General features: G+C 39.3%; 4 protein-coding genes across 6 annotated transcripts; 2 read left to right on the top strand and 2 right to left on the bottom strand.

Moving 5' to 3' along the window:
- Positions 1–32,719: 32,719 nt before the first annotated feature.
- On the bottom strand, positions 32,720–90,981 carry LOC103279481 (T-cell immunoglobulin and mucin domain-containing protein 4). The gene is made up of 13 exons (XM_062969370.1): positions 90,638–90,981; positions 86,538–86,605; positions 85,796–86,143; positions 80,619–80,728; positions 77,343–77,472; positions 69,263–69,302; positions 61,515–61,669; positions 54,578–54,922; positions 51,972–52,487; positions 46,066–46,094; positions 45,525–45,600; positions 40,889–40,928; positions 32,720–33,692 (listed from the first exon to the last, which is right to left on the bottom strand). The coding sequence occupies exons 1-13, from the start codon at positions 90,661–90,663 to the stop codon at positions 33,617–33,619; spliced, it is 1,959 nt and encodes a 652-aa protein (XP_062825440.1). The 5' UTR covers positions 90,664–90,981; the 3' UTR covers positions 32,720–33,616.
- Positions 90,982–101,479: 10,498 nt separating this feature from the next.
- med7 (mediator complex subunit 7) lies at positions 101,480–106,410 on the bottom strand. The gene is made up of 2 exons (XM_003223459.4): positions 106,259–106,410; positions 101,480–103,334 (listed from the first exon to the last, which is right to left on the bottom strand). The coding sequence occupies exon 2, from the start codon at positions 103,315–103,317 to the stop codon at positions 102,625–102,627; it is 693 nt and encodes a 230-aa protein (XP_003223507.1). The 5' UTR covers positions 103,318–103,334; positions 106,259–106,410; the 3' UTR covers positions 101,480–102,624.
- A 3,187-nt stretch (positions 106,411–109,597) lies between these two features.
- Positions 109,598–155,914, top strand: itk (IL2 inducible T cell kinase). The gene is made up of 17 exons (XM_003223475.4): positions 109,598–110,908; positions 125,647–125,751; positions 129,136–129,217; positions 130,631–130,759; positions 131,639–131,679; positions 133,106–133,257; positions 135,911–135,976; positions 136,596–136,650; positions 137,871–137,950; positions 139,428–139,564; positions 141,067–141,141; positions 142,313–142,484; positions 143,645–143,861; positions 144,914–144,978; positions 148,052–148,170; positions 150,580–150,737; positions 152,565–155,914. Exons 1-17 carry the CDS (start codon positions 110,771–110,773, stop codon positions 152,634–152,636), a joined length of 1,863 nt encoding a protein of 620 aa, XP_003223523.1. The 5' UTR covers positions 109,598–110,770; the 3' UTR covers positions 152,637–155,914.
- A 5,347-nt stretch (positions 155,915–161,261) lies between these two features.
- cyfip2 (cytoplasmic FMR1 interacting protein 2) lies at positions 161,262–240,137 on the top strand. Of its 3 annotated transcripts, none has more exons than XM_016995081.2 (31): positions 161,262–161,580; positions 177,817–177,957; positions 179,345–179,434; positions 179,536–179,613; positions 182,480–182,581; positions 184,129–184,310; positions 185,160–185,256; positions 186,330–186,458; positions 187,074–187,178; positions 189,882–189,970; positions 194,383–194,500; positions 195,314–195,433; positions 196,933–197,058; positions 197,653–197,819; positions 199,531–199,678; positions 199,770–199,923; positions 200,302–200,458; positions 201,366–201,462; positions 201,572–201,648; positions 203,061–203,169; positions 203,825–203,944; positions 205,408–205,607; positions 206,261–206,348; positions 208,401–208,544; positions 209,753–209,843; positions 213,068–213,198; positions 218,957–219,029; positions 219,398–219,492; positions 231,977–232,215; positions 233,452–233,599; positions 234,056–240,137. In XM_016995081.2, the coding sequence occupies exons 2-31, from the start codon at positions 177,841–177,843 to the stop codon at positions 234,221–234,223; spliced, it is 3,759 nt and encodes a 1,252-aa protein (XP_016850570.1). In that variant the 5' UTR covers positions 161,262–161,580; positions 177,817–177,840; the 3' UTR covers positions 234,224–240,137. The 3 variants fall into 3 exon arrangements, with proteins under 3 accessions (XP_016850570.1, XP_008113002.1, XP_003223508.1); XM_003223460.4 differs by having other exon boundaries at positions 161,263–161,580; positions 189,879–189,970; XM_008114795.3 differs by lacking the exons at positions 218,957–219,029; positions 219,398–219,492 and having other exon boundaries at positions 189,879–189,970.
- Positions 240,138–254,042: the final 13,905 nt, after the last annotated feature.

Here is a 254,042-nt window from a genome sequence, read left to right as displayed (position 1 = left end):
TTCTCTCGCGGCTGTCTTTCCGCACCCCTTTGTGCGATTTTGCACAGAAGCCTCCTTTGGGGCGGCCACTCTTTCTTCCTGTCTGGGAAGCGTGCCGGCCAACGGTGGCCGGCCTATTTTAAAGTGTGGGCCTTTTCGGCTGTGCCTTTTTCTTTCTTTTCTTTTCTTTTGTTTTTGCTGCCTGTCAGCCTTCGTGGTCGTGTTTCCCACGATGCACCGCATCCCTCTTCTCTCGCGGCTGTCGTTCTTTACCCCTTTGTGCGATTTTGCACAGAAGCCTCCTTTGGGGCGGCCACTCTTTTTTCCTCTCTGGGATGCGTGCCGGCCCACTGTGGCCGGCCTAGTATTTTAACGTGTGGGCCTTTTCGGCTGTGGCTGTTTCTTTCTTTTCTTTTGTTTTTGCTGCCTGTCAGAATACGTGGTCGTGTTTCCCACAATGCACCGCATCCCTCTTCTCTCGTGGCTGTCTTTCCGCACCCCTTTGTGAGATTTTGCACAGAAGCCTCCTTTGGGGCGGCCACTCTTTCTTCCTGTCTGGGAAGCGTGCCGGCCAATGGTGGCCGGCCTATTTTAAAGTGTGGGCCTTTTCGGCTGTGGCTTTTTCTTTCTTTTCTTTTCTTTTGTTTTTGCTGCCTGTCAGCCTTCGTGGTCGTGTTTCCCACGATGCACCGCATCCCTCTTCTCTCGCGGCTGTCGTTCTTTACCCCTTTGTGCGATTTTGCACAGAAGCCTCCTTTGGGGCGGCCACTCTTTTTTCCTGTCTGGGAAGCGTGCCGGCCCACTGTGGCCGGCCTATTTTAACGTGTGGGACTTGCCGCCTGTGGCTTTTTCTTTCTTTTCTTTTCTTTTGATTTTGCTGCCTGTCGGCCTACGTGGTCGTGTTTCCCATGATGCACCGCATCTCTCTTCTCTCACGGCTGTCGTTCTTTACCCCTTTGTGCGATTTTGCACAGAAGCCTCCTTTGGGGCGGCCACTCTTTCTTCCTCTCTGGGAAGCGTGCCGGCCAACTGTGGCCGGCCTATTTTAAAGTGTGGGCCTTGCCGCCTGTGGCTTTTTCTTTCTTTTCTTTTCTTTTGATTTTGCTGCCTGTCGGCCTACGGGGTCGTGTTTCCCACGTTGCACCGCATCTCTCTTCTCTCGCGGCTGTCGTTCCGCACCCCTTTGGGCAATTTTGCACAGATCCTTCCTTTGGGACGGGGTCCTCTGGTTTTTTCTCTCTCTCTCTCTGTACGGGATGCATGCCGGCCAACTGTCGCCGGTGCAGGATGGGGTCTTTGATGCTGAGATAGACATAGGGGTTCGGATCCCCACGGGGATTTTTTCTTTCTTCTTTTTTCTCCATCTTGGACATTGCGGTTCGGATCACCACGTTGATTTCTTCTTACTTTTTGCTCCAATTTTTCCCACTACCCCTGCCAGTGCTTTTAATGGATCCCAACCCTCATGTGTATCTCAGCAGCTGAGCCCCCGCCCTACTGCTTTAGGGAAAGGGGCAGGGATGTGGGATCCATGCCCCCATGTCTATTTCCGCAGTTTAAGCCCACACCCTGCTGCTTTGGGGAAAGGGGCAGGGGTGGGAGACGGGCCACGGTGGACGGCTCCCCAGGGGAGTGGGATCCAAGCCCCCATTTTGCCATCAGGCAATAAATCAAACCAACGTCGCAGAAATCTTACATTTCTTGGGAGGGGGAGGGGCTTGACCACTGGGGTATAATGGCCTCCAATATGGATGCCTGGGGAAAGTCATTGCGCATAGTGGCAGGCAGCAAAATGTGTCTCTTGGCCAATGGCCCCCAATGCCCTAAAATTTTGACAGATTTAGGGCACTGAAACAATGTTACACAAGTAGAAGAAGGACTTTCACAGTGATGGAACCCCTATTGAATGAACAGGAAATAACAATTCAAAAGCAGGAACAGATTTTTTGCAATTGGTAAAGTTTTTCTATATGAACTATAAAATTGTGCAATAAATCTTAGGAAAGGGCAAACGCTCTGCAATTTAGCGAACAAGCAGGGTGGATTGTGTTCTCCCACTGTACCAAATTTGATCAGTATAGCTGAAAAAATGAGAGCAGGAGAGCCCCCGAACTCCCCCCCCTCTGGGGCTGTTTTTGGGCGACTGCGCATGCGCGTCCGCCATTAACGAATTAATTTTGAAGATAACGAATTTTCGTTAATTTCGAATTTTTTTGAGGGCGAAATTCGGAAATGCCTTCAGAAACGAAATGCTGCCCCCCTCTAGTTTTGAAACGAGTTTAGAATCAAATTTTTCGTGGATCGCTCAAGCCTATTAGCTATCCCTCCCAGTTTTGTGTCGTCTGCAAACTCTGGCATAAACCAGTACAGGTGGTCCCGGGGGTAATCGGCACACTGGGTGTCATGCCAAAAGATCTCAGCCGGCATTTGGAAACAGTAAACATTGACAAAATTACGATCTGTCAACTGCAAAAGGCCACCTAACTGGGATCTGCACGCATCATCTGAAAATACATCACACAGTCCTAAACACTTGGGAAGTGTTCAACTTGTGATTTTGTAATACAAAATCCAGCATATCCCGTTTGTTGTGTCATACTATGTCTTTGTGTCAATAATAATAACAATGGTAGAAAAAATGGTGCAGCCAAATGCCAATTAAAGGAAGAAATGTATATTTAGCTATCCTTTTTAAAAAACAATATGATTCTTCTAAGCAAAACAAGTGCTACTATTCTCTACCATTTTTTACCATGTGAAAGTTACAACATTCAGAGTTGTACTTCCTCTACACCAGTGGTTCTCAACCTGGGGTCCCCAGATGTTTTTGGCCTTCAACTCCCAGAAATCCTAACACCTGCTAAACTGGCTGGGATTTCTGGAAGTTGTAGGCCAAAACATCTGGGGATCCCAGGTTCAGAACCACTGCTCTACATATTTTCGTGAGGTCCAGCACCCTTTAGAAAGAAGGCTAAAGACCTTGCAGAAATGACAGGATTCCACAGTATTGAGTCAAAGTGGTGTCAAACTGCATTAATTCAACATTATGTGCCCATGCAAACATTTAAGAATACTCTAGAATACTCTATCGTTTAATTTTACTTATACTTATCTAAGTAGCAAAGGTACTTAGATACTCCAGAATACTCTATCGTTTAATTTTACTTATACTTATCTAAGTAGCAAAGGTAGAAGGAAACCCTGTTAGTGAATTGTAGAGATGTGCTATCAGGACATCTGCAGGAACCCCTGGTGGTGCAGTGGATTAAACCCTTGTGCTGGCAGGACTGCTAACTTTCAGGCTGGGTTGCTGACTTGAAGGTTGCTGATTCGAATCCAACCCAGGGAGAGCATGGATGAGCTCCCTCTGTCAGCTCCAGCTCCATGTGGGGACATGAGAGAAGTCTCCTACAGGATGGTAAAACATCAAACATCCGGGTGTCCCCTGGACAGCATCCTTGCAGATAGACAATTCTCTCATACCAGAAGCAACTTGCAGTTTCTCAAGTCGCTCCTGACATGAAAAAGGGACATCTGCAAGAATGTCTGATGCACATTGATGTCGGAGTGCACTGATCCTATTGTTGGGCTTGGAAAAATAGCCCAATAGTGCATATCCTCAGCATGTTTTTTCTGATTCCTATAAGATTTGTTCAGATGGATTTGGTACCTTTTGGAAACAAGCTCTACAGTTGCCATACAATACTCCAGCCACAATACCATTCTCAACAGAACAAAGCACTTACAGTATTCAACATCTTACAAGACGGAATATTCCCCTTTCTTTGGGAGAAATTCCTATCCCACATTCATAATATATTGTACAGACAGCATAAAACACATAGATTTTTCTGCCTCAGCCCTGGTGAGGCTTCATCACATTCTTTATGGTTACATATTACTCAAACACACAGTCCTTTATTTCTACAGCCAGTCAAAGCTTCCGTGGTCTTTTGCTTGCGACATTCACAATTGAAGCTTGAAGATTTTCACTTCACCCTCCTACGTTTCCCACGTGTTTTATATGTGCCTTGCTTTTGTTCTAATTATTGAGAATGAGCTGGAAGGGTGAGAAAGCCACTTGCATATATCACATTTTCCTCACAATCTTTTTCATGCCCATCTGGTTTAGTTAGATTTGGTCAAGCTTTTCAGCTGCCCTTTGAACCACAGCAAATAACTCAGAGCCACAAAGTTTAGAATCAAAGGAACTGTGGTGCCACCTTCAGGTTTCAAAGTGCATACTATAAATACCTATTTAAGCTTTCTTTGCTAGACTGTGCTTGAATGCACATGAACAAGCTTGTGTGCATTGAGGCAGAGGCTTCAAGCCAAGACAGGGAAAGAATCCTGACCTGTTAAAATAAGTGATCAAAAACATTCTTTGCCCATACAATAACAAGGTAGGAATGTAACAACTGCTGTTCACCTGGTCAGCCAACTGATATTACTACTACTAATAATAATACTAGTATTACTTACCTTACATTTGTTATGCAATGCTTTTGACACGAAATAAATAAATAAAACTTACCTGTCTCTCCCAAGGCTCAAGGAAGGGGAAAAATAGATTAAAATACAATATATATAATTAAAAACAAATAAAACCATTTAAAATATGTAGATTAAAACACAGACCATTAAACATTAAAATCACCCATAAACTTAAAAATGTCAATTTAAAATACTTTAAAATCAACTGGAACAAGATCATCTTGTAGGTTTCATCTGAATATTGTAAGATGGAGTGAGCAACTCTGGAATGGTAGGGTAGCAGACCCCAAAAGAAATGGTCTCAAATGCCCCTGGGAAGGGGGACAGGACATCCCCCTACACACACACACACACACACACACTCACACACACACACACACACGTTTTAGCCCTCCTCTTGGGTCATTTTAGGTCCAAGAGAAGCTTTTTTGATATTTGAAGCAACAGAAAGTGACTGGAAGTCATTTGTTATTCACTTTCTGCTTTTCAAAGAAAGACTTCTACTGGACAAAAGAAGCCCCCAAAATGTGCTGGAAGTGTCCCACAGCCCTTAAAACAAACTGGGAGCATTTTCAGTCAATGCATTTGGCCCTTTGGGGACCCTAGTGGTTGCCTGTGCCCTGCAGACTACACTTTCACCATTCCTGCTTTTGAGCTATAAGTCAACCTTCTCTATTCCATAGGAAAAATTACCAACATTTAGAGCGGTCCACAAAATCCGGGGAACATGTGCCCTATAGTGATTAAATTTTGAATGCCACATCCTCGCTGAATGCAAGGGGTTTCGGAAAACACAATTTTTGTTGAGTTAGATCTGACACTTGTTTTTGACTATCTTTTGACATCTGAATCCAAAAATAACCCATTTTATTCTATCACATCAACTTTTTAAAGTACAGGATACCTTCCCTTTGTCCCAAAAAGAATACAAAATGTACATACAAAGGAAAATAAAGAAAACATTACTTGAATATACTGTTTATTGAAAGTTATTTTATTCACACAAAGGTATATTGTTACTGTTATCTCCCCCCCCCCCCTCCGAGACTTCTGTTAATTTTCCCTAGGTTGGGCTTCCTTTGGTTAGAGGTTCAGTCTTTTCATTGTACATTGTAGACATCCTGTGATAATGTGGCATGTCTCATTACAAAGCCACATCCACTGTTTTAATGTGGTGATATGTATTCCACACTGGGCATATGTATTCAGCAGCAGAGTAGCAAAACACAAGGGCATATCTGGTTGTGATCCCCAGGTTGTACCAGTCAGCTTTCGTATGATATTATTTCTAGCACCCACTTTTTGTGCTTCTTATAAGTCAGAGCATGGTCCAGAGTAACCCCCAGGTTTATTGGTGTGCTGCATGCTCCAGTGGGATTCCTTTCCAGGTAATCCTCAGAGCTCGAGATGCTTGTCTGTTCTTAAGGTGAAAAGCACACATCTGCATTTTAGATGGATTAGGAATCAGCTGGTTTCCCCTATAATAGGTAGTAAGAGCACCTAAAGCTTCGGAGAGCTTCTGTTCAACCATTTCAAAGTTCCCTGTTTGAGCGGTGATGGCACGATCATCAGCATAGATAAAACTCTCTGTCCTTTCTGGCAATGGCTAGTCATTTATGTAAATGCTGAACATTAATGAAGTAAGCACGCTCCCCTGAGGCAGGTCGTTCTTCTGTTTTCACCATCTACTTCTCTGACCCTGGAACTCAACAAAAAAAGCTCCTGGGAATGGTGAAACTGCCACAGATATAACAAAACAAATCAGGGTTGCTTAGGCACTTATGACAAGAAATAGCAGAGGCCGACACAAACAGAAGGAAAGGGGGAAAGTACTTATGTTAATAAAAATAAATTCTGCTAACTCCTTGTATACAGGCAAAAACCTGGACTACACTTTGGAATATGATTTACTATATAGAGCGGCACACAACCTCTCACCACACTGTCTCATGTGTAACTGAATAGCCTAGACAAGTAGGAACCTTTTGCTGGTCTCCACAGTCAACCCCCAACGCTCCGTACTCGAGGGGGGTTTGTTCTCAGCCAATAGGAGGAGAGCACTAGTGCTTCCCTCAATCCAGCCTAGAATGGTTGCATTAAGATAAGCTGTAGAGAAAAAATGTGATGTGATAGGAGAAAACTAACTGCAGTTTTGAAATCAGCATGTCTATTTAAGCCTAAAACAGCTGAAAATTCGAACTCAACAGGAATTATGTTAAAAATGGTTCCCCAGTGTTATAGATCTGGTCTGAGACTTTGTAGCATTTCCTACTAACTTAAGGACTCCAACATACTTAGGCACAATATTTTTCTCACAAAGATTTCCCCATTCACTTAAGCAGAGGATGCAGCCTTCAAAGTGTACAAAGGCAACACCCATTTATGAAGCAACCAAGATTTCCCACTGTATCCATTCCTAAGTGAAACATTCAGAAAGGGTTTCTTATACAGGAAATCTAAAATTAAAGTTATTCACAACAACTGTCTCAGGAAAAGTAAATTTTAGCTGTAGAGAGTCTTAAAGGAAACGTTAAGCAGTCTGTGTATATTCCATTCCCCTCTGACCCTTGCTTTCATATTAGGAATAATCAATAAAATTGAGCAGCTATATGTATAGTAGAAATGTACTCATGTCCCTTTCTAATTTCTGGACTTGTTGTCCTCTTTCAGCTATGTATATTATGCCTCTAAAGTTTATATCACTTTTTATCAGGAAGGTAAGGTGCATCTAATAAAACTGCTCCCTTTTACTGCAAAGATAGGTGACATGTGGATCCCACATTCTCCTTTCACCCCAGTTAATAAGCCACTTGATGAAGGATAATCAGAATTCAGCCACCCATTTTTTGTTCACCCACATCTTCCTTGGGTTCAGAATTGTCTTTCAAAAGTTTTTTCTCTCTGTTTCTGTTTCTTTCTGATTTTTTTTTCATGTCAGGAGCAACCGGAGTTGCTTCTGGAGTGAGAGAATTGGCCGTCTGCAAGGACGTTGCCCAGGGGATGCCCGGATGTTTTTGATGTTTTTACCATCTTTGTGGGAGGCTTCTCTCATGTCCCTGCATGGAGCTGGAGCTGATAGAGGGAGCTCATCCACACTCTCCCCGGGTGGGATTCGAACCTGGCAGCCTTCAGTCAGCAACCCAACCTTCAGGTCACGAGGCTTTTATCCCCTAGGCCACCAGAGGCTCCGTTTCTTTCTGATGCTAAGAAGACATCCCTAGAGGAAAACGGGAGATGCTATACCATTTGGAAATTATTTGTTCCTTTAAAAAAACAAAAAGAGCAACCCCAATTCAAAATCAAATTGGAAGATGATACTGTTTCCATTCCTATTTGAGCAGGATGATCCTAGGATCTTTAAGATCATAATATGCTTTCTTGATTTTGTGTGTGTTTTAACACTGTTAACCTGAGTAATTTTAATTACAGAGGTTACCTGAATAAGGAAGGCAGCAAAGTGCTAGAACAGTGATAGCATGCAGCATCTATTTCAAAAGAAATAAGAAACACCAACCCAAACTGACTATGCCAACAGAAATCAAATTTATATCCCTCATCTCAGTCAGGTTTAATTATTGTCATGCTATTTAAAATAAAAACCCCACTGGGGCGGGATCAACGGCTCTCTATCGGGTGCCTATTGCTAGTTTAGCCATTGTTCACTTCTTGCTGAGTGCAAATTACAGGAAGAACAATAATGTTATCCCACATGCTGGACGCCTGACTCATGGTACACTGCTTAGAGTTCCACACTTCAGCAGTTTGCAATTGATTAAAGCATTGGAATACCGGCTGCTTTCCAAACTAATTAAAAAATGGGTTCCTGGGCCCAAGAGTGTTTGCATATTATGCAGGAGCAAAGGTGGTCTCCATAATAAACAAATGCATGAATAAATGAGGGATGTGAAAATGCATCTCATCCATTAGGGAGAACAGTGTTTTGAGGAATATCATAAGACACCCACAAAGCTCCTGTCTATTTGATGTTTTGGGGTTTTTTTTCCTTCTCAGCATGACAGAATTATGAACAAGGATAAACACAGTGGTGTACAGTGCTACCGACAATCATGCAGCACCTTTATATGACCTGTTGTGAGATATTTATACATTTTATATTTTTGTTTATCCACCTCTACCTCAGGCTCAGAGTTCTCTGCTGAAAGCTGTTTTCCCCTTCTTTCTACTTCTTCCTGCTGCAGAGGAAAAAAACATCCTTAGAGGGAAAAGGATGATATTATACCATTTGAGTTTATAAAAAATTGCTCCCCTAACTCATTACAAAGATTGAGAGTAAAGTGTTACTGGCTGGCATTCTATTTGTGACATATGCAGGTAAAACTGAAAGCTATTAAACTTTTTTGGTTATTTCACAGGGAGAAATTCACTACTCTTGTGAAATAGCCAAAACAATGGCTTTACCTTTCTCCAGAGCTCCTAGACACCAAACACTCAATGATCTATCCAGCCATTGAGTACCTGATGTAAATCAGTGAGTATGAGAGACTTGGAACATAACATGTTTACTCTGCATCTAGTTATAGGAACCAGATCCCCCAGTTCCTTCACCCTTCACTTACCAGTACATGACTGGGTGGGGGGGGGGCAGGGGGGAGGTGTGTTGTAAGATGGAGACACACCATAGTTCTCCTAGAATGGTACTTTAAAATCCATTTTGACAATGCAAGATCTCCACCACAATTACTTGTTAAAAGGCTGGGAAATGACTTGTACTTGTTATATTACCTGTTGAACCACTCCTTATTGTAGATCCCTGTCAAAGCATTTCTAAAATACTTTTTTAAAGAGTATAGTATGACTCCTGTATCTGCAGGGGATATATTTCAAGATATTGTGTGGATATGCAAAATCAAAGATATTAGGAAACCCTATTATAATGAAGGATTTTGGGCACAAGAACACTATGCACACAGGAGGACCTAGAAATGTTGGAATGTGCTCATTTCAGTGGTACCTATTCTGGATTGAGTATCTATCTATCTATCTATCTATCTATCTATCTATCTATCTATCTATCATCTAGCTATCTCAAGAAAGTGATATGCCCAGTAATGCTAATATCCAGTACTTAAGTTTTGGTTGGGGTTTGAGGATTGGATTATGACTCTGGAGAGCAGCCATGGAACCCCACAGGGTAATCATAGGAAAGTCATACTACCTTCAGCTTCAGATGAAGTCAAAAGCAATAGATTTGCTTTAGGGCAGTGGATCCCAGCCTTTTTTTTTTTTTACCAGGAACTACTCTCCAACATTAGTACCAAAAGGGTTATCAGTTTTTCGTTAACTTTAGATTCGGTTTGGTTGTTTGGAGTGCTGATTCAGTAAATTGCATTGGACAGACCACATCAGCTGTAGTTTCTGATACAGAACATATGCCATCCAGTAGCTGCCATCTGCTTGCCACAGAAAACCATATTTAATAATCTAGAGCTGATTTTCCCCACATGTCTCACAGATCTTATTTTAGGTCTCGCGGCCCACCAGTGGGCTGTGGCCCACAGGTTGGGAACCACTGCCTTAGGGTCACCATAAGTTGAAAATGACATGTAATTAAACAGCAACAACAGGATCATCAGCAGCTTTATCTTGAAAGCTTTATTTTGACAACTTTGGTCCAGCTCTAATTCCACATGACAAAAGAGCTACCCACATATGTCAGCATAAAAGAACATAGAAAGTTGTCATATTCTGAATCAAACTACTAGGATATTCTGCTCAGTATTTGTGATACTAACTGGTAGGAGTATTTTAGGTTTCAGGTATTAGTGTCCCCCCCATCCCCCGCAATCAAACATGAAATGTAGTTCTTTGGATTTTTACCAAGACTGAAAAAAGAAGCGTTCAGTGGGGGTGACATGGAGTCATCTGGAAGGAAGTTTCCCCTTTTTTAAAAAAGAAAACTGTTATTCATCAAACATGTAATATTGTGATGAGCATGTCCTTATAATATTATATGTTGTCACTTGTGTGACAAGACAGTGGCATCACAAATGATAAACTGACATACTGCTTTTTGATCTGATTGGAATTATAGGAAAATGGGGAAATGGTGTCACCCACTGGCCAGATGATACACTAATGTTCAAATGTTTCCTTGACATGTGTGACACTTCAGAGAGGCTCAGGTGATCTGCTCCTTTGCTACAAAAAAATCATGCAGATTAGAACATGTTTAAGGACATTGAAATAAAAATACACATCCTCCAAATTTACTAGAAGCAAATCAGCACATTTGTTTTGTGTTTGATATACAGAGAGGCCAGGAAATGAACTTGATTAGACATATCTTTTAATATAATGTAAAGAAAAGGACGAGGAATGGTAACCATGGCTGGAATCTTGTTAATGTCTTACATATATGTACAAAGTGTATTTTTGTCCAATACAGTATGACCACATTCAGTTCAAAGTTGTGGAGAAAGAGTTATACGTTATGGCTTCAAGCTTACATGTCCTCAGTATCGTGTAACTATGTCCTGCTCCTCCCATCACATTACTGGACAGAGTGTCCAGAAGCTCCAAAGATGCCTCCCACTCCCCATTTAGCCCTCACTCAATTCTCTTTTGCTTTCCTCTGCTTCCCTTCTCCAGTTTTTCAGTTTTAAGGAACTGTCCAAGGAACTGAGCACTTTTCTCTGAATAAATCCAGCACCTTTAGACTGAAATTCAGAGCAGATTTATTTCTCTACTAGCAGTGCAATTTTCAATCATCACTCATTTGACCAAACCCATCGTGGTGGTGGTGGTGGTGGTGCTGCTGCTGGTGGTGTTGTGTGACTTCAAGTCATTTCAACTTTATGGTGACTCTAAGGTGAACTTATTATGGGGTTTTCTTGGCATGATTTCTTTGCGAGGAGCTTATCCTTGTGGTTCTGAGACTAAGAATGTGTGACTTGTCAAAAATCATCCAGCATGTTTCCATGGCCAAGCATGGATTCGAATCTTGCTCTCATACTCTAGTGCTCAACCACTACACCACACTGGCTTCCACCTTTGGTAAGTTGTATGTCTCAAGGTACTTTGAGTAAAGATACTCAGGGCATTTTAAATAAAGATCTATCTTTACTCACACTATTTGTTTTACAACCATGAAAGCCAGAAACCTGTTATTTAAAATAGAAATGTTAATAACTACAGATCTCCTGACCCGTAAAATGATTCCCTGTGTAGCAAATTTCTGAATACCCTGACTACAGATGAAAAAACATGGAAATAATCCCAATCCTATTGTGCTCAGCTGTTGCAGGCAAAATGCAGCACAATTACTTTATGGTCTTTGAAATGCTACATTTCCTTTAAGGCTGGTTTGAGGCCATTACTTTCTCACCTGGGTCTCATATCCCTTGTCACCATCTCCTATGATAAATTTGGAGAGAACAGGAATGATTGGTAGAGAATAATTACATCCTTTCTTTGTGGGATTCTTGGTAACAGTCACCTTTTTCTTACAGCCTTCCATAATGAATATCTACCCCCAAATAGGTATTCATTGGGAACAAGTTTTAAGCGTACAAATCTCATGAACCATTTCCAAAAGGCCAACACAATACCTCTGTGTCAAGAAAGTAAATGATTAGCTCTAGCAGATTGTTTAGAAACCTCTCTCTCCAATGAAAAACAAGGAGCTTTTTGTTATTATCTAAATATTCATAAGAAAAGTGGGTTCCAATAGTTTGCATACCATTATTCTATTGAAATCTAATAAATAATTTACTTAGTTCAGGAAAATTGAAGTCACAGGTTTGGCTCCTGTGAATAAGTACTAACCAAAGCAAACCTAATTTGCTCCATAAAGTCTCCATTTTTAATGGTGGCATTTCAGCTTCTCCAGCTGACTTAAAGAAAAGGTCTCAGATATACATTTTCCACCCAGCAGAGGTCCCATTTGTCATCATAAACATCTTAAACCTTGAACAATTCTCTTGGGCTATTCTGAGCTATTCAAGGCAAGCAATCTATGGCCATTATGAATGATTGCCAGTTAATGACTCAAAACTAAATTTGGATTTAAGGCTCCATGGATTCTGGGAGCACTTGTTCAATAGACACAGAATCTATTTTGTCATTATGATCCATTTGGCTAAATCAGGGGACAGCAGACTTCAAGCTTGTAGAACCCTAAAATCCTAAATCTGTGAATGGATCCATTCACAGACTGGTGGATGGAGAGAGGAAAGAAATTTACTGCATCCCATGCAATTTGCTAAGAATCACCTCCATAGAAAAGTACACAGTGATAGTTGGGTTTTGTATAAATCACTGTTTCTAATACTATAATTTAGTAGGAAAACTTCTTGTTGTTAAACTGAAGATTCTTGCTTGTCAGCCAGAGCTCTGCCAGTAGATCCCAAAATATTGATCCACTCTGTTTCCACACATGACCAATGATATCTTCTTGCCTAGTATGCAATTGTCTATTACTCTCTGTTGGTGTATTATATAGTGCTGCATACAAAGGAAATGAACTTTGTCCTATCAATTGAATGTGTTGCATGTGTCCAATTCTGGAGGTTTTTTTCCCAAAGGGAAATCTGGAACATTCAACTGAGGTTACTTGTTACACATCCAGAGTGCTCCACTGGAAACTCACGTATAAGCAGAAAGGCAAGGTAATTGATCCTTATGAAAGTAGAATATAGACCTTTTGGATTATAAGTACCTCTTCCTGAGATGCATATGAAAGTCACTTTCTCATGTGCTGCTATAGATGTCATCATGTACAAACTTTCCCAATGGCATTTCACTGGCTAGAGGAAGAAGCAGAATGCTGGAGAAGACAGGGTCTTGGTCCTAAGCTATGAGATTCCCAGAGGCATCTGACTGGCCTTGGACATGATATTGTCCACTTGGGTCAGGGAGGGAGATGTTGTTGGACTACAGCTGTGACATCATTGAGATGAGTGATAGAGGTTGTAATTCACCAGTATCTGAATGACCCAAGTTTTCTCACCCCTAAACTAGACAAAACCATGTTCTGTTCTATCAATACATGGTATTTCATGAGTTTAAAAATGGAAGACAAAACCATTCATAGGACAAAAACCAAGAGAAATCATAAGTAGCATTTATAGAAAGAAAATAAGAATTATGGTGCCTTCCTACCCTGCAAATCCCTGTTCTATAATATCCCTTAAAAGCTCTGCCTGATTATTATTCACAGGAGTATCTCTTCCTCAGATGTCCAAGTGCCACAACTCAAGAATGTTTTATTTAGTCTTTGCTCTTGAGACACATCTTGCAACTAATTTATCATTTCATTAATGTGCCATGCATTTGAGATGGTGTATATAAAATTAATCCCATTAGGCTACAGGAGAGAGAATTTGAGTGTTCTCTTTCTTCGCAGCCTTTGGATCACGTATCCAACAGAACTTCCCTTTATAAATTAAAATAATATGCTGTTCTAAAACCTTAATTAACTGTATTTGTTCAGCATCTCAATTTCATTGTAAAATTTAATGTTTAATGCTCACCTGCCTTTCCCTGAATGAGGTGGATGAAATACCTCCTGATTAATTTTTTCCATTAATTCCTGGTTAATTTGAATCATGAAGACAAGTGAGAGAGGAAATGTACTTGATGACCCCACCCGAGAAGATGAATTGCTTTCTAGATCATCTCCATAGCTATTCTCCCTTTTGCTTACTAGCAGATTTCCTGCAACCAAAAACGGGTTAGAATTTAAACACAATTTACTCTCTGTGGATCATGCACAGTCACAGTTATACACCCAAATATATCATGGTAAACTAGCAACTCCATATGGATTTTGCAATTGGTAAAACTAATAGCAAAACATTCAGAATTTCTTCCGACTTGAAGATTTATTTATATCTTGTGGTTCTTTGTTTCAATGGTGGAAGCAACACTAAAACCATAGGCAGTCACAGATTGTAAATTTGTTGTCACCAGTCATACACTATTTAATCACATTTATATCCCATCATGTAGAGAAATAGAAGAGAGAAGCAATAGACAACAGTAGATGGCCATGTCTATTGCAGTGGTCCCTAGTTTTTTTATAGGTGCTCAGGCAGATAAACAGGATTTAGCTTCCTGTCAGAATGCCAATAAAATTGATCAAAGTTGAGGAAGTCTTCCAAAATCATTTATGTCTAGCATGTACAGGCAAGTAGAAACACAAAGCTAGACTATTTAGTATTTCCAGTTCTTAGAGTCTGGCCCTCAATCTCCACTCCAGTAACTGTGAGCCAAAAGTTCCTCCTTTTTCATCCATCTAGCCCAATATTCCTGGAATGTAAAACGTCTCACTTCCTCTGCCTGTGTGGAACTGCTTTAAATTAAGAATGAAAATGGTGCTTGGGATTCTTATGTTCTCTTGTCAATCACCCCCAAGAGGAATGATACTGGGATGCAGAATGATGTTTCCAGTACCCACCTGCCAGTGACCTGCAGTGTTGCACAGCATTGTAAAAGCTGTCCTGCTTCTGATTGTCACACCTCAACTGACTTAGCAGGAGATGGAAACATCCTCCTTTTCCATTCCGATCACCAACAGTACAGACCTCAATCACCAGGTGCAACTGGTGATTGTTCAGGTACATTGCTGAAGGGATTTGCCACAATGACAACAGTGCTGATATTCTAAATATGAGGAATGGCTGGATACAGAGCAGTTGCAGTTATGTAACACTAGGATGCCAGCCAACATTAACAACAACAATAATAATTCTAAATGGGTAATTTACAAATACTATATTACTGAATCTAATTCACTCTTCTATAGGTATTGGAAAGAAATGTGAGACATTGTAAAAAGCATGATAACACATATGTCATTAATAGGTGGAAATATTAAAAACAGGAGGAACTAAGGGAAGTGACAGCAGAGTTCTCCATAGCAGTAAACGATTTTAGAACACAGTGACCTCATTTTAATTCTGATTAGAGATAATATAACCAAAGAGAATATACTTGATGAGCTGGAAAATAGAGGAAAATTAAATAACTTGAGGATCCATGCTGTTCTTGAAGAGTGTAGTAGATTATTTTAAAGGATTTTCAACTGTAATTAAAAACAGAAAGAGCAAGAAGGTATCCATGGTAAACAGACATTTTAAAGGTAACAAAGGCCTTTTGTGCTTTGAAATATTCAAACATTTCCTACAATTTGAAATCCTACAACTCTTGAAATGATATTCATGCTTGTTGTCATTCTCGACTGATTTCAGCACAGCCAAAAACAGAATAATTATTTCAAAGCATGACATTCTTAATAGAAAATTACAATTTGCTATTGGTCATAAATAATTCTATATTTCATTATCTTATATAGCTGGGATACTGTAACTCATCAAGACAAAGGAGGGTAGGGTCTAGCATATAACATTTCAACAAGAGAGAAAATATGATAGTGCAGCCTTCTGCTCCCCATCCCTATCTCACTCATCCATTGTCTCTCAGAATAATTTGACTTGAGCATACATCTAGCAGTATTGCATGTACAGGAGTAAGTTCCATTCCACATGACAAAACCATTGTCATGTGGAAAGAAATATGTCACAACTTTATTTGATTATAGCTGTAAATATGGTTGGTCAGCCGTTCGACCGATCGGGGTATAGGGTGGCTACCTGTGCTTGACGGGGTCACACTCCACCTGAAGGCCCAAGTCCGCAGCTTGGGGGTCCTCCTGGACTCATCGCTGTCACTTGATGCTCAGGTGTCGGCAGTGGCCAGGAAGGCCTTTGCACAGCTAAAGCTAGTGCGCCAACTGCAACCATACCTCAAGAAGTCTGACTTGACCATGGTGGTCCACACTCTAGTTACCTCAAGGATGGATTACTGTAACATACTCCACGTGGGGCTGCCCTTGAAGACAGTCTGGAAACTGCAGTTGGTACAACAGTCAGCAGCTAGGTTACTAACCAGAGCTGCTTACAGGGAGCAGTCAATCCCCCTGTTCAAGCAGCTCCACTGGCTGCCGATAATATTCCGGGCCTAATTCAAGGTGCAGATTATTACCTATAAAGCTCTAAACAGTTTGGGACCTGCCTATCTTCGTGACCACGTTGTCCCCTATGAACCCACCCGATCTCTGAGATCTTCCGGGGAGGCCCTCCTCTCACTCCCACCCTCCTCACAACTGTGTTTGGTGAGGTCGAGAGAGAGGGCCTTCTCGGCCGTGGCCCCCCGACTCTGGAACTCCCTCCCCAGGGAGATTAGGTTGGCTCCCTCTCTATATTCCTTCAGGAAACAACTGAAGACTTGGATGTTTCGGCAGGCCTTCAGTGAGACAGTCATTAACTAATCAGCCCCAGAGGGTTTTTTAATAATCTATCCTGTATTTATTATGGCCTTACCATTTATGTGTTTTAAATGCAATTTTTTATCCTTGTATTATTGTTTTAATTGATTGGTTTTAACTGTTATAATACTCTTGTTTCATATTGCATTACTGTCTTATCTTTTTTATATTGTGATTTGTATTATGTTGCTTTTATTTTGTCCTTATGTTGTTTGGGCCTCTGCCCCATGTAAGCCACCCCAAGTCCCCGTGGGGAGATGGTGGTAGGGTATAAATAAAGTTTTATTATTATTATTATTATTATTATTATTATTATTATTTATTGGCACCCACATGGTTCTGGATCCAGGCATCAATCAATCCAACCTGACACCAAATTCCACGGAATGGCCCAAGCAGTGCCTGCTGTGTGGTACCCCAGCATGGTTATGCAGCCACTAGGCAGCATGAGCAAGGCCTCTGCCCTTGGCTGAGCTTGATCAGCTCCTTGCCATGTTCTCCCAAGTCCCCAAAGAGATATCCCCATATGGTCCCAAAGCGATATAGCCACTCTTCACCCAATTCTGGATCCACGACCGATGCCAACAAAGTTGTGACAAATTGCAATACACACAACTGAAACACTGAGAGGAAGAGTGGGATGAAGCTCAGAGAGAACTGATGCTCCCACCAGCTGATGAGTGAAACCCACATAGCTAGGTCATTCTTGGCGAGATGGCAAACTGCTGCCAGCTAATGAGAACCAAGAAGATTCAGACTCATTGGCTAGTGGCTAAACTAGTGGTTCTCAACCTGTGGGTCCCCAGATGTTTTGACCTTCAACTCCCAGAAATCCTAACAGTTGATAAACTGGCTGGGATTTCTGGGAGTTGTAAGCCAAAACACTGGGGTCCCACAGGTTGAGAACCTCTGGGCTAAACAGAGACCACAACTCTATTCCCAGAACCCACAGAGACTACGAGGAAGAAGACAACACATGGGAACCCACCATAGCTGCTCTCTTATCACCACAGTAAGTTAGGCATTGTGCGTATAGTTGCCAGAGTGAAAACTGGATATGACTTCTTTATCTTTAATGACTATGGAGAAATAATACTTAAGCAGATGTCATTTGTTAACTGGCTGCATGAAAACTAATCCCTTAAGGAATAGGAGCCATCTTTAGGTTTCATTCTGGAAACCCCTGGATGGAGTCTTTTCTTGAGATCTTCTTTCTTTTACTCATTACAGTTGATAGGAGTTAAAAAAAAAACAGAAGAAATGTATGATATACCTAGGCAGCAACAATTTAGTTGATAGTTTGAGTACTGGGATCATGTGAGGCTGTGACATGTAATCTGTATCAACCTGTGATGGTCAGGTACCAAGTCTGCATCAAGACATTAATGCAAGCAATCAAATGTAGAGAGTCTTAACACATTTTGGTCAAAATTTCTCTTTTATCAGGAGGTAAAACCTTCTAAAGGCCATCCTAGAAGTGGGTCCAAATGGATAACATCTTCTTACAACTTTGTACTTCCTGATGAGAAGTGATTTTGGTGCCAAATGTGATCATATATACAGTTTAGCTTTGATTGCATGCACTAAAGCACTGAGGTATAAAGAGCACCATCTTAGAAGCAACACGATTTTCAGCAAGGTCCAATGAATATCTTCAGTGTTGCAGAAAGTAATCAATGTTAAGCTTTTCTTTTATACTGCTCATGAAATACAAAAGTAACTTGTCCATTGTTTGTCAACGTACATGGATGTGATCTGGAAGGCACAAAAAGTATTTGACTAAAAGGGAGTAATTTAAGTTTGTGAAATAGATCAGTTCACAAATTCATTAAGCATAAGTAACATGTTTTAGAGAAATAAAATGGTATGTATAAATGGCCTAAATCTAATTGATAGGCCTAATTGAGTTGATCCATTCAGATGGTGAAGGTTAACTTGTCCAGTTTGCATTGACTGAATGGGTCTACTATATTTAGGAATAACAGAAGGATTTGGGTCAATGTATGAACTGCTCCTGCCTTTCCTTTCAAACAAATCTGGCTAGTGATCCTTAAGACCAGAAAAAGAAACCTGCATTCAAAAAAATAAGGATGGGATTCATGAAACATTCACATTGTTAATGGAGTGCAGTTCTTAGCAATCCTCACTAATAGCTATTCTGTCTAGGACTGCTGGAAATTGAAGTCCATCAAAATCTGGAGGACTATATGATTTCAACCCCACTCTAGTGATATTGTTTTCCATTAGTGGGAAGGCAGAAGATAGCGACACTTACCAGTGACATTTATTGATGGCATGAAATACATGAGAAAACCTTCTTTGGATTTAGACAGAATGTGACTGCTTAATGAATGACTGGTATGTAAGAGCTGTTAAGGGAAAATAAAGATGTCATTAAATAAGTAGAGGAGAAGGAAGCCAACTGTGCTAATGGATGGTCACAAAATACCCAAGGGAAGCAAGAGGCAACTGACTAATATATTGTGAAAGAATAAATGCACAAGTGACTCAAAGCTACAGTATAAAATGGAGATTAATCAATAGGGTGTAATGGGGAAGAATTATATATGAATTGGTGAAGCTAGTAGTAGGGCTTTTTGGACTCTAGCTGTTTCCTCCAAAGACTATTGCAGCTCCCCAAGAAATATAAATCTTTAATCAGCTTTTCAATGTATTCTTCCATTCTTGGCACAAACTCTGACTCCCACCATTTTTTAGCTCATAGATTTTCTTTTGCTCTTTGTTAAAAGAAAACATAGATATCAGAAACCACCAGATGCCTCTGAGATCAATACAATATTAGTGACAGTATTTTTTAAGCATGTTTCTGCATGTCTGGTCCCTCAGACTCAAAAGATTCATGCTCTTAGCACATAGGAAGATACTTCAAGGTACTATAAAACATGTTGCATGCTCAACAGACTATACAGCTTCATTTCTGTTTCTTATTATTTTTATGGTACTGTTATTCCAAATAGTTCAGAATGGCATAGACGGTCCTTTAGGTCAAGACCATTCCTGGCCCTAAGTTTTCAAGGCCATAACCTCATGCTTATATTGCTAGTAATCATGGTACATTAAGCATCAACCAAAATTTTATATTGTATGCCATGCCAATAGAAAAGTCCACAGTCTAGCAAATGAAGAAAGTATGTATACACACACTTCTCACGCCACTGTTCTCACCTGGAGATTCCTCCTCTATACCTGAAGGCTGGAGAGAATCTTAGGGGCAGGACTTGAGAACTGAGAACATAAAACATAATTTTAGTGGTCCTTGTCTTTATTCTTTGGTTTGAAATATTTGCTCGATGGTCACCCAGTGTTAACTTAACAGTAAATTCTACACATACTTTTTCCCCTTTTCTTTTTGCAGTGAATTGCTGGCATAGGGTTTATATAGAAATTAAAAACCACACTCATTCTGCACTCATCGTATGAGGATCCATTTATTGTTTTTGTATTCAACTTTGTGTGTATATTGTATAAAAAGTAGAATTAAAAAGAGCATCTCTAAACAGATGTCATCCAACCCCAGTCTCCACTGTTGGTTCTTCATGAATATAAGTACCTTCTCATTCTGTCTCCTCAAAAAACAGAAACAGGCAAAACCTAGCAATGAGGATCACTTCTGTAAACATATAGTACCTGAATTTTATGAAGTAATATCTCGTCATTTTACAAGTTTAGATTCTGAGGAGAGCTATGTCTATTAATCTTTCAAAAGAACCCTGATCTGCATATTTTATTGCAAAGTGTTCACTAAGGAGAAATCTGTGTTTTTCAAAACAACATGGTTATAATAACTTACAATCAAAGGGAGGATAATAAACATGTTATACCTCTGTATTTACAAAGAGTTTTGGCAGCAATCAGACATTTAGGTTTGGTTTAACTATAGATATATCCTTGCTCTCTGTGTTTATGGCTTTCTCAATCACTTTACTCATCTGTTATAAGAGACTTTTATTTGCTGATAAGAGCTAGTAAACAGTTGAAAAGTCAGGCAGATAAAAGTTATATAAAATTCAGCAGATTTTATATAACTTTTATCTGCCTGGCCAGATTAAAGAGGGCCCTCTTAGAAGAAAGAATAATGCGAAGAGGAGTGTGGATGAAGTTCCAGGGGGCCTAGGAAAGTTAAGCTATGCGGTTTCATCCTCACCAAGATTTGTCCTTTCCTGATACCTTCTCTTCTGCCACTCTTTCTTGGTTCATTTTTCTTTGTTTTTCACTACATGCTCCCCGAACTTTCTGGATTCCGAGTCTGATCCTCTATTCTTTCTTGACCTACCTCTTCCAATTCTCTGATTCCTTTTCATTCCTGGCAAGGCTATTCTTCTTCTGCTCCCTCCCCCCCCCCCCCCCGCCCCATTTCTGGACTTCTTTTATAACTTCCGTGGGTTGTGAGTTTGTGCTTGCTTGCTTGCTTACTTTCTTGCCTTTTATAGTAGTAAAGGTAAAGATTTCCTCTTGACATTAAGTCTAGTTGTGTCTGATTTGGAGGTTGGTGCTCATCTCTATTTCTAAGCCGAAGAGCCAGCACTGTCTGTAGACGCCTCCAAGGTTATGTGCCTGACTTTACTGCATAGAGAGCCCTTACCTTCCCACCATAAGGGGGAACATTTGCATGTTTTCGAACTACTAGGTTGGCAGGAGCAGGGGCTAATAGGGGGAGCTCATCCCACTCCCTGGATTAAAACCACCAACCTTTCGGTCAGCAAGTTCAGCAGCTCAACGGTTTAACCCAATGCACCACCAGGGGCTCCACTGGAGCTGGAACTTTATTCAATGGGGTATTATACATGGAAGTTGTATATCATATACAGGCCTGCTAGGGTGTCACAGTTGACATTTGTCAAATTGTCACTCTTTCTTTCTTGGCCTGCTTGACTAGTCTGATTTAATCTTTGATTCCACCTCACCCCTACTTGTTCTCTCTTTTCTGCTAAAGCTTCTCCTCTCCTGCTGCCCCTTCTGCTGCAGCTCTTTCTTAGCTGCCAATTGAGAATTGGAGGAGATGAACAGATCACGAAAGAAGAGGAGCACAAACCCAGAAAGTTCAGGCAGCAAATTGTGCAAAACAGCCAGCTGAGAAAGAGTTGTGGAGGAGGAGGAGGCAGAAGAGGAGCAGCCTTGGTGAGAATAAATCAAAATAAAGGAGAAAATAGTAATAGTTTTCACAATTAAGGTGCACAACTTTAAGGCTTAAAATTAAAGGAATGCTCTATGTTCTACTCTGTTATCTCATCTTCAGTGTTGACTCACTCAGGTGCTTTTAGTTAATGTAGGTGTGCATGCATCTGTGGAGTTAGACCCCTGTAATGCCCCTTTACTTTTCTGATACTTTGAGGTTTGGTTTGAATATTCAGAGCCAAATTGATAAAAATGGCATCTATAAGATCATTAGGGAGTGTAGGACACATTGCTGTTAAACATTAACACTTGAACATTTTCCACCTAGACATTCAGAATAACTTTTCCAGTGGACCGCACTATGGATATGATTACACATTTACACGGTTTCACTAGAGTCATGGTATCACTGAGGGTGAATACATCTATGTTGAGCACACTTGATATTGCACCTATCTTCATTCATCCAATTGTGCCAAATCTCCAATTTGTGGTCAGTATAATACTTCTTTATATTAGATCACATATTAAATCTGTCATGTACATCCATTATTTTGTCATGTTATTCATTTTGTTATTAGTCTTCCAGAAAAACCAACAGCTCTTAATAGCTTTTGTTTGGTGCGCTGCCAACCCCCACTGCCCTTGCCCCCATCGTTGTTTTATAAAGGGTTTGATGTTTTAGGAGCATCTCTCTTTTTAAATAGGATATAGATAATAATTCACAATAGGAGTTTCTCAAAAGGAATGAGAGATACAGAATACAAATGAACATTATAAATTCTGAGTTACATCTTCTTGCTTAAGACAGTAGGATGCAATACATCAAGAAGATACATTCTCATTTTCCTTTAAGAACTCCCTCTCCTCCCTCTTCCTCCCCCATTTTTGAAACTGCATAGTATTAGAACATTTTATAATGACAATTTTCCACATAATTCATTCACTCAGAATATAGTTTTGGAATTGAATAGAAAAGTGGATCATAAGCAGCTGAAATGATCTGAGGGATTCTATTTCCTCAGAGTCTACACTCTTTTGAAGTCTTTCGTTCTGTTAGACAACATGTCCATAATCATCACTCAGAATAAAATGGGCCTAACAAGTTCAAAGAGAGACTAAGCTTTTGAAACAACACAAGAGAATCCATCTTGGAGAACATGTGCAATGACCATGTACCTTTATGTTCTGTCCTGGGGATATTATGCAATTGGATTTGTGTTCATAGGAAGAACTCTGAGAACTTGAATTGACAAGAGGAAAACAAAATATGAAGCGTTCTGCCCAGATTTGAAAACAAAGAAGAAAATAGAGCAGAAAGGCAGAAAGAGCAGTGGCCCAGTGGAAATGTTGCAGAGACTTGGATAAATTCACAGCAATGAATGATTGATGAGATACTCCAGCATTCCTGCTCTGCTGTGAAGCAGTTTGCTGAAATGAAATGGCAAAAGAGAAATATTAGGTGGGTGAGAATTCAGATGGCTCAGCCACACAGTACAGAACATCAGAGACTTCATTTAAAAATGGGCACATTGGTATATGCCATGCTCACTGAACAATAGGAAGATGCACATCATTTGGACCTACCAAAAGATCTTGAGGAGTAAAGTTACACATGTAACTTGATGATAATTCTGGATAATATCACTCTTCCTATACTTTCAATGGAGAAAAGACTAACACAAAGGAAAAAGGCTGACCTATAAAAACTTACATTTTTTGAAGATTCGGATATTCAAGACTTTCCTTCTCCCTCATGAAGGGATGGTTTAAGATCATCTTCTGAACCCATGGAAGGAAGTATTTCTGCACATAGTGACAAGAAAATACTTTTTCATTGTCCCAAAACATGGACACCAACTTGGATGGAGAAAAACAGGTTACTGAAGTCAATGGGCACATTTGTTCAGTTTTTATGCTTCAAATATCTTTTAATATTCTTGCTATAGACTTATTAATTAAGCCAAATAAACATATTAAGTCATCCTTAGTATTCACTCTTTTATTCTCTGCAGTTTCCTTCTTTAGCACACCAAATATCTATGGCTTGTTCTCACACTCTCCCTTTAAATCAATTATTTTTATATTAGGAGGGGCTAAAGGAGGCGTAGAAATGGGTGCCTCCTTTAGCCACTCCTCCATTCTTCTTTTTCTCCATGCTTCTTTTATCCCATCCTGATGTCACATTGTCTCACAAAGATGCTCCATCATACCTTGTCACATCATATGAAGCACCACATTGCCAGCCACTCAGCAGACATTAGGTGAAATGTGAGTTACTCTCCCAAGCTGTTAACACAACATGGATTCCATAGAGCACAACCAGGGCTGACCCCAGGTAATTTTCAAGTGTACGCAAGCAGTATTTTTGGTGCCCCCCAAACCAATCACTGAAAAATAAAAGGTAGAAGGTAGAGGTGAATATATGGCACATATGGTCCCTGCATATGTGTTTGTATGTGTGTGTATGTGTATGTATCTTATATATACATACACATACACACAATATGGAGAATATGTGGCAAGGTAGATAGATAGGTAGGGAGCCATGGCAGAAGAACCTTCCCTGGAGCAAGGCCTAATCATTATCATCATCATCATCATCATCATCATCATCATCCCAACAAAGGATTCCCTCAGGCAGGAAGCAGCCAAGTTTTGAAGCTAAAAGGCTATTCAATGCTAATCAAGGTGGGCAATTGAAACATTTATACCTGCCTACAACAGACAAGAGTTCTTTCTTTCTCCCACCCTAGACTTTCTGCAGATATATAAACCCCACTTGATTAGTTTCCAACCTCTAAAGATGCCTGCCATAGATGCAGGTAAAACGTCAGGAGAGAATGCTTCTGGAACATAGCCATACAGCCCAGAAAGCTCACAGCAACCCACTTGTCTTTACTGTATTACACAAAGGTAGTGTGCTCCTCAATTTTGGCATAGTCGTTTAGGCAAAAAGGTGTGGCTGAGATTGATGAAATTTGGTAGTTTTAACCTTTTTACTCAGATGGAAGCTTGAATACGGCTAAGTAACTAGGCTTTGGCATTTTGGAGAATATGCTGAGCATGAGAATGATGAGCAGACCTTCTTCTCAACCTCTGACAACTCTAATGGCAAGGCTGGGGTGGCTTACTTGAAGTGGGGACAAACTTAGTAGATGAGGGCGAACCATCAGTATTTTAAAAACTCTAAAATCAGGACAGTAAATAAAGAACACCACTCAGAAAACAGAGGAATTCCAGACAGGAAACAATCAGGGCCAGCTAACACCTCCCAACAAAGGATTACTCCAGGCAGAAAGCAGCCAGGCTTTGAAGCTGCAAGGCTATTTAATGCTAATCAAGGTGCCTCAGACAAGAGTTCTTTTTCCCACCATGAACATTCCAGAGATATATAAACCCCACTTGCCTTGTTTCAAACAGACCTCGCAACCACTGAGAGTGCCTGCCATAGATGCAGGCGAAACGTCAGGAGAACATGGCCAGACAGCCCATGAGAACCGCAATCTTGATCGGGCCACGCATGGGCTGCGGAGGGGGCGGGGCCTAAGGGCACAGAGGACACGCCCCTCCCTGGAGACCACGCCCCCTGCTCCCCCTGCTTCTGAAGGAGGCTGAAGGCTGCCTTGAAAGTTCAGGGAAGGGGAAAGAAAAATGGCAGGAGGGAGAAGGGAAAAAAGAGATGAAAGCAGGCAAAGGGGGGAAGAAAGAGAAGAGAGAAAACGAATGATTGGGTTGCTGTGAGTTTTCAGGGCTGTATGGCCATGTTCCAGAAGCATTCCCTCCTGCTACCAAATTTGATCTCTTATTACTGACTAGGTGCTGCAGCATCCCTTTCAACACTGACATCCCAGATTAATAAGGCTCTGTCTTTGAAAACTACCGCTTGTTGGTTTTTGTTTACTAGTTTGTAATGTCAGGAGGGTTAGGGTAGATTTCACATTGAATTAATTCATAATCTTTCAATTCAATAAATAATTCATCTGAACAACATACATCACATTGCAGTGATGCCTGTGATACAAACTACATCAAGATTGAGGGGCGGGCTCTCTTTGTGAAAAGAAATCTTAATTCAATGCATTAAGAATAACCCAAGCCCACATAAATGATTCATTACAGGATTAAACATTAGGTATTTCTCTATAGACATATTCCGTGGCCCATTCAGTATGTATAGAGTTTTTGTCATGTATATTTAGTCCAAAAAAAGTAACTAAAGGACATTTTGAGTTATGGGGGGGGGGGGGGGAGATCACTGTTTATTTCAAAAATAGCTTTTCGCTTGAAAAAGATGCTCTCCAAATATGAGAAGGAAAATGAGATATCTCCTTATAGATGATAACTATTGTAGTAAAGCACAAATGTAAGAGATTTTGTAAGAATAGGTTCATTTCAGAATCGTTAAAGGAGATGGTAAAAAAGGTGGGTGCAAAAGATGAAAGAACCAGTTATCTATTCAGGAAATTTCCCAAACTTTCTGAAGATTTCTAAATTCCATCCTCCATAAGCACAGAACACTGGATAGTGACAAGCACCTTGCAGAGTTATAATGTATACGTAACCCTGCCAACACATCATCCAGGACTGGGTTGTGCACACTGCTTTTCACCATGTGATCCAGAGCTGGTGTTATGCTTTTTACTGTTTCAAATGATTTTATGTCCCTTAATTCTTTTTTTTATGTTTAAATCTGATCTGAAAGAGCATTGTGTGGGAGGGGGGATTATTTCTTTTGTATGATTATAACTATTTCAAGGCCAGCTAACCCGATTGCTAGGTGGAGGACATATTTAGGGAGTTTGTGCTTTTGATGAGTTTTTCATACACTAGCTGCAGATCCTATCAGATCATTAACTTTACACATACACATACTCACTCCAACACTGCTACATTTACTCCATATGCTTCCAATTGCTACTTGGTCCTGACAACTCATTTGGTGGAAGAAAATGAGGAAAGCCAAAGGAGAAGGAATGTAGAGAGCTTTTGAATCCCATCCTGAAGATAAGAAAATACCACTCATTGATGCTTTGGCAAATCAATGCCTTCTAATTGTAAAGACTCTTGCTACTCATGTGGGGACCCTAGGAGCTCAACATGAGAAATCATTATTGCTTTGTGTGTAGATCAACTCAATTGGATTATGTAGCTTTTCTCCTATTTGAAAGCCAGAATTAATCAAGAAGACAAGCTACCCTCATCTTCTGTTTCCACCTCCTGTGGTCCTTCCTATCAAATGCCAATTTTCAAAGCTTCTGAACCCTTTTAATCATGGAGAAACCGCAGAATCAAAATATTAGGTAGTTAGTTACTGAAATGTACCCACTGCGGGATGGAAAATTGCCAAGCTAGGAAGCGGAAAACAAAATTGTGTATAGCTTGAATGTGTTGACAAATTTAAGAGTCCACTTAAGAAATCCCAATTCTTCTATATTTAAAGTGATGTATAATAACATTTAAGTCCCTTGTAGTTGTTTTCTGGGAGATTTCAATTCGGCAATATGGAAGCAGTTTCAAAAGGTTCTTGGGAACATTGTTACTCTGATATTTAATTTGAGAAATTAATAGCATACTTTACAAATTATTAAACCATTACAATTTTAAAAATCAGTAAATACGTGTGTACTTAATTTTTTAAAAAGACCCAATCTAGAACATTTAAAATTCATTAAAAGACAAATATTAAAAAAAACCCTCCAATGTCTATAATTATTGCAGGATCAGGTGTTTGCAGAGTTGGTATACCCATTTAGAGTACAGTGTGTTTGGATCCTCTGACAGATCAAAATGTTCTAAACTGTTCTTCTTGATAAAATGGGACTCTGGGGAATCCACTTAAATGTAATGACTGATAAGAGTGTTACATCTTATGATGTGTATGGGTTCTTCTACAGTGAGAACATCACTTTCCAGGTGGAAGGCAGTCCCAGTCAGGGTTGGCTTGACATCCCATCCTTCAATTAACAAAGCATCTGAATAATAACCTCCTTTTTAGACAGGCTCTTTATTCCTTAGCACCCCCCGCCCAAAAAAAAACGCACACACACACACACACACCTTTCTTATCTTCTGTTAACATGGAAGATATTTTAGCAGTATTAGCATTGTGAGAATAGCGAAGGAGGTCTGGAGAAATGCAGATTTTTGGAATCAGGTTGCAGCATTGTGTGGGCAGTAAACAATTCAGTAAAATGTGAACCGGGGAACCATGGGATTCTGCTCTTGCCAATCCTACCATACCTGCATCTACCTACATGCAAAGGTCAAGTTAAACAGCAGCTGCCCCCAGGACACCTAACCTATGCATGAATAGCAAAATAAAAGGAAATTGGTAAAGCAGATAAGTGTACCCCATCAACTCCCCCTCCAGCAAACTGAAAATCATCTAACCATCAAACTCGAAATCATAAGAAATATGGAGGCTGGTGAACAAAATGTCACTCTGGATGAAATTTGAAAGAAGCTTTCAGGTGATCTCTAGAAGTTTCAAAATGCTTTCCTTGACTTACACAATGCTCACCTGCCCTGGTTGATCCATTTCACATGTGTATCTTATCAAATTTAAATTAAAGGTTTGCCAAAACATGTTGAACTGCTCTTCTTGTTTACCCAACTCATCCCATATTTTTTTTGCTTCTTATACCACATTTTCTGTTAAAGTACTAATGTCCAGGGACACATCTAGTTCCTTAACTGAAGCATACAAGCACTTGCCTATCCAAATCGAGAACTGTTATAATTTTTATTTTCTACATTTGAAATCCCCTTTCTTTGAGAGGGGAGGGGAACATTTACTATTGTAAAACACTACCACATCAAAGAGAGGAAAACAAATGTAGGATATTGAGGTATTTCTTAATGGCACCCACTCATCTTCACTGCTGACTTGTAGGTTGGGTTGCTGACCTGAAGGTTGCCGGTTTGAATCCGGGGAAAGTGCGGATGAACTCCATCTGTCAGCTCCAGCTCCCCATGTGGGGAGACTCAATCATCTTGCATTCTTCTGTTATTCCTTTTGTATCTTGATGTTTACAATATTTTTTAAAGTATAATATTTGCTGACGACGCTTTGGTCAAAACATTTTGTAGTTTTGATGCTGAAAAAAGCTGCTGACTACCCCTCAAATGTTCCAAATGCATTTATGTTTCACAGGATGTTTTAAAAAAAAGTTTTAAAGAGCCTTACGACTTTGAAATGAATGTAAAGGTAATGGAATAAGAAGGAAATAGCTAGTAGGCAGCATCTGCCACAATGAGGTTTATTAAGAAAGTCACCATGGTCTTCTATTAATCTTGAAATAATCATTTAATTCCCTCTTCTTAAAGGATTTGCCTTCCTATTTCAGACACTGGTTGGCTTTGCTATAGTTTTCTTTTGTGTTTCCTCATTATCCAATCCATGTTCCAAAACAGTCATATCTCAAATTTTAATTGCTTTCCTCCACCTTCTCTATATTAATCAGGCTACTTAGGTCATTATCTTCTCTCTTCAGACCTTTTTGAGCCAATTTATTGGCCATTTTAGTACAGACAATTTCCCCCAAGCGTCAGGTATAGGTCTATACAAAATTACTTCATAGACCCAAGCTAAATCTTCAATTTAATTACCACATTGCTTCATCAACCAAAGCTGTTGTCCCTTTGGATTCTTCACGTGTAATATCATTAAGTCCTGACATTGAATCTGAACAAATTAAAAGCCACTTGGGCCAAGGATCGGCTGCTCCATGTGGTGTGGTAATTGCAATAAATTGAGTAGTTTGAGTTATCAACAGTACATTCAACTGGACAGATTTTCTTTTCCCATTATAAATATAGTTCCATCAAGAGTGATAGTGGAGGTCATTATAATACATAGAAATGGGATGGTAAATTGTTTTTTGCTCTCAGATGGATGGGATGCACAAAATCTCAAATTCCATATGTGAAAAGCTTATATAGACCTCAACTAGCTCCTTCAGTTGGAATATGGCAAAATCTCTGTGTGCAAGAAGATATATGGCAGGAGGGATGGAATGGAAGGAAGGGAGGGACAGACAGTTATTTAAACAGTTGAAAAAAATAATCCCACAACATCTGGAAACATTATTTGCAATACAAAAGTGATTATTTCTATGTGAGAACCAAATCAAATCATTTTTGGATGATAGCACTGTATACCGCAGCCATAACATTTGTAAAAATAAGCCACTTAATTGAGTCTAATAACAGGTAGCCACTCCCAGCCTTCCAGGGATATTTGTGAACTTTTGTTCCAGCTTATCCAGTTGACTGTGAAACCACTACTGGATGTGCAGCTTACAAGATACCTTGTAAATTTAAATCAGAAAACAAGAAGTTATGGGTGTCTATCATTCTGCAGCCCCACACATGCCCATGCCAATTTGTGAATATGCAAATAGCCATAAAAATGAAGTGGCTCCATTATACGTCTAACCCTATGGAACTCTAGGAGAACAAGGTTATTTTGTAAACATGCTGTCTACAGGACTATGACTTTATGTCTGTAATTATATTTGGAGTGCATTCTAAAGTATGTGGTATCATAAGCAGGCAGAAGAGCAACACAAACATAAGCAAGCGAAGAAATATCCATATGCTTGATTAACAGCTAATAGTCAGTCACCATCTGGGTCAATGAGTACTGATGGTAGAAGATAGCAGATGTTTCTTCAGTAACCATTAATTGGCAACTTCCAAATGTTTGGTTGAACGAGGAAGAAAAATATTTGAAGAGCTGCACTGAGATAAATAAAATAGGCAAAAGTCTGAGTTTACAGCTGGCTAGAAGAAATAGACTTGGGATGAGTTCCAAGCCGATTTGACTTAGGTTTGTATCTTTCTCCTTCGATTTTATGAGTTTCATCTTGCAAATTTCATGACTTCAGCATAGCTAGCATTCTGCTCTTCTCTACCACCAACACACTAGCTTTTAAAACATCTTGCTTGATGTAGAGATGCAGAAATCTCAAAAGCTTATATGTAATTTTCTGTTACGTTCAACTTATTCATCAGAAGAAGCCAATAGGGCTGGATTAGCAACCCGGGAGGCTTTATTTCGCCCCAGTGTCTGTAGTTTCCAGGTCTCTGTAGCAGAGCATTATCCAATTAGGCTGACGCCTCTTCATCTACTCCATTTCAAAACTCTGATAACAAAGATCATAGCTCCAACATCAAGCCAACTTTACTCTTATGTGTCTTCTTTCCCCATAAATACTTTCTCTACTATAGAAGTGGGAATAGTGCAGACCTACAGATGTTAGTGGCCTTCATCCACAAAATCCATAGCCAATGGTGAGGAATACTGGGAGATGCCATTCAGCACATGGTTCCCACTCATTCAATACTTTGCTTGATGAAACAAGTAGAGTTAGCCAACCATTCTGCCTGACTTTGGATTTTGCATCATTCTTCTCCAACACCATATACACAAAATATATTAAACCCAAAAAATACATAAGAAGGACTGTGATGTTCAATGAGCAGTGTGGGGAAAGAGTGTTATACAGCAAATATTACATTCCCAAAGTGCCTGTTTTTGCTGACACACTTTTAGGGGAGAAAAGTCAGAGATACTTAGAAATCTTGTAAGACAATGGCTCCTTTGTCTGCACTTGTAATGTTTATAAAAACTTAGTTATTGGATTCCAAATTGCATCATGGCCAATTTGCCCATCTTTGTTCAAAACTGAGTTTTAATTTCACGTGTGAAAAAATGTCTTTTTGTCTTAATGGCCTGTCTTTGGAAATAGTCTCTCTTTTAGGAAATTTGCTGACTTTCCAGCATCCCAGGATTGCATTTCAGAGTTTTCTTTAGAGGGCTGCACTTCCCTCTTAGTTGTCTCTCAGAAAGATCTCTTTAACCTTTCATTAAATGTGCTGACAGCTGGTATCAGTTCCTCATGAATTAGTTCAGTGCATTTCCATTTAAATATGTCCCAACAGGATTCATTAGAGTTCTGTGCAGGTTCCTGTCCCCTGATTTCCTTTGTAAATTCAAACATGAGCCAGAGTAAATAATTGGAAGTGTGATGCAGAGAACAAGGCAAAAAGCAGAATTGCTCAGGCGCCTGAGTTGCTTTTGATTTTCAAGGTCTCCACAAGGCAGAATGATTCCAATTGAGTTTGCTATTAAATTTGTTTCAGTAATGTGTACATGACACCCTGCAAGGTTTGGAGTGATTGGTCAGAAAAAATGAGCATGTCTTGTAAATGGGGCTTTACCCCATGAACTCCCTTTACAATACATTCTTCTTCTGTTTGCTTCTAAAACCCTATTGCTGTTATTTCCCCATTTTCAGTATATCTAAGTGAAAAAACAAAAAAATGTTGCAACTGTAACATGGTCATTTTCCTTTTTTCATGACTAAGACTCTTAATATTAAATCATTTCACCCTTGAATACGAAAACAAATAATTTCTGCAGTTTTTCCCCACTGCAGAAGTAATATTTGTGAAGTTTTTGTCCAGTATTCAAACCTTCTCAAATGTTTCAGGAAATTATTCTGTGCAGATATACATGTCAATTTTTTGCAATAAAAATCTTTAGGGATTGTGTGTGTTCATGCCAAACAAAAACCCCAAAGATTTTCCAGGAAACTACACAGGGTTAGTGGGTTATACAAAATTTTGTAAAAAAAAAAAAAAAAAAACTCGCTAGTTTGCACCAAAACAATCTCATGCATGTATTGGAAATTGTTTTTCCAACTACAAAGAAGCCAGGGTTTTGTGTGTGTTGTGAATGCATCACTAAGTAGTCCCCTGTTGAAATTGGAAGTGACGACATCCAGCAGAAATGGGGAAAGATCTTCAACATGCAAATTTTGTTCAAGAGCCTGATTAATTCCTGGAATACATACTCCACAAACCACACATTTGGATCATTACATTGTTCTACAAACCATTACACATATAGAATTAGATTGTTTAGGAGCAATGGAACAACCATTTTATATTAGGTATTAACCACTAGCATGATTCTTACTTGGACCAAAGAATCAAGGATGGAAGCAAGAAAGTGATGGAGTATATACATGAAGAATAACTACTATCTTAACCAATATGATTAGGGGCAATGAAAATAGCAACACCCCCGACCCTCAAAGTCTAATTGGAAATATACCAATGTGAATCTCTAGCTGGTCTAATTTGTATCTTTGGTAGTATGGTTATTATTTCCATTACAGATACTACTAACATCACAGTTAAGTAATGGTGTTTAGAAGCAAAACTAGGCTAAAATATTCTGCTGCCTGGGGCAAAACAGGAAGGTCTCCCCTCCCTTCCACTCAATATTTATAGTTGCAAAAGCTAGCTACATGATGCAAAATTCCCATAAACAACAATCCAGCAGTAATCAAAATAAAATGAGAACAAAACTCACACTTGCTACAGTTTGTGTCATTCAAAATCTGGTGCCATTAGTGGCTGTATCCCTCTGCCTAATGGTAGGGCTAGCCTCATTTACAACTTATTTTGATGTTGGTAATACTGTACCTTCAGCAAAAGATGCAGTAATTGCACATTCTTTGCCTAGAATGCTTAAAGACAGAGGTGAAAGCAGAGAAGAGGATTCAAACGGTGACAAATCTAAATGGTTAGTCATTAAGTAGGAAGCAATAAACCCCAGGCATCATTTACAGACTATATTATTAAGGATTCTTTCTTTTGAAATGCTTCTTTTCCAAGATGTTGTATTTGTGTAGCTAGAACTGATTGCTACAGGGGGAAAAGTCCATTCTCTCCTTCTGTTCCAGTAAGTGTTTGCTCAGGTTCTTCTTCCTGTTTGTTCAAGCTGAAAGGACAAATGCACAATTTTTCAATGATTGAAGTAAACAAGGGAACAGCTATTTTGTTCAGTTTTGTTTTGTAGCATAAGATATTGTAGTGCCTTCCTATAAAAGAAAAGTTAATGTTAATGATGACTGCAAGAAATGCAACCTGAACTAGGTGCAATCAATGGACCCTTTCACATTACACAATCATGTAAAATGTTTCCATTTTAACTGCCCTAGATGCATCCTATCAAACCTGGTACAATCTGGGGAGGCAATAAAGGAGATCGCTGGCTGAAATGAAAATTCCAACAAAATTGTCAGAGAACTACAAATCACAAGACTCCATAGGATGTTGTCATAGCAATCAAGGTGGGGTCCTAGTGCTGAAATTGGGTAGCATGACAAAGTCCAAGTATTAAAACTCTAGATGTCCTCACTAAAATGTATACCTAAAGGACTAAAAATTATTTCCAACACATTCTGAGCAGAAAAAAACCCATTGTCATTAGATGTAGGTAAGTTGGTCCTCCATATTTGCAGGTTCCACTTTTGCAGATATGATTATTCATGGATTTGATTAATATATTCTCTCTAGGAATCTCTAGGTCCTCCAATGTAACACTGTCATCAACGTCTGCCATAGAGTTGCACTGGAGCACCTAGAAATTCCTCGATAAAACATTTTTCTAAGCATTTGTCGATCCTCCAGCATAATTCTATAGCCAACCTTTAACAGAAATGAACCGTACAATTTACTGGAGGACCTAGAGATCCCTGGAGAAGTATTCTCTCATGTAAAAAGAAATTTTGTGGGGGTCCTGCACTCCTAACCACATCCTAAACCCATCAAATTTGGATAGCTGACTGTACAGTAACTAAAAGGTCAATACTAAGGGTCGAATAGTGAGGTCCAGACAAAAAGATGGGGTAACAGCCCTCCCTCCAGGGAAAGGGAATTTATTATATTTTTCTATGCTTGTTTTTGTTGTTGTTGTTTGTATGTAAATGTTTTTTATCAGGATTGAGACCCAAAGTGATTCACAACTTTAAAAACTATTCAATTAAAATTATACCAAAGATCTAACGATCTATGGAATCACGGCAGCGGACAAAACAACAAAACTAAACACCTCACAACCTTGAAAATTGACAGCACAACCCCTCATCCACGCCTCTAGGTTGATACAACAAAAAGAAAAGAAAAATAAGGTCCTAATTAGAGGGAGAGGAATAATTGTTTTTATCCAATTGCCAGTTAGAAGGCTAAGCTCTGCCCACTTGGTCTCCTAGCAACCTAAGCCCAGGGGATAGGCAGAGTTAGGCCTCACTTAGGCCTCTTCCACACTGCCTATAAAATACAGATTATCAGATTTGAACTGGATTATATGGCAGTGTAGACTCAAGGCCCTTCCACACATCTATATAACCCATTTATAATCTTATATTATCTGCTTTGAACTGCATTATCTTGACTCCACACTGCCATATAATCCACTTCAGTGTACATTTTATCAAGCTGTGTAGAAGGGGCCTCATATAATCCAGTTCTAAGCAGATAATATAACATTATCAATATACAGTAGAGTCTCACTTATCCAACATAAACAGGCCGGCAGAACATTGGATAAGTGAATATGTTGGATAATAAGAAGGGATTCAGGAAAAGCCGATTAAACATCAAATTAGGTAATCTCTAAAACCAGGACAGTAAATAAAGAGCAACACTCTGGAAGCAGGGGAATCGGAAATTCCACAAAGGAAACAATCAGGGCCAGCTAACACCTCCCAAAAAAGGATTCTTCCAGAAAGGAAGCTGAGAAGGGAGTGAAGCAGTGTGTATTACCAAAGTCATTATTATTATTATTATTATTATTATTATTATTATTATTATTATTATTATTGTGTTGCTGTGAATCGTGAAAATGAATACAATCTGGCTCCAAGTATTCAAAACCACTAAAATTAGAATATATAAAAATTACTGTGGTATAATAAAACAGAACAATACAATCTCTAAAATCAGAACACTAAATAAAGAACAACACTCTAAAAACAGGGTAATTCCACTCAGGAAACAATCAGGGCCAGCTAACACCTTCCAACAAAGTATTCCCATCACCAAAGTCTGACAAATCCTCTGTTTTCTGAGGGCCACAGACAATAGAAGCACATAAAATATCACAAAGAACATCACTCTGAAAACAAGGGAATTCCAGACAGTCTAGAGGATAGATGTTGGGGGGAGTAACAAAAGAAGTGTATAACAGTTACTCTCCGAAAGCACACCGGAAAAGCCAAGTTTTTAAATCTTACATGCTAATCATTACATGCTAATCATTTTCCCTAATTGCAGCATTCATACTTGCCTCCAACAGACAAAAAAAAAAATCAGAAATATTGTATATTCACAACCTTTAGGAAATAATATCCCCTGATGGCGCAGCATGTTAAAGCACTGAGCTGCTGAACTTCTGGACCGAATTGGAGGAGCGGAGAGAGCCCTCACTGTTAGCCCCAGCTTCTGCCAACCCTAAACGTCAATAACATGCAAATGAGAGTAGATGGATAGGTACTGCTCTGGCGGGAAGGTAACGGCGCTCCATGCAGTCATGCCACATGACCTTGGAGGAATCTACGGACAACGCTTGTCCGATTTTGTGGGATTCTTTTAGGCTTGTTCTTCCTGTGACCGTGGTGGATGTCCTTGGGGCTGTGAGGGCAACCACGTCGGTTCTGGACCCTTGCCCGTCTTGGCTAATTAAATCGGCCAGGGAGGGGCTGGTTGATTGGTTTGTGTTGATCATTAACGCATCGTTGGAGCAGGGGGTTTTTCAGTCAGTCAGTCAGTCAGTAGCCTTTATTTCGGTCAACAAACCATTGGCTAGAATCAAGTCACAGTACAATGTTGGAATACAGCGTTTGAGTAATTTATGACATTGCATTTGGCTTATGGTTAATAACAAGTATGTGCAATCTCTATTGGTTATTTGACTATCTTTATAATCTAAAACAAAAACTGATTGCAGATTAATAAACCGTCCCCTAGATACTCTTCGTTATATTCTCCACACTTACAGATTTTTCATAAAGCACTTACGGCTTTTTGCCGCTGAAAAGAGAAATTTAGCCACCTGCTCAGTAATCCTTTTGTCAAGATCAGACAATAAATAACTGCGGTACCAATTTAGGGTTCTTCCTGGCCATTTAGAGAGTAGAGGGGATATTAACCTTAATCTGTCATCTTTGTAAATTGTACAAATAAAAAGTACATGTATTACAGTTTCGACATTACCCTCCCCGCAAGGGCATGCTCTGTGTTCGTATTTAGTGCCTTTGTATCTACCCTCTAATATGGCTGATTTGAGTGCATTGAATCTGGCCCAGCTAAAAGCAAGGCGAAATTTTGGTATATTTAAGTTTTCTAGATATTTAGCACCTCCCATAGAATTAAATGTTAGGCCTAGAGTCAATGGGGAGCATGTGGAGCGTGCCCGAGTCATTGAGGTCTGTTTGTCTATGTCACTAATTCGCTCTGCTAAGATCTTCATAGTCTTTTTATACTTAAAACCCCTCAGTATGTTCTCTGGAAGCCCCAATTGCCTAAACTTCTCATTTAATGCTTTGATTAGGTGGGATTTGAAAAGGTCTTTTTGAATCAAATATGTATATCCGGCTTCAGGTCCTTTGAATAACCTCTCAATCCAATATCCTAGGACCCTTCTCCAAGCTGTTGATTCCAATGAGGCTGTTCCTGATTCAAGTCTTAAAACAGCAGATGGAACACAATTGGGGACAGCGAACAGTTTTCTAAGGAACCCTGATTGAACTTGTTCAGCTTTAGATGAGAAGCCTGTGATCCAAACAGGAATTGCATAAAGTAGCTGGGCTGTTACCTTTGCTTGGAACACCTTTATTGCAGCAGGGATATATTGACCACCTTTTGTGTAGAAAAAGCGTATTGTAGCTTTACTACTGGATAGAGCATTTTGTATTGCCATTTTTTGATGACAGCCCCAGGAGCCTGAGGCCTGAAAGGTCACCCCCAGGTATTTAAAGGAAGAAACTTGTTGTATTAAGTTTTCTCCTATACACCAGTTATGTCTGGCTCGCTTTTTTGAGAAAATCATGATTTTGGTTTTACTGTAGTTTATCTTTAGCTGATTTTTCTCACAATATTTGTGGAATGCCCTCAGCACTCGCTTGAGTCCTACCATGGTGTAGGATATGAGGGCAGCATCATCTGCATACAGCAATAGGGGTATATTGGTGGATGAAATTTTAGGGGGATGTCCATTTGGTAGTGAAACATGGGCGGCCAAGTCATTCAGGTATAAATTAAACAAAATAGGGGCCAGGATACAGCCCTGGTGCACCCCCTGTTGACAGCTATTGGTTTTGAAAGGTTGCCTTGTACACCACATCTTACTTGTGTTGTAGTGTCTGAGTATAAGCTCTTGATCAGCCAGAGCAACCTTTTGTCGATTGTGGTCTCCTGCAGTTTTTGCCACAGCAAATTTCTTGGGACTGAGTCAAATGCAGCTTTTAGATCGATGAAAGCAGTATATAGTCCCTTGTAGGGACGTTTTTGGCATTTTTCAGCTAGGTGGTTTAGCACAATACAGTGGTCTATGGTAGACCTCCCTTTTCTAAAGCCTGCCTGTTCCTCACCTATTATTTTTTCGGAGTCTAACCAGTCTAAGAGCCTGTTATATAAGTGGCGAGAATAAAGTTTTCCCACCACCGAGAGCAGGCTGATGGGACGGTAATTTGCTGGGTCATTTTTGTCCCCTTTTTTATAGATTGGGATTATAATAGATTTTGACCACGAGGCAGGAATTAGGGGGTTTTTCCATCTTACCTGAAACAAGCTGTGGTTCGCCCACTCCTTAAAAAGGTTTCCCTTGACTCCACGGTGCTGAACAATTTCAGACCAATCTCCAACCTCCCTTTCTTGGGTAAGGTGCTGGAGCGGGTGGTTGCCTCCCAGCTCCAGGGCTTTCTAGATGACATCAACTACCTAGATCAGTCACAGTCTGGTTTCAGGCCTGGTCACGGCACCGAGACAGCCTTGGTCGCCTTGGTGGATGACCTCCGTAGAGAGCTGGACAGGGGGAGTGTGACCCTGTTGGTTCTCTTGGACATCTCAGCGGCTTTCGATACCATCGATCATGGTATCCTTCTGGGACGACTCTCTGGGATGGGTCTCGGGGGCACGGTTTTGTCGTGGCTCCGATCCTTCCTGGAGGGTCGATCCCAGATGGTGAAGCTGGGAAACGCCTGCTCGGACCCCTGGCCTTTGAGCTGTGGGGTCCCGCAAGGCTCTATTCTGTCTCCCATGCTCTTTAACATCTACATGAAACCGCTGGGAGAGGTCATCCGGAGTTTTGGAGTTGGGTGTCACCTCTATGCAGATGACGCACAACTCTACTACTCCTTTCCCCCTAATTCCAAGGAGGCCTCTCGGGTGTTGGACGAGTGCCTGGCTGCTGTGTCTATCTGGATGAGGAGGAACAAGCTGAAGATCAATCCCGACAAGACAGAGGTCCTCCTGGTCGATCGTAAACCTGACCGGGGTATAGGGTGGCAACCTGTGCTGGACGGGGTTACACTCCCCCTGAAGCCACAGGTCCGCAGTTTGGGAGTCCTCTTGGATTCATCGCTTACGCTCGAGGCTCAGGTGTCAGCGGTGTCTGGGAGGGCCTTCGCACAATTGAGACTCGTGCGCCAACTGCGACCGTACCTCGCGAAGGCTGATCTGGCCGGGGTGGTCCATGCCTTGGTCACCTCCAGACTGGACTACTGTAATGCGCTCTACGTGGGGCTGCCCTTGAAAATGGCTCGGAAGTTCCAACTGGTCCAACGAGCGGCAGCCAGGATGTTAACTGGGGCCCCTTACAGAGAGAGGTCAACTCTCCTGTTCAAGGAGCTCCATTGGCTGCCATTTATTTTCCGAGCCCAATTTAAGGTGCAGGTGCTTACCTACAAAGCCCTGAACGGTTTGGGACCATCCTACCTCCGTGACCGCATCTCTGTCTACGAACCCACGCGCTCACTTCGGTCATCTGGAGAGGCCCTGCTCGTGATCCCGCCTGCGTCGCAAGCGCGGTTGGTGGGGACACGAGACAGGGCCTTCTCTGTGGTGGCCCCCCGACTCTGGAACACCCTCCCCAAGGATCTCAGACAGGCCCCTACATTGGCAGTCTTCAGAAAGAACTTGAAGACCTGGCTGTTCCAATGTGCTTTAATAGGAAATCTCCAATTCCAAGTCCCATAAGCACTTTATTAGAACTAAGATTGTATATCGCACTCTGCACTTGCCCTATAAGCCTTATATATTACCTGTCACATCAGCACTTTTAATCTTGTACCCATTACTCTGGCCCGGCCCAGTTTTATTGTGTTTTAGCGTATTGTTTACTGCTTGTTGTTTATACTGTTTTAATTGTTTTTAATTTGCCTTTTGTTTTGTATTGTTATATTGTGTGTTGAGGCCTTGGCCTTTGTAAGCCGCATCGAGTCCTTCGGGAGATGCTAGCGGGGTACAAATAAAGTTTAATAATAATAATAATAATAATAATAATAATAATAACGCCAGCTCTTCGGCTTACAAATGGGGATGACCACCAACCCCCAAAGTCAGACATGACTGAACTGAATGTCAGGGGAAAACCTTTACCCTTTATCTTAACTACCACCAATTCCTCAATACTTTATTTCCCATACCACCATACTTCGCCACAACAACGCATGGCCGGACATAGCTAGTAAAATTATATATTTATCTTTAGAATCTCGATGCTGGGAGGGAGGCTACATTCCCAGAAGTGCCCTCTCTCTCGAATGGGCTTGGCTGGAGCCTTCAACAAAATATTATATAGTTCTCAGCTATAATTGGGGACATATCTGAGGAATAAGTGGCCTAAAAATCTCTGTTTTCTGTCAACATCCCCATCAAAGGACATCCCAAGCACTATGAGCTTCAACAACTGTAGGGACCACCCCCTGGAGTTATTTTTCCTCTTCCTCTGCTCACCCACCATAGGATGGTGTTCACAGGCACCATATGAATGCAGCCTACATTTTTAACAAGTCATTTCCTCATGTTTACAGCTCCGAAAGGATAGTGCAATTAAGAAAAACAAATGGATGCAAAAGTGTGTGAAAATCAGAAATACAAGCACAGAAAAAATTGCCCTTTTCTCTGCAAACTAACCTTTCCATTCCGTCCGACACATATTTTCCCATCTTTTTACCTAGAGAAGGGGAAAAAAAACACTTGGTTAATTTAAATATGGACATCCAGATCACAGACATTAAATTTAGTGGAAGTAAAAAGGTTAAGATGAAAGGGACTAAACATTTCCAAAAAGAAGTATGTTCTAAATCCTCGCAAAACCAAATAGTAAAAATAATAACATCCTGCTATTAAAAAGTCAAATCACATACATATGAACCAAACAGAGCAAAAACAAATATTTAGTACAAAAGACTTTAGTTTACCCATTCCTTTTGTATGTTCTCTATAAATGTATCCAAAGGAAACATGAAAATAACCATTCTCCCCTCTGCATACACATACTCCAAAGCGGTTTTTGCATATTTTCTGTTGCTAATTAAAAACAAAAGTTAAAATTGGCAATATTCTTTTTCCCCTACCAATGAAAGCAGCAGCGTTAGAGGGGAGGAACATATAGCTTTTAAAAAAGAAGTTAAAAGTGCAGAAAGATCTGTGAGATTGTGAGAATGCTGCTACTGCTCCATTCATCATTATGTTTCAAAAGTAAACAATTCCATTCTGCTCTGCTATTAGACAGACTAAATTTAAATTAATAATGGTGAGGTCTGTGTACTCTCAGCTCCCATCTACACTGCCATATAATGCAGTTTTATGGTAGTTTAACTGCATTGAACTGCATTATATGTGTCTACACTGTCATATAATGCAATTCAATGCAATCAAACTACAGTATGAAATTGCATTATATAGCAGTGTACATGGCTTCTCAGTCTACCCAGATAGGATGTGTGTTCCTCCCCTCTCTTCCAATGGAAGGAAACATATTGTGTCAATGCTTAGACTGGCAACATTTCTGGCAAGGACTTCCTTTAAAAAGAAAAGCTAAAATGACGTGCTGAAGTTATCCATAAAGGAGCAATTGGGAAATGATGCTCTGTGCTTCAACAGCTTTATCAGTGTCCCTTTGACACTATATGGTTATAGCACTATGATTCCATTTTAACCGCCCTGACTGCATGCTATAGAATCCTAGGTTTTGCATTCTGGGTTAAGAATTCTAAATGCCTCTCCCTGAACTGCGGATTCCAGGATTCTACAGGAATCAGAAAGTTACCATGGCAGTTGACATGGAATCATAAAGTTGCCGTTGTGTAATTAGAAAGGGCACCCATCCAGTAATAAATGGTTTCATTCACATTGACGTAGCTTTTTTTTACTTTCCTTGTTCCAGGATATATCTTGCAGATTCTCAGTTATTCTAACACAGTTGCTGGCTAATTTCCATCAGAGGCAAAGTACAATGTTATCTAGGAGGGACACCTATGTCTTCCTTTCACACAGAAAGGCGGGTCTGAAATATCATATGGCACCTTGCATACCCACCCATTGACTGTAGATTGTAAACTCGGGACTAATTCCTATTGCCAGTATTGAAAAGACATAGGTTTACCTATGTGTCAGCTATCCATTCTGCAGTTGAAAGCAATGGGTCTACTCTGTTTAGAACAATGGTTCTCAACCTGGGGTCCCCAGATGTTTTTGGCCTACAACCCACCCAGTTAATCAGCTGTTAGGATTTCTCGGATTGATGGCCAAAAACATCTGGGGACCACAGGCTGAGAACCACTGGTTTAGAACTAACCTAGCTGATTCTAATTTCAGTGTCATTTTTACATACATACTCACATACATGGACACAAAGAAATATACACATATATTGAACACATATTCTGTTGGCCTGTTTGTGCTAATTAAATCATATTAAGAAAGAAAAAAGATGGGAGAAGGAAGGATCTCTGGTGGAAAAGAATTTGCCACATCTACCCAGGCCACTTACTGTAGAACCAGATTAAATTGACCACCTGTATCCCACTCTGGTGGCCGAACAGAGTTTAGTCTATTTAGCAGGATTGAACCGGTCTGTCTTTGCTGGATGACCACCCTGACCTGTGTTATGTTGTGTTGTCACCACTATAGTGGCGACCACAGAGCTCCAAAGAGCTCTAGTCATCCCTGGGGACCTTTGCCAATGCAAGTAAAGGCACCTGTGTGACTTGGACAGAGGGCACCGGAAAGGAGGGGGTGATCTGCTTCCCTTCTCCAAGTGACATAGGAACCTTTTTTGCATCAGCAAAGACACCCAGAGATGGCCAGGATACACTATCTCAGGGGCTCCACAGCTACCACGACAGTGGTAATAACATGACACAGGTAGACGCTAACCAAGTTTCCCCACATGGTGGCACTCGCCCATGTGAATGGCAGAGCTGGTTCCAAATTAGGACCAGTCCAGTTATTCATACTACCTAAAGTGCAGAGAAGCTCTAATGTGTCCCCCATTAAGCAGCTGTGCCCTGCGTTGGGGGCTAGATGGCTCTGGGCATCACGTAATCATAAAATATATGGATCTCAAATGTGAGTATTATGCAAAAGAATAAAATATTAATAATACTGGCCAGATATACTGACAACACAATATACAATGGAATAAAAGATTTAAAAAATATACACCCTTATGAACTCTGGTAAGATATATGCATTTTCAAATACCTGACTACAATAATGTCAATACTTTGATCATAAAATATAGGATGTGTTGACAGAATTATTAAAGGCATAGTGAATGCTTTAACAAAAAAAAACCAGAAGTTATAAGAATATAAAAACCATTGTCTTCAGCTGTAAATTTCATATTAAATGAACAGTACTCAATTTCTAATTTATAACTATTCTTCATCTAGTCTTCCAAAAGAAGCCATAAATCACAAGAAGCCTCTCTGTACAACTGTATTTGTAGAATGACTCTTTAACTCAAAAAGTCATTGTTTGGTAATAGGGATTATTTAAACATGAATGTTTATGCAGAAACCAACTTGCCAAAGAGCCTTCCTACACCTGATCTTCAGGACCTTCTTGTAATTCAGCTTCTGGGTAATATAGAATGTACATGTACAGCAGCTAGCAATTCTGATTAAGGAGCAAAGACATCTAAATAAAACTCTGGAGATACTATGTTAACTCTGATAACCAAGGTTTGCTTTCTGGATTTTTTTTCAAATATTTTTGAGAATCCATAGATACAGAAATCCTGGATACAGAGGTTAAAATGTATACATTTTAGAGATTTTAGTATACGTGGATGAGACATTAGGAACCATTGGGTATTTGAAAACTGCTTGAGCCTATCACTATTGCTATCTCTAAAACAACTTTAGTTCTTTAAGTGCTGAACAAGCAGCATTTCCAACATTAGACTCTTCCTTTCATACTCCAGAATCCGTTGTTAACCTACTCATCAGTTGTCTTACAGTTTGTCTAAATTTTTCATCTTCTCCCCAGAACTAGAAGGTCTGCTCAATCTTACAAAATAAATAAAAACCAACGTAAAAAAGGGAAGAAAAATAAGGGGAGAAAGTCTATGAAATCTCATACTCATTGCTCTAAGTAGTCTAACAGGAGGTGTGTGTTCAAGGCCTAGGTGTTATGGCAGAGGTAGGCAACATGTAGATCTTAAAATACTGTGGACTCAGTAACAAAAAAGTAAAAGATGCTAGGCTTATCTGTGTCAAAGAAAGGGAAGAATCCCAACATTTCCCAACAGAGGAAGCAAACCCTATCACATGCAAATCCCATTGCTGGTCTGCCTCTTTCCTAAGATTAAACCATTCCTTGATAGGCTTAACCAGTCAACAGCTGCCAATCCATTTCTGTGCCAGCATGCCAGCACTAAAGCAGTGCTCGAGGCGGGATTTTCTTCCTCTCCCATTACACCCCTTACTTTTCCAGAATTTTTTTTAAATTACCCAGAAATCCTTTTAAAAATTAACCACTACTGCAACTGCAAAATTGCCTTTTAAATAACAATTAAAAATATAAGGTTAAAGGTAAAGTCCAGTCATGTCCGACTCTGGAGGTTGATGCTCATCTCCGAAGAGCAGGCGTTGTCCATAGACACTTCCTAGGTCATGTGGCCGGCATGACTGCACGGTGCTCCATTACTTTCCTGCCAAAGCAGTACCTATTGATCTACTCAAATTTGCATGTTTTCGAACTGCTAAGTTAGAAGAAGCTAGGACTAACAGCAGGAGCTCACTCCGCTCCCCAGATTTGAACCTCTGAACTTTTGGTCAGTAAGTTCAGCAGCTCAGCGGTTTAACCTGCTGTGCCACCAATTAAATATATACAGAAAAGCATAACTGCAGAAGGACAGTGTTACGATGGCATGCAAAAGTACACTTGTGGGACCACAGATCAGTAAATCAGCACTATTGTGTAAATAAAAATGTGATGATGACTGTTCGTGCATCCATCATCACTTATGTGGCAACTGTGGTGTAGCAACTTTGTGCAATAAAGTCCTAAATATAAAACTTGTATTTTCATTTGAAACAGGGCCATAGAATCTGCAGCTCTCCTGATTCAGTTGGAATGCAACTTCTGCCAGTATTGATTAGCATAGCTAATGGTGAGGGACAACAGAACTTGCAGTCCCATGATACCCGGAAGATCACAAATTGCTCCCTGCAGTTTGTGGGAGGGGAAAAATCCAACAGTCATCTTCAATAAAATAATTTGTTTAAAGCAGAGCATACATCACATATTTCATACTTACATTTCATTCGCCGTACCACTAGTATCAAGGGGAGAATGCAGATCACCAGAGCAGAAGGAATCAGTACTGGATAATACTAAGAAGGCAAAGACAAACAGAAACTTTTGAAGATGTTATGTCTCAGATTAACCAACATGGACAGCATTCCATACAGCATTTCACAGCTGAAAATTGGGATGCATGTGATCAAATACTGAAGTGTGGTCAAGATGGGAAAAGTTATTAATAAGAAAGAAAAAGCAGCAAGTTTAGGGTTTCATTAAAGGACTTCATTTTAATAGTTTTTTATGCTTTTATTTCTACTGCCAGGGAGGGGGATGGGTGGGTGATTATTCAACTTCTGGGATTTTTAGCCAAATACATGGCTTTGGACACTGTTCATCTTGACTTGAGGAGGAAGGGGGCCATTTTCCTCAGACACCAAAATAACATGGACTGACACAGCAGATAGTACATATTTCATTTTTTAGAAAAACAAACAACTGACAGATAGCTGGTTATTTGGATAGATGCTTCAATTAACCAATCTGTTCTCCAGTACCTCTTTGGAAAACTCCAATATGATTTGCCCTAAAGAAAAGAAACAAAAATATATCACATATCATAACAGCACATTATACATTATGAATACTTTTCCTGACTGATAGCTTCAGGAAACATCTTTTACCCTCTTATCCTCTTCTCATATTTATCCAGAACCTGATTGCTGGAAGTCAAGGGAGCTTGGATAAAAATTATGTTTAAGATGGTATTTTTCATAGAATCTCCACATGTTTGCGTCATATCTGACATGAAAATTACCAACAATAAAATGATGGAAAAATAGATAGAAGTAGGGTTTAAAAAAAACTTGTTCTTTATAAAATTATTTCATGAACAAATGCATCATTTCAGCAAAGAAACAGAAGTTATTCTCACTGAATATGAATGTCTACAATATAAAACTATACCTCCTCAAAATGACAAAAGATAGGATTAATTAACTGGCAGCTGAGCCATTTAATCAAATCTGTTCAAATGCCTGGGACATGCTTTCAGCTGGTTAAAGCCCAAAGGATGATACAGTAAGACCCCATATCCATGGGGATAGGTTCCTGGTCAGACCGCAGTAACTTGAACCTGCAGATACAACTGAACGCCATTAAGGACCTCATCAGACAGGCAGGGGTAAAGTGGGAGGCAGTGGGCGAAAGCGCGAGACAGCAGAGGGAACCATCAGGATCTGTTCCCTCCCGTTGGGGTCTGTCCCATGTTGTTTCCCCCTTCAGAACTGTCTTCCCCTACTTCCTCTTTACTTTCTTCAATGAGGAGTCAGGTAAACACTCAACTTCTCGGGAGACACTCTATGCTCTGCTTCTCTCTGCTGCCAGAATGGAGCCCCACAGAGTCCCACCAGAAGTCCCCTGCATCCCTGCATGTGATGGGCTTTGTGGGACTCCGTCTGGAAGCAGAGAGTAGCGGGGAGAAGACATTTCTCTCTCCGCTTCTGATGAGGTCCTAAATAATATAATTTCCAATCCCAGCATACCACAGAATTTCATCAGAAGATCTAGAGATTCCTAGAGAGCTATCCTCTCCACAAATTTGCTAAGTCCTACAATGCATGGCAACTTCCAGTGCAGGCATGTCATAGACTCATATGATATGGGGAGAATTAGCTAATTCCTTGCGAGGCAATGGGTAAGTGAAAATGATGGGTATGGGTTCTATGAGACAGGTCTTTCTGAGAAGACGGGGATGGCCCTCTCTCCATCTCTCTTGGAAATGGGGCTTGAATGGGTTTATATTATACAGCCCTCCACAAATTAAATTTGGACCAATGTAATGGGAAGGGAGAGTTCCCCCACCAATGGTGTATATAAAGGAAGTTGTGGGATAATGATTTAGAAACAAAGATTTTAGAGCTATGTTACTGCATTCTGCTGAAATCTTTTCAGAAAGCCCCTTGGAGTGCAAAAGTAGAGACATTTTAAAAATCTAATAAATTGGAGAGTGTTCTACACATTCTGGAGAGTGTTGCTTCAGCTCAACCTTAAGAGATAAACATTTCAAAGACTGCTTTAGTCCATAAATTCTCAGAGTGCATCAACAGGATTACAATTTATCACTTGGCACAAGGAATTTGCTGTGTGCAGAGACACACTCTGAGATCATGTCTTTATAGAGGCTTGCAGTATCTATCTATATATATACACACAGTGTTTGCATGTTTTCTGAGGGTGGGGGCACTATCACCAAAAAGATCAGCAGGAATGGAATTTTGAAAGCTAGAGAGAGAGAAAAAGGACCCCATGCAAAAGAGAGGTATAAACACAGCATTGCTCAATATTGTTCTAACTAGGTATCCAAAACAAGATTTGACTGGTCGTATGAGAAACAGAAACTCATCAGCGGAAGGAAATGATATAGTAATTAATTTCATTCATTCACATGTCACCCATTTCAGGTGAGGAATGTGATTTCAGCATTTGTGTTGCAGAATGACCTTGAGTGACTTCTGGAAAATGGGTCATGCTAAGCACTAAGCTGTTCTGAACTTGAATTTGGTAATACTGAACAATTGTTGTGGTGTAAACTTCATGTTATATTTCAAATTAGAAGGGGCAGAAATGGGGCTCTACTGATACTGTTGAAATGCATGTGCCACTAGAACTAGCCATAGCCAATATGAGGAGAATGGTACCTAACTATAGTCTGCCACTCTCCAAGGACTCTCCATATTTTAACTCTATTGTCATTTTGAGAGCTGGCATAGTGTAGTACTTCGACCATTGGGCTATGACTCTGGAGACTGGACAAGCCAGTCTCTCAGTCTAAGAGGAAGGCAAAGTCAAACACCCTCTGAAGAAATCCTGCCACAAAAGGCAATGATATTTTTGTCTTAGTTGGAAATCACTTGAAGGCACAAAACAACAACAAAAACAACCTGCCTTTATAGAAAATTATGATTATGTAACAGATCTTCTAGACTCTTTATTCATGGCACAAGTCTTTTGAAAAAAATCAGTAATGTCACAAATATAGTTATAATGGAAGCAGGCTACATTATTAGTGCTGTATACATTGTATTTTTAGCTAACAATGGTGGTGTGTAATAAAAAAAACCTAGCATTATTTTGAGAACATGCGTTAAGCATGTGCATTATACAGATACACATTGTTGGGAATTGCAGTTGATCATGTCTAAAGTCTGCACTAGTCTGAAAAAATAGTTTTGCTAGTATAAACGTTTATGCTGGATTAGGCTCTTTCCATAACAAACTAACCACCTTCTACAGTCTCATAGCACACTGCCCAAATCTAGTTAATATCTTTGTTGCATTGAAGGCTGAGGTTTGTGGCAGAAATTCACAATTCTTGGAAGAATTATCCGGAGAGCACAAAACTCAGCAATGATGTTAACCATAGTTTGTGCACAGTAAAATGATATGCATTGCCATCTAAAGAGTAAGAACATTATGTCCCATCTGTTAGTGGCACCAGATAATGCAGAAGATATTAACAGTAATAGACCCCATCTACAACTGCCATTATAATGCAGATTGAACTGCATTATATGGTCAGTATAGAGTAGACTCATATAATCAAGATCAATGCAGTTAAACTGGATAATATAATGCAGTTCAATCTGTGTTTTGATGGTACTGTAGATAGGGTCTAAGAGCAAAGTTAATGATACTAAATTCACATCTTGTAAACACATTAGACCGTTAACATAAATAACTGCTGATCATGTGGGTCACTGAAGGTCGAACTAGACCATGGCCAATATTCTTCATCATCAGATATAAGTAGCATGACCAGAGCCCCATATTTATAGCTGTGTTTCCTGAATCAAACCCCCAGAATCCACTTGCAGGTTCTGTTAGAATTTCTTTTCACAACACTTCACTGGTGGAAAGGAGTGGAAATGTTATAATTCAGCATCCTACCCTCCACTGCTTCAGGGCACCTTTGTGCCTGGCTTCAAAAATGGGTGGGTAGGTGGGGACATTTGCAATTGTTATAATGGTGCCATGACTGAAAATGTGAATTGCAATCTTTATACTGTCATAAATCTGAATTATGAACTCATAAAAATTGAACAGGGTGTCAACCAATATATTGAACATGAAATATTTTACTCTCTCAGAAGTACTTAGGAAGATCTTCCTGGGACCTCATTGTGCACAGTCTGGGCTCCACTTCCATACACTTTGGAAACGGAGTCCCACAGAGACCATCATATGATGAAAAGGCCCTTCCAGTGCAGCTCTGTGTTTCCAAAGCACATGAAAATAGATCCCAGAATACCTTTTCAGGAGTAGGATGCTGCAAAATACAGTGAAAGATTGGGAAAGGATGTGTAAAGGACCTGGGATGGCTGGCCATCCCAGAAGATGGACCTCGATGGAAGCGAACGAAGTAAGATGGTTCCCTCCACTTTTCCTCTCTTTAACTCTGCTCGTGGAATGATGTCCCTGGTAGTAAGGGCTGTTTGACACTGTCTTGGAATGTGGTGGACTCTCCTTTATTAAAGGTTTTTAAGTAGAGATATGTTGGGAGTACTTTGATAGTGTATTCCTGCATAGCAAGGGGTTGGACTCTATGTCCCTTGTGATCTCATCCAACTCTATGATTCTGTGATTCTACTCCCAAGCAGTACAAAATATATATCTTAATCATACCACTTTTTCACCCATGTATTTACAGTATGCAAAATGTTTTGTTTATTATAGATTGGTCATTTGAAGATAAAGTTTAATTTAAAAGTCTGATTGATGAGGAATATATCTCTTAGGCAATCCCATTAAGGAAGCTAAAATAGGTTAGAGGAGTTCACATTCCCCTTAATATTCAATTTAACCTTTAAATAGCTCACCTCAGTCAACTGTTACAACAAGGATTACAACAATTACAAGAACAAGATAAAGTACCACTGACTTCCATAATGGAAAATAATTTCTTCTGTTTAGTGTTTGTACATATTAGACAGTAGCCTTTGCTGTAAGGAAACAATAATCATTCCTAGTCCTCCATTCTAAAGAATAGTTAAAGAATATGAGGTACTTGAGGGGAATTGGTGATCTAGAAGTAGAAGAAATTTTTTAAAATAAGAGATCAATTATTGGGGGAATAATGGTAATTGTAGTACAATGATAATTGTAGTACAATGTGCACATGCTACACAAAAGTGGAAAAATAGCAAATAGGCCCTTTATTTTTAACTACTGAGAATATCTCTCTAGTAATCTCTAGGCCCTCAGGCATGACTCTCTGGAGGACCTACAAATGCCTAGATAACTTTTCTCTAGGAATCTCTAAATCCACCAGCACAACTCTATAAGAATTAAGCAATATGAAAAATGCAGGAGTGGAACTGAACTACTGACATGTAGCACATTTATTATAGGTCAAAATCAGTTTTAATCCCATCTGCAACAGAACCATAGAAATAAATGGGATGTGTTAAATGTTACCCTTTCTTGTCCCTTTTCCCTTTGAACTGGAATATATGGCAGCGTGGTCTCAGATATGCCAGTTCAAACCAGATATTGTGGGATTTTCTGCCTTGATATTTTGGGTTATATGGGTGTATAGAAGGGCACTCAATAGTATTTCTTCAGCGATACATATTTTAGGTTCCTAATAGACAGCAGATTTAACAGTTTTAATATATAAAAGATGACAAAAGATGTCTGTCTGTCATAGGATGTGTTTTTACTCACCTACAGCTCTTATATTTGGTATGCTTCATTTGCAAATCTAATTGCTGATCCACATTATCCTTGACAAACTTCAGTTGAGAAGAATAGGTAAATTTTAGTCAATATGTGTCTACTTTAAGATCGAATTTGAACTTCAGCAATCACATTTACACATTAAGCCCATATTTATCTTCCGATGAGCAACCATATATTTAAAAAACACCAAAAATTATATGAAATAATGAGCTATAGAAAATGTCTGTCATCTTTTGGTGCAAACCTTCACCAAAAAATGCAACAAGCATATTCTTCAGTTTGTTCCTTTGGCAATTAACATAAAGAGCCTAGATAAATATATTCTGAGCTATTTGAGAAGTGCAGGACTCTTTTTAATCTTCCTCATTTCAACTTCCCAATCAAAGAGCTAGTTTTAGGGAACAGAGATTTCACCAGCACAGGATGATAAGGCAACCCACCTTTCAGTTAAACTATAACATAGTTAAGTGATAGCTATGAAAACATCAAAGAGATCTACTACTATGTGCAGGGGTTTTTTGGTGAGACAAATGCAAAACTTCATGAGAGCAGCAACACAAAGGACAAAAACTGATGTGAAGTTTTAAATCAAAAACCTGTCAAGCATTCTCCCACATGGCAGCGCTAAGCAAAGGAAAATACTTAAATGAAATACTTAAATTAACCATTTAAGCTACAATAAGTACAAATAAGTGATTGTTTGTAATTATGCTTCGCTTTTTACCTGTAGAAGGAGAATCAGTCTCTGTGGTAACAAAGTCATTCTGAAAACTGGTTGGTGATGATTTAGTGTCTAATAATGGAGTAGCAGTTACAAGAAAGGCATTGGCTGTTGACACAGATGTAGAAAGTGTTAGACCACCAGTAGTAGAAGGGACTTTCGTAGAAGCAGGCTTAGTTGTTAAGAGAAAAGATGGAGTTGTCGTAACTGCAATACTTCTTGATACAGAAAACATGGGCAATGTTGTTCCATCAGTAGTAGGAGCAGTTGTTGTCAAAGCAAGTTCAGTTGTTAAGAGAAAGGAAGGAGCTGTAGTTGTAACTGCAACGTTTCTTGACACAGAAGATGCGGACAGTGTTAGATCATCAGTAGCAGGAGCGGTTGCTGTGGAAGTGGGATTAGTTGTTAAGAGAAAGGTAGATGGTACTGGTGGGGTGGTTGTCATGGAGGTAGTGGTAGGTGTAGTGGTAGTCATCGGAGATGTGGTGGTTATAGTTGTGGTGAAGATAGTGGTTGTTGCTGTAACAAAACAACATTATATATTAACATGCCTATGCATTTGGAACAAAATCAGTCAAGAACAAGAAATTAGGGTAACATCATTACATTATCCTAATATTTGCTCAATCCTTCTGAACACACATACAGGGTGTTTGAAAAACAACTCCCTATTCACCATTTAAATTAAATTGTGAATAGGGAGTTCTTTTTCAAACACCCTGTATTGCTAAGTACCCAGATATACTAAAAGGAGAGACAGCATGGTATAGTGGCTTGAGTGTTGGATTAGCAGTGCATCTACACTGTAGACTTGGGGCTTCATCTCCATGCCATTTCACTAGCAAGTGTGGAGATATGGCTGTCCCATATGATGACGCTTTCCCCATCATGCAGGGGAAGTGTCATCCAAATAAGAAAGAAGCATGCTGGCTTCATTGGAGCTAGCACAACATGGGACGCCTTCCATGTTGCCGAGAAAGTGTCTGCTGATGCTTTTACCCTGGTTGGGAGTGGAGCCACAGGTGGCATCATCTGATGGCTGCTGTGGGGCTCCATCCCCAAAGAAAGCTTTAAGCATCCTAGGACACTTATTCTGAGCAATGTGGTGAGGTCCCTATTGCAGTTCGACATGACTTTAATTGCTATGTCTCAATACTATGGAGGTTTATTTCTGATCAGGTATGCTTAGGATTATGCTGGAAGTGACTTTTTCTATATTCTGCATTTCTGCTTATTTTGGTGTTTTCTTCAATGTATATGTTTTCTTTGTTCCAAGGAGCTCATGACAACATGCACTGAATTTTTCCATATTTTTATCTTCACCTAAATGTAGGCTAATTTGAAAGATTTGGTGCTGGATCAAGGTGAGTTTCATGAAGATTTGAACTCTGTTTTCCCAAATTCATTCCCAGTAATCTAACCACTTAGAACCACTGTGGGATCATGTCTTGAATGTTGGACTTGAACCCAGGAGGCCAGGGTTAAAATTTCCATTTGGCCATGGAAACCCATTGGATGACTTGGACAAGCCTCACACTCTCAGCTTAAGAAGGTGAAATCTCTGCTGAACAAATCTTGCCAAGAAGCCCCCATAATAGATTCACATTAGAATCACCAGAAGTTGGAAACCTCCTGAAGGCACACAATTACAGAAACAATCTGTCTAGTACACCGTACAAGCTCTCTACTTCATTGGTCTCAAAGTGATCCACCAAAAATATGGCAAATCAGTAACAACAACAAACATATAAATTGATCAACAATGTGCCACCAATCTTTAGAAATATGGTTTTTTGTTTTATTTGAAAATTGTTATTGTTTTTAAAAACACATTTTAAACTATTTTATAAGTCAGATCTCAATGAGCATTATATTTTTTCCTCTATCTCTTTTTTTCTTTCAAATGTTGAGTCTAATTCTATGTTATTAAAAAATAATCTTATTTGTTTGTATCTGGGGAGCTTTTCACTACTGTAAAAATTAGAGATTTGCTCAGTTCAACCTTCTAGATTCTCTTTATTATTTTGAAATCTTACAGAGAAACCAGCACTTCCAATTTGAGGAACGACGAGATTCAGCTACCTATTAGTGTCAATTAGTGCAGTTGTACAGTGTGTGCGTGAGAGAGAAAGACCTCAGGGTATGCAGTCATTTCTGTCAAGAATGAACAAAGAAAGAAAACTCAATGGTAGAACTTGATTGGACCCTTTTTCTAGATGTCCAAGAAATGTGGTTGGCTTTAAATTTCTGTCTCCACACATTTTAGGAAATAATTTTATATTAACAGAGACGTTTTTTAAGAAGCAGTTGCACTTAAATCATAAAGTGTTTTAGGATACAACTGAAATGGATAGCACTTAACTCTCTTGATATAGTTGAACTATAATCTCTGTCAGACGTAGCTAACACATTCAATGGTGAAGGATGCAGTCTAAAAACATTTGGAAAGCTGCACTCCCCATCTTGGGTATATATACTATTTACCTAATCAACTTCATCCAACCAGATTGGATCCATAGTCTACTGGCAGTGCAAACTGTGGCCCTTCGCCTATATTTAAGGTCTTCACAGGACAGGGAGAATAGACAGAAGACAACAATACCACTCACCTCTCTCAACTTGAAGATTCAGGGTCTTTTTTATATCATTGAACCAGCCCCTGATTTCAACACGACAACAGTAGAGTCCTTTATCTCCTTCATTTAGGTTTTCAATAGTCAGTGATACATCTCCTCTAGTCACATAGCCTTTCAGATTGTACCGGCTTGATGTTTTAGATGTCACTCTCCTTCCATTTGTGTGAAGAATTTCATCACTGCATTTAGATTTAGGGCAACTGCCTCGGCCCCAACACATGTCAGTAAGATCACTTTCCCAACGGACATGGTAGGTGCATGGCAAATTGATAGCTTGGCCCACCATTCCTCTTACTGTGTTTTGGGATGAAGTGCCCACTGAGAAGAAAGGAATAGAGAAAAACTGTAGTTTTATGGCTTTTTTTACTTCAAAACATGTAATTTACATTTTCTGAAATGAAAAAAATGCATTTCATTGAAAATCTACATTGTAAGATGTTTCTCACATAAAGTGTTTAAAATGGCTGTGACAAGATGGTATGATCACAAATGTTTCCATTGTTCAGAAGACAATTATGAAAGAAGTTGATAATTCTGTTTCTTCCATGAAAAAGAACATTGGATGCTTTTACTGGAATTAAATATTATATTACATAACATTTCTGTTTAAGCTTCTATCACTACTGCACAACTGTGAACTGATAAAATCCTAAGTGGGGACTGGGGAACTGTGAAGTATGGGGTGTGAATGAAACTCACATACTGAACATGTCTAAAAAGAACAATAAGTTGAACGCCTGGCTCGACAGCAGTACGTGTGAAAAAGATCTTGGAGTCCTCGTGGACAACAAGTTAAATATGAGCCTACAATGTGATGCGACTGCTTAAAAAGCCAACGGGATTCTGGCTTGCATAAATAGGGGTATAGCATCTAGATCAAGGGAAGTCATGCTCCCCCTCTATTCTGCCTTGGTCAGACCACTCCTGGAATACTGTGTCCAATTCTGGGCACCTCAATTGAAGGGAGATGTTGACAAGCTGGAAAGCGTCCAGAGGAGGGTGACTAAAATGGTCAAGGGTCTGGAGAACAAGCCCTATGAGGAGTGGCTTAAAGAACTGGGCATATTTAGCCTGCAGAAGAGAAGGCTGAGAGGAGACATGATAGCCATGTATAAGTATGTGAGGGGAAGTCATAGGGAGGAGGGAGCAAGCTTGTTTTCTGCTGCCCTGCAGACTAGGACACGCAACAGTGGCTTCAAACTACAGGAAAGGAGATTCCACCTGAACATCAGGAAGAACTTCCTCACTGTGAGAGCTGTTCGGCAGTGGAACTCTCTCCCCTGGACAGTGGTGGAGGCTCCTTCCTTGGAGGCTTTTAAGCAGAGGCTGGATGGCCATCTGTCAGGGGTGCTTTGAATGAGATTTTCCTGCTTCTTGCCAGGGGGTTGGACTGGATGTCCCATGAGGTCTCTTCCAACTCTGCTATTCTATGATTCTATGGCTGCACACTATTAGTAATTACCACAGAGTTTATTTATGACTTTAATTTGTTTAGATAATTACATGAATTCATTGGATAATTTGCTGTAAAATGTTATAAAAACAGTTGCATGAAAGTATAAAATCACACTTCCATTAAAATAGATCTGAAATACTTCATTACCAAACCATATTTTGATAATGATAAGAAATCAATGAAGACAAAGCAAGCCATGGAATCAGCACAACATATCATTGGCCTACTGTCCCTATCTCTTCCATTCAAAACAAATTAAAAGCTAAATTCAAATAAACCCAGCATTTGATCTGCTACTTTGTGATTTTCCCACCAGTTATAATGGATTTAAGAGTTAGGATTCAGCAACGGCTTCCACGGCTCCATTGGGAGGCACAGCTTTATGGCAGTGGCCCCCAAACTGTGTTTCATGGTTCCTCAAAAGCATCTTAGGGTTCCTTGAAAAATCAAATTCAAAACAGCTTTTTAATACTACACAAGGCAAATTATTTGATTGTTTCTTCATGTGAAGAAAGGGCAAAGGCAGGTTATCTCCAAACACTAATCCATCTGTAGCCAGAAAGGTTATTTAAATTCTGCTCCCTTTTGTGGCCACCTATTGATGCAAATCAGGCTTTTCAGCTTAGGCTTCCAACGCTCCTCCCCGCCCCTCCAAATTAGGAGGAAGCTGGATTTATGCATTCAGCTGTCGAACTTAAAGCCAAGTTTCAAAACTATTTTAAGTACAAAACTAAAGCAATTTCATTCATCAGATTAGGTGTAAAATCCAATATTTTCTTGTACCAAAATAAATGTTTGTGGTTATATATATTTTTTAAATTCTCTTTATTTCCAAACCTACTATATTATACAAAAACACTCAAACAATAGGACTAGATAAAAGATGGAAAATCTTATGTGGGTTCACAATATTTAGTTTTAAAAAATCAGAAATAGAGTTAGGGTTTTATGGGAAACAAAGTGTTTGCTGAAGAGTTCTATGAACAAAAAAGTTTGGGATCCATTGGTGTAAGACACAGTTTGCCAGATCTCTCTCCCTCTTTAGTAGGGTGATCAACAGAAAGAAAACAGCAAGTAAAATGGCAATGAAACATTCATCCCCTTCCATACTCATTTCTACCGGTGAGAATGTAGTGAACGGGACTCAACTTTCTCACAGGCACAATAAATGGTTTGGATGCAGCCTAGTCTTGACTAGCCATTGTAGTGAGTCCTTCTGTACTACAAATCTGAAAACTATAATGTCACTCTTGGAGACCATCCACCCTGATCAGACCTGGACCTTAATGAAAGATCCAGGTCTGATTAAGTATTGGGCCTGTGGGAATTGACTTCACATTCCATGATACTGGGGGTCAATCTCCACAGCCATCTCACACTTTTGGGCTTCTGGAGCCCAAAGGTGCAAGAGGACACCTAGCCCCCTATTTCACCCCTAAAACTTATCAAAAGGGGCTGGCAGCCATGGAACCTGCCTGTAGCTGTCCTGTTTTGCTCCAAAAACAGCCTTACAACACAAGCAAAGGTAACCAAAAAACCTTTACTTCAGCAAAATAATAATGCAAACAGCAGTAACAGAAACAGAAGGTAAAGTTCAAAAGCAATGCAAGGTATTATAGCAGATGTGAAACAAAAGTCTTTAGCATAAGTCTTCACAGCAGACAGGAGCAAGAGTCTTTGGCAACAAAGGGCTTACAATGTACAGCAGGCATGTGCAAATGTTTTGTGGTGTGGACCACATGGCAGGCTGGGCTGTGGCAGGTGGGCTGGGAGGGCTAGGGTACTTGGTGTAGGGGGGAAGCCAGGATTGAGGTTGGTGCATGGGGGGGGGGGGAATTTTGAATGCCCAGGCCCTCCTCTAACTCTGAGGGCACACATACCCAGTGTCCCCCATCTGGATGGTGGTGTGCACATTCTCTCTCCCTCTCTTTCCGGCATGTGGTAGCACGCACATGCACACAATATCTCTCTCCCTGATTCTGCCTCTCCTCTGCCTCCTCATAAACTGGTGAGAGAGAGAAAGAGAAAAGGAAAGAAGAAGGGGAGCAACGCTGGCCCCCACAGCCCTGTGGCCAGCCAACAATGAAGCTGCAATGACACTGCCCTCCAAAATAGTATGAGCCCTCTCCTACGGGTGGAGATGCAGCGGGTAGAGAAGCAGCCTCCACCACTGCCCTCCTCGCTCGCATCTTGCTTCCCTCATTTCTCCAGGTTGAGTGAAGTTGAGACTCAGCCTCGGTGGTGGGGAACCATCAGCTGCTGCAGCAGGGAGACAGGCAAGAAGAGGAGGGCGGCGGCAGCTTTTCCGCCCAAAGGAGAGGGGTCTGGAGTAGTCCAGAGAGTGATGATACTGCAGCTCCATTGCTGTCTGGCCACAGGGCTGCGGGAACAGAGGGCCAGCAACACTCCCCTTCTTCTTTTTCTTCTCTTTCTTCCTTTCTTCTCCTGCTGGCTCCCAAGCAGGTGGAGGAAGTGGAGTCAGGCAGTGAAGAAGGAAGGCAGGAGAAAAGGAAGGGGGATGCCATGCTGCAGGCACTTCCTCTGCCAGAGAGCTCTCAGCTGCCTGTTGTATGTCTGTGCCACAGCTCTCCTCTCAGGCTGGGGATGCAGCAGGTTGCCATGTCAAAAGGCCAAGAGGGGGGCCAAGGCAAACGGGGGCCAGACAAAAGAGCCCAAAGGGCCTGTGTCTGCCCATGTTTGGTATACAGGAACAAGATCTGTGGCAAGAAGTCTTTTCCAAAGCCAACGTTGGAACTGTAGCATGGAGACCGGAACACAAACACACCAAGTAGGTCAGTTGCTGGCAGCACTGACTACTAGTTTAATGCTAATTTATAGCCCTGAGCACCCAGTACAAATGTTCCTAGGGCGAAGTCTGATTGCTCAGCTGTGATTCTAGCTGCCCTTCTCCTTTTTTCTTTTGCGTTCGAAGTTCTAAAAATGTAGAGATTTGCAGTATGTCTTCCTCACCTTCCCCTTCCTCAACACTTGACCTCAAATCCCCAAGTGCTACCTCTTCAGCATCCTGTTTTATCTCCTCCTCAGAAGCAAAAGAGTAGTCCCCAACAGTAAAATCTTCCTGTCTGGAGGAAATGGCAGGAAGTCACCATCTTGAGTCGCCATTTCCTCCATCCAGGAGGATGCTACAAACAGGTTCTGTGGCTGCAACAACAACAACAACAACTTTATTTTTATATCCCGCCTCCATCTCCCTAAAGGGACTCACATGACCCTTTGGGGTAAGTTTTAGAGAAAAATCAGGGGCTTCGGGATGGCTTTATGGCATCCCGATTTGACTTGCAATGGCATGTAGCCGCCCCCCTCTTGGGAAAGCCTGGAGTTTGGGTTGAGGTGCGGACTAGAACTTGCATGGATGTGGCTTATTTTAACCCATTTCCGCACAGGGTTTTAGCTCTGTCTCAAAGCGCTCTGAGGCATCCTTTCTTCTAGCGGGGAAACCAGAACGCCTTGTGTAATGCTCACTCTTTCACACTTTTATTAAAGTCCCTCTAATAAAAAGAAAGTCAAACGGAACAGTTTTCTTTCTTAAATCCACTGCTTTCAACATGATCAAAATTATCAAGGATTTGCAACATTCTGTCACTTCCATTCTCTGACTACCTTCCCTCACCTTGAGTTCAACTATTTATAATCTTTCTTGTTCTCTGTATGAAGTAACTTGGAGGGCATGAGGGGCAGTGTGCAATGCCTGTGGTGGCTCAAATTATACTGGGTGCCTCTGTTCCTAAGGATCTTATTGAACCTGCAAAATGAACCTCTGAGATTCTGGTCCCTGCTCAACTTAGAGGGCTACAGGCATCAAATGTTCTGGTCTTGATTCTGCTGCATCTTGATTTTTCTTTGAAGTCCCGTGAATGTCATTTCCTCTTGGCAGGATTCTCAGGTAATATACAAATACTCCCCCAAATGGGGCCACATAATTTTCATGCAACATTCCCCAGGCAACATTAGGAATAGCATTGTTTTGCTGTGGGATATGTTATTGGGATGATATTCCCATCTTTTTATTGCTTTTGCCCTTGGCCCTTGAGATGTACAAATTTCACTAATGCTCTCATTACTATACAGGCAGAATAATTACTTGGGTGGCTACAAGTGTCAAAGTAGCAGGTAATGGAATGGAAAGCAAGGTCATTGGTCCTTCATTTCAGAGCTCAATATCACCAACAAGCATTTGCTTTGTGGGATGTAGCTTAAGAAATTAGTAACCAGCACATTATTGTGGTAAAATACATTATGCCACTGCTAAGAATTCTATTTGCTCTGTTATGAATATAGCTCAAAGTCATTCATTGAAGGTTTGTTTCTGTGACTATTGTAATAAAAGTGAATGGCCGGGGGGGGGGGGGGGGGGGTGAGCATGATTAGCTCTACTTTTAAAAATACTTTAAAAGTTTATGATCTTGACCACACTGTGATTTTGTGTGGTCACATGTGCCCTTGATTTCAACTGTGAAGGCTATGAGCTTGTGTGGCAATAAAATCATTTTTCCTGTTTTTACTACTAGTTAATCAGCATTGTGGTAAATTAGATTTTCTCAGAGCACACTCTAGAATTAATGCGGTTTGATACCACTTTTACTGACATGGCTCAATTTTATGGAATCATTAGAGTTGCAATATTACAAGGTTTTCATCCTCCTCTGCCAAAGACTGCTGGTGTGTCGCTAAACCACAATACTTAGGATTCTGTCACATTGGGCCATGGTGTTAAAAGTGGTGTCAAACTACATTAATTCTACAGTGTAATTAAATAAACTTAAAGTGTCGATGCATCCTCAGGTACCTAATGTATTTGTTGAAACACTTGTGTAATGCAAGTGTTTCCACAAATACATTCAGCTTAATCATGTGCTTCAGTAAGAATGTAGTAAAATCACAAAGCATCCATGAGCCCCTGGTAGCACAGTGGGTTAAACTCTTGTGCCGGCAGGATTATTGACTGACAGGTCGTCAGTTCGAATTCGGGGAGAGTGGGTGAGCTCCCTCTGTCAGCTCCAGTTCCCCATCTGGTGTCATGAGAGAGGCCTCCCACAAGGATGGTAAAACATCAAAACATCCGGACATCCCCTGGGCAACATGCATGCAGATGGTCAATTCTTTCACACCAGAAGTGACTTGCAAGTTGCTCCTGACACAAAAAAAACTAAGCACCTGTGGATGTAAAACTTTCTACCAGCAGATCATAGCGGATAGTAAAATTTTAAAATACATAATATAACAAATCTCCACAACACAATTGGAAACATTTTTGAAATTCCCTGAAAAGAATAGCCCAGAATTTCAAGAATTTACTTTTTTTAGTATTCATTTTAAAATCATCTTATTAAAAGGATGTATTGTTGGTTACATAGCATGTTTTGTTGCATGTTAAATAATAAAACCTATTCTGACGTTTGAGTTTTTCTTCAAAAATGAAAAATAGTTACTCACCTATACAAGTATGAAGCATGATCCAATGAAACAGTAGCATGTACATCTTGCAATGCTTACAATTCACAAACTCCAGGAGTATTCTCTCACTGGATATTCCTTGAGTCTTATTCGGTTTGGAAATGCTGAGTGAGCCTTGCCTTTTCTTCAGTTCTCTATTTTGGGTTAAAGTACCTTAACCCCTGTGACAATGTGCTTCTAAGGGTCAAGCAGATGTGATGCAAGAGATCAAGAGCTTAACCTCTTGAGATACAGAGAGACAAAACGAAAGGAAATGCAATTTTTATTGTACTGATGACTTTCTGACTTCCATTTTAAGGCACATTTAACCTGATGTTGTTAGTTCTGGTAATGACAAAGGATATGTTGACAATTAGAGTAGTTTACTTAAAATATGTAAGAATCCTTTGGATGTTACCAGACTGAAAATCCATTAGGCCCGCCTAGCCAGCATAGCCAGCCATGAAGGACGATGAAAGGTGCATCTCAATAACACCCAGAAGGCCACAAATTGATAGCGCCTTTTATACAGGGAAGACAACAACTTATGTGGGTAGTAAAAGCCTGCTCTGGATTTCTGTTGAGAACACTAGAGTAGTAACAGCTTGGCAGGACTGCCTTGTCCAGATTGCTTACTTCAGTTTGGGGAGAAATGGCAGTCATTTAGTTTACAGAAACTCAAATTGCAAGTTATTAATATTGTTTTTATGTTTTTATGTTTTTATTCATGTTTTCCCCATTTTTGTGTGCCTAAACATTGCAAAAGTTGATAACTAGTGTATAGTGGGATGATTCTGGGTGAGTAACATTTGTCTGTTTATTTACTTATTTAATATTCTGACCTTTCTTCCTGCCTAGATGCAAAGGAGCTTACAACATGGTTACAGAAAAACCACAGCTACCAAACAAAAAATTAAAAGAATAGTCACAAAAATAATCAAATAAGCTATCAAATTAAAACATGGAGCAAATTAACGTTTATTTGTTTTGTTTTGTTTTTTAAAAAAAAGCTAGAAATAGGAGGAGTACAACACCTCCAAAACAGCCATGTCATGGACAAAGCGTATCTAAATAATACTACCTTTGTCTGTCAGTGGAAGGAATAACAATGGGAACAGAAGCCACACCTGCCATGTATGTGAGGGACATCCACAGCTTGCAAGTACCTGCCAAAAAAGCCTTCTCTCATGTCCTCATCTTGTGACCTCATCCCACCAGAGGGGCAGGGGAAGCAGGGGGAATCATCTTCTAAATGTGGCATTCAGTGGCCCTCCGTTTCCAAATGAAATTGAGAATTCATCAATAGTTCCCATCCATCCTTAAATTGTTATTATTATCATTGTTATCATTGTTATATCATCTGCCCATTTTATAATAGCCCCATTCTCGAGGTGTTGCCAATGCTATATTACACTTTGTCCATTTCAACTGTGAAATTACCTTCCCCATTTCGGCCCATTTCGGCACATGTTGCACTTTGCCTGGGTTCTATGAATTAGTCTCCAGTGTTAATATTGTATGTTTTATGTTGATTTTAACAATTGTTTTTACTGTAATTGATGTTTTTATTGGATAACTGTTTTATTGCTGTGTTTTGATATTTGATTGTTTTATCGGGCAAGGCCCCATGTAAGCCGCCCCGAGTCCCTTCGGGGAGATGGGGCGGGGTATAAAAATAAAGTTATTATTATTATTATTATTATTATTATTATTATTATTATTATTATTATCATCTTTATTTAGACCCCACCTGTCTCCCTGTGGGGATTCAAGGCAGCTAACACTCCACATTAAACAAGTTTAAAAGGCGCAATACAAAAGTTAAAAAACAATTAAATAACAGTGTGGTGAAAACAGAATTTAAATGCAGTAAATACACTAAAATGGCCTTTTCAACTCATCAGAGCAGTGCCATTTCACTTTCTGGTGTGAATTTGTTCCTCATATAAAGTCATAATCCTTATATTGTCTTTGAAGTTGGAGGGATAAGATGAACCCTGTGTCTTATAGAGTTTAATTTTTATTTGATTTTATATTGCTTAATGCATTGCCAGCAAATATTACTTCTGCCAGAGCTAAGCCTGAAATATCTTTCTTCAACTGAATAGAATCTGCCTTATGCTCTCCTTGCATTCCAAAGAATGCTTCTACAGCTCTGTAAGCTAACACAAAAGCCCATCATCCTCTCCAGCTCTGTGTCCATTGTTTTTGCCTCAAGATAGTTTCTTCTTCCTCAGCAGTCTGAGCCAAAGTGTATATCATCACATCATCTGCTATGGGTTTACTGAGGCAAAAAAAATTGAAAGAAGTTATGGAAATGGAAGAAATGAAATGCAAAGGCTTTTAAAATTGAAAACTTTATTTTCTTCATAGAGGAATGCGGGTTGGGTGAGAAGTATTTATTTTGTTTTCCATTTCACTGGGCAAGGCAGGAAAAGGAAGGAGGGGTGAGTGGGAAATGTACTGAATAAGGTTGATCACTCCCCATTTCTTCCTTGTAGCTGCTGCTATTTCTGCTTCTGCACAGTTAGAAACGATTTTCAGTCTATTAACAGTATTTTTTTTTAATTCACACTTATAAAGTGTCACAATGAAACATTATATGGCATCACACTGGTGAAGTTTCATATAGGTGTACATCAGCAAATACTGTCCTTGTGTGTTGCTTGAAACCTGGGGCCCTTTTTACATTACATTACAATTTAAATTTTACTGTCATCCTATAGAATCCTGGGATTTTCACCTTCAGGAGCAGTGTTTATCATTCTCAACTAGTGACTTCCTAACCTGCAATCGTGAGAAATCCATAGATTATAGTCCTGGTAGTTGAAGTGGAATCATAGTATTATAATTATGCAGTGGGAAAAGGTTCAAGACCAAAGTTTCTGTAATGCTAGAAACTTGAGCTGAAAGTTTGCACAATTATCTTGAGATTCATTCACTCTCCTTACCAAGGGAAGAGAGACATATATTAAAATATGAATACCTGGTGAAGCTCAAAAACACATAGCAGAATTTCCTAAAAATTTGTCAGAACAGAATATTTTGGGGATAGAGGTGTACATTGTGACAGTGAAACCAAACATATGTCATACAGAATTGTCACATGTGTCAGCTCCCACCCACTCCTTCTTGACTAGCTTCTCAAGCAATACAGTTCTCTCCCTTTCTCTTGGAACAAGTGGAATGGTACAGAAATGCCAGAAGTACCAATCTGACATATTCCTAATTTTTCCTCCCAATTTAATGAACTGCTATGTGGGTGAGAGGAAAGAGTGGTGATGTAACTGCTGTAATTCTTCATACACTCTTTTGCATTCTTGCTGTCCAAATGATCTGTTTACAGTATCTTTGGCCCAAATAAAGCTGTTAGTAACAAACATCCAAGTCAAACCCGCATTCTAGACTTTAGGAGAGCTGAATTTCAAAAAATGAAGGAAATACTGAGTGACATTTCATGGACACCAATACTAATAGACAAGGGAGTTAAGGATGGATGGGAGTTTTTCAAAAGTGAAATACTCAAGGCGCAAATGCTAACAATGCCAACAAAAAAAAATAAGACAAGTGCAAAGAAGCCAGAATGGACATCCAAAGAACTTCTAACTCGGCTAAGACTCAAAAGACATGCACAAGAAGTGGGAAAAGGGAGAAATCACCAAAGAAGAATTCTAACGAATAACCAACTCCTGAAGGGAAAAGGTTCACAAAGCTAAAGTGCAAAACGAGCTCAGGCTTGCCAGAGACATTAAAAACAATAAAAAGGGCTTCTTTGCTTACGTCGGTAGGAAAAGGAAGAACAAGGAGGCGATAGGGCCTCTGCAAGGAGAAGATGGCATGATGGTGACAGGAGATAAGGAAAAGGCAGAACTACTTAATGCCTTCTTTGCCTCAGTCTTCTCACAAAAAGAAAGCTATCCTCAACCTCAGCAACATGGAGTGGATGAAGGATTAAGGGAAATCCAACCCAAATAGAAAAAGAACTCATCCAGGAATACCTGGCTGCTCTAAATGAATTTAAGTCTCCAGGGCCGGATCAACTACACCCAAGAATACTGAAGGAACTAGCGGAAGTTATTTCGGAACCACTAGCAATCATTTTTCAGAGTCCTTGGAGAACGGGAGAAGTCCCAGCAGATTGGAGGAGGGTGAATGTGGTCCCTATCTTCAAGAAGGAAAAAAGGGCAACCCAAATAATTACCGTCTGGTCAGCCTCACATTGATACCAGGCAAGATTCTGGAAAAGATCTTTAAGGAAGTGGTCTGCAAACACTTGGAAACAAATGCGGTCATCGCTAATAGTCAATACGGATCAAAAACAAGTCATTCCAGACTAATTTGGTCTCTTTTTTCGATAGAGTTACAAGCTGGATCAATACAGGGAACACTGTGGATGTAACATATCTGGATTTCAGTAAGGTCTTCGACAAGGTCCTCCATGACCTTCTGGCAAACAAGCTAGTCAAATGTGGGTTAGGCAAAACTACGGTTAGGTGTATCTGTAATTATTTAAGGAAACGAACCCAAAAAGGTGCTTACCAATGCATCTTCTTCATCCTGGAAAGAAGTCACGAGTGGAGTGCCGCAGGGTTCTGTTCTGGGCCTGGTTCTGTTTAACATCTTTATTAATGACTTAGATGAAGGGCTAGAAGGCATGATCATCATGTTTGCAGACAACACCAATTTGAGAAGACAGGAGCAGAATTCAAAATGATCTTAACAGATTAGAGAGACGGTTGAAAACTAACAACATGAAGTTCAACAAGGACAAATTCAAGATACTACACTTAGGCAGAAAAAAATGAAATGCAAAGATACAGAATGTGGGATGATGCCTGGCTCGACAGCAGTATGTGTGAAAAAGACCTTGGAGTCCTCGTGGACAACAAGTTAAACATGACCCTACAATGTGATCCGGCAGCAAAAAAAAAAAAGCCAATGGGATTTTGACCTGCATAAAGAGGAGTATAGTGTCTAGATTCAGGGAAGTCATGCTACCCCTCTATTCAGCCTTGGTCAGACCACCCCTGGAATACTGTATCCAGTTCTGGGCACCGCAATTGAAGCGAGATGTTGACAAGCTGGAAAATGTCCAGAGGAGGGTGATTAAAATTATCAAGGGTCTGGAGAACAAGCCCTATGAGGAGTGGCGTAAAGAGCTGTGCATATTTAGCCTGCAGAAGAGAAGGCTGAGAGGAGACGTGATACCCATGTATAAATATGTAAGTGGAAGTCATAAGGAGGCGGGAACAAGCTTGTTTTCTGCAGCAATGGAGACTAGGACGCGGAACAATGGCTTCAAACTACAGGAAAGGAGATTCCACCTGAACATCAGGAAGAACTTCCTCACTGTGAGGGCTGTTCAGCTGTGGAACTCTCTGCCCCGGAGTGTGGTGGAGGCTCCTTCTTTGGAGGCTTTTAAGCAGACGCTGGATGGCCATCTGTCAGGGGTGCTTTGAATGAGATTTTCCTGCTTCTTGACAGGGAGTTGGATGGCCCTGAGGTCTCTTCCAACTCTATGATTCTATGATTATAATTCTATGAATGGCAAACCCCAGCTGAAGCTACTGGTTTGGTTTTGGGGTGCAGTTTCATTTGTATGGTAGTGTAGAAAGTTCCCTTGAATTGGAACAATTCAAAATAGTAAAATAAAAAAACACTTCCACTGCAATAAAATGAAATGAAATGTCTGTAGAATGTAAACTTCAAGGCAATAAATATGCTTTGAGTGCCCTCTAGTGAGCTATGTGCAAAATTACATTAGTTTACTGTTCACCCCAGATCTCAAAGGGGAACTTTTGACAAATGTGCAGAGCAGAAAAACTCAATATCCTACCTGTCAGAACAATACACAAAAGGCATATAGTTAAATATACTGCTGATTCCCCAAATCTGTCTTTTTCTCGAAGGCTTTGAGGTGTTATTGCAGTATAGATGAACAATGGAAAGTCAGAAACTCTTATCAATCAACTACAAAGCATCCAAAAATCTACTGGTAAGTCTCAATCTACCTTTGCCAAACTCTGACTTAGAGTCTTTCTTTAAACTGTTTACTTGTATGCTCCCCATGCTTCATCCCTCTCTCTTTTTAAGAGTCCCATGAATTATATTTTGACATAACAACATTTGAAAGACGGCTTACAGAGCATATTACCCAAACTACAGATCAATTATACAGCTATTACCATCAGGATAGATTTCAGATAGCCAATAAAACTTATTTATTTAAAACTTTCCCAATCAAAGGTGGGTGAAAAAATCAAACTTTTATTTCATTTAGAACATTATTATAAACTATATTCAGAACAAAATGATCCTGTTGCACATTTGAGACTAACTGAAAGAAGTTGGTAGCATGTGCTTTCACAGACTAAGGCAAATATATATGCAGATATAAAACAAAACTTCATTGCTCGTATAAAGTACATAGGTTCTATCATGGTCACTGTAAAATTATATAATGCAGCTTGAACTGTATTGAACTGCATTGTATGATTCTACACTGACCATATAATTCTACACTGCATTCTATGGCAGTATAGAACCAGCCCAAAAGAATGTTACCCAATGGGCTTCCATGGCCATTCGAGTCTTGGTCTCCACAATTGTAGTTCAACACAATTGAATAGTAAATAGTGCAGGCTTGTGTAGTCAGTGCCTAGTAACACATTTTGTCCCAATTTTCAGAGAGCATTTGTGCTAAGAATATCTCATACAAAATTCTAGTTGTGTAACTGTGCCTTAAATGGAGGCCTATTGGTATGTTGTTCCTTATTTACACTATATCAAAGTTTGTGGGCTACATTGACACCCCTTTATTTCCAATCAAAATTCTTGAGAGAGAAAAGGATGCAAAACGAAGGATTATGTGGTTACACTCATACGAACCAGAATACTGGCTTACTAGGCCCCAGTAAGACCCATAAAGTGTTTTGTCTCATCTGATAATCCTGTTGTTTTTTTTCTCCTTGCAAGAGAACTTTATGAAGCAAGAAAGGAGTTGATGCTATATCTCTACCCTTCTATTAAAGGAGTCTTTAGTCAGGATAAAAAAATGGGATAGAGTTTGTGTTTACATATTTCTAGTCTGCTTTTCTGCATTCCTTACTAGAGAACAGTTTACACCAAAATATAACTATAGTCATCCTATCTCTTAACGTGGACTAGCATGTCATGCTTGCCTGTCCAACCAACACTGTTCATAGGGTTGTTGTCTATTGATTTCTCTTTGATAATTGCTCTTCCCCTGTGCAGCAACTCCTTTCTTTTAGTCGTTCATATGAGATAAAGTCAACAGTATACGTAAATCATTCTTCAGTTGAAATCATAAACATTTTCCTGTGCATGGACACCAGCTTCCAGAACCTGCTGCATGCCTCCGGAGTTTGAAAAGGCCACCTGACTGTAAAAAGAAAGTAGGAACAAATATATGGATTTGTAATGAGGTATTTTCATTAAAAGTAACACACTGACTTTCTAGGAATGTTTATGTTTGCATGATATGTAAGTATTGCTCATGATTTAGCATGTCACTAGTAAACTCAGTTTAATTTCCCACTCTTTTTGCATGTTAAAATCCATAGGTCATCCTTTGTCATATGCAGTAATATTTACAGAGATAGCCTTGTTAGTATGTTTTAGCATAAAGGAATCAATGGCACTTTTGAAACTAATGGAAGAAAAATGATTGTTTTCTTGCTGATTCTTAAAACCCAAGCTAAAGCAAATAAATAGTGGATCATAATTACCTTACAGGATTAGTCATCTTCTGCTTTTTGAGTAAATACCCTGCATGATAGTAAAAAATAATAGCAATTTTAGTATAACAGAAAATATAAGGAAACCAATTGAATTAAATTGAGAAAAAGTGTAGAGGAAGTTGAAGAAACTACTTTATTTTTCTTTACTTCTTCAGGACATCCTACATTTAATTAGCCCCATTTTTTGCTTATTTTTAGGCAGTACCTACTAGTGTTGCTAGTAAAAGATTTTTGGACACTTTAGACCACAGCATTCACTTTTCCAAAATACAATTTGAGGAAATGATGAACTTAGATCCTTACATAAGGAAAAATATAGGCCCCATCTACAATGTACATTTAATGTGGCTCCAAGTTGACTTGAAACTGCGGTAGCTACAAAACACACACTGCAGTATGGATTAAAGGATATACAGCACATTAATGAAAGTTATAGGAAAGTCCAAAATAAGCCCTTTTATGTGCTTTCAGCAAATCCCAGTGTGTTCCAGATCGCAAGGAGAAATTGGGTCCACACATTGCTGAGTGCATTGTAGATACCCACCCTTGCTTTGTAGAATCCGAAAGGAGGAAACCAGGGGAAAAGAGCTGACAAATGCCCCAAGGGCATGGCTGGGCAGCAGGGAGCTAACTGACCCCCCCCCCCCGAGGGGTAATTCATTACCTCCACACCTGTCTTTTCCCCTTTTTTACTGCCTTTGCCTCTGGAGTGCTGGTGTGCATCTTTTCCAGAATTGGGGGGGGGGGGGGGCAGAGTGATTTGAAGTCAAGTTCTGTGGTTAATGTAATTGCCCATTTCTCCTCTAGCCATTTCCAGACCTGTTGATCTAATTCCCTACACAGTGAAACAATTTCCTTCCAAACTGATTCCAAGCTGCATGATAGTGTCAGTGTAGATGGCCACATAGATGCAGAGCCGGCCCTAGGTAATTTTCAAGTGTAGGCAAACAGAATTTTGGTCCCCCCCCCCCCCCCGAAACCAATCACTGAAAAATAAAAGCATTGGATAAGCGAAAATGTTGAATAATAAGGAGGGATTAAGGAAAAGCCTATTAAACATCAAATTACATTAAGATTTTACAAATTAAGCACCAAAACATCATGCTTTACAACAAATCAACAGAAAAAGAAGTTTAATACATGGTAATGTTATGTAGGAATTACTATATTTGTGAATTTAGCACCAAACATTGAACAGGGATATAGGGCAGTGTGGACTTAGATAACCCAGATAGCCCCCAAGAAAAACTCTAAAATCAGGACAATAAATAAAGAACAACACTCTGAAAACAGGAAAAATCTAGACAGTAAACAATCAGGGACAGCTAACACCTCCCAAAAAAGATTCTCCCAGGCAAGAAGAAGCCAGGCCTTGAAGCCACAGGGCCATTAAATGCTAATCAAGGTGATTAATTACAACATTCACACTTGCTTCAAAGAAGAGTTCTTTCTCCACCCTGGACCTTCTACAGATATATAAACCCCACTTACCTAGCTTCCAAGTTCCCACAGACCTCACAATCTCTGAAGGCCCCAAAGGTGGGCCCGCACAGCACGAAGGCGGGAGGCACAAGATGGGCACCGGGAGGCCCAGCGCGGCCGGCAGATGGCCCGAAGGAGAAGGAGGTTGGGGGTGGCGCTATCCTCCTGGGACGAAGGTGCCCCCAGGACGATGGCGCCACAGGCAAGTGCCTAGTTCGCCTTATGGTTGGACCGCCTCTGCATAGATGCATAGCCCAAACTTTCAGGAATAATATAGGAAAGCTAAAGCTCAGATGAGCTGAGACTGGCTATGCAAGCACATTGCAATAAAAAGGATTTTTTGAGATACATGAAGAAAATGAACAAGGAAATGGTGGGGATACTCTGGCTGCATTTTCCTTTCAAATCTATGATTCCATGATTTTATGTTGCTGGTGGTGGTGGTGGCGGTGATTATCCTTCAAGTCATTTCTGATAGTAGGAACCATATGATAAACCTTACCCAAGGTTTTCTTAGCATGATTTGTTTAAAGGTAGTTTGCTATTGCATTCTTCTGAGGCTATGAAATGGCAATTTGCTTAAGTTTACCCAGTGGCTTTCAATAGCAACAGGGATTTGAACCAGGATATCCCAAAATCCTAGTCCAATATTCAAATCACTATACCATGCCCCATGCAGTCATGCCGGCCACATGACCTTGGAGGTGTCTACGGACAACGCCGGCTCTTTGGCTTAGAAATTGAGATGAGCACCAACCCCCAGAGTCAGACATGACTGGACATAACGTCAGGGGAAACCTTTACCTTACCTATACCATGCTGGCTTCCTGTATTGTATTATATGTTCTGTTCTGTTATGTATGTTATATTATGTTACAGGTCATCCCCCAGTTACAAACAAGATAGGTTGAGTAGGTTTGTTCTTAAGGTGAATTGTATGTAAGTTGGAACAGGTAGCATAGAGAAGGTTTAATACCCCTGTGCTGTTTGTGTTGCTGTCTGTGCCCCTGCTGTGAAGACTTTAACTGTCTCTGTGACAATTGGGTTTTGGAAAAAAAATGGTTTGCTTGTGGAAACAAGGATTGGTGATAAAGCCTGGGCTGTGGTGCAGGCTGGAGAGCAAGCCAGCTGCAACCAGCTGCAATGAATCACTCTGACCAGGAGGTCATGAGTTCGAGGCCCGCTCGGAGCCTATGTTTGTCTTATCTTTGTTCTATGTTAAAAGGCATTGAATGTTTGCCTATATGTGTAATGTGATCCGCCCTGAGTCCCCTTCGGGGTGAGAAGGGCGGAATATAAATGCTGTAAATAATAAAGCTTCAGTGGAGAAACTTTTTTCCCATTATTTTCCCATTACATGAGTGAATTTCACTTCCGAAGAGTAGATTTCTTCTCACTCCCTGTTTGTAACTAGGAATCATATTTAAGTCCGATGTTTGTTACTCGGGAACTGCCTGTATATATTTTACATAGAAGACAGAATATATATTTATTTTAAGCCACTAGAATATATGTTAAATATCAAATATATTATATTATATTATATTTTATATTACATTTTGTTTTTATACTATCTTTAAAGTATCTTTTTCTGAGTTTTTTTATAAAATCAAACCTTAAAGATCAAGTTTTTTTGTTTTAAAAGAGTAGGAATGAACATTCCTTGGACAAACTAGACAACTACATCTGCTCCAAATGCAAACAGATGACTCTGATGGAGCAGAGGATCCAACAGCTCGAGCACCGTATTAAGACCCTTAAGGACATTCAGGCACTCGAGCTCTTCTTGGACACTGCACAACACGCTGCTGTAGATCAGCAGCCTGCATCACACCAACACCACCAAGACCATGATCAGGAACCTTATGGGGAGATCAACTCAAAGGTAGACAACCCTCAGACTTGGAAGGAGGTCACCCATAGAAGGAGACGCAGGACCAGGCAGCCTCCACAGAACTCCTCTGCTCAGCTGCATTTACACAACAGATTTGAAATTCTTACATCATTAACATACAATCAGGAAACACATCTTGTGGAGGACCACAGTTTCTTAGATACCACTCAGTGGACCATCCTGGATCAATGCGCAGGGGATAGCCCTGACAGGGACAGTGCATCACCACAGTCACACTTATGTAATCATGCAAATGCTCCATCCCCAATCATAGACCAGGAGCAACAGGAACATCCATGGGAGAGTAATGGGCTCTCGGATGTATCTCAATGGATTGTCATTGATGAATGCACTGGGGATGTTGAGGAGGAGGACAACACTTTACACCTACATGATTCACTTCAACAGGAACACTCTTCAGGGGACATACACACTGTCTTGCACAAAAGGGACCCTGTCAATCCTCAAAGGAAACAGGTCTTGGTAGTAGGTGACTCCCTCCTTAGAGGAACGGAAGCCATCATTTCCAGACCGGATGGGATGGCTCGAGAAACATGCTGCCTCCCGGGGGCAAAAATACACCATATCACTCAGAGGCTCAGCAGGCTCCTAAAGCCCCATCACCCTCCCCACCTTATGTTGATTCATGTAGGTACCAATGACACCGCTAGGCATACTTTTCAAAAGATCACAAATGATTTTCGAGCTCTGGGAACAAAGCTAAAACTGTATAATGTACATGTGATCTTTTCATCCCTCCTCCCCGTTGTAGGACATGGCTCTACAAGGGCCGGAAAAATAGTACAGGTCAATAACTGGCTCAGAAAATGGTGTCAAGAGGAGCATTTTGGCTTCCTTGACCATGGTCTACTCTTCCAAGAGGATGGACTACTGGCAAGCGATGGGGTGCATCTCACACAAGTAGGAAAACATCTTTTTGCACACAGACTCACAAACCTCATCAGGCGCACTTTAAACTAAATCCACTGGGGGAGGGGAACAACAGCCTGGCGAACACTATATTACCCACGACCACAGGGAACCGCCGTAAGGCTAAACGGAGGGCTGCACAAACACAGCAAGGACCAAGTACAGAGAGCACAATAATCCCAAATAAACAGTTCGAGGGGAGGTCACAGGGGCTTACATGTCTTTACACTAATGCTCAGAGCATGGGAAATAAGCAAGACGAACTCCAACTCCTAGCACAGCACCACACATACGATGTCATAGGCATCACTGAAACCTGGTGGGATGACTCCCATCACTGGAATTTAACCATTGAGGGCTATAACCTCTTTCACAGAAATAGAACAAAGGGGAGAGGAGGGGGAGTAGCTTTATATGTCAAAAACAGTTACGTTGCAGAAGAAATGCAAGACTGTAATCCGGGAAACCAGCTTGAAAGCATCTGGATAAGAATCAAGGGAACCGGGACTCAAAAAGATCTTGTTGTGGGTGTCTACTACAGACCTCCGAGTCAGGATGAAGGACTTGATGAAGCCTTCTGTCAACAGCTGACCAAACAGGCACAAAGAAGAGATATAGTAGTCATGGGCGATTTCAATTATCCCGATATCTGCTGGAAAACAAACTCAGCCAAGAGTACAAAGTCCAACAAATTCCTCACTTGCCTTGCAGATAATTTTATGGTCCAGAAGGTAGAAGAGGCAACAAGGGGATCAGCAACTCTTGATCTAATCTTAACAAATGTGGAAGACCTGATCAATACAGTTGAAGTGGTTGGATCCTTAGGGGCAAGTGACTATGTGCTCCTGCAGTTTGCAATACAAAGGAATGCTGAAACTAAGACAAGTCAAACACGCATTCTGGACTTTAAGAGAGCTGACTTCCAAAAAATGAAGGAATTACTGAGCGGCATTCCATGGACGCCGATATTAAAAAACAAGGGAGTTAAGGATGGATGGGAGTTTTTCAAAAGTGAAATACTCAAGGCGCAAATGCAAACAGTGCCAACAAAGAAGAAAAATAAGACAAGTGCAAAGAAGCCAGAATGGATGTCCAAAGAACTTCTAACTGAGCTAAAGCTCAAAAGTGACATGCACAAGAAGTGGAAAAGGGGAGAAATCACCAAAGAAGAATTCAAACGTATAGCCAACTCCTGTAGGGAAAAGGTTCGCAAGGCTAAAGCGCAAAATGAGCTCAGGCTTGCCAGGGACATAAAAAACAACAAAAAAGGTTTTTTTGCTTATGTTGGTAGAAAAAGGAAGAAAAAGGAGGCGATAGGGCCACTGCAAGGAGTAGATGGGGTGATGGTGACAGGGGATAGGGAAAAGGCAGAACTGCTTAATGCCTTCTTTGCCTCGGTCTTCTCACAAAAAGAAAGCCATCTTCAACCTCAGCAACATGGAATGGACGAAAGATTGGGGGAAATCCAACCCCAAATAGGGAAACAAGTTGTCCAGGAACACCTGGCCACTCTAAACGAATTCAAGTCCCCAGGGCCAGATCAGCTACATCCAAGAGTATTGAAGGAACTAGCGGAAGTTATTTCAGAACCACTGGCAATCATCTTCGAGAGTTCTTGGAGAACAGGAGAAGTCCCAGCAGATTGGAGGAGGGCGAATGTGGTCCCTATCTTCAAGAAGGGAAAAAAGAACGACCCAAACAATTACCGTCCGGTCAGCCTCACATCAATACCAGGCAAGATTCTGGAAAAGATCATTAAGGAAGTGGTCTGCAAACACTTAGAAACAAATGCGGTCATTGCTAATAGTCAACACGGATTTACCAAAAACAAGTCATGCCAGACTAATCTGATCTCTTTTTTCGATAGAGTTACGAGTTGGGTCGATACAGGGAATGCCGTGGATATAGCATATCTAGATTTCAGTAAGGCCTTCGACAAAGTCCCCCACGACCTTCTGGCAAACAAACTAGTAAAATGTGGGCTAGACAAAACTACGGTTAGGTGGATCTGTAATTGGCTAAGCGAACGAACCCAAAGGGTGCTCACCAATGCGTCGTCTTCATCATGGAAAGAAGTGACAAGTGGAGTGCCGCAGGGCTCCGTCCTGGGCCCGGTTCTGTTCAACATCTTTATTAACGACTTAGACGAAGGGTTAGAAGGCACGATCATCAAGTTTGCAGATGACACCAAACTCGGAGGGATAGCTAACACTCCAGAAGACAGGAGCAGAATTCAAAACGATCTTGACAGACTAGAGAGATGGGCCGAAACTAACAAAATGAAGTTCAACAGGGACAAATGCAAGATACTTCACTTCGGCAGAAAAAATGGAAATCAAAGATACAGAATGGGGGACGCCTGGCTTGACAGCAGTGTGTGCGAAAAAGATCTTGGAGTCCTCGTGGACAACAAGTTAAACATGAGCCTACAATGTGATGCGGCAGCTAAAAAAGCCAATGGGATTTTGGCCTGCATCAATAGGGGAATAACGTCTAGATCCAGGGAAGTCATGCTCCCCCTCTATTCTGCCTTGGTCAGACCACACCTGGAATACTGTGTCCAGTTTTGGGCACCGCAGATGAAGGGAGATGCTGACAAGCTGGAAAGCGTCCAGAGGAGGGCAACTAAAATGATTAAGGGTCTGGAGAACAAGCCCTATGAGGAGAGGCTTAAAGAGCTGGGCATGTTTAGCCTGCAGAAGAGAAGGCTGAGAGGAGACATGATAGCCATGTACAAATATGTGAGGGGAAGTCATAGGGAGGAGGGAGCAAGCTTGTTTTCTGCTGCCCTGCAGACTAGGACACGGAACAATGGCTTCAAACTACAGGAAAGGAGATTCCACCTGAACATCAGGAAGAACTTCCTCACTGTGAGGGCTGTTCGGCAGTGGAACTCTCTCCCCCGGGCCGTGGTGGAGGCTCCTTCTTTGGAGGCTTTTAAGCAGAGGCTGGATGGCCATCTGTCGGGGGTGCTTTGAATGCGATTTCCTGCTTCTTAGCGGGGGGTTGGACTAGATGGCCCTTGAGGTCTCTTCCAACTCTACTATTCTATGATTCTATGATTCTATATGATGATGATGATGATGATGATGATGATGATGATTAAAAGCAATAGGGAAACTAAAACAAACAATGTAACAAATTTACAGCTCCAATATAATCTGTATTCAGTTTCCTTTATCATCTAGGTTCAGTGGGTGAGCCATGTTGTTTTCACACCTGCTACATCCACCCATATCTTATAGGTTCTCTTGTTTTTTACCCATGTTGATGCATGTTAACAAACCATAATAAATAGAGATGGCAGCATTGGCTTCCATGCCAAATGGCATAGTGAGCCCACTGTTGTTTCAATCTCAGCTTTAAAGGAGTTATTCAAAATACTGAAGCTTAGTTCTAGAATAGATTTAAAACCTTGGACAACTGCTTCAAAAATTGGACAGAAACCTGGAGAAAATTCATCATGGAAGTTACTAGCCAACCTGGGCATTGCTTCAAGGCATTTTGGGTATTGTCATATAGAGGTTACACTTTGATTTATGGATGGAATTCCACCTAAAATGAGTATAATCACACATAACCCAACATCAAGCTTTGGCAACTATTGCCCCTTCTACACAGCTGTATAAAATACAGATTATCTGCTTTGAACTGGATTATATGGCAGTGTAGAAGGGCCCTATGTCTGCCATGAGAGGTTCTTTTGTACTTTTTTCATGGTTGAAGAATGCAGAGAGAAAGGTTTTGAAAATCCATACTTACACTTCAGTAGCAACGAAGTTACAACAATTAGTAACATTGAACAAACTCCAATGCCAACATATAAGCCTGTCCAAGAAGGTTCTTTCTTCCTTTGCTCTTTCATCAGTGTGAAGAAATACAAAGAAACATTCTGAAAAAGCATTGAGTAGAAATATTGGAGAAGCAATTATATAAACACTAATGTAAACATTTGCCTCCTCTTTTTAGAGCTTGTGTTTGGGAAAAACCATTCAACTGAAGTTAATTCAAAATGGAATTAATAGCTTTTTAAATGAACCCTCAAATCAGTAAAATGTAAAAATATTAATTAACAACATTATATAAAATGAGTTTTCAGATACCTTCAATCCCAGAGTTAGTTTTATTATGACCTAAGGAAAAGTAACCCTGGAATCCTCTCTGCCAGCCCTACCCAAACACATAGTTATGTTGCAATGTCCACGTTGAGGGACATGGGATGTAAAACATAATTTCAAGAATTGTTCTCAGTTAATCCTCTACCATTCCATTTTTTCAATTACTTTTAAAATGCCTCAGCTTCTCTCACATCCTCCCACTTTCTGCCTTCATCGGAACACTCAGCTGAAAAGCCAAAGTAGTAAAAAAGCAAACTGCTGCCACCTCTCGTAGCTTGAGCATTCTTCCTCATTAATACCATTGGCTATCTTGACCATTCTCCAATACAGTTTGGCTAACCAAGTTGCAATTTTCTTCTGTGAAAGATTGAAGGGTATGGAATATAGCTAGCTATGCATGGAGCTACACCATTGCTAGTATTGAAATAACATTCAGTTGTCAGTGCTATCAGGTTTCAAACCTGGACTTGGGTTATTGTAGAAGAGCAGTGGTACTATTCATCCTTAGCCTCAGGCAGCAAAAGGTTTTGTGTCAACATGGGGAAGACTAACCGTACTGATCAAGGAACACAAATATTCCCATTCTCCCTTCCTCCAGTTTCGTTTCCACCTTTTTCATCCTATTGGGGAACTGAACTAATCCATGTAAGGCCCCAATCCAGTAACATTAATTAGAGCCCCCGGTGGCGTAGTGGATTAAATCCTTGTGACTTGAACATTGGGTTGCTGATCTGAAAGCTGCTAGGTTCAAATCCCACCGGCGGAGAGCACAATGAGCTCCCTCTATCAGCTCCAGCCCCATGCGGGGACATGAGAGAAACCTCCCACAAGGATGATAAAAAACATCCGGGCGTCCCCTGGGCAACGTCCTTGCAGATGTCCAATTCTCTCACACCAGAAGCGACTTGCAGTTTCTCAAGTCGCTCCTGACACAAAAAAAGTAACATTAATTTGATTTCTTCATTTCCAGTTAAGCTCAGTGGAAAGCCAAAAGATGCTTCATCACATTGAGGCTTTAAGGCAGGCAGTATTCTGAAGCAAGCAGAATTCTTAGAAATGTAGTTTAGGGCAGGCCCTTTTGAATTCTCTGTCACAGGGGTCTTCGACTTCCCAAACTACATTTTCCAGAATTGTGTTTGCTTCAGAATATCAGGGCTGTCCACATTAAAGCCTTAGTGTGATGAGGCAGTATGTAACATCATTTGTTTTAGGGAGTTTAGATAGCTCCCTAGATTACCATCACTTATACTTTTCCACAAAATTTGATCAAGCTTGAATATTAATCATGGTTTTCAGGAAGGTTATAATCTACTCATACATTATGCTCCACACATGATAAGTGTTCAGGTTACAGTGGGACACCCACCATCAAAATGTTGCCATATGGATAAAGTGGATTAGCAGAAAGAAGGACATCAGAATGGAAAATAAAGCTGAAGCTGTATGAGCAAATTTTTCCTGAGTATCAGCAGAATACATTGCCATTTAAGATAGGGCAGAAGAATATGGAGCCTTTAACAATGCGTGGCTATAATACTATGATTCCACTTTAACTGCATGGCTGAATCCTGCTCGATCCTGGATTCTGAGACCCCATCTACACTGCCATATAATCAAGTTTCTGATCCAAGATTATATGCTTTGAACTGCATTGTAGATTCATATAATCCAGTTCAAAGCAGATAATCTGCGATCAGATACTGGATTATATGGCAGTGTAAATCTAGCCTGAGGATCTAAAGGCACTTTCTAAAAGAGTTTTACATTGCAAATTCCAGGATCCCACAGGATGTTGCCATGGTAGTTAAAGTGGAATCAAAGTGTCATAACTATTGAGTTTATTCTAAGTATATGTTGCATTTAACAAAATGTATTGGAAACCATGGAGCTGGATTCTGGGAAAATATAAGAGCATAATTTACTGCTAAACCAGAAAGTAAATTCCTTGGGAGGAGGATAGGATGAAGGAGGTACCCTCACCATTTTGCGAGAGGCGTGGGATGATGACAGCCCAAAGCTTATGCTCATAGTACTACAGTGTAGTTTAGCATTATGTCTGAATAACTTCATATACGCTTTGGGGCTTATGCTAGGAAAGCAGGGGGTTTGTCACAGAATTCTCAGTCCTGATATATAGAGAGCTGGAAAGAGAGCAAATGAGAAAGATCAATGGGGGAGTTTATAGAATGCTATATAGTGAAATCTTAGGAGTCAGAAAGTGTGTTGAATATATTTTTTTTGTGATTGGAGGACAAAATTAATTCATCTTTTTTACAGAATCTTCCTGATATATCTCATGACTAGCAGAAGCAGAATAAATGAACCAATCAGTTTAATCTTTCTCATATTTCATTTTTTCTTGTTTGAATAGGGTGACAACCTAATTTGAACTTCATTATCTGGATGAGCTGGGCTTATCCACTGAAGGTAATAGTCCTGAATATTTTTAACCCATATATTCAATCGGATGAGTTTGAGTCATAGTAACAGCAAAAACAATGATGACTATAACAATGATTATAATGCTCTAGAAAGCCACCAGTGTCCATAAGGGTGTATCTGCAATGTAGAATGAATGCAGTCTGACACCATTTTAAACATCACAGCTGAATGCTATAGGATCATAAGAGTTGTAGTTTCACAAGATCTTCAGCCATCTCTGCTAAAGAGTGCTATGACTCACCAAACTACAAATCCTAGGATTCTCTTGTATAGAGCCATGGTGGTTGATGTGGTGTCAAACTGCATTAACTGTACAATGTAGATATCCCAGAAGACTTTATCTTGCCTAGTGCGTATTGCAGTCTGAAATTCAATGTGGGGAAAGTCAACAGAAGAAAAAGACACAGATATGGTAAATTGAAAAGAATACATCTGGCATTTTTACATAGATCTGCAAAGAGGCAATGGAGATACTTACATGAGGTGGAAGTTCTGTACTGTGTGATGGAAGTTCTGTACCAGATACCCATCTTGGTTCCAAAGCAAAGTGAAATTTAGTGGAGTCTACTGTACTTGGCCCACTAACTGCTAAAGCAACATATTTAAAATGTTATTACTATAATATGTGAGAACACAAGACAAATCAATGACAAAGCTTTCTGTCATTTTGGGCGCTTCCAGGCAGTGGCAAAATCCGCACCAAAGTGGGTTTAAGAAACCCACTTTGCCGCAGCTTCCCATCCCCGGCTTTCCCGGGGAAGTGGTTGCGTGCCATCCCGATAACAATAGGGGTGGCATGCGGCCACCCCAAAGCCCCCCAAAATGATCCTCAAAACTTTAAAAAAAACTTACCTGGCCACCATTAAGGTCCTCCTTGCTTTCTCCTGGTACAAGGAAATGACGAGCTGGGAGATGGGGGGGGGGAGGAAAATTTCTCCTGCCTCCCCCCCCCCCCCCAGTCTCCTGCCACATTATTTCCTAATGCCAAGAGGTCACAAGGAGGTCACATTGTAAAGTTGCGGCATTCCTGTTTATTGACTGAACTAGAGCTGCAATCCAACAACATCTGAAGGGCTACCCTTTGCTTACATCTGAATTAAAATGAATGCAAATAAGTTACTAATTATATGGATATTCAAAGTTCTCCATTGAACTCAACGCAACCCACATAGTTCTCCTGTTCCCACTTGCATTCTAACAATCGTTCAGCCTGAGGCAGATCAGGCTGCAAAACAGTGAGTGAGCTACAGTGAGCTGATGTGTTTCATGGCTCAGAGGTGACTAGAACCTGGCGCATCAAAGTCACTCTGAGCCACTTTGAGTTCCTCAATGAGGGAGAGAGGGCAGGATATAAAGCATAGTAAATAAATAAAGAAGGTCCAATATTACCCCCTAATCATCCATTACCTTTGTCCCATTGCTATAATGTTTTTGAATGTGGAAATAGGCAATTATACACAACTAAGAAGATGCAACAGGGTATTTTTAATCATTTGGTATTATTTTTCTTTTAGGTTTACTATCATCTGCCAATCTTCACAGTACTAAACCCATATATTTGTTTCTACTTAATGTTTACCATGTATCTGGGGATCAGAATCTTGTTAGTTCATTGTTCTGTTACCTTAAGGCAGTATATTTTTCTTCAGAATTGGATAGCAAAGTGAGAAAAGGCAGAGAAAGATTTCTCCATTACCACCAGGACATAAAACTGTTGGCTACTGAGCAGTTAATTTCTACAATTCTAGGAGTTTTGAAAAAAAAGCTAACCAACATTTGGGAATATGGCTTTGGAAAATAATCTGTCCTGCTCAAAGGATTTCCTTCCCAGGCCACTTTTAGCTTCAAAGATCAACTCAGGAGCCAAATATGGTGGAAAATAGGCTGCTCAACAACTAGCAGCTTTCTTTCCAGGTAAAAGCAGCTCTTCAGGAACCAAATGTTTTATTCCAAAGTATATGATAATCATAGAATCATAGAATTGGATGAGACCTCATGGGCCATCTAGTCCACCCTCTTCCAAGAAGCAGGAAATTGCATTCAAAGCACCCCAGACAGATGGCCATCCAGCCTCTGCTTAAAAGCCTCCAAAGAAGGAGCTTCCACCACGGCCCGGGGGAGAGAGTTCCACTGTCGAACAGCCCTCACAGTCAGGAAGTTCTTCCTGATGTTCAGGTGGAATCTCCTTTCCTGTAGTTTGAAGCTATTGTTTCGTGTCCTAGTCTCCAGGGCAGCAGAAAACAAGCTTGCTCCCTCCTCCCTATGACTTCCCCTCACATATTTATACATGGCTATCATGTCTCCTCTCAGCCTTCTCTTCTGCAGGCTAAACATGCCCAGCTTTTTAAGCTGCTCCTCATAGGGCTTGTTCTCCAGACGCTTGATCATTTTAGTTGCCGTCCTCTGGACACTTTCCAGCTTGTCAACATCTCCCTTCAACTGCGGTGCCCAGAATTGGACACAGTATTCCAGGTGTGGTCTGACCAAGGCAGAATAATAATAATAATAATAATAATAATAATAATAATAATAATAATAATAATAATAATAATAATAGACTGGCAGTAATCAGTATATGTGGTCCCAGAAGTAATTGGCACACTGGGTGCTGTGCCAAAAGATCTCAGCCAGCATTTGGAAACAATAAACATTGACAAAATTACAATCTGTTAACTGCAAAAGGCCACCTTACTGGGATCTGCAGGCATCATCCGAAAATACATCACACAGTCCTAAACACTTGGGAAGTGTTCGACTTCTGATTTTGTGATACGAAATCCAGCATATCTATCTTGTTTGCTGTGTCAGACTATGTTGTTGTGTCAATAATAATAATAATAACAACAACAACAACAACTTTATTTTTGTACCCCACCTCCATCTCCCCGAAGGGACTCGGGGCGGCTTACATGGGGACAAGCCCATTCTAAGACTAGAATACACATGGGTGCACTCACTGCATTCTAGCCACTGATTCCATAGGTCTTTTTGTCTTCTTGCTCATTGCCATCAATGTTGATTTTATGGTGAGACCATAAATGAGAGACATCCAAGTCACACCATCATAAACAGCCCTGTTTAGGTCCTGCAGACCCAGGGTCGTGGATTCCTTCATTGAAGTCTATCCAGTTATAATGTAGTTCTCTTTTCTTCCTACTATCTTCCACCTTACCAAGTATGATTATCTTTTCTAGTAAGCCACAGCTTCTCATGACATGTCCAAAGTATGACAGTTTTGGTTTACTCATCTTGGCTTCTAGGGAGAATTCAGACTTGAGTTGCTCTAGGACCTATTTATTTGTCTTTTTAGCACTAAACTAAATAGGGCCCCCTTACTTCTGAGCAAAACAACATAGTGTTTGGAACAAAAAACACATTAAATCTAGCCAAATAATTGTCTGACATCGATTGAAATGCTGTGGCTGTATTTCTGCCCTTCTTCGTGCTTGACAGATTTTATCCATAACAACAAGCTGAGAAATAGCACTTCATTCATGATCATGAGTCCAGAAACCTTTGCAGATTTGTTGTTTTTTAGTGGAATCTGATAATCAATGTTTATAGGTGAATATAAGAACACCAAGATAGAATTTGTGACTTGAAAGTTTCATATGTTTCAGTGCAATACTTCCTCTTTAGTCATGCATCTGAGGACAATTTGTGCCACTAGTTTTAAAATAGAAACTTTAAAAAGATTTCATTTCCCTGTGAAAAGAGAAGTATATCTCATGATCTATAGCAACCTTTTAGATGTCAAGCAAATGAACAATCTGAAAGTGCAACAAATAATGATAAAATCCAAACTTCAGTTATTAATAAAGGGTACTATCTTGCTATTTTGAAATCTACAAGGAGATGGGAAAGCAGTTTAGAAAATAAAACAGTTATGAGAGAAAACATAAAAATACCAAAAGCATGATAAAAACTATACCACTGTTTTGAGGAGATAAACTCAGGATACCATTGATACACTAGAATGCTGAGAAAGTAGATAATATCCAATGCAAGATAAAGCACTTTCCTACAAATTCTTCCAGAACTCCATTTAAACAACCATTAGATAAGATTGAAAGGATTAAACAGGATAAGTATAAGAAGAACAATGGTTTTACCATTGAATGACTGAATATATTTACAGAGGAATTAAAATTGTAAAATAAAGCAGTGGAAAGTTTTGTCTGATCACAAAATGTTTTCTGAACAGAAGAATAAAAGTGCCATAAAAAAGTGCTATGGTCGATTTGGATGATCTGTTAAGTCACAGTAATATTATGCATATATATCCACCAAAATATTGACACGTAGCAGTGTAGTGTTTCTAAAATAGATATTTCAGGATTAAATTCTCACAAGTATGTGTTCATATAACAATAACAAAACAGTTTGAGTTTAATTACTCTGCTGCTTAAAGCATATAGTGCAGTATATAAACCATTTATAACAAATAATGACAAGTTACATCACTGAATATCAAAATCAAGATTTTCCATGTTGTAGTATTTCTTATTTCTATGTTGGATTGTGAAAGCTTGATATTGAAGAAAGCTGGGAGGAGGAAAATTAACTCCTTCAAAATGTGGTGCTGGTGGAGAGTTTTACAGATACCATGAACTGATAAAAAAGAGATTTCTTGGGTTCCAGAGTAAATCAAGCTGGAACTTTTTCTAGAAAGGAATGACTAATCTGAGACTGAACATATTTTACACATATTATGAAAAGACATCACTTAATAAAAAAGAAAGAATTGCTTGGTAAGGTAGAAGGCAGTAAGAAAAGAGGAAATCTGCACTACAGATGGATAGACTCAATCAAGAAAACCATATCCTTGAGTCTACAAAGACCTAATGATATGCATAATTTGGAGGTCTCTCTTGTTAGCCAAATCCAACTTTAAGGCAATTAACAACAGAAAATAATATGTCAATAAATAATAGAAACATTCACTATTCATTGAGATACCAGAGGAAGGAGTAAATCAACGAAAAGGGGCATCTAATCACAAAAGGCAATGAGATTCTCTCAATAGCTTCTGATCTCTATCTTCCACTGCATGTCAGTTGTGTTTACAGATGTATGTATGTAGCCACCAAGAAGGTCTTCTCATAAATCCTCAACAAACATGACCTCTGTTAGTGGTGGAATCAGGAGAAGGCCTTTCCCCAATATCTTTTAAACTCAGCAGGCCCACGTAGGGAGAAATAGTCTTTCAAATAGTTTTGATTCAAATTGTATATATTCAGGGATGTATATTCATGATGAAGATGTACGTTCTTAATTGAAGGAGATAAAGTGATCGGGCCTACTTTTATGAAGGACTCAGGAATATCTTTAGAAAGTAAAAAATCTGTTTTGCTGGACTTTAAAATGGTGGTTGTGTATAGTTTTAAGAATCATTTAGCAATTATAAATGATGGCTATAAAATAGCCATTATCTGCCAATACGTTTAATCATTTTTGAAGGCACTTTAGTTGATAAGATGTGAAACTGCTAGTCAATAAAGTGAAAGTGCTAAATATTATTCTGAGAAATTATATTTAAAGAATTACTTTAAAAAATATTTTGAAAACTTAAAAAATGCACCTTACTACAAAACACATTCCTGTGTTAACACATTCCTGTGTTAACAAGCTGTCAAATGGAAGTGCTCTGCTCACCTTTCTCAATCACAGTTCGAACATGGATTTTCAGATCATTGAACCAGCCTGGTATTTCCACACGGCAACAGTACTCCCCTGCATCTTTTGCTGTGACATTCAGAATGGTCAGGGACACATCACCATGCCTAATATCTCCCATCAGATGGTAACGGCTGGATTTAGGGACTATTTCTTGAGATGTATCAGTCCAGATAATTGGGTCAGAACATAAAGATGAAGGACAACTTCCTCGCCCCCAACACATGGTTGTAACCCCATGTTTAAGTACAGAATAATGGCAGGGCAAAGTGATGTCCTGACCTATTTTCCCTTGTACTAAAGTTTCAGCACCCATTGCTATGAAACCTGTTGAGAAAAATACTAAAGTTAACACAGATAAATGATATTGCATCGAATAGCAGAGTATCTACTGAGATTCCCATCTGTTTCTGGAAGCCTTATAGGAAAATTGCCATTTGAAAACATACACACACATCTTGAAACTCAATTTCCTGATGGACAGAAAAGGGAGCAATGGAGGAACAAAACTGATGGGTGCTAGGGTCGCCAAATAGAAAATTAAAGAAGGCTCTTGTACTTTAAATGGTTGTGTAGAAGTTGGAATTTCAGCAGGTGTTACTTTTTACCTGCTTATATGACAAGCAATGCCTCCCTTTAAAGTAAAGATGGTGTCTTCAGTTTTCATTATGACACCCCTATAAATGAGACACAGGATGAAGTGTTCATTGTCTTCACTTACCCAGACATTTGTCTTTTTGTAATTGTTCAATAGTCTTCACCCAACAGACTTCATTAAGCGGCATACTTCTGCAATGATTGGTATTATTGTAGTAAATAATGCATGAAAGATTGGATTTTTCTCTATGATCTTGTCAGAATCTTACAATTTTCAGGGTAGGGTTTTTTTCCTGCTTCCAATTGCCCTCACAGGCTTGACTGGTGAGGATAGGAGACAGCTTTCTTAGTGGCTACTCCTCAGCTTCTGAATTCCGTTCCATGAGACATTTGAACTGTCCCTCCTTTGCTACCTTTTCACTGGCAGTTTAAACACATCTTCAGCCTAACTGACCAGCTCAGAGGGATATTCAATGAGGAATGCTGTTTTTAGTATGTAATATGTATATTATGTATTTTAAGTGTTTTAATGATTAATAACTTAGAAACTTCATTTAACTTAGAGATATGGCTTAAAACACTTAAAATATATAACATGTATAGCATCTGGTATTCTTTTTAGTAGGTGGCATTTTATGGAAGCTATACTGAAAAAGTCCACTGGGGACAGAATCCAATTTCATCATCATCATCATCATCATCATCATCATCATCATCATCATCATCATCATCATCATCATCATTTAATTACTTATTAATCGCCCTCCATCCAAGATGCTCTAGGCGATTTACAAGATAAAATTGTAAAGAACTTCTCAGACCTTTGATGATATAATTTGTTCTTTGGCATGGCTATAATATAAGCTACAATATTTCTACCAGTGTTATACTATAAGAAACAGCCAGCATGGTGTAGTGGTTTGAGTGAAGACCAGACTTTGAAACCTCATTTGACCCTTTGAACCCTCTGGGTGCTCTCCACCTCAGAGGAGGACACAGAGAAACCCCTTCTAAACAAACCTCATGGGAAGTTCACCTTAGGATCAGCCTAAGTTGGGCATGACTTGAAGGCATACCACAACTCCTCAGTCAACATGAAACAATAAGAGGAAGAGCTATGAGAATATGAGTAATGCGCTCTCAAGAGACAGAGTATTGGAAACAAAACCTGCTCGAAAGCATGACAACAGATGTCTGTGAAATCGGACCACACATTTCAACTGCCAAGGGGTTTCCCATCAGTGCAAATGCCATGGGGTCATGTTCTTTCATTTCAGGCTGATCTTTTGCTAATGGGATGTTTATTTAGCCTGATTGCTCTCCACCAACAATCCTACTCCTTCATATAAGAAAATGCATAAAATATGCAGACAAACTGTTGGATTTTCCATACATTGCAAGACCACCGTGCCCATGGACATTCTTTGCCTGTGTTGGTTGGATGGCCATAGCCCTATCTGGACACCACATTCTGTGGATGGCAGCAGGAAAGTAGCACTATTTATAATTGCCATAGTTGGACAAAACTGCTTCTTGTTGGATATAATTTTGTAACATTTATTTTCTACATTTGTAACCTAAAGAATACTTTTGTGGAAAAAGTTTTAGTCCAGCTACCTGTCGTTTCATAAATTTTCCACTGGCATAAGTAAATTAGAAAGTATATTGCAAGTCATCATATTGATTTGACAGTGTTTATACTGATTCTTAAAACTGGCATAAGTTCTTGTTGGATAAAACATTGTGACACCTATGTTTCTACATTTCGATTTCTACATCTAGTCTGGGTATAGCAGAAAAACATGTATTCACTAACAACAAAATCCAAACAAAAGCCTCTTTTTAAAATTAAAAATTCCTTTGCATTTATTGCTTTGTTTGATTTCAAATTATTTTATGAAAGAGCTTTGCTGTTCATAGTCATCCCAAACGGTTTACACAAAATGCCAAATTTTATTTATTTATTTATTTATTCTTCGAACTTATATGCCGCCACTCCCCTAGGGCTCGGAGCAGCTTCCAAAACAGACTAAAATCTAAAAAAAATTAAAAACAGTAATAACAGAATTGATCTGTTTAGCAGAAAAGATAAATATACAAGAGACTGAACTGAGCACCAATCTTAACACATTAAAAATCTTACAAAATTCAATATTTTTCACCTGTTTCTTTCTCATAATAAAAATATTAATGCATCTTTTCAGAAGGTTAATCATGTAATAACAATATTAATTCAAAATCTAACGATAACATGTTTTTAATTGTAAATTAATGCTAGAATCTAATGCTATATGAATTTTCTATAATTTTAAAAATAATATTCCATGTGTAAATAATGCGAGTATATTAACTTTATAGCATTCACGATCTTGAAAGCAAAGCATGCAAACTTGCCAGGGCTAATTTCACACAACAAAGCAGAATGTATTCCTCTCATATCTCAAAGACAATCGATCAGGAGTTCTGTGTATTCATTTCCAGACACTTGGATGTTTGTGGTAAAGTAATTCTTTTAAGGTTCAAAATGTTGTTGGAATTGTCCTCATTCTTAACTGGAGGTCACTGGGTGGCATAGTGTTCTCACAAGTAATGTAACTTCCCCCATGCATTGCCTTCAGGTCAAAGCCTTTACTTTTTTCTCCCTTCTCTCCAAACTTGAAGACCCTTGAAGAGCAATATTAAATAAATATTTGATGGACTTTAGGATTTTAAATCTCAAATTACCGTATACACTCGAGTATAAGCCAACCCGAATATAAGCCGAGGCACCTAATTTTATCACAAAAAACTGGGATAACTTATTGACTCGAGTATAAGCCGAGGGTGGGAAATGCAGCAGTTACAGGTAAATTTCAAAATAAAAATAGATACCAATAAAATTTCATTAATCGAGGCATCAGTAGGTTAAATGTTTTTGAATATTTACCATATTTCAAAGAAAAGCAATAAACTAGCTCTATAAGTGAAAAAGTAGGGGCAACAAAAACAATATGGTATCAACAATAATCTAATAATAATAATAATAATAATAATAATAATAATAATAATAATAACTTCATTTGGATCCCACCCTATCTCCCCATGGGGACTCAGGTCGGCTTCCAACATAGTAACAGGCAAACATTCAATGCTTATATAAACAATGCAGAGCTAGATATAGCTCTATAATTCTAGATACTAATTTCACATATGCACTTCCCCCTGAAACGTTTGCAAATCCCTCTGTGTGTGTGTGTGCATTTGTCCTACAATATTTGCAAGCCATATATGTGTGTGTGTGTGTGTGTGTGTGTGTGTGTGTGTGTGTGTATCTGTGTGTTGATTTTCCCCCTGTAATATTTCTAAGCCCTATATATAGGTAGGTAAGAATATATTCATATCTATCCAGACATTTATCTTTTTATAGATATTTGCAGAGACTTGCAAACATATGAGGGTAAATTCATATATAAAAATAATGTATATGTATGGCTACAGATACACAGGTACATGGATCTATATGTATAAAGGATTTGCAAAGACCTGCAAACATATGAGGGGAAATTCATATATAAAATTAATGTATATAAATAGATACACATATAAAGGTACATAGAGATTCCAAAAGCTTGCAAATGGTTAATGCCTATATATCTGTAGGAGAGTTTAACAAATATTTCAGGGGAAAATGCTTTCATAAGATTAATGAATGTATATTTTTCTTCTTCCTGCCTTGCAAGGGTGTCTCTTGATTAAGAGCGAGGGAGGCTTTGCAAAAGAAAACACACTGATAAGGGAGCAGAGAGAAATAGATCACATATTGCAAGCAACAGCCTGCAGGCTCCGCCGGCCTTGACCTTGACCCGATTATAAGCCGGGGGAGGCTTTTTCAGCTCATAAATAAGGGCTGAAAAACTCGGCTTATCTTTGAGTATATACGGTAAGTCTTGGTGGTCCGGATCAACAAAGGGGGTCTATGGTAATGAAAAAATAAATAACGACTTCTGTAACCCATTTTGATCTCACAATGATATAACTCTATTCCTCAATGTATATCAAGTAGCAGTCTGTAATCTATGAAAATCAATGCTTTAAAAATATGGATTTGTGTATTCTATAGAATTATTCTTATGGGTTCTATATTATTACTTTTTCCTTATTCCCCTGCTCCCTGCTATTTATACCAAAATGACTAACACAGCTATCACTCTTAATATTATTTTAATATTATTAGTATTTCATTACCTGTAGTTGTCAGCAATAGGCTCCATCTCAGGAACAAACAAGGTAACATGGTGCCAGTGGAGAGGACAGAGTATTGCATTATTGCTGCCTTGAGTATGTATTTAACATAACACTCATTTCTAAATTACGTTTCTAGCTTCTCCAATTTCTGATGTCTATAATGTGTGATATTAGTCACAGCACGCAGTAGCAAGTCGTTCTCATCAGCTCTTCCTTTTCCTGTTGTTGATGCAATAGTCTCCAGACTGCCCAGTGTTGATGTGTGGTGATGGACAATTTGGAGATCTCTGACTAAATTGTGAAACCAAGCAAAAATGTTTTGCTTTGCTTCACAGCGTCAGTTCTGCAGTGTACTTCTCTAATTTTCAGAAATAATCTCAAAGATCTAAATGTGAAGAAAAGTGTCTAAAGTCATGCTTTTCACTGCACCACACTGGCTCTCATAAAATTGCATTGATATTTAAGGATATTCTGCCACTTTGACATAAGGCTGGGAGGCATTGCTGGGAGTCATTTGAAATGTGGTACTGAAGAAGAGGTCAACAGACACTGTGCAAAAAGACAAATGAATTGTTCCTTTTTTTAAAAAAAATCTAACCTGAGCTCTCCTTAGAAGACGACTAAGCTGACTTACTTTGGGCCTATCATGAGAAGAGCTGATTCTTTAGAAAAAAAACAGTAATGCTTGAAAAGTTAGAAGGCAATAGAAAAAAGGTAATATTGCATTCCAGACATAAAATCTCAATATAGGATGAAGCCATGGTCCTGAGTCTGCAAGACCTGTGAATAACTGTTAATGCCACCTGGCTTCCCTCTATTGGTCCAAGGCAACGTGGGAAGCCACGGTGGCATGCATCGCGTCACCTTCCCTTTTACAACAGAGCCTCGCTGGAAGTTGCAGTGTGTTTTGAAATGGGAGCCGGCCGGCTCTGTCATAAAAAGATATGCATATCTAGATGATTACAATTAAGGCTTTCTAATCTAAAAATAAACTAGCTTTTATCATCAATGTAACCACATTACTCAATTGTAAGACTCAGCTTGGTATAGAGGCAACCTGTTGTTGCATTGGAGTGGAACTTGTAAAATTCAGGTTCTATCTCTCACTGGTATTCTTGGGTCAGTCCCCTTCTCTAGCCTAACCTACCTCACAGTTCTTATGCGGATAAAGTCGAGAGCAAGAGAGCCAGGTAGGCCACCTTGAGTTCATTGGAGGAGAACTGGGATATAAATGTAGCTAGTTAACTAGTTAAAAGAGGCTGAAAGAGGTTTGAGTGTTGGACTACAAATTTGGAGACCAGGCTTTGAATCCCTATTTGGTCATGGAAACCCATTGAGTGACCTTAGGTAGATCTCACTTTCAACAAGTCACAGAAACTACTTGAAGGAACACAACACAAACAGCTAGTTAAAATTCTAACAAAGTTTTAACCTAGAAATCTCATACTTATTTTGCATTCTTTGAGTACACGAAATCTCCACATGTCAGGGTTTCATTCCCTATACTTCATTAGTGGCAAATGTGCAGATGTGTTTCAGTTACACCCAAACCTAGGATTGCCATGCATATACTTCAGACATTTTGGGGCCGGGCTGTGGCACAGGCTGGTTAGCAGCCAGCTGCAATAAATCACTCTGACCAAGAGGTCATGAGTTCGAGGCCAGCCCATGTCGGGGTGAGCACCCAACAATTAAAATAAGAAATAGCCCCTGCTCGTTGTTGACCTAAGCAACCCGAAAAATAGTTGCATCTATCAAGTAGGAAATTTAGGTACCACTTATATAGAATCATAGAATCATAGAATCGTAGAGTTGGAAGAGGCCTCATGGGCCTTCCAGTCCAACCCCCTGCCAAGAAGCAGGAAAATCTCATTCAAGGCACCCCCGACAGATGGCCATCCAGCCTCTGCTTAAAAGCCTCCAAAGAAGGAGCCTCCACCACAGTCTGGGGCAGAGAGTTCCACTGCCGAACAGCTCTCACAGTGAGGAAGTTCTTCCTGATGTTCAGGTGGAATCTCCTTTCCTGTAGTTTGAAGCAATTGTTCTGCGTTCTAGTCTGCATGGCAACAGAAAACAAGCTTGCTCCCTCCTCCCTATGACTTCCCCTTACATATTTATACATGGCCCTCATCATGTCTCCTCTCAGCCTTCTCTTCTGCAGGCTAAACATACCCAGCTCTTTGAGCCACTCGTCATAGGGTTTGTTCTCCAGACCCTTGATCATTTTAGTTGCCCTCCTCATTTGTATCACTCAACACTGTTTTGTTTTCTTGCTGTACTTGCTGTAAAATTATTGTATTTTTGTGTGGTACAATAACTTTATTGAAAAAGACTGCTATATGTTTCTTGGGGTCATGTTTCTTGCAGCTTCTTGATACTACCTTCCAGAAAGTTACTGTTCTCAAAGAGGCACTTACTGCTGCTGTGTGTCGCTGGCAGTTGAAAAAAAGAATGGTGTTGGTGTGGCAAAGAAAATTGAAATTTCAAATTCCTAGCAACTACTGGCAATCATAACATTCAGATTTTAATACATAATCAAACTAATGTGACGGTTATGTTTCTTCCTAGTAATGAAGCAAGATTTTCCAGAGTGAACATCTAAGTCACACATGAGGAATGAGGGGCCTACAGATAACATAGACCATCCCTGTCCAATTTCTCAGCCTCCAGAAGCCACTCAGGACTGTCGCTTGCTGCCATGATTTTAAAAATCAGCCAAAAGAAGAACTGAATTCTCAAGATACTTTTTTTAACAACAGAAGTTATGTACCCTATATATTTTGCTCTCAAGCACATTTGAACCCCAAGACACATCTTGGAAATGCTTAACTGCTTATAAACACAGCACAGGAGGTGCATGTATTCCAGACCCTAAAAGTCTAACCTCTGAAAATCACACGCACACACGCCACTCTAAAAAAAACTTCAATGATATTTGCACCAACCTTAAATATTCAGCTCAGTTTAAATTATATCAGGATTATATTTTATGAAGACACTATTTCTTAACTGAACAGCCAAGCCAAAAAATTCCACAGGGCAGCAAATGTTTAACAGCTCTCTCCTGCACAAAACCAGCTGACCGCACACAAACCTATACAACAAATAATGAATAAAAGATATTGAATAAGTTTTTGGCAATTCCATTGAAGAATGTCAGCTAAAAGCAAACCAAAATCTGTATAAATCCTATATAATTTGCAAGACAAAATAAAATTAGGCTTGTTCATGTGATTTCCTCAAAAGTTTTTCCATAATAATGACACTAAGGCTAATTTTCACAAGCCCTTTCATGCAGAGCTGCCTTGAATTGTTTGTATTCATTTGTGTCTAGCTATTTAAAGGCTGCTGAAACCCACTTCCCATACCAAGGAAAGAAAAAGGAACCCGTACATTGCTGATTGCAAGAAGGGAGTTTTATTTATACTTCTGCTGATTCAGCCCTTGGCAACAAAATAAATGAAATATATGGCAAATATATGGAGGCCCCGGTGGCGCGGGGGTTAAACCGCTGAGCTGCTGAACTTGCTGACCGAAAGGTCGGAGGTTCAAATCTGGGGAGCAGGGGTGAGCTCCCACAGTTAGCCCCAGCTCCTGCCAACCTAGCAGTTCGAAAACCTGCAAATGTGAGTAGATCAACAGGTACCGCTCCTGCGGGAAGGTAACAATGCTCCATGCAGTCATGCCGGCCACATGACCTTGGAGGGGTCTACGGACGATGCTGGCTCTTCGGCTTAGAAATGGAGATGAGCACCAACCCCCAGAGTCGGACACGACTAGATTTGATGTCAGGGAAAAACCGTTACCTTTACTAGTGGCATAAAGGGAACCAATTTCCCCTGTTTATACAATGCAAAGTGTTCACCAGTGCAATTCTGTTTCATGAAAAGGCATGCCAAGGAAACCAGGTATATGAAGTGTTGATAACTGGGAGAGAAGAGGGCTATATTTGGTCCACAGGAGATGCTGGGGCCCACACATAAACACACACACTTACTTAAAACACGCACAATTTGTACCCCTGTATGCGTTCTGAACTATGGGGACTTAGCTTTGAACCCAAGGCTCATGTTCTTCTTTAAGAACTCTGGATCTCAAAGAAATGGGTCTCAAACCTGCACAGAACCTTCCATGGAATGTTTTAAAACTGAGTAACTTTGGGCAGTAATCTTGTGCTCTCGGAAACTATTATAAATAGCACTTTTTTCCTTCATGCAATTCACTTTTGATATTAGCATTGAGTGGCTTCAACCTCCTTCTATTTCTGCTTCTATTTTGAGGGGCGGGGGGAAGCTACCGGTATTATAGCCTTCCACATTTGCAGGTTTGAGTTTTGCAGATCTGATTACTCATGGATTTAATAAAAATATTCTCTCTAGGAATCTCTAGCTCTTCCACTACAACTCTTGTCAATTTCCCCCACTGGAGGACTTCTAGAGTCCACTGCTTTCTAGAGCGAACAGTTCTCTAGCAATCTCTTGGCCCTCTACTGCAATTCCATGATCAACTTCCGGAAGTTGACTATAAAGTTGGGCTGAAGAACCTAGAAATTCCCAGAGAGAAGTGCTCTCAAATAAAAAATTGCAATTTTATTATTTATGTGTGGCTTTTTTTAACTTTCACAGGGGACCTATGTTCCTAACCTCAATGAATCTTGCAGGAGGAATTTTTGCCATGGTTTCGGGGCTTTTGTACAAGTCAAGGTATATAGGAAAGACTTTTTGTGCAACTGCAAGTGACTAGAAATCACTAATTGATCACTTTCTGTTTTAGAAAACAACACCTCCTGGACCTAAAATGTCCTGCGGAATTTTTGAGCTCTGGAAGGGCAGGGTAACAAAACCAGCCAAGCCACAGGCTACAGCTTACAGTGTTTGTAATATCAGTTAATTCTCCATACTGGGAAAGGTAACCAGCCTTCAAACTCCATAGTGAATCCTGACAGTGGAGTTCACTGAGGAGTCTGATGGTTGATATTACAGTAGAGTCTCACTTATCCAACACTCGCTTATCCAACGTTCTGGATTATCCATCGCATTTTTGTAGTCAATGTTTTCAATATATCATGATATTTTGGTACGAAATTTGTAAATACAGTAATTACTACGTATCATTACTGTGTATTGAACTACTTTTTCTGCAAAATTTGTTGTATAACATGATGTTTTGGTGCTTAATTTGTAAAATCATAGCCTAATTTGATGTTTAATAGGCTTCTTCTTAATCTCTCCTTATTATCCAACATATTCACTTATCCAACATTCTGCCGGCCCGTTTATGTTGGATAAGTGAGACTCTACTGTATATCATGTTAACTTATATCATGTTATATCATTTTATAACATGAAAGAATATTCTTTCTAGATAATGGTATAGTTACTAGACATGGGCCCAAAATTTGTCTCATCCGTTTGATTCATGTTTCTGTTTTGTACCATCCATTTGGATGGCACAGAATGGGACGGCCCCTCCTGGAACAAAAATAAACTCAACCTGAAAGGCAAGTGGGAGTGGGTACTGGCTCAAAGCCTGCTTTTCGGATCCATGTAGGCCCAAAGTGCCGGGACCAGGCAGGGCCTGCCACCAAGCACCTGGTAAGGAGTGTTCCTTACTCGGCACTCGGCTGCAGACCCTCCCAGGCCCAGGCGCGTAGGCCCAAAACCTGCACCCATAAGCCCGGGAGCTTTGGGCATATGGGTGAAGCTCCCCCCCCCCCCCAAATAATGGGTCAAAAGAAAACAAAACTTTCGGCACTGAAGACGGAGAACAAATATCTGCACTTCCAATTTCGGGAGGCTCAGTCAAAATGGAGCAGGGGCCCCACCGAAAGTTGGGAAACAAAACAGATCAAGGTTTGCCCCAAATGCACATGACTAATATTTATTCTGATTGACCTCTAGTGATCTGGCTTGTTAGATTTGAAATGAAAAGTCATTTCAACATTGACTATCCACAGACCACCTAAGAAATCTGCTGCAAGCAGTGCTTTGGATATCTGTCAGTCTGATGTTTTAATGTATCATTTCTCAGATCACAAGGGCTTCCAAAGCAACGGACAACAAATAAAAGCAAATAAAACAATACACTGAGTTTAATAAATGTTTAAAGTGCATGAAAATACCCTTTAAAAACCTTAAGGGGAGGAATCCTTGCAATGATTTGCCCCTTATCCACAATCTTTCAGTTTCAATTTAAGTGTGTGTTGTGGGTGGGTGAATTTTCTGAGCACCTGAGCCAACTGCTTTATGACTAAGGCTCTAAGGAGAGTATCTGGAGGGGGGGGGGGGTTGGGGGGGGTAAAAAAACATGAAAAGTTGTTGTTGTTATATAAGACAAGAAGGAAATATTGCAATAAAGTTATTAATAGTAAGTTATTTTTTGTTTCCTGTGTTACATGGAGAGATTTTTTATTGTGTAGTTTAATAGTCTTAAAAGAAGACCAAAAAAATGTCCATTCCAAAATATTTGCGCAGGCACATATGTTCATAGCCTGAAGGTCAGAGGAGAAAGGAAGAACATACTCGAGCAAATGTGAATGCTGCTGCCCTCACAGGAAGGAACTTCTTCCTATTAAAACGCATTGTCATTTATCACTCTTGTAATGATTAACTTTTTGTCTGTATGACTAACTTCTATAAAAATAAAGTTGACTCAAGAATCTCCTCTTCTTGTATTTTACTATATTCTCTGCCTCTGAAATGCTTAACATATTATTTATTTATTTATTTTTCAAACTTATATGCCGCCACTCCCTTAGGGCTCGGGGCGGCTTACAAGAACCGGCTAAAATCAACAATTTAAAAACATCTTAAAAACATCTTTAAAAACACATCTTAAAAACATCCTAAAAGCACCTTTTAAAACATCAATAACAGAACTCAAAAGCCTGCCGAAACAGGTGTGTCTTACATGCCCTGCGGAAGGCCAACAGAATCCGGTCGGCCTTCCATCTTTAACACAAACTGAGTGCCGTCAACATATTGATAACACTCGAGCCTGAAATCTCGGACCAGCTGAGCAAGTGGTCGCATATAGATGTTAATGTGGTTCTCACAATTCTTTCAGGATTTGCTTTAACATACTTCTGCATATATTTAGAACATCTTGGGAAAAGTATGCTATAGCGATTTGAACATTGGACTACAACTCTGAAAACCAGGGTTTGAATCCCTGCTCAGCTATGAAACCCACTCAATGACTGAGTAAGCCAGACGGTCTCAGTCTCAGATGAAAGCAAAGACAACCTCCATCTCAAGCAAATCCTGCTTAAGAAAACTCCACTGTAGTTGTCTGGTTTCTCAGAGTTAAAATAAGCCTGCATTCAAATAATATAAATCTGCATTAGAAAACTAGCTGCAGTCAAGGACTAGCTGTCTTTATTTAAAGCCATGAAAATGAAATTGCTTCCAATCCTCCAAGTCAATTGTGAATAAGCAAGTAAAAGAAAATAAAGTGAAAAGATAGGGTTTAGCACTAATATCAGGTTTCAAGGCAAGGAATGAATTTCCACCAGGGCTCTCTCCTACTAAGTAGGACCAGGACAGTGTTTTCTTTTTTTTTTATTCCAAGGCCAAAGACAACATTTCTCTATGCTTGCTTTAGCCTCATTATCTCTTATTTCATTAAGTTAGTACCAGTAAATATAGGTCAGAAATATCTGCTACAAATGCTACAAATGATCAGTGCCAATAAATGATACCATTAACAAATAAATGCAAATTCACAGACTACTGGTTATTTTTTGGAGAAAATTTTATTACTTCTTACGTAAATGCTTTTGTTTCCTTTCCAAGTGTTCTTCCTGCTATCTTTGGTACTTTATTGAAAGAAGCCAGGTTTAATTTTAAAAGATATAATGAAACACCCCCAAAGCCAAACTGAATTAATATATTAAATAAACTAAATGGAATTGATTTTCTGGCACTCTTCTTTGTCCCTTTGTTAGTTTATGAAATCTTTATGAGACTGGCATCATAGATTTCTAGCAAATGCTACTGTGCTGTAGGAACAGTTTCTCAAATATCTATCCTAAGAAGATATTAAGCTGAGTTTTAATTCTAAGACATCACTGATTATGAAGAGTCAACATTAGTTACCCATCTTATAAAAATAACTTTCTGTATGTATTTCAGATTTCAATATTAATGTCAAAAATACGTATGATTTTACATAGGATTTGTGTTACATTAGAAAGTAAAGACGAATATCACTTAAGTAAAAGAAATATAAACTATAGTAAAGATAAAGGTTTCTCCTGCCATTAAGTCTAGTTGTGTCCAACTCTGGGGGTTGGTACTCATCTCCATTTCTAAGCCGAAGAGCTGTCCATAGACACTTCCAAGGTCATGTGACCGGAATGACTGCATGGAGCACCATTACATTCCTGCCAGAGCAGTACCTATTGATTTACATTTTTATGTTTTCAAACTGCTAGGCTGGACGAATGGATCTGACTATTTGTTTTAAAATTGTTTTAAAATTTTTATATTGTATTTAATCGTTTTAATTGATTTTATGTACTGTGTAATTTTAATCTTGTGTAGGCATCAAATTACTACTGTTGTAAGACGCCCTGAGTCCCTTTGGGTGAGAAGGGCGGGATATAAATGTTGGAAATAAATAATATAAATAAATAAATAAATAGGCTGGCAGAAGCTGGGTCTAACAGCGGGAGCTCATCTCATTTCCTGAATTCAAACTGCCAACCTTTAAGTCAGCAAGTTCAGCAGCTCAGCGATTTAACCCGCTGTGCCGCCAGGGGGCCCTATATACTTTAAAATAGCAAAAGAAATAATGCATCAGCATTAAATAAAAGTGTATGATAAAGCACTGCTGTTGAAGTATGGGTAGATGTTAAACCTGTTTTAGCTTCCTGTAATCTCAGAACTAATTGTAGCAGAATTATAATGTCTATACTGTCATAATATTAACTTCAATGGCAGGGGAAGCTGAATCAATTTTACCCTCACAGAAAATTTCTTTGTAGAATAGACTTTAATTACTCCTTCCACAAATTGAAATTTTTCAGCATTTCCCCCCAAGAATTACTATTTTAAAAAACCTGTCAGTGACACTGGGAGGCCAACATCTGCCAAGCTACAACTTGCATTTATTGGCCAGGGAAAAGAAGTTCAACCTTTCATCATCATGCCTGCTTTTCCTTACTCCCAGGCAGCAAGCACAGCAAAGGTAAATATTGCTCTCTTCTAAAAATGGTTGGCAATAAAGCCTAGTTCAAATTGAGAACTTGATTCAAAATGATGAGATTTTGCAATATAGTTACAGATTCCCAACAAAGGATTTCTAAAGGTACATGTTTGGTAGACTACTGGCCCAATTATTACTGACCCATCTTATTAGTGACCTTGCAATATATTGCACATGTATAATTTATTGCCTTGCCTCCAATTTTTGAACATGCCCATTGCGCCCGTCTATTGGTTATTGGTTGTTATTGAGTTTATGCTTTTTATGATTTTTATGTATTAATTCATTGTGATTGAATGTATCTTATGTTATTTTATTTTATTGCTGCATTGCTGGGCTAGGTCCTAAGTAAGCCGCTGAGAGTCCTTTCAGGGAGATGGGGCGGGATATAACAATAAAGTAATAATAATAATAATAATAATAAAATAAAAATAAAAATGAATTTCTCTGAATGATGTTAGCTGGAAATCACTTGTCCCTGAGTGTTAGATAGTAATTCCAGTACAGTAGAGTCTCACTAATCCAAGCTAAACGGGCCGGCAGAAGCTTGGATAAGCGAATATCTTGGATTATAAAGACTGATCAAGGAAAAGCTTATTAAACATCAAATTAGGTTATGATTTTACAAATTAAGCACCAAAACTTCATGTTATACAACAAATTTGACAGAAAAAGTAGTTCAATACGCAGTAATGTTATGTTGTAATTACTGTATTTATGAATTTAGCACCAAAATATCACGATTTATTGGAAACATTGACTACAAAAATGGCTTGGATTATCCAGAGGCTTGGATAAGCGAGGCTTGGATTAGTGAGACTACTGTATTCCTGAGCTGTGCTAGCTAGAATTAATGGGAGTTACAATGCAACTACATATATCCACAGATCCCATTCCAATTCAAATAAACCACAAGTGCATTGCATCTACATACCTTCAAGTCACCTTGCAAATTATGGTGACCCTTTGGGAATTTCTTAAGCTCAGAGGTGATTCATCAGTTCCCAAGTGTTGAAATTGCTCTGGTTCTTTCTGATGTAATTACCTAAGCCACCCATGGGGAGAATTTCAGATCTTATAGTATTTTACATTTCTAGAGAAGGGATGCACAACCAACAACATCCTGCTTCATCTTCAATATGACATCCTTTCAAATGTTATTTAAACACGGCTATTATGTCCCCTCTCAGCTTTGTTCTCCAAGCTATGCTTACCCAGCTCCCTCAGCCATTCCTCAGAGCTCAGCTTCCAGACCTTTGACCATTTTAGCTGCCCTTCTCTGGACATTTTCCAACTTGTCAATATCCTTCTTGAATTGTGGAGCTCAGAACTGGACATAGTGTTATTCCAGGTGAGGTCTGACGAAAGCATAATAGAGTGTGACTATGACATCTTGTTTCTCAAAAAACAACAACCCTATTTTGCTTTTAAATCTGAATGCTGCAGTCCATTGGTCTGTAGTGTAAAATAGTTTCCTCCCAAAACGTAGTTAATTGCAGTTGCAGATTTAGTTGCCCAGAAGCGAACACAATATTCCAGGTGCAGAACAGAGTGGGACTACTGCTTCCTTTAATCTAGACACTTAATATTTAGTGGCACAAAATAGCAAGTAAGAAGAGAGCATACATACTAAGATTTATAGAAATGTGTATGTTTAATGCAATCCCACTCTAAATTCCTTCCCTTAAGTGAAAAAGCAATATTTAGGCATTCATGATACAACAGAGCAAAGACTAACAAAATAAACCGACTGAATCTAATATACAGAATGAAAACACAAAGCATTCTAGAAAGAAAGACACAAAGGTAATATAATTGTAGTGACAAAATTACAAAAAGCCCATAAGAGTCAGTAGCCATTGCACAGAACAAAGCAAGGATCGTTATCTTGATGATTTTTTTAAAAATTATTATTTGCCATTCTCTTCTTATGCAGCAAAGTAAGCCAGTCATTACACACCAAACTAACAACGAGGGATGGCTACTCATTTACAGTTGTTACATTAATGTCCCACTTTCCACATGCAACGTTTGCTTGCTTTACCACATACTTGTGCATATTGACTAGCAAAAAGTATGCATGTAAGGGTGTCCAGTTTCCCCACCCAGATTTTTTTTTTTAAAAAACTACTGATGTTGGTATGGAACATATCACAAAAAGATGCAGTAAGTGATGTCAGTGAAAGCTGGATGCCCTGCTTTCGATTAATATTACTTTCCACTAGTGCAAAACCACCACTGAATGCAACCCACCATGATTATGCTTAAGTCAACCCAGTAATCTTCAAGAGCAAGCCAACTACAGACTCAAGGCTTTACAGATCCACAAAACCTTGCATTGCAGTCAAATAAAGATAGTAGGGATCATTGTTTAAGATGCAAGATTGGCTTGCTTTCAGACAAAGTTGTATCAAACAAAACTATGTAAGTAGTACACTGATCTTCAAAGCCAGGTGGAATTTAAGTATTAACTCTTTTACAAACCAGAATATCCATATTTCTTCAAGAAGCTGTTATACAACTAAGCAAAATGAGCATCAGTACAATTTGGACAGTGACTCGTTGCAAAAGTAACATATTACAGCAATGTGTCTATTAATTTTTTCTTTAAAGTCAAGGCTACAAAACATAGTTAACTCATCTTACAGAATGTGTTTCATGATCATTTATCTCAAAATGCACGGGAGAAAAATATCAAAATTTACAGAATCCTTTATCTTAAGTTTTTGCTCTTGAGAACTCTTTGGGTGACAGAAAGAGAATCCCAAATAATCCTTTCTTCATGTCATTTCATCAATAATGCCACTGATTGTAGCATCTTTATCCAAAATCTGATCCTTTTTGACACTAGGGCAAGTTCTCTGTTGTTCATTCTGTCCAATGCAATTCATGCCATCCTCAAGGTCCATGGGTTCACTTTTTATCCTCATTGCTTCATCTGAGTGAGGTAAATCATCAGGCAAAGAGGCCAGGCAGTTCTGGATCATTTCAACAACTCTTTCTAAGTGCTTCTGAAACCTTTCAGCAGTTTCCAGACGTTGGCGCTTCTGCACTTCCATCATGACTCTCAGCGTCTCCCTTGCTTGGTGGGGCCGATATTCATTTATAAGATGGTGCACATGGACAAAAAGCAGTTTTAAGTCTTCTAGCTTCTCTTCTCGTTTTATGCTGCCTGGACTTCTTATCAATATATCCAAGAGGTCCAAGAAGTTGATTAGAATAGACATATTGAGCTTCCTTAGTTCCTTCTTATGATCAAACTGCATGGGATGCAATCGTTCAATGCCTTGACTTTCCAACGGCCGGATAATGAGATCATCACATTGGAACTGGTTTCCAAACATCATGTAGCTGTCTTTAATGGGCGGTGGAGGCTTGGGGGCAAGACCTTTCCTGATATTTTCATCAGTATATTCTTTAATATACTGCATTGGAGGTGGAGGGAGGGCACTCACTTGCTGAGGTTCACCCATCGTGGCAGGTCAAATTCCTAGAAGAAAAATGGCAGAGATTTAGGATAACAGAGTTACAGAAAATATAGATATAGCACTACAATTTTAATGTAGTGACTAGACAGAGAAGTAAACATCAGCTAAAAATATTATTTTTCCCTTTCATGACATCTGTGTGAAAAAAAATAACTATGAAAAGTATTTCCGATAAACTTTTGTGAACTAATTTGCCAAAAAACATTAAAGGAAGTCTGAAAAGACATGAGATTCTATTTAACCTTGTAAGCTAAGCAGGGTCAGTACTGGTTAGTACTTGGAAACAGCTGACCCAGCTAGTTGATGTATATTTCCGATGAAGAAAATGACAAAACCTGCTTCTGTGTATTTCTTGTCTAAATAACTTATATGACATTGACAAGGTTACCATAAGTCAACAGACCACAGTCTCATGATTTATGCCAACAAATCCATATGATAGAGGGAACACCTACCTAAAAATAAATGAGAAAAGAGATAGTACCTTTTGTCACCATTTATTGGCACAATTATCTATATCTTTTACAGTACAGGGAACTTACAATGAAGCCTATCTACTCTGAAGAAGTATCTAAAGTGTCCAACTGGACTTCATTCCAGCTAAACGATCACAGAATTGCAGCCCTAAATTGCTCACAAGCCCTAAGTTTTCTCCTCTCCCAAAGTGGCTTGCAACATATTAAAATCATGTAAAACAACAATCCAAATACATCAGTAAAAAGTATAAAACATTATAAACAACTTAAAACAACAATAATATACATTCACATTATTGTAGCATCATAGGATTTAAGGGCTCTCCCCAAAACAATGCATCCTGGGACTTTAGCTCCAGTGACAGAAGGAAAAACAGTTTGAATACAATCCCATCAATATGCATTTTAACACCTTTTTGAAGGGTTTGAACAGAATTGCCAAGCCACCTTTGAGTATTCCTGGCAGAAGAAAATACTATGAAATTCATAAGCTGGCAGGTGACCTGAAGGCATACGCAGACATAAAAGCATTTTAATATGTTTAATGCTTTAAGTTTATAAATTGCTTAATTATTTTGTACCTATATATAATATATATATCGTTAGTTAGTTAGTTAGTTGCCTTGAGACTCATGATTGAGAAAGGTGGGCTATAAATGAATAACAAAGATGATGATACTGTATAAAATCATATGCCAAAAACATTATACTTGACAACATGCAGACCCACACCCAAGGGTGCAGAGCAAAGCCCTTCCATCTGCAGTTTTTGAAAGGGTGGCAACATGTTCCCAATGCTTTTAATGTAAGCTGCTTTGAGTCTCCTTGTGGAGAGAAAAAGTGGGATATACATAAACATAACAATAAAGGGAGTGCTTAAGTAACATTGTTTTTGTGTGCCGCCAAGTCCTTTCTGACTTTTGGCAGCCCTAAAGCAACCCCATCATCAGGTTGTTTTTGTTTTTTGCAAGATTGGTTCAAGACCTCCCTCCTCCTTTGTATTCCTCTGGGTCAGTGGTTCTCAACCTGTGGGTCCCCAGATATTTTGGCTTTCAACTCCCAGAAATCCTAACAGCTAGTAAACTGGCTGGGATTTCTGGGAGTTGTAGGTCAAAACACCTGGGGTTCCACAGGTTGAGAACCACTGCTCTAGGCTCCAGACAGTGAGACTTGGTTTGAGGCCAGGATTTGGATCCTGGCCTCAAACCATGGCACTTTCCACACAGCTATATAAAATCCACATAGAACTGGATTATATAGCAGTGTGGACTCGCTCTGAGCCAAACTGGGAGTAGTGGTATACAAGTCTAATAAATAAATAAATAAAATCCAGTTCAAAGCAGATATTGTGGATTATTTCCCTTGATATTCTGAGTTATATGGCTGTTTGGAAGGGCCCCTAGTGGCTTCAGAGAGGTGTCATCTGCACTGTGGAATTAATGCAGTTCAATATCTCTCTGTGGGCCCTTCCAAACAGGCCCTATATCCCAGAATCTGATCCCAGGACTTCTACTTTAAACTGGATTATATGAGTATCTGGGATAAACAGAAACCCTGGTATCTGATCCTGGGATATAGTGAAAAGCCCTATCTGCCAGAGCTCAATGCAATGGAATCATGGGATCTGATCCTAGGATTTCTACTGGATTATATGAGTCCGTACAGTCAGATAATCTGGGATAAACAGAAAACCTGGGATCAGATCCTGCAATCCTGTCTGGAAGGGCCCTATCTGCCAGGGATCAATGCAATGGAATCGTGGGAGCTGTATATTCACAAGGTCTTTAGCCTCCTCTAGTGCCTCAACAATCTGCAACCCTCTGGATTTCATAGCACTTTTTTGTGTGTCAGGAGCAACCGGAGTTGCTTCTGGAGTGAGAGAATAGGCCGTCTGCAAGGACGTTGCCCAGGGGACGCCTGGATGTTTTGATGTTTTTTTACCATCCTTGTGGGAGGCTTCTCTCATGTCCCCGCATGGAGCTGACAGAGGGAGCTCATCCGCGCTCTCCCCGGGTGGGATTCGAACCTGGCAGCTTTCAGGTCAGCAACCCAACCTTCAAGTCACGAGGCTTTTTATCCCCTAGGCCATCGGAGGCTCCTTAGCAATGAACTACGTGCAATGTATGCGGTAGACCAGGCATGGGCAAACTTGTGCCTTCCCTCCAGGCGTTTTGGACTTCAACTCCCACCATTCCTAACAGCCTCAGGCCCCTTCCCTTTCTTCCTCTGCCGCTTAAGCGTCTGAGGGGGGAAAGGAAGGAGCCTGAGGCTGTTAGGAATGGTGAGAGTTCGAGTCCAAAACACCTGGAGCGAAGGCCCAAGTTTACCCATGCCTGTAGTAGACGCATCCCCAACGGATGAGCCTTGAAGACCCTTGGCTGGCCTCCCAGACGGGAGGAAAGGATCAGCGCCGGGGGAAAGCGGCAGGCGCTCCGGGCAGCGACACCCACCACTCGGACGAAGCTGGCTTCCTTCTCCTCTCCGCGGAACCAGAGCGCCAAAACTCACGCTCCCACCGGAATCCTCGCTTCTTCCCACGCCTGCGCTCTCCTTCCTTCCCCTCACCAACTGGTGACGCATTTCCGGCACACAGCCCTCCCCCTCCTAATTTCCCTATTGGCTGGCGCGGGAGGGCCATAAGCGGTGGCATCAGCGAGAGCAGCGCGGAGGCAAAGATGGAGGGAAGCGAGCGAGCGTAAGCCCTGAAGCTGGGGAAGAAAGGGATCTTCTCTTTGATTGGCTGCTCCTGACGTCAATCAGGAGCCCTGGAGCACAAGTCCCTCCCCCTTCCCCCACATATACACATAGATGTACCACGTATAAATATATACATATATCTGTATTTATACACCTGGCATGGGCAAACTTGGGCCCTCCAGGTGTTTTGGACTTCAACTCCCACAATTCCTATATTGCCTGTTGTTTCTAACACAGCATGAAGGCTAAATTGTATAGAAGATCTATAGTAGTGTACAATTGCTAGTTAAGTTAATATAGAATATATATAAATACTGCTACACATTATTTATACAGTAGAGTCTCACTTATCCAACATAAACGGGCCAGCAGAATGTTGGATAAGCGAATATGTTGGATAATAAGGAGAGATTAAGAAAAAGCCTATTAAATATCAAAATAGGTTATGATTTTACAAATTAAGCACCAAAACATCATGTTATACAACAAATTTGACAGAAAAAGTAGTTCATTACACATTAATGCTATGTAGTAATTACTGTATTTACGAATTTAGCACCAAAATATCACGATATATTGAAAACATTGACTACAAAAATGTGTTGGATAATCCAGAACGTTGGATAAGTGAGACTCTACTGTAATATTTTTTTTTCCTGCTATACCTTGCTTATGGCAGCAGAGAGCAGCAGTGATCTTACATTAGTTTGCTAGTGATCTGACTCTTGGGTCCCCTTCCACATAGCTGTATAAAATCCACATTGAACTGGATTATATGGTAGTGTGGACTCAGATAATCCAGTTCAAAGAAGGTAATTGTTGATTATCTGCCTTGTTATTCTGGGTTATAGGGCTGAGTGGAAGGGCCCTTGGTTTTGTGAAAGGAAATTGGTGAAAAACACTGAAAATCCCCTTGAAAAAGTGCAAAACCTCTATGCATGAAAGAACTGATAGGTCCCTTCCACACACACAGCTAAATATCATCCTCATTGAACTGGGTTATCTGGCAGTGTGAACTCAGATAATCCGGTTCAAAGCAGATATTGTGGATTATCTGCCTTGATATTCTGGTTTATATGGCTGTGTGGAAGAGCCCATGGTTTTGTGCCTCTCTTGTTTCTAAAGGGGGGGGGGGGTTAGGGCCCTTCCATACAGCCATAAAACCCAGAATATCAAGGCAGGAAATCCCACGACATCTTCTTTGAAATGGTTATCTGAGTCCACACTAGCATATATCACAGTTCAAAGCAGATAATGTGGAATTTTATTCAGCTGTGTGGAAGGGCCCTTAGTGGTCTCAATTAATTGCCTTGATTGAATGGAGTTCTCAAATGAGTGGAAAATCCACAGGATGAAAACTAAAGGAAAAGGTTTTCCCCTGACATTAAGTCTAGTTGTGTCTGACTCTAGAAGTTAGTACTCATCTCAATTTCTAAGCCGAATTGCCAGCGTTGTTTGTAGACACCTCCAAGGTCACTTGGCTGGCATGACTGCATGAAGTGTCGTTATCTTCCCACCGGAGCGGTACCTATTGATCTACTCACATTTGCATGTTTTCAAACTGCTAGGTTGGCAGAAGCTGGGGACGACTGTAGGAGCTCACCCCGCTCCCCAGATGCAAACCATACTGATTTTATTTCATGTTTCTAAGGGGCCGGGGGGGGGGGGGGGAGAGAGAGATCTTGGAAGGCATTCTCTGTGGATATGAGAGTTGTACTGTACTGCAAAAATTCTGGTCATTGGCATTATTTTTCTGTTCAAGATCAAAAGTATGGAACAAGAAACAAAATAAATAAATAAATAAATAAATAAATAATAATATAATTGACAAAATTACAATCTGTCAACTGCAAAAGGCCACCCTACTGGGATCTGCACGCATCATCCGAAAATACATCACAAAGTCCTAGACACTGGGAAGTGTTCAACTTGTGATTTTGTGATATGAAACCCAGCATATCTAACTTGTTTGCTGTGACATAAAAAAATAATAAGCACCAACACTCTGAAATTGGGAATTCTAGAAAGGAAACAATCAGGGCCAGCTAACACCTCCCAACAAAAGATTACCCCAGGAAGGAAGCAGCCAGGCTTTGAAGCTGAAAGGCCATTAAATGCTAATCAAGGTGGCTAATTTCAGCATTCATACCTGCCACACCAAGACTATCAATTGCTATTCAACCTGGCAACCAAGGATTCCGCAAGGTAGAAAGCGACCAGGCTTGAAAGCAACACTATTCAGTGCTATTCAACCTGGCCAACCAAGATTTTCCCTAGGTGTCTGTTGTTTCCAAATGCCGGCTGAGATCTTTTGGCACGGCACCCAGTGTGCCCATCACTACCGGGACCACCTGCACTGGTTTCTGCCAGAGTCTTTGAAGTTCAATCTTGAGGTCCTGATAGCAGCTGAGTTTTTCCTGTTGTTTTTCGTCAATGCGACTGTCACCTGGGATGGCGACATCAATGATCCAAACCTTTTTCTTTTCCACAACTGTGATGTCTGGTGTGTTGTGTTCCAGAACTTTGTCAGTCTGGATTCGGAAGTCCCACAGTATCTTTGCGTGCTCATTTTCCAATACTTTTGCAGGTTTGTGATCCCACCAGTTCTTTGCTGCTGGCAGGTGGTACTTGAGGCATAAGTTCCAATGGATCATTTGGGCCACACAGTTGTGCCTCTGTTTGTAGTCTGTCTGTGCAATTTTCTTACAGCAGCTGAGGATATGATCAATGGTTTCGTCAGTTTCCTTGCACAGTCTGCATTTTGGGTCATTAGCTGATTTTTCGATCTTAGCCTTAATTGCATTTGTTCTGATGGCTTGCTCCTGGGCTGCAAGGATCAGGCCTTCTGTCTCCTTCTTCAATGTCCCATTTGTGAGCCAGAGCCAGGTCTTCTCTTTATCAGCTTTTCCTTCAATTTTGTCAAGGAACTTTCCATGCAGTGTTTTGTTGCTTATTATTATTATTATTATTATTATTATTATTATTATTATTATTATTATTATTAACTGCATTTCTATACCGTTTTTCTCACCCCTGGGGAGACTCAACATAATACATAATAACATAATTACAACATAATAAATGGCAAAATTCAATGCCTCACATATGTATAAAATACATCACATATCTAAATCAAAAACATATAACTGTAGATTAAATAATTAAAATTATAAAAACATCAAACATAGACATGCACATGAAACATGTTATTGCAGCAATTACCCTTCTCTTCCTCTTCCACCACCACCACCCAGCTCCCTCTCCATAGAGTTTCAACCCTTATTTTTATACCCTCCCAGAAAGCAAGATAGTGGAGACCCTTTATTTACTGTCCTGGTTTTAGAGCTTATATTGTTCTGTATTATTATACCATAGTAATTATTACATATTATATTTATAATCTGGATTATATGAGGACCCTTTTATACAGCTGTATAAAATCCACACTGAACTGGATTATATGACAGTGTGGACTCAAGTTCAAACTTCTATTGAAGTGGAAGCCATTTTCTACATTTACAAAAAGATAAGATTTCTGTTTTCATAGGTAGGTGTATCACAGGTACTTTATTCCATTTTAATTCAGTGAATGAAAGGTAACAGATGACTTGAGGCTGTTTGTCTATGTAAGGAAATAAGAACCTGACCTACTTTTTAGAGCAGAGGTGGAAGTCATAAGGCCTTCCAGATGTTGTGGGTCTGAAATTCCCAGTAACCCTACCCAGCATATCCAACGATAAGGAATGCTGGAACTATAGTCCAACAATATCTAGGAGAACCATATGACTCACTGCTATCCTAGAGGATATTTCTGCATATGTATGATTTCATGTACTGTATTATGTATTCATTTTAAGGCTGAATTTATAAGCTGACTTTATTTATTATCCTTCCCCCTTTTCTCATAATCAGGTGCTTGAATTACCTTTCCCCCCCAGTATTCTTATTCTCCTTTGGCTAGCTTTTAGTCTTTTTCCTCTATGTGAACATTTGTCATATACCATAATGTAGTGCGCACATTTCGTGCAACAGTGTTTAAAAGGATGTGGTTATGGGGGGGTTTTTTTACATCAGAAAGGAAGCTAGCTAAACTGCATTGCCTGGATGACAGATGGAAAGATAAAGCACCTACGCTGTTTTCAAATACACTTTTATAAAAATCCACCTTGTCTCCTGATTTCTCTTTCCTGAGCTCATATGTAGCATTCAGGTATAATAAAGCAGATGCTTTCTCATCCTGGAGTAAGACCCTTCCTTGTTGGACAATGAATAACTCTGTTCTGCTTGAAGAAGAACTGATCAAAAAGTCCCAGCAAAAGCGAAGGACCTCTCCCTCAAATTTTAAAGTTCGATTCTTCATTTTAACAAAATCAAGGCTGGCTTATTTTGAACGTCGCCCTGGGGTATGTGTGCTTTCTCTCTTTTTTTCAAACTTTATTGGTGAAGAATGTTATAGGGAAAAACTGGGAAGAGTTTGTGTCCCATGGATTATCTCCTCAGAGCCAGGATTCAGATTTCAAATTGTTTGGTTTTTTTGTTCATTTGAATATGAAGTGTGCTGTCTAATTATGTATGGGTTATTATTTTTCTCCCTTGCACTTTGAATTTTTCCCTTGAATTTTGAGGACTTATATACTCACTGTATAAGTCCTTGGGTCCATTCTTAATTAAGATTAGCACCGGCAATCCAGAATTTCAGGCAGAATTATTTCCTAGCTGAACACCTCTGGTATTTTCTTGGTGTCCCATTGAAGCATTAGTCAGGCCGCCTTAGCTTGCAAAGTCCTACAAGCTCAGATGTATTTGGGATGGTATGGTGGATTGACTCACAGAAAGGTATGATGATGCATGTACATTTTACAAGGGATCTCTTTCAGGACAATTGCAGCCCTGACTTCTGTGGATATATTGTATGTTATTAAATCAATTATAAATGCCAAGAAACGTTAGCAGATTAAAATATGTATGACAAGGATATTTGTTCTTAATGGTTTGGTGAAGGGTTGTCGAGGGTGGTCTTTAAGGACAAGCTGAAAGCTTTATCTGAGTTCTTTATCTTCTGTGGCTTTAAAGAAAAGAAAATTGAGTCACGTCCCACAGAATTAGACAGGACAACTGTCTGAGACAGGACATTCAGGCACAGACATAAATACAAACCTCATACAGACTAAGTCACATTGTGGTTTGTAATGTTCTCACAAGGGATCAATATGGTATGTGATGGTCTTTCAGGTTCCATAGTGAAATAATTTGCCTATACTTATTTACACTTTCTGCTAAGTAAGGGTATATTGGTCACCTCCTTGCATCGATAACTTTTACTGTGTACAAAAAATACACTTTTAAAAAGATGTTTTCTAGCCATTGCTGAGTTGTGCTCTAGCTGATTTTTCATTGCTCAGATTTTAATATTGTGAGGTTGGGTATATGTCTCTCTATTTCAGAACTGTTTTCATCTTGTTTCCATTGTCTGTCACTCTGAGCTCTCTTGCAAAAGTACTGATAACTATTGTAAGAAGAGAGGTCAACAGGGTTTAGGTTTCCTGTCTTTACCACCAACACTGCTTCCACTTAGGACTACAACCACCATGCTGTTTAGGGAACTCTTTTTCCCAAGCTCTGTGTATAGTTTGGTAGACAAGATCATGATATTAATTTGCAACAGGAAGAATGGCAACACTTTCCTTTGCTTCAACTGGAGATATAACAGTCAGTGTCCAGGGTCTGTGGTATAATCTCTTGATGATAGTCATGGCAAAGTTGCTATCACAATGTTATCTATTAGATTGCCCAGTCAGTTCTTGAGGCTGTACAGATTCAGATGTGATTTTATTGAATATCAATATGTGGGTTCCTAGTTCAACCAGTCAGAAGGCATTTTCTGGCTATTCAATCGACTGTTTGTGGTTAAACAAAACAAAACCTCAAAAGGTTGGTGGGAAGACAGAGGAGGATGACAAATGGGAAATGATGCTATCGCAATGCCCATAAAATTCTGTGAATGGGTGACCATACCAAAAAGTGCCATGTAGTTGCATCTATGGTTCCAAGAACCTATGTGGAAAAATCAGTGTGGCTTTTTGGTTTTTTAAATAAGCATTTTAAAAATACAATATTAAAAATAACAACACAATACATTTATTTATTTATTTATTTACAACATTTCTACCCCGCCCTTCTCACTCTAGGGGACACAGGGCGGCTTACAACAACTGGCAAAATTCAATGCCAAACAATCAATAAAAACAGCAACACATTTAAAATCATTTACAATGATCCATAAAATACAATAATCAAGCTTAAAACATATAGTTACTTATTAACATTCTTCCAAGGAATCATTGCACATAAACCTAAGTCCAAACCATGTCAATACAGTACTTATTCATTAAATGCTTGCACACAAAGCCATGTCTTAATGTTCTTCTTGAAGCCCAGAAGAGTTGGGGCCTGCCGGATGTTACTGGGGAGGGCGTTCCACAGCCGAGGAGCCACCACTGAGAAGGCCCTGTCCCTCGTTCCCACCAGCCGCGCCTGTGAGGAACCACAAAAACCAACCAAAATCCTTCATCTAAACATAACTATTTAAAGCAGACAAATTATAGTCCTTCCCCTCTCCCCCTGCATCTAAACACATTTCAAAAATGTTATAAATTACTTGCAATTAAACCTCTGCTTAAAATCCTCTTTCTGGAGTTCATATGGACTACCAAAACAGTGCAGAAAGAAAAGTAACATGACCAACTTGGGTTAAATATTTGGGGGTTCAAGACGATGAGACATTACAGAATCTGGACTGTATGGGATCCCCTTTAGATGGGAAAAACGGATGAAATTCAGATACCGTTCTTTATATAAGATAGATGGATGAAATGCCTAAGAAATATTGAGAAATATGCAAGATTTTAATAGAAAAGGGTGCAGTTAAATACTGAATATGAAAAGGGTCAATTTTCTTTTATCAGACTTCCCTTGTCCAATTATTATGTAATATTATATATTATAAAATGTTTTCTTTTATTAAAAATAAATATAAAATACATACAATATATATAATACAGAGTGCATCTGTCATGGCTCAATTCTATGGAATCCTGGGATTTGAGGTTTGTGGAGGCACCAATACTGTTTTGCAGAGAGGGTTAAAGACCTTGTAAAATTAAAGCTCCCAGAATTCCATAACTTTGAGCCATGGAAATTAAAGTGGTGTCAAACTGCATTACTGTAATTCTATACTGCAGATGCAACCTATGTTTACAAATCAGCTAACATTTTGTGAAACATTTACATAATACGTATATTGTATATTAACTGGTCTCCAAAGTTAATGTCTACAAATGCATGACATTAGTGAGCGGTCAGTACATATATCACATCATCTTGTCATGTGTACTTTTTAAGTGCCCACCACACATAACAGTCCCACCTGATTATGTAAAGTATCTTCTGTATGTTTTACAGCATGAAGGACTGAATGTCGGACAAAGGTGCATCTAAATTATAGAATTAATACAGTTTGGCACCTTTAACTGCAATAGCTCCACGCTATGGAATCCTGAGAGTTGGAATTTGGTCAGACACCAGCATTCTTTGACAGAGAAGAGAAAATACCTTGTAAAACTACAGCTCCCAAGATTCTACAACATTGAGGGGAACTGTGAATGCCATCCCATGTCTCCAGGCTGCCTGAGTCCAAAAAACATGGGATGGTTGTGTAAACAGCTGAAGCCCAACTGTTCACATTGGTCCAAAGTCACAGGTTATGCTGGATTCTGGGAGAGAATCTGGGGCAACCCGCAACTTTGGGTAACATGGTTCAAAGGCTGTGTTAAGCAGCTCTGGCCTGTGTTAACCCAGATCAGCTTCATACATTGTTTTATCTGCTAAAAGGGGTGGTTTGTGCTAAGTGGCCAGTGTAGATGTGCCTTCTCAGGAGTTGTTGTATTCCAGCCTGCATCTGAGCTGTCAGGTGAGCCAGGGGTTGGGCCTGTTCAGCCTGTGATTGTACCTGCACCTGACCTGTCAGATGAATCTGGGTTGAGGCCTAGGATTACCATACAACCAGAGGTAGATGATTCTGTACAGCCAGAGTTAGATGAGTCTGCTGTTCCTGAGCATTCTAGGAGCAGGCATACAATGGTTTCAAGCAAGCAGCTTGAACTGCATTCCTTGGGAGAGTCAAGGTCGAGTTATCCCTTGGCAGATGGGCATTCCAATCTTGATAAGAGTAATGAGGTTGACAGAAAGAAAGCAATATGTCAACAGAGAAAAGAAAGGGAGATTTTGAGAAGGAGAAAATGGTTACTAATGAGAAAGGGTTTTGAAGAAACTTCCCACAGAAAGGGGCCTTGCTTCTAGCTTTAAGAGGAACTGCTTCTGAGAGTGAGCTCAGAGGTGGTAATTTTGCTCATTGAGAAGTTTGATCCTGCTTCATGGACTCTTGTTTCATGTTTCTTTTGGATTTTCATGCCTTGTTCCTGTGGGTTTTCATGCCTTGTTCCTTTGGATTTTCATGCCAAGTTCCTGCAAGCCTTGTTCCAGTTCTTGTTCTTGTTCCTGGGTATTTTGGATTATAATGTCATGTTCCTAAAAGCCATGCATTTTGAATCTCCTGTTCCAGTTCATGATCCTGTTCTTTGTTCCAGTTCGTGACCCTGTTCTTTGGACTAATTTTGATTATCCTGATTGAAGTTTATGCTGGTATTTGGATTTCTGAGGACCCTTGCTTCAAGTTTTCTATGTGCTTTGTACATTGTGAACTATAACCTTGCCTTAGTGACCTTGAAATTTGATTTGCTAATGCTTACATATTATCATCAATAAACAGCTTCCATTACTTATAGCCTGGGGCTCCAGTGTGATTTTAAGGTGTCTCTGCAGCCTAGGGGTGCTACAGGAGTGTGTTACTTGAGTATTTTGCCCAGAATTGGACTAAATTGTCCTTATTATCCCATCCAACTATATAATTCTTGGACCATGAAATCTAGGGTGCTTCTACATATGATAAAAATGCGTGCCCAAGCGGATTTTTAAAACCTGCTTTGGCGCGTATTTCTGTCCACAATGCCCCCCCCTCCCAAAACCCAGACTTTCCCAATGGGGTATCTAGATGCCATCCTGGTAACTACTGGGATGACATCTAGCCACTTCAAAGCCACCCAAAAAAGCCTTAAATTTTTTAAAACCTACCGAGCCAGTATTAAGGTGGTCTTTCAGTCCTCCTGAAGTGTAGAAATGAGTACCCTGCTTTGTTCCTAATTAATTCTGTTTTACCAAAGGCATGCAGTAAAACTGAGACAGGCCTGTCTGGATGGGCCCCTAGAGGGGATTCAGCACATCAACAGATTCATCACAGGCTCTTGATTTGAACAACATATTTAATAACAGAAATCAGTATTTATTGGCATAAACTTTATTTGGGCAAGGGAAGAGCAGGACATAACACAACCTGGATCTATACCTGAGGTACAAATCTCTGTTTTAGTTTGGCTGCTGTGCTATTTTGTAATTACCATTAAAGCATCAGATACCATCTGATCTTGGAAGCTAAGATCAGGTAAGACCTTGCTAGTGCTTGGATGGGAGGAAGGAGAGTAGCAAGGAGTAGTAGTTGCTGTAGGCTATATTTCAGGGGAAGGAACTAGCAAAACCACCCCTGAGTATTCATGAGGTTGTCATAACTTGACAAATAACTTAAAGACACATATATACTTTTTGATAACATTGTTGGGTTGGATGCTATGCTGCCTTAAGTACAATTTAGGGAAGCAATGTCAAAATAAAAACACAAAGTGAAATGGCTTCAATTACTAGGACATTTGTAATTTACATGAGAATTTTTGTTCACAGACTCTCATTGTCCATCCAACTTCAAATCTATGTGTAGTTAGGATACAGACGTCAGTATATATGAGGTCACTCTATGCGCAAAAAGAGTTTTGTCTGTAGCTGTTATTTGCATGTTTAATAAGGAAACCAATTATGCTGACAGACTTATGCAGAGAGGGGAAACTGGAAACACATATCTATTTTGAACATTTTATTTCATGGTAAGATGGCCTCTCATTGTGCACTGTGTAATGAAATTCAGAAGACACAGATCCTTACTGTTGCTAGACTTTGTAAGGTTCATTCTTTCCCTGATGTATGTACAAACCTTTCATTAATGTTAACGGCTATTGCGTACCAAACATAAGAGGAGAAAGAGCTTTCTGTGCCAGAGTTTAGAATCCTGATTTGCAAAGTCATGGCGAAGCTTCCCGTCAAAAAAGATTGCAATTTTGTCCTCAGTCATGATATACTCCAGTGACAAACCGTTTGGACAGAGGATTTTCTTTTACTTAAAAGAAAAAGGAATAGATTAAAGTCATACAATTTGTGTATCCCTTATCCAAAATGGGACCAGAAGTGTTTTGAATTTTGAAATTTTTTGTATTTGCATATAGATGGTGAGACATTTTGGAGATGGGATCCAAGTCTGAACACATGACATTTATGTTTCATGTGCCCATTATAAACATAGCTTGAATTTTGTACACAATATTTTTACTAATTTTGCGCATGCTATCAGAAAGCAAAGTTATCACTACCTCAGCCATTCATAGGGAGAATTTGAAGTTTATGAGATTTTTGGATTTTGGAATTCTGGATAACTTGTACAACAGTATCAGTGGGATTTAAGGGAAGGGAAGAGGTTGTCATCATATTCTAAAGTTTCTGAAAAGTGAGAGTATGGCATCCTCAGTTCAGATAGCATAGATGCCCAGACAACTCTAACTTTAGTCCATAATAGTAACCACCTTCATCCTAGATGCAGTAAGCATTTCTTTGAGCTGCATTATTGGGGGCCTAAATATCTAAAGACACCAGATCCCATCTGATTCTGTAAGCTAAGCAGGATCAACCCAGGTGAATACTTAGATGAGAGACTGCCAACAAATACCAGGTGTTGTACTCTGTATTTCAGAAGAAGGAACTGGCAAATCTACCTCTTTATTTATTTATTTATTTATTTATTTACAGTATTTATATTCCGCCCTTCTCACCCCTAAGGGGACTCAGGGCAGATCACGTTGCACATATAAGGCAAACATTCAATGCCATAACATAGAACAGAGATAAATGCAGGCATGGGCTGGCCTTGAACTCATGACTTCTTGGTCAGAGTGATTTGTTGCAGCTGCCTGCTAACCAGCCTGCGCCACAGCCCGGCCTCTTAAATATTCCTTGCCTAAGAAAAGCCTATCAAATTTGTTGGGGTCACCAAAAGTTAAGAGGTTACTTGATGGCATATACATGAAATGTATTAATATTTTGAAGATTTGATGCTATCTCTGGTCCATCACTACAATCCTGATGTTATCAGTTCTCTATTTCTTTGATAAAGCTTTATTGTAAATAAACTGCTGCTTGCCTTCTAATGTAATGACCCTATAGGTCAACTGTAACGGATCTTGCCTACCTTACAAGGTTAGTGAGTGTCCTACCTGGCAGGGCTGGTAGTGCAGCCATTTTGCACTCCTTGCTTACAGAAGCTCAGTATAGCAAGGGGAGGAGCGATCAGGCAGCCATTACAGTGAGTGCAGTCTGATTGGCTGATGCAAATGAGAAGGTTGCCATGTAATGTAATGACCCTGCTTAGCAACTGGAGGTGGGTGGAGCCAAAGTGACAGTTAGAGTCCGAATTCTTTTTCAGTTGGGGGTTAGAGTTTGAAATGTGAAGATAAAGATATAGTTTTGGGAACTGTGTTTTAAAAAGTAAGCCTCTTTGAGGAATATAGTTAAACACCTTCAGGAAAGGAAGGGCTATATTGTGACTCTATAGTCTAGAGTGTTGGTGTTTAAATCCCAGGAGAAGTGGATTTAAAAATTTAAATGAACCTGTTTATGTTTCTTTGGTGATGGAACATATTTACACAGAATCCAAGTTATAAAACCATCCTTTATAATAGAAAAGCCTAAGCCTTTATTGAAACTGCTACACATCTTTACAGTTCAATGTTAATGAAACCACTATACTTCTTTATTGCTCAATACAAACAAACAACACCTCACATAAAGTGTCTTGTGTGTCTCTCTCAATATCCCAACATAGAAGAGGCTCCTGAATATAACATGGTGGCAGCATTAGTAGAAGAGGAGAGTTCAAATCCTCCATATTTTGGTGGCAGCTGAAAATAAAATCCTTTGCAATTTTAGCAAGTTGAAAAATCCTCTAAATTCTATATTATCAAAAGCCAATCCTCTATGTCAACCATGAGAACATTAATCTGTTCTTCCAAATGTTAGATGATGTTAGTTTAATTTTTATTTCCTTGTCACGTATGCACTTCATGCAAGTATATATTTTGGATCAAAACCCAAATGGGAACATGTTACATTTGCCCTTGCACAAAAGAAATTTTGATCATTCTGATCACACGATAAATTAAAGTATGTTTATCACAGAGGGTTAAACTACTGAGCTGCAGAACTTGCTGACCAAAAGGTTAGTGGTTCGAATCTGGGGAGTGGGCTGAGCTTCCACTGTTAGTCCCAGCTTCTGCCAAACTAGCAATTCGAAACATGCAAATGTGAGTAGATAAATAGGTACCACTCTGGTAGGAAGGTAATGGTACTCCATGCAGTCATGCCAGTCATATTGATAAGGAAATCAAACATTTGGGGGTCTCCTAGGGAGAGGAGACCCATACCAGACCCAAAACAAGGGATACACGGCACCTGGCGAGCTTGCAAGAAGCCAAATATAGTTTTCCCTATCCCCAATAAATCTCACCAGATTGAAGCAGAGAGCACCGAAGCCTTTTATTCTGTCCAGCTGGTACAGGATGGCGGTTGCAATATGATGCAGAAATAAACCGGCATAACATTTACAGTAAAACAGCAGTTTTTATACATTTCATGTTTTGAATTTCCCGCCTCCCGCCCACCAGCCGGCTCTGCGCTGATTGGCTCTGACATCAGAGCGGAGGGGGAGCCACCAGGGGCCTCCTCGAATGAGAGCGTGAGCCCCATCTGTGACCTCACTCCCTCGCTGGCCAATGGGGGAGATGGAGGTGTGGCAACAGGAGAGACAAAGGATACACACGTGGAAATAACAAGATTATAGGTGACTCAAGATGAACTTTTGTCTAAATAGCCCAGTGATCGCCTGTGACGCTTCAACCGGACCTAGCTTGTGGATCCATTGATTGATTTGGCCAGTTCCATGAATGGGGTCTAGCCCCTGTGAGCTTTATGACAGGAATAGGTGATAGGATTAGAAAATCTCTCCCCAGGTGAGACTTCTAGAACATGGCCATACAGCCCGGAAAACATATAACAACCCTATCTCCCCAGGTGGTCTGACATCCAATGTCCTCCGAAGCTTGGAGGGTGAGACCTATTGTCAGTAGAGGAATTTGGGGGATCCAAGCTGTCCTTATTTGGGGCTTTCTGATATAGGGGTCAGGCCTAGGTCATCATGCTTCAGTTTAAATACAGATATATGGAAAGGCATTGCAGTGATGACAATAACATAGGCAATAAGAAATTACGACAAAAATAATAATAATAAAATGATAAAGTGATAGTGACACACGAAGGGCCCCATATTCCAGGGAGGATTCAATATTGATCCAACATGCCATGGGGGTTTCTTTAGAGGGGATCCCAGGATATCCCTTCCGGCCCAGGCAGGCAAAGGGGCCAGGTTGGGGTACCCTGAAACTTGGCACAACGCAAGGAGAGGGTGCTACAGGCATGGAAGAAGGGGGAAAGAAGGCCCCTGATACTTAAGAGTTCATAAAAGTTTATAAAAAGCCAAAAAAAGGTTGATTTGGAGCCCATGGAGCTGGTTGAAAGGAAAAGCAGGATGAAGGGTAAGTTATAGTTTCCCAAGGGCTAGTGCAGTCCGGAATGGGTGCGGGGGGGGGGGGGGGGGAGAGATAGAGATAGAGCCTTTTGGGGCTCAAAGGGAGGGAAGAAGGAATCCCGAACCCCAGAATCAGAAAGGAGAGATACATAGTAATACTGTACATGCAACAGTATGTAATGAAAGGTAAGCAGATAGGTGAAACAATTTAGGTTTAAAATAGTTGCAACATTATAAAGTTTCATTGGAAATAGACACAACACTTGTTTTTCTGGGGGTTTTTTTCTTCTGCTACCCTAGGGATGATTATATCAACCCAGAGGTATAGAGATGCAGATTTTCTTCTGCCAGCTCAGACAATAGCTGGGTCATTAGAGTTTTGGCCAAGCCAAAAGGTCACTTGGATCCCAACCTATTTTACTGGTCTACCTTGGCTTCACATATTTATATGTGAACCTTATTGTAAATCATCTTTTTTGTGGGAAAGGGGGGGGGGTCTCTGTTCGGCATCAATATGACCTTGGAGGTATCTGCAGACAACACTGGCTCTTTGACTTAGGAATGGAGAGCACCAACTCCCAGAGTCAGACACAACTAGACTTAATATCAGTGTGGTTTACAACTACACTGGCAAGCGCCCACTGTTCAGAAGTCGTCGATCACCATCAAAAAATAAAAACTACATTGCTGCATCTTCCATATTGTTCATCTCTGCTGTTCAGTCAAATACTCTTGAAACAACTTTGAGAATATTTAACTAAGAAACCCTCAAATGATAAAAGAACCAAAAATCTGTTCATTGGCATTATTGATGTTGAGATGAGTTGTCAATAAATACCATTTTGGAAGTGCCCAAAGGCAGCAAAATATAAACCACTGCTTCCTTAGGGACATGATCTGATATTTTTAAAACATTTAGATAAATCTAAAACAAACAGAAGAATAGTTACTTACTCTGGAAATGTCATAATATTCTTCTGAATATTCCTTTTCTCTTTTCATTGCTGTCAGAACCTACCAACCCACTGCTACTTTTGTAAAAGCAAAACAGCAGCAAATAAATTTTACTGCTTTATGACATAGTACAATCATAAAATGTAAAACAACATGCAATGCAGCCAGTAATAGGACTGGAAAAATATGGATGTGTTATCTATTTTTGTAAACCCTTTTGCCTGTAGTATTTCCTGCCATACTTCCTTTTTACTCATCAAGAAAGTCAGTTTTAATAATATTTTGATTAGTTTTAATAACATGTTTATTATTTTCAAAATTGTCATATAACACCTGTTATCTTCACATTTTAAATTCTCTCCTTTTCCTTTGAAAATACATCTTTGACTTGGATTTTTTTTTCCTTTCAGTGGAATCTCTTGCAATTCTGGGAACAACGCATTGCTTGTCCTGTTACATTTGTTATACTTCTATGTTTGTGGATCAAGAAGTTTGCTTGTGCTTGGAGAAATGACTATTTAAAATGTCACCTTGCTATTTAAAGGGCCTTCTCATTTGTGCTGGTGATCTTGGACACTTTTTGCATTCATTTTGCAATATGAGTCTGGGAACAAATATGAAAGCTGAAAACAGACTGGAGGCCCTTCCACACAGCCATATAATCCAGAATATCAAGGCAGGTAACCCACAATATCTGCTTTGAACTGGCTCCATACTGCCATATAATCCAGTTCAGTGTGAATTTTTGTGTGGAAGGGACCTGGAGGAAGTGAACTCTTCTCTGTTGCCAAGCTGCTTGTACAGTTCTTGTAGCTGTTGGGGGCAGATGAGTCATGTTTGTGCTCTTTGATTTTCTTTGTTTGCTTCCTGGGGAATCTATCTTCCATTGGTCTTGCTGGAGGGCAGGGGGAGGTGCACCTTCACCCAAGGGCTCCCCTTACATCCAGTGATGGAGATTTGATTTTATTACCAACCAAGGGATAGAATTTGCTGGGAGGGCTGTTCATTTAAAGTGAGATGATGTTGGACCTGCTCATTGAAATGCCTGGAATGTTTTTCTGCTGTTTACCATCTGTTTTGTCATTTACCATCAATAAAGCTATAGCAGCAACAGGTGTCAGCCACTGAAAGAACCCTTGGAGAGCACTGGAATGAGACAGCTTTCTTTGCCTGTTATGTGTCTTTCTGCCACTAAATTAATGGAAGTTCCAAAGAAGCCATAGAAATCCTTCACAAGGGGGGACAGAGCTTGCCTATTCGGTCAGTTCTCTTATGTGAACATGGGATGGTTGTGCATACAATCTAACATACACACACACATGAATCAAAAAGCAATACATAAATAAAACTTTGCAATACGGTTGTTAAATAAATTATCCAGATAGAAATGCAAACCAATGCAATACAAAGCAAATTGACAAATATATAATCAAAATATACACAATCGTGAAACTGTGTTAAATTAAAAATCCAAAACTTTACAAATAAAAAATTACACTTTGACCCAGGCCTAAAAACAAAAAATATGTGTATTTTTATCAGCATTAAATCAGATTCCAGTTGAGATAATGCTCCTCCTTGTTCAGTCTGGTTGTTTGCTGAAGTGCCACAACAACTTCCAAGTTAATTAGGTTAGTTAGTTACAGCAAAGTCAATGAAGTACATAAGCTTCCATGGAAACAAAACTCATTGTTGGGGTTGTGTTATGAGACTCATTCCAACAGCAGCTCAGTTTGGCAGGTAAGGAGCCTGAATGAGATGTGCTATGACAGAATAAGAAGAGAAGGCTGAGAAGGAGACATGATGGCCATGTATAAATATGTGAGGAGAAGTCATAGGGAGAAGGGAGCAAGCTTGTTTTCTGCTGTCCTGGAGACTAGGATGTGGAACAATAGCTTCAAACTACAGGAAAGGAGATGCCACCTCAAAATTAGGAAGAACTTCCTACTGTGAAAGCTGTTCAGCAGTGGAACTCTCTGCCCCGGAGTGTGGTGGAAGCCCCTTCTTTGGAGGCTTTTAAGCAGAGGCTGGATGGTGCTTTGAATGTGATTTTCCTGCTTCTTAGCAGGGGGTTGGACTGGATGGCCCATGAGGTATCATCCAACTCTATTATTCTATGACACATAGCCATAGGATGGCTAGGAAATAAAAGTAAATGTTATTGCTGTGTGCCTTATTTCTGACTTATGGCAATCTCAACGCAAACTGATCAAAGGGTTTTCCTAGCAAGATTTGTTCAGTGGAGTTTGCCATAGCCATCTTCTAAGGCTGAGGAGATGTGACAGTTCTAATGTCACCCAATGAATTTCCATGACCAAGTGAAGATTTGAACAATGGTCTCCAGAGTCTTAGTCAAGGCTCAAGCCAGGTCTCATGATACTGAACTAAACTGAGAGGAAGGTGCGACCTGCCCATGGTTATCAATAGATTTCCATTGATGAGTGGAGGCTTGAACCAAAGTACAATAATATAGACTGGAATCCTTTATCGTGGCTCTCATTGCATAGCTTTATGCACATTTAACAGCTGAATTAAGATATACTGTCGAAGGCTTTCATGGCTGGGATCACAGGGTTGTTGTATGTTTTCCAGGCCGTATGCCCATGTTCCAGAAGTATTCTCTCCTGACGTTTCACCCACATCTATGGCAGGCATCCTCAGAGGCTGTGTGGCATGGATAAACTAGGAAAGGAAAGGGAAAAAATATATATCTGGAACATGGCCACACAGCCCGAAAGACATACAACAACCCTAAGATATACTGTTTAGTGAATAAATGTTTAATGGGCCACTGGCAAGAGTGACCTGATGTACATTGACATTCTCTAGCCCGTGTCCCATTGTGCATTAGTTTTACTGTGCATTGATCCTGTTGTGCACTGTTCCTATTTTATATCAGTTCCAATGGACAATGGTTGGCTGCATAGGATAAGGTACTGCTTTTCTGGTACACCACAATTCATTTGAACCAGTCTCTTTGACATGCTCTTTTGAACCAATAAGATCTACGTTTTACTTCTTGGGAGGAGAGCATTGGCCAACCTCGATAAAATAGTGAAGAGTAGAGACATCACACTGGCAATGAAGGTCCACATAGTAAAAGCAATGGTATTGCCTGTAGTAACCTATGGATGCAAGAGCTGGATCATAAGGAAGGCTGAGCGAAGGAAGATAGATGCTTTTGAACTCTGGTGCTGGAGGAAAATCCTGAGAGTGCCTTGGACTGCAAGAAGATCCAACCAGTCCATCATCCAGGAAATAATGCCCAGCTGCTCACTGGAGGGAAGAATATTAGAGGCAAAGATGAAGTACTTTGGCCACATAATGAGAAGAGAGAAATCTTGGAGAAGATCATGATGCTGGGGAAAATGGAAGGAAAAAGGAAGAGGACCAACCAAGGGCAAGATGGATGGATGGCATCCTTGAAGCGACTGGCTTGAGTTTGAAGGAGCTGGAGGTGGAGATGGCTGACAGGAAGCTCTGGCGTGGGCTGGTCCATGAGGTCACAAAGAGTCAGAAGCGACTGAACGAATCAACAACAACAAGGTCCACCTTGCATTGGGTGCCTTGGAAGAGGGTCAAGATGGAGGAAAGATCAAGTAGCATGCTATGTACCAAAGGGTCTTGCATCCCAAACTGGTAAAAAGACAGGATGCTGGTTCTGCTTCTGATGGTGATGATGATAACAGTACTGCAGTGTAATTTGAGAAATAATGTAATCGAAAATCAAGGGCCAAACCAACATGACATTCAGTATGAGTGACTGTACATGAATATAAATAGTAGGTAATGTATATAAAGAAGGACATTGCAGTGGTGCAAGGAGGATCCCATTCCATTGGTCAGTGAATCTATTTCTGGTTTTGAGATAACAAAGCATATTTCAGTTCAGTTTCTTAGATAACTTTTAAGATATCCAGCCGCCTCTCTTTGAGTTGTTTCTAAGGGCCTGTAAAGTACCCAGGGAAGGTTTAACCCTTGCCTTCCCCTTGTCTTAGCTATCCCACCTGGTTTTCCTCCTTCCCTGCATGAAGGAGATCCATCCTATTTTGTGGCTAAGGATTGGTGCAATGTGATATTCATGTATTAGATTTATCATCCTTAATGTTACTGGTTTTAAATTGTATTTTATGTCTAATTTTTATGTTATGTTTTAATTGTTGTATAATTGAGGCATTGAATGTTTACCTAAATATATGCTGTACACCGCTCTGAGTTCCCTGTGGGGTGAGAAGAGCAGGATATAAATTAAGTTAATAAATAAATATTATATGATGAGGAATGTTCTTCAATAGTGTTTTGACTGGATTCTCTGTTTGTTTTTTTCTCCCATAGAAAAAAAACATTCTAAAAGGTTCAATTGAACTGTCCAAGATTAAATGTGTGGAAATTGTGAATAGTGACATTACAATTCCATGTCATTACAAATATCCTTTCCAGGTAAGTGAAAGTTTTTATTATAAACAACATCCTAAGCAGTGGCCAAATACGGCATATCTCAAAACACCAGCATGTTGTCAGTTGGAATTTGTTCTTAGAAAACACAGATTTGATTTTGTACGTTAGTACATTCTTATTGACTTTATTAATTTGTTTTTATTTCCTTTATCACATTATGTTCTATGATAGCTTTTTGTATTTTGATCTTTTGTCAATATTAATAATATTATTTTTGGTATTCCATGTTTGCTTTCTTTTTGGTTGTGACATAGTATTGAGTTCTTATATTCCTATTCATTTCTTATCCATGTTGACTCTAAACATTATTCATGTTTATAATTGACATGTATTTTTTAATATTTGTGGAGGTCTTTTGTGGTTTATGCATCTGTGGTTAAAGTCCTTGTTAACGTAACATTTCAACTGAAAAAAAATGTGCATGCAACCATTTTCTTTTTAAACAAATGAATGCTGATTTGTCTACAACCCTGAAAGAAAACATTACAAATGTAGTTTCAATGAATTGGATGTAATTACATAACATGAGGATGACTGTGCTAATTTACCAAAGGCTACATAAGATGTTGGAAATCTCTGAAATATTTGTTTTTATTTTCAAATATTGTGGTTTACCGGTATATCATACAGATAAATTTACGTTTTATGGTTATGCCTTTAGGTGATACTTGCTGATGTAACATAATGATGCAGTTGGGGATGTTTTGCAAACTATTGTGGTGTTAATATTTATTCAAGTTCTGGAAATAAACTGATGACAGTGGTGTGCTGGGCTTTCCTTCAGAGAGTGGTGTATAATTAATAGCATGGTAAATTAAACTTGAAATACAGGAAAGAAGGTGACAAAATACAGTTGTCCCTCCATATTTGCAGTTCGACAGATTTGATTTTAAAAATTCTCTAGGAATCTCTAGGTCCTCCAATGCAACTGTGTTCAGCTTCTAGTAGAATAATGATATTAGAGTAATGGTGAACGGCCTAGAAATTCCTAGAGATGTATTCCCTCAGGTAAAAAATAGCAGTTTCTTTTTAACCACCCTGAGTCCCTCTGGGGAGAGAGGGCAGTCTAGAAATAAAGTTTTATCATTATTTTATTATTGTTATTTCACAGTTTTTCACTTTCACAGGGGTCCTGTGCCGTTAACCCCAGTGAATGCATAGCACTGACTGTACTCAGATGATACATTGACCAAGTGCTTCTGAGGGCCAATAAGAACCCTGCTCATGGCTTTATTTTTCATATAAAAAACAAGGATAGGTATGGGAAGATTACTTGCCACAAAGGTAGAGAAAAAGGGAGGATGTGATCCCTAATTTTAAAATACACCTTATATCTAAGCAAGAAAAACTACTCAGTGTCTCTTCTCCACTAAGTAGTTTTAGCTCTGGTTACTGGATAATGATCAAACCAGACAATGAGACATGCATAAAACAAACATGGCTGCTATATTGTGTCTGATTCTGCACTAAAACCAGGATTACATGTTTCATTCTAAATATGGTATTTCCATATTTCCAATCTTGTACTTCACAGAAAAAGCAAAATATAAAGAAAAAGAGTTGACCTTTCTATGCATTTACTGTACTGTTTTTCCTCTACAACAGTTCCGTCCTTCTCTTGGCATAAGATTGTGAACGCCAAACACAATGCACCATTACTATTAGTACAGTAGAGTCTCACTTATCCAACACTCGCTTATCCAACGTTCTGGATTATCCAACGCATTTTCGTAGTCAATGTTTTCAATATATCGTGATATTTTGGTGCTAAATTCATAAATACAGTAATTACTACATAGCATTACTGTGTATTGAACTACTTTTTCTGTCAAATTTGTTGTATAACATGATGTTTTGGTGTTTAATTTGTAAAATCATAACCTAATTTGATGTTTAATAGGCTTTTCCTTAATGCCTCCTTATTATCCAATATATTCACTTATCCAACGTTCTGCCGGCCCGTTTATGTTGGATAGGTGAGACTCTACTGTACCTTTATCCTTTGTGTGGCTGAAATTTAAAAGAATGTAATATTGGCTCTAATCATTTGTCCCTGAGATAGAGAAAGATTGTAAAGGGGAAAGGAAGCAAGTGCATGTGCCTGTGTATGTTTTACATGAATGTATGGGAAGTAGAATAAAGTACCTGTTTTCCATCTGCTTATTCTTCTCTGCACATGCCAAAAGTTGGTGACAAATAGAAGCCTGGGAATTCTATGGTTATGTATTGATTTAGGGCACTGATGTATCATTCTCTAACATAAATTTGAATGGTAGCTTGCAATAAAAAAATAACATTTTAAAGCTTAAAAATCAACTGTAGTTGATGTATCCTAGCAGTTGGGTAAAACTGCAGTGATTTTACCTATAGGTGATTTGATTTCTTTTTGTTAACTGACGCTACTGACCTGCCTGCCCTAGTTTGCTTTCTGATAGCAGACTTTGTTCTCATATCTGTCAATAAAATAAACAAACTATACAATGTTTTGGATTTTTAGGTGAAAAACAATTTATACTTCTTCTCTGTGTCATCCCATAAGCACAAAAGCAAATAAATGGTAGAGAATTACAACAGAGTCTCACTTATCCAACATAAAAGGGCTGTCAGAACATTGGATAAGCAAAAATGTTGGATAATAAGGAGGGATTAAGGAAAAGCCTATTAAACATCAAATTATATTATGATTTTACAAATTAAGCACCAAAACACCATGTTTTACAACAAATTGACAGAAAAAGCAGTTCAATACGCAGTAACGTTACAAATTTAGCACCAAGACATCACAATGTATTGAAAACATGGACTACAAAAACAATGACTACTAAAAAATTGACTACAAATAAAGATAGAATTGCATATAATGAACTTACAGTAACAACATTGTTGGAAGTTAAATCTGTAAAAAGTTCAGTCCTTGCTGCCTAGAGAAACAACTGTGGATCCGGGTGGGAGGCAGACTGCATTGGAGAATCCAAAATGTTGGATAAGCGAAAGTTGGATAAGTGAGATTCTACTTTAGTATCTTATGACTCTCAACTGGCTCAGCATATTTTGAAATTTATCTCAAAATTTAATAGACTTGTTGGGGAGAACTCCATGAATAAGACTTAGCTCTTGTTCGTTTCAGAGCTTCCCATGTAGAAGCAGAACAAGAAACTATTTTCAGATTTGTTCACTTTGCCTAATTTATTCAAGCCATGGAATCTGAGTTAATTTGACAACAAATTGAACCATCTATTTATGTTACAGCTAATACAGCAAAACCATTTTTTTACTTCTAGCATTAGAACAGAGAAGCTGCTTAGAAAATTGACAACATTTGCTTGGCCTAAATATGTTCTAATTGTGCTTTTCCCCCTGCCATAGATTTTTCATGACAGCTACCTCTTGTACGTGTTCGCTCCCAGCCAAGCAAGCTGTCAGAAATGGGTTATGACTCTGAAAGAAGGTAACTGATCACTATATAGTTCCTCTAGGAAAACTTTAATCCCAGAATCATTATCATGATAACAAAAGTATAAATAGCCATGACATTAAGATATGGGCAATATATTTAGTGTCCAAGACAAAGGATAAGATGCGGCTCCAATTCCCTGCACTCAGAATAGGACGGATCCTCCAATATGGACCTCATCAGATAGCTATGGTCAAAGCAGGAGAAAGTGTAGGACAGCAGAGGGAACCGCCAGTAAACATCCAACTCTTCCAGGGTCACTCTGGGCTCCGCTAATGATGGAATGGAGCCCCACGGAGTCCTGCCAGAAGTTGCCCTGAGTCTTGTGATTTTTTTTGTGGGACTGACTCCATTCTGACAGTGGAGAGAAGTGGGGAGAATCTCTTCTTGCTACATTTAATGAGGGTCTAAATGTGAGTCCAATTGGACGATATAAGGGGTGTCCAGGAGGTTGGGGTGGTGGGAGCCAGTCAAAAATAGGCCTTCACACTGCTTGAACTAATTGCCTTATTCTGTCTAATGGCCATGTGGCATAGATTTTTTGTGGATCAGAGTTTTTTTTCAACTGATTTGACATGGGCCACTTAAAGTGCATCTAAGCCCCTTGGTGCACATGAAGGTAACTACATCATACAAGCATGGTATGAATGTAAGAGCCTAGGAAGAGTCATGATGGTCAGAACAAAGACTAGCATTCTGTTCCCACTGTGGCCACTCTTTTGTCTCCAGAAGGAAGGCAAATGGTGTATCTACATCTTAGGATGAATATAGTTTGATACTTTAACTTCCATGGCTCGATGCTATGGAATCATGGGATCGGTAGTTTGGTGAGAAACCAGCTATCCTTGGCAGAGAAGGCTTAAAACCCTCTAGAAGCACAGCCCCCATGATTCCATAGCAATGAGCCATGAGCATTAAAGTGATGTCAAACTGCATTCATTCAACAGTGTAGATGCATCCAATATCACCTTGCTATGTATATTCTCCAGCAACTAGATTTAGAGGCATACTGCCTCTCATATTAAAGCTACTGTGCAACCATCATTCCCAATAGGTATCAATATCCATTAATATCCTTCATGAATTGGTCTGACGCACATTTAATTCCACTATGTATATTCCCTTGGTATCTTTATCTGCCTCTTTTCTTTGGGTGTCTAAACTATATTGATAAATGCTTGACTGAAGTTTTCAGTTACTGCAATTCTAAAAATTTGGAGACTGAAGGAAAATTTCATGGAAGGAGCAGCATTCTTATTTGGGTACAATGCTCTCATTTTGCCTTCCATTCCCTGGGGAGCTGTACCACTGCCTCTTCTCCATTACTACTATAAACATTTTTGGCTATCATAAATTTGTATCTGACACTTTAAAAAAACAACAACCTTATCCACCCAATTGTTTCAGAAACTAGAAACAATAACATTCTGGTGACAAAGTTTCACCCCAATTTCTGGATAGACGGAAGATGGAGATGCTGCACTCAGTCAGAGAAGCTGGCGACAGGATGTATGGAATATGCTACAGCCAAGACTGGTAGGAAATTAATTCCAGAAATTCTCATCCCTTTTGGATAATGTCTGGTGTAATGTCTTCATTTATATAAGATGTCCAACAGGTGCTCTGAAGATTTTGAGAGCCTATAATCCCTTTACAAAGGAGGAGGCAAAATCATCCATCCTTACATTTAATTGCTCCTCTGCATGCAAACAGAGAAGTGCAGTTGAAGACCAATTAAGTGTTGCTTTGTTATACAGTCAAGACAGCTGTAACCACGGAACCCATACCCACAGTTTCACTTTCCTGCACCTAGCGAAAAATCATCTCCCTAAGAATTTGTTGGGTTCTCCAGGCAATTCTGTGGTATGCCTCGCTCAGAAGTTACTATAGCATTCGCTGGAGGACCTAGCAAATTTTTAGAGGAAATACTGATCTGGAAATCTCTAGTTTCTCCAGTGCAGCTCTATGGCATGCTTGGACTGGAAGCAGCACCATGGTGGGGAGAAGGGGTGGTTCCTTTTCTGATAAGAGTCACTTACACTGACCTGTGGATAAGTTGGTTTAGGTTTAGGGGATCAGTTTTTGCCTAAAAATTCTAGTCTTACACATGAGTACATGCAATATATGGTGCTTAAAAAGAATCTATTAGTAATCACATTTTGGTCTTGCTTTATACTTAATACATTATTGTTATTTTCCCTGCTCCAATTTCAAGGTCGCTGAAAGGTTATTTCATAGTTTTCAGTATTTACAAAAAAAAACCCAGTTATTCTCTTAAAAACAAAGCCATCCAACCTATTTTAAAAGAAAAAAAATCTATATTTGTAGCATACCTCACTTTTAAAAACTGTTTTCTTTTGTTTGATATGCCTACATGTATGCAGTGCCGTTACTACTGTATGTTATATTTTGCAGTCTCCAAGAAACCTCTTCCTCCAACTCCAAATGATAACTGGGTAAGTACATTGAAATAGGAGGGGATATATACAAGTGAAAAAGAACATTGCTGTAGAGCTCAGAAGAGTTGCTTTTGGGTTTTGCAGCCCTCAGAATTCCCCAACTGTTATTACTCCTAGCCCAGTTAGCTAAAGGGATTCTGGGGTTATAGTCTAAAAAAGGTAACTTGTCTAAGGTCTGCATTGTCAATATTCAAAACCAAATGGTGCTTAATATTTCATTATCCTTAATTCAGGATTGTTATAGTGGTAGCTTTCTCTTTATGTTTTACAACATGCTAATTAAATTTTATAGGTGATTTAAATAATATAAACAGTGTGCCCACTGATATCTACAAATACTATCTATACATGGGCAATGAGTTCATCTATGTTTTTACTGAACATAGGATGTCATATATGATAGAGGAGTTTTCATGGACAGATAGCCTTTAGTATCCATGGATTCTACGTTCACAGATATTATGATATATGTATATGTGTACACACACACACACAAACACACACACACACACACACACACACATTTTAATTCCAAAAAGCAAACTTTGATTTTGCCATTTTATATAAGGGATAATGTTTTTCTATGCCATTGCATAGAAGGCAATTTTAACATCCTCAGAATCAGGAAGAGAATGAAATCTCAGCAGATACCAAGAGCCATATATATATATATATATATATATATATATATATATATATATATACACACATACACATACAGTAGAGTCTCACTTATCCAACACTCGCTTATCCAACGTTCTGGATTATCCAACGCATTTTTGTAGTCAATGTTTTCAATACATCATGATAGTTTGGTGCTAAATTCGTAAATACTGTAATTACTACATAGCATTACTGTGTATTGAACTACTTTATCTGTCAAATTTGTTGTTAAACATGATGTTTTGGTGCTTAATTTGTAAAATCATAACCTAATTTGATGTGTAATAGACTTTTCCTTAATCCCTCCTTATTATCCAACATATTCGCTTATCCAACGTTCAGCCGGCCCGTTTATGTTGGATAAGTGAGACTCTACTGTATCTCGGTTTATTTAGTCCCACATTGTGTTCCTACAGTATCCCAACATATGCTTGTGAGAAGCCAACAGATATCATTGCACTCTCCTATCCATGTTCCTACACTGTTGGGAGCTGGTGGCTTCTACATCTGTGGAGCAGTGAACCCACTCTGAGATTTATTCTAGCTGTTGAATCTTTTTTTTTTTTTGGGGGGGGGGGGGAAACTGGACTAAACAGCATGGAAAACTCCTTTTAAATTTCAAGCTAAAACCCAACGTGGATTCACTTATCCATGAACATGGAAACCTCAGTGGCTGCGTGGGTGCATAGAAATTGTTGGTGGTGACCTTTATTCTTCAGTTCTTACTCTTTTTTTCCTTCAAAATGGTTCGTTTGTACAGAAATTATTTCTGGACTCCAAAGAATCCCCAGTGATCGCCATTTATGACTATGCTGCCCAGAATCCACAGGAGCTGACATTACAGTGCAATGAAGAATATTATGTTATAGATAATTCAGAGGTCCACTGGTGGTTGGTTCAGGATAAGAATGGGTAGGTATATCTTAGAAAGGCAAGCCCAATGTTTTTGAACAGTTATTCTGTTTTTAATTACAGCCTTCGTAAAATAGTAACATGATGTGTGGGTACAGCAGAAATGTGCTAGTGTGAGCAAAGAGAACCAATACACAAATATATACACAAATTTTGAGTGGAACAAAGAGGCTACATATCTAATTTTTACTGCTGTATTGTGTTGACTTGGCATGAGTGTGACTGCGAGAGCACTGGAAACCAATACACCGAGGCCAATAAACAGTCTAATATCTTTATTAAGGAATTAAGAAATTAAAACGAAAACAAGTAGAAAGTATAGTCCATCAATAGACCTTTCAGGAAAGGTCAAATATAGTCCAGTAATATATTGTCCAATATATAATATTAGAGTTTAAAGTTTGTAATCCAAAAACCGAAACGCACTCAAACTTCCAAGCAGTTTGAGTGGGGAAAACGTCCAAGTCTTTCACTAGAGTTCAAAGCAAGTCCAAAGGCAAGAAATTGAAGACAAGGCTGGATACACGGCACGACAAGACAAGACTGGATTCACGGCAAGACAAGTCAAGGAACACGGCTTGGCAAGGCACGGCAAGGCTGGAAGGCAGTGGACTTAAACGCAGTCCACACTTGGCTGGAAGCGAAGTTAATCCTCCAAACTGACACGTTGACTCCGCGCTGGCTAGCCAGCGCACAGAACTTTTAAGGAACTTCAAATCTCTTCACAGAGCAGGTGTCCAAATGCTCTTTTCCCAAGGGATAAGGGCTAACACAACATCTTCACCAGATGCAATCCTCCCCGAGAGTTCTCAGGGGAAAATAGGTTAATCAGCAGATTCCCTTGCTGTTAATCGCGCGCTTCGTCTTTGTCCAGCTTTCTCCTGTCTGTTCGTTTGCACAAACATTCTCCTATCAAAGGGAGGAGAGCTGGGAAGAGAAGACTCCGTTCCAAGGTCCTTGTTAATGAGCACTGAACTGGAATTGTCAATAGGGTACATCTGGAACGGGGCAGAGTCTTGCTGAATTGGCACTAAACCTGTTTCCTCATCGCTGTCGTCCATAATGGAGTCAGGTTCACGGCCCAAGGGTCCATGGGACATCACAATGAGGCACAAATGCAGGGATTGGATAACCAACCTGTCACCTGATAAACAACAACCTCCTGGCCTTCCTATTAAGAAGGTACCCCAGAATGACAGCGGTGGAATCCACCTGGGCAGACACCATGACTTGGGGATGTTGCTTGCTCCCAAAGATCCCTTATGCTACCCCCCCCCCCCCCGGTGTGTGTGTGCACACATGTAGGCTCTATTTTCTCCCAAACTGGATCCAACCAATCCAAATAGTAACAAGTAAAATTATATTCACGTACAATAACTAACATAAAGCAGTATTGAAAGATAGGAGAATGGGAAGGCAGTCTAAGCCTGAAAGCCAGAGGAGTGCTGATGGAGCCTAATATGGGGCACATCTAAACTGACCACTTAATGCAGCTTGAGGATAGCTTGACAGCACAGTGTTTTGATGACACATGCTGCAAATGCATGCAGCAGTGTTCATTAAGGGCTTCAAACTGGGATAACCAAAGTTGGGGAATACTTCGAAAAAGAGTCCATAATGTGTATCAGTGCACCTATGTGTAAACCAGTTAAGGGACGAGTTTTCTGGTGATCTGAACATACACATTGTGATAGGGGAGAAGTAAAGGGGAAAGTCCCAATTCCTTTATGACCATTAAGCTGCGAATACTGCAGATCCTTAAACCCATTCAAAGCAATCTCTACGATGCGTATGATCACTATCCAGGCCTTGAACCAGTTTCAGAGCTTCATATGCAATCATCCACAAAGTGAAATCGCTTCCTTCTCTGCCATTTTCACACCAACTTAAGTGGTCAGAGTAGATATGCCCATATTCATCCCAGGTGGACCAGAATGCCTGCCTTCCCTCCTGAGGAAGAGGGCTGGCATGATAAGGAAGAATATTGTGGCTTCTTGCCTTGCCTTGCCATGCCACTCCACAGCTGCCAAACAGGTTATTAATGAACTCTGAACCGCAAGGTCCCCAGGGTGAACATTTTCTTATTTATTTATTTTACTTTGCTATCTGTTCTACAGCTGTTCTTGAATTCCATGCATCAAATATGTCCCATAACCCAACAAAGGTTTAAGCACTAACATATATGATTAAATCAAAATTCAGCTTGTGTTTTATACAGTAGGCCCTCCACTTTTACAAAGATTAGGGGTACACAACCCACAAAAAATGGGGAAAAAATAAAAAACACTAATTTTTAACTGAGATCATACTTATGTAGGAATTTCTGGATCCTCCAGTGTGACTCTATGGTCAACTTCTGCTGGACATTCTTCATAGAGTATCACTGGAGGACCAAGAGATTCCTCGAGGGGTCATATTAATCAAATCTGAAAATAATCAAATCCACAAATGTTAAACCACAAATGTGGAAAATCAATTGTATTTGTGAATTGTTACAATCATTTGCAAGTTTATCTTCTTTGTACTGCAACAGTAGCTGCCATCAACTTATTAATTCTTTCCAATTTTTTCCCCAAATAATCTATATGTTAGATTGTTTTTAAAATGAAGTCATATTTTCCTGGAAAATTCATGCATTTCTTATTTTTAACAGTCATGAAGGATATGTGCCAAGCAGCTATGTGGTAGAGAAATCACCAGAAAATCTGCATGCATATGAGTAAGATAGTTCGTTTTATTTCTTCAGGTATAATATTACCACTGCCAAGAAAAGGCTTCATGTTAATACCTTGAATAGGTGCAAATAATTTCAGATTCTATATGGAGAAATAAATTAATTAGAGATTACTGGCTTATATTTTCAAGCAATATTTAGTCTGCATATCGGAGTATTTTAAGAATCCTAATATTCTTTGCAAATTAACTTTTCACGGGAGTCCCTGGTGGCACAGTGGGTTAAACCCTTGTGCTGGCAGAAGTGATGACTTGAAGGTTGGGTTGCTGACCAGAAGGTTGCCGGTTCAAATCTAACCCAGGAAGAGCACAGATGAGCTCCCTTTATCAGCTCCAGCTCCATTCTGGGACATGAGAGAAGCCTCCCACAAGAATGGCAAAAACATCCGGGCATCCCCTGGGCAATATCCTTGCAGACAGCCAATTCTATCACACCAGAAGCGACTTGCAGTTTCTCAAGTTGCTTCTGACATGAAAAAAATGGGGTCACTTTCATTATAGGCATAACATCCTTTACCATTGAAAATTAGGAGATGCTTGTCCTTACATCCAGGGTTTTAAAACTAAAGTTGGAGGGCCTAACATCAAATCTTTGATAATTGCAGGTGGTACAATAAGAGTATCAGCCGAAGCAAAGCAGAGACACTGCTCAAAGAAGAGGTAAGTAGATAGTTATCTTTTATGCTCCTTGATTTTTTTCTGCTTTGGTTATTTTCAACATATTGGAGATTTATTACATGTTGAGGAAATTATGACATAATTGATCCTTTTAAAAGCCTCCAGTACACACATATATAGCACTTCTTTGTTTGTAGCATGCCCATTTAAACTAAGGAGCCAACTTGCTGTAGGCAACCTCGTGTTAATCACTGTGGCGCTGCCTGACTTACCTAACACAGTTGTTGAACAGATATAATATGAGTAAAATCTTTCTGCTAGAGAAAGAATAGGGAGCATGTATGAGAGAAACCAATCTAGCACAATGCAAATAGAATTAAATACTTTGTTCTCAGCGAGAACATAGGAAAAGGTTTAGTCAAAAACTCTCAGAATCTCTGGGAAGCATGGAATTATAGTCCAACCCCCCTCCCCAAAAACCATTTTCCAGCCATATTTGTACTTAGCATAAAGTGGGTGAACAAAAAGCCTAATTTTATACTATAATAATAATAATAATAATAATAATAATAATAATAATAATAATAATAATAAAACTTTATTTCTTTTATATTTATTTATTACGGTCGATGACCAGCAACAAACTTTATTTCTATTCCGCCCTATCTCCCTGAAGGGACTCTGGGAAGATTCCAACAAACAATGGCATACATTCAATGCCTTTATAAAACAGATAGATATTGGCATAAAATCCCAACAAGACCCCACATTAAGCAGAATAAAAACCTAACATCAAATTAAACCTAATATGAGTGAATTGACCATAACATTGATAAATTAAACCAATATAGTCAAACAGAATCAAACAAGAATTATATAGTGACATAAAATCTAAATAAATGTCCACACCACAGTAATTTACAAAAGCCAACTGAAGTTGTGTGGGTTGGATTATGTAGCCTATGGTGGTAAATTGGGCTGACATAGACTAACGAAAGAACCCAAGACATCAGAAAGAAACCAAGATTGACATCAATCAAGCCTAGTTGGCTACATCAAAAAAGTACGTGTCCCATAGCTTCACACACTGTGTTGCTCTTACTGGAGGGACACATAGGAGAGGCTCTCCAGCACACCTCAATCCTCATCAAGATTTAGAGATGTGAAAAGTACTTGTAGAAACTTAGCCTATGAACCTATTTCCTAATAATGAATACTTCTCACTGTTTTGTTCAATTCTATTTTCCTCTGTCTGTTTGCAGGATAAAGAAGGAGCCTTCATGGTAAGAGACTCACGGCAGCCTGGCACTTATACTGTCTCTGTTTTCACAAAAGCTTTGAGGTAAGTCAGACTTCAGTAGAACTTTATGCTGTTTCAATTGTGCAATATAATATTTTGACCTACTGATGACACAAACAGTTTTAGTTACAAAATTGCTTAATTTATTAGTTTGGTTTGTTATTTGCCAATTTGACTTCAACTTATAGTGACCCTAAGAATGGGAGATCTCCAAGAACCCATGCCATTAACTGTCCTGCTCAGATCTTGCAAACTCAAGGCCACAGCATCTTTGATCAAATCCATTTATCTGTAACACAATCTTCTTATTTTCCTATGGACTTCCAGACATTATCATGTTTGCAACAAGTCCAAGGTGTGACAGCCTCATCTTGGTTTCTAGTGAGAATTTGATTTCCCTTTGGACCCATTTGTTTGTCTTCCTGGTGGTGCATTGTATCTGTAGAGCTGACCTCTATCATTAATGTAAAATGAGTCAATTTTCTTGCCTGGCTTTCAAAAGTATACATAGGAATAAGAAATACTATGGCATGTATGATTCTGATTTTGGTATTTATTGTGGTACAACAGGGCAAATATAATTCTATCTTTAGTTCAGCCAATCATTTTCTTTGGAATGGATTGCCATGTAAATTTCCTCAGAAAAACATCTATTTAGATAAACTTGTTTAGAATTATAGTAGATCAACAGCCTGAAGACCGAACTATATTTAATTGTCTGGCTTTACTCTGCTTTTACACACACACATAAACAAGCCTCATTCCTCCAAGTTTCTTTGTCAGTCACATGGCATGGAACCAGGAAGAGCTATGGAGCAGCAGCAGGTAGGACCCCTTGCGCCCCCTACAGGTAGAAGGGAGAGTGCACTGCCAACTGGCTTTAGTGCAGCTTGGCAGCGTGGATGCCTTTATGCCTCTAAGGTCGCTTGGGGCATCCATATCTATTATCTAGCCACAAGAGGTCCAGAACCGGCATTTTGGATGCCAATTCTGACCCACATTTTGTAACGGTGTAGAACCTCCCTTTGTTTTTCCCACCTCAAAATGTTTTGTGCACTAAGGGTGCATCTACACTGTAGAAATAATGCAGTTTGAAACCACTTTAACTGCCATGACTCAATGCTATGGAATCACAGGAGTTGCAATTTTACAAGGTCTGTAGCCTTCTCTGTTAAAGAATGTTGGTGCTTCACCAAACTACAATGCTATCAAACCATACTGTGGGCTAGTAAAAAAAAAAAAAAGCAGATGTCTACAAGAGCAAATCAAAGCCAAACTCTTCCTAGAAGCCAGGATAACTAAACTGTGACTACCATACTTCAGGTGCACATTACAAATGGGTTGATTTAATGGAGGAAACCATGGCCCTGAGTTTAGATGACCTATATGTGACCTTGTCTTTTTGAAATACAGTATTTCATTTACAGTGTCACCATTTGCCAACTTGATGGCAAATAACAACAACAAAGCTCATTTAGAAAATAATAATATTATCCCATTTTTATTTTCCTTTTTTTAGTAATGACAATAACCCAGTCATAAAGCATTATCACATCAAGGAAACAAGTGACAATCCCAAAAAGTACTACCTGGCAGAGAAGCATCTTTTTAATGGTATCCCAGAAATGATCAACTATCACCAGCACAATGCAGGAGGTAAGTCCAGGCAGAGGAAGGCAAGAACCAGTGGGAGATTGTTTTGAGCTAATTCAGAAATTAAAGTCTTGAAAGAATGCCTCTGAATGGATCCAATGATAAAAAAGAGAGGAAAGTAAGAAAAATATATGTTGGGATCTAATGTTACATCAAACCTAAACTTGCAATTGCTCTTATAATTATAATTACATTTTAATTGCAACTGTATCACTATAGTACTAGCAGAGATCCTCCTAATTATGTCACAACCTGCAAATGTTCCTCTGACAACCATCAGATTGAGGTTTCTCTGTAGTGGTACTCATGCTCTAGAATAGCAGCTTGCAATTTCAGTTGGCCTAGACTTGGCTTGCTGTTTATCATCAAGTATATTGGGGAATCTTGACTTTAATTCTTGATTTTGTGATGTAACTGTGAATGTTTATAATTATCTGTTAGTCTTCTACACTGTCTAGATATGGTAACATGATACTTAGAATGTATTCATTCATACATATCACTCAGATGGTCACAGAATTCCCTTCACGGATGAGTAGAAGAACAAATGAAAGCCAGTATGATGTAGTGGTTTGAATGTTGTACTGGGACTGTGGGAAACCATGGCTCTAGTTTCCACTCAGTCAGGGAAAACCCACCTGGTCAAGTCATCCTCTTGCAGTCTCAGGCCATGACTATACTTACCTAATTAATCCAGGTCAAACCACTCCAGAGTTGCTTCAATGCAACCCAGGAAAATCCTCAGAGCAATCCGGCCATCCAGATTGCGGCATGGAATAAGGATTCATTGGGGCTACTGCATCATTAGCAAAGGCATGCTGGTGATGTTGCATTTCTGGTCACATGGCTGGGTGCATGGTATGACCTCACCAGGAGTGATGTAAGCAGCAAGCCTATGCCAGGAAGCTTTTGTGGCTAGCAATGCAGTGGCAGGTCCATTGGACATGTGGACAGTGAATCAGGCTTGATCCAGCCCATCCAACTGACCACACTTCTTCAACTTTGGGTTCATTCCAGAACCTCCTGGAAGCTCCAGAGTAAATCTCATTTCCCTTTGGCCCGCATTACAGCTAGATGCAGCACCTACTGTGAATCCAGTTAAGAGTCATGTGGATTCCCCAAAGTAGTTGCTAGCCGAGTCGATACAATTTCAGCCATGTAGACATAGCCTCAGAGGAAGGCAAAGGCAAACCTCCTCTAAGCAAATTTGGCCAAGAAAACCTCATGATAATCTGCTTTAAGATCACCATAAGTTGGAAACAACTTGAAGGCACACAGTAACAGCAAGGGCAAATTATTGGTGTCTGAATAGCAACAGTTCTATTGTAGATACAGGCAAAGATATGTGCAGTTATTTGAAAATCAATATGTGAACTGGCCATTATCAATCTTTTTGGTCTCCATGTGGTTTTGGCTCCATGACTCATCTTTTCCCCCAGCCTTCCTGTACTTCCTACTCCTTTTCCTCTTTCCTTTAGCCTTTTATGTTTTTCTTCCTCATGTAGGTCTTGTTACGCGTTTGCGGTATGCTGTTTCCTGCTGGAGACAAAAGGGTCCTGTTACTGCTGGGCTAAGCTATGGTAAACAGACCTAATTTAAGGATGCAAAATCGTTGCTAATTTTATTCTCTAAAGATACAATTTTGTAATTTTCTTCCCACTGCAAAAAAAAAGACGTTGGGAAGACTATTTGCAGTTTGGGAGTAATTTTGCACAAAAAATACATGCAAAATTATTGTAGAATAAACTACTAACCAAAGATTCACATTGATGTAGCACTCTCCTTGTCAGCATTTTCTGACATTTGAGAAACATGTTTTTCAACCATTTTTAATATTTTCAAATGTTCTCTAAACTGACTATATAGATTTAATCTTATTTCTCCAGATTACATTGATTTCACTTGGTGTATTGAGTCAAACGTTATGGAATCATGGGAGTTGTGGTTTTACAAAGTCTCTAGCCTTCTCTGCCAAAATCTTTAATCATTAAATAACAGATTTAACACCCATCTCTGTGCCTCTTTTGCTCTAAAAAGAGAGCCCATTTTATACGTGAATGTGGCACATATAACTAGCTGGAACTATCATGAGTAAATTCTCTTAAAACCCAGCAGAATCATAATGTGCAGCCATTTTTAAAGCTAGTATAATCTAACAGCACTAGAAACAGGAGAGGTATAGTCTCAGAGAACTAAAGAGTGTTGTCTCATCTCAGAACGGAGCCAATAATTTGCAAAACATATAATAATATTATGTAAGAACCGAGAACTTTTAACCAAAACAGATGTTATACTATGGCCTCAAATTGAAGAATGTCAAATTATTCTGTGTATATGTGTGCAAACCAATTCTTAGTATTCGAACTACATGATAAGCTTTCACAGAAATAGGTGTGTTAACTTAGTCTAGCAAGAAAAGGAAGGGGGGAACTAAAACTAATTTATTACAGGATGAGCTTTCATGATTTTAATCTATTTTATTCAATACATTCACATCAGCAGATCTGAAGAAGTACACAAAGTCAAGAATGCTTGTGCAGAAATAAATTAGTCTTAAACATGCTGCAAAATCTTTCATTTCTACACCCCCTTCTCCTTTTCATAAATAAATATAACAAAAATAATTTAATATTTTCATAGTTACAGGATATTGCAATAGGATATCTGTTGCATTTTCAATTCTCATAGGAATTGAAAAGTATATTTCTGCTTTTTTATTTTTAAAATTATATTTCTGCTTACACTTCTTAGGGAAATGGATGATTAACCCCCAAGAACTATCCTTTGGCCAGGAGATTGGTGTGGGCCAATTTGGAGTGGTACATATTGGCTATTGGCTTGGTCAGATGAAAGTTGCTATAAAGACCATTCGCACACAAGCAATGTCAGAAGAAGACTTCCTTGAGGAGGCCCAAGTCATGATGTAAGGCTCTAGGGACTAAATTTGAGACTATGTGCATCCAAACCATATGCTCTATCATGGAACTAAGTGGACCTTCAAGCTTAATGTTCCAGTTTTTAATTATTATTTTATTATTTACCATACTTATACCCCGCCCTTCTCAACCCCAAGGTGGCTTTATATATAGGCAATTTAAGATTCTTGGCTCAAAGACCCTTTAGAATTCTGAAAACCTTTACTGTCATTTTGATATACAGTAATATATTTCTAGTCTGCATGAAACGTAGCCTCAATATTTGTCAAGATCGGAAACTAGAAATAATAGATCCCTTATATTTTTTAATTGCCTCTGATAAATGAATGGGTAGATGGATGGAATGTCCAGCAGTGAAGGAATATGAAGAGACCGATTTGCCCTAGCATAGGGTTGGACAATCTATGCTTCTTTACATGTTGTTAGATTGGACTCCAGTAATTCCACACTATTGTGCATGTTGGCTAGGGTTTATAGGAGATGAAGTCGAGCAATATTTGAAGTACCACACCTGTTCCACCTCTGTTTTAGATAAGAAACATAACTATTTTGTAATCTGGTTTGGGTCCCAAGATAAAAATCCAATCCAATCAACAAACAAACCAGTTTCACAAGCTGCTTGTGAAGATGGTTGGGAAAAAGTCATTTTTACTGCTTTACTGTTGCCAGTCTGAGTGGACATAGACCACCTGGAAATTTAGTCTATATGTTTTATGTAGATGTATCAGACACTATATAACTGAAATCTGTACCAGATGTATCTGATACTTATTTTCAGAGAGACACGAGAAAAAATTTTTCTGGAACATGATTTCTTGTGAAACTTGCGCAAACACTTTAAATAGAATTCTACAGTACTTAATCCTACGAACATTTGCTAAAGCTTTTATTTTAGTGGAAAACAGGGTAAATATCCATACAGTTTCGTTTATATGTCCCAGCAGTGGGAAAATTGATGAGAGAAGTGTGATATGAAATTTTCCAGGTGCTTCCATTCTTTTCTCTGTTTCTCTATATAACCATTTCTGGGTTTGTTTTGCATCTTTCACATTCATTCTCATTTGTTAGGCACCCTGTAGATGCCCTTCTATCAGTGTCTGCAAAGCACTAGACATGATAATGCCAATCCCTCCTTCTGTATTAACAGGAAACTGTCGCATCCCAAATTAGTCCAGCTGCATGGGGTCTGCATGCAACCAGCTCCCATGTGCCTTGTGTTTGAGTTCATGGAGAATGGATGCCTGTCTGATTACCTCAAGAGGCAGCGAGGGAGCTTCTCAAAGGAAGACCTTCTGGGAATGTGCCAAGATGTGTGTGAAGGGATGGCTTATCTAGAACAGGCGTCTGTCATCCACAGGGACCTGGTATGTCTGGCTCATGTCTATGTCTCTTGTCATAAATCAGTAGCTCTTTTAAAAAGGAGAATAAATCCAAATTATTAACACTTCCTAATCCTTAAATTTTGAATAATTTGGGCTGCCCCATATATTCTCCTATCTCTATATTACAACTGGAAGTACTGATTTTGCTTCCTAGCAGAGATATTTCTTGAAAATTTCTTCAGTCTTGTAAATATTTATCTTTGTAGTTTTTTTCGGTTATCTTGTATCAATGTTTGCTACCCCACTGGAGCTTTAGTATCAGGTTATTTTCCCTTTTAGGATGCTACCTCATTTTAATTCTTCCATTACCCACACAAAGGACTCATCCTAGGCATTTGTAGCTGATAAAGCAAATGGAATAATGATAAATCAGATGATACTGTGGACTCTTTTGCACTATATATCCACTTTAACTACACTGGCTCTATCCTGAGGAATCCTGGGATTGGTTGTTTTGTGAACGTATGTAGAATCCTCTTCCAAAAGGCTCACTGAACTCTGAATCCCAGGTTTCCCTAGGTTACAGCTATTATTGTTACAATGGTATGAAAGTTATGTAACTGTATAGTTGGGAAACAACCTGTATAATATTAGTGAGGGAAAACAAAATTGCCATAGGGTGAGAATTAGGCAGCCTTCCAGATGTTTTTGGACTGCTGTTCTCAACCTTTCTCACTGTTTGCTAAGATGGCAATGGCTTCTGGGAAATATAGTTCAACAACTATGCTGAACAAGATTCTCACTCCTACTAGAGAATAAGAGCAAACTTTTGTTGGTGAATTCCACCTATAGCGTAGCAAATCAGAGATCATGTGGTGAACAGGATGACATAACTAACACTGCCTAGCCAATTAAATGGCACTGTGTGATAATGTCTCTAAAACATGCAAGGCCCATAAGGAAAGCAAGAGAGAGCAAGACTGGAAATTGCAAATGGCTATTGATGTTTACAGCCAAGTGGCCAAAAAATGCCCTCAAAAACAATACATCATTTCAATTTATCTACTAATATCCTGTTTCTTCCTTCTCCATAGGCTGCTCGAAATTGTTTGGTAGGAGAATTCCAAGTGGTCAAAGTTTCAGATTTTGGAATGTCACGGTAATTTGAACTCACATGAATAACTAACAATTTATTCACTCATGTCATTTCCTTCTTTTGAAGTGTACTAAATATCAAGCTCACAGTAGCAGCAAAATCTAGATTTGACCTGGAACATATGTCTCCTCAATTCTTAATGCAAGTTCCTATAATTCCTGCCTTCTGCTACACTTATTTAAAAGGGAACTTGAGGTGCAAGATGCATCATTTTGGATGGCTTAGCAACAGGTATCTTTTATCCCCTTGCAGGGCTGGCCCAAGGTAATTTTCAAGTGTAGGCAAACAGAATTTTGCCCCCCCCCCCAAAAAAAAAACCTTAGTGGTGAGAAGGGCGGGACACAAGTATGGGAAATAAATAAATAAATAAATAAAATCAGGACAGTAAAAAAAGAACACTCAAAAACGGGAATTCCAGGCATCAAACAATCAGGGCCAGCTAACATCTCCCAACAAAGGATTCCCCCCAGGCAGGAATCAGCCAGGCTTTGAAGCTGCAAGGCCATTCAAAGCTAATCAAGGTGGACAACTGCAACATCCACACTTGCCTCAGACAGACAAAAGTTTTTTGAGTTCTTTCTCCCAACCTTGATATTCCATAGATATACAAACCCCACTTGCCTAGTTTCCAACAGACTTCACAACTTCTGAGGATGCCTGCCATAGGTGTGGCCCTCCTCTGGACATATTCCAGCATCCTTTGGCAGAGAAGGATAAAGAATTTGGGCCCTTCCACACAGCTCTATAACCCAGGATATCAAGGTAGGATAACCCACAATACCTGCTTTGAACTGGATTATCTGAGTCCACACTGCCATATATCTCAGTTCAAAGGAGGTAATGTGGGATTTTAGTCAGATGCATGAAAAGAGCCTTTGTGAAACAACGCCAAGGATTTTTTGTTGAAGGTTTTCATGGCAGAATCACTGGGTTTTTGTGCATCTTCCGGGCTGTATGGCCATGTTACAGAAGCATTCTCTCCTGACGCTTCACCCACATCTATGGCAGGCATCCCCCAGGCAGGAATGATGCTTACAAGGCCATTAATGCTAATCAAGGTGATTAATTACAACACTCACACTTGCCTCCAACAGACAAGAGTTCTTTCTCCCACCCTGGACCTTCCACAGATATACAAACCTCACTTGCCTACTTTCTAACAGACCACACAACCTTTGAGGATACCTGCCATAGATGTGGGCAAAACATCAGGAAATAATGCTTCTGGAGCATGGCCATATAGCCCGGAAAACTCACAGCAACCGAAGCAAGTCACTCCTGTTTAAAGGTCACCCCAAGTGAACTCAGCCTCTCCAGTCAAGCTTCTCCTTTTTCCTGAACTGCTTCCAATCGCCCACACGGAGAGGGGTGGGTGGGGACTCTGGCGGGCTGGGCTCCGTCTCCACAGCAATGGCACGGAGCAGCCTACCCAGGCAGGAGCACGGGTCCGCAATGGTGGTGGCAGCGGAAGGAAGAGTGGAGCCGCCGGAACAAAACGGTGCTGGAGGCCGGGCGCCTGCAACATTTTGTTCCAGTGGCTCCACTCTTCCTCCTGCTTCTGCCGTCATAGCGGACCCAGGCCGTGCTCCTTCCTAGGCTGCTCTGCGCCATTGCCATGGAGACGGAAGGCCCACCAGGGTCCCCACCCGCCCCTCTCCGCACGGGCGGCCTAGGCGGGAGCACGGCCTGGGTCCGCAATGGCGGTAGCAGGGGGAGGAAGAGTGGAGCCGCCGGAACAAAACGGTGCTGGCAGCCGGGGTGGTGGGAATGGTGGGCCTTCCATCTCCATGGCAATGGCGCAGATCGGCCTAGGCGGGAGCATGGCCTGGGTTTGCGATGGTGGCAGCAGCAGGAGGAAGAGTGGAGCTGCCGGAACAAAATGGTACTGGCAGCCGGGGTGGTGGGAATAGTAGGCCTACACAGCCAGGCCCAGGTCAAAGGCGAGCCCAGCCCAGGCCGAAGTCCTGAAGGAGGAGGAGGCAGGGGGTGCACATGCATGCATGCGTGCAAACGCGAGAGTGCATCAACTGCACCCCCAGGATTATAGCACTACAGGCAAATGCCTAAATTGCCTCGCGGTTGAACTGCCCCTGCCCCCTTGCCACCTTCAGACTGAAATATTTCGTTAGCTTTTGAAGCACAATAAAACCAAATAAACACAGTGTACAGAAACTACATTCATCTCCATGAATCTACAGGAAATGAAAACTCTGTCACATTTAAACAACAAAAATCCACTTCGTTGTCTGTAAACCACTTCCTTTTCTTAGCCTCTTCTGCTGTTTTCAAGAATTGATTTTGTAAATGACAGGTTAAATACGTTCCACTTATATTCTGTAGCTCACTGTTTCTTAATTTCTGCTGTGGCAGACCAGTTTTTTTCTCATTGTCCCAAGGAAAAACTGTATCTGTGCTCACTGACTTTAACACTTTATCTATTTGGACCTCTCCAGTGACTGGCAGTGAATAGCTAGTGACCAGGACTGGTCCATATATTGCCATTTTGAGCAGCAAGTCTCTAGATCAGCACAAATCTTTCCCTTTTCCAAAGAATATTAAGAATAGGAGGTAGATGCCTGTGGATGGTGTGGCTGTAATCTAATTGCATGCATGATATTCTGCTATAAGTAGCATTACAGTACCTGTCACTGTACCAAGCCAGGTAGATAACACAGCATGGAAAGGCACTTTCTGGAATGGCAGTCTTCCAGCCAGCATAGTTGTCCCCATCTAGTTGTGGGATTCTGGGAACTGTCGTACAAAAATGCTAATTGCACTGTTTGAAAGTTATATTAATTGATATCAGGTAAGCAAAGGCAGCGGACTATTTAATTAGCCTTCTTCTTGCATATTGCAGATACATATGTCTGAATGCACTTTATGTACAAAGAAATGCTGTAATGTCAGCACAATACACAATATAAAATGAATGCTTCTGTGAATATCTGAGAACTTAACCTTATGCTTACAAAGCATATACTTTGTTAAGAAGTGATAGTCTTTCCTCAGGCACAGTTGCGACTCTGTAATGTTGTGATACTATAAACACTGATGCATCTTGTTTGTCTGTTTCTAGGTATGTTCTTGATGACCAATATACCAGCTCTATGGGCACCAAATTCCCTGTTAGGTGGTCAGCACCAGAGGTGTTTTCTTATAACCGGTATAGCACCAAATCTGATGTCTGGTCATTTGGTAAGAGCCTTTAATCAGAAAATTATTGTTCACATGCTTATTTGACACCTTATCACTGAAACACACTTCCAATTCTATTGATATAAGGCAGGGGTCCTCAAACCTTTTAAGTGGAGGGCCGGTTCACGGTCCCTCAGACTGTTGGGGAGAGGCGGACTATGACGAAATAGTCCAAAATTAGGACTGTTGTTGTTGTGTGCCTTCAAGTCATTTCAGGCTTATGTCAACCCTAAATCTAAAGTTTAGGACAGGGGCCAGGTAAATGACCTTGGAGGGCTGCATCCAACTCACGGGCCTTAGTTTGGGAACCCCTTATATAAGGCATTCCCACTTCTCCTTTTGTGTGTGTGAAGGGTATTTTTAACAAGGTGTTTCATACTATTTATGTATAACCAATAATATTTAGACAGAATCAACTTATCATGACAATGCCTTCTATAGTGATTGAACTACATGTTCCTGTGAGTCAAGAGGTTATGCTGACAGTAGGGTCTTCTGTGCTAGGGAGCCTGACAGACAGGCTTTTGCTGATGAGCCAGATTAAATGTGCCAAACAGCAACTGGGCAGCAACAATAGTGGAGGGAGACACTAGCAGAAGATCTCCCAGAGACAACGGCACTGACACCACATCTAATGCTTGTTAGTACCACATAGAAGGAGGCATGGTAAATCCCTTTTGATTATCTATTATCATGAAAACACTATGATGAGACAGTCCAAAATTAAACAAGACATCGTGCTAGAAGATAGGACTCCCAGGCTGGAAGGCACTCAGTGAACTACAGGGAAACAGCAAAGAATAATTACAAATAGCATTGTAGCTAGTGATGCAAATGGAATCAAGCCAAAAGGATTCCAGCTGTTAATTTGCTGAGAGGCAAAGGGAAAGTCCAAAGTTGCCAAACATACACTATAAAAACATCCTGCACCACATTTTGCTGTAGTTTTTCAATGAATAGAATCATAGAATCATAGAATAGTAGAGTTGGAAGAGACCACATGGGCCATCCAGTCCAACCCCCTGCTAAGAAGCAGGAAATCGCATTCAAAGCACCCCCGACAGATGGCCATCCAGCCTCTGCTTAAAAGCCTCCAAAGAAGGAGCCTCCACCACGGCCCCGGGGAGAGAGTTCCACTGTCGAACAGCTCTCACAGTGAGGAAGTTCTTCCTGATGTTCAGGTGGAATCTCCTTTCCTGTAGTTTGAAGCCATTGTTCCGTGTCCTAGTCTGCAGGGCAGCAGAAAACAAGCTTGCTCCCTCCTCCCTTTGACTTCCCTTCACGTATTTGTATATGGCTATCATGTCTCCTAGTGTCTCATAGTGTCTCAACCAATTTAACATACTTTGTGGCAGCCACAAAAGCAAAGTTTCTAGAGTATAACAACTACTTTCAAAGTAAATACCACACAATTAAACAGAAAATAACACTTTCAAACCAGGAACAGGATTTTTTCCACATTTTTTACACAGTGATATAGATTTGTCTTAGGGCCCATTTACACTGTCATATAATCCAGTTCATTGCAGTTAATCTGCAATCTGAAACTGGGTTATATGGCAGTGTAAATGGGGCCCCAGAGGCAGGAATGTTCTTTCTATAACTTCTGACAACAATTAAGTCTCATTTCATAGAGGAAAAATGCTTTACTGAACCAAAATGAAATATTTCATTTCCAGTTATTGGTTTTGAGGAGATCCCTGTTAATTTGGGAAATTGTTGCCATTTATATTACAGAGCAACAACTGCTCAACACTTTGTTTTATTCCAGCTGAAGAATGTTTTCTTGGGGGGTTTTTTGTCTTAAGTAGTTGTGCCCTGATATTTTAAAAAACACAATTAGTTAACTTCTTGATTCTTGTGAAGCTGGAGAAAGTTTGTGTAATTCTCCTGGAACTATCAATGGTCATGAAGTATCAGATAACATTTTTGACTCTAATGTAGCAGTAGAAGTAATTGTAGTAGCAACTATGGAAGTAATGGTAACAATAGTAAGAGAAATGGCTTGAAGCTACCTTGAGTCCTGTGTTGGGAATAAAGCAGAATACAAAACAGATGAACAAGTAAGAAACCAAGAATGTACTGTTTAGGCAGACAGTGATGAACGCATAGTGTTTAGTGGCAGAGTATTTCTATAAGAAACAGATTTACTTTCTTTGGGGGGGGGGAGCCTCTGTAGTATTAGGTGACAAATTAGAAAATGGGATATGAAGACATAATCTGAAAAAACTGAATAAAACATGAATATGATCATACATCATTATTGTTCTTATGTGTCTTTAGGTCGAGTCTAACTTAAGGTGATCCTATCCTAGACTTTACTTAGCAAGATTTATTCAGCCTTCCTCTCAGCTAGGAGTGTGTGACTTGTCCACGGTCTTTCATGATCTATTCCTTATTTTGTTTCAGGGGTATTGATGTGGGAGATATTCAGTGAAGGTAAAATACCTTATGAAAACAAGACCAATGGTGAAGTGGTAGAAGACCTCAGGGCTGGTGGCCGTTTGTATAAGCCCAGGCTGTCTTCCAACACTATTTACAAGCTCATGAGAAGTTGCTGGAGTGAGGTCAGTACAACATATTTCATGCCAAAAAGTAAATTAACCCTGGATTTCCTAAAAGTTTTGTCTCTTTTGTAGTTGGTCTATACTGACTAAAAGGGAATTCAGAAGAGCAGTAATCTTAGGTCATTGGTGGCTTCTAGGAGAGTGAGGTGGTAAGTCTACTCCAAGTTATGGTGTGAGCATAAGAAAAGCTATCCTTTTTAGAAAAAAGGGATCATCACCTTGAATAGATTATTAATGTTTAGAGTAAAGTCTGGAGTAAATTCACTGTCTCGCTGACATAGGAGGACCAGCAGCTACTCCCTTGGAGAGAGAGTGACGATTATAAAAACAATAAATTACATAAAAGACAGTTTGCAAGACAGGATTCTCACTGAAGCTTCATTTCAAAGGATGTCAGATTATTTGGGTAGAATAATAAATATATTGTTGTGACCCAGCCTTTGAACAGTTTGCATAGACATCCTAAAAGCACAGGAAAGGGGCTTATGCAAAGATTGCTCAGGAGAAGCTGATCATAGGCAGTTTACTTTTTTCTAAATCTGTCTAGGATGCAATTTACAGAGGAGAAATCCATGCCCAGTCAAGAAAAAAAGTTCTGCTTAGCATCTAAGACCAGATGCTTAAACCTATTAGGAGAAAAGTCTAATCCTTTGTTTTACCCATCCAGCAATTTCCCTAGGGCCCTCAGTTCCCCTTAACTTAGAAAATGCCGAGGGTGTCCAGTGGCAGTTAAGTTCAGTACTTCCTGCCAAATTCCTTTTCCCTTCCAAATTACTGCCAGCTCACAGCAGAGGTCTGGTGCAGTCAGCAGGTCATCTGATTTATTATTTAAGATTCAAGTTGGCACATTAGCCGGTATTCCCTGGGAGCTTTTTCAAGTCATGCGTAAACTCAGTGACCTGTCTAGAAACCTCAGCTTTGGGTATCTCCTGTATGTCCCTAGCAGCTTGTAAGTTATCACTCTCCAGCTACAGCTTGTTTTGCATCTTGAACAGCGTCTATATGCTGTTAGCTCATCCAGAAGTGTGGGAAAATATCAGTATTCTAGTATAAATTTTCCTTTGGAATCAGAACCAATAGGTCTCAAGATGTTTCTACCTCCACATTCATGCATTCTCCTATGTTTCTGTTCCTGTGCCATAAAGCTCTTGGCTGCTCCAGGCTACTCAAATGAGCAACAGAGGACTTACTCAGTCAAACTTGATTTTGATTTAGAATTTAGTTGATCTATGACAGCCACATATGTCAAAGAAAGATAGCGAACAAGGTATGAGAAAAATATTTTCTCTCTTTCTAGAATAAGTCTGGCTCTGCCCTCCTTCACAAAGTTTGTCTTTATTGTCAATTTCTTCCCCATCAGTGGAGAAGGTCCAGTGAGAATAACTTTTCACCTCTATTTTTGAATGGGAAAGTTGCCATGAGGCCCATAATTTCTTAATAAATAAACATTATTCTTCAGTTTACACCACCTTATGTTTAACGTTTACTTAACCTTCTTTAAGGAAAAAATATTATCATGTTCCATGGCAGAATTAAAAATTGTAACATGGAGTTTACCACAATAATTCCACCCATCTATTAGGCATTTTAATGTTTTTTATTTAAAGTATTTGTGTATTTACTTGCAGTCCACAAAATGATAGGAAGTTTTTATTGCCACCAAAAGAAATTTTTGGCTACAGGAGACTGAGCTGACTGACTGTAGTTACTTAAAAACTCCAGTCTATTGCTGTATCATTGAATGTTAATGAAATGTGAATGTTATATATCACTTCCTAACTCATTTACAAATCTTTAATGTTTAATCCTCTCTCCTTTTCCTTATAGAAGCAAGAAGACAGACCACCTTTTTCAGTCCTGCTGCATCAGCTCAGTGAGATCTCAGAATCAGACTTTTAAGTTTAAAGGACTGTGCGAAAGTGTGAAAGACACAACCTTTCTCATACATGGCTTCAGCAGATAGATCTCGTATCTATGCTTGGTAGCGGTACCAACTAGAATGAGATCTTGATTGTTTTCGTAAGGTGTATAAATAGAGAAATGAACAGTGAGCGATGTGTTCAACATTATGTTTAATAATCTGGCAAGCTCCTCCTTGAGGATCAAGACATGGTGATGGTGACAGTAACAACAATGAGAACAGCATTTAGGACAAAGTGAGTTGCAACTGCTTTGCAGACCTGGAACCTTCTGCTCCCAGAAACTGGTCCAGCAGGCAAGGAAATTACAATGTGACTCTGATCCACCAAACATGATTGAAACTGAATGAAGCTATTTGTAAACAAATCTTTTGATGGCAGATTTGAAACAGGATCTTCTTGTTTAAAAAATGAATTGTATGGAGTAACTGCAGAAACCAGAGGGACTAATTGTATGTAATATTGGGGGAAATACAAATGGATGACTAGCTTGGCAGATAAAATTAACTATTAGTGCAATCCTGAATCTTCAAATTCTACATAATGCAGTAATAAGGATGGGGCAGATGCTTCTAAATATTCAACATAGTTTTCTGCTGGAGAAATAAATTATGTGTGGGTTATTGTGGGTTTTTAATCTATACTTTTTTATTTTTAAAAAACTTAAACTAATCAAATAGACTTTCACTTACTGTTTGACCCAGAGAGTTCAGATACAGAAAAGTATATTCCAGCATTCCAAGAGTAGAAACTAATTTTCTACTTAACCAAATTTATGGGCATTTGAAAGAATAATGCTGATGATGTCTTGAGCTATGAAGCCTTATCACACAACCTTGGTTTCTGAATAAACTTAGGATGAGAAAAAAAAAACTGATGAACTGAGAAGCACAACAGCTTAGTAGTTATACCACACAAAGTTTTGTGTTACTTAAGCAAGTGAAAGCATGCACTTTCTTTGTCAAAGTCTATGTGTTTGTGCCATTCTGACTCCATTTATGAAAGTATGATCAAAGAATTAGTTTGCAATGATGTCTAGTAAAACACCTGTAAAAGTATTCATACAGAGTGTTTTTCATTGGTTTTTCCAATTATATGGTACTGGAAACTACTGCAAATTAATCCTGTTGTATACACATGTATGTGTCTGGCAGGAAGTACTACAGATGTTAAAACCTGGGTGCAAGAAGAGTGTATAGATCAACTGCAGCTGAACATGAATTCTGAAATCTGCATTAAGATCCTTTTATCATTTGCCATGTTGCCATCTGGAGGCACAGGAGAACCATTAATAAGTTACTGATGTGGTCAGATATTGGTCTGTATTATATTATCAAAAAGTCAGTCATTTGGTTGAAAGCATGCTCTTTAAAGTATGAGAAATGAGTTGTTGGAGAACTGTGTAAGGAGAATGTTTCTTAAGCAAGAATCAAGATTTATTCAAAAACATCTGGCACCATAGAATGGAAACACCACCATCATTTTTGAAATGTTGATTCAGATTATTTTGGTGTTTTGAATATTGAGTGACTTGAACATCCATGTAAAAATGATGTCACAAAAAGACCAAAAGTTATGTAATTAGTGTTTAATACTGGCAGAAACTCTTCCTCTATGCCAAAAATAGTTAACAACTGTATTATTTTCACCTCACTTCTCCTGTATTAGGTTAGCTATATTAGAAAAAGTATGAGGGTTTCTTGCACATGTTAAAACTTTTCTTTTTTAATTAATTGGTGACAGTACACTGTTTCAGAAGGAGAATTATTCCAGATTCAGATTCAAAGGAACTTGAGCATTCAGTGGAAAGGTGATCTATTCAAAATAGAAAATTTTGTCTATTTTAGCCAAATCCTAGTATAATGAAGACATTATGTGCTGTACACACACCTCTTGTTTCTCAATATAGTAACTATCATCAACAAGTTTCTAAATACTGGCAGTCCCCAAGTGACAAAAATCCAACTTACAAACAACTCATAGTTAAGAACAGGGGTGAGACAACAGGAAGTGAGAGAAATCTACCTCTAGAAAGGAAAATTCACTCATAGAAGAGTTCTCATGGCAGAAAGGTGTCTCCACTGAAGATTTCTCACCAATATTTGTTTCCACAAGAAGAATTTTTCAAAATTCAATTATCACAGAGACAGAAAGTAGGGTGAAATCTTCTTAGCAGAGGCACAGATAGCAAAACAAACACCACAGAGGTGTTAAGCTTTCCCTATGCTATTCAAAACTAAAAGAAAATGTATATTTGACTGGAGGCACACTAAAAAAGATACTGTTCTGACTTACATACAAATTAAGAAGAAACCTACAGGACCTAACATGTTCGTAATTTGGAGATTGCCTGTAGTTCATTAAACTGATGGATTAATTTAGCCTTTGAATCGATTAATAGGTAGTGGAAACACAGGATATATCTGGATAATCCAACTTCTTCTACCTTGTTCACTATCTTTCTATGTGGCTGTGTCAACAAAATTCTAAATCAAAATCAAGTTTATTTCCATTCAGATTCAGCCAGGCCATTAGACAAAGTGAGGTGGCATGCCATTAAGAGCTTTTACCTTTTATGTGTGCATCATTTGAATTTCCCCACCTGAGGCTCCAAAATGTCCCAAATGGGCCTTATTTTCACTGAGTAAGTACTTATCACACTATTTTTCCAACCCCTAAATCCAGAGTTCCTTCATTGTCATTTTATTTGTTAATAACAGCACTGCTTCAGAGAGTACTATTGCATTTTTCTATAAGAACACCAATGTTAGACTGCTCAGCTAAAGGAGGTTGGTCAGGTTCCATGTAGACTCACCTATGAGCAAGCAGTGAAAAGGATGTATCTAAAAGGGGGTTGCCTCTTTCCTAATGAGATTGTAGCTGAATAGCATTTTTATTTAATGTTTGTAAAGGTTTATTGCTGTGATTTTGTTTTATAAACTGTGTGCATTTCATCAATATGATTTTCATTTTCGGCATTATAAGGATGTAAAGTAATGGAGGGAGTTACCAATAAATAACAAAATAAATATAAAATATATGTAGAGTATAAGAAAAAATATTTATAGATTACTGATTGGATGGACCAAGGAGTAATGAGCTTTTATAATCTTTTATAATCTATCTTTATATAATGATTAATATATATATTATAGGTCTTTTATAAAAAGAATGATTTTATTGTTATGTATCTGGATGACCTTAAAATAAGAATTTAATAATAAATGCTTGTTCTGCCAGGACAGCAATGTCCATAAACAGAGGTCTGTATGTATTGTTTGTGTAAATTTCCTTAGTCCATCTGCATCACAATATGCTGAATGTGCTGTATGTGTCTTGCAATGCTAGCAAAACCATGCATTCACATCCAGGATCACCTATTAATGCTATTATTAACTCATTGAACACAGCTATAACTGCATCAAAGTCTAAACTTTGATAACTTTCATAAGCATCAAGGTAATGACTGGATTTAGAGAGCATTTAGAGTTATTATGACATTCTATTGAAAACAAATTATATAGTAACCACATGCCTTTCATAATTATGTGGAGAAAACAGCTTCAAGTTCATAAACATGATTGACACTACGCACACCGTATATGACTTAAAAGTAGAGGACATCAAGACATTTTACTCCAGTCAAATGCAAGTGTTATGTTCAAATTACACTGGAAACCAGCTTGTTAAGACAATTTTCTATTGCTGTCTTCATTTTGCTATGTGACACAGCCTCCTTTTTTGTTGTACTTTCATCACTCGTAGCAGCAACACTAAGAAGATGTGAGCCAACATTCCCCGCCATTTCTTTTGGCTTTTACTTAGACATTAAATGTATGGCCATTGTTTTCTGGTTGTAATTTGAGAACTTAGGCTGCTTTGTCAACTTTTCACTTCTGTTCCTCTCAATAGTGAGAACAGTAATTCTTAAATACCACTCACACTCCACTCTGTGCATCTGAGAAAGTAGACCTAATCTATGAAAGATGTAACTTCTTTCAATTACTGCTATAAGATCCCTTTGCACAGTAACACTCTAGTCTAGACAACTAGCAGAAGCTGGAAAATATTCTCAATTTTTTTTTGCTGAAATATGCTTGAAAGTTCACTGATCTTGATCATAGTAATTGAAAGATTGTAAATGACCTCTGCTGCCTATAAATGTCATGACATTTGTTCCAGTTCATAATCCAAAATGTTCAGGCTCCTACCCAATGAACATTTATGAATACATTTCGCTTTGTATAAGGAGGATAGAATGCATACCCATTATAGCTAATAGGATTATTCATCCACACAAAGAAAAACCTGTAAATCTTTTCAAGGTTACTCTTAGATTTAATTCTTTTTCCCCAGGGTACTATAGTGTGAGATTTAAAATTGCCATAAAGCTTGGTTCTGGAAGCAGTAAGATATCAAATATAGGAGTATTAGTATTTTCATTTACTGACAAAATTGTCAAGTCCAGAGCCCATGATGAAAATATGACATCCCAACTACAGATTGTCCTCCGTATCCAAACTTGGATGGAAAATTATCTTATAAACAGAAAATGCAGTCAATGTCTGTAGACTGCCACACAATCAAGAAAGCAAAGAAGAACCAAAAGCATTCTATATGATAGAATCTGATTTATTATTGTCACTGGACAACCTCAGATGCTTCAAGTCAGCAGACTGTGTTGGCGCTCAGCAGCAAGACGCTGGGGATTTCTCAGAAGACGAGGGGGGTGATGGTTTCCCTACTGAGGAGTCTGTGTGTGATCAGAATGAATTGCAGGCCTTAGATCAGAGAGAAGGGTCGGCAGGTGCAGTTGATTCAGAGGATGTTTGGGATTCCAATGTTCGCTCCTTATCAACCAGGGCAAAAGGCTATTTCCCTTGGGAATCGACCTTCAGCAGAAGATGGGGAAGTTTCTCCCGATATCAGGATATCAGATTAGGCCTCCGCATGGAGGGAGTGAAGGGTAGATTACTTAGGCACTCAGAAAGACTCCGTGAGAAGTCCTTGAAATCCAGGTGTCAAAGGCATGACCTCATGTCTTCTTGGTCAGGCCTGAGCTTAAATTAAGTGACATTTACTCACTGTTTCCAGAGCAGAAAACAGTTGCTATAGATTCAAGTTCCCATTTCAGCTCTCAAGCTCATGCTTCAAATCTCCTATGTTGCCTATGATCCTGTAAGAGCTTTTGCCTTGGAAAAGGTCATGTTTTCATGCTGATGGATTTATGCCTATGATCTTGACTTCTTGGATTCCATGTACCTTGCTCTTTTGGAGTATTGAACTTTGTATATATGGACTACTGCTATTTTAGCACCTTTCCTACTGCTTTGCCCACTTTCCTTTCTGTACTTGCTTTTGTAAATAAATTGCAGTAGTTGGAAACTACTGGACTCTGGTGTGATGCTGGATGAAAGGTGTTCTCAAGGCTAGAGTGCAACAAGCTGTACAATAACTGCAAACACAAATCCTTGTAATGATGCCTGACTGAAGCCATGGTGGAATGTATCTGTGCATTATTCTGTTCTATATCAGAAGAACTGCTTCATTCATTACCACCATGTCTTCTCTCTATTTCCATTACATCTTTATGGAAATTATGAGATCTGATGGCCACCAAGCATCCTGCCATTTTTGAATTAACTGCAAAAAAACCAAACCAAAACAAAACATGGAGCCACAACCAAATGGCCTTTTCCCTAATAACAGATGAACATGACATAGAATGGGTGTGGTCCGGATGTCCAAAATATACAGAATCACAGGATTGGAAGAGACCATAAGGTCCATCTAGTAGCCCAACCTTCTGCCATGCAGGAATACACAACAAAAGTGCTGCTGAAAGATGTTCATCCAATCTTTGTTTAAAGATCGCCAAAGATGGAGAGTCCACCACCCCAGCACCAGTTCATTTCACTATCAAATAGCTCTTAGTTTCTTCCAAATGTTTAGATATAATCTATTTTCTTGTAATTTGAACCCATTGGTTCAAGTCCTAGTCTCCAAAGGAGTAAAATATGACCTTAATATATGCATTCATCCATGTGAACAAATATGCGTCTGAAGCCATACAGCCCTCTGAAGTGAGTTGGGAAACAGAATGGAAGGTAAGGCAACTGTCTGAATGTGTTGGTCAGCCCAAGTTGGGATCTTAGCAATGCAAGAGCTGTATCTGCTGGGTTGAAAGCCAGTGTGGTGCAGTGGTTTGGGCATTGAGCTAAGACTCTAGCAGGAGACCAGTGCCTGAATCCCCTCTTGAATGTGGAAACCAACTGACTGACCATGGGCAAGTTACTCTTTATCAACTTTAGAGGAAGGCAAAGCCAAATCCTGCTCTGAGGAAATCTTGCCAAGAAAATCCCATGATTGATTTGCCTATGGGTTTTCATAAATTGACTATGACTTCGACACACAACAACAGAACTGATTAAGCTGTAATTCCAAACTGACTTTAAAGACAACCGCATGCAACCTACTCATAATAGTCTGATCTGACAATTACAAGAGCATGGATACTCTCAGATTTTCTCTTACAATGTTTACTGACAGAATAATCTTTTATACAGTAGTAGATACTCAGTTACCTGGAATTCGCGCAACCAGAACTCTCAAGCAACTAGCAAAATATCAAAGAATACTTTAAATAAAAATTAAAATAAAATCAGTTTTAGCAGAAATGTTACACTGAATTTGTCCTTATTTGCTTTTCATTATTGTATTTCAATATGAATACCAAGTCAGTATAAAGTTTATGGTATGGTATAGTATGGGGTATAGTATGAGGCTGATTTTTAACGCAAACTAATTGTGAAATCGGGCTCCATCAATAAACTTCAGTGGACACTCAAGACAGATCAACTTTAGTGGACACTCATGGGGATTTGGTTAACCAGTTAAAATTCATGAGTAATCCAGGGGCTTTTTTTAACCTGAAAAATTTTGGGGTAGGTGGGGTTGAACCCCTACCCCCCCCCCCCTTGGCTACAGCCCTGTTCATGGGTGCTGGTTCACTGAGGCACCTTCTACACTGTTATATAAAATACAGATTGTCTGGTTTAAACTGGATTTTATGGCAGTGAAGACTCATACAATTCAGTTCAAAGTAGATCATGTGGATTATCTGATCATGTGGATTTGATTATATGGCAGTGTAAAGGGGGCCTGAGAATATACTGCTGAGCTTTAAAACTGTGTGTCAGGACATATTCATGTGTTGGCTGCAGTGTGTAGGCATGTCACGCAAACGTATGGAGGCCCTTCCAGACAGGCTCTATATCCTAGGATTTGATCCCAGGTTTTCTGCCTTAAACTGGATTATATGAATCCACACCGCTTGATAATCTGGGATAAACAGAAAACCTGGGATAAGATCCCGGAAGGGCCCTGAGTGTATGTGAAATAAGCAATAAATTATATATATATATATATATATATATATATATATATATATACACACACACACACACACACACACACACACACACACATATATATATATATATATATATATATATATATATATATATATATATATACACACACACACATACATACATACATACATACACACACATACATAAATGAAAGGCTTTCATGAGACATGTTGCATCCCTGTACATTTTGTTATTACTATTTATGTACAGGTCCGTATCACTTTCAAGGGGTTGGTTTAACCTCCTGTTTGCTAGTAAAACTGAATCACTGTGTTGTGAAATGATACATGTCTGAAAAGGCGGACATGTATGGAAAGCTCTGGTCTACTACAGGCCCTTCCAGACAGACCCAATACCCCAGGATCTGATACCGTTTTCTGCTTTAAACTGGATTATATGAGCCCGAACTGCCAGATTTTTTACTGTGTCAGAAGTGACTTGAGAACAGTCACTTCTGGTGTGAGAGAATTGGCCCTCTACAGAGATATTGCTTGGGGGATGCATAGATGTATCACTGGGAGGCTTTGCTCATGTCCTGGCAAGCTAGAGCTGACAGATGAGAGCTCAGCCTGTCTCGCAGATTCGAACTGGTAGCCTTCAGGTCAGCAACCCAACCTTCAGATCAGCAGTTCAGCTGGCACAAGGGTTTACCTCTAACTGCCAGGTAATCTGGGATAAACAGAAAACCTGAGATCAGATCCTGGGATATGGGGCTTGACTGGAAGGGCCCTACATTGTGCCCAGGAGGACAAGATCTGCTCCTGTGAAGCAGAGGGCGGAGGGAGTCAGGCCATGTTTCAAAGGTGAAAGGTGCAAACGTCCTCCCTTCCACATTTCATCCAGATGGTATTATGATGATCTCTCAGGCCCCTTCCACACAGCTGAATAAAATCCCACATTTTCTGCTCTGAACTGGACTCAGATAACCCAGTTCAAAGCAGATGTGGGATTTTCTGCCTCGATATTCTGGGTTATATGGCTGTGTGGCAGGGCCTTTGGTTTAAGCTGGTTCTTCCCTGGAGCTGAATGACCGACCATCTCCTATTGTCTACGGAGCTCCCTGTGGAGCCAGGGTCAAGAGTGGAGCAGGCCAGACACGTGTCTATGCGTGTGTGCGTGTGGATGTATGCAGAGCCAGCCTGTTCCTCCTCCTCTGGGTGGGCGGCGATGCGCTGAGAGCCCAGGAAGCCCACAGGCTGCGGCCATTTCCTGGCTGTGTTGGTGCGAAAGGGAGGCAGGGAGGGGGGAGGCAGGCACACGCGTCCATATGCCCACACAAATACATTCAGGCAGCAGCAGCAGCAGCAAGAGAAGGAAGCGGGGAGAGGAGGCGGAGGCGGAGGAGGCGAGGGCTTTGGCGGCGGCTGCGGAGGAGGAGGAGGAGGAGGAGGAGGAGACTGCAGCGGCGGCGCTGGAGCATCTCTGCCTCTTCCCGGCCGCATCCCGGCGCTCCTGAAGCCCATCCGCAGAGGGCCGGCCTCAGCCTCCCAGGTAAAGAAGAGGCGCCCAGAGGGTTGGGGAGGGAGGCTGCAGGAAGAGAAGGACGAGGAGGAGGCCAAGGAAGGGTAGGGAGCTCTGTATGTCTGCATGTGAGGAAAGCTATGAATAGCACGGGCCGAAAGCGCAGGTGCTGCGGCTGCGCCTTCTCTGTAACGGATTGAAACAGGGACAGCCCTTCTCTTTCAGCCCAAGGGAAGCTGCCTGTCGGGGTGCAGTGTGATGGAGAAAAGGCAGGCTGTGACAGCCTCGGTGGAAGGGCGAGGCTGCCATGATTGGAGCCTCCCGGCAACAGGCTTCTCCTCCTCCTGCTTCATTCTGCCTTAGGGTTTTTCCCCCAACGAGAGCGGGGGAGGCTGCGGAGCGGGCGCAGGTGCCGCTGTCCTTCTCAGTCTTCTCCTTCTCCTCCTCCCGCTCCAGCCCTTGGGCCCCAACCAAGGGAAGGGTTTCTTCAAAAACCAGAAGGAGAGATCTCCCAGAATGCTCCGAGCTACCTGGGATCTGTCTTCCCCGCGCAGCCAGCAACGGGGTCGTGTGGTGATGCAGCCCTCCTACTGGGAGAGAGAGAGAGAGAGAGAAGGAGAGAAGAGGAGGGAGAAGACGGGAGTGCCTCTGGGCTTCTCCGGGAAACGCGGCGCCTGTTCGCCCTCCATAGAAGCCCCCCCCCCTCCGGTTGGAAGAGATCCGAGCCACCCCCAGCAGCCCAGCCCCCCCCCCCAGGCCCCGTCCACGCTGCCATATAACCCCGTTTCTGGTCCCAGATTATCTGCTTTGAACTGAATTATAGGAAGATGATGATGATGATGATGATGATGATGGGTTGCTGTGAGTTTTCCAGGCAGTTCGGCCATATTCCAGAAGCATTCTCCCACCACGTTTTGCCCACATCTATGGCAGGCATCCTCAGAGGCTGTGAAGTCTGTTGGAAACTAGGCAAGTGGGGTTTATATATCTGTAGAAGGTCCAGGGTGGGGGAAAGAACTCTTCTTGCAGGCCACCGTAAATGTTGCAGCAGATCGCCTCCATTAGCATTGATTCCTGCCTGGAGGAATCCTTTGTTGGGAGGTGTTAGCTGGCCCTGACTGTTTCATGTCTGGAATTCCCCTGTTTTTAGAGGGTCCAATTTAGGGCTGATTCCCCCAGGCAGGAATCAGCCAGGCCTTGAAGCTGCAAGGCTTTTCAGTGTTAATCGAGGTATTAATTGCAGCATTCACACTGGCCTCCAACAGACAAGATTTCTTTCTCTCACCCTGGACTGTCTACAGATATATAAACCTCCCTTGCCTAGTTTCCAACAAACCTCATAACCTCTTAGGATGTGGGTGCAACGTCAGGAGAGAATGCTTCTGGAATATAGCCATACAGCCTGGAAAACTCACAGCAACCCTGTGATTCTGGCCACAGCAACCCTGTGATTCCGGCCACGAAAGCCTTCAGTAACACAGTGTTATTTTAAGACAGTGCAGATCGATCCCCAGTCATGGATGGCCCATGAGGTCTCTTCCAACTCTACTATTCTATGAAATCCAGATTGGGTTTAGTTGAGCAACAGTTTTGAGGATCACATCTGAGCACTGCAGTGAAGCAGTCATGTTGTCACTGGGCACATCTGTAGAATGAATGCCGTTGGGCACCTCTTTTCCTGGTATGGTTCAATGCTGTGGGATCATGGGAGTTGTAGTTTACAAGGTCTGTAGCCTTCTCTGCCAGTGGTGTCTCACCCAACTACCTCTCCCAGAATTCCATAGCATTCAGCCAAGTGGTGTCAAACTGTGTTGTTCTACAGTGTGGATGCACCCTTTGAAACAATGGCTCTTGAGTCTCCAGATTGGATTGGCTTTGAGGCTAACATCTGAGCTCTGCAGTCAACCAGCAATGTTGAAAAGTTGGAAAATTGAAGGTGTGGTGCCTAGTCACAAATAGATCTGGGTGTGGGAGGTAAATGGAAAATGTTCAAAGGGAAATGATTTGGATTCACAGCTGGGGTGAGCATTCTCCAAACTCAAAAATACAGATGACAAAGTGGTGGAAGTGAGGACTTGAATAAATAAGCAGACTGTGTAAAAATATTTTCTGAAAGGAGGAAAGAAAGGTTTAGAGCAGAGCTTTCCAAACTGTGTCACAACATGTTAAGTGTGTCAGCTGCAGAGCCACGTGTGTGTCACGCGAACATAAGAGAAACCTCTGAGTCTCTGGGAAATGAGCAATAAATCATATATTTTTAAAGATATAAATGAAAATTTTCATGAGATATGTTGTTTGTACCATGCATTTCAGTATTACAATTTATGTATGTGTCTGTATCTCTTATAAGGAGTTGGTTTAACCTCTGGTTTGCTAGAACTGAATCACTGTGTTGTGAAATGATGCATGTCTAAAAATGTGTCGTCAACACGAAATGGTTGGAAAGTTCTGGTTTAGAGCCACTGAGAATTAGGGCTGAATTTGAATTTGTGCAAATCTGCACAAACATTGTTTAGGGCTGAGCAGTAAAAAAAACCCCACCAAGCCTGGTTTTCCAGTTATTTCCTTCGTATGTCATTTTACATGTATCCCTGTTAATACATTAAAGCAACATGATTATATCCGTGTTTATCTCACCCATACTTTTGAACCTGTGATTGTGAGTGGGTCATTTGTGCCAAAAAGGTCCCAAGAGATGGAAGATGAATAGGTTTTGCATAGAATTGTTGCATAAAATTGCAACTGAGATACGGAGGCAAGGTGTGAGAGTTGAAGAAAGACAAATTGTAGTCCCCAGATATCTCTTGAACTCTTTTTTTAGTATGTGCTCAGTTGGAGTTGAATTTAAACAAACAACACAGAATTTGAAGTTTGCAGATGGAAAGGCTATTGCTGATGCAGATACAGAAGGGGCCTCTGGGCCATCTGTTGCTGTTGCTTTGGACTGAAATTTCATATCACAAGAACCTCATGTAATACGGTTAAATTGCCCTGTTGAATACAGGAAATAGAAAACATGCAGTGGGCAGGTGTTATTCAAGTCTAGTTTTATTAGAGGGAAAATTAGACCTTTGTGTGCAGTGAGGACTTTAGGTGGTAAAATGTAAAGAACTGGCTTACTCTCAACTATTTTTAGATCAAGATCTGTCCAGCACAGATGTTCTCAAAGTGGAAGAATCACATCTCCAAAGAAGTGATCAAGAAAGCAACCATTAAGCCAATCATAATCCTATAAATTAATGTGATAGGAGTTTTTCTCTGTCAATATTCAGTGTTTCCCTTTGCATGTATTTGTTTACACATGCTGTTAACCTTATTAACCTTGTACCCTTGTACAGCTATGGAGAAAAGGTGTTTTGTGACCATAATAAAACATTGTTGTTGTATTTGTTTATACACCCCCTTTTCTGCAATGCATTTTTGTAGGGATTCTGACTTTTTATATTAGTGGCCCATATAGGCATTTTAAAAAGCCACAAAGTGTAAAAATATTATAGCCATAAAAACAGAGTCTCTCAAATTGTCTTTAAAAAAAAGCAAATAATGACATTTTAAAGAGTAACTCCTGAAGCCATTACATACAGCTATTATTATGAATTTTAAAAGTAAAGAATTACTTTTTTCAAAAAGTAGTACGTTTTTATTACTTTTTCCAAAAATACACCAATAGAATGATATAAACGGCTGTTCAGTGGTACTAAAACCACAAATGTAATGAGACTTAAAACAACAAAAAATGAAGTGAAAAAGGATGAGACTGTATTTTATTCTGTAATCACAAGATACCTTAGGATGCACCAACACTGTAGAATGAATGCAGTTTGACAGCATTTTAACTGCCATGGCTCAATGTTGTAGAGTTGTATTTTGGTGAGGCACCAGCATTCTTTAGCAGAGAAAGCTAAAGACCCAGTGTTTCCATAGCCATGGCTCTTAAAGTGATGTCAAACTGTATTATTTCTATAGTGTAGAGGCACCCTGTGTCATGTCTTGGTTATTGCAAAAAGACAGTAGTGGAGAAAAAATAATTAGACAACTTGCTATTTTCAGTGACTTGCTGAAACTGAAATTAAATTTGACAGCAGAGGAACAGAAATTCATTCAGAGCTACCATCTTTTACTTATTTACCTGGATGAGCCTAAGTAGAAATCCATGCACCTGCATGGCTTGAGCTGAATCCAGAAATCTGAAAGATCTTCCATGGTGCCTTCTTGTGAACACAGTCAAAATATGTAGCATTTTGAAAGCCAAACACTGTTTCTTGTAAGCTTATACTTTATTCAAAGAGGCCTAAATTTTGTTCCCTTAAATTATACATTTATATGAATGCTGGTTTAATTTTGCTAGGTCTAAATTGTTAAAATCTAATCTTCATGATAGTAGGGAAATATGAAGTAAACCATACACTGATGCTGGGAAAGCAGGAAATGTAGCTGCTATGCTGTAGGCTTAATCTGTTACTACTCAGCCAATGTTTGTTCATATCCTTCATCAGTTGGTTCATTTTGCCAAAGTGCTAAGTTATTGCACTATTATTGTAATGAATTTATGTATATGAGTTATATATTATTTTGTATACAATGTTCTCTCACTTATCGCTGGGGTTAGGTTCCAGGACCACCCGCAATAAGTGAAAATCCGCGAAGTAGAGACGCTATATTTATTTTAATATTTATACATTATTTTAGTAGTTATACACTATTTTAAGTCTTTATCAACCAATCATGTGTTGTAAATCGACTCCTCCTCCTCCCGTTGCCCCTTGGGCTCCTTTTATCCCCCTTTGGCTTCTTCTTCCTTCCTTCCTTAGGTTGTAAATTGTAATTTTTATGATTTATAATAGTCTTTTAGAATTTATTGGAAAACTGCAAAACAGCGAATCTGCAAAAAGTGAACCGCGAAGTAGTGAGGGAACACTGTACTTTGTATACAAGTTTATGTGTATGTATTATGTTTTAGGTTAGACGGGTTCTCAAAGTTTTTCAGCTGTGGAGCCGTTTTTGAAGCAAAGGTTTCTCGTGGAGCTCCAATACGTATTTATATATTATATTATATATGATATTATATATAATGTATATATATCAGGTATGGGCAAACTTTTTCCCACATTGTGTTTTAAAATTGGACAGACGAGCAAAGCCGGTGGCAGATGAATGGAGAGTGTTTGCGTGAACTAATTGGGAAAAAAAAAGAATGAATTCCTATACACACTGCACATTATCTCATCTATAGTGCAAAAAAGGAAAAGAAAGAACAATACAATATCTAAAATGAAAAATAATTTTAACCAACATAAACTTAACAGTATTTCAGTGGAAGACTTCAGGGGCCATCCAGTCCAACCCCCTTCTGCCATGCAGGAAAAGCACAATCAAAGCACCCCCAACAGATGGCCACCCAGCTTTTGTGATAATAAGAATAGTTATAGTAGCAATCCCAAGGGGCACCCAGTTCAACTCCCTTCTGCCATGTAGGAAAAGCACAATCAAAGCACCCCCCTGAGAGGTGGGAGGGAAATTTTGGAAGCAAAGAAGGTAAGAGGGAAATGATCTAGGCGGTGAGGAAGGCAAGGAAAAAGGCTTTTGGCAGCAGGGAGGGGCTTTTGGAGTGAGGGGCTAAGGGAAAAAGGATTTTGTCAGCAAGAGGGAGAGGAGGAGGAAACCATGGAGCCTCTCAGTATGGAGCACACTTTGAGAACCACTTTGAGAATCACTGGATTAGAAGATTCTAAACCAGGCCTGGGCAAACTTTGGCCCTCCAGGTGTTTTGGACTTCAACTCCCAATTCCTAACAGCCAGTAGGTTGTTAGGAATTGTGGGCGTAGAAGTCTAAAACACCCGGGAGGCCGAAGTTTGCCCATGCCTGTTCTAAACCCATTGAGACTGTATTCCTAGGCATACTTAGGAAGAGGCTCCTCTTAACCAAGCACAGTGAAAGCAACTTCAAATGGCATTATATGGCAGTGTAGTGGCAGTGTGGCCCTCCCAAATGTACTACAACACCCTTCAGCTGGAAGCTGCAGTCCGGTATGATCTAGTGGCCCACACTTAGGATAGCAGGACTTTTGATTACGTATGGATAATGTAGTACTGTTTTTTATTTTCCCTTTTTCTTACAAATGGATTTTATCCTACGCACATTTCCATATTCCATTTCATTTTTGGTTCACTGAAATTCAGAAAAACCAAATTTCAAAACAAAACGACAGAACAGCATTGGAAAATGTAAAAAGACAACATAGGAGTTCTCTCTCCCTTGTTTCCAAGGTTACAAATGTTGTGAAACAGATTTCTACTACCTCTTACCATTTCATTTAGTAGACATTTTTCTGTGAACTCATGATCTCCCTCTCTGAATATCATATCAATTTTTCTAATATAGGGACCCGTGGGGGAATTGTGACCTCTTGCCCTCCCTGGTGCTGATGTCAGGCTGCTCTTGTCACCATGACAATTCTCAGTGTGAATGTATGGTCTCCAAATGTTGTGTCAGCACTGTGATGTGAGCCGCCAGAAGAGAAGGGGGCCTAAACAGGAGATCTAGGGGCCTAAACAGGAGATCTAGGCAGTCAAAGAGAGCAAGATTCCCAGTGAAACGCAGCCAGAGCTTGGAAGAAATTGCCATGGCAGAAAATGCAGATGATCTGGGCAGGACACGCAAAGTGTGGAGAGAACTTGAGAAAGATTCCATTCCTTACCACACAATTGTAACACCATGATCCCACTTTAGTTGCCATAGTACCACCCTTTGGATTGCTGGGATTGTCAATTTGCAGAAGTGCATTCAGAATTCTCAGCCAGAGAGATCAAGTGCCACTCCAAAGTGAAAGTCCCAGAATTATACAAGATGCAACCAAGGCACAACACTATAATTGAATAGTGAATTGAAGGGCCCACTCTCCCACATAGTTAAAGTAGAATCGTAGAGCAGTAATTGTGTAGTGTGAAGGGGTCCATGGTAAGAAAGCTAAACTGCTGGACAGCTAAGCAGAGAAGGTTTGTTAAGGCTAGAGGCTTGAACAACATGCTTGACAAAACCAAATAATAACATTATAGAAAATATAGGTTGCTTACTCGTGTGTTGAAATGTGGTGTAAATGGAAAGGTGACAGAATTTGACCCAGTCTTCTCTATATAATGTACACTGACATAATGCAAGGGCAGGAAGATGCATATTTGGAAGCCTTTCGTTTTAGTCAGGGCTGCTCCTTGAAGTGGTCTCAAATGAGAGATCTGTGCTAAACTAAATCTGTTAAGGAACACAAGATAGTTTTGGAGTGGTTTCTTGTTTTTTGCTGTGTTGGCCTGGGGGCCACATGTGGCCTATCGAAGCCATTTATCTGACCCCTGCTTTGGAAGCTCCCTCCTCCTCTGCAGAGGAGGAGGGAGCATGGGGTAGGAGCACCTTTCCTGTCTTCTCCCTCGCCTTACAAAGCTTTGCTTGTTTATAATGGTATTTTAATTATTATTTAATTAATAATTATTAAGGGGTGCTTTGCTAGTGATTTTGGTGCACAAAGGCAGAAGGAGGTTGAACTAAATGGCCCAAGGGGTCTCTTCCAACCCTCTTTATTATGTATGATTATGATTAACATTGAGGCTGTATTTATTCCTGGGTTGTTTTTTTTACTTCAAAATAAGATATGTGCAGTGTGCACTGCATAGGAATTTGTTCATAGTTTTTTTTTTTAAAACTATAGTCTGGCCCTACAACGGTCTGAGGGACCGTGAACTGGCCCCCCGTTTAAAAAGTTTGGGGACCCCTGGTATATACAGTGCTTAGTACAGCTAATTTCTTTTGAAAAAATATGTAATATTTTTTCTGGTGTCCTTCTTATGATTTTATTTTATCACTCCCAGCCCCTTTCTTCTGCAAGAGCAAGTGCAGCTGCTAAGAGGAAAAAGTGCCTAATAACATTTCATTGGATATGATATTACAATAATGGCTGTGATCCTCACTAGTATACTAATTAATCTTGCTAATCTTTAAACAGGTGTAATGTATTATTTTGAGATGTTTCAGTTGATCATTTGCAGAAGATTTGGGGCTTTTTATTGATGTTTTGGGTGTATTTTTAAAACAACAACAATAAACATTGGAAAAAATATAGTAATGCACCTTTTGTTAAGCAACTAGTAATGTCCCCCCCCCCCCGCCAAAGTAATACTGTAGAGTCTCACTTATCCAACATAAATGGGTCAGCAGAAAGTTGGATAAGCAAAAATGTTGGATAATAAGGAGGGATTAAGGAAAAGTCTATTAAACGTCAAGTTACATTATGATTTTACAAATTATGCACCAAAACCTAATGTTTTACAACAAATCAACAGAAAAAGCAGCTCAATACATGGTAACATTATATAGTTATTACTGTATTTCCAAATTTAGCACCAAAACATTGCAGTGTATTGAAAACATTGACTACAAAAACATTGACTACATTGGATAATACAGAATGTTGGATGAGCGAAGGTTGGATAAGTGAGTCTCTACTGTAGCTAATACAGGCCATTCCCAAGTAACAAATAAGATAGGTTCTGTAGGTTTGTACTTAAGTTGAATTTGTTTGTAAGTCAGTATAAGTACATGTTTAAATGTAACTCCATATGTGTGTGTATACCGTGTTTCCCCGAAAATAAGACAGTGTCTTATATTAATTTTTGCTCCCAAAGATGCACTAGGTCTTATTTTCAGGGGATGTCTTATTTTTCTATGAAGAAGAATTCACATTTATTGTTGAACAAAAAAAAAGGAACATTTATTATATACTGTACAGTAGTTGTCATCACAAACCAGCATAACCAGACAAACTGTGAATCCTATCAAGAATTTCTTGTTACTACCAATATTTCCATCTATGGCACGTACATTTACCAATCCTGCATACTCTGGTGTTCTATTCATTGGGCATGCTTCCAAACAAAAACTTGCTAGGTCTTACTTTTGGGGAAGACCTTATATTTAGCAATTCAGCAAAACCTCGACTAGGTCTTATTTTCTGAGGATGTCTTATTTTAGGGGAAACAGGGTATATGTATGTCCCTGTTCATGAAATCCACTGTGTGACCTTCAGTATATCACTTCCTGTCTCATACTCAGAAGAAGGCAAAGGCAAACCTTCTCTGCACAAATCTTGTTAAGAAAAACATGTGATAGGTTCACCTTAGGGTTACTGTAATCTGGAAATGACTTAAAGGCAAAGAAAACAGCAACAACAAATCCAAGGATTACTAATTGATTGTGGCATTTAAAGCTATATTTTGAAAGTGTTCTCTTTGAATGACTTTCTTGAGTGATCCTATTTGCAGGATATGTTTGTGGATGTATTTGTTTCCTTTTTATCGCACACTGTTGTTCAAATTGCATGATGATTTGTTAGGTTGATAGCTAGATAAACTATAATAACATGTACTATGTTTGCTATTTTGCATGGTTTTTAAGGTTTTATTTTCAATTTACTTTTTTTAAAAGTTTAAGTTATCTTGCTCAGTCACTATTTTGGTTTTTCAGATTCCTTGAGTATTGGCCGGAAACTGCCAGTGCCTTCTCCCAATTTTGTAGAGTTAAGAATCAGAAATATCATTGTTAGGAGGCTGACTTGTACATCAGTTCCAAATTTAACACCACAAGGCTCTAAGCATTTCAATGCCATTGGTTTGTTGGTTTGTTTGCCAGTTTATGTGCCATATGATGGGCCTATGGACCGTAATAAACGTTGTTGTTGTTGTTGTTGTTGTTGTTGTTTTTGTTGTTGTGCCTTATCTTTAAATTTATAATTTGCAATTCATATTTATAATGGGAACAATTGTGTTTGTGTGTCTCTATATGTGGAGTCTGTTTCCAAAGGTATCGAGTCCATCTGAACAAATTTGCAGGAACTGTAAAAAAAAACCATGCTGATAATATGCCTTCTTTTGCCATAAAATGCAGTTTTTCAAGTTCTAAAAAATTATTATGATCAATACATAATATTCTACTCTTAACTAACAATGTGCTGCTATCTAAAACTCATTTTTATTGTTATTTTCTTTGTTTTTTTTGGTACTTTTTGGAAACAAACTCCACATATATTATCTCTCTATCATCTGTCTTAATCTTCAAGGGCCCTTTTCAGCTGTTGCAAATTCTACCCAGATTATTCTGTTGTGGAAGATGGAGCTGTTTTGAGTCGATGTCTGAAGCACATGCTCTTTATTAAACATGGATGGAAGAGCTATTCTGTGGCTCCCTAGAGGATAGTGACTGCACCGTTGTGAAAGCAAGTACGCAAACCAATTGAGTCGAATACCCTTGTTCATCAGGGAACGAGTTCATTTTAGAGAGCATAAGGTCAGTCTAGCATACTGTTCATTTTGTGTAGGGAGTTTCTGGTTTAGATATAGGTTTTGCAGTGTCTGGAAATACTTAAAGATTTTCTTGGGGCCTGTGTAGAGAAAGAAAGGCATTGTGTAGGATTTTTTTTAAAGAAGGGGAAAGCATACTCCAAGTTGTTTTTCTTGAGGTAGTTGTTTTCCATGTTCTATTGCTGAATTTGAAGAAAATTGCTTCTTCTGTAATAGTTTGTGCTAATCTCTCTCTCTCTCTCTCTCTCTTTCTCGTGTGTGTGTTGACATTATCCATCCCTAGTTGATTCACACATTGAAAATTAGGTTCTGCAACTGTCATTTGTTAGGCATGACAACGCAGGAAGTGTTACACCTATAGACAAACCACAAAGAGTACCGTTTGATTTCCCTCCCACCCTCATCCGGTTTTGTTCCCTTTGCATGCAGTTGCTTCACTTCACGCTACCCAGTATGATCCCAGGAGACACAGATGGCTTCTGTTGGTTAATACCCCATGCTGACCTTTTGATCACTGACCCACTGACCCCATTGCTGTATCGCTGAAATGAAGAGCAGTCTTTGGATTGAGTTGGTGGGTTGTGGGCAAGATGATGTCCTCCAGTAGCAGATGTTCTTGGCTTATATGGATAGACCTTCCATTAGACACTGGTGATAAGAGTAACAACATTTCTATTTAGAAATCACGACTTGACATGGAACAGACAAGAGATCAGTATAAACCTTTTCATGTAAGCAGTAGAAAACACTGTAGATAGGCTTACTTGTTTGTGTATGTGTGTGTGTTTATTCCTGGCTTGAACAACAGCCTTATGGAAAGAGACCTGTCCAGGGAAACTGTTACTGATGTGTGAATCATGTAGTAAGGAAGGCTTCCTTTCTGCTCACTACGAATACCTGTTAAAGACACAGGGGTCCTATTGGCAAAAGCTGGCAGCCATAATTATGTGCCAAAATGCATTTTCTTTCACTATTCTTTAATTTAAATATCCACTGGGCAGTTTTATATGGAAAAAGTTACCTCCCACTTCAATTTTACAGTGAAACATTTGCATAAGAAGTAATATTGCATAGCTATGATATGCTTAGGTTATAAGGCCTCAGTGCCATAGACTTGATTTCTTTGTTTTCAGTAGCTTCCAATAGAAGAGACTCAGGTAGTGAGACCTCCCCCCCCCCCCCCCCAAAAAAAGAGTAATTGGTGTCTAAGCAATCATCAGTGATAGGAATAGCCTACCTCTCTTCCTCAAATTTATACGAGACCCATAAGACTTATTCATTTGAAGAGTTGGCAGCTCTTTTCATTTTGAACATTTTGAATAGAGAGCTCTATTTGTGTGCATATTCTTTGCTTTCATTGATTTACAGAACAAGCACAGAATGAATTCTACTTTAGTGGATGGCCTTTGCAGTGAAGAGACCTCAGAACTGTTTGTGTGTTTGTTTTAAAAAGCACCTTTGAGCCCCTGAACACACACCTTAATTAATTCCCAGAAACCAAAGGGATTTTTAGAGACACTTTTGGACATAATGTCCAATGGAGTGATCATCAAGCATAGATAACATGTCCTTCATGTTTCCCACAATGTTTCTATGTGTGTGTCAGTTTCTACAGATAAATATGTTGATTGTCTTGAGGTGCATCTACACCAGGCACGGGCAAACTTTTTGCCTTAGGGCTGCATTGCGGGGCTGGCAGGCAAGGCTGGGCCGGGAGGGGGGCTGTTTGCATGCTGGGTGGGATGGGCCCACAAGGAGTAGGGTATGGGAGAGCATGGGGCCAGGAGGGTGCAGGGCAGGGCCTGGGTCATCCTCAGGTTGTCTTCTCAGCATAAGGATGGGATTGCTTATCCCATCTTTATGTGGGGAGGAAGGTGGGACACACAGCGACTGCCCCAATTCTACTCCCCCAGTCCTCGGGCTGTCCTCTTGGCATTATGCCAGGAGGAGGGCGAAACAGGCGACGGCTTAGAGTGCTCTGGAGAGCTCTCAACCGCCACATGCCTTCCTTCAGCTATCCTCCCGGCATAAGGATGAAGCTGCTCACACCGTCCTTATGCTGGGAGGAGGGCGACACACGTGGTGGCTGAGAGGGCTCTTAGCTGTTGTGTGCCTTCCTCCCATGTCTTTTTGGCATAAGGATGTGATGGGGCACTGTATCCTTGTGCAAAGATAACAGGGAAAATGAGGAGGGCCTGAGGTAAGCGCCCAGGCTGCATCCGGGCACCGGGCCTTAGTTTGCCCATGCCTGATCTGCACTGTAGCATTAATACACTTTGACACTACCTTCTGCAATTGAATCCTGGGATGGGTGGTTTTACAAAGCCTTTAGCTTTCTCAGCCAATTAATGCTGATGCCACACAAAACTACAACTCCCATAATTCTAAAGCATTGAGCCACAACAGTTAGTCTTGTCAAACTGCATTAATTCTATAGTGTAGATGCACCCGTGGACATTTCTTAGATTCCTTTTCAGAAATCAGGAGCTGATATCTATGGAATCCCACTCTCTAACACTACCTAATAGACACTTCTAAATGCACTTCTAAATGTATTTTCATAGAGATCAAACTCTATAAATAAATTTTGTATTATCACGTCACATATCACCTTCTATGGAAAAATTTTGCATATCTCCAAGTCAGCATGTTTGTGAACCAGGCTGTCAAGCATAGTGCAAATATTTCATTGAATTTCATTTTAGGGTATAATGCCATAATAGAAGATTGCAGTGAAATAAACAAGCATAATTTTAGTACCACTGGAAAATATTATAACAATGTAAGTATTCCTCAAGACTTCTACCTCGGGGGATCCCAATATGGCAATGGAAATGAAGCTCTCCGTTTCTAGCAGAAAGTAAGAATTTCAAAATGAAATAGGAGGAGACCATATGTCACTTGTTGAGACACTTCTTTTTAAAAATCAGTCTGATAGTCATGAAGCCTTCTCAGGCAGCCACTTTGCTCTGACAGCTGCCTATCATGAGGGCCATTTCAGCATTACCTCATCTTACTATTGTGTCCATCTGTTGTTTCCTTTGTACTTTGATTATAATACACTTTGTCTCAATAAAAGCAGAACTTTTCAGGTTTTTGCTGACCAAAAATACATAAAAATAAATGGAAATGCACATGTATTTATGTAGTGATAGATCAGAAAACAAAACACTCCCTCACCAAACACAGATTTTTTTCAAAGTCTTGTTTTATTTCAGGTATCAGAATATGTGACTTGACCAGAAAAGCAGTGGATCTATGTGTATATATATACATGTGTGTACATATACATACACAAACAGAAACTCCTGGAAACATTCAGAGAATCCAGCAGTTGAATTATATACTATAGTTATTTTATAAACTCAAAGGAGATAAAAAAGTTTTTGAAGTTATATGAGCCTCAATGCTATATTGTTAATGGCCAAAGTGTTAAAAACAGCAAGAAGCCTTTCACGTGGCGTAATGGTTAAAGCCTTGTTCTGGCTGAACTGCTTACCTGAATGTCGGTGGTTCAACTCCGCGAGATGGGGTGAGCTCCTGTTTGTCAGCCCCAGCTTCCCATGCGGGACATGAGAGAAGCCTCCCACAGGATGGTAACATGTCTGGCCATCCCCTGGGCAACGTCTTTGTAGACGGCCAATTCTCTCGCACCAGAAGAAACTTGCAGTATAGTTTCAATTCACTTCTGAAATGATTTAAAATGTACATATTGTTTTAGCAAGTATTTGCTCTGTGCATTCCCTCAAATTTGAAGTTCCTTTACATCTGTAACTGCATTTCTCCACTACTTTATATTAACTAACAGTATTTGTTTTTCTCAGAGCCCAGAAGTAATAGGGTAAGCCCAGGGGTTTGATTCCAGGATGCCCTGTGTATACCAAATCTGTGGATATTCTAGTCTCATTACAGTAGAGTCTCACTTATCCAACATTCTGGATTATCCAACGCATTTTTGTAGACAATGTTTTCAATACATCGTGATATTTTGGTGCTAAATTCTTTAAATACAGTAATTACTACATAGCATTACTGTGTATTTAACCACTTTTTCTGTCAAATTTGTTGTATAACATGATGTTTTGGTGCTTAATTTGTAAAATCATAACCTAATTTGATGTTTAATAGGTGTTTCCTTAATCCCTCCTTATTATCCAACATATTCGCTTATCCAACGTTCTGCCGGCCCGTTTATGTTGGATAAGTGAGACTCTACTGTATATACAATGGCATAGTAAACTAGTGTTCCTTGTGTAAAATGGAAGAATCAAAATTAGCTTTTTGGGAAAAAAATTGTGGAACATTTTCAAATTGTTGATAATTGAATCTATCAATGCGGAATCTCTTCTTGGATTTTACTTGGGTGCGTGAAATTGCCGATAATCGTGAACTCTATTATTTCCAATGGGACAAATATACCAGCTTATATAGAAGGTCCTAAATGAATAACTGAAAAAGTTAAATCTTAGATAAGTACCTCCCAGCACTATGTATCTCAGCCAAGATTCCAAAATGTTAACTGTTCCTGATACCATATGATATTAATTGCTATTAGCTGTATAGTTGTAATTAATAAGCAGTGGTTCTCAAAGGAACTGCATATTATTATTACTATTATTATTGTTATTATACATACATTGTGTTGTCAAGTTGATGAAAAAGAAAAAGCTTGGAAGAGAAGAGAGAATTCCCTCAGTGTCCAGCTGCCCAACAACAAGACAGAATCCATTTTTAGAAGCACTTCAAGAAGCACTACACAATCTTTGCACAAATGCCACACAGATTCCAATCATTTTAAATGGCAAGATGCTGTTTCATATGCATGAGACATTGATGTAGTACCAATAATCCTTCTGACTTTCATCTGCATCGATTTAATTCCATTTCAGAACAAAATGTGTCCATCCATCTGTCTGCCATGCATATTGCTCTGTGCTTGCTGTTTCTACATGTAATAAAATAATTCAGCTGCTATTTATAAACATTTTTCTCTAACAGTTCTTAGAATAACATTTTTGAATCATTATCTAGCATTCCAATTACAGTAGAGTCTCACTTATCCAACATAAACGGGCCGGCAGAACATTGGATAAGCGAATATGTTGGATAATAAGGAGGGATTAAGGAAAAGCCTATTACACATCAAATTAGGTTATGATTTTACAAATTAAGCACCAAAACATCATGTTTAACAACTAATTTGACAGGAAAAAGTAGTTCAATACGCAGTAATGCTATGTAGTAATTACTGTATTTATGAATTTAGCACCAAAATATCATGATATATTGAAAACATTGACTATAAAAATGCGTTGGATAATCCAGAATGTTGGATAAGCAAGTGTTGGATAAGTGAGACTCTACTGTATTATCTAGCATTTAGATCTGGGGCAAAAAAGAGTGAGTAAGCCATTTGTCTTTCTCCTTTAACATTAAATTTGGAAGAACAAATTCCTCTGTCTTGAGTATAATAAGTATAAGTGTACATTTGATATTTGTGTTTGTATGACCACACTCTATATGAACATTGTATAGAGAGGGACTATATAAGATGAAAAATGATTAGCAGATGAGAACTTTCAAATAACCTCAGGGATCTCAGATCATGAACTTAATCCTCAATGTAAGGATTGAATTCCTCTTGTACAAGAAGAAAATAGAGTTGTGGAACCTGATGCTTTGGATGGTTATGAACAGTAAAACTCACTGAAGTTGAACCTAGTAAATACACATGATATTTCACTCTTTGGTTGTAATCTCATCTGTATATCCTCACCTTGGCTGCAGGATCCTGAGAGCTGTAGTTTCCCCAAAAGTATTTTCTTCAAGCCAAATATCCATTGGTTTTGCTATATGTGTACTCTATTCTGAAACTCTCACTGTTCTGTCTGTAGTTCTGTAACATGTACTTGTTTCTTTTAGTTGTGAGTCTGAAAACTCAGAGCCATGACGACTCACGTGACACTGGAGGACGCTCTATCCAATGTGGATCTGCTGGAAGAACTGCCCCTGCCCGATCAGCAGCCATGCATCGAGCCACCTCCATCATCTATCATGTACCAGGTAAACTAAAGCTCATCATATGTTACAGCTGACTTCTGAACTTTTTGTTGCTTTATAGAAGAATATAAAACATTCCTATTTAGGAAGGACCAGTTAAGTTGTGAGCAAAGCACATGAGTAGCTAAGTGAAAAAGTACAGGTTGCTATACCAGCAAGAAAACACTAAGCAGGAAATATGACACTAAACCATAGTTTAATGTTATGTGAATTAATCTCACCTTTTCGTGGGCTCCCTGCTCTTCCTTCAATGTGGCTGCAAGAAGTTTCAACGATTTTCCTTTTTGGACACAAGTTGCCATCTTTCCTGTGGTTGATGTTTATTAAACTGCCTTCATTCAGTAAACCATAGTTAACATTAACCACCGTTGAGGGCTCAGATGGCACAGCAAACTCTGGTTGCTGTAAAACAGGTTCTGATTTTGCATATGTACAGAAAGTGTAGATGTTTAGATATTCTTTTTGGATTGATGTGGATCACAAACCTAATGTACTTAATCCTCAGATGTATTACTTACTGGTTCTGTTTAATTCTGGAAAAAATTAAGAAACATCCATAAAGTTATGTCCTCCATATTTTTCTATCACATCCTATGGGAAAATTTTCATGCCAAATGCAAAGAAAACTGGAGCTCTTTCATATATTATAGTTTCCAACCTGAGAGTCATTGATCCTGTTCATTACTGTTGGAACATATATTGGATAAAATGCATTCTCAGCACTCTAATGATTTAATAAGCATGCTTTCATCCAATTTTTAAAAACCACATCTCATGGTTTCTTCTAGCTTCCCAGTATGGCTCCCTGGTTGATTGATTTAATGAGGTGATAAAATATAGTGATTTTATATTGACTACATATTTAGTATATTCACATACATTATCAAATCATGGGCACAAACCGATATGGCTCAGTATAGTATATTAGTTCTGAATGAAGAGCCATTTAGCATCACTAAATGTGCTGCAGAGCTGCTGAAGCCCTACTCAGTGCCTCATGAAGGACAGGTGGGGTTACAGAAGCATATGGCTATGTCCCTGTAACTAGATACAAAGTGAATACATCATCTACTGAGGTCTTCTGGGCTCTTCCAAAGGCCTCAGTAGCATAAGGGACAGATACAACTGTGTTTCTCCCACTTTTTACCAGGAATAGAAGGCTAAGGGAGGAAGGGGCTTTTGCTTACCTGCAATATATCTGGAAGAGGCTTTAGTTGCTGTGGGGAGAAAGGAATACCAACCTCAGCAGTAACTAACATTTACATATGCAAACATAAGCTTAACCTACACATGTTTATGCCACTAGCAGGATGCTAGGCTATGGCTTATGTGTGGGTTCATTTTGGTTCTTATCCATGGGGTTACCATGTGTGTCTTTGTTTGTTTTCAGGCCAACTTTGACACCAATTTTGAAGACAGAAATGCTTTTGTAACTGGCATTGCCAGGTATATCGAACAAGCTACGGTTCACTCAAGCATGGTAAGTTTCAGAGTGGTACATCACTAGCTTCACTAAAGAAGACTTGGGGTATAATTGATTTCCTGTGGCAGCCAGTACCACGATGATTTTCTGTATTCCAGAATGAAATGCTGGAAGAAGGACATGAATATGCAGTTATGCTTTACACATGGAGGAGCTGTTCCAGGGCTATTCCCCAGGTGAGATGTAGTAGTTGTGGACTGCTTTGAGTCTCCGTTGTGATAAAATGGCATAATAAATATCAATAATAATAATAATAATTTGGTACAATATTTCAGTTCCATATATTTTAAAATTTGGAACGTATTAAATAGTAGTACTATCATGAAGTGAAAGTGTAGTCACATAAACCTCTGATAGTGCTGTAGAATAAATTCACATAATTACTTAGATTTTACTAGCAGCCATCACTCTCTCAGGGCCCATCCAGACAGACTCATATCCAGGACTCATCTGGTAAGAATAAATTAACACCCTGGTTTGTTCCAAATTAATTTGATATCTGAAAGGCCTGGGTCTATTGGGGCATTGGTCATGAAGGGTCTCAGAGCTTCATAGCGTTAACTTGTTTGGACCAGTTCTCCCAGAATTCCCTAACCAGCATCAACACTAGAGTTTGTAGTTCAAAAACATTCAAAGGGGTTTGTGCCTTACAAGTAACTGGCAAATGAGAAACTACATAGGCAACAAAAGACCTGCAATGTGTTTTTTTTTTTCATGAGTACATACATGTATTTAACACCAGGAAGAGAAAAAACGCAGCAATGTGTAATGGTAATAGTTGAGAGAAACAAGTAATAAGGTTAAGTTGAAACAACATTGTTATGTGCTGAATAAAATATCAATCCTTGGTGTTGCAATCCTGCTCATACTATTTGAGAGTAAATCCTCTGGCACACATTGGGATTTATGAGCAAATATGCATAAGATTGTATTATTTGCATAAGTATGGAAATGAAGGGAGTTGCTAAAAACTGTGGAATCTCCTTTATTAGAACAAAAGAAAATAATTTCCTTTTATTTTTTAAAATTCTAACAGTTATATCAACTGTGTAAAGGAGACCAGAAATGTTATTCTCATACTATATTTGGAAGGCACAGAGTGGAAGAGAGTGGTTCCCAAGAGAGACATGGCTGAACTGAAATTCAAACCAGAAGATTTCTACATCCCAGCTCATCTTTTTAATCACCATAGTACAACAGCTTTACACCAGATGGCCCTTATATTGTCTTTCAGCTCTGGGTTTTGGCAGAATCAACAGTCTTAATTCTACCATAATATTACAACAAGCTGTATATGTTTATCTTGTGAAAATGACCCCTCTTCTCTACCCTTTACTATTTTAAACATATTAGATGCCAATAAAGATTGTCCCCTAAACAACTGATTATGTGAAGAACTTTATTTTTTTTTAATAAATATTTGTTCAGTAGCAGATTAGGAATCTACCTTGTGGAGTTTTGGTTCATGGTTTTACATACCTTTTCTGTAGTGAATGTACTGTGATCTGTGTGTAGCTGTGGGAATCTTATAATCCAACAGATAGTGCCAGTTGTTAGTGCCTTTACAACTCTATACTGGATCAAAATGCAGTTCCCCTTAGGGTTATTCTTTGGTTTTAGCCTCATATGGCTGTGGAGTCTTAGTCTTTATAACTCCCAAATGAGTATTTATTTGCTTCCCATGAATTTTTGATCTTGTGTTCTAGTTTCTTTGATCACTGAAAAGTGCTGCAGGCAAATTTTAATGGGAACCAAAAACCACTGGAACACACTGGTGGATGGAATTATTCTTATGGGCCTCCCCACTACATTTCAGTCATCTGCACTGAGGCGTTATCTCTCTCTAACTATTATTTTTACTCCATCTTTTAGGACAATAAGGGAGACTCTGTAGTCCTTCAGATGTAGTTGAACTGCAATCCCCAGGATTCCTTACAATTGCCTATTCTCTGTTATTTGTCAATCTACTGCAGTGGTTCTCAATCTGTGGGTCCTCAGATGTTTTGACCTTCAACTTCCAGAAATCGAAACAGCTGGTAAACTGGCTGGGATTTCTGGGAGTTGTAGGCCGAAACACCTGGGAACCCATAGGTTGAGAATCACTGCTCTACTGGTCCAGTTGTTTTGGTGTAAGCAGTCCTACTAGATGTTGATGCAGAAAAAATCTTCATAGAAAAATAAATCTATTCATTTTTAAATTTAATATTTGCAAACTAGTAGAAGATATGCATTCTAATGTATATTTTGTTCTTCACATTTTTATATATGCTTTTTGTTGAATAGTGTCAAAGATCCTACATTGTCAACATAAGTACAGTGGCTGATCTCCATCAGTGCAATTATGTCTGACTTTTTATCTCCTTCTCAAAAATTGTCCTTTGTAGTCCTTGCAATGCTCCCCTGCTAGTGTGTTTCAGAGCTCATAGGGTCCTGCTGCAATTGCCTGTATCAGTGCACTCTGCAGCCAGGGGGGACCGTTGCAAATACAGTACAACATTCTCTAATGTGCCAATCTGCATCCCCTCAGGGTGTTGCCAGGCTGCAAAAGTAGGTTTGGAGGGATCACATTTGGTCATTCACAATATGACTCACCAGCAGTTATAAGCTTACAATCTTGTAACTCCTGGAAAGGATGACATCCATGGTAATTTCTTTTCTTTATTTTTTCAAAAAAGCATTACAAATCATTAAATGTTTTTATTTCAATCAGTATTTTTTTATTTTGCAAGATAAATGCAAAATAATTGGGATTTTTTTGAAAATTGTCATTGTAAAAAAACAAAAAAAACCCCAAGATTAATATAAAAATGCCATTAAAATGCTTAAAACGTAATGTGGAATTTGTTTTCTGAAACAGAAGCAAAAGTGAGCAAAGATGAATCTATACAGCTCGTGAAATGTCATTATTAATGCAAAGTAAAGTGGATTCTTAGTATCTGCTGAGGTTTTATTCCTTCCAGGACCCCCATTGATACCAAAATCTGTGGGAGATGGAATGCTTGCCTCGTATACTAATAAATGTGGATTGTTGTTGGTCTACAGGTAAAGTGCAATGAACAACCAAATCGGGTTGAGATTTATGAGAAGACAGTGGAAGTACTGGAACCAGAGGTCACAAAGCTTATGAAGTTTATGTACTTTCAAGTAGGTATTAGGTGCACTCTGAATTTCTTGTGTTTCAGTATGATCTTTATAGCCAATCATTGTACTTATTTCTGAGGGGGGCCAGTTCACCTCACCTCATTCATACTACCCTAGGTTTGGAGAGTTGACCAAATGCCAAACATTAATAAGTGATGCAATGGTAAATTTTGAAGTGTGGGAACCCAGTATTGGAAAGGCAATATCATCATTTTGTCTTTCTCTTGGTAGCTAACATCTTGTACATACTATACAGGCAGTCTCTGAGTTAAAAACACGATAGGTTCTGTAGGTTGTTGAATTTGTACAGTTTATTTTATGTGTAACTAGCCCCACTTCTTTGTACCACCGATTAACATCCACAGAGTTGTCTTGAGTTCTTTGTTCACATGCTTCAGTGTTGATGGCAGAAAGTATTAATGATGTGGATAGTGTTGACTTTATTACGGAATGTGTGTGTGTTTTTTTCTGAAAAAGACTCAAATAATATTTTTAAAATAAATACCTAAAGGAGAAAAAACACAATAAAACAATAGTCAGGATCAAATAATGTCTCCCAAAAACAACAAATTATAAAAATAATAAATTAGAGTGATGTTGATCTTTTAAAAAATTAGCTGTCCTTCCCCTGTTATTTTTAAATTTCAATTGAAAACTTGTTTGCATTCCGAAGTTTTTGGAATTTAGTTTGGCATTGCTTTGCAGTCTTGTATACTTTGATTGCGTGTGTTGGTTAGTTTGATTTCTATTACATTGTTTGTATGTTTTTGCATTTTATCTGAATGATTTGTTTTGCAATTTTACTGTGCAGATTTGCATTTTGTTATTCCTCTTTCCTTGGCAGGACCCATTGTCTTTTTGTTGTTTTTGTGTAAACTGCCATGTTTGTTTGATGGTACTACATAAATATTATAATCTCTCAACTAATTTCTGAAAGTTGAGATATAAATTAGCTTCCCAATGTTAAGGTAGCCAGCTGATAGATGCAATGTTTTCTGCCCCTAATCTCATCCCAGGTTTGTTTTTTAAAATACCTTTCTATTTTCAAAGGTGCTATGCTGCAGCACAAAACATAGTTAAACCAGCAAGCCAGAGGACATGACCTTAAATAACCAGTGTCTTTTGAGGCAGAAGATAATATGACTGAAAAAAACAAAAAATAAATATAACAGTGTGTCTGAGGCACATTAAGAAACATTTAGGCAGTAAAAAATAAAGCAGTGATGTTGTGACTACATTTGCTAGCCATTTTGGGCTCCTAGTATGACATATATCCTGCCCACTAAGATAGGAATTTATTTACTGTGTGTATTTTGTATTTCAAGATGATTCTCTGACTTCTTTTAAAATACCTGCAGATTTTGAGATCTGCAGGTATTAATTCTGTTATCTATTGACTGTGCCTTTGGGTGAAAACATGGTAATGACAAGCCTAGAGAAAGATGACAGATGTGGATGTGGTCCCATATGACTGGTCAAATCTCCTCAATCTGTAGTAACTACGTGCTCAACTCTTTCTGCTTTAATGCAAGTTTCTTGATATCTTTTAGAGAAAGGCCATTGAACGATTCTGTAGTGAGGTGAAGCGTTTGTGCCATGCAGAGAGAAGGAAAGACTTTGTTTCAGAAGCGTATCTTCTGACGCTGGGAAAGTTTATCAATATGTTTGCTGTTTTGGATGAGCTGAAGAACATGAAGTGCAGTGTCAAAAATGACCATTCTGCCTATAAAAGGTGAGTTCAGGCAATCTCTGCTTGCCTCTAATTCTGCCATAATGAGATGGAGAACTAAATCCTTGTAATTATGGCCTTTGTTTGTTGTTTTTCCCGCTGTCCATTATTATATTTAGCAGTAGAGGTCACGCAGTAATTCTGTTTTTCAAAAAATACCCAAAAGAAAGAGAAAGTGGTATTCTGGCATTAACTTTGTGGCACAGGCTCCCTTTGTAAACCTCTTATTACATGGCAACAAACTAGCATTTTTGTTCTTTTTGTTGTGTTCCCTCAAGTTTTTTCTGACTTACGGTGACCCTAGGGCAGTTGTGTCAAACTCAAGGCCCACAGGCTGAATCCGGCCCACCATATTCTTTTGTCTGGACCTCGAGATCCTGGACTGCAACAGCTGTATTCCTTATCATGAGACATTATGACTAGAGCCTTTGTGAGCTGTGATATAGTTAACATCAGGAAGGCTACAGATTGTTCTTTTTTGTCAAGACAGTGGGATTTGAGTTTCGATACAAAGATATGATGTTGGATTTTAAAATGCCCTTCAAGCTTTCCCCATCCTCAGTACTGTTGGATTGCAATTCCATTATCTCCACATGGCAGATAATCAAAAGTGATGGGAGTTCTCATTAAATAACCTCTGGAGACCCAAATTGGGTAAAAACTCAAAGAACATTGATAACTACATAAAAATATAGTTGGCCCTCTGTGTCCACGGATTGTCTGTCCATGGATTCAACAGTCCTTTAAAGGCTGATGTGACCCTCAATGAATATGAGCTTGACAGCTTTATCCTAGGGAAAACATAATATATAATAACACAGTTGACATGATAGCATTTCTATTGCTTTTCAGAGCAGCCCAGTTTTTGAGGAAAATGGCTGATCCTCAGTCTATTCAAGAATCACAGAACCTCTCCATGTTCCTGGCAAACCATAACAGGATCACACAGGTAGAGTTAATTTTTTCTTTCTTCCATCATTTTCTCTGTAATGTTACTGCACATTTGTTTGACACTGTAGAGTAATTCTTCATTTCTATTTTTAGGACACAGCCTAACCTTTTGCATATCACATGACATAATTTAAAGGATTAGAGACAAGATCAGCAGTTGCAAAATTATGGCTTCTAGCCCCTCTTCAGCTCCCACCTCTCTTTTGTTTTAGTAGTAACTCAAGTTCTCCCTAAAGCCCCCATTTAAACATTTTGGAGTGAGAAATCAACCAAAAAGGTGCCCCAGCAAAAAACCTGTGACTGCCCCAGACAGCCTTTGCATTTTTAACCCCCCCCCTCCAGCAAACCCCCCCCCCCACTATTAGAAGAATTGAAAGTACAGTAAAAACTAAAAATAAAGCTTCTGAGGTGTGGGTGTAAAAATCCGCTCTTGCCACAGACACCCATTGCAGTCTAGACCTATGTTTAGATTCTTTTATTTACTGACATGCACACTGCCTACTCTAACATTGTTGTCAGATTGACTATGAGGCCGTTCAGATTGTGAAACAAGTGCTTCTACATAAGAAAATATTTTTGTAAATTTTCTCACGATAGATTTTTTTTTTGAGAAACGGTACTTAGCACTAGTACCAGTGCTTCTTTCATAGGAAAACTGACAGTATTTTTTTCAAAAACATTCCCAAAATGTAAAACAAAACAATAAAAAATACCCCTGATCTCTCATAATCTTGCCCACTTCCGAAAAAAAAACGTCTGGAGTTTTTGTTGTTGTTCACTTGGAAAGAATTAAATAAATAGTTATTATTCCTATTCTACAGCAAAAGTAAGAGTTGTGTTATGCTCAGAATGGCATTTTCCCAGTAACTAAATACTATGGTTTGAATACAAGAAAAGCATTGTCTATCTAAATGTTTTTACTCTTTTCAACAGATATGTTAACAGTGTATTACCTCTAAGGCCTTAAATGTATTGCCTATTTACTAAAGATAAAGATGTGTTCTTCAGAATTCGTCAGCATTGTCTTTTTTATTTGAAAATATTGATGGTCATATGTGTTTTCTTTTTTAGTGCCTGCACCAGCAGCTGGAAGTCATCCCTGGTTATGAGGAACTGTTGGCTGATATTGTCAACATCTGTGTGGATTACTATGAAAACAAGATGTATCTAACACCTAGTGAGAAGCACATGCTCTTAAAGGTAACCTCCCCAATGCTCTGCAAAAATTATCTGTGTCTCAGCCTTTCCTTACACTTTTTGGTTCTTTTATTCTACATAAATGACTATGAGTTGCTTGCATTTTTGTTTCATTCTTCTTTCATCATTTCTCTTTCCTCTATGTTTTGTCAGATTTCAGTTTTGGAAAACCCATTTTATATCCAGGAAACAAATAATAGTGAATAGCCTTTCTATACCTAGGAAAAACTGCTTGCCTTTCATCTTAATTCATAAATTATATTTGCAGTCCTCAGTATGGTCTCTTCAAGAATAAAGTTGACAGACGTGTTTTGCATTTTGGTGCAGTTTATCATCATTAACTCCCCTTTAGCAATGGTTTTCATCTCAGATACTAACTGAGATGAAGAAGGCTCATAGTTCAGGGAAAAAAAATGTTAGTTTCTTCCGTTCATAAGCTTCACAATTAGCAGTACTTCTCCCCGCCAGAGACCTTGGAGAACATCAACCAATCTATGTAGGCAGTACTGGACAAGATAGCAAGATGAACAAATGATTTGACCTAACATAGGGCAGCTTTCTGTGGTCATTGAAGAAATTCAGGAAATAAAATAAAATTAAATTCAATTTTTCATCTAGGTGATGGGTTTTGGTCTCTATCTGATGGATGGAAACGTCAGTAATATTTACAAACTCGATGCAAAGAAGAGAATCAACCTCAGTAAAATTGATAAATTCTTCAAGGTCAGTGTTTGGTATTATTTTGGTTTGTGGTTATTTCTGAAGGGATCTATAAACTCTTATATTCAGGTACTGTCTAGAAATAACAAATATTGTATCTGAATGATTGGCAAATATGCAATTGAACAGATGTATGACTTGATTCTCACACCTCAGTTTCCTCCCAGTTCCATCCCATTAATTTGCTGAGATGTTCATGAAGAAAGTGTCGCAACATCACTGCATATTCATGGCCATACATTATTCCTGCAATCAAAGCAACAGACTAGGGGGTCTAAATTTTTCAACTCCGTTAAGCTATCCCTTTGTACCACTTTCAGATATACATGCTAGTTTGTGATCATAGTTTACTATTGCTTACTAATTAAGGAAAGTGCTTTTATTGCTAATTTTAACTTATCTTCATTATGTTCCTGTAGCTGCACTCCCATCTTTTGCTGTTGAGATGTGACAGTACAGCTGTTCATCTAGCACCTAGAACATTCTTGTTTACTTGATATCGTTGTATTAATAGCCTTTGTTAATTAATCTGGTTCCAAGGACCATTAGCCTAGTTTCAAAACAACTTCCACAGTTCAGACATGTGCTCTGAAAAGTTCTGTTTTAGCCTTTTGTGCACTATATTTCCTCTTTTATGAAGATTCCAGAGTGATGACTGCATTTGACAAAAGGTAGTAGGGAAACCTATTTCTTCCAAATTCAGATTCTGGTTTGATGCCATATCTCAGAAATGAGACATGAAGAGAGCCATCAGCATCATAATTTAAGACTGTGGTGTCCCTGTCTGTTTAGTACATTGTGCAAATACATAGGATATCTTTGTACATATGGGTTAGGCCTTTGTCTTCTACTACCCAATATAATGTTTGCTGCATTAAAATGAGGAAGGCAAGAGAAATTGATTCATTAAATATAGTCATTTTATTTGGAACATGTCTAACCTTTTCTTCCATGCAGTTGAAAGATGCAGTCTTTGGCCACCCATTTCATAGTATGCTATTGGGACAGAGCACAAATAGAGGATAGTGGACTACCCTGGAGATAGTTGATTCAAACATGTCAACCAAGTCACATGCTTCAACGGAAAGTGGTGCAAAGGTGTAAAAAAGGCACATATTCTGATTTGAAACTATGTTCAGTCTTAACAATGAATAATGATAACTTGTGATACCAATCTCAAATACTTTTTCATTAAAGGGCCCTTCAGTATGTCAATCATTTCAATTCTGCTATTTTCTAAAATTTGTGCTCCAGTCAAGATGAGATGTATATTAATTTAGTCTCAACTTTATTACCGAGAAAGCTTGACTGTTGATTCTGGACAGTCTCACAGATTTTTGGGAAATTGTCCCATATTTAAGCATTTTAAAGTACAGTAGAGTTCCAGTTATCCAACTTAAACAGGCGGGCCCAATCTCGGATACCTGGATCTGTCGGATAACCAAATCTTTTAAGAAGCACGGAGCACGCTGCCAAGCAGCGGCACCCCCCGCGCTTCCCTAGGCCGGGGCGCCTGCCGAAGGGAGAGGTTTCCTCCCTCCAGCAGGGGCCTCGGATGGCGTCTCGGATGATAGGACACTTGGTTAACCAGGATTCTACTGTATTGCTGTATCATCTCCAATTTATCAATACAGTCATCAAGAAAAACGAATATTATCAATTATTGTTATTTTTAATATGAATAGTCTTTGCTTATAAGCACTCATCCAATTTTAGGGTATTTATGAAACTCTTGGTGTTATCTAGAGAAAGAAGGAATATTAACAAATATTGGAGAAATGGTTGAAAATGTGTTTCTCAAGTGTGCAAAATTTGCATGTTTTTGCATAAGAAGTAGAATTTTCTCTTTTGCCAATTATATGAATGCCCAGAAAATGTTGCCTAGAATACGCTACCTTGTGTGCAAAAAAGTGTGGATTTTGCACAAAATAACTTGCCAACTACAGCACTTTCTAAGCAGGAACAGCATTTTCATGTACTTCTTTCCTCTACTCTGCTACACACAGAATAGTCAGAACTGTTGTTTCTATGTTGAAATGACAATACGTTTCCCATATTTTAATCTTAGATATATACATAATAATAATAATAATAATAATAATAATAATAATAATAATAATAATAATAAATAAATGCTTGCTCCATTTTTGTAAGTGATTAAATCTGTGTTTTATAAACAATCAAATCCCATAATGGAGAACAATATTAGGATGCAGCTGGGTGCAATAGTATTCTCATACTCATTTTTGACTGGAAGTCAACATGAAGCTTCATTCACTATTTGCTCTTGAATGATGAATTTTGTTTGGATATTTGAGGTTGATACTGTTTTTTATTAATGTACACTCAGTTCTTGAATTTTGCATGCTAAGAAAATACTGTAATTGAACATTTTGTATTTTTAAATGCTTCTTGTGACATAGTGGAGCAATATTGTATCGAGGCAAAATTAGATAAAAATTCTCACCATATTGGATTATTGTCAAGTCAGTATTGTTTGAATCTGACTTTAGATTCCATTTAATTTGTCTCCATGACCTTTTTTTGTATTTATCTAGTTCATCTTGATATTGCTCTTTCTTCACCCAAGTGTTGTTGGGACCACTGTTCCAGAACCTCTACAACTCTGCTTGGTTATATTGCTCTCTCAGATAAAGAGACCCTCTCTGCCTTATTTAAACCATCTTTTGTTTTTTCTTCCAGCAGCTGCAGGTGGTTCCTTTATTCGGCGATATGCAGATAGAGCTGGCCAGATACATTAAGACCAGTGCTCACTATGAGGAGAACAAATCCAAGTGAGTGCCTGCCATAATGTCTCTTGGCTTCAGTGTGTCCTGGTCAAGAGAGGAAGTTGTCAAGACCTTGCAACTCTCCTACTCTCTTGTGTGTGAGATCTGTGCATGGGTGCCTGTGAGCATGTGTCCATGTGATTATGTTATTGAGCATGGCTCCATAAGAGAGAGTGTATTGGTGTAAGGTGTGTGTGGATTCATCATTTTATTCTTTCATAAAAAAGCAGTCCAGGCTTATGCATAACAAGATGTGCCTTGGCCCTCTGATATCAATTGATTGTATATCTGTTGAAATCAGTGGGCTGGATGAAATCATAGCTGTTCTCTTCTCACACAGAGCTCCCAATCTTCAGCAATCTCAGAAGTAGGAGTTAATTCATGCAGAAAGAAATATCTTTGAACATTGATACCTGTTAATTACAATTACCTTTGAATATTTACTCTACATCTAGGAAATTCTCAAGACATTTTGCTGCCTGAGAAAAGGATGAGATAGTATCTGTAGACCCTTAGTACCATGGAGAGAAGTTGACTGGCTTGATAGTAAGACAAAATGCTCCACCATGCCTGAGGATAACAGTCTGGCTGAAAAGTTGTAGAATAGGGGCAGCTGCCACTTACGCACAATCAGAATTTACAATATAAGGCAGTTGTCTTATGCTGTCTGGCCCTGTTTTAGCCTTTCCTGGTTTTTCACTGATTTAATCCAGTCTTTAAACATCCCAGATGTGTTAGATTGTAGCAAAATTACCATGTGAATTGAATTCATACAAGGCAGAATAGATAGAGTTGGAAGGACCCCTATGGGCCATCAGGTCTAAACCTTTGCTCAGTACATAATCTTCAGCATAAGCATCCCCAGCAGATAGCTGTCCAGTCTCTCTTTGAACATAAATACAGTCATTGTGTGTGGAACTTATTACATCTTTGAAGATATCCAGAGAACGAGGTCTCGCCACCTCTCTTGGCAATTGGCTTACTGTCAAGAAGATAGTGTCATGTTCCAACAGTTCTTGTGAGGAATTTAATATGACTGCTTTGCCTTAAGGTGGCAGCCTAAACTTCTGAAAGCATGAAACTCACATGCTACTTAGTCCAAGACCTGTGTTCTCCCTTCAGGCCTCTTCCCATAAGAGACACCCAGAGATAGGCCAGGCTAAATATGCCCCTTCAGGATCCTTCCACCTCACCATAGATGTTCAGGTTTTAAGCACAATGAAGTTCTGACTTCCAGGATAGAGCATCTATATTCCCTGAGAAATCTTCCAGGTCATGTTGTTCCTGACATCTTGTCTCAAATTACCTTCTTCCTATTTCCTGCTGCCTGCCATCCCATTACTTGCTCCTTCCACCTGTTTTGTCATTCACCTTTTTTCATCCTTTAGGACCTTACTCAAACCTGCTGGTCTTAAGTATATTGATATAAGACATTCTGATTGCACTTACAAAGATCCATATTGCTTCCTGTTGAGACATATCTCACTTCACCTGTCCCATATCATGTGCCATGACCCTGCCCTATCCTTTTGCTTGGATTCATTGTTTCCTATCTCCCCACATCATTCTGTCAGGCTTGCTGACTCCATTGTTATAATAAAAACATTCGAAAAAGGATGTATACCTTTGTGACTGCAAGTTTGAAAGATTACTAGTGGTATAGACTGAAAAAGTATATTCCCATGTGACTGATCACTAGTATCTGGGTGCCCGTGAGGATGTGGATACTTAACAAGAGCATATGGTGGACTGATAGGTGTGCATAAGGATGGGAGTGAGTTAATGGTTGAATGGCTTTGTATGGAATGTGGTTATGTGACAGCACAAACAGACTTTGAGTGTAACTTTATAAGTGTGGTTGGATATGCTGTGAATGTGTTTGAATGTTCATTGCTAGTTCTTGCATGTGCACTGTCTCGTTTTTGTATGCTGATGACTGTGAATGTGGGTATGAATGAAATGTGCTGGGAAAGTGAATGAAGTGTGCCTGCTCTGGATAGTTTTTATCCACATTTTTCAATAGGATATAAAATTCTCCAGAGCATGGACACAGAATTTTCTCTATCTGTCCAGTATAGGCTGCTTCTGGGAGGGTGCAGGAAGAGAACATCAGATGAAATGCAGAGTGAACTAGTTCAAGCTAAAATATCTAAACAAGGGAATTTTTGTTAAGGATTAAAATCACCTAGGGATAAAATTTCTGGAAGCAGAAATTGAACACCACAATCCATATGCAAAATGGCTCTGCTGCCTTTGAGAAAATGTTAAATCTCTCATGAAAGATAAATTTAAACAGATGTGAAGGTCAAATTAAATGTATATTTGAAGATCTTCCAGCTGAATTCATGCATATGAGAGGATGCATGGGTAGCCTCTTGAATTAGAATCACATGCAACAGTCTCTACATAGTTGTGTTTCAAGCAGCTGAGCAAGTAGCCGCTTCCATATGTGATTGTAATGACAGCTGTTAAGTTTGTTGCAAAGAGATATTCTGGTATCACATTAATACCATCTGTTGAAAGACCACCAGGTTAGTTAGAACAGATCTCTGACCTGGTAGATATTTGATACTTTATTTAGCTTTTCATTGCACTCCACAAATTCATTCTTTTGTTCTGTGAAGAGACCATAAATATAGTCATTATTACACGATGCTGTTTAAGTGTAGATGAAGACCAGAACTAGAAAAGGGTATTTTTGGGTACAATAGTTCCCAGAATGCCTTTGTCAGCATGTTGGCTGGGAGATTCTAGTATTCTGGCAAAAAGGTAATCTTTCCAATCTCAGAAGATGACGAGGACAAAAGAAGTGAATGATCACAGGAAAATGTCTGTTACAGAAAGTAATCAGTCTACAAAAAAAAAATCTATTTTCAATATAACCTGGTGAAAATGGCAGTGTTCTTTGAGTGTTTAGTTATGTAATTTTTTTGTTGTCAATGAGTCTCAAAGAAGGCTAAGAATCATGTGGACCTCTATATGTTACCAGATTGCAGTTCCCTACACAATAGTGAGGAATGCTGAGAGTTTTCATCCTCTGAGGGCAACGTAATTCTCACCCTTGTCTAATTGTATCAATAAGAGGTTTTACTCACTATCATGTATGTTTGTTTTTCGCTATTCATACCTAACCTTTATCTCGTCTATTGAAATCCTAATCTTAGCTGGATCCACAAAATCTAGGAAGGTCTTCATATCAAAACTGTTTGAAAATGTGTGTGTGTTTAATCTCATTTCTAATATCTTCTGTTCATCACAGTTGTCAAAATGTGAGATTTTTTTTCCTGTCGTCCTCACTAACAATTATTTTCTCATTCAGTTTCCAAACAGGGCAGCATGGCCCCTGCAGCTCTCTTCTCTGGAGAAGAGAATTTGAACATTGACTGATTGCATGACTCTTTTCCTATGTTCCTGCACTTTCATGCCCTTTCCTTTCCCTTATTCATTCCACCTTTGTGCTGAGATGCAATTAACTGTGTTTTTCTTTTATGGAAGATTAGATTATATGTAGCAGGCTGGGCTACCATAGCCAAGTCTCTGGCCATGCCTATTAACCTGTTGAATCCTTTGGGAAAAATGCAAAACTGAAAGGGTAAGAATAAAGTATTGGCAATGTCGGACTTCTGGAAATGTAGTTGGACATGATTATTGACAGCATAGTTAACATAAATGCTCCTACCAAAGAGATCTAGTAAAAATTCCAAAAGCCATTATGCACCCATCCCTGCTAAAAATTCTTAACTCCATGTGGCTGATGATACAAAACAAGAAATAAAATTTGAATTATGAAGCATTTTACATATCAGATAGCTAATAAAACTGTGACTGAACAAGTGAATAATTTGCAACTGTTGAAGGTAAAGAGTAATGAATGTATAAATACAGATGTCACATAATACTATTGGCATTGTATGATGCTTAAATTTACAATCCGTGTTTTTACATCAATTAGTAACCTAGAATCCAATATTGTTGAAGCTAACAGCGGTGGTCTGATTGACTATCCATAGGAACTTTTGGTCCTACATATGCCTTCTTTTTATGATAGATACTGAAGACCAGTCTTCATTTCCATCAGCATTTATTTTCCAGACTGCAGTTTAGTTTGCAGCCTATGATATTGCTGTTAGTCCAGTTTCCTCATGATTGCAAGGTAAGTGAAGTATAGGTCTATAAAGATGTTATGCAAGTTAAGGAATGTCCATAGTAAATAGCTTCTATATAATGTTATATGAGTTGGACCTGCCTTTATCAACAAGGTTCAGCACATTCTGTAATTAAGTCCAATAGCAAGCAAAAGCACACTGGGTATAGCATCATTTTTGTGGAATGGCGGAAGTAAAGCAAAGTGTTTGAAGTAGCAACTGTTGTTACTCTGTTATGAGAATTAACTTAAAAGCATTGGTTTTTTTGCCCAGGTGGACATGCACTCAGAGCAGCATCAGTCCCCAGTACAACATTTGTGAACAGATGGTACAGATCCGAGATGATCACATCCGTTTTATCTCTGAACTTGCTCGCTACAGTAACAGTGAGGTGAGAATTCATGAAAAGGAGAGGAAGCTCTTCCTGGCACAGTCCAGAAGATGAAAGAGGAAAATGTGTGTGCGTATGCACCATATTGGCAATGAAATCTATAGGCAAACAAACATAGCATCTTGGGCCTCTTTCATTAAAGTGCTGGTAATCTCCCTCTCAGAAGTAATCTGTGGATAATTACAGCTGCTGTTACAGTAAATGAAAATTGGTTTGCCCAGTTTTGTTTACCTTTACTGGTGGTGGTTCTCCAAGTACTGTGTCAGAACCTGATCTTTTTTTAGCATCCTTGCGGTCTTTTTTTATAGAAATGCCTGAGTTTCAATCAGGGACTTCTTGCATTCAAAGCAATGTATATTCCATTGCTTCCACTCAGTTCCTCTGTTTCCTTCTATTTTATATTCCATTGCTTCCACTGTTTGCATTCCACAGTTTTACCCAACATCTTATTTTTAATGTTTATACAAATAAACTTCCAGTACAATGAACATAAGCTAAACAGTTTAAGCAAACCTAGTAACAATTGAGCTTAAGACTGGGATGATTGACATACCACAAAAATAGGTACTGCATCTCATGTGACAGATGGTAAGTGTTGAAAATTGTTTTTCCCCCCATTATATTGTTAATTTCTGTGAATACACTGTCTTGAAACTCCTCTGTCATACACAAACACCTCAAAACTTTTGACATTCCTTCCAACATTTTTCTGAAATAGTTTTAAAGCGTTGTGGTGCTCTTGCTTTGCCGGTGCACTTATTGTCCTTCAGAATGTGTCCTTCAGAAGGATAGCTGTCTGTCTTCCCCTTTCAGGTTGTGACTGGCTCAGGCTTGGACAGCCAGAAATCAGATGAAGAATACAGAGAGCTTTTTGACCTGGCTTTACGAGGACTTCAGCTTTTGTCTAAGTGGAGTGCCCATGTTATGGAAGTGGTAGGTATTGGCCGAGACCATAGTCTTAGACAGGGGTCCCCAAACTAAGGCCCGGGGGCCGGATGCAGCCCTCCAAGGTAATTTACCTGGCCCCCGCCCTCATTTATAATATATTTTTATATCAGTTTTAATAATATAATATATTGTATCTATATATAGAAAAGGGTAATGAAATTTCGGCCTAGGACAAAACAACAAAACTACACATCCCAGAAACACTAAACTTGGCAGCACAACCCCTCATCCATGCCTCTACATTCATACAACAAAAAGAAAATAAAAATAAAATCCTAATTAGAGGGAGAGGAATAATTGTTTTTATCCAATTGCTGCCAGTTAGAAGGCTAAGCTCTGCCCACTTGGTCTCCTAGCAACCCACTCAGCCCAGGGGACAGGCAGAGTTAGGTCTCACTTAGGCCTCTTCCACACTGCCTATAAAATACAGATTATCTGATTTTAACGGGATTATATGGCAGTGTAGACTCAAGGCCCTTCCACACAGCTATATTACCCATTTATAATGGACTTAATGTAAGGTAAAACCTTTACTCTTTACCTTAACTACCACCAGTTCCTCAATACTTTATTTCCCATACCACCAGACTTCGCCACAGCAACACGTGGCTGGGCACAGCTAGTATACATATAATATTGATAATAATATTATCATTTTATACAATATAATACTAACAATAATATCATATAATAATATTAATTATATGTTATATATTACATATAATAGTACAGTATAGTGGTATAGTTCAATATAGTATAATGCTAATATTGTGCTATGCTAATAATATAATATATTGTATGTACGTACAGCTGCTCTGAGTTCCCTTTGGGGTGAGAAGGGTGGGATAAAAATGTAGTAAATGAATAAGTAAATAATTTTGGACTTAGGCTCGCCCAAAGTCTGAAATGACTTGAAGACACACAACAACAACAATCCTAATTAACCTGACTATCTCATTGGCCAGAAGCAGGCCCACACTTCCCATAGAAATCCTGATAGGTTTATGTTGGTTAAAATTGTTTTCATTTTTAAATATTGTATTGTTCTTTCACTGTTATTGTTGTTTTGCACTACAAATAAGACATGTGCAATGTGCATAGGAATTTGTTCGTTTTTCCCCCCCCAAATGATAATTCGGCCCCTCAACAGTCTGAAGGATTGTGGACGGGCCCTCTGCTTTAAAAGTTTGAGGACCCCTGGTCTTAGATGTGCTTTATCATTAGGTGTGGTGGTTTGTCATAAGGGCTGTTGGTTTCTTTTTTTGTTTATAATCCACATTTCTCCCCAAAATGATACTTAGGGTCGTTCTTTTGATGAGAAAAACACATCTAAATATTGCTCACAGGCCACATACCATAGCATTAGGAAAGTAGAGGTTTTGTATATAGTGGAAAGATTGCGTGATCTTGAAATGATTCAAACAGTTTTCCCAAAATAACAACAGTCTAGCTAAATTGTTTCTGCTTTTATTTTCTTTGCTCAGTATTCCTGGAAACTGGTCCATCCTACCGATAAGTTTTGTAACAAAGATTGCCCAGGCACTGCTGAAGAATATGAGAGAGCTACGCGGTATAATTATACCAGTGAAGAAAAATTTGCCTTTGTTGAGGTGAGTGGCTATTTTGGCTTGTTGTTTAAAACATTCTTTCATTTGAAAGATGATTGGAGTATCCATTTAAGAAAATTGAGACAGTCTCTTCATATTACAGCATGATTCAGTTTTGGCAGAAAAACTGCTGTGTATTTGCACAAATATGAAGATTGGGAAAATGTTTATCAAACAATATTAAAATTACTTTAAGAATGGACTAAGATTTTCCTCCCAGAATGGAATAACATATTTATAACAAAGTTTATCAAGTACAATTAAACGATCAAATTGTAAAGCAAATTACCTACGTGAATGGAAAGTTCGTACAGTTAGCATATGCACACCTTCTGCAAAAATGGATTCAACCACAGCTTGAAAGTATCCTCCCTGAAACAAAATTCCAAAAAACCAAAGCTTGATTTTGCCATTTTAAATAAGGGACATTGTTTTTTCCATGCCGTTATATAAAACAGGACTTGAGCATCCATGGATTTTAATATCCATGGGTGGTTCCTGGAATCAAACTCCAGTGAGTACCAAAAGCTTTCTGTGCTTTATTTACTACAAAAGGAAAAATTACATAATGTTACCATTTTGTTTTTAATTTTTCAGGTGATTGCTATGATAAAAGGTCTCCAAGTACTTATGGGTCGCATGGAAAGTGTCTTCAATCAGGCCATCAGGAACACAATCTATGCTGCTCTGCAGGATTTTGCTCAGGTGACACTTAGAGAGCCACTGAGGCAAGCTGTGAGGAAGAAGAAGAATGTTCTCATCAGGTGAGACATGACTTCGATAAGCAAAACTTTCCTACGTCATAGGCGATCTCTTGTGGCTGAGTATGATTATCTTCCAAGAGTAGAGTTTTGACAGTGGAGCCATAAGTAGCTGTAGAGACCGATTCTGGGTCCGCATAGGCTTTCGCAGTGGACATAATTTCCAGGTGAAAGGCAGTCCTGACAAGGGTTTGCTTGGTGCGTCTTCTTCTTGGCATGTTTCTTTCATCCTCTATTCATGCCTTTTCAAAATTTACAGCACTGTTGGTAACAACTGATCTCCAATTAGAATGCTCAAGTGCCAATGCTTCCCAGTTCATGGCCTTTATTTTTAAGGTTAACTTTAAGCCCATCTTTAAAATCTCTTTTGCTGTCTACCAGCATTGCATTTTACATTCTTGAGAATAGATTTCTCCAGTCACTTATGGACCCATTGCCAAAACTCTACCCTTGAAAGACAATCATACTTGACCACGAGTGATCGCCTATAATGATGATGATATTTATGCAAACATCTCATTGTCAATATGCAATTTATCATGTGCTACTTTGGGCAAAGCATTAGAACATAGATACAGAAGAGTGCATATGCAAAGCATTAAGTATCTCCATAAAAATTCAACATTTTTAAAAAAAATACATGTTCAATATACTTAACTATAATAAATATAATCTGCTCTCCTTCCAGGGAATTCTCTGCAACTTACATATGGTTCCCAGGTGTTTTTTTCTTTATGAGATCCTTCTCTGGTCTTATCAATGTTTTGCCTCAGATATGTTGTGGAAAACTGAGAAGCATTTTAACGTAATATTTTATCTTAGTTTTGTTCTATTTTAAAATAATTATGGGAAAGTGATTTGTTTAGTATCACCAATGTATAATTGGGTTATATTTTCTGATGCTCTAGTTGTGAAATTCTCCCATAGGAATTATTTTAGGACTATCAAGACCACAACTTTATGTATAATAACTGGCTTGGCATGAGGTCTGGATTCATATCAGGCAACCCATCTGTTATCATTGAACCAGCCTGACTACTGGAGGAGGGGATCAGAATGACAGCTACAGACCCTAAGTTGGGCAAAGGTCTGAATTCTGTGACAGAATCCAGACATTTCCTCAACTTTGCATAGCTCTAGGGCAAGGCCATGTTAAGGCGGCCTTGCCCTGCATTATCCTGGATTAGCCCTGTGTAGTGTTTTGCTGCTGCAAGTGAAAATCCCTGGTAAGGGTGGAGATGGGGAAGACAATGTGTTAAAACATAAACATTATATGTTACACTAAAATGCTACTTCTCAATATAAACAATGGTAATAAAATACTAAAAGAAAATAAAACATAGCTTCTACCTATCTTTTCTGTGGTTATACAGTAACTCCCAGTCTTCTACTCACCCTCCATAATAATTTAAAATGTTAGTTAATTTGTAAAATTAACTCACATCAATCGGCAAAGCAAGAATCATCTGATCACCTTCATTATTTGTCAAAAAGTCAGTTAGGGTTTCCAGACCCTAAAAAAAGATGCTAACAGCTTTTGTCCAATCAAAGTAGACAATTTAGCAATTTCTGCTAATTCATTTCTTTAATGTAAACATCAACATATTGGTCCTGTTATCTTATTAGGTCAAACTTCAGAAAAAGTGATTGTGCTGATTTCATTTGGTAAGTGTCTTGGCATAATGCCTATCTAATTCTATTTTCAACTTTTTAGTGTCCTTCAGGCAATTAGAAAGACCATCTGCGACTGGGAGGGAGGGCGCGAGCCTCCAAATGACCCTTGCTTGAGGGGAGAAAAGGACCCCAAAGGTGGTTTTGATATCAAGGTTCCACGGCGAGCTGTAGGGCCTTCTAGCACACAGGTATATGTTTCCCTCTCAATAATTGGATTTTCCCACAGAGAATGATGCATTTGTAAAGATTGTAGTAACAACATTTAATGTCTGCTTACAGCTTTACATGGTGAGAACTATGCTGGAATCCCTCATTGCAGATAAGAGTGGCTCAAAGAAGACACTCAGGAGCAGTCTTGATGGACCGATAGTGCTGGCGATTGAAGAGTTCCACAAACAGTCCTTTTTCTTTACACATCTTCTCAATATAAGTGGTATGTAGTATTGACAATTCTCATGTGAAAACACAGTTGATTTGCATCATATTTTTAAAAGAATGGCAGTTCCTAGCCCACACCACGTCATTTGCCATAGCTTAATTGTTTTTAGGTCTGAACTTGATTTTTATGAAGAATTGCTGGTATTTAAACTGGTTTATTGAATATTGGTTCAAGAAAAGCCTATATACATATTTTTCAGAAAAAAGTGTATAGCATTTTGTGTATTCTTTTTTTAATGTTGAATGTTTATTCTACATTGTCATTTTTAATTATTTTTAAACAATTAGATTGCAGAATTGTCAGTCTGTACAACATACTTCTTTAGCATTAAACCTTTCTTGTGCTTGGTGGTGGGGAACATTGTGTTTTCAGAGGCCCTCCAACAGTGCTGCGATCTGTCACAGCTTTGGTTCCGAGAATTTTTTCTGGAATTGACCATGGGTCGTCGAATTCAGTTTCCTATTGAGATGTCTATGCCTTGGATTCTAACAGACCACATCCTGGAAACCAAAGAACCTTCCATGATGGAGTAAGAGCTAAAAGATTATTTTTTCTCCTTTGAATATGCACTTTGAGTTTCAGCTCTTCTGACTTGGAATAATGAAGACTAGTGTCTAGATATAGGAATGGGATGAGTAAGGGCCTCTTTCTTTGACCTAAAACCTATTTAAGTTAGAATTGAACATGGTAAGTAGCCAGAGAAGGAATCAATCCAATGCAGGTTCAGATGAGAACAGGTGCCCAACTCTAGGCTATCTTCTCAGCCTTCCTGACTGAAATACCTGAATCCCAAAGGCAATTCAGTAGTTGGGTTGCTTGCTAGTCAGCCGTTTAGTGCATGGTAAACCAGGGTCACACATCCCCAGATCTCAGGACAATATAAGTGAGAGCCAAACCCTAGGTCAGTCCCAAGAGTAGACTTCTTCTCCATCCAGAGGTCAGAACCTGCAGAGACCATTCCTTTCACCAAAAGCTACCTGCCGTTGCCAGCCTATTCACTAACAATACCAGTTTATGCATTTTTTTAAAAAAAAAATGTAGTACAGAACTGACAGTTAACAAGGTGTAGTAGTTTGGGTATTGGGCTAGGAATCTGGAGATCAGGGTTAAAATCTTTGCTCAAAGGATGAAAATCTATTAGGTGACCTAAGGCAAGTCATATTCTGTCAGCCTTGAGAAGGGCAAAGGCAAACCTCTTCTGAACAAATCTTGCCAAGAAAACCTCATAAGTTTAACTTTGGGTTGTCATAACTCAGAAATTATTTGAAGGCGCACAACAACAAGTTGAAAAATGGGCATACCTGGTCCACCTGGTTTTGAAGTTGGCATTTGATTATGCTTTTCCTGCATACAAGGGGGTTGGACTAGATGGCCAATGTGGTCTCTTTTAATTCTGTGGTTCTATGATTCTATTCATGGGTATCCCTTTTTTGCAGGTATGTGCTCTATCCATTGGATCTCTACAATGATAGCGCATATTATGCTCTGACCAAATTTAAAAAGCAGTTTCTCTATGATGAAATTGAAGCAGAAGTGAGTTTCTTTTCCATTCTTTCACTGATGATTTCTTTTTATTTCATAAAAAGCTTATTCACAATTATCCATATTTGTTTTTTAATTATTATTTTCTTCCTTCCACTAGGTTAACCTGTGTTTTGATCAGTTTGTGTATAAACTGGCAGACCAAATATTTGCTTACTATAAAGCTATGGCTGGCAGGTATGGCACTTCCATTGATTTCCCCCTCATACTAAAACATGTTTATTTTGGTCCAGCTCAGGACTTTGTTACATCAGGTGACCTGCATTTCTGTAAGGGTTGATTACTTCTGTATCTGAGGATCATTAGCACTTATAATGAATTATTGACATTTCTGTTCTCCAGGTGCCATGTTTTAGCATTGCATTGTGAAATTGAGTGGCAAGGATTTGAGATCTGATTCTCATGTTTCATGAGGAAGAATTAATATGCTGCAAACTATTTGGCCTTCTCTTCTCCAATATTGTGTATTTTTGTCTCACAATGCAGGCACCACAATTGCAGCTGGTGCAGATCTGAGGACTGCACCTGTATCGAGGGCAGGATTTACACTACCTTATAATGCAGTTTGATTTGTACTGTAGTACATGATATGACATGACATGTACATGACATGATACAATTATGTAGATCCAGCCTTTGTGTAATTCCTATGCTAATATGAGAAGGTTATATGGGGGGAATATGGGTAGAGTCTGGAGTGCATATGTAAAATTCCAATTTTTACCAATAGACCAGTTTTTCTGAAAAACAGAATTATGAATGTCAGTGTTAGCTTCAAAGTAATAGCATAAAACCCAATGCTTTAGCTACAGCAAAAAGAAGGAATCAATTTTTTAATTAATGATACAAGATAGAAAGCTCTAAAAAAATAGACCAGTCTACATGTTGTTGGTAGTCCCAAGCAGAGTTGACTACTTGAATCAGTTGGTGAACAAGGAGTCAATATAAAAGTAAATTTCATTGACTCACTAGGTCTTCATTAGTTGATATTAATAACTGGAAATAAGACCTTTACAGTGTTTCCTAGCCTAGTTCACTCTAGATCAAGGATGGGCAAATGTATGGCACCCAGGGACTATTCAGCCTCCTTGCCATACAGGCCACACACTAATAGCAGGTTCAAAAAATTCCACTTTGCTTGCAGTCTCCCTCAAAATGCTGGCAGAAAGCAATATTCTAGCTTGCCTATGGAGTTCAGGATGTTTGTGGGAGGGGAATATTTGTATATATTTCCCCACGCTTGGAGGAAGCTTTCTGCTTGATATGGGAGGCAAAATTGTATACAAATTGTGCTGAAAATTGTTTTAAAAATTGGAGGGCAGCTTTGGGAGAATTTGGGCTTCAGAGCTCATTGGGGAAGAGGTCTAGGGACTGCATGTGGCCTGCAGGCTGCAGTATCCGAATCTCTCCTATAGATATTTTGGATTGGAGGTCCAAGATGAATTCAGTGACCGTGATCAATGAACAGGGATGATGGTAGCTGTACTTGCTCCATAGATTTCTTTCTAGGTATAATCTAATTAATCAAGTGAATTAACCCTGTAATATGCAACCAAGTATAAATATTGACAAACATTTTCCAATTGCAGTGTCTTATTGGATAAACGATTCCGGGCTGAATGTAAAAATTACGGAGTAATTATCCCTTACCCACCTTCCAACCGATATGAAACATTACTCAAACAGAGGCATGTCCAGGTATGACACAGTCAGTCCCAACAAAATTCCCAATCTTTTATTTTTTCCAGGAAGCAATGATGGATTTACACATTCATTTTACATCCTTAAGTATGCATGTGTGTATGGTATTGTGAGTGTGCATGCCACTCTGTCTTGCAGAAGGGTGTACATAGCTGCATGTCTTTATAATTTCTTATAGCACATCTTGGAATGAGCAGATCAGTAATAAATATGTCTATATGTGGTATGAAGCATATAGTCTAACTTAAGCAAAATAATAGACAGTAGCGGGGTCAGCAAGTATAGTTGGCATTTTTCTCATCCATGTTCTCTTCATTTCTGTTAATAGCATGCTCTTCTCATCCCCACACCCCATCTGTGTCACTTGTTTTGTCTTGCTTTCATATAGTCCAGTGAGTACTTCCTTACAACCATTGTGTGCACATAACTGCACTTTTATCTACCCTTCACATCAAAGAGCAAGGCAGCATGTATTAGTCTGCAAGTCTGGATCTGCTCATTTCACGAAATTGAATAGGCCAAATTCCTTATCTCAATTTTAGTAAAGACACACTAAACAATGCATTGTGGTTCCGGTTTTGTTCTTTATCTACATTTTGTCCCAAATATGCTCCTACTTTTAATTGTCCTCTTATTTTCTGTCTCCTAACAGCTACTAGGAAGGTCAATTGACCTAAACAGGCTTATCACCCAGCGGATCTCAGCTGCGATGTACAAATCATTAGACCAGGCAATTAGTCGCTTTGAGAGTGAAGATCTGACCTCCATCGTGGTAAGCATTGTCCAGATGAAAGTAAACAGAATGTCAAGTAGTAGTAGTAGTAGTAGTAGCAGTAGTAACAATAACAATAACTTTATTTTTATTTCCTGCCACCATCTCCCCGAAGGGAGTCTGGGGACCATGCCCAGCATAAACAAAGATTACAGACTAAAACACTTTTAAAAAGAAGTAACACATTAACAATCTAATTAAAATAAAAACAGCGGAGTAAAACTATCATAAAATACATCAACCAACATCAACAACCAGTAAACCAGGACATGTTGGGCATGATCAAATTTGAGAGGGCAGGGCAAGGACTTGTGCAAAACGCAGACTATAGGGACAGAATTGGGGGTAAAGATGAGCTATGAGAAAACCTAATCAATAAATTAGGGCTGGGCAAACTTGATCAGGGACTAAAGTTGTCATTCCTTCTTATTACACAGATGTTCCATTTCTGATGCATCTCTGACTGACTGCATATTCTGTTATCTTCAGCCACACTGTTAGTTAAATTATACAGTTATTAATATCTTTATTTGTGGTAGATTCAGTTCTGCTCATGTATGCATTACAGACAACAGTCATGAGATTGTGTTGATAATCCTCTGTATCTTGGTTATTGTCCACATTTTACACTCTTATTTCCAGATGAGAGAGGTCTCATCAACCTTTACATGCAATTCTTGAATTAAAATTTTGTTTTAATATGGATCAGATTTCTTGGCCTTTATATTTTCAATGAGGAATCAAATTCATACACCAGAGTGATAATTTTCAGGTCAGTCAGTATGTTCAGTTGCTAGAAAATTGTAGCTAGATAGCAGGCCAGTGATCAAGGAAGTTCTATCTGTAGTTTCAGAGCCATGTGTCAGGCTGGATCTACACTGCCATATAATCTGCTTTGAACAGGATTATGGGAGTCTACACTGCCATATAACCCAGTTCAAAACAGATTATGTTGACTAAATAAGGCAGTGTAGATGGGGCCTCAATTGGAGGTCCCCCCTTCCCAGTTCGCAGTATGATGTTATAACAATAAGGATTGTAAGAATTACTTGCACATTGCCTTATTCTTCTCCATGCATCTGTTCAAATCAGGAATTGATTAAGGCTTCCTTAACTAGTATACTCACAGTTAGCAACTTCTTAGGAAAGTATCTTCACAAGATAAGAGCATAAGAAGATCCCTGATGGGTCACGGAGCTCAGTTTGTCCTTATGAGTTTCTTGTATGAAACCTAGCAGTGCTTCTCCTCACATTTCCCATCAACAGGTTTCACCTGTTGCAAGTATCCAAATGTCATGGATACTCCATCCCTTATACGCTCTCCATTCCTTATACGCCTCCCAACTTGACGTTATAGTAAAATAATATCCATGTTGTACAGGCTTTACTTTATATTGGAATAACTCATTGCTGGAACTTGATCATGCAAAACATCTTTTTGCTGCTTCTTTCTCTGGATACAGGAGCTGGAGTGGCTTTTGGAGATAAATCGCCTGACACATAGACTACTGTGCAAACACATGACCTTGGATAGTTTTGATGCCATGTTTCGAGAGGCCAATCATAATGTCTCAGCTCCTTATGGACGCATCACACTGCATGTCTTCTGGGAGCTGAATTTTGACTTCTTACCTAATTACTGCTACAATGGGTCTACTAACAGGTAAGGAAATCTCAACATTGAGTGCTTTGTTGCTATCTTTGAAGATTAGATTTGAGTCACATTTTTGCTCTGTATCCATCCATGTGGAAACTAAGTTGAATTGCATAAATTGATTAAGCAGAATATGTGTTACAGTAACTTTAGATATATTTTTGAACGTACCACGAATGGGGCAGCCTTGGTTTTAGATCAGAAATGTATTTTAACTAAAATATAACTGGAAAGGTTGGTTGTGATGAGATGGTGTGGCATGTGGAGTAGTTGAGGAGGACAACATAATATTGACCTTTCCAAGTAGTTTAATATTAGGTAGACTGAATAATATCAACCAAAATGTTTGTGCTACTATATTACAAAGAATTTATGGAATAAATGATGGATAAAAAGATGAGCTATGAGAAAATGTACCTAATTTTGGACAGCCTAGTAAAAATAATAGCAATCTGAATAGTGACTAGATATTGTCATTACATCAAGCAAAATCAAACATATAGCTATCCAGCAATCTTGGTAGATGAATACAGTGGGGAACTTCAATTTGGGAGGTGGGTGATCATTTATTTTGTACAGAGTTTTGATTCAGAAAATTGGACACAACTGCTTCAAATAAGCTTATGATAAATCCATTTTCCTTTCATTTTCCTAAACACTAGATTTGTGCGGACAGCCATTCCATTCACCCAAGAACCCCAGAGAGATAAACCAGCCAATGTTCAGCCGTATTATCTTTATGGATCCAAGGTTAGTCAAGAAGGATATTTCCTGTTCATTTTGGAGGGAATTTATTTAGGAAAGTAGAACATGTGGTGGGATCTCATACATCACAGATTATACGGATCGAAAACAAATGAGAGAAAGCAATATAAATTGAGCAGGGGGGCTTTCATTTAATGACCTAAATCTGTTGCAGTAACATCAGAATTTTTCTTCCTTGTCCCTTGCAGTCTTGTTAAAAATATATAAAAAACATGCCCTGAGAGTTCTCAAACCCTTTCAAGGAGTACAGTAGAAAGTGTTACTGAGAACAGATGAGGGATTGTCCCTCATCCACCTGTGCTTACAGAAGATGCTTCTATGAATGCAGGGTCAATTCTAGAATTTAAGAAATAGCTGATAATTCAACCTCATGTATCTTTATTTTATTTATGTATATGTGTATTTGTTTCTAGTAAAAGAACTTTTTTATTTATTGAGAGGAGTGGGGAATCACATATGCTGGTCCAATGTTGCCTCAGTGTCTTTGGATTTGACAAAAGCTCTGGGATGTGTTTCTATCCTTATGTAACTTGTGTATATAGAGGCTCTCTTTGCTGCTAGAACTCACGATTGCACACAGACCTTAGAGGAAAATTCGATGTACTCTATAAGTTCCCATAGGATTGCAGCCTGACATGCCAGCTGCAGCCATTATGAACTCATGTGTGATTTAAAATACTCTATTGTGAATAAATGTCACTGTCAGATTTATTGATTTGAATTTTGTTCTGCCTCTGTCGGAAAAGATTATTGGATGAAATATGGCTATTTGGATCATAATATTGAAATCGGTTAGATCTGCCTGCCTGCAAGCCATCATTAATGTACAGAGGAAGCTGAAAGCATGATAGTCATTAATTTTGTTTTACAGCACTGTCTGCCCTTTACTAACTTGTTTAATACTTTTCAGTAAAAGAATTTGAATTCTCTGACATTAATATATCTCAGTGTAAAATGAAGCAGTTTTCAAAAGGATGCCCATTTGGGCAGTTTTTATATTACTTGTAACAGAAAATACTGTAGGTGGTTTGCATAATATCACTTTGCTCCCGATGAGTGTTTCATTCCAATAGTGCTTTACAGTTTCCCTCATTGTACCTGTCATCTCAGTTCTCTTATGGAGCCCCGATGGCGTAGTGGACTAAAGCCTCATGACTTGAAGGTTGGGTTGCTGACCTGAAAGCTGCCAGGTTCGAATCCCACCCGGGGAGAGCACGGATGAGCTCCCTCTATCAGCTCCAGCTCGATGCGGGTACATGAGAGAAGCCTCCCACAAGGATGGTAAAAACATCAAAACATCCGGGTGTCCCCTGGGCAACGTCCTTGCAGACAGCCAATTCTCGCACTCCAGAAGCAACTCAAGTTGCTCCTGACATGAGGGAAAAAAATGTTCTCTTATCCCGTTATTAGTGATGGGATATACAGATGTTTTAATATGCATATACATAATATACAGTATCAGGCACATGTTTATTTCAGTTATTCATTTTTATAGTGTACCCTATATTCGAAGATCCTGGGATTGTTTACTATAAAAATAAATTTAAAACAATAAATAATAATAATTAAAAGGTTCAAATATATTTAAAAGTTTTTCAGTTAAAAACACAGATAATTTATATCAACTCATTTGAAATATGGTACTAGAGAAGAGGTCTACAAATACCTTGGACTGCCAAAGTTCCATTTTGAAATAGGATACCATGTTTATTCTTCAATTCCACAACTGTAGATTGCAATTCTTTTCACTCTTACTTTTGAAACAGGGATGGAGAGCTGCTAGCCCACAGGCTAAGTCCATCCAAATCCCAACTGTTATCTCAAGTCAACAATCCATTATATCACCAGGATTCACAGTTTGTTTATTAATTGTCTTTTTAAACCTCAGGGAAAGGCACAGGACAAAATGAAGCCAGGCCCTGGGCTTTCCTTCAGGCTTGGTGGAGCCACTTCGTCCCATCCTCAAGGGCCCCTGGTGATAATTTACTGACTATGCTTTGCTTCTAGTAACGGTCTTGTTCCTGTTTCCTTCCCCAGCCACTCAACATTGCCTACAGCCACATCTATAGTTCGTATCGGAACTTTGTGGGGCCTCCTCACTTCAAGACAATCTGCCGCCTCCTTGGATACCAGGGTATTGCTGTGGTTATGGAGGAGTTGCTCAAAATTGTCAAGAGCCTGGTAAGGGTGGGATTTGAACTTACGCATGAGGCTCAGGCCAGAAAGTCAGACCGCTCTGGTTGGGACATAATGTATTAAAAGTATATTATTTTTGTGCATGTATTTAGCATATGCTTTCTAAGAAAGTTAGAAGAGTGTTTATTTGTATCCATAACATTTCAAAATCTGATTTTGTTTATACTGTGGTCCCTTGGTATCCACCGGGGTTAATTCTAGGATCCCCTTTCTCTCATGGATACCAAAATCCATGGGTGCTGAAGTCCCATTATATGCAATAAAAGATATCCCTTATGTTCAATGGCAAAATCAAGATTTGCCTTTTGGATTTAAATATATATATATATATTCAAGCAATTTGCCTTGAAATTAGGCACAAACATGCACACAAAGATTTGTTTAGGATTAAGTTGTTTATCTCCTTAAACAAAAGTTAAATCGACAACCATTTTTGAATATGTGGTGGTGTTTTTTGTGAGCTGTTCATGGTACAGGGTGGGATTTGCTTATCAGTTTTTTAAAAAATACATCTATTTTGGATATACCTACATGTTGGACTACTGTGGAAGTATTTTACTATATTTGTTCTATATTTGTTCATACTTAATTTTAATATTCTTAGGTGGCTCACATCAGCAAAGTACATCACAAAGTGAAAGTGGTAATTTCTAGAAATCTGTAAATATGCCCACTGTGAGTGACAGACATCTGTTTCATCAAGCAAATTATTCCTGGTGATGTTTAGAAGCTGCTGTGAAGCCCTAGATGACCACATAACTTCAGATAGTTTCCATATGACATCAGAGATTCAGCCTGAAGCCCCCATATGAGCTTTTCTGGATGCTCAGATTAGGAAACACTCATATACGATTTATACGACCTGAAGAGAAACCAGAGTATAAAATGAGATATATTTTAAATGACAGTATGATGTGAACTAGCCTCTGATTTCTTGTACCCAAACTTTGTACTCAGAATGAAGATGGGGAGCCACAGAATCTTTAATATTTCCATAATTCAGCATATCATCAGAAATAAGACTGTTTTCTGCTTAGGAAAAGGAGAATCAAAGTTTCTGGAAGCCAAACATTTTGGCTGACTATTAAAACTGTCCAAAACTTGTGTACTCAGAGCTGACCTCCTTATAAAGAAACATTCAACTTTAGGGCTGTTTCTTACGTCTGATTTTTATCTTTCACTGCTTCTTGTAGTTGCAAGGGACCATCCTTCAGTATGTGAAAACCTTGATAGAGGTGATGCCCAAAATCTGCCGCCTGCCAAGGCACGAGTATGGATCTCCAGGTTGGTACTTGGATCGCATTATGACTCATCTATAAATGTTAATTCTTTGTTATTTATGGCACTTGCGTTATATCCCTTTTCCATGGTGATTTAGATCAATTATCCTGGTTCAAAGAACAAAAGGGTATGGCTCATTTAAAATCTCACAATGAACTACAGCTCGACATAGATTTGAATATCAAACCAGTAGTTTAAGTCCCGCGCTCTGTCCACTATGCCATACTCCCACTAAATAATTTATTATTATTTAATGAATAGGTTATTTTTAATTCTGATCTTTTTCCTCATAGCAGTACATATCTCTGCATCTAAGAGATGTTTGTTTATGTGTAAATATCTTATTTCAGGACTTGTATATGGCAAAATGAAGTGGCTTCATTTTAGGGCTTTAACATAAGATTTGATGTCTGGAGGAGTTTCTTGATGAGAAAGTGAACCAATACAGATATCAGATTCCATGTGTATGTTTAGTGATTCTTCAGGAAACTTATGTGTCATAGTGCACAATGAGAGCACTATTGTGCAGTTTATTAAAAATCTGTATTATTTTTTGAAAAAACAAACTGAAAGTTTCATTTACATCATTTTAAAAACTTAAAATAAATTTTAAATTTTTGTTACAACAATGGGTAAAATGAGCCTCACTATGGTTCAGGTCCAGCCTATTTGTCTAACCGCGTCTCCCTATATAGACTACCTCGTGCACTGCGGTCAGCGGAGGAGGCCCTGCTCTCAGTCCCACCCGGTCACAAGCATGGTTGGTGGAAACAAGAGAGGGGGCCCTCTTCGTGATCTCTCCCTGCCTCTGAAACTCCCTCCCTAAAGAAATAAAAATGGCCCCCTCTCTCCTCTCCTTCAAAAAACTATTTAAAACACATTTATGTAACTTAGCATATAGAGAGGAGGGTTAACACAACCTGCACTTCAAAGTTGCTAAGGTCTACATTGAATTACAACTGACGCTTGACACTTTCTGGAGTTTGTTGTCTTAATTGGTCTGGGATACACTTTATGCAATCATGTTTTATTGGTATAATTGTTATTTTTAAAAATTTATTTCTACATTTTAATCTGAATGTTTACTGTAAAAAGTCTGTTAATATTATTTCACATTTTTGATATTCTATGATGTAATTGTGCCATTTACTGTTTGCTTTTTTATATGCATGTAAACTGCCCTGCCTCTGGGGTGAGAGGGAAATCAAGAAATAAAGTTTTATTACTATAATTATTATTATTATTATATCACTCAATTCTAATTTTAAGCTGTTAAGATGTTAACAGGAAGTTGCAAAATAGGAGATCATTTGTTCAGTCCAATTTTGCAATTAAATGCGCATATTTTCTCATTCTTTAGTCCTTGCCTTTCTCCAAATCAGGAGAAAGTCATTGAACAGAATTTATCTGAACAAGGAGCAGGAGTCTGGCTTTAAATACAGGGGGTCTTATTTTAGATGAATGGAAAATCTGAGAATATTTTAAACCAGTTGCTTAGTGTGTAGCAACTTTTTAATGAAACCAACACTGTCATTGTGTCATCGGGAGTACAGGGTCCATGCCACAATATACAGGCAGTTTTTTCTTAAGTTAAATTTGTGTGTAAGTTGGAACAGGTACATTTTTAAGTAACTCCAGTCATATAGATAGATTGATAGTTTTGGATAGCATAAGGAAGGGTTAACATCCCTGTGATACTTGTTTTGCGGTCTGTGCCCCTGTTCAGAAGATTTCACTTTACTTTCTGACCCTGTGATAATTTGATTTTGAAAAATTTGGCTTTTTGTGGAAACAAGGCTCAATGATAAAGTTTCAGTGGAGACACCTTTTCCCTGTGATAGCTCTTCCAGGAGTGAATTTCCATTCCCAGGGATAGAGTTCTGTCACTTCCTTTTGTCTCACCCCCATTCTTAACTATGCTGCTGCTGCTCAGTCGTTTAGTCATCTCAGACTCTTCGTGACCTCATGGACCAGTCCACGCCAGAGCTCCCTGTCAGCCGTCACCGCCCCCAGTTCCTTCAAGGTCAACCCAGTCACTTCAAGGATACCGTCCATCCATCTTACCCTTGGTCGGCCTCTCTTCCTTTTTCCTTCCATTTTCCCCAGCATCGTGATCTTTTCCAAGCTTTCCTGACTCCTCATGATGTGGCCAAAATACTTCAGCTTTGCCTCTAATATCCTTCCCTATGAGTTGTATGTAAGTCAGACGTTTGTAACTCAGGGACTTCCTGTACACAACTGATCCTGGTCACTTCTGAGAAGCAGAAATCAAGGAAGTGAAATGTTGCCTACCAGGTGCCACCACAAGGAGGCAAATTGCTGGTGTGTGCAGCAGCAGACGTCTCCCTTTGTGGTACAGGCAGATTGAAGTGGCCAAGCTACACTGAACAAACTAGGTCTGTAACTTCAGACATGACTCCTTATTGTCCCAATGGTGGTTACTTTCAGGAGCCAGGACATGGCCCCTGCTTCATCCATATATTTCTCTCAGTTCCTATGGAGTAGTATATAAGGCAGTTCATGAAAGCATTCACAAAACACTCCATAATGTACTGCATTTTTGCATTTGAAAATGTATGGTTGTCTATTTCAGTATAAATGTAATTCAATGGCACCTTTAAGTTTTGAGCTTTTGTGGATTTCAGTCCACTCCCTCAGATACTGTCCACAATGATTTCAAAAAAATTGACTTAAATATGTTCAGGTTGATGGTAAAATAAATCAGTTAGTCTTAAAGGGGCCCAAAACTACTCTGTACCATTATAACTTTCCATACTACCGTATTTATAATTTAGAAAACATATCCAGTTGAGTAAGAAAGATTTTGTGCAACTGTATGCATTAGAAACTATGGCTGAAGATGTGACTGCTGCTCATGTGTTTACGGAACATGAATATTCCTTATTAAATTTAGATATCTAATCTTTTTTACTTAGAAATAGTCTATGTATATTTATGTGTGCTGGATTCATACTCAGTATATTTACCTTGTTGGTATTTTATTATTTTTATACATAATTGAGACTGCGTTTATGTGAATTTAAACATCAAAACATTGGATTGGCAAGTGTGCATAAAATGTTGTTTTGCGAACAAATTTTTCCTTTGGCAATGTTAATAATTCCAGGAAGTGTTTATGATACTGACAAAGCAATATTAGAGCCCAACAGCATAAATCTTCCTGATTAATTGATACCTCTCACTCCCTCCCCATCTCTCTTCTCAAGGAATCCTGGAGTTTTTCCATCACCAACTGAAGGACATAATTGAGTATGCAGAACTAAAGACAGATGTGTTCCAGAGCTTGAGGGAAGTGGGTAATGCCATTCTTTTTTGCCTTCTCATAGAGCAGGCCCTGGTGAGTAAAAATGGACTATTTTGGAAATTGGCAGAGTTTAGATATATTTTAAATATAAATGAACAAGAAAATGAATGAGACCCTAGTTCAACAGAATGTTGTTAATGGAGATATTATTTATTTAGGATCTTATCATTTAAATATGTACGATGATGATTAAGAGATATAAAGAAATATACATGAGAACGGGATTCTATTAATATGAAGGTTATGTGAATTATGGGTCAGTTTTTAAATTTGGGCATGAAAAAATCATGCTAGATCACTATGAGGTTTATATAAATGTAGAGATATGTGAACAGCTCTTACAGAATAATTTGGGGCTCTTTTCTGTGGTCTTTTCTATATGGGATATGTGCCCTGTGTGAAGCTAATCCCATGATGTCCATATTGGCCTCTGATTTCACCACTTTATTTTCCTCTGATTGTCTCTATCTGCCCAGCATCAGGCATTTCACCAGTAGTCACATCAGTGCAGATTCCGTGTTTCATGGCATATATAGTACTCCAAAAATAATAACACAAACAAACAAACAAAAACCCCAATGTCTGATTTCCCAAACATTCCCCTTCAGCACCAAACCAAGAATGTAACAGGCTTCCAATTTGATATCTCGCCCATCTAGTCCTTCTGTTTTTTTTTAATCAATCTAAATAATGTACCTACTTACAAATCTGGAAAGTATCATAGCTCTCTTAAGTACAGCATTTTTCTGCTGTGGTTACATTGATCCTTATGATCTGTGTCATATCGACTCTGTACTTGAGTGTGCAGAATTCCTTGTTCTCCATCTTATTGGATACACAGTCAGTTTAATTGCTTCTTGTATAATGATGCACCCCTAATACATCAGGGAACCAACATTAACCCGCCATAGGAGGAAGATCCATTATGGTACTAAGCACAATGTCATGTGTGGGAGGAAACAAATCTGGGAAGGCTAATCTGAAAAAACTAGTGAATGTGTAACAAGATTTTCTCACCTTTCTCTCTTTCCCTCGTTGAGCTCTTTAATGAAAGTTTTGATTTTGCATGTAAAATAGTTAATTCCTTTGGACATTCTGGCCGCCCTAAAGTCATGCCGAACTCAGTGTGATTTAACTTGGGTTCCTGAGTATGGTTATACCATGATTTATTGCTTTATTTTTCTCCTTTGAGGAATATGTTGGCATTAAGCTTATTTTCCTTAGTACACCAAACAGCCAATATTGTTCTGAATCTGTGGTCCAGAGCACTATTTATTTCATCACTTCAGTCTAATTCCTAGCAAAATAGCCTTTGACAAAATACCTTCTGAATTCATGATTTCCTGAACATCATAATGTAACTCCACTTCTATAATGTTTTTAAAAACATTTCTTTTTTCATGTACAAATTAATCTATCAATGTACTAATCAATTAACTTAATGAAGTGCTTTAGGCATGCAACAGAATTTAGACAGTTGTCCTGTTATTATATGATAAACAAGATGTATGTGCACAAGGAAGGCTTCCTCATTCCCATGAAAGGAAGAAGCACTTATGGGTGTTCACAAAGTTATTTCCATTGTGGCTGGGAATAAGTGTCTTCTTCTATTCTGAAAGGAAGATGCTATTGGACAAATGTCCTAGTTCTATACAGGGCTCTTATTAAAGCTGGATGGACTTAGACTCCACTATATGATACTCAAGTTATACAATAGTTCAGTGGAAGATGAAATGAATTATGTAACACACCCATCTTCTAAGATGTTCATATACAGTAGAGTCTCACTTATCCAAGCTAAACGGGCCGGCAGAAGCTTGGATAAGCGAATATCTTGGATAATAAGGAGGGATTAAGGAAAAGCCTATTAAACATCAAATTACATTATGATTTTACAAATTAAGCACCAAACCTTCATGTTATACAACAAATTTGACAGAAAAAGTAGTTCAATACGCAGTAACGTTGTGTTGTAATTATTGTATTTACAAATTTAGCACCAAAATATCACGATATATTGAAAACATTGACTACAAAAATGGCTTGGATTATCCAGAGGCTTGGATAAGTGAGACTTGGATTAGTGAGACTCTACTGTATATACATAAACAGCCAAGTCTTTGGTGTGGGACTGTGCACATACTTTTGACACTGTATGGTGTAGTGGGAGGTGAGAGAACTGATCACAGCATTCCAAATGTTTACTCACGCAGAGACATAGTAACAGCTCTCTTTTCCAGCGTCTTGCTTCTTTGCATGCAGCCTGCGGCCATCATGGTTTAATTTGTTGCTGCATTATCCTGTAAAGTCATGTAGAATTTGCTGCCAATCATTACTCAAGCTCCTCAAGCATTATTGCTTCCCAGGTCTTGCCTCTTTGTGTGTCTGCAGCTTGGGCTAACTTTGGATATCTGTATATGTTTTTAATTGCTTCTCATTCTCTGGTTCTTTGCTGGGCCTCTTCCAACCCCAACCTAATGATGGTAAATTGAAAAAGACTCCACTGAGATAAGTGAGACTTTACTCCCAAGAAAACATACTAAGGATTGATACTCTTTAGTCTTTCTCCTCACCAGCATTTATTGGTCTTCCTTTTGTAAGCATCAATAATACAGTACAGTGACACAAAGTCAAACCAAAATATGCATTCATTATCGAGTATCTTCCAAAAGATAGGGTTATGAAAACCTAGAAACAAAGATAAAAACAATGAAGTTGTCAGACTGCAAATTCTATTTCAAAGGCTTGTTTCCATCCACAGAAGTATTAAACCATGTGGCATGTTAAGTGTTTGACATATAAAATACAGTCTGTGGACTGACTCACACTCCACAGGATACCACACCCACTCCCCCACCCTGGAAGTGTTTGTCTCTGGGTTCTTCAGTGTAATTCTATTATATGCCTCCAACCCAGGAAAAGCAAAAATATAAGGTTTGCTGTTTATCCATGCTTTCAGGTATCTATGGGGGGACTTGGAATGTATCCCCCATGGGTATGGGGGTTGTACGGTACATATTTCCTTTTTTTTCAAAAAACACTCTAGTGAGCACCCAAAGCCCTGAACTGGATTGAGATTAGTATGGGTATGTGTGAGAGAATTAAATCATTCCTTCCCACTAGTTTTCAGTGCAGAATCCCTTGTGGAATTTTCCTCTTTTTAAAAAGACTTTGCACAGTGGGCAAAAGCAAAAAAAAAAAATTCTCCAAAATAAAAACAATTAAAAATGCAAAAAGTATAAGAAGTTCTGTTCTTCATGCTGTATAATGTCCCTGATTAAGATCCCTCTTCCTGGTTTTGTACTGGGAAAGTCAGAACCTCATTCAAATATATTAGAATGTTGTGCTCAGATACATGAGAGATACTATCTGCATTTAAGGCAGTATTTTCAAGCAGAAAACTGGCACACTGGCTTTTAGGTAAATATCCTTTGAACAATAACCCAATTAGAACTTAGTAAGATTTGGGGGGGGGGGTGAACTAGAACTCTGCATACAGTGGCCATGGGGGCTAAAGCATTCTAGAAGTTATAGTCTGTATCTGCCCTTTCTGCCTTTTAGATATACAAATTTGCACTCATGTGAACTGCAAATATGCATCAATAGACTGAGACGCAACAATTAGCATGTGGGAAATAAATGAAATGAAACAAATGATAACTGCTTTTACATTGATTTCAGTACACATGCAACAGTAAGGCAAGGCATTTTTCGACTTCTAGACAGACAGACAGCCTCCTGTAAGTGTCCAGTTCCTTCAGGCTGAAGTTGTTTACTGCTATTAGATTCACTATGAGCAACAAACTTTTTGCCCCAATCCCCTAACATTTGGGAAGAAGCCCAACCCAGGACAAAAAAAGTGAACCAATACCTAAAAAGCCCTCAACACAACAAAGTGATCCCCAGGAAAACACATATTGGGAATGTGTATGGGGGATGGCCCTTTCACCTTACCTGTCACAGATAAAAGCTCAGAAATACAAGTCCCAGCAAACACTCATCTGGGATCCATAGAAGACTAACATGGGTTGTTATGTTAAAAGTAGCTATGATAAGTGTGTGTCATTTGGAATGGGTCTTTAGCATTGCAGCAGAAAAGGTTAACCTGGTGTCAATATGCTTTTTCTCATATTGCAAACAAGTGTTGGAAAAGTTTAAATATAAATCCATGGAAATTATTACAGGGAAACACTGACCTTTTTCTTCCTATTGCATTGCCTGCTGTCTCGTTTTAAAGAGACCACAGGAAACCTGCTCTGTCTAGTTTGGCCTTAGGCTCTGCAGGCAGGTAGGGTTCTAAAAGAGGCAGGTTTACATAACATGCTTAACAGGGCTCCATTCCTTCAGTAAAACTTGGCGATTCCTGGAGGCTGACTTTTCACCTGGGTCTAAGAATAAAAAGAGGTTCATTGAGTTTTACTGAAGTGTTACACTGAATGGCTTTGGATTGCCCTTTCACTTTCCTCCTTGGAGTGACACCCAAGAAGAAAACTGCTTTCAAAAGTTAGGAAGTCCAAGTTGGACTCTGAAAGGCTGCAACTGCCTCCTACTGCAATTAAAAACTTATCCTCATCTTCAAAAAGATTTTTGAAAAATTTCTTATCAGGCTCAGTGGACTAGACTGAGTAGCTAGTTACAGAAGTGCTTATGGGGCAAGTTTTTATACTGGTTTTTATGTAGGCTTTTAGGTGGAAACCATAAAAATACATAGCTGCAGCCATCCAAAATACACTGCTATGATTGTCCCAACATCCCTTACAGCACTGAGCTACATAGAATAGAAGATACTTAAGTTAACAGAAGGCCCATCTACACAGGCATAGAGCTCATGTTTTTTATTCCAGATTAGTCTAAGGTGTCCAATGAAACTTCAGGCTAATGTGATTCGACCTGGAAGAAATACTTGGAAAGGAGAGGACCTTCAATGAAGGTCTGCACCTTTCTAGGTATGGGGCCTGTGGAGACTGACTCTCGGGATCTCCTTCTGCCACCTGTGATCCTGAAGATCAATCTCCACAGTTATCCCAATACTGCAGGCTCCTGGACCCCAAAGAACTGGGATTACACTGCCACCTTGCCTCCTGTTTTTGGCTTAAATTTACCATAGAGGTATGGCTCCATTTGCAGGCCTCCTGTCCTGTTAGTTTGATGTGATATGAGATCTTTTCCAGAGGCCTGCAAATGGACCCATGCCTCTCCAGTAAGTTTAAGCCAAAAATGGGAGGGGCTGATACCCCCCCCCCCATATCAATCTCAAATCGAAACCAGAGGGTATCTAGCCACCATCACTCCCAGCAAAATCACAGGTGATTGTGAGGATGTCTGGCTGAAAACCCAGCAGAAACTGGCATTTAAATGCCTGTTTCTATTGCATTATAGGCTTGTGTAAAAGGGCCCAGAGAAAAGGCTTTGTTTAGAATCATGCCTGAGTATGACACCATTCACACCCTCATTTTGGAGAGCCACTTCAACAGGGTGTTCAGCCTTGCCTTAGATTCTCTAACTAAATGAAGTAAATTAGTTGAAATAACTAGATGAAGGCAAGAAGTAAAGTTGCAAAACTCCAGATTCCATACAAAAAATAGTCTTGTATAGCATTGTATTTACTTATTTTTGATGCACAGGGCTATAGTAGGCTAATTCATTTTTGTCATCCCAGAAGTTATTATATTTGAATCAGCCATTTTGTGGCTTATAGAAGATTAGGCCCTTCCCAGTCCTACAAACAACTGAACAACCAGTCCCAATGGGGATTTTTTAACACCTTTTATCTTTCTTCCTCCTGCCTCAGTCCCAAGAAGAAGTGTGTGATTTGCTGCATGCTGCTCCTTTCCAAAATATTTTGCCCAGGGTCTACATCAAAGGTAAGGAGTGAAGAGATGGTCAGATGTCAGTCATGATTCCCAGAGATGTGTAACACATTTTAAGTTGGAGTGAGATATTTGCAGTCAATACATTGCAAAAAAAAGTCATACAAACTCAGGACTAAGTTATCTGTACAGTGACTTCCATTTTCCATCGGCCTCAAATGAATGGTGAGGTCACTGGAAACCTTTGCAGCAAAACCAGGATGGTTGCTTTGTAAAAGGAGATCCCAGCAGCCTCTTCATAGTGCATTACCTTATTCCTGTTCTGTCACACTGGTCCCAGATAATGGTTGGGAGATGACTCTGAAATGCTAGATTTTTTTCTTTTTGCTTTCTCATTTCACTGTTTGCTGCTCGCTTAACAGAAGGAGAACGCTTGGAGGTACGCATGAAGCGTCTCGAAGCCAAATATGCCCCACTTCACCTGGTTCCCTTAATAGAGAGGCTGGGAACACCTCAGGTAAGGATGACATTGAATCCCACCTTGAGTGCGTGACCCAAAATATCAGCTAAGGACATATAGATATATGCAGAGCAGCTTGTTCCTGAACCACAGCAAGTGTTTCCATTTGTTGCTTAGTTCTCAGTTCCACATGGTGTTGTTTCCTTCCACAAATACTTCATGGTTATCAAAGAAAATTTGATTGTCTTAAGTGAGGCTCTGTATCTTGGGTATACAACAGTGTCCACAAATATTGTTCAAAGGGAATGTCTGTAGTTGTCCCAATCCTAATTCAAATTCTGTCTCTAACCTCTGTCATCTTGAAGAATAAGATCCAGATTGTCTGGTACATTATGTCAGTGGTAACTTTTCCTCCCCATTTTAGACCTCTCTGTTCATCTGTCCATTTTTCAAACACATTGTGGTGATCAGATGATGAGTTTTTCTGCCCCCACATGATGTGTAGCCCAGATCAAATAGGTCCAAAGGTGTACTTCTTTCTGTTGTACATTCAGTTTGTGTATTTCCATTATTGGTCTGGTTCACATACAATGCTGAGCCAGAATCTTGCACTACATGAGCAACCCTCCATATGTAAAGTTTTGCGCTTTCCTTCTCCCACCTCCCATGCAGCCAGAAAGAGGAATATACCAAAATTTACTTTTTATGTTTCCTGGCATGTTCCATATGAGCTTGGAATTTATTTTTCTAAATGTAGCTTAATTTTCTAAATGATTCAGGATTTGTAGTTGGAGTGTTTAGAAATTGGCAGGAGTATGTTTTAAAACTTGATTATTGGTTTGTATGTAATGGCAAGTCAGTACTGTAGAAACTGAAACATGGTAAGTGTTCCTCCCAGCAGCATAGGAGGAAAGAAGGGGAAGTGTACAAGACTGAGGCTTTGCTAAAGTTTGCAAGTATATAGCTTGAAATCACATTTTGGTATTATAGGTACCTACAAATGTGACAAGAATCCTGGGTGTTCAGTCTGTTAGCTGTATCCTAGCATACAGCTAACAGACTGTAGCTACCAGTTCTGTATCTTTAATAAGAGGACCTCTCTTATTACTAATGTTTCAGACTTATGTTTATTGTTCATGTGCACAACTGGAAAATGTTTTAGGTGTAAAATTTAAAGTGTGTTTACACCTAAACAACAACTTGTGAAATGACCCTGAATGATCACAAGGTCTGCAGGCAGTAAGGACTTTTCTCTGGGTCAAATTGGTGGCAGTTCTGGGGGAGTTCCCTCTACAACTTGGCTGACTTGCATGAGTGGTCTGATGCTGGAGCCTGCAAAGCCCTTTCTTCTGTTCCCTGTTTGCAGTTTAAATAGTTTTGGATAGATGTCTTTGGCCTTGTAGTAGGCAATCCATCTATGACTTGTGAACCATTGGGATGGTAGTCCCATTCAAAGACAAGGTGTCAGTGCATGGGTAACTATTATTTTAGAAGTTTTCTCATCTGATTTAGAGCATTCCAATCATCATTTCACATCCTAAGATTTAATACAAAAAAGACAAGGAAGGATTTTATAGAAAGCATTTATGATCATTAATTTGAAACTGCAGTGTCTCATCTGCATATATGTACTTTCAAGCTTCTTGAATTGAGAGAAAGTACTTTCATAACTAGTGTGTAAAATACATGCTTGAGAAGAGCACTTAAGGATGTTCACAACAGAGCTTGGAGAAGTTCAATGTTTGGAGTACAATTTCTAGAACAACCTAGCTTGCATGGAATTGGGGAAGCTATGATCCAGACAAATGACATGTTCAAGGTCTGACCTATCTCTCCTTTACAGAACATGTAGTTTTAAGTGCATGCTTGGGGAATGCATATGCATCTTTATGTAAGCATCATTTTCAAGGTTTTTCTGAATAGAAGATTTTTCTCAGCATTGTAATTATATATATATGGTTCAAGCTTACATATGATTCTAAAATAGACTAGCAAACTTCAGTGAACTGCCACTAAAAAGTTATATTCCCCTGTTTGCTGATAGAATGATGAATAAATCTTTCAGCCAGGTGCTAACTTTGATTACTTGGAAGGAGTCCTGCAGAGAGTAGTGAAAATTACTTCTTTGTCAGAATTCTTAGGATTCCTGCCATAGTCTCTAAATACATATGTCAATCAGGCAAACATTCCATATGGAAGAAGAAAATAGAGGTCTGCTACAGAAATGAAACTGTTATATTCCTTATTTTCTGTCAGATTATTATACACCATTTGGCTCATTTAAAATTGTATTAATTGGATGTAAAGTGCTCAGAGTGGAAGAAAGGATTAAGACATGCTTATTTAAAGATGTTTCTTTCAACAAGCTTATGATTGCTTTTGTCTGTGCGCTTACGTGTTCTCGTGTATGCAGTGCTTAGCTTTGTGTCTGTCATCCACATCCTGAGTGTGCTAGTACTATTCTGTAATCACCTGTGTTTTTTAAGGAAAATTGGACGACACAGAAACATTTGAGCCTCCTTATTGTTTCCATTGGTTTCAATGAGACACATTCAAGCATGTGCTTAATTCTCCAACAGAAGTCAATGGCGGACAAGGATGTTAAACTTAGGGTCAAACTCAACATGATAGAGGAACTCTGTGCTTAGGATCTTTTTTTATTTTATGTTTTAGCCTAATTAGCCATAACACATAGTGACATTGCAGACTAGGGAACTTGTATTGATGTTAGAGGATATTTACCTCATTGCGACGCTGCAGCTCTTTGGAAGTTTTCTCCAACAGAAGCTCTAATAGAAATATAGATATAAGGAAGGTTTATATTCACACAGCTGTCCACAGTGTCTTATCCATGAGCCTCAAAGCAGCTGCATGAAGCTGTGAGTAAAGTGACAACAACAAAACAAAACGCCAGGAGATTCTGATCACTTTCGTGAGATCTGCATTTGATCAGGGAGATATTTTATTCCAACACTACCTTTATAATTATAATATAATTTATTGGACTTATTGGTAAACAGAGTGGTTTGCATAAAACTTCCAGCATGGTGCTTTATCAACTACAGTAACAGCTCTAGAGGTCCTAACCATTTACTGGGCAGTCAGGACTGCTTGGCTTCTTATTCCCTAGCAATTGCTGGAAAGAGAAACACAGGAATAATGACAAATTCATTCCTTTGCCTCTCTCTTCAACAAACTACAGGGCTTGGCTGCTGCTGGCAGAGGGACAAGCATGGATCTATGCATGTAGAGCAATTATGCTCCACATGTGCCACTACAAGCATCCACACACAGGATGGTAGTATACCTACACATGGTTGTTTGATTGTGTTCTGATAGTTAGGCTTTACCCACTTGTTAATGAGATTTCTATGTCCAAAAGCCTATAAATACTGTACACTTTTTCAGACTGATTCTACAAAAAATCTCTTAGGTGATTGAAGGTGGGCGGTTAGTATTCTTTCCTTGAGCTTGGACAACATAGTTGGGCAATTCTGGTAGAGTAATAAAAATAGTATTCTCAAGATCAGTCTGTACAAAAAAGAATATGGAGGAGAATTATAATTTGCAAGTCTTCTCAATACTGCAAGCATCCACAGAAAGCTATATATAGATCCAGACCTAATTTCTTTTGTTGGAAGTGTAGACATGATAAACCAATAGTCTTTATCTATGAGTTATCTTACCATTCAGAAGTGATTCAATAAATCTGTTCTAGTTAAGAAAGATATGTTAAATGCAAGGCCCTCAGGCTGAATCCAGCCTACCATCTCATTTTATGTGGCCCACAAGTTTTCACTGTCAGGGCAACATAGTTACATTAATACTGTCCTATGATTACAAATGGCCCTTTGAAGGCAACCATAGGGCTGATGTGGCCCTTGTTGAAAATGAATTTGACACCCCTGAGTTAAGACTAATGAATCAGCCATAAAAATACATATGAAATTCACAGTTCCTATTTGATTACTCAGATTTCATTAGATTGTTCCTGTAATAAACATATTTGTTGATTATTCACCTGCCATTTATCCACTTTGATTTACTGACTAAAGTTTGAATCATGTGCATGGGAAACTGGGTAGCCGTCGCTGAACACTCTTGAAGGAACATGCCATTGAAAAAATGAAAGCTACAAAATGAAATACAATCTCTCTCTGCAACAGTAATGTATCAGAATGGCTTTGTAAAACATAACTTTCAGTCACAGGCAGACTGATTAAAACTTGTGGCGCTTGATAAAATAAAGCTTTAGCAGAATAAAGTGTGCAGTCCAATTTTTACCTACCTGATGTCTGGGAACAGATAAAAGAACAAAGCTTTATATTAAAAAGGTGCTAAATGGGAAGTAGGTAAAAAAGTAAAGATCACATTTCCTAAAAAGATTTTGCCATCAGCATGTCATTTCTTTTTTTTTAAGACTTCACATCTATCATGCTGAGGATCGATTCACATCCCAGTGAATCCACATCCTATCAACGCAATGTGATGGATGAAGCAGGCACCTCACTCAAAAATCCATCATTGCTGTTCTCTCCAGCTCTCAAGCATGAATGGAAAGAATGTACAGATTAGATCTACGTATGAAGTATTTGTATCAGTTTTCCACCATGAAAAGCAGCTGTGATGTTGGATTAGATGAACCAAACCAGAGTGAGATGCACTCAATTCTTCATGGGCACAGCAATTTTTCGATTTTGTTCTGTGCCTATCTCTAATAAACAGAATATGTTTGTGGCATTGGGGAAATGATACCAGTTTATTTGGGATCCCATCTTAACTTTGTAAAGGTGTGACTGACTTTTCAAGTCAATTGGGCAGCATTCTACCAGGTTTATCATGCTAGGGAAGATAAAAGTGTGAAGAGCAGGCACACATCTTTGAATTGTGAGGCACTAGTGTTACCTGAAACCAACATACAATGTGGTATAAATTCATAGTTTCCATAATTTTCATCTGAAGAAAGAAGTCAACCTTTGAAACTGATCTTAAAATACTGAGCCTTCCCAAATTTTGATCACTGAATTTAATATAACTTTCTTTCCTTTTGCATTTGCTATTAATTGAATATTAATTCCTTTCTTTTTATCAATATATCCTTGTAACTATATATCTTAGATTACAGAAGCAGCAACTACTAATCTCAATATTTACTAGCTCTATTAGATTTTAGCTCTGCTGAAGCCTGGTATTAAGCCAAGGTTAGGTTTATGAAGCTTTCTAAAAATGTAAAGACTATTGGTATCAGGAAATGGTAGAGCTTACATTTAAGCTTATGGAGAATAATTGGACTGACATTGCAGAGAGGAAAAAACACAGACATCTGCTTTTGTGCCAACAGATAAAATAGCATTGATTATCCATATCTTTTCAGTTCAAGGCAGGCTTTCTACATTAACCAGGAAGGAAAGCCTTCAGAACATAAGACAAAGCCTTCTCGATCAGACTAAATGTTTATCTAGTTCATAATTCTGTTCATTTAGGTTTCTCCATAGACAATTGGTTGGCCACTATCAGCAGAGGATGAGTACAGCTGCCTTTTTGATTTCATGTTCCCTAGCAACTAGGGTTGCCAGATCTCAAGGCTCTTTTCCAATTCTCAAGTAGAATAGGAGAAATCTCTTTTTTATATATAAATAATCTTTATTTAAATTTTAATACACATAAAATCCTTTGGGGGGGGGGAGATTAAGGGGGGGAGGTAGGGTAATAGGAATAGGTAAGGAAGGGTTTCAGGTTGGAGGTAAGGGGTTGGTACTTCCAGGACGATCCCGTTGGTCATTTTCAGTTTCTTTTTTATTCTGTCCTAGTTCTTTGTATCATTCCACATTCTTTTCTCATTAATTAGTATCTATTTTCTCTATCTTCTAAGTCTGTGACAGGAGAGAGGATAACTTAGGTTTCCCTAAGTCTCTTAAACTTCTTTCTTTTTCTTTTAGTTGATTTTTTTTAGATTCTATGTAATTTTCTAATTGCCTCCAATCAGTTTCTTTTCTCGGTCTTCCTTGCTGTTTGGCTAATAGAAATGTCAGCCTATCCATATTTTTTATTTCTAGTATTTTCACCATCCATTCTTCCACCGTGGGTATCTTATCTTGCTTCCAATATCTTGCGTACACAATCCTGGCCGCTGTTGTTAAAAATGTCAAGATCTTCTCTTCATTTGATCTTGGGGGTAATTTAGAGATACAGTAGAGTCTCACTAATCCAAGCCCCGCTTATCCAAGCCTCTGGATTATCCAAGCCATTTTTGTAGTCAATGTTTTCAATATATCATGATATTTTGGTGATAAATTCATAAATACAGTAATTACAACATAACATTACTGTGTATTGAACTACTATTTCTGTCAAATTTGTTGTCTAACATAATGTTCTAGTGCTTAATTTGTAAAATCATAACCTAATTTGATGTTTAATAGGCTTTTCCTTAATCCCTCCTTATTATCCAAGATATTCGCTTATCCAAGCTTCTGCCGGCCCGTTTAGCTTGGATAAGTGAGAATCTACTGTATTCAGAAGATAAACTTCTGGTAGTTTCTGGAATTTGACGCCTAGTATTTGTTGGGAGTTTTCGTGAATTTTGTTCCAATATTCTTTTGCCCTGTTGCAGTTCCACCACATGTGGTAGAAGGACCCTTCCTCCTCTCCACATTTCCAACATTTTGTATTCGCTGTTTTATTTATTTTTCCTAATTTCTTGGGCGTGAAGTGCCATCTGTACATCATCTTCATCCAGTTTTCTTTCAAATTATATGAGTATGTGTATTTTAATTTCCTGTTCCAACATGCTTCCCACTCTTCTAGAAGGATTGGTCTTCCCACACATCTGGCCCATTTAGACATACTATTTTTGATTAATTCTGTTTCGGTATTCCATTCCAATAATACTTTATATATTGTGTTGTCGAAGGCTTTCATGGCCGGGATCACAGGGTTGTTGTATGTCTTTCGGGCTGTGTGGCCATGTTCCAGAAGCATTCTCTCCTGACGTTTCGCCCACATCTATGGCAGGCATCCTCAGAGGTTGTGAGGTACCTCACAACCTCTGAGGATGCCTGCCATAGATGTGGGCGAAACGTCAGGAGAGAATGCTTCTGGAACATGGCCACACAGCCCGAAAGACATACAACAACACTTTATATATTTTTGTGATGGTTTTCCTTTCTGAAGATAGTATCTTGTCCCATAGATTGTCCTTATCCATAAACCCCAATGCATTGTCTATCTTGAAATGCTCTCTTAATTGATGGAACTGTAGCCATGTCAGATTTTTATATGTTGTTTTTATCTCTTGGAGTGAGTTTAGCTCATATATCTTACCAAGTTTTTTTTATTATTTTCCCATAGCACGACCATTCTTCCCAACCTAGAAGTCTTCTCTGTGAGGCTTCCAGTGGGGAGAACCATCTGGGTGTTTTATTATACATCCTTCTTTTGTACTTGTCCCATGTTTTTATAAGGGATGATCTAAAGAAATTGTTCCCAAAAATTTTCTCCTTTGGTATTCTCTCTTTCCATAAGTATGCATGCCATCCCAAACATAGATCAAACCCTTCCAAATGTAGAATTTTCTTTTTTTTAAGTTGTATCCAATCTTTAATCCAAATTAGATTGCAAGCCTCATAATAGATCTTTAAGTCCGGCATCGCAAAGCCTCCCCCTCTTCGTATCATCTGCTAAGCTTTTCATTTTTATCCGTGGATTTTTCCCCCTCCATACAAATTTGCTTAGGTCTTTATTCCATTCTTGGAAGCATCTTTGTGATCTTAAAATAGGGAGTGACTGGAATAAGAAGAGCATCTTCGGTAACATGTTCATTTTGATAGAAGAAATCCTACTCCATAGCGATAGATTCAAGTTTTTCCAGGTCTCTAAGTCTTTTTTTATTTCTTTCCAGGTTTTTTCATGATTGTTTTTAAGCAACTGAGAATTTTTCGCTGTAATATTTATTGAATAGGAGAAATCTCAGGACAAGAGTGCTGCCTTGAAACATATATGTGTATATTATTGGAATTGCATTCTCTTTGCAACTGTAGCTGTTGCTTCTCCCTAAATCTCAGGTTTTGTTCCTAGATCTCAGGGCCTGGAACAGTATTGACCCGGTAAGTCTGCCAGCAACTGAGAGCAAAAAAGTATACTGCCTCTAGTTGTGGTTGCTCACTACCGTCTGGTCGACTTCTGCTTGTGGTGACCTCATGAATAGAATGACCTCCTATTCTTAGTAGCTCTGCAGAGGTCCTACAGACTTGGACATGGCTTCCTTGATTGAGTCTATCCATCTAGAAAATTGTCTTACTTTTCCCCTGCTGCCTTCTGCCTTACTAAGAATTGTCTTTTCTAGTGAGTCATGCCTTCTTATGATATGACGAAAGTATGATAAGTTCATTGTAGTCAACTTAACTTTCAAAGAAGGTTCAAGCTTTATTTTCTCCAAGACCCATTTATTTGTCTTATTAGCAATCCATATAACTCTTCTCCAGCACATTTAAAATGAGTTGATTTCTTCCTATCAGCTTTTGTCACTCTCCAGTTTTCACAATCAAACATAAAATGGGAATTGCAATGGCATGGATCACCCTAATGTTAGTTTTCAGTGATACATTATATTTTTACACTTCAGGATCTTGACTAATTTCTTCATAGCTACCCTTGCAAGTCCTAGCTGTTTTCTGATTTCTTGACTACAGCCTCTCCATTCTGAATTATGACTGAGCTAAGGAATGGAAAACCTTTCACTGTTTCATTGTCTTCATCATCTACTTTAAAGTTATGTAAATCATCTGCGGTCATGATAGTTGTTTTATTTATATTCAACATAAATCTCCCTTTGCCTTTTCTTGACTTTCTTCAGAAATCATTTGAAGACTTTGCTATTTTTTGCTAGTTGTATGGTGTCATCTATATTTCTTTCTTTAAAGGCTGGTTTTCCTTCTTCAACTTTTCACATCTCCTTCCTCAGAGTCTAATCCTGCTTTACATATTATATGTTCAGCATACAAGTAAAAACAGATAGGATGATAAAATGCAGCCTTGTCTGATCCCTTTGTAATTGGAAACCGTTCTATTTCTCTGTATTCTGTCCTGATGGTAGCCTCTTGTCCTGAGTAAAGATTACACATGAGGATAATCAAATGTTGACATACATATTTCTTTAAGAGTGATCAATAGTTTTACATGATTTAAATTCTGATATTGGTGGTAATTCTTGCCAGTAGCCATTGATGGTCCTCGCCTCCATGAATTTAATGCCTTGAGATAAAGAAGGGACACTATAATCAGTGGCTATGCTTCACAAAGAGGATCCATCATCACACAGATAATTCCTTATTGGCTTCAATGTCAGAAAAGAATTTATGCACACATTTTCATTGTGTGGAAGCCTCTCTAGTGAATGGGAGGTCAATATTGTAGATGGTAGAATCATACAAATTACATAGGGACCCACTCTAAAATTTCTTACTCCCAATGCTGTTGGAGGCCCATTAAGAAAAAAGCTTTTTTTGTGTCTCTTGTTTCTTGGGTGAAAAAGACCTAGCTTGGCCAAAGACTAGGGGTGCAGTCATTTGTGGATATGCAAAGTTGTCTGAACAGCCAAGTTCTCTACATGTAAATCTTGAGAAATTTAGCTCAAGTAAATTTACCACAAGGGTAAGAATAGAAGTCACCTGCTTTGTTGTGAAATTTTCCCACCTCTCTTCAAGTCTTTCTCCTGTTGATGGGAAGTGTCTTGCCAAGCTTGTTGTTGCGCAAGAAGGGCTGCGTCAGATTATCCTGTGCTTTTGGCAGGTTTCCCCTCGCTTGCCCTGAGGTAATGTTTTGAAGAACATGATGTCTTAATGTAAGATTATAAAAAGTTTTGAGGTCATTACTACCTAGGGTAATTGCAAATATTAAAATATAGCCATCTTGTTTCACTTTATGAACAAATGGCCTTCACGAGTATTAGAAATCTCAAATCTAGAAACTGTCACTGGGTAAAAATTCAATTTACTGTGACTCCTTGAACTAAATAAAGTTTTCAAATGTATGAATTTAAAATCTAACTCAGTCATCAGGTCCACAATTAACTGTCTGTTACAGACATCTGCTACCCAATGAATTTGTAGTTATGTGTAATATCCATCATTATATGTGTATGATGTGTAATATGTGTGTTATTATCTATACATAAATATTATACATAATTCTACATAACTCCCATCTATATTAGAATGTATCCTTGAATAAGAGTATGCAAATTTTAGTGTTAAAATTGTTTTTTTGATATACTGGAAATAAGCAGTTTTGATAAAACATTTCATAGTATTGCCACGTCCATGATGTGGTGTGCATGTATTGACAAGTAATTAAAGTATTTCATTGCATAATAGCCACACTTTTTCCCCTTTTGATAGAAAAAGGGGGGGGGGGGGTAACTATTACTTGAGGAAACATATTTTCAGCTACGGGGTTTCCCTCAGCTGCTACCAGCCAGGGGAGGCCCCAAAGCTCTCATCAGCAGGTACAGAGGAGGGTGAAGGCTCACCCACTATGCACTCCATTCGGGCTCCGAAGGGCTACCTTGTCTAAAGCATCCCTCTATAGCTCAAAGGGAGAGGTGATTGGGTGGGTGTTGCTCCCTTGCACAATAGTCACACTCATGAACTAGTGTGACTATTAAATGAGGAATATTAAAAATCAAAACTAGGAACCCAAAAAGGTGTGTGTGACTATTATGAGATGAAATACAGTTAGGTTTCTTATCACATATTATTTGTTCAAGGGGCAAAGGCAACAGTGCTGCTCTGAAAAATAATATAATGACTGCTAAACATGTTACATTTGAGAGTATAACAAGCAATGCTTACTCAATTTCAGAGTGTTACTTTAGGGAAATAATTTAGAAAAATTGGAGGCATTTGAAATTTTTGAAAAAAATGCTAAAAAAATACTATTGCCAATTACTGAGGAATATACATCTTTATTATCATTATTTTATGCAATGCTGGTGCTTTCAATTTTGCAATGATGTTCACAAGTTCTGCTCCTGAGAAAAGTTTAGAAACATACTTCTCAAATATTGTTATATGAAGATGTACAGGGGGTGGGGGCAGGGAATCCATGTGTACTCTACCATGTCAAGAGATTGGAAGAACAGAAAATTATATTCCAAACACTGAGCTTCATCTTGCCTTTTAGTAATAATGGGTGTTTCCTTAAAGTTAAGATATATAAAGCCAGGGCAGCACAAGAAGTTTGTATTGACTTGGGTGCTGTAGCATCCTTCACAAGAAGAAGGGATCAGGGTCCCTGATACCATGCTCCATTTATTGTTGCTGTGCTGCCGAAATGTAATGATACCAGTAAAATGACATTGCTGTATAGTGGCTGAAAAGCCTTTAAGTGTTCCCTCGCTACTTTGCGGTTCACTTTTCGCTCCCTCGCTGTTTCGCGGGTTTTTAATAAACACTAAAATAATAGTATAAATCGTAAAATAATATTATAAATCCCTTATAAATCCTTCTTTCTACTTCCTTCTTAAGAAGAAACCTAAGGAAGGGAGGGAAAAGGAGGCTGAAGCAGCTTTGTTTTCGCCTTACAAGGCAGCGGCCGTGGCGGGAGCGTGCATGCGCGTGCTTGAGAGGCGAGGAGGGGACAGAGACGCTACTTGCAAACAACATAAATATAGCATCCCTACTTTGCAGATTTTCATTTTTCGCAGATGGTCCTGGAACGTAACCCCTGCAATAAGTGAGGGAACACTGTAATTTTCCCCATGCTGGCCCATCTCATTCTGCCATTCTGCCTCCCATTTCTGTGCTACATATTTGTACTTCCATTATTTTACTGTTCTACATCAAGCAAAAACTTACAACCTATAAGTACAGTTCTCCAGATAGTGGTCCTATGTAACCTTCATTCAGTTCAATATGCAGGAATTGTCCAGTTAATATGGAAAGATGTGGATTTTTCTAGTACTGAGTATTACAAAACTGGGTGAATGGAGGAATCCTAAACAGCAAATACCAAATAACTAGTATGTATATGTAGATTTGAATTAATAATTCACAATAACCAGTTGTTACTAACAACATCTTAACAAATAGGCTTATAAAATGTGTGATCGTGTGTAAAATACACTGCATAACAATGAAGCCTTTGTTACAGATGCTACAATAACAACATGTCACTGCAAAGCTGTAGTTACAGGCAGGAATGACTTATGCAGCACCAATACAATGTGCAGGAAATCTTGAAGATTTTTTTAAAAATCCTGTTAGAGAAGCAAATTTCAGCTTCCAATATACTGTTGCTTTCCAAGGATATCCTTAAGGCAACAAAATTGTGGATAAATGTAGTCAATTGTGGACAACTACTTCCTTATTCTATATAGCAAAACAGCTCAATAGTTTGCTGGAGTTTGATTACGAGCAGGATAAACCCCTACATATCAAGTGCAAAACACTGGGTGAGGGTGGGAAAAATAGAAGGCAAATTCCAAAAGGAAGTGACATTTGATGCTTTCTTCTACTGTTGGGTTTCTTTTTTTCTTCTTCAGCAAATAGCCATAGCCCGGGAAGGAGACTTACTGACCAAGGAAAGGTTATGCTGTGGCCTGTCCATGTTTGAGGTTATCCTGACCCGCATTCGGAGCTACCTTCAGGACCCCATCTGGCGTGGACCTCCCCCAACCAATGGTGTCATGCATGTTGATGAATGTGTGGAGTTTCACCGACTCTGGAGTGCCATGCAGTTTGTGTACTGCATTCCTGTGGGAACAAATGAATTTACTGCTGAGTGAGTAGGCCTGGACTACACTGTGCTGAATTCTCATTAACATTTTATAGATCTTATGCACAGATAATAAAAGCTCTTACGTACTCAAATTTTGGGTTTACCTGGGTGAATTCAGGCCACCTTTATCCATTGCCTAGATCTTTTGTTGCAGATTACACCTTTGTATATTGGGTCTAATTATGAGTCAAGAAAGGAAAGGCTTCCCCAGTTGTATATAACCTAACAATTCTCACTTTGTTGGGTTGAGACGATAGCTGAATACCAGTTTTTATTATACTACTACTACTACTACTAATAATAATAATAATAATAATAATAATAATAATAATAATAATAAACTTTATTTTTATATCCCGCCCCATCTCCCCGAAGGGACTCGGGGCGGCTCACAACAGGGACAAGTCCGAAAACAACAACACAGGACATTTGACCAAAAACATTCCAACAATTCACAAAATAAATAATAAATACATTAAAATCCAAGCAATAAAATCAGAGAATTAAAAACAAACCAGCGGGGACAGGTTTCATAAAGTGCTGTGTCATGGAAATGAGTGATAAAGTGCCGTATGCCCTTAAAACAGAGAGAAGCATTCTAATGCCAGCTGTATTGGGCCTGTTCATTCAAACGCGATCTGGAACATCCATGTTTTTAATTCCCGGCGGAAAATGGGCAGGGAAGGAGCTAACCTGATCTCCTTAGGGAGAGAGTTCCAGAGCCGGGGGGCCACCGCCGAGAAGGCCCTCTCCCTCGTCCCCACCAGTCGCATTTGAGACAAAGGCGGGAGCGAGAGGAGCGCCCCCCCGGATGATCTCAGGGCTCGCATTGGTTCGTAGGAGAGGAGGCGATCACGGAGATAGGCAGGTCCTGAACCATTTAAGGCTTTATAGGTAATAACCTGCACCTTGAATTGGGCCCGGAAACTTATCGGTAGCCAGTGGAGCTGTTTAAATAGGAGGGTTGACCGCTCTCTATAATTTGCTCCTGTTATTAATCTGGCTGCTGATCTCTGAACCAACTGAAGTTTCCGAACCGTCTTCAAGGGCAGCCCCACATAGAGTGCATTGCAGTAATCCAACCTGGCTTTTATACTAGCTTTTAAATGCACTCTCATTTGATTTTATTATAAAATTAATCAACCAGGAATTAAACAACTTAAGAATAAGTAACTTAATAACATAAAGTCAGTCTTTTATTATCTAAGTAACTTTTACCATGCTCTTTTTGCCCTCTAGACAATGTTTTGGAGATGGTTTGAATTGGGCCGGTTGTTCAGTCATAGTTCTTCTGGGGCAGCAACGTCGCTTTGATCTTTTTGACTTTTGTTACCACCTGTTGAAAGTGCAGAGACAGGATGGGAAGGATGAAATCATAAAGAATGTGGTAAGTCTGGAATTGAGAAATGGGATATGAAGATGCTTTGGCAGGTCATTGTGTTCTTCCATCTGAATCTTTCTCAAGCTATTCATTCAATATTGTTTGCAATGACATACAGAGGTCTCCATGGCTAGTATATAGATCAGAGGTGGAAATTGTGCCACGCCTTGTGCCACTCCCATCATCCTTATCCAATATAAACAGCAGTGAGGAATGCTCACAATTCAATAATATCTGGGGAGCTGCATCATTTCTATCATTGATTTAAATAAGAAGTACTATCAGAGATATCAATGGGTAGCTGAAGTATTACTCTCCATATGAAGCTAGGAAGGACTAGCATCAGCCATTAATTTGTTTTTGTGGCTTCTGTCAACAGCAAGTTAGCTGTAGAAATTGAGGCCAGTTGCTTCAACCTTTTTTTATTTTACTTGCCTTTTCTTTCTTTCCTTTAATTTCCAGCCACTTAAGAAAATGGCTGACAGGATAAGGAAGTACCAGATTTTGAACAATGAAATTTTTGCCATTTTGAACAAGTACATGAAGTCAGTGGAAACAGACAGCTCTACAGTTGAGCATGTGCGTTGCTTCCAACCCCCCATCCACCAGTCCTTGGCTACTACCTGTTAAGTGGTTGATATTGGAAATGCAGTGTATTCATGTGTCTCCATGTAAAATCACTGAAAAAGAAAACACCAGGACCCAGTGAAGACCTGGAAGGGAAAACCTGAAAACACAGATCTGACAACAGTGCAGATGAGGATGGACCCAGTAGACAAAGATGCATTTTCAAAAAAGACCTAATTTAAATGCATGCCCTTCTGTATCCAGAGTGATGAGGAGCAAAATGTATTTTTTCTCCTATGGTTTCTTCAGATTTCATGATGACCTGGAACCACACAGTCAAGCACAAACTGTATGCTTTTTAAATTTTGTTGCTGTTATGAGGATTCCAATTGAAGTGGCCAGTGTTTCAAAATGTTGCAAGTCTTCCTCTGAATGCATGATGTGAGTGTTTAACACTTGGACATAATGAGCTTTTCCCCTTCCAGGTGATGCAGAAATGGTTTATTGACTCAAGCAAAGGTCCCATTATATTGAGTCATTATATAGACTCAGTGAGGGTTTGGCATTACCATTTTTTCTCCTGTTCGCTAAGACAAATTCACAACATCTCTGATTTTCTGCTCACTGACATTTCTGTGGTGCACCTACAAAGTCAAAGATGATAATCCCTCCATTTTACACCAGTCCTTGTTAACCATGGATTATCTGAACCTGGCTTAATGCAGTCTTCTCTGGTATTAAGATAATAGAGATCCTGGAGAAGAAACAGGGCTTGCCATGGCCTAGACCCCCTGGTGAAATATCGGTGTCCAAATGCAAGTAAAAAACAGTACATTCTTTTCAAAAATCTGAACATTAGTACATGTACAGTTGGCATGCTTTATTCACAGATTTAACCATCCATAATTTGAAAATATTCCAAAAAGCAAACCTTGATTTTGCCATTTTACATAAGGGATACAATTTTACAATACAATGACACCTGAGCATCCAGGGATTTTGGTTTCCACAGAGAACCTGGAACCAAATCCCAGTAGATACCAAGTCCCACTGTAGCTCACGATTTCCAAACCCCTCCCCCCTTTGGAATAAATGCAATAAAATAATTAGAATAAGCTGAACATGTTTATATTCTGGGAAAATTGCTAATTAGTTCAAGATTGCATATCTAAGCAAGCAGTAACAATATTAAGAATAGTACCAACATCACACTTTGGTCTGTGACTATGTATATACCTTCCATAGACAATACTATGAACAAGCTCTCTATCTCAACCTTGTAGAAAAGGATGAGTGGTAAAAATAAGAATGCCTATATGAATAATTCATAAAAATCATGGGAGCTTAGAGCTCTCCCAGTATTGCTCTTGATACCAAATTACATCTGCTGCCAATGTGCCCCAGAATATTAGACTGTATAGTTTGGTAAGAATATACTACCTACCCACAGGAGATGTAAATAAATAACATAACCTTCATGAGAACAAAATGCAAGCTTGGCGAGACAAGATCATATATTTCAAACAAATAAGTCATGCAATAATGCCACAGAAAAATGGCACTAATGAACTAGTCACTACCAAGTGTGGTGAGAATACTGGATTTTGATGTGATAATAAACTGGACTTTAGATTTTAGAACAAGTTCAGTGACCTAAACATAACACTATTATGTCATAAAGGGACAAGAAATAAACCTTAAGGGAATAATTTCTTTCTGTACCTGTTAGGGCATCATAAGTCACCTAAGTTAAGTTCAGTCTTGCATGTTGACCTTTACTCATGCTCCTGTTTAAGGAGGAGAATTTTAGAAATGCTATTCTCTAAAGTTTAGATGATTCCAGATTAATATTCTGCGAGAAAAGGACAGGATTTTATTTCACATGTCATCCTCCTTGCACCAGAAAGTACTACAGGTACATGAACGTAGGCCAGTTAATTTTGTGGAAGCTTTTTCAGGAGAACTTATTGGGAAACTGCATCAGAATATTGCAATAGAGTTCTGTTTTTATCCTATTAAAAACAAAAGATGGTCACTTTCAGTATCAGGACAGATCTCAAATTATCCAGCTGACTGAATATTTGTTTTTCCTTAACCATACCTCAACTAAGCCAGTCTCCTTGCACCTGATTTCAGATGCTTCAGTCTGGGATTTTTCTTCTAACTATATAACTTTAATTGCTTTAATTGCTGATATTTGACAGATTAGTGACAGGTGTTATGAATTTAAGAGACCACAGACAGGTTTTTCCTCCTGTTGGAAGAGAAAGCATATGAGGTATAAACATGTTAATTCTCTATCTCTGTTCCAAGAGAGAACATTCTGTTTGAAGGAGTTGCAGTTACAAAAAATTGTGAGCATGGGCTATATTCCTTTTTCAAATACCTTTGTGCCTTTAAAGATTTGTAATGTGTTTGTACAGTGACACATTAAAATATGACCCCACAGAGCCTGGGGAGCATATTTACCAGTTATGTGTACTGAAGAAGTTAGTCAAACTAAACTGCAAGATATTTTTTAACATACTATGATAGGCATGGCTCAGAGAAGTCACATAAAAATTGACTCCGGCAAAAGCAATGAGGAAAATAGCTGAAGAGTGTAAAGGGAGAGAATGTCCTCTTTCTCATTCTAGCTTTCCATGAAGGAGTTTAGGGGCTTCAGGATTTTTGTGGGGAGCAAGTGCAGCCTTATCTGTGACTTGACCTAATTATCATCATACACCCTAGCAGCCCATGACTTCAGAAGAAAACTACACCAAACACGAGTATATAAAAATTCCTGAATTAAGTTTATGAATTTATTCAGAACTTGGAACATTGGGTTTGGGAATTAATTTGATAGTGTTAAACATGAGAAATTCATTTATTATTGCTAACACTAATAATTGAAATAATTTGCCTGGTTGTGTTATTGTTAGCTAACGTTTGTTTAGGATGTTAGTTCAAGGTCTCTCCATTGGATTTAGAGACGACAACATGGAGGTTACCAGTGTCAACTCAAAAGGGCGTATGTTGTTGCTGACTTTTTCAAAAGAACTGGCATTTTTTTCTTTTTAAATTTGCCTTCCTCCACCCTCATTTTTTCCAGATAGACTGCAAAACGCATAATATGATTGTTGACAAGTAATGTTGGAGCTCAGCCATGTCTGGTAACTGTCAAGTTGGAAATTTTGTCATCTGCACCTCTCAATATCATATACTTCGCCCACATTTCACATGCCTTGTTTGTTTAAAGGTTAATGAGAAGTGATGCGTTTCAGTGAAAAGACACTGATCCACTGCAAGTGCAGCAATAAGTGGATAACAACAAGGATCAGGCCTCTCTACATTTTTCTTACAACTGAATCGCTATATCATTTCTACTTACTCGCTCTCAACCAAGAAATCTAATCTACCAAGATCGGGGTAGACCTGCAACAGATTCCATTTAAATGATCAAGTATTTGACAAGCCCACCCTTTTCTGTGCCTTGTTTTTTGTGTGACCCTAAGGCAAGTTCTGTTTTTGAAGATTGCCATAATGTATCTTGCCCCTCCAAAAAACTCCAAACACATTTCTCCAACCAAAGGCCACTGAGAGAGGGAGAGAGACCTGCCTTTCAAATTTAAAATGCCTGATATTTTGAAAAAGCCCTGACTGCTTGAGAGCCTTGGTCTCCAAACAAAAAATTCCCACCCATCACATTCCAAAAACCACACCCCCTTCTATCATTTGATTGATGCTTCCTTTGCTCTACATGGGTTCCAGAAAGTAAATTACTTATTTTGTTCCTTCTTTTCTCCTGACTTTTCCTCCTTGTAGCCTTCCAAATTAGTCTAATGATAGAATCGTGTGATGCATTTCCTCCCATCCTAATTTTTTTTTCTCCTGAGGCAATAGTTTTCCTAGTTTACTGAATCTGACTGTGAAAGAGGTACCCAATGAAATTGAACAAATTTGGTCAGCATGATTAACTAAATCATATTTTTATCCTCAACATTAATTGGGAAATCTAGAGAGTTTGAGAAAATCATCAGAAGAACCCAATGAAGAGAATGATTTAATTCTAAACTCTGGCTTCATTATATGTGGGCTTGTGGGGCAGGTGACCTGTGGAATTGTAATGAGTTGATAGGTCCACTATTTTTATTCTTTTTAATAAAGCTTACCAAAAAATCCACATTTTTTAACGTTGGTGGCAATTGTTTACCAGTGTAAAATATCTACAGCTCTAAACTTATAATTTGGTTAGGAAAATGACTAAAATCCAGGGGGAAAATGTCATCCTGTGGCTTATGCCATGCATTAAGTATATTTTATTTCACAAGCCTGTTTTCAATACAGCAATTGGATAGGTGACTGTAATGTTGTTAATAGCTTTCAATCCTATTATATTGCTTTACTGAGGTGTACATACAGAAATACTGTGACTACAAAGAGGTTCTTGGTTATGTCCTGGTGAGATTTTGATATTTTGGGAGGAAAGCAGTGTTCTATATACATACAGAACTGAGAGCCAAGATAGAAGTAGCCACAGGGTAATAATACTAGTCAGATAAATGTGGGGACAATGCTGAGTATGTTTAATGCATTTTACAGAGCTTTTACCAATAACTTGTCAATTGTTGGTCCTCTACGAAGAAACTTTTCCTGAGATACTCTGTTCTGTGAATTCCTTACTGTCATAATAGTCTTCCTGGAATGTTCTTCATTTGATCATTCTGGGTACTTCCTCCTCTCAGCTACATAAGTAAGTTGTCTAAGGGACAGAACTAGGATTTCCACCTTACAGAAAAGTATAATATCCCAGTCTAAATACAACAATTAAAAGATGCCTCCAAGGTCACAGTGGCCACCCAACAGAAGAGAGGTTGCTGATGCAGCTCAGCCTTGCAAGACAAGAATTCTATTGTGTTTCTACATTTGGCATTACATCCATTCCTGTGTAGACCCTGGGATTCATACAGAAATATGGGGGTAGGGCTCCTATAAGGATGTGAAATTCTTACCCATGCACATAAAAATGTCAGTGATATAACTCTGAAATGCACCTCTCATTTTAATTTGGGATGAAATGCTATTCCTTTCAGGCAGTTGGGAAACACTGATCTGTGACCCACATCTTTTTCCTTTTAGTTGGGAATGGACTTTATTTTTTGAATAAGTCAACAGGAAGGGATTAAGCAATGCCTGCCCTTCTGCTTTTCTGTTCTTAGCTGTTAAATAAACAAATATGAACAGAAAGATGAAACAAACTGCATTTAACATATAGATTGGCTTTTAAGTGTGACTAGTGAAAATTTCCTTCATGATATATTTAGAAAGATATGTCCTGGCAAAGTCATACAGAGTTAAAACAGGCATGAGATAAACTTGTTCAAACTTTTAGCAGCAACTGTTATGAACTGCCATAGCTATTTTATAGCCGGTCTGCTTTCAGTTTGGTTTTCGTGACTTGACATACCAACCAGACAAACTCTGCGCACTTCAACCATGTTCCCTTTCTTAATAGCAGTTCTCAAATGTATCAATGGTCCTATAATTCGTCTGTGTTACTTTGGTTTTAACTGATATTTGTCTATTTAAAAATATGAGCAAAGTGTTGGGTTTTTGAAAAAAGTTTGACGCAAAATTGCGTTATACTTCCAAATGTACCATATTTGTATGAAGAATTGTCCCAAGAATTTTTGTATAATGAATTTACATTTATTTATGGTGCAGTATATTTACAGTAGTGATCAACTATCGTGTTTGAATTCATGAATCATACTTGCTATGCAGCAGAAAACGGTATATATTGTTTTATATGTTTTGTTTTTTCATTGTTAATCAACAGACATCTTCCATTTCTATTCAAAATGCTTCTGTAATGATAAGACGCCCTGTGAGTGGTGACAATGACCTGTATTGCAATTTTCAACAATATGTACAGCAAAGCTGGGATGAATCCTCTTAACAAAGGAGGAAAAATAAAAATTCAGTGGTGTAAACAAAAGGCCCAAGAATTGTCTGTTGGGTATGGTAGAACCTTGATTCCTATACGAAACTGTTCTGGGTGAAAATGACAGGCTGCATTAATGACGACAGCAAATCCATCCACTTTAAATATGCTGGGAGGAGAAAGCTGGCAATGGTGGCAATTGGATTACTGAAGGAGAACATGAATACAAAGAAGCTGAGTACATTATTTTCATCTGTCTTCACTATTCAAGATAGAAGTATATACCTAAATAAAGATTTCCAAAGGAGTTAGGTGATTTGGCAAATGGTGGTTACAAGAGACATTTGATCTCTCAACAAATGAATCCTGAGGTTCAGATAGCATTGAGGTGTGAGGGAAGTCCATGTGCAAGAACACATCACAAACAAACAACCGCTCTGTTTTCACACACTTTCCTTTCTGTCCAGAGAGGAAGCAAGGCAGGGCCCACATGCTGGTCTCGGGTTATAAAAGGCTAGACATATAATAATGATCAGCATCTCAAATTAGCCTAGTTATCTGGAGAAGAAAGTACATCTGATTCATGTCCATTAGGAAGTGATTCACATTGACATGCATGTCACCTGTTGATTTATGGAGACCTCGTGAATTTCAAAGAGTTTTCTTGGACAGTGAATACTAACAGGTAATTTGTCATTCCCTTCCTCTGAAATATAGTCTACAGCACTTGGTGTTTCCTGGACATTTCTGAGTATTCACCAGACATTTAATACAGTAATAATAATTACCATTTGTTACCCCCCTCTCCTCGTGGCTCAGTTAAACACATCACTATAAAATCCATACAATAAAATACATATATTACAACACATTACTATAAAATACATATATTAAAATACATGGCACAAAGATTAAAATATGATATAAATTTGAAATTTAGAGTTTAAAATTGACTGAGAAGCTCATAGGAAGAGATAGGTCTTTAGTTTTGCCTTGAGCTCATTTAGCTGTCGGAGCTTTTTTGGCCAGTTTTTCCACAGTCTTAGGGCAGCGATTGAAAAGATCCTTTGAGTGATGGTCGGCAGTCAGGTTCTGGCAGGCTGAAGTAGATGCCACCCAGAGACTGAAGTGTGTGGGGTGGATTGTACCAGAGAGGCAATCCTGTAGGTAAGCTGGACCCAAACCATGTAGGGCTTTAAAGGTCAAAACCAACACTTTGTACTTTGCCTGTGAAGAGAGCCCAATTTGTGGTACTCAACTCAGGCAGGGGAAATCCTTTTTTTAAATCCCACTGCTGCCTCCAATTGAGGAGATGTGTGCGCGTGTGAGAGGGAGGGATGGAGGATGTGTGAATGTATGACAGGGAGGGTTTAGTGGATAAGGAAGGATAACGGAACTGATTGGGTTTAAATGAGTAAAGATGGTAACTTATATAGAAAAGTACGGTAACTTATATAGATAGGTACGGTAACTGCCACCAACGTGAGGTAATGGGTTTCTTTCAGGCTTACAGAGAGGCAAGGAGATTGATCTTTGTGAACAATAACAAAATTCAAGTTTATTTGTACATAAGCGTATGGTTCCAATACATAAACGTTTCAGGATCTTAAGTTACAATGTAGTCTTTCTTGAATGGATATATCTTAAATAACTTCTCTTCGAACAGTAAATAAAACACCCGGTCAACTTATATCACCAGCCTTTCCCCTGCGTGAACAATAAGCTGCCGTCCTTAGCTGATTCCCACAGCTCCTAATCTTTTCAAAACCTAACCGCAAGTGTCCTTTTTAAACCCTCACAGCAACTCCTTTTTTAAAAAAGAGGGAATATACTCTAACTGTCAACTTAGCCACGCCCCCTTTTTCTCCCAAGGGAAGCTGTGTTACCATGGCAACCTACCAAACGCTGCTTCCAGCTGATTTCCATGTTAGGCTTTTCCTTGCTAATATATAACTCCCTTTTCCCTTAACAAACAATACATAAAATCATATCAATAATCTCTGTTTAACACAAAACCTCTCTACAGCCTGGATACTAATTGGTAACCAGTAGAGAGACTTTAGTATGAATGTAATATGCCCCCTCCTAGGTGTTCCTGTAACTACTTTGGCTGCCATGTTTTGAACTAATTAGGATTTCTATACTTGGTACAAAGTTAGTCCAATGTAAAGCACATTGAAGAATAATAATAATAAAACTTTATTTATACCCCGCCACCATCTCCCCAGCGAGGACTCGGGGCGGCTAACATGGGGCCATGCCCAGAGCAATACAATATAATAAAATATAAAAACAGCAAATCATAGCATAATTAAAAGTAATACAATAGATAATAATAAACATCACATCAAGGAATCAAGAAACAGTAAAACAAGAGCAGGCCGCATGAACACAAAGATAAAACCCGGAGTGAGAGGGACAGAGGGGTACTCCAATGTGGACAGGGACATATGAAAGTGGGGCAGTTTAGAGGATAGATGTTCGGGGGGGAGTAACACAGAAATATATAACAGAAATTACTCACCGAAAGCACAGCGAAAGAGCCATGTTTTCAGGTCTTTCCTAAAAGCTAACAAAGTGGGAGCTTGCCTAATTTCAGTAGGCAGTGAGTTCCATAGTCGGGGGGCCACAGCAGAAAAGGCCCTCTCCCTTGTACTCACAAGGCGGGCCTGGGATATAGACAGTGGTGATAAAAGGGCCTCCCCGCATGATCGTAAAGATCGGGCAGGTTTATGGAGGGAGATACGGTCACGGAGGTAGGTGGGTCCCACACCGTTTAGGGCTTTATAGATGATGGTCTGCACCTTGAATTGGGACCGGAAGATGAACGGCAGCCAGTGGAGCTCCTTAAACAAGGGAGTGGATCTCTCCCTGTAACTTGCCCCCGTTATTAATCTGGCAGCCGAGCGTTGGACCAATTGTAATTTCCGGGCCGTTTTCAAGGGAAGCCCCACGTAGAGCGCATTACAGTAGTCCAGTCTAGAGGTAACTAAGGCATGGACCACCGTGATCAAGTCAGACTTCACGAGGTATGGTCGCAGTTGGCGCACAAGTTTGAGTTGTGCAAAGGCCCTCCCGGCCACCGCCGACACCTGTGCTTCAAGCGTCAACGCTGAATCCAGGAGGACCCCCAAACTGCGGACCTGTGATTTCAAGGGGAGTGCAACCCCGTCCAGCACAGATTGCCACCCAATACCCCGATCCGACGCACGCCTGACCCGGAGGGCCTCTGTCTTGTCGGGATTGATTCTCAGCTTGTTCCTCCTCATCCAGTCCGCCACAGCGGCCAGGCACTGGTTCAGCATCCGAGGGGCTTCCTTGGAATCAGATGGAAACGAGTAGTGGATTTGCGTGTCATCTGCGTAGAGATGGCAACGCCCTCCAAAACTCCGGATGACCTCTCCCAGTGGTTTCATGTAGATGTTAAATAGCATGGGGGATAAGATAGACCCCTGCGGAACCCCACAGGTCAATGGCCAGGGGTCCGAGCAGGTGTCCCCCAGCTTCACCATCTGGGAGTGGCCCTCCAGGAAGGACTGGAGCCACTGCAGAACCGTGCCACCCAGCCCCATCCCAGAGAGCCGCCCCAGAAGGATACCATGGTTGATGGTATCGAAAGCCGCTGAGATATCCAGGAGAACCAACAGGGTCACACTCCCCCTGTCCAGTTCCCTGCGGAGGTCATCCACCAAGGCGACCAGAGCCGTCTCGGTACTGTGCCCAGGCCTGAAGCCAGACTGCGAGCAGTCCAGAAAATCGGTGTCATCGAGAAACCCGTGGAGCTGCGTGGCAACCACCCGCTCCAGAACCTTGCCCAAAAATGGGAGGTTGGAGATTGTCCAACCTTGAGGTAACCAGCTCATGCACTACCATCTTTAGGTTCTCTGATTTGAGAAAGGGGTGTAGCTGGTGTATCAGCTAAGGTGGTAGTACAAACTCCTGATCGTCGCATTTACCTGGGCTGACATTTGGAGAGATGGATCAAAGAGTACTCCCAAGCTGTGAACACAGTTTTTCAGCGGGAGTGTAACCCCATTCAGAACTGATTGACACACCTCTATCCCCTGATTAGGACCCTTAATGGCAAGCACCTCTATCTTATCTGGATTCAGTCTCAATTTGTTTTTCCTCATCCAGTTAATTGCCCCTTCCAGGTATTCATTCAAGGGAGACACATCCTTAGCCAATGCTGTTTTGGAAGGCATGGAAAAATATATTTGGGTGTCATCTGAGTACTGACAGTACCCTGCACCATGCCTTTGGATGATCTCTCCCAGCAGATTCATGTAAATATTAAAAAGCACTGTAGACAGAATGGCAACCTGTGGGATACCACATAACAGCTCCTTTTTTGAGGGAGCAGCTATCCCCAAGCACCACCATCTGGAACCTGCCTGAGCGGTATGGCTAGAAACACAGCAACACAGTGCCTCTGATTCCCAGCCCCTTGAGACATTCCAGAAGGATACAATGGTTGATGGTATCGAAAGCCGCTGAGAGGTCTAGAAGCACCAACGGGGATACACACCCCTGCTCAGTGTTAAGACGGAGATCATCCACAAGTTTCAACTCCATACCCTGCTCTGAAAGTGTGTGTCATCCAAGACTGCCTTTTCGATCATCTTTCTTTTAAAAAGGAAGGTTAGACACTGGTCTGTAGTTATTAAGGTCCAGGAGATATAGGAAGAGCTTCTATTGAGAGCTGCAACCAAATGGTTCTGAAGAGACACTCACCGTGTTAGGAATACACAAACAGCCCACCTTCAGGACTAAAATATTAAATGGATTATAGTGTGCTTTCATTTCTGACTTACAGGGATCTTAAGGCGCATCTGTCATGGGGTTTTCTGGACAAGATGTGTTCCTCTAGGACTAAGAGAATATGACTTGTCCAGTCACCCAGTGGGCTTCCATGGCTCAATGGGGATACAAACTCTGGTCTCCTGAGTTCTAGTTCAACACTCAAACCAATGTACCATGCTGGCTGAAATGATAACCATTCAACTCTCTTAAATTAAAGATGCTAATTTCCCGTTTGACATCCACACCCATATTTATACTCATTGAGGGTCTCAAGAAATCCGGCTAGAGAAATTTCTCTTAAGTATAAGTAATAAAAATAGTCAGTGGCTTTAAATAAAAATGTCAAGAGAACTAATAGTAACATTTGATTTGAATACACTTTTATCAATAACAAAGTGCAACACAATTTACGTCTGAATGCACTGGATATGGCAGGTATACTAGATTCAGTAATAAGAATATGCTTTGGGGACATTTGATTTTGATGTGATTTTGTTATTGTGGGGGGGGGGGGGGTTCCAGAAAGAGATGCAATTGGGCTGTAGCCCTCCAAGGTCTTGTGAAGGGCTATTGCACTCACCCACCCCCACAGTCATCCAATGTTGCCTCTTCTCTCAGTGCTAAAGATTGCCTCCTTCTCTTGAAAAAATTCCAGGACTTCTGGGACACAGAAGAAATTCCATTCCTATGGGGTTTAAAAATGTCTAGTTTACTCCAACAAAAATAGCAATACAAAATATAGTGCAACACCCATATCTATGGAACCAATATATGTACCTCTGTCATTTGAAAATAATAGGGCTCATTATTATCCACAGTTTCAGGTATCAGGAATTGGGGGGTGGGGTTATACCATAACACCTAAAGGCATCATGATATCGAACTATATTTCTGGAAGTGGACATAAGGGCCATCTTGACAAAAACAGATATTTTTTCAACCATCCCAACATATAACTAATGTTTCAGCACAGTCTTAATATATAGTATTTTTCTCCCCCAGTTGAAAGATCTTCAATCTTCTATTACAAAAATGTAAACAACACATCTTTGCATTATTTATACTGAAATCCTGCTCATGTGATACGCTATGTATAAAAGCCACTCACTTTGAGAAAAAGGCAGGATATAAACTCAAAGACCGACATTGCTATCCTGTCTACTGGTAGATAGCAATGAGTGGCTCCCCCAATTCAATAAACATGACCTTCCCTTCGAAGAATTTTACACTTAACTGTTAATTACCTGGTTCCCTGAAATTCCGATTTGTTCAGGATATTATTCTATAATTTGACAGTATGAAACAAACTATGGAAATATTGAAGGAATAAAACAATGTAAATAAACTAATAGAACACGTAAAAGAGTTTAGGAAGAAGACACAATTACAACTCCAGAGCCCAGCAGACTATTTCTTAAAGGTCTATCTTTAAATAATGACCCTTAGAGTTTCCAACTTTTGTGAATGCATATTTTACTGCTAACATTGGATTGCTGATACCTTGACGAACTCCATTATGTCTCCTTCTATGCATTAAAGGAGCATACCAGAAAATCTTTTTTGGACATCAACTGGCATTCACCTGTACTCCAGATTCTTGCAGTTACCTCAAACTTGCAGCACCCTGTTTGCAAACTAGTAATTCAGGTGTAGCTGCATTGCTGAGAAACCAACGTTCTGTCAAGAAGTTTCACTGGCAAAGATGTGGTCTGTTTCAAAAAGGAGTCATTTGAGAAATGACTCAACTCCATCTGGATTTAACTGGATGTTTGCTGAATACATTCCCTTTCTCTGAAAGACTGCATCAGCAGGGTTTAGCCCATATGCTACCTGCACCATTAATGACATCTCGCAAGGCAAATTACCCAATATGGGCAGGAAAGAGCACCAATATATTTTCCCTCCCACTGGGCATGGAAATACAGAAAACGTATCACAGTTACCTTTCTATAACTACAGATTCTGTATCCACGGATTCAATCATTCACAAGTTGTAAATGTATTTTTAAGAAGAAATACAAAAGCAAATGTTGATTCTGCCATTTTAAATAAGATACACCATTTTACTACACCATTGTATACAATGGGACTAAAGCATCCATTGATTTTGGTATCCAAAAACCAAGAACTGGTGGACACCAAGGGCCCATTGTACCTATTTCCATTAGTAAAGGAACTTAGGCCTAAATCCAAAAACTAGTCCCAACTACAAGTAAACCCCATTGGATCAATTGTTGAATGAAGCATAGAAAAACCCAATGCAAATACAAAGAAGCTTAACACTGACTAAGGTTTTGAGGGGAAGGCTTTCCCTTCACCGTGCTAGGTACATTTGGGGAGAAGAGGAGGGGCATCTTACGTCCCAAATACATAGGTCATATCATCTGAATGGACTTTGTGGCATCAACATGACACACAAAGTCAATTCACCCCCAATGCTGGGTAAGGCTTGCTCCTCATTAGCCAAAGTTAGATAATGCTCCGGAGCTTCCTCGAAGTTCCAGTGCAGCCCTTCACTTTGGGGACATGTAAATAGTTGAGCTTGTTCTGTTGCTGCTTACAATGGCCTTCACGCTTTCCAGGGTTCCACTTACCATCATCATCTTGTCACCATCAAAGCAGTGACTATGGAATCCCAAAGTGCTCCAAATTCAGTGGTTTTCAACCTGTGGGTCCTCAGATATTTTGGCCTTCAACTCCCAGAAATCCTAACAGCTGGTAAACTGGCTTGGATTTCTGGGAGTTGTAGGCCAAAATACATGGGGACCCACAGGTTGAGAACCACTGTCCTCAGGCATGTAGCCGGGGGGGGGGGCTTGAGGGGCTTCAGCCCCCCCCCCCTCGAAATTCTCAGGGTGGTCCGTGAGAAGGCCTTACATTTATTATTTAAACTGTTATGTTTATTCATATCATGATCTGATCACCATGCTCAATATATCCCATATGCATGGGGGTATTGGGATAACAATACAAAAGGTTTGCTAGGGTAGACCCTCTCCCACTCAAACTCAGCCCCCCCCCCAAACCAAAATCCCAGCCCCCCCTCCCCCCAAATGAAAATCCTGGCTATGGGTCTGACTGTCCTAGTTGTTGCTCATTGCCTTTGCAAAAGTGCCAATGCAGTTTGGAAGTGGGAAGCAGGAAAGAAGGAAAGGCATAACCTTCATTGGGTCCCATACTGGGAGAAAAGTGGACTAAATTCATTAATCTAATACAATCATAATAAATAGGAAGCAAAATAAAAGTTTGGTTGTCAAAGGAAATGCCAAAAGAAGAAACGAAGGGTCTTGAGATTATTAACGTATGTGCTTGCTTCACATATTTGTTTACCTCCTTTATAAGAGTAAATGTTTCAACAGCTTGTCTGCACCACCTTTTGTATTACCACACCCTTCTATTCGTATAGGATCTTTTTAACTTTTAATTTCTGCTCCAGGCAGATTTATGCAAGGGTGCAAAATCAACGCTATTGTCTGAGACGCTTCATTTCGGCTTTGCCAAAAAATATATTTGGCAACATTGTGCCTATGTGGAAATCATGCTTAACCTATGAGTTAACTAATGTTTATTTTATTATTCGTTTCTCTACTTTATAGCCCACTTTCCTCCCAGATGAGATCCATGACTGCTCACAACATAAATTAAAACAGGTACATGAAGTGAAGCCTAATAACAAAAAAGTAGTAAAAACATTTTTTAAACTACCGTATTAAAACATCAATACTTTCAAACAATATGAAAGCATTTAAAAATATGACTACAAGTACACACCCATTTAATCCCTAAATACCTGTTCAAATAATCAAATAAAAAGGTCTTTACTTGCTGGAGGAAAGAAATCAGGAAAGAGACAACCTACACTTACAATGAATATGGCTCCATATTAACTATTGCTTATGTCTGGATAACTATCATACATGACACTCTGAAAATTGTTACTGCACCCTAGTCCTAAATACTTGGATGCTGATGTCACTGCCTGATAACATTTACTCAAGCAGGCATTTTGCACAATCTTAACTTTGAATTACACATATGACAGACCTTCTCCTTATTTCTGAGGGCGAACACAGATATCCGCACCCAAGAAGATTACTCAGGGAGGGTAATGTGCAAGGTGCAATGAGAGATGTTTTTATCATCACTTGCATCTCTACCACACCTTTCCAAAATTAAAAAAAATGAGTGCAATAAATAATAACCATAGATTTTTTGGAAAAGCCTAATTAATGAATATAATGAAAATAAGAAGTGATAAAACATCTCAAAGAGCAGCTAAAAATGCCCTTGTGTTAAGAGTTTAGGATGACATCCTGTAAGCGATTTTCCAATAGCATAGGTGGCAATTATGCCATTACAATTCACTTTGACAACACAAAGTTTTAGCAGTTTAATAAACTTTTCCATGTGTTTATGATAGAATCAATTAGGAAATGACATTTATAACCCAAGAAAAAAATTGTGTTAGATAGTGTTATCACACAGACAGAAAGTGAGGTGAAATCGGGTTGCTGTGAGTTTTCTGGGCTGTTTGGCCATGTTCTAGAAGCATTCTCTCCTGACATTTCACCTACATCTATGGCAGGCATAGATGAGGTCTGCTGGAATGCTTAGGGTGGGAGAAAGAACTCTTGTTTGTTTGATGCAAGTGTGAATGTTGCAATTAATCATCTTGATTGGCAATGAATAGCCTTGCAGCTTCAAAGCCTGGCTGATTCCTGCCTGGGGGAATCCTTTGTTGGGAAGTATTAGCTGACCCTGATTGTTTCATGTTTATAAGAACAACATTCAGATTCCGGCCATGAAAGCCTTCAACAACACATTGAGGTGAATTCTTTTGAAAAGAGGCATAGACAGCAAAAGAAACATCGCTGGGGTATTAACACCTATGTGATCCAAAACATACATACATAAATAACTCCATTTATATACAGGGCTGTAGCCAAGAGGGGAGGGGGGAGGGGTACACCCCCCCCCCCGAAAATTTTCAGGGTTTTTTTTAAAGCTGGTTTACTCATGAATTTTAACTGGTTAACCAAATCCCCATGACTGTCCACTGAAGTTTGTCTGTTTTGAGTGTCCACTGAAGTTTATCGATGTAGCCTGATTTCTAAATTATTTTGCATTATGGAACTATTATTCATGATTTGCTAAAAAAAAATGTCGCGCGCTCCCCCCCCCCCCTCCATTTCTTCTGGCTATGGCCATGTGTGTCTGTGTGTGTCTGTGTGTGTGTGTGTGTGTGTGTGGTTACACTTAAAAATGTAACTGTCCTGACTTCTAAACAAATTCACCTTAAAAACAAACCTACAGAGCCTACCTTGTTGTAACTTGTTGTAACTTGGGGACTGCCTATATGGTAAAGCTGATACTTCAGTACTCCCCAAAAGTGGAACCAAAGCCCAGCGGATACCAAAGGCCCACTGTATATTGAGAACATGCTTGGAGAGCCCAAAAGCACCAGATCCCCTCTGCTCTTGAAATCCCAGAGTTGGAAGACAGCAGGAGAGCCATCCAGTCCAAGCCTTTGTCAGGGCGGAAAAGCACAATTGAAGCTCAGTAGGATCTGGTTAGTCCTTGGATGGGGGAGATCACCCAAAAAATACCAGCGTGTCAGAAGAATGAAGTGGCAAGACTGCCTCTGAGGGTTCCTTGCCTATAAAAAGCTTAAGAAATTGGGTTGTTGTGTGTTTTCTGGGATGTATGGCAATGTTCCAGAAGTATTCTCTCCTGACGTTTCACCCACATCTATGGCAGGCATCCTCAGAGGTTGTGAAGTGTATTGGAAAAACTGAAGCCATTGAAACCCACAAGCATGTGGACAATTTCAACAGAAAGGAGGAAACCATGAAAATGAGCAAATCTGACTACTGGTACTTAAAAAAACTCCAAAATCAGAACAGTAAATAAGGAACAACACTCTGAAAACAGAGGAATTCCACACTAGAGATGTGCGTGAAATTTTTTCCTTTGTTTCCTTTATGCTATCATCATCCACGCCTCAAGGTTGATACAACAAAAAGAAAAGAAAAATAAAGTCCTAATTAGAGGGAGAGCAATAATTTTTTTTATCCAATTGCTGCCAGTTTAGAGGGCTAATCTCTGCCCACTTGGTTGCCTAGCAACCAAGGGACAGCCAGGTTTCAGTTAGGGGACAGGCAGATTTAGGACTCACTTAGACTTCTTCCACAGATTATCTAATTTGCACTGGATTATATGGCAGTGTAGACTCAAGGCCCTTCAACACAGCTATATAACCCATTTATAATCTTATATTATCTGCTTTGCACTGGATTATCTTGACTCCACACTACCATATAATCCACTTCAGTGTGCATTTTATACAGCTGTGAAGAAGGAGCCTCATATAATCCAGATTAGAAATATACAGTAGAGTCTCACTTATTCAACGTAAACAGGCCGGCAGGATAAGTGAATATGTTGGATAATAATAAGGGATTCAGGAAAAGCCAATTAAACATCAAATTAGGTAATCGTTATACAAATTAAGCACCAAAACATCATATTATACAACAAATTTGACAGAAAAAGTAGTTCCATGCACAGTAATGCTATGTAGTATTTACTACTGTATTTACAAATTTACCACTAAAATATCACAATGAATTTAAAACACTGACTACAAAAACATTGATTATGAAAAGGCAGACTGCGTTGGATAATCCAGAACATTGTATAAGCGAATGTTGGATAAGTGAGATTCTTCTTTAATATGAAATAATTACTGGGATAGAATAATGCAGAACAATATAATCTCTAAAACCAGGACAGTAAATAAACAGGGGAATTCCACACAGGAAACAATCAGGGCCAGCTAACACCTCCCAACAAAGTATTCCCATCATCAAAGTCTGGCAAATCCTGTTTTCTCAGGGCCACAGACAGTAGAAGCACATAAAATATCGCAAACAACACCACTCTGAAAACAAGGGAATTCCAGACAGGAAACAATCAGGGCCAGCTAACACCTCCCAACAAAGTATTCCCATAATCAAAGTCTGGAAAATCCTCTGTTTTCTCAGGGCCACAGACAGTAGAAGCACATAAAATATCGCAAACACCACCACTCTGAAAACAAGGGAATTCCAGACAGGAAACAATCAGGGCCAGCTAACACCTCCCAACAAAAAATTCACCCAGGGAGGAAACAGCCAGGCTTTAAAGCTGCAAGGCCATTACATCCTAATCATTTTTCCTAATTGCAGCATTCATACTTGCCTCCAACAAACAAACAAAAACCAATCAGAAATATTGTATATTCACAACCTTTAGGAAATAATATCCCCTGATGGCGCAGCATGTTAAAGCGCTGAGCTGCTGAACTTCTGGACCGAAAGGCCACAGGTTTGAATTGGGGGAGCGGAGAGAGCCCCCACTGTTAGCCCCAGCTTCTGCCAACCCAGAAGTTCAAAAACATGCAAATGTGAGTGCATCAATAGGTACTGCTCCGGCGGGAAGGTAATGCCGCTCCATGTAGTCATCCCACATGACCTTGGAGGAGTCTACAGACAACGCCGGCTCTTCGTCTTAGAAATGGAGATGAGCACCAACCTCCAGAGTAAGACACGACTGGACTTAATGTCTGGGGAAAACCTTTACCCTTGACCTTAACTACCACCAATTCCTCAATACTTTATTTCCCATACCACCAGACTTCGCCACAGCAACGCGTGGCCGGGCACAGCTAGTATTATATATAAGGATCTGAAAATCTACCCTGGGCCTGGCAGAGGGAAATGCCTCCAGGTTAGATCTGATATGTGGAAAGGGGTGTTAATGTAATAATATTTATATATATAATATATATATTAAGAAGGATCTGGGAATCTCATCTGAGCCTAGGAGAGGAGAATGCCTCTGTGTTAGATCTGATCTGTGGAAATGGGGTTTAATGTAATAACATTATTAATAACAATAGTACTCTGGGGAAGATCCAAATGTTTTAAAAGTTGGTGGGCTAAAAAAGGGAACGAAATGCCCTCCATGTGTGGCTATTTTCACCCCTCTAGCCCAAAAACCGAGGGGGGAGGGGTGAGCCTCCAATGACATGAACATTTTCGTGTTTTTCGTTAGCCAGACGAAAATTTGTGTTGTATAGACGTCCTGTTTTCATTATGGGACACAAATACAAAAATGAGACCACACGAATGAAACTACACAAAACGAACAGCAATTCCACACGAATGCACAACTTTATTCCAGACATGAATCAATCAGGGGAAGCTAACACCTCCCAACAAAGGATTCCCCCTAGCCAGACGAAAATTTGTGTTGTACAGACGTCCCGTTTTCGTTAGCAGGACACAAATACAAAAATGAGACCACACGAATGAAACTACAGAAAACGAACAGTAATTCCACACGAATGCACAACTTTATTCCAGACATGAATCAATCAGGGGAAGCTAACACCTCCCAACAAAGGATTCCCCCAGGTAGGAAGAAACCAGGACATGAAGCTGGCAAGGCCATTAATGCTAATCAAGATGATTCGTTACAACATTCGCACTGGCTTCCAACAGAGAAGAGTTCTTTCACCCACCTTGGACCTTCCACAGACATATAAACCTTCCTTGCTTAGTTTTTTAACCCTCTCTGAGGGAGATTCCACCAAAATCAGCAGAGTAGCAAAAGCAAAGCTTTCAAATGCAACAGTTACTTACACTGGCGAGCAAGAGAAGCCTTTTTGGATTGCAATGGACTACAGAGTCTCAATAAAAGTTCAAAAAGTATTTATTCAAGTAAAAAAAAACTCCATTGTAGATAGAAAGGCTTGGGAGCTGTCTAGATTACTATAGACTGGTTTCTAAGGAAAAATAAGAAAGGAAAAATAACAAACATCTAGTTACATCTTGCCAGGAGAGATGGCAGGATGCTGCTTGTTAGTTTGAAGAACAAAAGGAGAAGAGAGAACCAAAATGGTTCCAACCGCATGGTCCAGTTTATTGGGGCCATAAAAGACATTCTGACCAATGGGAAGTTAGTGTCCCTAAAGATTCACATTTCTACTAACTTCAAAGTAAGGGATGTGATGTAAACAGGATAGAGTGAAACACAGTAAAGCCTATCTAGGCATGCTTTGGAAACAGGGAAAGGATTCCCTCAATCTAACTCTATCATCTATCTAACTACATT

This window comes from Anolis carolinensis, chromosome 2 (assembly GCF_035594765.1).
Source record: "Anolis carolinensis isolate JA03-04 chromosome 2, rAnoCar3.1.pri, whole genome shotgun sequence".
Taxonomy (NCBI): Eukaryota; Metazoa; Chordata; class Lepidosauria; order Squamata; family Dactyloidae; genus Anolis; species Anolis carolinensis.
The sequence above is the reverse complement of the archived record's forward strand: the minus strand, read 5'-3'. Positions and strand labels throughout refer to the sequence as shown.

Coding starts and splice junctions, on each gene's coding strand:
- LOC103279481 (XM_062969370.1), bottom strand. CDS start 90,663: ATGGAGCCTATTGCTGACAACTACAG. Junction 46,095..51,971: donor GACTGATTCTCCTTCTACAG/GTAAAAAGCGAA, acceptor TCTTTTCTTTAG/GGCAAATCATATTGGAGTTT. Junction 45,601..46,065: donor TATTGGAGTTTTCCAAAGAG/GTACTGGAGAAC, acceptor TTGCCTTCTTAG/TATTATCCAGTACTGATTCC.
- med7 (XM_003223459.4), bottom strand. CDS start 103,317: ATGGGTGAACCTCAGCAAGTGAGTGCCCTCCCTCCACCTCCAATGCAG.
- itk (XM_003223475.4), top strand. CDS start 110,771: ATGAATAACTCTGTTCTGCTTGAAGAAGAACTGATCAAAAAGTCCCAG. Junction 110,909..125,646: donor ATTTTGAACGTCGCCCTGGG/GTATGTGTGCTT, acceptor TTTCTCCCATAG/AAAAAAAACATTCTAAAAGG. Junction 136,651..137,870: donor AGACACTGCTCAAAGAAGAG/GTAAGTAGATAG, acceptor GTCTGTTTGCAG/GATAAAGAAGGAGCCTTCAT.
- cyfip2 (XM_003223460.4), top strand. CDS start 177,841: ATGACGACTCACGTGACACTGGAGGACGCTCTATCCAATGTGGATCTG. Junction 199,924..200,301: donor ACATCTTCTCAATATAAGTG/GTATGTAGTATT, acceptor TTGTGTTTTCAG/AGGCCCTCCAACAGTGCTGC. Junction 208,545..209,752: donor TCAAAATTGTCAAGAGCCTG/GTAAGGGTGGGA, acceptor TGCTTCTTGTAG/TTGCAAGGGACCATCCTTCA.